Source organism: Oncorhynchus keta, chromosome 21, assembly GCF_023373465.1.
Source record: "Oncorhynchus keta strain PuntledgeMale-10-30-2019 chromosome 21, Oket_V2, whole genome shotgun sequence".
Taxonomy (NCBI): Eukaryota; Metazoa; Chordata; class Actinopteri; order Salmoniformes; family Salmonidae; genus Oncorhynchus; species Oncorhynchus keta.
The window spans coordinates 29,378,281-29,666,638 of record NC_068441.1 but is presented as its reverse complement, the minus strand read 5'-3'; the positions used below and the strand labels follow the sequence as shown (position 1 = coordinate 29,666,638).

The following is a 288,358-nucleotide window of genomic DNA, read 5'->3' as shown; positions in this document are numbered from 1 at the left end:
CTCCCTACTGTATTTGCTGGCATATACTGCAGCATAGCTGTGCCATACTCTATTTAGTAGAGTATGTGGTGTATACAGCCCAATAACAAAGCAACTCAAAGGGGAACAACCAAAATTCATATTGTAAGGTGTTGCTATTTGTGAGTGGATTGGTTGGGTTGTGTTGCTATTTGTGAGTTGATTGGTTGGTACAGTGTTGCTATTTGTGAGTTGATTGGTTGGTATAAGTTATTTTGAGCATTCATATAATATGATTAGACAACACTATGGAAAAGACACAGACTCCCACACAGTTATTACGTCATGTGCCCCTGTGTGGCACGGAGCATGAAAGTTCCCCTTCCATCAATCTTATCTAGAAACTATGCAAGTGGTTTAACCGAAAGGAACGAACTGCTTCCTGTTATGATGTCATGAAAATCAAACCAATGGTGTATAACTTCGGTTGCAGAAGAGCCTGTAGACTAGAGGAAATAGTTTTGACATCATCTTATGTGGTTTAACCACTGATTTCTTTGGAGATACCAGAGAACTCAGAATCGGGTGATAGTTTTTTACTACACACACCGTCATAAAAGTATGTGTTGTAAAAATTGTCTGTGAAAAAGTATCATAACATTTTTAAAAAATGGAAACATGTTGTATTTTGAAATGTTCTTTTAATATTAAATACTTTTTCTTCCTCTGAATATATATATGTATGTACCACATTACAAAAACTCACAAATATAAAGTATTTATGTTATAAGTATACACACGTCACAAACAAACATAGAACATTTTTGTATAAATCTATATACTGTGTTAGAACGCTGAAGTGCTCTTAGCTGCTCGTCCTTTTGTCACATTTCACTGTGTAATGACTTAAGAAATCACTTGAAGTTCATTTCAAGAACAAAATAAAAATAACTACATTTTATAAAACTGCACACACTCCTCCTGAAGGAGCGTGTGTAAGGCAACCCTTACATTAGCAAATGTTTATAGAATCACACAGTTAAGGGTAAGGATAGTAAGCTATAGAGCATTAAGGGATACGTTTGAGTGGATCCATGTTACAGCTATAGTGTGAAACTTAATACTCTTCCACATTCAAAAAATGAAATGTATTCTATGATTTTTATCCCTAGACTATTCTTAGGCTATTCCAAACCATGAGATTCCTAACCTCCGTTTTCAAGTAACTTGGTATGCACATTTTCATTTCAGCCAATCAAACTTCACCAAGTCTGTTCGAATGTTTTGTCATCTGGTTGTTGCCGACATCAAATTAATAGATTTACAGAGTTTCTATCAGTGAGATGGTTGAAATGAAAACCTGAATACACAGGAGGTCTTCAACTTTTGTAAAGGCACTTTTTAAACATTGTAATTCTGCTGGCATTTTTCTCTTTTTAAGGACTCATTCCTATAAAGTTCTAAGGGGAAAAAAATAGTTTCAGTGGTATGATTCTCTTGCCATTACAGAACCGCAATACTTGTTGCATTGTGGCATGAGTAAAACTTATGACACCTTTTAAAAGGTCCAATGCAGCCATTTTTATCTCAATATCAAATAATTTCTGGGTTACAATTAAGTAAGTACCCTACTGTGATTTTTTTTAAATTACAATGGTAAAAAAATAAACAAAAATAGCTTCTTAGCAAAAAGCCATTTCTCTAGCAAGAATTTTGGGTAGGGAGGGGAAAACTGAAAACTAGCTGTTATTGGCAGAAAGGTTTAGAACTCTCTTTCTTATTGGTCTATTAACTAATTTACCACCTGGTAATGTCACCAGGCAGGCCAAAACTCCATCCCACCAAAACAAGCTGAAATTTCAGGCAGCTCTTACACTAAAAGGGCATTATCATAATTTTAACAATTTCACAGTATTATTCCATCCTCATAGTGTGAAAATATAAATATAAACACAGGAATATCACATTTTTGACTGCACTGGGCCTGTAAAGTACATTAAGGCTTTATGGTTGATGAGCTGTAAATGTCACAACAATAGCCAGCTGTCACTGCAGACAGATAGACAGCTACCCTTTGGTCCGACCTTCTATAGGTGTAAATGTGTGGTATCAGGACTACAAATGGCTATTATTATTATTATTATTATGGTTTCACTGAAAATACTCACTTTGAAATGTAGGACGCAACAGTTGTCTTTGAGAAAGGCTAGTGGACTGGAGACTCCAGCGTTTGACACTGTTGGCCTCCCTATGTGTCAACTTTGAACAGCTACTAAATTAAGTTGTGTTGGGATTTGGAAACTCAATAGGATTTTTGAGAACTTAGGTTTAAGTGGGTGTTCAGGTGTGAACATGCCTGCTTTCCCCCCTCAGAGCTGTACATACACACCAACTGTCTCTCAATATTTTGTAGCGTGCAAAAACACAAACGTACACATTTTGCATAGCGATAAAGCCACTCTACAAAGTCACACTTACAAAAGAGACCAAAAACTAGAAATGTTATCTCATGTCTTCTTCTCTCTTGTTGAATGCATTGTCCAGGATAATTCCACAGATTGGAAAATAAACATCCAATTCTGTCACCCACAGGTTTTTGTTATTAAACTAAATGTGAGAAAAATACAGTCTAAGTCCTCACTTTTAGACACTAGACCAGAGGCAGAATCAGACACTTTTCATCAAGTCAGTGCACTGGAAAGGGGAGATGCCACTTCAGTGGGGGGGGGTCCTATAAGTCCCAAATGTAATGGACACAGACAACGGCCCCCTATTCACCTCCTCAGTTTATCATATTTTTGTCCCCTCAGCATCATCACTTAATCATTCCTCTTCATCTTTTTGTCTGTCTTTTCAGAAAGGTAAGGTATCCATGAAGATTTTGTCTACGATGGGTGGTGGAGGGACCAAGTCCTCCAGCTTCAGGTAGAAGATGCGCTGCAGGCCTTGCGTGCAGAGGGTGCGCAGCTCGGGGAGCTTCCCTAGCAGACGGGACAGGAAGTTGGGCTGGGGCCGCCCCGCGTCGGAGCCACTGCTGGCCACGTGGTCCCTCAGACAGGTTATTAGGCGGTTCTGGAACTCCTCCACCCGTTTGGGCTCTTTAAGGCCATGGCGATCTGAGGAGAAACAACAAGGAGAAACCTCTTGATCAGACACATTAATAAATGGGCTTGTGACAGGCTATATACCACAAGCATATAGTATGAGTGTTTCAGTTGAGTAACCAGAACTTACCAGACTTATTGCTTTCAACTCCTAGTGGAGCAGAGAAGGGGTTCACTAAAACTAACAGTATAGTGAAATTCTGTCTGTCTGTCTGTCTGTCTGTCTGTCTGTCTGTCTGTCTGTCTGTCTGTCTGTCTGTCTGTCTGTCTGTCTGTCTGTCTTCGTGTGTTTGCATGTGAATGTGTTTCACCTGTGATGATGACGAGTGCTGCGAGGCAGGCGAATGAGGACACGTCCAGGTTCATGCGGTGGAGGCTCTGGGAGAAGTCCATGATGGAGTCGATCCAGTCGCCAAAGCCCCTCACACACTGCATACGGTGAAGTACCACACCATTGCAGAAGATCAGCTTGTTCTTCTCAGGACTCGACCTAGAGACAGAACAGCCTTAACATATATTGCAGAAACATTGGGTGCACATTTGTTTTTAAGGAATTATACAGTAAATTAGTGCGTCCCAAATGGCAGTCTATTCCCTATTAACTGCATCATTCTTGACCAGGGCCCATAGGGAATAGGGTGCCATTTGGGATGCAGACAATGTTTACAGTGGTAATTATACCTGTATGCTAGCCGGAGGATGAAGAGTTCCACGAAAGCAGATTCCAGGAGAAGCTCCTGGTCTTCTGGGCAGAAGGCGGTGAATCCTGGGATGGTCTCGGCCCATTTCCGCAAAACATCCATGGTGCCAGTCAGCAGGTCGTAGAACTGCTGGATGTCGTTGGCATCCTCTTTCTCTGATAGGCTGACCACTGTCTCATGGTACTGAGGAGTGGAAAGAGGAAAGAAAGGGATGACTCACTGCCTCTGATGTCCATCTCGTCATAACATATAGTGTGAAATGTGATCGAGATCACTTCAATCAAAGAAGATGAATTACATACAACGATATTAAAGCAAGAAGCTTAACTTTAGCAACAGCAATGGGCTAAATTCTGAGAGCGATTCAACAGCAAAGACGAGCTACTGTAGGCACTTAACAAACAACCAATAATATGCTGTTCCATGAGTCACATGACAAGGTCTGGAGGTCTTACCTTGGAGTAGTCCAGTTTTCCGATGGCGGGGTTGGAGTCTATGTGAGCCCTGACAAGAGAGGTGATGATGTTGATGGGTGGGGTGGTGGACACTGACTCTGGTACAGTCTTGGGTTTAGAGGGCAGACGACCCCTGCGACCTTTCAGGCTGTCTGTGCGGACGACTGTAAGTGAGAGAGAGAAATAATAACAAATACTCTCACTGACTGTACGTGTCTGAGATTCTTATATGACTGTCACCGCAAGCCTCTTTCGCTAAACAATTGCTATATCCATTTCAGTTTCTCTTTTTCTACGAGTGGGCACTGTAAAGCTTCAGCTTAGCATTGCTGTCATTCTTAGCTTGGGTTTCACATGACTGTCAGTTCAAGCTTGGGTTTCATATCAAATATAACAGTCACTGAAGGCTTTAAGGGGGTGTAACATGGCATTACCTTCTTTCACCATTCCCACCACGAGGCACTTCTGGAAACGGCAGAATTGGCACCGGTTCCTCCTCCGCTTGTCTACTGGACAGTCTTTGTTGGCTAGGCAAACATATTTAGCATTCTTCTGTACAGTTCGCTGCAAGAAGGGAAAATAAAAACAAAGAACAGTGTGATTATTTTCCTGCACATTTCTCAATGTTCCCCTTTCTCTTTTATAATCACACTTCTACTGGAACTGGAGCCAAGTTAATGTATGAATAGGTTATTATGTGCAACTGAATTATAAAAAATTCTGAGGCAGCCAGCCTGCGAAATAATAATAATATAAGTACTGTGAAGCTTCCTACCTTAAAGAAGCCCTTGCAGCCCTCACAGGTGCGGACCCCGTAGTGCTGACAGGAGGCGTTGTCTCCACACACCGCACAGCGACCCTCGTTGGCCCCGGGGCTACAGATCTTAGGGGACAACATAGACCCCTCCATGAGCCCGGGGCTGTCCAGGGACACCTGGTCCAGGGATAAGGGGGTGTAATGGAGAGGGGAGGCATGCTGCTGTGAGGGCTGGAAGAAAGGGTCCTCCTCACCTTGCTGGGGGCCCTGATGCTGCCCCAGGGGGGAATGCTGCTCCACCGGGGGGGTGAAGGTGAAGAAGGAGGGTTGCTGAGCTAAGCCTGACTTATCAGCCAACCAGCACCCAGGGCCTGGGGAGTAGGGGCTGAAGGGGGAGTCCCAGGCCGAGCCAGGCTGGCTCTGGAAGCCCGGGGTGGGTGGGGAGGCGGTGGCCGACGCAGGGCTGCCATAGTAATCGGAGCCGCAGGAGGACAGCGTCTCGTCGAGGTAGCTGAGGGCAAAGGAGCCCGGGTAGCAGCCGTACACCTGGAGGTCGTCCAGTTTGAAGGCTGAGTGCTGAGCCTGAGGGCTGGAGCTTCCGCCGGCCGCAGGGCCGGAGGGGGCATTGGAGGCAGAGGTGGTGATCTGGCACGAGTAGGCGTCAAACTCGCCCACGTAGCCACTGCCCACCAGGGTGTTGATGCTGGGGAGGGAGGAGGTGGTGAGCTGGTCCCGCTGGGCACCGATGTCCATGGCTGGCTTAGCACTGAGGTCAGGGTTCAGGAACTCAGAGATAAAGTAGTTGTTGTCGTAGGGCACAGTTCCATACTGAGTTTGAACACAGGGCATTGCTAAAAAAAGACATAAAACAATATTTAAGAAAAAATTCTGAAGCCAAATAGTTGCATTCTGTAGTCGCTGTTCTTAATTGTTGTTCTCTATCAAAACGTGAGGCCAACATAACTGCTGAAATTATGAAATAATTTAAATGGTGCCATTTATGTTGAGTAATGTAGCATGAGTAGACCCTATAGGCCCACCTGCCGTACGCTCCAAGTTCACCATCACTCCAGCCAAACCAGGTGCAATAACCTGTAAACAACTCTACAACCAGCATCTGCAAGCCTCCTTACTAATCACTTAAGTCAACAACAGTAAAGAAACTTAACCCGTCTTAGGGATCCCTTTTTAACACCTCTCCAATAGCGCATCCTGACATCATCCCATACAGAAACACTTCCCCCCTCTCCTCACGTTGCCACAGCTTTAGGCCTCTTGGTACCCCTTTGGTGATTCTGAGAAAGCCTGGAAAGCCGGCTGACTGGCTGATGGGGAGATAGACTTGCTGGAGGATATTGGTTACTGGCTTTGAATGCTTTGAAACCCTCCCCTTCGGTTATGAACAGGGCAACCCTCCTCCCAAGGTCTGGGGATTGGGTTCCACGTGGGCTAAATGCCAGCTGAAGAGGGGAAGGTGACAGGCCTGGCGGAGCGGAGGGATGTGGCGAGATGCTAAGGTGTCTTTAGCAGCTGGACATGTCTATGTGATTCATGTCTACCTCTTAGAACTGTCCATATCAGATCTGGAGGATTTTTCTCCATGAGGTGTTCTTTCACTAATCTGTAGCTGTAATCATCTGATCTAATTCATATCTTAATTATTGTCTTAATTCAATTTCAGTTAAAATCGCAATGAAGGCTGTTGGTCAGTCAAAACTTTGAATATCTCAAGATATTCTGGCATGACTAAAAGCAATATAAAATAAACAATTATGCTAAATACTTGAATTTATGTGGAATCACTGCTTTTTCCTGTTTATACACTACATGACCAAAAGTATGTGGACATCTGCTTGTCAAACATCTCATTACAAAATAATATGGAGTTGGTCCCTCCTTTGCTGCTATAACAGCCTCCACTCTTCTGGAAAGGCTTTCCAATAGATTTTGGAACATTGCTGTGGGACCTTGCATCCATTCAGCCACAAGAGCATTAGTGAGGTCAGGCTCTGACGTTGTGCGATTAGGCCTGGCTCGCAGTCTGCATTCCAATTCATCCCAAAGGTGTTTGATGGTGTTGAGGTCAGGGCTCTGTTATCAATGGTGTGGCTGAAATAGCCAAATGCACTAATTTGAAGGGGTATCCATATACTTTTGTATATATAGTGTATCATCACTAAAAACATGTCTGGGTGTAAGCTATCCTGACTTATAAAAAGGGTGCTTACATCAAAAGGTCACAAGTTAACCTCTGAACCCCATGTGTGACATGCACGCAGAGGATATGTGTGCATCTGATAAGATGAGGACAAGAGAGACAACAGTGAGACATCCAATACCGCCACTGCCTCCTCTTGAACACCCAGTAAAACTACTGGCCACATCGCCACCTGTCTGATCTTTCTCATTAGTAGCTTAAGTTGATAACAATGTGATGCATCAGCCTATTTATTTCATATAATAAAATAATACACATGGATTAAGTTAATAACTGACAATGAAGAGCAAATATTACAAAACTATAAATAGCCTACCACTCATATTCTCAACTATTTCAGACCATCAATACACCCCTATTGGCCCCATATAAAAGGCCCTATAAAATAGCCCTGTTAAACAGCATAGTCTAGAGATAGCCTTTGAAACGTGCGAGGCAAAAATCAGTCAGTGATAGAGAACTGGGGGAGTGTGCGGCTGGTTGCAACACAACACAGACCAACACATCGTCAATTCACAAGCGTGATAGCGATCAATGTTGAATGCAGTCAAGTCGACAATGATATCCAAGACATCTATCATTTGGTCTGACATGTTATTAAGCTTTTATTTGATTAACAGTTTTAAGCAGCTGTAGCCTATTCGAATGGTATAGCATCTAAACATTGCCTTTTCTGTATATGTCATTCGAAAATAGAATGAAACTAGGCTACTTTATCACATGATCAAGAAAACAAATTTACAGTCATTGCAAGTAGGCTAAAATGCCACAAATTATTCAATAAGTAAGCTCTTTAGGAGGGTAAAGTTTTCGAAGATTAAAAAAAGCATCCTTGCCAATCGGATCCATAACAAAACAGTGAAGACCACTAGCATGCATGCAAAATAATAATAAATACCTTTTACTAACCTGATCTATAAATCCTCTAAATTCCTTAGACAGATTTTCATTTATTCCGAGTGATGGAGAAGCATCAAGTGTATTAAACCTCTGTCTACAGTTCAGAAAGGGAATGAAATCTTCAGACTTCGGGTAGAGTGTAATATATACAGTCACTTTTATTTTGCCGTTACGTCGGGTGGCCCCGGCTCTAGGCGTGTCTTTCCGCAAAAATAGCAAAGGGGCGGTGATTTTTCCGGGTCAGGAGCCAATGGCATCGTTCTCACACAGACGTTCTTATACTCTGACGCACGCTCGGGATTCCATTGACGCAAGCGACGGCGGAACGTTTGATCTAAATTTAGACCTGGTTACACGCGTAGAGCTATAACTGCCTAGAATAGGCCAAAAATAAACGTCAGATGATTACATTGTATTGCTTAAAGCAAAGTTAATAACTGCCAAATGAGTGACAGAGATAACGTAATTAATGGTTTGTCATAGGGAAGTCCTTGTAAAGAGTATATGCTGGGTCGTTTTGTTTAAGTCTATTTAAATAGCATAGGCCTAACTATAGGCTATTCAAATGGTACACAATGTAGCCTATATAAAGGCTAATATGTCTAGTCTAACATACCATTTGTAAACAGTGACACTTGCAAACAGGGATGTAAATTGAGGGAGTTTATATACACAATTGCTCAGTTAGGTTTAATTCACTGGCTTAAAGATCTAGCTGTAGACCTATCTTCTAAGTAAAATTTGAACAATTGAGTAATTATAATACTTGTTAAACTGTACTTACAGGAATAATTACACAGTAAAAATGGGCTCTGTATGTAAAGTGTAAACCTTATTAATGACATAACACATTAATAACATATTGCATACGCTCTGTCTATAGCCTCGCTATTGATATTTTACTGCTGCTTTTTAATTATTTGTTACCTCTCATATTTTTTAAAAGGTATATTTTATATTTTTTAAATCGCATTGTTGTTTAGGATTTGTAAGTAAGCACTTCACTGCAAGGTGTTTTCGGCGCATGTGACAAATACAATTTGATTTGATATTGTATGAAGGCCTTTTTATTAATCAGCTGGACTATATAATTACACTAGCCTACATTCGAGGAGGCCTGTGCTCCAATTCTCCACCCTTTTCCCAAAAGTGAGCATTTGTGCTCTCCACGACATGGATTTAAAAGTATAGGATTGGTGTAACAGTCCATGCTTATAACAATCTTATGCTTTTAAATCCAAGTGCACACTTCAGGGAAGAGGGTGGAGAATTGGGATGCAGAGTAGGTGCAGCTCGACAAGTTGTAGTATGCATGGGTGTGTTGAGGATGTGTGTACGCAGGAAAAGCCAAGCCCTGCTTGAAGTGTAACAAGCGGGAAACATATGCAAGTGGCTGCATCAAGGTATTATTATTACAATGCCAACAAGATCAGACAGGGGTGTCCATACAGTCCTAAAGCCATGCAGGGCAGTAAAACAACTGTAAAGGTGTTGGCACCTTCTAGACAGGTAAATGCTCAGAATTCAGGGACTGAATACCCAGCTCAATTCATGGAGGGCCGAGTGCCTGCGGGTTTTTGCTCCTCCCTTTATTGATCAATAAAGGTAATTGATTAGTAAGGAACTCCCTCACCTGGATGACTAATTTATAAAAAAATATGTTTTTAAACCCAGCAGGCACTCGGCCCTCCAGGAATTGAGTTTGACACCCCTTGTATAGCCTTCATTTTTTTCCATCTCCACTTCCTCTGGGGAAGTTTCCACAGAAACGTATATTTACTGCAAGTTTTGATCATTCTGGCAGCAGAGTACCGGTCGGGAGTGGTAGGTGCAGCTCTAGGATCAGTTTCCCCTCCCTCAATCGTAACCCTAACCCTGAAAAAGCTAAAAGTGACCCAAATCAGGGTCTACAGGCAACTTCATCCTATAACAGCAGAGTACCTAGCAAATTTAGTTGAGTCAGAAAGTGTAATGTGTGTCAGTCAACAATATGGGGCTGTATGACAATCTACTACTCTATTGAACAACAACGATCGGTTTCTCAGACAAAGATGAAGTCTAGTTCAGGCCTAAAAACACAAACAAGCATGCGTGTGTGTGTGTGTGTGTGTTCATGTGTGTGTGACTCCAGACTTCCTCATTCACTCTCATTGGGATCATACTGAAAAGTATTGTATCTTAATATGAAGATGGTGATGTTGCTAAAAATATCAGAGAACACCCCGTACTTATACAAAAGGCCCAGTCTTACACCTGTACCCTTGCAGTAATTGTGAGCACCTGCACTTTACTGTCTATGTCTGCACTCTGCTCTCTTTCCAGTCCCAGTGCAGGCAGGCCAGGACCACAGTGCAATGACATGACTCATATCTCCAAATTCCTCCCTTGACTTTGAATCCATCCCAATCCCAACACACAGTATGTACAGTAAAACATGCTATACTGTAGAGTCAATATTCATCCATCTGGTGCACCATATTCTGGAAACTTGGAGGAAGAAACTGTTGTTTTCACCAACCACCTGGGGAGAGAGTGGGAGGGGGGGAAACCCCAGCAGTAGTCTAACCTAACTAATGTCTCAGTGTAATAGAGGCTATAGACATGGTGGAAAGATATACTGTATGATATGATATCCTATAATGTCATCCAGTCTCTCAGAGTACAATATATGTTATTATCTTCTATACTTAGAGTATAGACAACAGATCTAGACCCATTGTCCCTGTAGATTTCACTCCAGAAAACACTCTGACATGTAAGCTGCAAATCACTCACCAATGATAAGACCCTGTGGCCGGTTAAACTGTCTATACTGATCCCCTGTAGTTGAAGATAATTATAATTTCCCATTGCAGAACATTGACTTGAATGGGAGAGTTTGATCTAGTAATTCTACTTCTATGGTTGAATATAGCAGTTGGCACCCCCTATGTCCCAATAATATCTCCTTTCTCCTGAAGTGTGCACTCGTTCACCATTTATCATCAATTTTAAAGCACTGAATTGGAGGAGGGCTAGCGGGAGTTTCCACCATGTTTCTTATAACACTCATTTTCTTTCAAATCAGTGAAGGGAATTGAACAAGTGCACACTTTAGGAGGAAGGACAGATTATTGGGACGTAGCCAGAGTGTCTGCTGATCATTACACATGACATGTATACACACACCCTGTTTTCTAAGAGTAGATAAGAAAAACATTCACCATGTAGGTCAGATGACTCCCTCTCTCCAAAAGATTGACTCTCTCAAGTGTAAAGCAGAGCTACGACCAAACCCCAACACGCCCTCCCTCGGGATCAGACACTTCAGTTCCCACCATCCTTCCACAGCGCCCAGCTGCCATCTGACATTTATCAGCAGCCATACAAGCACAGGCCTGCGGACAAGCACAGACACCACTTAAGTAGTTGCCTCCTCACTACCACACAACAGCAAGAAATCACTAACCGCCACTCGCACCCTCTGAGGGGGTCTTTGGGCATGCTGTAAGTAATGTCTAATTAATTTTTTCAAAGCAGGCTAGGTGAACCCACACAGAGAAACAGTGGCATTAAGAATAACCAGGATGGGTTTCCTCTTCCCTGCCTAGGGGATAAAAGAGCGTCTGGAGCATCAGGACTGGCCTGGTCACAAGTCAGCTGCTTTATCCCCAAAGCGAGCCCCACCCCACACAGGCATCCTTGTGGTGATAGGCAGCGCTCCCTTTGCCGTGTTCATGAGATAAGGCTTTGAGATGGTGGCCGTACCTGTGGAGTTAAGATTATCTGTGGAGTTAAGATCTTGGCTGGGGAGTGAAATGGAGCAGTGTCTGACACCTCTCAGGCAACAGCAGCTGCCTATATAGTCACCACACCTCCCTCCCTGGCACGAGTGCACAGGCACACACACATCTCCCTTCCCCCACGCTCTGCACATACAGTCACATCACAGCTAAGTTTTGAATATCCAGCAGGCATCCCACATGACATACTTTGAAGAAAAGGATTGGTGATTACACTGTCACTCAGTAACAACACACATTACACTTGCTTCTTGCTGGACATTTTCTTATTTTTCTCACTGTGTTTATGAAGCCCAAAATTGTTCCAACATACAGAACAAGTATCATTTCCCCTGTAAGGATGGTACCTGAGAGATGGGGATAGAGCCACAGGCAGGGGAAATTCTAACACTGCCTAAATCAGTAGGTTATATTATAGCTACGTAAATATAACTGGCCACAATAATGCCTTAGATCTATTAAACATGAACAGGAAACAATGGCTATTGCATAGGTGTCACGCCCTGACCATAGAGAGCCTTTGTTTCTCTATGGTATAGTAGGTCAGGGCGTGACTGGGGGTTATTCTAGTTGATTATTTCTATGTGGGGTTCTAGTTTATTTTTCTATGTTGGTGATTTTGTATGATTCACAATTAGAGGCAGCTGGTAATTGTTGTCATATTTAAGTAGTTATTGTTCCTACCTGTGTTTGTGGGATATTGTATTTTGAGTAAGTGTACGTAGCACCTCTGTAGCCACGGTTCGTTGTTAGTTTATTGTTTTTTTGTCTTTATTAAGTTTCGCTTTATCAATAAAATGATGTGGAACTCAACATCCGCTGCATCTTGGTCCATTTCTACAAACGATCGTGACAATAGGGAAATATCAACCAACCCCTTGAGGTGTACAAAATGTATTAAACAATTATTTGCTTCTTTATTTCAGATTCCCTCAAAACACTTTTTCCCCAATCATGGACCATGTAGTTGCTAATCAACCATAGACTCAATTTAGTAGAATTTATTCAATTTCAGACATAATTAAGTTGATCAACACATACACCTAATCTTAGATTTACAATGTTATCAATTCCAGGCATAGCTTTCTATCTATTTATTTTTTTACCTTTATTTATCCAGGTAGTCCCATTGAGGTCAGGAAACCTCTTCACAAGGGAGAACTGTTGTTGTGCTTACAGAGTGCTCAACATGAGATCCCCACAGGGAATGATCAGGTGCTGGTCGATGAAGTTGAAAATAAAAAACTGATGACCCGATCTGAACAGTCTTCAACCTACTGGATCTTTGACAGCTGTTTAAATTTGTAAGTCTCAAATCCAATACTTCAACCCATCACAGGGCCCCATGGATCCCATTGGTGTATGTTTCAGCTCACAAACCCCCCTTATCCTAGTAGATTCACACCTTGAGAAGCAGTGACAGGGATGAATAATGGAGGGGATGTGGCTAAAAATGGGGCGGCTGCATCAGATATCGTTCCCCTCTCCTAGGTATTAGTTTAGGCCTGGGACCTTTTTGTAAAGCCTTGGCAATGCAAACTTTGCAAACATGACACAAGACATAGCTGTACACTACATGATGGTTCAATTGGGTAAGGCCTTTCCACTTTTAATGGCTATGATGACAGATGTCACATAATGTGACTGATAAAAGTTATAGCACATGAATTGATATGCTTACCATAGCATGATGTGGGCTTAGGCTTTATGAGGAATGGTAAGAGTACAGGGTCACAATCAGGAAGTTATAATTATATGTGTTACATTCCTGCAGTCAGCATGCCAATTGCACACTCCCTAAAAACATGAGACATCTGTGGCATTGTGTCGTGTGACAAAACTGCACATCTTAGTGTGGCCTTTTATTGTCCTCAGCACAAGGTGCACCTGTGTAGTGAACATGCTGTTTAATCAGCTTCATGATATGCAATACCTCTCAGGTGGATGGATTATCTTGGCAAAGGAGAAATGCTCTCTAACAGGAATGTAAACAAATTTGTGTACAATATTTGAGATAAATAAGGTTTTTGTGGATCTTTTATTTCAGCTCATGAGACATGGGACCAACACCTTACACATTGCATTTATATTTTTGTTCAGTATAAGTCAACATCCTAAAGGGTGATTTTTAGCTCACAGTCCCATAGAGGGCCTTGGTCAAAAGTAGTAGTCTAAATAGGGAAAAGGGTACCATTTGGGACACAGCCCAGCTGTGGGCTATGGGATATTTTCAGATATTTGAGGAAGATATAAATGATATACATTTTTATTATGGAAATCTGAAACGTAACCATGCACTGGAATGGCTTGTTTGTTTTAATTGTTTTAAATGTAAATGTAAATGTTAATGCCTCATATCATTGCTACTGTAAGGACAGGTATGGGAACATAAACCAAGTGAAGACACCAGAGATTATGATAATAATGCATGACAGTGGCACTACCACCACGCAGCTACTGCTCACACATACCTCAAGAAGTCATGGCAACCATCAACACCACTGCCTGCCTGTCACTGAGTAAGAAGTTGTCTCAACTCTTGTGGGTTATCTCAAGGTGACCCAGAAGTTACATGCCATTCCCTATGATGTGCTAATCTAAGTTTAGCTTTTGTCAGTCTTGGTTAGGTTGACAGTTCATATTGGATATTTTTAGGCACATAATGTTTTGGTCTGTAATTTTTATCATAGGTACACTTCAACTGTGAGAGACAGAATCTATAACAAAAATCCAGAAAATCACATTGTATGATTTTTAAGTAATTAATTTGCATTTTATTGCATGACATAAGTATTTGATCACCTACCAACCAGTAAGAATTCTGTCTCTCACAGACATGTTAGTTTTTATTTAAGAAGCCCTCCTGTTCTCCACTCATTACCTGTATTAACTGCACCTGTGATCTTCCTTTCTGGGTTGGCGCCCCCCCTTGGGTTGTGCCGTGGCGGAGATCTTTGTGGGCTATACTCGGCCTTGTCTCAGGATAGTAAGTTGGTGGTTGAAGATATCCCTCTAGTGGTGTGGGGGCTGTGCTTTGGCAAAGTGGGTGGGGTTATATCCTTCCTGTTTGGCCCTGTCCGGGGGTGTCCTCGGATGGGGCCACAGTGTCTCCTGACCCCTCCTGTCTCAGCCTCCAGTACTTATGCTGCAGTAGTTTATGTGTCGGGGGGCAAAGGGTCAGTTTGTTATATCTGGAGTACTTCTCCTGTCCTATTCGGTGTCCTGTGTGAATTTAAGTATGCTCTCTCTAATTCTCTCTTTCGCTCTCTCGGAGGACCTGAGCCCTAGGACCATGCCTCAGGACTACCTGACATGATGACTCCTTGCTGTCCCCAGTCCACCTGGCCGTGCTGCTGCTCTCCAGTTTTAACTGTTCTGCCTGTGATTATTATTATTTGACCATGCTGGTCATTTACGAACATTTGAACATCTTGGCCATGTTCTGTTATAATCTCCACCCAGCACAACCAGAAGAGGACTGGCCACCCCACATAGCCTGGTTCCTCTCTAGGTTTCTTCCTAGTTTTTCTACATGCTTCTACACCTGCATTGCTTGCTGTTTGTGGTTTTAGGCTGGGTTTCTGTACAGCACTTTGAGATATCAGCTGATGTACGAAGGGCTATATAAATACATTTGATTTGATTTGACCTGTTTGAACTCGTTACCTGTATAAAAGACACCTGTCCACACACTCAATCAAACAGACTCCAACCTCTCCACAATGGTCAAGACCAGAAAGTTGTGTAAGGACATCAGGGATAAAATTGTAAACCTGCACAAGGCTGGGATGGGCTACAGGACAAGAGGCAAGCAGCTTGGTGAGAAGGCAACAACTGTTGGCGCAATTATTAGAAAATGGAAGAAGTTCAAGATGATGGTCAATCACCCTCGGTCTGGGGCTCCATGCAAGATCTCACCTCGTGGGACATCAATGATCATAAGGAAGGTGAGGGATCAGCCTACACGGCACGACCTGGTCAATGACCTGAAGAGAGCTGGGACCACAGTCTCAAAGAAAACCATTAGTAACACACTACGCCGTTATGGATTAAAATCCTGCAGCGCAGGCAAGGTCCCCCTGCTCAAGCCAGCGCATGTCCAGACCCGTCTGAAGTTTGCCAATGACCATTTGGATGATCCAGAGGAGGAATGTGAGAAGGTCATGTGGTCTGATGAGACAAAAATATAGCTTTTTGGTCTAAACTCCACTCGTCGTGTTTGGAGGAAGAAGAAGGATGAGTACAACCCCAAGAACACCATCCCAACCGAGAAGCATGGAGGTGAAAACATAATTCTTTGGGGATGCTTTTCTGCAAAGGGGACAGGACGACTGCACCGTATTGAGGGGAGGATGGATGGGGCCATGTATCGTGAGATCTTGGACAAAAACCTCCTTCCCTCAGTAAGAGCATTGAAGATGGGTTGTGGTTGGGTCTTCCAGCATGACAACGAGCCGAAACACACAGCCAGGGCAACTAAGGATTGGCTCCGTAAGAAGCATCTCAAGGTCCTGGAGTGGCCTAGCCAGTCTCCAGACCTGAACCCAATAGAACATCTTTGGAGGGAGCTGAAAGTCCGTATTGACCAGCGACAGCCCCGAAACCTAAAGGATCTGGAGGAGGTCTGTATGGAGGAGTGGGCCAAAATCTCTGCTGCAGTGTGTGCAAACCAGGTCAAGAACTACAGGAAACATATAATCTCTAATTGCAAACAAAGGTTTCTGTACCAAATATTAAGTTCTGCTTTTCTGATGTATCAGATACTTATGTCATGCAATAAAATGCAAATGAATTACTTACAAATCATACAATGTGATTTTCTGGATTTTTGTTTTAGATTCCGTCTCTCACAGTTGAAGTGTACCTATGATAAATTACAGACCTCTACATGCTTTGTAAGTAGGAAAACCTGCAAAATCGTCAGTGTATCAAATACTTGCTCTCCCCACTGTATATGTGTACCTATGATGAAAATTACAGGCCTCTCATCTTTTGAAGTGGGAGAACTTACACAATTGGTGGCTGACTAAATATTTTTTGCCCCACTGTATATCTATACACCTACAAACAAGCAAGATTTCTGGCTCTCACAGACCTGTAACTTCTTCTTTAAGAGGCTCCTCTGTCCTCCACTCGTTACCTGTATTAATGGCACCTGTTTGAACTTGTTATCAGTATAAAAGACACATGTCCACAACCTCAAACAGTCACACTCCAAACTCCACTATGGCCAAGACCAAAGAGCTGTCAAAGGACACCAGAAACAAAATTGTAGACCTGCACCAGGCTGGGAAGACTGAATCTGCAATAGGTAAGCAGCTTGGTTTGAAGAAATCAACTGTGGGAACAATTATTAGGAAATGGAAGACATACAAGACCGCTGATAATCTCCCTCGAGCTGGGGCTCCACGCAAGATCTCAACCTGTGGGGTCAAAATGATCACAAGAACGGTGAGCAAAAATCCCAGAACCACACGGGGGGACCTAGTGAATGACCTGCAGAGAGCTGGGACCAAAGTAACAAAGCCTACCATCAGTAACACACTACGCCGCCAGGGACTCAAATCCTGTAGTGCCAGACGTGTCCCCCTGCTTAAGCCAGTACATGTCCAGGCCCGTCTGAAGTTTGCTAGAGAGCATTTGGATGATCCAGAAAAAAGATTGGGAGAATGTCATTTGGTCAGATGAAACCAAAATAGACCTTTTTGGTAAAAACTCAACTCGTTGTGTTTGGAGGACAACAAATGCTGAGTTGCATCCAAAGAACACCATACCTATTGTGAAGCATGGGCGTGGAAACATCATGCTTTGGGGCTGTTTTTCTGCAAAGGGACCAGGACGACTGATCCGTGTAAAGTAAAGAATGAATGGGGCCAAGTATCGTGAGATTTTGAGTGAAAACCTCCATCAGCAAGGGCATTGAAGATTAAATGTGGCTGGGTCTTTCAGCAAGACAATGATCCCAAACACACCGCCCGGGCAACGAAGGAGTGGCTCCGTAAGAAGCATTTCAAGGTCCTGGAGTGGCCTAGCCAGTCTCCAGATCTCAACCCCATAGAAGATCTTTGGAGGGAGTTGAAAGTTTGTGTTGCCCAGCAACAGCCCCAAAACATCACTGCTCTAGAGGAGATCTGCATGGAGGAATAATTTGCAAATAAATTCATAAAAAATCCTACAATGTGATTTTCTGGATTTCTTTCCCTAATTTTGTCTGTCATAGTTGAAGTGTACCTATGATGAAAATTACAGGCCTCTCTCATCTTTTTAAGTGGGAGAATTTGCACAATTGGTGGCTGACTAAATACTTTTTTGCCCCACTGTATATACTGATACTGTATGTGTGTGTATATATATATATTCATACAGTATCAGTCAAAAGTCTGGATACACCTACTCATAAGGTTCATTTTTATTTTTTTACTTTGTAGAATAATAGTGAAGACATCAAAACTATGAAATAATCCATATGGAATTATGTAGTAACCACAAAAGTTTAAAAAATCTAAACATATTTTATAGTTGAGATTCTTGAACGTAGCCACCTTTTGCCTTGATGACAGCTTTGCACAGTCTTGGCATTCTCTCAACCAGCTTCACCTGGCATGCTTTTCATGAGGTAGTCACCTGGAATGCATTTCAATTAACAGGTGTGCCTTGTTTAAAGTTCATTTGTGGAATTTATTTCCTTCTTAATGCGTTCGAGCCAATCAGTTGTGTTGTGACAAGGTAGGGGGGATATACAGAATATTGTCCTATTTGGACGAACTGAAAGCATGTATATCCTACCAACAGGACATTAAAAACTGTAATATATTATGTTTCACTGAGTCGTGGCTGAACGACGACATTAAGAACATACAGCTGGCGGGTTATACACTCTATCAGCAGGATAGAACAGCATCCTCTGGGAAAACACGGGGCGGGGGCAATTGCATATACGTAAACAACAGCTGGTGCACTCCAGCAAAGACGGTTCTCTCTGCTACCGCATGGCAAGCAGTACCAGAGCGCCAAGTCTTGGCCCAAGAGGTTTCCAAACAGCTTCTACCCCCAAGCCATGAGACTCCTGAACAGCTAATCAAATGGCTACCCAGGCTATTTGCATTGCCCCTCCCCCCCGTACCGGTACCCCCTGTATATAGCCCTGCTATTGTTATTTACTGTTGCTCTTTAATTATTTGTTATTCTTATCTCATAATTATTTTATTTTTGTAGGTATTTTCTTAAAACTGCATTGTTGGTTAAGGGCTTGTAAGTAAGCATTTCACTGTAAGGTTGTATTCGGCGCATGTGACAAATACAATTTGATGATCTCTGCATCTGTGTTTCCCACCGTGAAGCATGGAGGAGCAGGTGTGATAGTGTGGTGGTGCTTTGCTGGTGACTGCCCTGTGAGGATCCAAATAAGTCAGATCAGCATTGCAATAAATAACTTCAACCGGACCCCCTCTCACCTGCAGAGGGTGGGAAAAGGGAACTGGTGGGGGGTTGACAGCTCACACCCTGTTGTAAATCAAGGGATAGAACATTCAGCATCTCCCTCTCCAATGTTCACCACAGGAATGTGCCTTTGTCTACACAGACCTTTTCCCGCCAAAATGCTAACACGTTCTAAAGTGAATACTGGAACAATATTTCTAACATAGAATGTGGGGAATGGTTAGAGGCGACCTAAAACAACACTGATTTGGTTGTTATTTTGTGATGTCATTAAAAATGTTATAAAGGAAATACTGCAAATAGCTCAGTTGGTAGAGCATGGCGCTTGTAACGCCAGGGTAGTGGGTTCGATTCCCGGGACCACCCATACGTAGAATGTATGCACACATGACTGTAAGTCGCTTTGGATAAAAGCGTCTGCTAAATGGCATATATTATTATTATTATATTATACCAACTCTATGCGTGAAGTGTCCATCCGATGCATTGTGCGTGAATTATGAAACATTTTGCAAGTGTTTTTGTTAAGAGAGGGATGTGATTTTAGAAACTATAATTGTTTCCATAACTTTGTACAAGGAAATAGTCACCGCCCCCTTGAGTGAGGTCAGAGAGCATGTCAGCCTGGCGGAATCGCCCTTTTGAACAAACTGTATAAAATAATGGATTAAGAATGAACATATCAGACCAGAAAGACGTTGAGCTGCAGCTCACGTTTAAAGTGGTTTGAACTCTGAATATCAACACGAGGTAGAGACAATAAAGTCACCTCCCGGACAGTCAGTGGTACAGCTGATTAGCTGTCCTAAGTAAAGTATCTAAAAAAGCTAATTTAAGTGGGATCATTCCATTAATCGTATTATGCTACTCTCATCACCCCACTGGAAACCATTGACACGGCTGGCTAGCCTATCTTCAAAGAAGCATCTTCCAGAGCGAATGGAAGTAGAATAAACTCTGTAGTTCTGTTCCAAACTACACTACAAGTCACCGGATACCGGACCACAGCAGAGGAGAACAACAGTAGAAAAGGCCCAAAGGGTGGCGGTTCATGTGCAAAGTATATGATTACTGTGAGAGTAGTAGTATTCTCTCTCTCTCTCTCTCTCTCTCTCTCTTTTTGTAACAAGCAGTCATATTATGTCAGTCATTTTATCCTGTCATACCATTTAGTTAGCTAGTAAATAAATAATTAAACAAATTTGTGTAGTACTGAATCATTAGTAAGGCTCGGGTTTTTGCAGGTGCAAGGAGGTGGTGTGTTCAGAATGATGATATGATACGAGGTTGTGATTAATAAATTGACTGTTTATATATGTACTAGATTAAGACTTTGAGTTTAATTCGAGAGATGGTAACTCTTTAAAGAACCGCTCTCGTGGTGTCCCAATTCCTAATGAGCTAATTGCTACATGATAAATTTAATTGGGTAACAATTAAACCTAGATAGTTGATTAGATAAATAACAGTCACCAGATTAATGAAAGTAAAGTCACGACACTGTCAGTGATTTATTTAGAATTCAAGGCACACTTAACCATCATGGCTACCACAGCATTCTGCAGCAATACTACATCCCATCTGGTTTGCGCTTAGTGGGACTATCATTAGTTTTTCAACAGGACAATGACCCAAAACACACCTACAGGCTGTGTAAGGGCTATTTGACCAAGAAGGAGAGTGATGGAGTGCTGCATCAGATGACCTGGCCTCCACAATCCCCCGACCTCAACCCAATTGAGATGGTTTGGGATGAGTTGGACCGCAGAGTAGAGGAATAGCAGCCAACAAGTGCTCAGCATATGTGGGAACTCATTCAAGACTGTTGGAAAAGCATTCCAGGTGAAGCTGGTTGAGAGAATGCCAAGAGTGTGCAAAGCTGTCATCAAGGCAAAGGGTGGCTTCTTTGAAGAACCTAAAATCTAAAATATATTTTGATTTGTTGAACACTTTTTTGGTTACTACATGATTCCATATGAGTTATTTCATAGTGTCGATGTCTTCACTATTATTCTGGTACTGGTACTGTATATGGTACTGTATATGCAATAATTACAAAATGTGAGTGGACAGGATTGGACATTCTTGATTCCTGATTATTATTTGAAAGAGACATTATGTGATGAATAATTTGAACATGCAGTGCGCAGGTTAGCCTTTTTAGTCATGCATCTTGTTCTAGGCTAGAGGCAGCTCTGCAGAGTGGGCACTATTTGGCACAGCTACAAAGTCATAAAATCAGATTTTCCCTAACCTTAACCACACTGCTAACCCTAATACCTAACCCTAACCTTACATAAAGAACAAAAAGCACATTTTTGTTTTCAGGATTTTTTTGAATATACCCAATTTTGAGTTAGCAGCTGGCCTATCTAAGGGGAAATAGCTCAGTTCTGCCTCCAGGACAAGATTGACAATGAACGTAAACCGTTAACCTACATGCAGTGCAAAGGCTACTTGTGTTGCCTATTTTGCAAATATTTTCCATTTACATAAGTAGGCTATTTATAGGTGATGTGGGATGTAGCCTTTGCAAACATACATTTTTATTAAAATAAAAGCTTTAGAAAAAACGTTAACTTGCCTGAGCATCATAATGTTGTTGTAACTATCCTCTTGTCCGTAGTTTCGCTTCATTCCACATCTATCTCAAAGCGCAACACTCTCGTCGTCATTTCACTCCCAGCCAGTCCGATTTTTCAGGTTAATCTCTGTCTGTCTGCATGCTTTTTATGTTTACACAGCTCTGCATGTTTACTCTTCTGCTTTCTATATTGAAGTCATTTCAAAAGACACAAGAAGATCAACAAAACAGCAAAGTCCTTAAAACAAAGTGGGCTTTTCTTCACTGCTTTTCTTCATGCAATTCGATGCTTGATTTCCAGCTAAATTAACTCCCCCTTGTTCCATTCACTGTTTCGTATTCGATAGAATGGGAGATGCTTGTCTCGCGAAGAACAATGAGGGCCAGTCTCTCCGATGACGTAAATCAAGGGTTCCCATTGACGTTGGTGGAATCCCTGCATGTGACGTAGGTCAGATCTGTCGATGTCAGGGACTTGGAGATACACAATTCAATGGTTGAGGACGTCAAAAAGAAGAAAAAAGAGAAACAAGTTTCTAAAAATAGATTGCGGAAGAATAGCCTATTGTTGTGAATGTCTGTTGCCAGATAGGGTAAAATGTCACTTTCTTTTGCTTACCTTTTTTCGTCGTTTTGCACACACTGTAGGTCTACACATAAACAGTTACATAAAGAATATGTGAACAAATAGCTACAATGAACAAAATATAAACGCAACATGTAAATTGTTGGTCCTATGTTTTGATCCAGAAATTGTCCATGCACACAAAAGCTTATTTCTCTCAAATGTTGTGCACAAATGTGTTTACATCCTGAGCATTTCTCCTTTGGGAGAAATGGGCAAGATAGCCCATCCACCTGACAGGTCTGGCATATGAAGAAGCTGAAGCACCACCACGATCATTACACAGGTGCACCTTGTGCTGGGGACAATAAAAGGCCACAGTTTTGTCACACAACACAATGCCACATGTCTCAAGTTGAGGGCAGTTGCAAACGGCATGCTGACTGCAGGAATGTCCACCAGAGCTGTTGCCAGAGAATTTAAAGTTAATTAAATTCGTAATTTTAGAGAATTAAATGTAATTTTAGACAATTTTTTGCAGTATGTCCAACCAGAGAAAATTAGAAAATTAAACAATTAAAGAGAATTAAACGTCATTTAGAGAATTTTTAGCAGTATGTTCAACCAGCCTCACAACCGCTGACCATGTGTAATCCTGCCAGCCCAGGATCTCCACAACAGACTTCTTCCCTTGCAGGATCCTCTGAGACCAGCCACCTGGACAGCTGATGAAACTGTGGGTTTGCACAACCTAAGAATTTCTGCACAAACTGTCAGGAAGCGTCTCAGGGAAGCTCATCTGCGTGCTCGTCGTCCTCACCAGGGACTTGACCTGACTGCAGTTCGGCATCGTATCTGACTTCAGTGAGCAAATGCTCACTTTCCATGGCCTCTGGCATGCTGGAGAAGTGTGCTCTTCATGGATGAATCCCGGTTTCAACTGTACTGGGCAGATGGCAGACAGCTTGTATGGCGTCATGTGGGCGTGATGATTGCTGATGTCAGCGTTGTGAACAGAGTGCCCATGGTGGTGGCGGGGTTATGGTATGGGCAGGCATAAGCTACGGACTAATGAAAACAATTGCATTTTATCGATGGCAATTTGAATGCACAGTGATACCGTGACAAGATCCTGAGGCCCATTGTCATGCCATTCACTCACCTCATGTTTCAGCAAGACAACTTGTAGACTTGTTTACGTGCTGCTGTGCGGTTTGTTGCCAACCTTACCTTGCTACCTGCCAACTTTACGGTTTTTACTTTTAATTATCGTTTTATTTTTTTTAATTCCCTCGCTCAACTTTTTTCATTCCACTTTTTGACCCCCGGACGCTTTATCTGGACGTGGTCCGTAAGGACCTCCAACATTAACATTATGCCTTCTAATTGCAGTCGCTGTACTCATAATATACAGGAGAACGATCGCTTTATGGCGAAGATAGCTGTGCTGCAAGCCCAGCTTCAGACTCAATCGTTAGGCAAGGGTCATTTAAGTGTAGGAAAGGATAAAACAGCGTCTGTGCCACCAATAAGTAGAGATAGTAATATAAATCCCCTCGCACAGTCCCCACAGCCGGACAATTTTCTCATGGCTTCTGGAAGGAAATGCTGTAGGAATGCTCAACCGGTGTCACTCATTCAGCCGACAGAAACTTTCCACCGGTTGGTTGGAGTCGGCGGCCGAGCCTTCTCTGGTCTCACTCCTCCCGTTACGGGGTCTGAGACGTCGAAGCCTCCCACCATTAGCTCTGACAAATTGAACACCCTAGTCATTGGTGACTCCATTACCCGCAGTATTAGACTTAAAACGAATCATCCAGCGATCATACACTGTTTAAGAGGGGGCAGGGCTACCGACGTTAAGGCTAATCTGAAGATGGTGCTGGCTAAAGCTAAAACTGGCGAGTATAGGGATATTGTTATCCACGTCAGCACCAACGATGTTAGGATGAAACAGTCAGAGGTCACCAAGCACAACATAGCTTCAGCGTGTAAATCAGCTAGAAAGATGTGTCGGCATCGAGTAATTGTCTCTGGCCCCCTCCCAGTTGGGGGAGTGATGAGCTCTACAGCAATGTCTCACAACTCAATCGCTGGTTGAAAACTGTTTGGCTGTTAGACTCCATTAAGCTGGCAGGCTGGCTGCCACTAGCACAGTCAGTGTAGTCAGCTCAGCTATCCCATTAAGACCGTGTCTGTGCCTCGATCTAGGTTGGGCAAAACTAAACATGGCGGTGTTCGCTTCAGCAATCTCACTGAAATAAAGTTCTCCTCCATTCCTGTCATTATTGAAAGAGATTGTGATATCTCACATCTCAAAATAGGGCTACTTAATGTTAGATCCCTCACTTCCAAGGCAGTTATAGTCAATTAACTAGTCACTGATCATAATCTTGATGTGATTGGCCTGACTGAAACATGGCTTAAGCTTGATGAATTTACTGTGTTAAATGAGGCCTCACCTCCTGGTTACACTAGTGACCATATCCCCCACGCATCCCGCAAAGGCGGAGGTGTTGCAAACATCTACGATAGCAAATAAAAAAACAACTGGGTTTTCGTCTTTTGAGCTTCTAGTCATGAAATCTATGCACTCAATCACTTTTTAAAGCTACTATTGACAGGCCTCCTGGGCCACATACAGCATTCCTCACTGAGTTCCCTGGATTCCTATCAGACCTTGTAGTCATGGCAGATCATTTTCACATTTTTGGTGACTTTAATATCCACATGGAAAAGTCCACAGACCCACTCCAAAAAGCTTTCGGAGCCATCATCGACTAAGTGGGTTTTGTCCAACATGTCTCCGGACCAACATACTCTGGACTTAGTTTTGTCCCTTGGAATAAATGTTGTGGGTCTTAATGTTTTTCCTCATATTCCTGGACTATCGGACCACCATTGTATTACGTTTGCAATTGCAACAAATAATCTGCACAGACCCCAAACAGGGATCATCATAAGCCGTGCTATAAATTCTCGGACAACCCAATGATTCCTAGATGCCCTTCCAAACTCTCTCCACCTACCCAAGGACGTCAGAGTACAAAAATCAGTTAATCACCTGAGGAACTCAATTTAACCTTGCGTAATACCCTAGATGCAGTCTCACCCCTAAAAACAAAAAAACATTTGTCATAAGAAACTAGCTCCCTGGTATACAGAAAATACCCGAGCTCTGAAGCACATTTCCAAACAAATTCCAGAAAATTGGAACGGAAATGGTGCTACACCAAACTGGAAGTCATCCGACTAGCTTGGAAAGACGGTACCGTGCAGTATTGATGAGTCCTCACTGCTGCTCGATCATCCTATTTTTCCAACTTAATTGAGGAAAATAAGAACAATCCAAAATGTATTTTTGATACTGCCGCAAAGCTAACTAAAAAGCAGCATTACCAAGAGAGGATGGCTTTCACTTCAGCAGTGATAAATTCATGCACTTCTTTGACGAAAAGATCCCGATCATTGGAAAGCAAATGACGGACTCCTCTTTAAATATGCGTATTCCTCCAAAGCTCAGTTGTCCTGAGTCTACACAACACTGCCAGGACCTAGGATCAAGGGAGACACTCAAGTTTTTTAATGAATTACTATATCTCTTGACACATTGACCTTCAAGCTGCATACTGGACCATATTCCAACTAAACTATTGAAAGAGCTGCTTCCTGTGCTTGGCACTCCTATGTTGAACATAATAAAGGACTCTCTATCCACCGGATGTGTACCAAACAAAGTGGCAGTAATAAAGTCAGTCTTGAAAAAGCTAAACCTTGACCCAGAATATCTAAAAAAAACTATTGGCCTATATCGAATCTCCCATTCCTCTCAAAACATTTTGAGAAAGCTGTTGAACAACAACTCACTTCCTTCCTGACAAACAATGTATACGAAACGCTTCAGTCTGGTTTTAGACCCCATCATAGCACTGAGACTGCACTTGTGAAGGTGGTAAAGGACCTTTTAATGGCGTCAGACCAAGGCTCTGCATCTGTCCTCGTGCTCCTAGACCTGCTGCTTTTGATACCATCGATCACCACATTCTTTTGGGGAGATTGGAAACCCAAATTGGTCTACACGGACAAGTTCTTGGCTGGTTTAGAACTTATCTGTCGGAAAGATATCAGGTTGTCTCTGTAGATGGTTTGTCCCCTGACAAATCAACTGTAAATTTCGGTGTTCCTCAAGGCTCCGTTTATGGACCACTATTGTTTTCACTATATATTTTACCTCTTGGTGATGTCATTCGGAAACATATGCAGATTAGAGGTCGACCGATTAGAGGTCGACCGATTAATTGGAACGGCCGATTAATTAGGGCCGATTTCAAGTTTGCATAACAATTGGAAATCGGTATTTCTGGGCGCAAATTTTTACATTTTTATTATTATTTTGATACCTTTATTTATATAAATCCTGTTATGGATCATGCGCATTTTCGCAGCTTTTTGTTAAAAATCGCGCAACATTTCAGCGCCCTGCTACTCATGCCAGGAATATAGTATATGCATATGATTAGTATGTGTGGATAGAAAACACTCAGACGTTTCTAAAACTGGTTAAATCACGGCTGTGACTATAACAGAACGTGCGTTTCATCGAAAAGCGCAGGAAAATCTGTTCACTGAAAACTGGAAAATATATCAATGCGCCACTGGAATGTATTGTTAAAAAGAAACCACGTTAAATGGGGCCGAGGTTCCAATACCTACAGCTTCCACACGATGTCAACAGTCTTGTCATTTGTCTCGGATTTGTTTCTTGGTCAAACGGACACAAGGCAGGGCTTTTCTTCCGGTCTCCGACCGGATGTTTTGGTTGAGAAATATTTGGACATCATATCAGAATGTGGAGCTATTGAATATACATCGCCCCATGATCATTTTGATAGATTATTAATGTTTACTAATACCTAAAGTTGCATTACAAAAGTATTTCGAAGTGTTTTGTGAAAGTTTATCGTCGACTTTTTTAATTTAAAAAAATGACGTTGCGTTATCAAACTCAGTTTTTTCCTTGATTACACAGTCTTCATAGATCGATATCTAGGCTATATATGGACCGATTTAATCGAAAAAAATACCCAATAGTGATGTTTATGGGACATCTAGGAGTGCCAAGAAAGAAGCTCGTCAAAGGTAATGAATGTTTTATATTTTATTTCTGCGTTTTGGGTAGCGCCGGCTACCGCAAAATCTGTCGTGTTTGGTGACGTTGCAGTATTTTGGGGGTACATGCTATCAGATAATAGCTTCTCATGCTTTCGCCGAAAAGCATTTTACAAATCTGACTCGGTAGCTAGATTCACAACGAGTGTAGCTTTACTTCACTACCTTGAATGTGTGTTTTAATGAAAGTTTGAGTTTTATCAAAAACTATAAGTGGCGCTCTTGAAATTTCCACTGATTTGATCCCGACAGCGGAACCCACTCCCTAAAAAGTTTTAAGAGGCAAGTCAGTTAAGAACATTCTTATTTTCAATGACGGCCTAGGAACGGTGAGTTAACTGCCTCATTCAGGGGCAGAACGACAGATTTTCACCTTGTCAGCTCAGGGGATCCAATCTTGCAACCTTACAGTTAACTAGTCCAACGCAATAACGACCTGCCTCTCTCTCATTGCACTCCACAAGGAGGCTGCCTGTTACGTGAATGCAGTAAGCCAAGGTAAATTGCTAGCTAGCATTAAACTTATCTTATAAAAAACAATCAATCATAATCACTAGTTAATTACACATGGTTGCTGATATTACTAGATATTATCTAGCGTGTCCTGCGTTGCATATAATCTGACTGAGCATACATGCATACAAGTATCTAAGTATCTGATTGAGCGGTGGTAGGCAGAAGCAGGCACGTAAACATTCATTCAAACAGCATTTTCTTGCATTTTGCCAGCAGCTCTTCGTTGTGCGTCAAGCATTGTGCAGTTTATGACTTCAAGCCTATCAACTCCCGAGATGAGGCTGGTGAAATGTGAAATGGCTAGCTAGTTAGTGCCCGCTAATAGCATTTCAAATGTCACTCGCTCTGAGCCTGTGGTTGTTCTCCTTGCTCTGCATGGGTAACGCTGCTTCGGGGGTGGCTGTTGTCGTTGTGTTCCTGGTTCGAGCCCAGGGAGGAGAGAGGAGTGGGACGGAAACTATACTGTTACACGGGCAATGCCTATAAGAACATCCAATAGTCAAAGGTTAATGAAATACAAATTGTATAGAGGGAAATAGTCCTATAATTCCTATAATAACTACAACCTAAAACTTCTTACCTGGGAATATTGAAGACTCATGTTAAAAGGAACAACCAGCTTTCATATGTTCTCATGTTCGAACAAGGAACTTAATAAACTTTAGCTTTCTTATATAGCACTTTTACTTTCTTCTCCAACACTTTGTTTTTGCATTATTTAAACCAAATTGAACATGTTTGATTTTATTGATGTATTATATTAAGTTAAAATAAGTGTTCATTCAGTATTGTTATAATTGTCATTATTACAAATAAATAAATAAAAATCGTCCGATTAATCGGTATCGGCTTTTTTGGTCCTCCAATAATCAGTATCGCCGTTGAAAAAAAATCATAATTGGTCGACCTCTAATGCAGATGACACACAGCTGTACATTTCGGTGAAACCTGGTGAAGCCCCAAAATTTCCCTCCCTGGAAGCATGTGTTTCAGACATAAGGAAGTGGATGGCGGCAAATTCTCTACTTTTAAACTCGGACAAAACAGAGATGCTTGTTCTAGGTCCCAAGAAACAAAGAGATATTCTGTTGAATCTGACAATTCATCTTGATAGTTGTACAGTCATCTCAAATAAAACTGTGAAGGACCTCGGCGTTACTCTGGACCTTGATCTCTCTTTTGACGAACATATAAAGTCTATTTCAAGGACAGCTTATTCCATCTACATAACACTGCAAAAATCAGAAACTTTCTGTCCAAAAATTATGCAGAAAAATGTATTCATGCTTTTGTCACTTCTAGGTTAGACTACTGCAATGCTCTCCTCTCCTTGAAAAACTTCAGTTAGTGCGAAACACGGCTGCTAGAATCTTGACTAGAACCAAAAAATGTGATCATATTACTCCAGTGCTAGCCTCTCTACACTGGCTTCCTGTCAAAGCAAGGGCTGATTTCAAGGTTTTACTGCGAACCTACAAAGCATTACATGGGCTTGCTCCTACCTATCTCTCTGATTTGGTCCTGCCGTACATACCTACACGTACGCTACGGTCACAAGACGCAGGCCTCCTTACTGTCCCTAGAATCTCTAAGCAAACAGCAGGAGGCAGGGCTTTCTCCTAAAGAGCTCCATTTTTCTCACTCACTCACTCACTCACTCACTCACTCACTCACTCACTCACTCACTCACTCACTCACCCTGCCTGCGGTTATGGAACTCTTACCTGTTCACTGGATGTGCTACCTGTCCCAGACCTGCTGTTTTCAACTCTCTAGAAACACTCAATGATCAGCTATGAAAAGCCAACTGGCATTTACTCCAGAGGTGCTGACCTGACCCTGCTGGTCATCTTATGATCCACGCCCCTACCTTTTTAAAAAAGGTATCTATGACCAACAGATGCGTATCTGTATACCCAGTCACGTGAAATACATAGATTAGGGCCTAATGAATTTATTTCAATTGACTGATTTCCTTATATGAACTGGAACTCAGTAAAATCTTTGAAACTTGCGTTTTGGGTTTATATTTTTGTTCAGTGTAGATATCCCTGTATGAATGTTTAGCTTTTCAGTCATAGTGTTATGTTAGTTTCTATAATTTACTTTAGTTGATTTATTTGGCAAAATGACTGGTGAGAAAGGTTTTATGTAGGTGTTGAGTCTGTGGGGGACATGTCTAATGTCTAATCCACATTGAACAACTCCAGTAAAACATTTTTAATCACAACTGTTATTTTCAAGTTCTTGAAGGATTGATGAAGAATTATAGTTTTTTTAATCCTTTTAGGCCTACTTGTCTTCCCCTGGCCTAAACCTAAGTTACATAAAACTAAATTAATACTAAAACAAATGTATTAGCGAACATACAAATACATTCATAGCCTACTGGTTAGAGCTTTGGGAAAGGTTGCTGGATCGAATCCCCGAGCTGATAAGGTAAAAATCTGTCCTTCTGCCCATGAACAAGGCAGTTAACCCATTGTTCCCCAGGTGTTCGTCACTGTAAATAAGAATTTGTTCTTAACTGATTTGCCTAGTTAAATCAAGGTTACATTTGTTTTAAATCAACCAATTGAATAAAGGTAGCTACAGTTGAAGTCGGAAGTTTACATACTCTGAGGTTGGAGTCATTAAAACTAGTTTTCAACCACTCCACAAATTTCTTGTAAACAAACTATAGTTTTGCCAAGTCGGTTAGGACATCTACTTTGTGCATGACACAAGTAATTTTTCCAAAAATTGTTTACAGACAGATTATTTCACTTATAATTCACTGTATCACAATTCCAGTGAGTCAGAAGTTTACATACACTAAGTTGATTGTGCCTTTAAACAACTTGGAGAATTCCAGAAAATTGTGTTTTAGAAGCTTCCGATAGGCTAATTGACATAATTTGAGTCAATTGGAGGTGTACCTGTGGATGTATTTCAAAGCCTACCTTCAAACTCAGTGCATCTTTGCTTGACATTTAAAAAAAAAAAAAAAGATTTAATTTATTTCACCTTTATTTAACCAGGTAGGCTAGTTGAGAACAAGTTCTCATTTGCAACTGTGACCTGGCCAAGATAAAGCATAGCAGTGTGAACAGACAACACAGAGTTACACATGGAGTAAACAATTAACAAGTCAATAACACAGTAGAAAAAAGGGGAGTCTATATACAATGTGTGCAAAAGGCATGAGGAGGTAGGCAAATAATTATAATATTGCAGATTAACACTGGAGAGATAAATGATCAGATGATCATGTACAGGTAGAGATATTGGTGTGCAAAAGAGCAGAAAAGTAAATAAATAAAAACTGTGGGGATGAGGTAGGTGAAAATGGGTGGGCTATTTACCAATAGATTATGTACAGCTGCAGCGATCGGTTAGCTGCTCAGATAGCTGATGTTTGAAGTTAGTGAGGGAGATAAAAGTCTCCAACTTCAGCGATTTTTGCAATTTGTTCCAGTCACAGGCAGCAGAGTACTGGAACGAAAGGCGGCCGAATGAGGTGTTGGCTTTAGGGATGATCAGTGAGATACACCTGCTGGAGCGCGTGCTACGGATGGGTGTTGCCATCGTGACCAGTGAACTGAGATAAGGCGGAGCTTTACCTAGCATGGCCTTGTAGATGATCTGGAGCCAGTAGGTCTGGCGACGAATATGTAGCGAGGGCCAGCCGACTAGAGCATACAAGTCGCAGCGGTGGGTAGTATAAGGTGCTTTAGTGACAAAACGGATGGCACTGTGATAAACTGCATCCAGTTTGCTGAGTAGATGACATTGCGGAAGTCGAGGATCGGTAGGATAGTCAGTTTTACGAGGGTAAGCTTGGCAGCGTGAGTGAAGGAGGCTTTGTTGCGGAATAGAAAGCCGACTCTTGATTTGATTTTCGATTGGAGATGTTTGATATGGGTCTGGAAGGAGAGTTTGCAGTCTAAATCAAATCAAATCAAATTTTATTTGTCACATACACGTGGTTAGCAGATGTTAAATGCGAGTGTAGCGAAATGCTTGTGCTTCTAGTTCCGACAATGCAGTGATAACCAACAAGTAATCTAACTAACAATTCCAAAACTACTGTCTTATACACAGTGTAAGGGGATAAGGAATATGTACATAAGGATATATGAATGAATGATGGTACAGAGCAGCATACAGTAGATGGTATCGAGTACAGTATATACATATGAGATGAGTGTGTAGACAAAGTAAACAAAGTGGCATAGTTAAAGTGGCTAGTGATACATGTGTTACATAAGGATGCAGTCGATGATGTAGAGTACAGTATATACATATGCATATGAGATGAATAATGTAGGGTAAGTAACATTATATAAGGTAGCATTGTTTAAAGTGGCTAGTGATATATTTACATAATTCCCATCAATTCCCATTATTAAAATGGCTGGAGTTGGGTCAGTGTCAATGACAGTGTGTTGGCAGCAGCCACTCACTGTTAGTGGTGGCTGTTTAACAGTCTGATGGCCTTGAGATAGAAGCTGTTTTTCAGTCTCTCGGTCCCAGCTTTGATGCACCTGTACTGACCTCGCCTTCTGGATGATAGCGGGGTGAACAGGCAGTGGTTCGGGTGGTTGATGTCCTTGATGATCTTTATGGCCTTCCTGTAACAACGGGTGGTGTAGGTGTCCTGGAGGGCAGGTAGTTTGCCCCCGGTGATGCGTTGTGCAGTCCTCACTACCCTCTGGAGAGCCTTACGGTTGAGGGCGGAGCAGTTGCCGTACCAGGCGGTGATACAGCCCGCCAGGATGCTCTCGATTGTGCATCTGTAGAAGTTTGTGAGTGCTTTTGGTGACAAGCCGAATTTCTTCAGCCTCCTGAGGTTGAATAGGCGCTGCTGCGCCTTCTTCACGACGCTGTCAGTGTGAGTGGACCAATTCAGTTTGTCTGTGATGTGTATGCCGAGGAACTTAAAACTAGCTACCCTCTCCACTACTGTTCCATCGATGTGGATAGGGGGTGTTCCCTCTGCTGTTTCCTGAAGTCCACAATCATCTCCTTAGTTTTGTTGACGTTGAGTGTGAGGTTATTTTCCTGACACCACACTCCGAGGGCCCTCACCTCCTCCCTGTAGGCCGTCTCGTCGTTGTTGGTAATCAAGCCTACCACTGTTGTGTCGTCCGCAAACTTGATGATTGAGTTGGAGGCGTGCGTGGCCACGCAGTCGTGGGTGAACAGGGAGTACAGGAGAGGGCTCAGAACGCACCCTTGTGGGGCCCCCGTGTTGAGGATCAGCGGGGAGGAGATGTTGTTGCCTACCCTCACCACCTGGGGGCGGCCCGTCAGGAAGTCCAGTACCCAGTTGCACAGGGCGGGGTCGAGACCCAGGGTCTCGAGCTTGATGACGAGCTTGGAGGGTACTATGGTGTTGAAGTACCTAGGTGTCTAGCCAGACACCTAGGTACTTATAGGTCGGGCATGCGGGTGCAGGCAGCGATCGGTTGAAAAGCATGTATTTGGTTTTACTAGCGTTTAAGACCAGTTGGAGGACACAGAAGGAGTGTTGTATGGCATTGAAGCTCGTTTGGAGGTTAGATAGCACAGTGTCCAATGACGGGCCGAAAGTATATAGAATGGTGTCGTCTGCGTAGAGGTGGATCAGGGAATCGCCCGCAGCAAGAGCAACATCATTGATATATACAGAGAAAAGAGTCGGCCCGAGAATTGAACCCTGTGGCACCCCCATAGAGACTGCCAGAGGACCGGACAGCATGCCCTCCGATTTGACACACTGAACTCTGTCTGCAAAGTAATTGGTGAACCAGGCAAGGCAGTCATCCGAAAAACCGAGGCTACTGAGTCTGCCGATAAGAATATGGTGATTGACAGAGTCGAAAGCCTTGGCAAGGTCGATGAAGACGGCTGCCAAGGCTTTCGATAAAAGGTCGATAAAAGACGGCTGTCTTTTATCGATGGCGGTAATGATGTCGTTTAGTACCTTGAGTGTGGCTGAGGTGCACCCATGACCGGCTCGGAAACCAGATTGCATAGCGGAGAAGGTACGGTGGGATTCGAGATGGTCAGTGACCTGTTTGTTGACTTGGCTTTCACAGTGGGGGAGTATTTAGTCGGCCACCGTAATTTGCAAATAAATTCATGAAAAATCCTACAATGTGATTTTCTGGATTTTGTTTCTCATTTTGTCTGTCATAGTTGAAGTGTACCTATGATGAAAATTACAGGCCACTCTCATCTTTTTAAGTGGGAGAACTTGCACAATTGGTGGCTGACTAAATACTTTTTTGCCCCACTGTATATATAAGATGACTGCAAGAGCACAGAGCAAAATGCTAAGAAGAATCCTAGAGTTTCAGCTAAAGGCTTACAGAAATCTCTGGAACATGCTAACATGTCTGTTGACGAGTCTATGATACGTAAAACACTAAACAAGAATGGTGTTCCTGGGAGGACACCACGGAAGAAGCCACTGCTGTCCAAAAAAATCCATTACTGTATGTTTGAAGTTTGCTAAAGAGCACCTGGATGTTTCACAACGCTATTGGCAAAATATTCTGTGGACAGAAGTTGAGTTGTTTGGAAGGAACACACAGCATTATGTTTTGAGGAAAAAAAGGCACAGCACACCAACATCAAAACCTCATCCCCACTGTAAAGTATGGTGGAAGGAGCATCATGGTTTGGGGCTGCTTTGCTGCCTCAGGGCCTGGACAGCATGCTATCATCGACAGAAAAATGAATTCCCAAGTTTATCAAGACATTTTGCAGGAGAATGTAAGGCTATATGTCCGCCAGTTGAAGCTCAACAGAAGTTGGGTGATGCAACAGGACAACAACAAAAAACACATTAGTAAATCAACAACAGAATAGCTTCTACAGAAGAAAATACGCCATCTGGAGTTCTGATTGAGATGCTGTGGCATGACCTCGAGAGCGGTTCACACCAGACATCCAAAGAGTATTGCTGAACTGGTTAGTAAAGAGGAATGGTCCAAAATCCCTCCTGATCTTTGTGCAGGTCTGATCTGCAATTACAGAAAATATTTGGTTGAGGTTATTGCTGCAAAAAGGAGGGTAAACCAGTTACTAAGTCCAAGGGTTCACATACACGGTGTGTTCAATAAAGACATGAAAACGTATAATTGTTTGTGTGTTATTAGTTTAAGAAGACTGTGTTTTTCTATTGTTGTGGCTGAAATGAAGATCAGATCACATTTTATGACATATTTATGCAGAAATACAGGTAAATTAAGACCAAAAAGCACATTTCTGTTTTAATACAGTTTTATGATATAGCTAATTTAGACTTTGTGGGTGTGGTAACTAATGGAAAGCAGGAGCAAGGAGTTTGGTGAGCTAGGCAACCTATATGAGCCATTCCAGCTCAATGATGTATATTGCCGTGTTCACGTGCTAGTCAGAAGTAAGAAACTCATAAATGTCCGACTTTCTAACTGGTTGTTGTCACGTACTGCGTTCAACATATCAGCAAGTCAGATATGTCAGAGTTTCCTAATTCCAACTAACATGTGAACACGGCATATAAACCCTGGATTGCTGATGCTACATGCATTGGCCATAGAGTAGCACAGTATGAGTCATAATACCCATAAAACCTAGAGGTCAAACAGGGAAATGGTTCCAATATTTTTTCCACTATTCATTTTTCCCATAGGGGATTTTAGAAACAAGTAAAATAAGGTCTGTGTTTCATGTAGGCTTACCCTGGTGTGATGCTTTGAGAACCGTGTAAATCTCTGTAGGACATGGGGACTTTTATCAATATATTTGCCTGTATTTACCCCCACAAAATGAAACGTTAATTAGCTGCTAATGTAGCTATCATAAGAACGACAAATGCCATGATGCCTGGACACCATTTTGCTCCTTTGCACCTGTATTGACTGTATGTTTGTTTTACTCCATGTGTAACTCTGTGTCGTTGTGTGTCGAACTGCTTTGCTTTATCTTGGCCAGGTCGCAATTGTAAATGAGAACTTGTTCTCAACTTGCCTACCTGGTTAAATAAAGGTTAAATAAAATAAAAAATAAATAAAAAAATCAGTAAGATGTAGTGAAGGCTAAATCTAGTAATGAATACATTGGCTAAGTTTCTTTAAATTGACAATTCTGTGAACTGTTTTGTGAAAGTTTTAAATTGACATAGACTAACGAAAATCACCTTGTTCGAGAGAGATTTGCATGGTTATCAAAGCGTCACGCCAGGGTAAGCCTACACTAAACACATACCTTATTTTAAGTGTTTCTGAAATCCCCAATGGGAAAAATGAATGGTGGAAAAACAATTGGGACCATTACCCTGTTTGACTGCTAGATTTGATGGGTATTATGACACCACCACTGTTGGGCCCTATTGAGAGGCTTTGAAGCCACCAGACGGCCAGATTGACACTCCCCAGTAGGAGCATCCCTCCATAGGAATGAATGGAATTATACAGTATGTTAGGGTTAGCAGTATGGTTAAGGTTAGGCTTAGGTTTAACATTGTAGAAATAGACAGGGTTTATGACTTCGTGGCTATGCTTGTGCTTCCTATCACTCAGAAGTTGTATAGCAAGCTAAGGTGACAACAATGCCTGCCATCGACGTTTCCCAGTTGCTTTGAATGTTCAAAATCATAGTGTAAGAACACTTTTAAATTCTCGAAGGATAAATCAAATCAAAGATTATTTGTCACATGCGCCAATTACAACCGGTGTAGACAGTGAAATGCTTACTTACAGGCTCTAACCAATAGTGCAAAAAAGCTATTAGGTGAACAATAGGTAAGTAAAGAAATAAAACGATAGTAAAAAGACAGGCTATATACAGTAGCGAGGCTATAAAAGTAGCGAGGCTACATACAGACACCAGTTAGTCAGGCTGATTGAGGTAGTATGTACATGTAGATATGGTTAAAGTGACTGCATATATGGTGAACAGAGAGTAGCAGTAACGTAAAAGAGGGGTTGGCGGGTGGTGGGACACAATGCAGATAGCCCTGTTAGCCAATGTGCGGGAGCACTGGTTGGTCGGCCCAATTGAAGTAGTATGTACATGAATGTATAGTTAAAGTGACTATGCATATATGATAAACAGAGAGTAGCAGCAGCGTAAAAAGAGAGGGGGCACACAATGCAAATAGTCCGGGCAGCCATTTGATTACCTGTTCAGCCTTTTTGTCCTAGACTTGGCACTCCGGTACCGCTTGCCATGCGGTAGTAGAGAGAACAGTCCATGACTGGGGTGGCTGGGGTCTTTGACAATTTTTAGAACCTTCCTCTGACACCGCCTGGTGTAGAGGTCCTGAATGGCAGGCAGCTTAGCCCCAGTGATGTACTGGGCCATACGCACTACCCTCTGTCGTGCCTTGCAGTCAGAGGCCGAGCAATTGCCGTACCAGGCAGTGATGCAACCAATGCTCTCGATGTTGCAGCTGTAGAACCTTTTGAGGATCTCAGGACCCATGCCAAATCTTTTTAGTTTCCTGGGGAGGAATAGGTTTTGTCGTGCCCTCTTCACGACTGTCTTGGTGTGTTTGGATCATTCTAGATGTTCCAACTAGCTAGGTATCTTTTTAGTTTTCTAGCACATTCATTAATTTGTGAACAATTAACAAGCTAGTTAGCTCCCACATGTTCTTGTCAAACTATCAACAGTAGCTAGCAAGCAACAAGATATGCCAAATACTGGGTCTAAAAACCACTTGAGGGCAAATACATCAGATTTGACCATTCAGACAAGTCGCATGGCTAGGAATCAGATTGGTACATATCCGTGGGAAGTAGGGGCACTGAGGGTGCTGCAGCACCCCCTGAAAAAACTGAATCAATATATATATATATATTTATAAATCACAAAAGTAGTGCACTGGACCTTTACTCGTCCTGTATTAGCAGACCAATATAGCCCCCCTCGTCAAAATAATCTCAGCACCCCAACCCTTAAACTACTTCCGGCGGCTATAGATTTATATCCGATTTCAAACGTTTACGTTTTCAAATATGTCTTGAAATATCCAATTCCATGTGCTTTTTGGCTATTCACACTGCAGGAAAAAGAACAGATTCAAATTGGATATGCAAGAAAATAGGATTGAGTCACTTCAAATTGCCAATGTGAACAAGGCTTCACTTACTTTTTGACTGCAGCTGGGCCAAAGGTCTAAATGTGCTGAGTGGATGTTTTGCCCCTCCTTCATAATGTGTATGGGGTTTATTTCGATATGGGCGCATGGTTAACAACTGGTGCTCAACATCATGGCTGTATATCAGTCTGATTAGTCAACAAGTGCAGCATGTGATTGATGAGTGTGCTTGAACTCTGTGCCATTTGGGCACTACATAAAATACCTGGGAAGTCATGTCTGATAGCCAGACAGTATTCACACACTTTGATATGATATTTGCATTAGAGGGCATGAATGTATTTTGATAAATGTTCCAAAATTAGATATATTTTCTGTATTGTGTTCCAAATGTAGGGCATGAATCGCTATACTGTAACTCATGTGTCTGAGTGTTTGAACATGTTCTGCACCTTGAGACATAGACGGTTTGTGTGTCTGGCCAACAACACCAAGGGGCCGTATCAGTGTGCCTGTGAGTGGACATGAGGGACTTGAGTTACGGGGGCATTTCCCCTGTCTCTAGGCACCACTATGGGCAGAGAGAGAAAGGGAAAGAGAGATAGAGTGAAAGGGGGAGAGAAAGTCAGAGTGTGGGTGACAGACAGATAGAGAGAGGAAGGGAATTAGGGGTGGGCAGAAAGAGAGAGAGAGGAAGGGAATTAGGGGTGGGCAGAAAGAGAGAGAGAGGAAGGGAATTAGGGGTGGGCAGAAAGAGAGAGAGAGGAAGGGAATTAGGGGTGGGCAGAAAGAGAGAGAGAGATGAGGAAAGAGAGGGTGGAAGCACCGAAAGCGACAGATATGGGGAAAGAGGGGGTGGGTGGGGGGACACGGAAAGAGAGTGATGGGGAAGGGGTGGGTCATGTTCTGGTAGAAAACTTCTCTACGTGTTCCCATAAAAAAAGGCAGAGTAACATAAGCCTTGCCCCACCCTCTCACCCGCAACCCAATGCCCCCGATAATCCATTCCTATGGCCCCCTGCCTGAACCCCTCGCACCACACCCCCTCCTGTTACCCATTCCCATGCCCTCCCCCCCCCGCAACCCAACGCTTCCCGTAACCCTCTCCCATGCCCCCCGCAACCCAATGCCCCCGATAATCCTTTCCTATGGCCCCCTGCCTGAACCCCCGCACCCCACCCCTCCTGTTACCCTCTCCCATGCCACCCCCCCCCCATACCCCACCCCGACGCCTCCTGTAACCCCCCGCATGCCCAGTAGACTATATCAGGTTAGCATAGGTTGTGAAGAGTTTAAAAAATGTCAGTAAGTTGGGCAGATGTTAAAGAACTGATAGTGTTGTTTATTCTGCTAGAAATTGAGAGCTCAATTCAGCCTTTCACCATCATTGCTATTCTGCCCACTCATGTGAAAAGCATTACTGCCTGGGTTAGGGCAATGTTAAAAATCAAGGCTCTGCAATGAGTAATGGTATATTTGGATGAATAATTCAATACATTTAGGAAAAAAAACTATGAACTATTGTCCCTTGACCAGAGCAATGAATCTTTATTTTAATCTATAGAGAATTCACAAATGCCCTTTGAACATTTTTTGTACACAGTAACTAACTCATACAGCATATCAATAAGTGAAGCTGACCAGGTGGGTACAGTAAATCAGCTTTAATCCAACTGAATAGTATCCATTGAACTGTTTTCCCCTTCAACTGTGACAGTGGATTTGTACATTTTTTTGTTGTATTTTTTTGACAGAATGCTTTTCTCACCTGTAGCATTATTATTATTATTATTATTATTTTTATTTAACCTTTAATTAACTAGGCAATTCAGTTAAGAACAAATTCTTATTTACAATGACGGCCTACACCGGCCAAACCCGGACGACGCTGGGCCTATGGGACTCCCAATCATGGCCGGTTGTGATACAGCCTGGATTCGAACCAGGGTGTCTGTAGTGATGCCTCTAGCACTGAGATGTAGTGCCTTAGACCGCTGCGTCACTAGGGAGTACCATAAAATGCACCACCAGATGTCATCATAGGCAAATGAGAGATGGCTGTGCCATCTTGCTGTTCCATTGACAACCATCAGCAAATATTGCTTCCAAAACAATATCATGGATAAGTGAGGGAAAAAAGCGTATTTGATCAAGACCAATTAACTTGTATCCAGTTATTTTACAGTTATTCGGTTCTATGATCTCTCATGAGTCATAACATATAATTGTCATTGAAGGAAATATGTTCGCTAGGACATGTTCTGCAGTATTTGTCTTATCTTTGAAGAAGGAGCCATCCAAACCATGACTTTTGAAGTGAAGCCTGTAGCAAGTTATGCACATAGAGAATCTCACAAATTGTCCTAGAAAGAGTTCTTCCCAAGTTTGAGAAGTCAAGGGGCCCCAAAAGTGAGCTGAGATCATGTTACTCGTCTTCATACTTCTCTTTTGGTAAAGTATACCATGTAATGTACTGTATACATGTAGTCAGACACAAATAGGTACCCTATGCTACATATGAAAAGCATCCCCTTTTCATGTGACCTTTGGAAGGATGGAGTGTGTATTTCTCAATTAGCACTCTCATTTGCTCGTTATAACTAAACAGTGTTGTGACTAAACAGTGCAGCATGTAAACGGGAAATCTACAATTAGAGAAGCTATTTGGGTGTCATGGGTAATAGAACTGTTCTATTTCAACCTATTTTGGCCTCTCTAATGCAAGATTACATTGGAACACTAACATCTAGCTAGTTCTAGTGTTGCAGTCATTTTAAAGGAGCCTCCTGAATGCTAGGTATATGTCCAAAATGACACCCTATTCCCTATATTGTGCACTACTTTTGGCCAGGTCCCATAGGGAATAGGGTGCCAGGCTAGCCCTCCCGGACCGGGAATAGCGCTCCATCCATGCTGACTCTGTGGAAAGACTCCCATGTTAAAGCCAATCCATGGCCAACAAACACAAAACCTTTCAGGATTACACAGCACCGCTATGACAGCTGCTCAACCACCATAGACACCCTTTATAAAACTACATTCAGTCACGTACAACGATATCCCTCTGGTAACTGACCTTGAGAAAGGCGGAGATAAAATTGCTGTCTGTTTTTCAAGTGCTTAAAAAATATATATCTTACATGAATACACATACTATTCTTTTTTTTATGAGAAAAGCCATGTCTCTTTTTCATGAGGACAGCATCTCAGTAGTTGTGGTTTGGAAGCAGCCTCACTAAGCAGAGAAAGATGAGGTCAGCGATAAAGAGGAAGTGAGCTTCTGAATGTCGGGCAATCCTAATGATACCCTCAGCTGTCTGATCTGTCGACACTACAGGAAATTTGCTGAGGAAGTCAAACGTACTTAATTTGGTTTATGACAGTGAACAACAATTATAGAGACACAGACTATTGGCATTTCGCATTAATCAATATGGATACAAAAACGTTTGTTGTGAAAATGCTATAGAAAGCTGGTAAACACACAGGTCTATTATTGTAATGAGACAAAACAATAAGGCATAATAGTAATCCAACTCATGGAATGGAATTATAAATTATAACAACTTAAACAATAAGCATATATCAAGCTTAAAATAAGGAACCTACTCAAATCAACAAAAGCCTGGGTTAGTTAGAGTTCTTTGTTCACTGAAATGAGTTGAGCTTCAATGTTAATCAATGGCTACTCGTGTTTCTGGAAGCAACATAATTCAGAATGTTTCCGCTCAAAGGTCTGTTTCTTTATGGCAATGGACCTTGAGCAGAGTCAGCGGACTTCTGTTCCTGGGTGAAGTTTCCCCTTGGTACAGATATAGGATCAGCTTCCCCTCCCCAATCTTAACCTTAACCATTAATGCAAAACTGACCCAAGACCAGCAACTAGGGACAACGTAACATTACACCTGGAGCTTTATTTGAGGTGGAAGAAGCCTGAAGGTTAGGCAGGAACAGCCGTCAGCATGTTGGCTTGGTTCTTGTGTGTGATGTGGATCTAAACACAGGGTGTAAAATAAAGAGGTTTTACGATGCCGTCACAGTCTACAACACAGTCTATCCCTATACCCTCTGGTGTTAGGGAAACATTTTTGTTTTATCCCTACACTGACACACCTGATTCAAGTAATGTAATCACCAAGCCCTAGATTAATTGTGTCTGGTGTGTCAGTGTATGGCAAAAACAAAAATGTGGTCTGTCGGGTGAGGGTTTGGGAAATGCTCATCTCCAGTAAATCAAATTGTGTTTCTGAAACTGTCAGTCTAGGTGACGTGGGTAACGCGGAGTCAGGCGCAGGACACAAAGATGAGTAATAATAGTAACTTTACTCAAAAATAATCTTCCATAAAGGAGAACTAAAATCCAGAATCACATAAACGAGGTAACTGACAACAATAAACACTCACAAAACCATGATGGCTCCAGAGGGTTAAATAGGGAAATAATAATAATAAATAACAAACGTAATGGGAACGAGGTGTGTACAATACAGACAAAACAAATGGAAAAATAATTGTAGAACCGTGGTGGCTAGAAAACCGGTAACGTCGACCGCCGAACGCTGCCCGAACAAGGAGAGGCACCAACTTCAGCGGAAGTCGTGGAGCCGCGCGCCGACACCGGCCTCTGGGACAAACCGGAGGACGAGGTGCAGGACGATCCGGGTGGAGACAGTGAAATTCCTGCAGTAAGGAAGGGTCCAGGATGTCCTCTACCGGCACCCAGCATCTCTCCTCCGAACCGTACCCCTCCCACTCCACGAGGTACTGAAGACCCCTCGCCCGACGCCTTGAGTCCATGATGGCTCGCACAGTATATGCCGGGGCCACCTCGATGTCCAGAGGGGGTGGAGGAACCTCCTGCACCTCAGACTACTGGAGCGGACCAGCCACCACCGGCCTGAGGAGAGACACATGGAACGAGGGGTTAATACGGTAATCAGGAGGGAGCTGTAACCTATAACAAACCTTGTTCAGTCTCCTCAGGACTTTAAATGGCCCCACAAACCGCGGACCCAGCTTCCGGCAGGGCAGGCAAAGGAGTAGGTTTCGGGTCGAGAGCCAGACCCGGTGGTGGTCGGCGCTCGCCTTCTGCCGCCTGATGGCCCGTTGCAGGCGCACATGCGCAGCGTCCCATGTTTCTTCCGAGTGCCGAAACCATTCGTTCACCGCAGGTGCCTCAATCTGGCTCTGATGGAACGGTGCCAGGACCGGCTGATAATCTAGTACACATTGAAAAGGAGATGGAGGAGTGGCAGAGGGAGTTTTAGGCCATCTCTGCCCATTCTCTGCCCACTCCCCCGTCCGGTCCTGGCAATAGGACCGCAGAAACCTACCCACATCCTGGTTAACTCTCTCCACTTGCCTGTTACTCTCGGGGTGAAAACCTGAGGTGAGTCTGACCAAGACCCCCAGGCATTCCATAAACGCCCTCCAGACCCCAAGATGTGAACTGAGGACCCCGATCAGAAACTATCAACTTCCGGCACCCGGTAGTGCCGAAAGACATGAGTGAAAAGGGCCTCCGCAGACTGTAGAACCGTAGGGAGACCGGGCAAAGGACGGAGGAAGATCCGTCACGAAATCCACGATAGGTGTGACCACGGCCGTTGTGGAACGGGTAGGGGTTGTAATTTCCCTCTGGGTGGGTGTCTAGGTGCCTTGCACTGAGCGCACACCGAGCAGGAGGAAACATAAACCCTCACGTCCTTAGCTAAAGTGGGCCACCAGTACTTCCCACTAAGACAGCGCACTGTCCGACCGATGCCAGGATGATCAGAGGAGGGTGACGTGTGAGCCCAACAGATCAAACGATCGAGGACATCAGAAGGAACGTACAGACTGGACACTGGGTGGGAGTGGGCTCTGTACTGTGAGCGTACCAAGTAATTAGGCGTCACTCTAAAGCGGGAAGGTGGAATAAACGAGTCAGGAGTAGGTTTTCTTGATTGAACACAGTTCTCTATTGAGGGTATTTTGTCAACAAAAACATTCTAACATAATCAATGAAAAATCTTCCAAGGAAAAAAACACACATCTTCTCCAGATGAAACAAGAACACAATAGGATAATCTTTAAACTACAACAAACATAAATCACGGGTTTGTCACCATCTTCGTGGTTCTTTCAGCACAGCTGAGGCTGAGCATCTTCGAAAAAAAAGCACAGGGGCGGAGTTTTGGTGGCGTACCCGAGCGCTGAGACAGCACAGCTCCTATCCCAGCCTCGGACGCATCCACCTCTACTATAAATGCCAAAGAGGGATCAGGATGAGCCAGTACGGGAGCCGAGGTAAACAGAAACTTCAGTTGCCCAAAAGCCCTGTCCGCCCCAGCTGACCACTGCAGTCGCACAGGTCCCCCTTTAGCAAAGAGGTAATGGGAGCCGCTACCTGACCAAAGCCCCGGATAAACCTCCGGTAGTAGTTGGAAAACCCTAAAAACCGCTGCACCTCCTTTACCGTGGTTGGAGTCTGCCAATTATACTCGGATGAAATACAGTCCTTCTCCATCTCCACCCCTGTCACGGACAGGCGGTACCCTAGGAAGGAGACGGACTGTTGTAAGAACAGACATTTCTCAGCCTTGACGTACAGGTCATGCTCCAACAGTCGACCAGTCGACTCCCGTCGATGGGGTGGTAATTGAGTCACCTTCTTTTTACAGAAGGCGAGAGCCAAATCGGCATATTCAGGGGGAATGTGCATGCTGGAGACCTGGTTTGGACTCTCCACTGTAGTTGCACCTATGATAAGACCTACACACCTCCCTGAGCACTGACGTGACCATCCCTTGAGAGCCCCGTTTCCACAAAATAGTGGGGTCATGATCGGCCAACCAGGGACGCCCCAACACCACAGGAAACGCAGGTGAATCGATCAGAAAGAGACTAATTCTCTCCTTATGATCCCCCTGCTTTATCATACATAGTGGAGCTGTGACCTCCCTGATCAGTCCCGACCCTAAGGCCTGTACAGGGAAGGGCACATCAACAGGAAAAATAGGGATCCCTAATCTAATTGCAAATGAACGGTCAATAAAGTTCCCAGCTGCACCTGAATCTACTTGTGCCTTATGCTGGTAATGTGAGGAAAACTCAGGAAATTCTATACATACACACATGTGCGCAACAGGGAGCTCTGGGTGAGTCGGGTGCCTACTCACCTGGGAAGATCCACCAGTGCCCTGCCTGCTGCCTCGACTCCCTGGAGAACTTCCCCAGCACCGTCCAGCAGTGTGCCCTATGCAGCCACAGGTGGTGCAGGGAATTACCTCCCCTCCGGTCCCCCTCATAGCAGCACCTCCTAGCTCCATCGGCGTCGGATCTGAGGTGCTGGGGGATAGAACTGATCCGGATGTCCACGGGAGGCCAACAGGTTATCCAGCCTGATGGATCGGTCCACCAGCTGGTCAAAGGTAAGGGTGGTGTCCCTGCAGGCTAGCTCCCTACAAACGTCCTCGCGTAGACCACACCTGTAGTTGTCAATCAGGGCCCGCTCATTCCATCCTGCGCCATCGAAAACTGCCCGGAAGCGGCAGGTAAAATCCTCATAATTGTCCAACGTCGGTCCTTCCCTTCCCCAGACTGCGTTGGTCCATTCGAGTGCTCTACCAGTCAGACAGGAGATGAGGGCGTTTACACTCTCGCGTCCCGAAGGAGCTGGGTGAACAGTTGCCAAGTAGAGCCCCAGCTAGAGTAGGAACCCCTGGCACATGGCATCCATTCCATCTAATACCCTAGGGAGCACGAGCCAAATCCCACTGGATCCAGGTGAAGGAGGGGTGGACAGCGGTGTGGGTTGTTGTGGGAGCTGGGGTGATGATGATGGGGTTGCTGGAAAACCCCCTCTCCCCCATCGCTCCATGGTTTGCAGCACGCGATCCATGGCTGTGCCGAGACTTTGCAACATAGTCGCGTGCTGGTGTACGCGCTCCTCCATAAGTAGAGGAGGGCTGTGTGCACCTGCTGACTCCATAGAAGGTGCATTAACTTTGGCGGAAGTCATGACAGAAACAATCTTGAGTCATGAGAATGGGCCTAATTGGGGACACTGCTAAAACAACAAGCCAACATTTATTTAAATTTTTATTTAACCTTTATTTAAGTAGGCAAGTCGGTTAAGAACAAATCCATATTTACAATGACGGCCTACCAAAAGGCAAAAGGCCTCCTGTGGGGACGGGGGCCTGGGATTTAAAAAATGTAAACAATATAAATACAAAAAAACAAAAATACAATATAAATATAGGACAACATCAACAATGTTTCTTAAGAAAAAATGTGCCTTGAGTTTTGTCACACTCTAATTAAATTTGTCATAAAGATCCCAAGGCCAACCTCACTTAATATATTGCATTTATTATATCAGGTACAAAAGCATATTAATATTAGCACTTACTTATTAGCATGTGCAAGGAGGCTGCATCCAGGGCTCACCATCAATCTACATTGGTAGGGCTCACCATTAATCTACATTGGTAGGGCTCACCATTAATCTACATTGGTAGGGCTCACCATCAATCTACATAGGCAGGGCTCACCATTAATCTACATTGGTAGGGCTCACCATTAATCTACATTGGTAGGGCTCACCATCAATCTACATTGGCAGGGCTCACCATTAATCTACATTGGCAGGGCTCACCATCAATCTACATTGGTAGGGCTCACCATCAATCTACATTGGTAGGGCTCACCATTAATCTACATTGGTAGGGCTCACCATCAATCTACATTGGTAGGGCTCACCATTAATCTACATTGGTAGGGCTCACCATCAATCTACATAGGCAGGGCTCACCATTAATCTACATTGGTAGGGCTCACCATTAATCTACATTGGTAGGGCTCACCATCAATCTACATAGGCAGCGCTCACCATTAATCTACATTGGCAGGGCTCACCATTAATCTACATTGGCAGGGCTCACCATCAATCTACATTGGTAGGGCTCACCATTAATCTACATTGGTAGGGCTCACCATTAATCTACATTGGTAGGGCTCACCATCAATCTACATAGGCAGGGCTCACCATTAATCTACATTGGTAGGGCTCACCATTAATCTACATTGGTAGGGCTCACCATCAATCTACATAGGCAGTGCTCACCATTAATCTACATTGGTAGGGCTCACCATCAATCTACATAGGTAGGGCTCACCATCAATCTACATAGGCAGTGCTCACCATTAATCTACATTGGTAGGGCTCACCATCAATCTACATTGGTAGGGCTCACCATTAATCTACATAGGTAGGGCTCACCATCAATCTACATTGGTAGGGCTCACCATTAATCTACATTGGTAGGGCTCACCATCAATCTACATAGGCAGTGCTCACCATTAATCTACATTGGTAGGGCTCACCATCAATCTACATAGGTAGGGCTCACCATCAATCTACATAGGCAGGGCTCACCATCAATCTACATAGGCAGGGCTCACCATCAATCTACATAGGCAGTGCTCACCATCAATCTACATAGGCAGTGCTCACCATCAATCTACATAGGCAGTGCTCACCATCAGTCTACATAGGCAGGGCTCACCATCAATCTACATAGGCAGGGCTCACCATCAATCTACATAGGCAGGGCTCACCATCAATCTACATAGGCAGGGCTCACCATCAATCTACATAGGCAGTGCTCACCATCAATCTACATAGGCAGTGCTCACCATCAATCTACATAGGCAGTGCTGACCATCAATCTACATAGGCAGGGCTCACCATCAATCTACATAGGCAGGGCTCACCATCAATCTACATAGGCAGGGCTCACCATCAATCTACATAGACGGGCTCACCATCAATCTACATAGGCAGGGCTCACCATCAATCTACATAGGCAGGGCTCACCATCAATCTACATAGGCAGCCCAGAATAGATCCGAACCATTTCGATAGCCCCGACAACCCCACCACCTCAATCCGCTTGTCACTCGGGTCTGTGGTAGAGAACAGAACACATGAAAATACTATACATTGTCATATGCTTTTGAATCCCCTGCACATGCCAGAGGTCCATAGGAACCAATGAGCTCTCCTCAACCCCCCCATTTACATCAGCAGTTGTCACAAAGTGTTTTTACAGTCACCCGGCCCAAACCCCAAAGAGCAAGCCAAAGCAAGAGCACACAATGATACACATTCATAGTGGAAATAACAGTTAATAAGAATTAAGATATAATTTAACTAAATATGTCACACAGATCTCCAAATTGGAAATTGGTTAAAAAAAGGTAGCACATTACATGAACCTTACATGAACCCTTCGACATAAGACAGTTACTGTCGTAACAAGGACATAACAGATAGTTTATGTAATAGTACAGTCCACTTCCCTCCCACCCCGAGATGGTCAAACTGCACTTGTATTTACCGGGGTCCAGGTCCTCCGTTGGAGAAGTTGATGACCTGCCGTGGGTTCAATAAATAGTGGAACTTCGTCATCACTCTGAAACATACATGCCATGACATGATATTCCCTCACAGTCACAGGACAACATGCTATTAGTGCAGGTATTTTATGATGTCTGTGCTGCTCTGTTCTTACCTCTCCCCCTGCTTCCCTCCACTCTTTGGGTTCACAAAGACCAGAAGAGGGTGGGTGTCTGGAATTGGAGAAATCTGCAAAGGGAGATGGGGAGGAGAACATATGAATCTGTTAATTCCCCAAATTACAGGAAATATGACTGACATTCGCAGATCCATATAAAATTAAAATGGATTACTGGCTTTCACACATTGGTGCCCAGGCTAATAGATAGGACTGGTATTTTGTGTGAGGTGGATATGCATACCCCTGACATTGATAGTTAGGGGACCCTACACTCTTAGAAAAAAGTGTTCCAAAAGTTTTTTGGGGCTGTCCCCATAGGATAAACCTGTTTAGGTTTCAGTAGAACCCTTTTAGGTTACATGTAGAACCTCTGTGAATAAGGTTCCACAAGGTACCAAAAAGGGTTCAACCTGGAACCAAAATGGGGACAGCCGAATAACCCTTTTAGGTTCTAGGAAGTACCTGCAGAATGTGCCCGTCTGGGGTGATGTCCTCTAGGCTAGTGTCCTCCGTGGAATTCCTCCTTCCCTCTTCATCCTTCTCTAGAAACCCAGGGACAGAGAGTTAGGAGCATGGCAAGGAATAAACACATTTAACACATACTGGAGTTTTAGTGGGTGACAAAATCTGCTTGCATTTTTTGCTTTTAGTGGAAGAAAAGTCTTTATGGCAATTAACAGCGGGACTTCATTTGCAAAATGTTGTGGAACGGAGTCATGGGCTTGTCATGGGTTTAATGGCTGACCTTGGAGACTGAGTATATGGCCAACGGTGGCAGAATGTGGTCTCTTAGAGACCCACAGTAGCACGATGATGACCCAAAGATCACACATTTGTCATGGCGCTAAAACAAGACAGTCATTGTAAAGACTAGTGGCAGCCTGTGTGTACACATACATTCAAGCAAGTAAACACGCACGCACGCACACACACACACACACACACCCAGTGCTTCCCTTCCAGGGTCTTGATCTTCTTGTTGCAGAAGGGACACTTACTGGAGTCACAGTCAGCAATGACCCAGCCATGAGCCGGCACCTGGAGCAGACAGAGGGACAACATCCACAAACCCATATCAACACTATAGCCACCAGAGCAAGATTCAATTTCGCTGACTGAAAACACATTCTTGAAATGTACATAAAAGTGATCAGGTGCGCAGATTAATCAAAATGTAAAATCATAATTTTACATTGAAATGTGAAGGACATTAGAACTATTTTGAGCCTCACCCCAATCTGTTTTTTGGATTTTATGAATGTTTGGGCACAAACACACCAAGACAGTATTGAAGAGGACATGACAACACTTTTTCCCCCTCAGGAGACTGAAAAGATTTGGCATGGGTCCCCAGATCCTCAAAAAGTTCTACAGCTGCCCCATCGAGAGCATCTTGACCGGTTGCATTACAGCCTGGTTTGGTAACTGCTCGGCATCTGACCTTAAGGCGCTCCAGAGGGTAGTGAGCGCGGCCCAGTACATCACTGGGGCCAAGCTTCCTGCCATCCAGGACCAATATACTAGGCGGTGTCAGAGGAAAGCCCCAAAAATGGTCAAAAACTCCAGTCACCCAAGTCATAGACTGTTCTCTCTGCTACCACGTGGCAACCGGTACTGGAGCGCCAAATCTAGGACTAAAAGGCTCCTTAACAGTTTCTACCCCCAAGCCGTAAGACTGCTGAACAATTAATCAAATGGCCACCGGACTATTTACATTGACCCCCCTCCATTTGTTTTTTTACACTGCTGCTACGCATTGTTTATTATCACTTCACCCATACCTACATGTACAAATTACCTCGACTAACCTGTACCCCCCGCACATTGACTCGGTACCGGTACCCCTGTATATAGCCTCGGTATTATTATTTTATTGTGTTACTTGTTATTATTCTTTATTTAGTTTATTTGGTCAATATTTCCTTAACGCTTTCTTGAACTGCACTGTTGGTTAAGGGCTTGTCAGTAAGAATTTAAAGGTCTACACATTGTATTCGGCGCATGTGACAAATCAAGTTTGATTTGATGGATCAAGGTTCTTGTTGGCAATAGCGACCATGGACGGTGTACTTGTATACTGATCGGGAGAGAAGAAAAAAAACACTTAAGCATTTCTCTTTGGAAATGTTTTGTTGTTTTTGAATGTTGTTGGCAGTATCAACAATGTGCAACTCTCTTCCATAGGCAGAATATTGGATCAACTGTATTGATGAAAACGTTTAATATTTAAGTCTCGCGTTGTTTACTAAAGCTGCACTTAAGGAGGGTGGGCATTGTGAGTGCAGGGGCAGGGAAGCTGAATCATGTTAAATGCATAAATAATAAGTTAAATGATGGTTGATTGACATTGTGGCCCTACCAGGCTTAGTTTTGAGAATCATATGGCACACATCTGTGCAGCAATCAGGGGGCATAAAGAACAACAGCAGTGATCACCAACCCTGGTCCTGAATAGCTATCGGACATGCAGGCTTTTATTCCAACCCAGCCCCAACACACGATTCAACTAATCAACTACTGATACAGGACTTGGTTAGTTAAATCAGTCAATTGCTGGGCTGGGACAAACGCTTGTATGCCCTTAGGCCTATACACTGTAGCTCTCTCAAGGACCAGAGTTCAGTTAGTGACCACAGAACTACAGTCTACCGGGACACACAGAACTCCGGTCTATGAATATCAGACACAGAGATCGCCGCCTAGTGACGGGATAGAGCTCTTACAGATGCAGGACAGGCCTCATTTCCTGAGGCCCAGTAGCATGCTCCTACATACGCTGCAGTACACAGGCTTGTTAAAGTACTTCATCCTCCAAATGTGCTGCCAGTCCATTTCTGCCATCTGAGCGAGAGAGAGAGATAGAAAAGAAAGAGAGGAAGAGGCAGGGTTCTTTGTTAAAAACAGTCAAGTAAACAGTGGGGTAGTCTCGTTGCATGGTAGACTCATAGCGAAGGAGACACTGTGGCTGTGTGAAGAGACGAACAGCATGGTATAGTAAACAGCACACCAATCCAAACAAGTATCTATTGTATGTGTGTACAGATTTATTTCTGATACAGTCCTGTCAACAAAGTTTGAGGGCCATGAATAGATCGATTTTGGATAAGACATAACTTTGGGGTGACATTTAAAAGTATAATCTCAAACAGAATTGAATAAAGCTTTATTAAGATGTACAGTAGTTGAACCATAGAGCACATAACAAATGTTCTAGGACATAAGGAGTCTATTGTCATATGCTGAATTGTGTATAATGATTGAGTTAACCAGAGGAGCCAGAGTCTGACTGTCGGTGCTTCTTGTTTTGAGTCCCAGCAGCACCAGCAGGGGCACATTGTTAATCCCAGCATCGATGGCCTTCATCATGTCCTTCAGCACCTTAGGGACCAATCAGAGTAGTTAGGCTTCCACTGTTCCTGGTTCCCTGCCAATCAGAGTAGTTAGACACCCACCGTTCCTGACCAATCACAATGCATGCTAAGTCTCACTGCGCTGCTGTGAGTGGACATCACTTCAAATTTAATTTAGTAAATGAATTTATTGGAATTGAATTTAAACCCAACCCAGCTAAATACTGTTAACGTTAACCACTCATAGCTATTCATTACAACTCTCTAACCAGGAACTTTCCCAAGGACTATTAAACTGAATGCTGCTGAGTGTAGATTTTGGGCCCAATTCAATCAAGACCGGTAACTAAGTTACTGGGATGAGACAAAACAATTTCAGAAAGTGTATATTTAGTGTGGTTTTCCACTTTAATTTTGAGTGTGACTTCAAATCCAGACCTCCATGGGTTGATACATTTGATTTCCATTGATAATTTGTGTGATTTTGTTGTCAGCACATTCAACTATGTAAATAAAAAAGTATTTAATAAAAATATTTAATTCATTCAGATCTAGGATGTGTTATTTTAGTGTTTCCTTTATTTTTTTTCAGCAGTGTACATCATATAGAAAGTACATTTCAGTCAAGTCATTTACTGAGCTGTCCAGGAGTCCGTTGCCATCTGTCGTAAAGTTTGAAAGTAACTGAAAGCACAAGGTTATGAAATGAGTAAATCGATAACAAATCCTTTGTTTCCACTCTCTGCTCCCTGTCTCTCGTCACTGGTGAATTGAAAGCAGCTAAAATATAAACTTATCGGGGAATACAAACTATCACACAGAATTACATTGGTGAAAAGACAGTAGGCTACTCAATACTCATGTTCCAGTTTGTCTGCGTCTCTTCCTCCTCCATCACAGAGAAGTAACATGACACATCTTTGACGTAGACTTGACCTGAAAGACAAAGCCAGGAGTTTATTCAGATGTTTAGCAATTGGAATTTTATTCACTTCCTGCCCATATCAATTAAGGAGCCATTTACAATACGCATCAAAGTATAACATATTGTTGGGCTATCGTAAACTCATGAATGTTCACATCAATGCTGTCACTTTTTAAGAGCAATTGATGGGCATTGAGGGTATACGTAAGATACAGTGCCTAGTGAAGGCAGGCAGGGGTCGATAATCCAGAGTAGTGGGGCAAAGATAAAGGACGGCAGGCAGGCTCAGGGTCAATTCAGGCAGAGGTCGGTAATCCAGAGGTGGGGCAAAGGTGCAGGCAGGGTCAGGGGCAGGCAGTGGTCAGGCGGGCGGGAACAGGACAGGCAAGGGTCAAAACCCAAGAAAAGAGACTGGGGAAAAGCAGGAGCTGATACAAAAAAACACTGACAAAGTACACTGGTATAAATACACTGGATAATGGGGAAGATGGGCGACTCCTGGAGAGGGGTGGGTTTAACTCGGGACACATGACAGGTGGGGTGTATACAAAGGGTACGGGGAAACAGAAGATGAACAGCAGAGGGACTAATCGTTTTGAGATGGGAAATGGGCCAAAACAACAGGGGGAGAGATTGCGGGATTCCACCCGGAGGGGCAGATCCCGGGTGGATAGCCATACCTTCTGCCCGAGACGATGCCGGAGTCTGATGGCGATCCGCTTGTCGTTGATACCTGGAGGTGGTCTTGAGGAGGGCCGACCAGGCTCTCCTCCGGGTACGACGACAGCGGTGGACAAACATCTGGGTACGCCGACCTCTACCTCCTGCTCGGTGAAGAGCAGGGGCTGATACCCCGGGGAACATTCAAAGGGTGATAGGCCCGTGGCAGAGCAGGGAATGGTTGTGTACTCCACCCACACAAGCTGCTGGCTCCAGGTGGTGGGGTTGGCGGAGACCAGGCAGTGCAAAGTTGTCTCAAGGTCCTGGTTGGCTCGCTCCGACTGGCCATTGGACTGGGGGTTGAACCCAGAGGACAGGCTGGCCGACGACCCAATGAGGGTGCAGAACGCCTTCCAGAACCCAGGACGAGAACTGAGGGCTCTGTTCGGAGACCATGTCCATGGGCAGTCCATGGATCCGGAAGACGTGCTGCACCATGAGCTGGGCTGTTTGTGGTTGGTCCATACGATGAATGCATGTTCTGGCCCTTCCAGCCAGTGTCTCCATTCCTCCAAAGCCATCTTCACTGCGAGAAGCTCACGATTTCCCACATCGTAGTTTTTCTCCATGATGTTGAGGCGATGGGAGAAGGCGCAGGGATGTAGCTTCAGGTCCAGGGCAGAACGCTGTGACAGGACCTTCCCCACTCCTACATTCGACACATCGGCCTCCATCACGAACTGATGGGAAGAGTCAGCATGAACCAGGATGGGAGCAGTGGTGAAGCGATGTTTGAGGTCCCGGAACACCCGGTCAGCAGCCTTGGGAGAAGTGAGTGTTGACGGGGGAAGCCAGGGTGCTGTAACCCCGGATGAAGCGGCAATAGAAGTTGGCGAACCCCAGGAAAGTTGCAACTGCACCCTGGACAAAAGGCTGGGGCCAATCCACCACCGCTCTTACTTTCCCGGGATCCCTCTGGACACTCCCAGCAGAGATGATGTACCCCAGAAAGGGGATGGTGGAGCGATGGAACTCACACTTCTCTGCCATAACAAACAGCTGGTTCTCGAGGCGTTGAAGAACCTGTTGGACGTGGGGCATGTTCTTGGGGGGAGCCGGAGAAGACGAAGATGTAATCGATGTAGATGAAGATGAACCGGTTAAATATGTCGCGAGGAACATAATTGCTGGACATGTTGAAGGCGGTCTTCCACTCATCCCCCTCCCGTATTCGCACAGTTCTTCACCGTTATGTCATTGAGTCCCCGGTAGTCGATACACGGGTACAGGGTCTTGTCCTTCTTCTTCACAAATAAGAACCCTGTGCCGGCGGGAAAAGGGCAAAGGACATATAAATTCTGCACTACAGTTGTCACCGGGGCGGAGTGGAGCTAGGGAGAAGGTCAATCCAGCAGTCATATGGTCGGTGCGGCGGAAGCGAAGTGGGCCGGGTGTTGTTGAACACCTCCCAAAGGTCCTGATACTCAGCGGGAATAGTGGAGAGGTCTGGGAAACCTTCCGAGCGAGCCCCCAGGAAGATGTCCAGGGGCAGGTTGAGCTGACTTCAGATAATGGGCGTGGCAGAACAGACTCCAGCCCATGATGGCACCAGTAGACAAGTTGATGAGAGGATTGTGTCACTGAAGCAAGGAGAATCCCAATACCAAGGATCATCAAAAGTTGTGCTATAAATTCTCGGACAACCCAAAGATTCCTAGATGCCCTTCCAGACTCCCTTGGCCTACCCAAGCACGTCATAGTACAAAAATCAGTTAACCACCTAACTGAGAAACTCAATTTAACCTTACGTAATACCCTAGATGCTGTCGCACCCCTAAAACAAAGAAACATTTGTCATAAGAATCTAGCTCCCTGGTATACAGAAAATACACAAGCTCTGAAGCACTCTTCCAGAAAATTGGAACCGAAATGGTGCTACACCAAACTGGAAGTCTTCCGACTAGCTTGGAAAGACGGTACCGTGCAGTATCGACGAGCCCTCACTGCTGCTCGATCATTATATTTTTACAACTTAATTGAGGAAAATAAGAACAATCCAAAATGTAATTGTTGATACTGTCGCAAAGCTAACTAAAAAGCAGCATTCCCCAAGAGAAGATGGCTTTCACTTCAGCAGTGATAAATTCATGAACTTCTTTGAGGAAAAGATCATGATCATTAGAAAGCAAATTACGGACTCCTCTTTAAATCTGCGTACTCCTCCAAAGCTCAGTTGTACTGAGTCTGCACAACTCTGCCAGGACCTAAGATCAAGGGAGACAAGTGTTTTAGTACTATATCTCTTGACACATTGATGAAAATAATCATGGACTCTAAACCTTCAAGCTGCATATTGGACCCTATTCCAACTAAACTACTGAAAGAGCTGCTTCCTGTGCTTGGCCCTCGTATATTGAACATAATAAACGTCTCTCTATCCACCGGATGTGTACCAAACTCACTAAAAGTGGCAGTAACATAGCCTCAATTGACAAAGCCAAACCTTGACCCAGAAAATATATAAACCTATCGGCCTATATCGAATCTCCCATTCCTCTCAATAATTTTAGAAAAAGCTGTTGCACAGCAACTCGCAGCCTTCCTGAAGATGCACAATGCATACGAAATGCTTCAGTCTGGTTTTAGACCACATCATAGCACTGAGACTGCACTTGTGAAGGTGGTAAATTACCTTTTAATGGCGTCAGACCGAGGCTCAGCATCGGTCTTCGTGCTCCTAGACCTTAGTGCTGCTTTTGACACCATCGATCACTACATTCTTTTGGAGAGATTGGAAACCCAAATTGTTCTGTCCATGTACTGACAACTACTGATCACAACTACTGATCAAAAACTACTGACCACAGCTACAGACCAGAATATCTGACCACAACCACAATTTCTGATCAAAACTACTGACCATAACCACACAAATACTGACCACATAACTACTGACCACAAAACTTCTGACCACAGCTACTGGCAACAACCACTCAACTTCTGACTACAACCACTGATCACAACCACACAACTACTGACCAAAACCTGAACTACTGAACACAACCACAGAACTACTGCCCACAACCATACAATAGCTGATCACAATCACACAAGGTGGCTTATGGTTGAGAAATTAACATTCAATTCTCTGGCAACAGCTCTGGTGGACACTCTTGCAGTTAGAATGCCAATTGCATGCTCCCTCAAAACTTGAGACATCTGAAGCATTGTATGATGAAACTGCACCATTTAGAGAGTGGTCCTTTATAGTCCAAACCCAAGGTGCACCTGTGTAATGATCATGCTGTTTAATCAGCTTCTTGATATGCTACACCTGTCAGGTGGATGGATTATCTAGGCAAATGAGAAATGCTCACTAACAGCGATGTATTTGTGCAATTTAAACAAAAAACAGAAATCCTAGTTTTGTGCGTATTGAAACATTTCTGGGATCTTTTATTTCAGCTCATGAAACATGAGACCAACACTTCACGTTGCGTTTACATTTCTGTTCAGTGTAGATCCGTCTCTTTACACTACCATAAGTATCTCTTGGACCTAGTTTGTGTCGTCAAAGTAGTGTAGTGTAAAGACGCCCTTAGATTCAGACTCTATTGTGTTCTATGTAAGCCATTGTTCCAACAAATATTTATACAAACTGGAGTTGAGAAAATAAAAATGGATACATTCTTCAACTGAATTATAAGTGAATTGTATACACATTTAAACAGGCATAACACAGTAAGTATAAGGGAATAATACTTACATGAGTATTAATAACAGCCTACCCATCACCATTATTAACTCGTTTTGGAACATCAAATTACACTGTAGGTTAGTGTCCAAAATCAGTTCTAACCTTGTTAGTCAAACAAGTCCAAGGCGTCGTGTTAGATAGGCACCATAGCCTACACATTGTGTGTTCTCGGCAGGTGGTCATAGCTCTTTCACTAGGCCACATTTGATTACAGGTGGAGATTAATCAATTACTTACTTAGCATAAATACCTTGAAGTAAGTCCTAATAGATGGCAATGGTGACGAGGGACAAGTGGACCTGAAAGAAATCCTGTGTCCACAGCAGAATTCAGCCGAACATGGGTAAAGTTACGTGGCCATAGCAGTAGCGTAGCCGTCCTAAGTGAGTAGATGTTTTTAGTGTATTAGGGCATTACATAAATGGATTTAGTGGGTGGGGAGGGGTTTCCCGCCAGCTTGCAACAAGTTACACTAGCACCACCTTGGTGACAATATAGGACAGTTCCTACATCTATATTTATGCGATAAGTGGTTAAAGTAATCCATTAGGACAGGAGGCCCTTTTTACAATTGAATTTGTCTTTTGACAAAGGATAACTGACAGAATACTCCAGATTAAAAATACAAGAGCCACAATCACTGTCCTCAAGAGTGGATAGGTTAGAAAGGATACAATGTAGCTTCTCAGGGCACAGCAGGTAGAATATTTCCTCATCAATACATGAACAAGTTGAGACATGTTTTAGGCCATTACAATGTAATGTTTTTCATTGGGGAAGATTTCCCCTTGTATTTGAAATAGTGTGTTTTTGTTATAAAACAAATGAACACAATACAACAATCCAAACCACCAGGAATTCTTATCTGCTTTTAATGAAAACATAGCTCACAAAATAAAACTATGGATAGATACTGAAATGGAAGTGCATCAGTATGTGAATATTGATATATGATGGTGAACTATTTACAATAAATGTGTAATTCTAACCCAGTTGTCTGGTATTATTATCAAGTCAGTATGGCATCATCACAGTAACACACTAGTTCACATGAATAAGCAAAAAAGGTAAAGACAGGTGCAGCCCAAAACCAATTTAAAATATCAGGGGTACTTTCAGTTCGATTAAACGTTTGCTACGGTGTGTGACGGTTTGTCCTGAACGACACGGATCCGAAAATCTTCTACTTTCTTGAGCCAACTTTGATGTACGTTTGCTCTGATTGGTAGGGTGTGACTTTTTTATTTAATTTAACTAGGCAAGTCAGTTAAGAACAAATTCCTTTTTTCAATGACTGCCTAGGAACAGTGGGTTAACTGCCTTGTTTAGGGGCAGAATGACAGATTTTTACCTTGTCAGCTCAGGGATTCGATCTTGCAACCTTTCGGTTACTAGTCCAACGCTCTAACCACTAGGCTACCCTGCCACCCCATGAAGCAATGAGTGACGTATTTAAAAGGGCAGAGGCCATGCTGACTGAGTTCCCCAACCCAATCGCTCCCCGTTTTTTCAACTGGTCGTTGAAAAAAACAGCACCGTTTCCATTTAATTGAATGTTACACACCATTTCCCCCGTATTGAATGCCACACCATCAAACTGTAGCAAAACATTTTGCAACGAAAACCAGCATTTCTTACTGGGTAAGTTCAGGTTCGTCCCTTCCGTTTTGTTCCTAGTGAATACATCCTAGATTTCAGTTTAACATCAAAATAAATATTTGTCCTGTCTCTCACTGCCTTCTACATTTCTGAATAGTAAAATGGAGGGTCTAGCCACTAATCCTTCATCAATTATTTGGAAGTTTCATCAACATTCTGACCTTTTTGTTTCAAGTACAGTATTGTAAATCATCCATCGTCTAGGAAGACACAACAGAACCCTTCTATTCAAACTGAAGCTGCAAGTCACAACACTATAAAGAATAAAAGCAAGAATCTGAAACACAAGTTTTGGAGTGCTGTGTTTGTACCTCTGCTCTAGACAAGCTACTTAGTGATCTTCTCTCACTAACCCATTGCTTCAAATCACTTCACTAGCCTTTGATTTAGGGATCCAAAAGAAGAGTTCAATATCTGTCTTAACCAATGAAGGAAATGGTTTGAGATTTATACTTGGTGCGACACAGCCTTTCAGGAAGTGAGTTTGAATCCTATACATGAAGTATATCAAGGCACCTAACTGACAGAGCAAAGAGAGACAGCCATATAGAGGAAGCAGATTAAGACTAGGTTCCAGTTTTAACGTAGATCCTAAGAGGATTGTAGAGGGCAGTCTAGATATTAGTTAGCTTCAACCGCTTCCTCCGAGTTAAATACAAGTGTATTCATGTTCTTGTCCATTTTTATTCAGTCACCCCAGGAATTGAATTTAGACTAATGTAATGAATCAGCAGAGGTAAAGTGTGTGAACTTGTTCATTATTTGGTGGATGGAAGTAAAACCAAATAGTTTTGTTCTCAAACTAAGAAGTTACACAATCAAATGGAAAAATGCCACAAAAGGCTATCACTATACAGAAAATCTAAACCAGAATAGTCCAAACTTAGGAGTAAAAGCTTTGCTAATTGTGGTGATGGATTCAGGGTCACAAATCACCTAACCTCATCTGGGAAAAATATTACAAATCAGCAAAGCCACAGGGAAGTAGTTCATGTACGACTGAACACAATATTAGGATAAGATACATGATATACAGTGATGTGTTAGTGACATGCTATTTGACAACGATTAAAATATACAAAACCTAAATAATAAAATAAAACAGAACAGACTTTTGGCTGATGTTATTTTGTACATAAATGCTTTGGTAGCCTGAGTCTTTATTTTCATACAAATTGGACCCACTTCAAACCAACTACATAAATATCATAAGAAAAACAATTCAAACACAGGACTAACTCAGACAAATCATATACAACAATAACATCACAAAAAACACAAGGTGTGAAACTCAAACCAAAAGAAAGTTCCAAGTCTTCACTGTCCATCTACTACTCCTACCAGAAGTGACATTCCTGATTAGCTCCGCATCCCGAGGATGAACAAGGGCATTCCTGATTAGCTCCGCATCCCGAGGATGAACAAGGGCATTCCTGATTAGCTCCGCATCCCGAGGATGAACAAGGGCATTCCTGATTAGCTCCGCATCGCGAGGATGAACAAGGTCTGTTGTCGACAAAGGGGAAGGTGATACCATATTATGTGATACTGTAATGATGGAAAATGTAAATTGGTCCTTCCCCCCTAAAATGTGATAAAACACACTGCATTTACGTTCAGCACCCCCCCGCATCCATGTGCATACCGGGGCTCACATACAGCAGAGCACATCCAATAGGATTCACTTAACCAATCCAAGCATGCATTCCTTCTCCTGAACAGGAAATAATCCAAATTTCTGAGCCCAGGGAGGAGAGAGAATGCCATGGAAATAGATAGAGAGCATTGATTATGCAAGAATGGGCTGTCATCAGTCAGGATGTGGCCCAGAAGTTAATTGACAGCATGCCAGGGTAGATTGCAGAGGTCTTGAAAAAGAAGGGTCAACACTACAAATATTGACTCTTTGCATCAACTTCATGTAATTGTCAATCAAAGCCTTGGACACTTATGAAATGCTTGTAATTATACTTCAGTATTCCATAGTAACATCTGAGAAAAATATCTAAAGACACTGAAGCAGCAAACTTTGTGGAAATTAATACTTGTGTCATTCTCAAAACTTTTGGCCACGACTGATTGAGACACAATCACAGCTCTCTTTTTTATTAGTGGGAATAGTTGTACAGATTTCCTAAATTCAACAGATTTATAGCTGAATTCCTGGTGATTTTAGTATTTTTTGGACCAAAAAAACTAAAATCCCCCCCAAAATTGCTAAAAGCTTTAGGGGGCCAAAAAAACTAAACACTTGAAGGCTGGTTTTGGCTCGTGGGCCACCTGTTGCCAACCTCCTGCCCTATACCAGTCTACTGGTGATGGTGTCATATCTCCCTAATCCCTGCTTTGTCATTGGCTCTTCCCCTCCTCTTACTATCTTATAGGCACCCTATTCCCTTTATAGTGCACTACTTTTGAACAGGGCCCATAAGGAACAGGGTACCATTTGGGATGCAACCGTAGTGTTACAGCATCCCCTGCTCCCTCCTCTACTCAGTTCAGGTCAGTCAGAAGTCTCCCCTCTGCTCTCCACCACCCTCAGCCGGGTCATAGTATCTCCTCCACCCCGTGGGCGAAGATCATGACCAGGCCTGGCTCCAGGATCATGTCCTCACCCATATGCTGGTTCTCACAGGCCATCACCACCACTGCTTGTTTCCCGGGGATACGCTTGGCCACGTAATTCTCATAGTAGCGCCGGTTCATCTGCCGCGTCTCAAGCGTGGCCAGGCCGGCGGGCCAGTTCCTCTCGTGGGCGTTCTCGATCAGGTCGTTGACGATGGAAGGCGGGCAGCCACTGTCAATGAGTGAGCGCTTGATGACCGCCTGGAGGACAGCGTCCGGTGTCGAGATCATGCCGCCCCAGCGGGTGACGCGCACTGGCTGGAGGGAGTTCACCCACCTAGGAGGGGAAGTTGAGGAGAGGATGAGAGGGGGGACTGGGATATTATGATGGCTATTTCAATCATGTAATAACAACTAGATGTGTCCTAATACGTAGTTATTATAATCATATAGAAATCGGACGATAAAGCGGAAGTGATCAACACCGACCATACAGAACACTTATCACAGGCCTTTTGCTGATATTGTTCATTACAATAAGTATCCTATACTTGATAAATGTGAAGTTTGAAATGAAATAAGTTGATGGATACCACAACCACCAAACTAATAGCTAGAAATATTTTAAAGGGAAGAAAAACTAAAACTGGTGCACATTAATGTTATAAACTTATTGTTCCATTTATCGTTATTGCATCAATTCAAAATTTATTACGATAAGGATTTGTCTATATCGCCCAGCTCTATAATTATCACTTAAATGAATGCCTAAAAAAGGTGGAAAATGATGCAGCGTAGTAAGTTAAACTGTCTGATTGTAAAGTGTTCTGTGCAATTGAGTATTGCACCAGTGCTTAATAATCCACTCACTCCAGGATCTCATTGTACTCAATGGTCTCTTCGAGGTTCTGCAGGTTTGGGTTGGCACTGTGGATGGCTCTCATGCATGCCTTCAACAGCTGGATGTCCCGTTTCTGGAGGCAGAGAGGAGACATCACACTGGGCTTGCAGACCACGCTGCCGCAACATCACACAAACACTCGGATGTACAAGCACTGACACACACGCGTGAAAACATACATACACTTACCCACACATACACAAATACACCCTGACGCACACACACATAACTGCAGACACACACGCAGACCTGCTCTGCTAGCTGGTGCTTGTGTTCAGCAGCAGTCTTGTCCAGGTCGGTGACCTTGCCCTGCTGTTGCTGCACCACGCTGCGCAGGTGTTTGATGCAGTTGTGGCTGGACACCTCGTCTTTAGGCATCTCCAGTCTGAAGGGACGTAGGGAGGACATAACAGCTGCTCAGCCGACTCACCTACAGCCCCAGTAAACTACAACCTTTAGTCAATACCCTACCCCCACAGCCCTGTTGACCCACTAACCCAGAGCTACTGTCGTAGCACCACTCGCCTACAACACTTTCCCAATCCGATTCTTGCGCCACTCTTGGGGTTGTGCTCATACTCCCTCATATAGATGAAGTTTACAGTTAAACAGCTTTGCCTACGTAATTTATATAAAGGATTAACAAAACATGCTCTAAAATAGAGCCTTGAGGAACCCCTTTGTTGGAGCCAACCCCACTCACCCGCAGCCCTGCTCGCACTGGAAGGGCCTCTTGGGGTTGTGCTGGCAGTCCCTGAGGTGCGACTGCAGCTGGTCGAGGCGCAGCACGGCGGTGCAACCGAAGCCAGCGTTGTCGCAGGTGATCTGCAGCTTGGACAGCATGTTGCGCATGATGCGGGGCACGGGGCGCAGGTGGGCCAGCGTCACCACGCTGCGGTCCACGGGGCATATCTGCTGCTGGGAGAACCACTGGGTGATGCAGGCATTGCAGAAGGCGTGCTCGCAGTGAGGGGCCTAAGGATAGAACGAGTGTTACACACGTAGGAAGAAAGGGACAGCAAACAAAGACCCACTCCGGTGAAAAAGCACTGTGTTGTTAGAAATAGATTTTCGGTTGACAATATAAAATGTATAATATGACAATTTTTCTGTTAAAAACATGTTTTGAGAGAGACATTCCGATTCAAATGTCAAATTATTGGAATGACTAGAGGTAGGGTTGGGCGATATTGCCTAAAAATCAATCGATTTTTTTCAAACTTATGGCCGATTCACAGAATACACTGGGTGTACAAAAAAATAACCTGTCCTTTCCATGACGTAGCTTTCACCTTGTTAAATCCACTTCAATCAGCGTAGATGAAGGAGAGGAGACACGTTAAAGATTGATTTTTAAGGCTTGAGACAATTGAGAAAGAATGGACAACACAAAAGATTTAAGTGCCATTGAAAGGGGTATAGTAATAGGTGCCAGGTGCTCCGGTTTGAGTGTGTCAAGAACTGCAACACCGCTAGGTTTTTCACGCTCAACAGTTTTCCGTGTGGACTAAGAATGGTCCACCATCCAAAGGACACCCCGCCAACTTTACACAACTGTGGGAAGCTTTGGAGTCAACATGGGCCAGCATTCCTGGGGAATGTTTGACACCTTGTAGAGTCCACGGCCGATGAATTGTGACTGTTCCGTGGGCAAAAGGGGGTGCAATTCAATATTAGGAAGGTGTTCCTAATGTCTTGTACACTCAGAGCAAGCTTTGTTGTACAATTAAAAAAGGTAAAATACACTGCATTTAAAACAGTCAACAATAATGAATGAATGCAGGGCGTGTGAAATTATTTCTAGACTAAATGTAAGCCTTCCACAACCGTAAGACCCACTAATAATTACATTATTTAATCAAAATAATCAAAATAATTTAAAAAAGCTTTTTTGCAATAATCACTGATCTGAAAATATATTTCTGTTACAAATTTAACCAGAACCATGAATTATGCGCATTCACCAATAAATGACTAACTTCTTGTAGCGGGCATTATAGAAAGTTAAAACAGGTCTCAAACAATCTCAAGCCCACATGTTAGTGAGCTGCCAGGTAATATTTGTTTTAAGTCTAGCCAACTTGGATCTATGTGCTCGCTAACAAGGTAGGACAGTTCAATTGTTATGAACGCACCCTTCTGTCCGTCTCTAACTGTTTAAACAGTATGCTAGCCTCTCCACTTTGTTCAGATGCTGAAATCAAGTGGCCCACCTTATTTCTCAGAATGAGAACGAGTTAATGGTAGTGGTAAGTGGTACAGCAATGCACGCGCAACAAACTAAGTGTTCATTGATACTCCTGTTATAAACATAAAAAGGATATCTTTAGAAATGTTCACTTCTTTCTTACAGTCAAATAATGTCTCCATGTGTTTCGGTGTCCATATGACCCATTCTGTTGGACCAAATCTCAAATGCAAATAGCGAGTTGAAACTGCTGGTCACAGGAGGAAGCGATCGCTCCTCTTTGTTATTGTTGTAAGTGGCAGAGGGAGGGGCTTGTTGTGTTTGGGAGTGGCATGTGTGTGTGTAAGTAAATGGGAAGGTGCACACAGCACAGAAAGAGTGGAGGAGACGAGACCAAAAAGAAAACATGAGAACAAACTGACATTTTCATAAATAAAAACATAATTCTTACAATACAGGCCTTTGGAATACCGTGCAAAACCATACATTTGAATGAATTCAATATATTGCCCAGCCCTAACCAGAGGCAAAGAGCATGAAGCATAGCAGTTCTGCTGTGGGTGAAGGGCTCATCAACGCAGGGGTGACAGTACTGATGACATCAGTGCGTGATGCTAAGCTAGCGACGGGCCGGCTAGTTTCTGCTGGCTACAATTGCCATTCCCACTGCAGTTCCTGGGTGTGTCAGGAGGAAAGCTACTGGTAGCAATGAATCCCCCAGATACTGAACCTTCTTGCCCTCTGTTCCTCATGCAGTCCCTGGGTAAGTCGCAAATGGCATCCTATTCCCTATTCTCCTATTCCCAAGGCCCTGGTCAAAAGTAGTGCATTATAGGGAATAGGGTGCCATTACAGACACAGTCCTAGTTCTTCCCATCTCAGTGGGGTTTTGTGCTGCAAAGCTGCTGATTCACACTGGGGCCCCAGAGGAAGTATAAATTATCATCACACAGCTGAGTGCAGATTCAAGCAAACTGAATTCCAATTCTTCCCTCGCTCTCTCAGTATACTATGTCCACATTCCTGTACTGCTGCCAGAATTCTGCACAAAGTCCAAGGACAGCTCTGAATGCATAGGCTACATTGACTGTTCAGCGTCACTTTCAGTCACACTAGCTCCTTGCTGAATTAACCTACCAACACATGTGCCCACAGACACAGATGCAATCACTCACTCCTAAACACAGTGCAAAACAAAGAACACTAATAACACCAATTGACCAATCCCTAGGCTGGAAAAAGTGTTTTGTACTATAAAAAGCACAATCCAGCAACCATTTGCTCCAAAGGCAAACATGTAGGAAAACAATGCCATCCTCTTCAAGTGTGCCTATTTAAAGCTGCTCACCTCATGGTTGGTCTCGATTTGGGAGATTGTTATGTTAGCATCCTTATGCTTTATTTACATTAACAGGACTAAGCATCGCCACTCACTTCTATCCTGATTACCTACACCATCTTTACGCACCATTACAAACATAAGGCTCTTCTCATTCATCTAGAACAAGAATGGACAAACCTTCCTTCAGAGCTCATCTCTCCATATTTCCTTCTTCCCTCTATCTTCTGTCCTCTCCCATTGCTGTCACTGCATCTCTCTAAAAGTCGATTATCCTGTAAGCTCTCCTCTCTCTGCCCATACCCTTCCTGGCCAAGACGCGATTTAGCCCATTCTCAGGTGTCTGTTATTGCCCCCACCCCCCCATACAAGCATTGGATCTTCATCAATGGAGCTTCATCATAGAGAATTAAATTACAAGTCTAGTGATATAATGTATATAGAAATGCAAGAACAGCTTATCAGCAAGAGCACTTCGGACAAGATGATAACCATCTTTTTAGCATCACAAAATAAATGGCCTGCGCAAGGCCTACAGGACTGAAATGTCCTTTTTTCTCCTTTCTCTACGACAAATCGAACAGCATGTGTGTGGTCAACGTGTTGACAAGAACTGGATCCTATTTGACTGAAATGGAACTGAATTCACAACACGCTGACAATTCCTTATTTTTCAGTGACTGAGGCAGCACTGATTTTTTTAAACATTGAAATGCACTGCTTCTCCAATGGCTGAAATGGTACAGATGTGCACGTCACTGACCTGCACGGGCTCCTCCAGGACTCCACTGCAGATGGGGCACAGCAGGTCTTCATCCACTTCCCCCTGGAACCGGGTAACGTCGTAGCCCATGGCACATCCCCAGATCCAACTACAACCTGCAACACAGGTGAGGAAATGGTAAGCCTACAGAGTACAAACCAACATGACAACCTACATGCCAACCCACATGCAGGATTAGAAAACGACATGGAACACCCTCAAAGAAAAAAGTATAGATTTCAATTTGCCAGAACATATCTTCCCTACAGTTCCCCTTGTTTACAGGAAGCTGCACTGGGGTCGAAACGCAATCAAGGTTACATTAAGACACTGTGGAGCCGGCGCGAGATATTGATTGGAATACGTACGTCAGTGCAGGGATGGGATGTGCCACTGTTATCCAAATTGTACCTTTATCCACACTGCTCCATCGAGAAGGTGTCTTCATGTACCCATGATTGCCTTCCGACTTCAGTGCAGCTCAGTGTAAACAAGCGTAACAGTAGGGTCGATATCTTATCGCTTAGTTCTCAATCATGTTCAAAATAAACAACCTGTATATACAGTGCATTGACTTATTCCATTTAGCTGTGTTACAGCCTGAATTCAAAATAGATTAAATAGGCTTTTGTTTCCTGGTGTTTTTGTGATGGTAGAGTGTGCAAAACAAATACCCACTAGATTGATGAAAATAGTCATGATATCATTCTGCCAGGTATGCATAGTCTACTTAGTAGTTAACATTTAATTGAGGAAGTCTCCATCTACCAGACGACCGTTTTCATTAGCATCATCCTTAACGGCTACACAACGTGGTAGACGTGCATCACACACACAGACAGGGGTATTCTTGTTGCCTCTTCAGAAAGATGCAGGAAATAAGAAATCACTGATGCATTCTGTTGATGTCTTAATGATACATTTGGACAGATAAAATAATTTTCAATAAATGTAGTTTATTAAGATCAATACATTGTTGAATATTGTTGAATTCCATTTTAATGCCTGGATTCCGTGAGGGCCCTATTTATCATATTTACACCAGAATTAGGCTCTCCACTACCCATTGTTCCTGCAGTGATGATTCACAATCTTCATCTAATGTTTACATAATTTATCTGCAGATAATCGACCCCCAAATCCTAGGCCTACCAGTAGCCTATACAAATTAGGAAGCCAAATGAACAGCTCTCACGAATGCGATTCGGTAGGCTACACTGACTGACAAGAGATGGCCGCCTCGCTTCGCATTCCTAGGAAACTATGCAGTTTTTTGTTTTTTTACGTGTTATTTCTTACATTGGTACCCCAGGTAATCTTAGGGTTCATTACATACAGTCGGGAAGAACTACTGAATATAAGAGCAACGTCAACTCACCATCAGTACGAGCAGAAATATGACTTTCCTGAAGCGGATCCTGTGTTCTGCCTTTCACCAAGGACAACGGATTGGATCCCAGCCTGCGACCCAAAACAAAGACGTCGTAAAAGAGGGAAACGAAGCAGTCTTCTGGTCAGGCTCCGGAGACGGGCACATCGCGCACCACTCCCTAGCATACTTCTCGCCAATGTCCAGTCTCTTGACAACAAGGTTGATGAAATCCGAGCAAGGTAGCATTCCAGAGGGACATCAGAGACTAACATTCTTCGCTTCACGGAAACATGGCTCACTCGAGAGACGCTAACGGAATTGGTGCAGCCAGCTGGTTTCTTCACGCATCGCGCCGACAGAAACAAACATCTTTCTGGTAAGAAGAGGGGCGGGGGCGTATGCCTTATGCTTACGAGACGTGGTGTGGTCACAACAACATACAGGAACTCAAGTCCTTCTGTTCACCTGATTTAGAGAGACCCTGGGTCTCGATCCCGCCCTGTGCAACTGGGTACTGGACTTCCTGACGGGCCTCCGCCAGGTGGTGAGGGTAGGTAACAACATCTCCACCTCGCTGATCCTCAACACTGGGGCCTCACAAGGGTGCGTTCTCAGCCCTCTCCTGTACTCCCTGTTCACCCACGACTGCGTGGCCATGCACGCCTCCAACTCAATCATCAAGTTTGCGGACGACACTACAGTGGTAGGCTTGATTACCATCAGCGACGAGACGGCCTACAGGGAGGAGGCGAGGGCCCTTGGAGTGTGGTGTCAGGAAAATAACCTCACACTCAACGTCAATAAAACAAAAGGAGATGATTGTGGACTTCAGGAAACAGCAGAGGGAGCACCCCCCCTATCCACAGATGGGACAGTAGTGGAGAGGGTAGTAAGTTAAGTTCCTCGGCGTACACATCACAGGCAAACTGAATTGGTCCACTCACACAGTCGGCGTTGTGAAGAAGGTGCAGCAGCGATTCTTCAACCTCAGGAGGCTGAAGAAATTCGGCTTGTCACCAAAAGCACTCCCAAACTTCTACAGATGCACAATCGAGAGCATCACCGCCTGGTACGGCAACTGCTCCGCCCTCAACCGTAAGGCTCTCCAGAGGGTAGTGAGGTCTGCACAATGCATCACCGGGGGCAAATTACCTGCCCTCCAGGACACCTACAACCCCCGATGTCACAGGAAGGCCATAAAGATCATCAAGGACAACAACCACCCGAGCCACTGCCTGTTCATCCCGCTATCATCCAGAAGGCGAGGTCAGTACAGGTGCATCAAAGCAGGGACCGAGAGACTGAAAAACAGTTTATATCTCAAGGCCAGACTGTTAAACAGCCAACACTAACATTGAGTGGCTGCTGCCAACACACTGACTCAACTTCAGCCACTTTAATAATGGGAATTGACGTAAAATACACTGCTCAAAAAAATAAAGGGAACACTTAAACAACACAATGTAACTCCAAGTCAATCACACTACTGTGAAATCAAACTGTCCACTAGGAAGCAACACTGATTGACAATAAATTTCACATGCTGTTGTGCAAATGGAATAGACAACAGGTGGAAATTATAGGCAATTAGCAAGACACCCCCAATAAAGGAGTGGTTCTGCAGGTGGTGACCACAGACCACTTCTCAGTTCCTATGCTTCCTGGCTGATGTTTCACATTGTATGATTTTTAAGTAATTAATTAGCATTTTATTGCATGACATAAGTATTTGATACATCAGAAAATCAGAACTTAATATTTGGTACAGACACCTTTGTTTGCAATTACAGAGATCATACCTTTCCTGTAGTTCTTGACCAGGTTTGTACACACTGCAGCAGGGATTTTGGCCCACTGCTCCATACAGACCTTCTCCAAATCTTTCAGGTTTGGGGCTGTCGCTGGGCAATACGGACTTTCAGCTCCCTCCAAAGATTCTCTATTGGGTTCAGGTATGGAGACTGGCTAGCCACTCCAGGACCTTGAGATTCTTCTTACGGAGCCACTCATTAGTTGCCCTGGCTGCGTGTTTCGGGTCGGCCCATCTTCAATGCTCTTACTGAGGGAAGGAGGTTGTTGGCAAAGATCTCGCGATACATGGCCCCATCCATCCTCCCCTCAATACGGTGCAGTCATCCTGTCCCCTTTGCAGAAAAGCATGGATGTTTCCACCTCCATGCTTCCCGGTTGGGATGGTGTTCTTGGGGTTGTACTCGTCCTTCTTCTTCCTCCAAAGACGGCGAGTGGAGTTTAGCCCAAAAGGCTCTATTTTTGTCTCAGACCTCATGACCTTCTCCCATTCCTCCTCTGGATCATCCAGGTGGTCATTGGCAAACTTTAGACGGGCCTGGACATGCGCTGGCTTGAGCAGGGGGACCTTGCCTGCGCTGCAGGATTTTAATCCATGACGGCGTAGTGTGTTACTAATGGTTTTCTTTGAGACTGTGGTCCCAGCTCTCTTCAGGTCATTGACCAGGTCCTGCCGTGTAGTTCTGGGATGATCCCTCACCTTCCTCATGATCATTGATGCCCCACGAGGTGAGATCTTGCATGGAGCCCCAGACAGAGGGTGATTGACCGTCATCTTGAACTTCTTCCATTTTCTAATAATTGCACCAACAGTTGTTGCCTTCTCACTAAGCTGCTTGCCTATTGTCCTGTAGCCCGTCCCAGCCTTGTGCAGGTCTACAATTTTATCCCTGATGTCCTTACCCCCCTCTCTGATCTTGGCCACTGTGGAGAGGTTGGAGTCTGTTTGATTGAATGTGTGGACAGGTGTCTTTTATACAGGTAACGAGTTCAAACAGGTGCAGTTAATACAGGTAATGAGTGGAGAACAGGAGGTCTGTGAGAGCCGGAATTCTTACTGGTTGGTAGGTGATCAAATACTTATGTCATGCAATAAAATGCAAATTAATTATTTAAAAATCATACGTGATTTTCTGGAGTTTTGTTTTATATTCCATCTCACAGTTGAAGTGTACCTATGATAAGAGACAGACCTCTACATACTTTGTAAGTAGGAAAACCTGCATAAATCGGCAATGTGTCAAATACTTGTTCTCCCCACTGTATATACTGCACTCGATACCATCTACTGCATCTTGCCTATGCCGTTCTGTACCTTAATTTATTCATATATCTTTATGTACATATTCTTTACCCTTTTACACTTGTGTATAAGGTAGTAGTTTAGGAATTGTTAGGTTAGATTACTCGTTGGTTATTACTGCATTGTCGGAACTAGAAGCACAAGCATTTCGCTACACTCGCAGTAATATCTGCTAACCATGTGTATGTGACAAATAAATTTGATTTGAGATTCAGTGACGTAATGTCTGGCAAGCCCGACAAACTAGGAAAGGAAATCTTGGAAATCCTTTGGTTTAGATATCATGGACATACAGTATAACCAGGTTGCATGATTTAGGAATGGCAAAGGGATTAGGGCTGTCCTTGGAAATATATATATTTTTTTAAAAGAACTTGGTCGACTGAGTTGTCTGTTCTTTTCGAGAAATCGATTGGTCAAATTTTAAACGTGAATTTTCCATATATAGACACACCCTGTTTGAATAAAATCAATATATGTAGGCAACTGAGCTCATCTGATGCTTTAAGCACTGCGATTAAAAATGAAGACACTCAAATTACTAAAAAGGAAACCATAGATCAATATAGTCTAAGCAAAATGTTTAAAAACTGTTCCCGACCCTCCACCTCCCACTGCTGCTGGCCTTCGCAGTTTCTACCCATTAAGCTCCTGAAGTTGCCAATAAAAGGCTACACCAACGGTCGGCAACCTTTTCCAGTTGGAGTGCCAGGTTGTCGTACCATTTTTACCGATCTGGGCGCCAGTTATGAGTTTTATATGCACATTCTCGTGGAACAGTTTCATTTATAATAAAGTCTTCATCTCAAAAACCTATGTCATGTGGTTAATCAACATTCTAAATTAAAATTATACAAACCTAAAAGTAACTTCTATTGCCATTGCTAATATGTAAAAATAGCCTACATTAAGCCAACAAATAAAAACACTGCAGCTCTCAGGTAGAAAATAGCCCGATAATTAAAAACTATATATAAATCACATTGGCTACACATGGCCTGTCTGCAAGGAACTTGAAACATTATATCAACTCTGTCTGGCTGGAAGCTATAGATAGCAAACTTGCAACATTGTATAAAATATTCTGGACCCTCAGAGTTTCCTGCCTCAGTGAGCTCCTGACAGACAGACACATTCCTTCTTGGACACTGCTCGGCGATGCAAATGACGACTTCCAAATCAGAACAGTCTATTGATTACAGATATAGGCTTGGATGTGGGGAAAGTTCCACTAGGATCTAGAAACTCTGGGCTAGACACTGAGATGAGAAGTCTTTCAGAATTGAAAGCAAAGGGTTTGTCATTAATAAACAGAATCTACTGCACACCATTTCTCTGATGTGATTTCACTTTGAGATAGCCACTGTTTATGAAGAGTCAAGACTAACTATAAAGACACTTACCCACTATAGTGCAAGTGGGTTTTATTTTTGACTAAGACTAGCGGTAGTATGAACATTTATGGTGTGGATACTTCTTGGGTATCAGTGCACTTTGAAATAACTACCTGGATCTATCAAATGGTACGCCAATGAGTTGGAGCATGGATTAAATCAACAAAAGCCCAACATTCTCAATGACTATGGACAATACAACTAAAACACTGACTTTATAGTAATCAATGATCAAAAGGTCAAATTACAGGGTATTTATGGTCACAACTAGGAATCAGCCATTATTGACACTAACCCTGGAGCAATCATGATTAAGTAGCTTGCTCAAGGGCAGGTCAACAGATTTTACACCGAGACTGCTCAGGGATTTGAACTAGGAATCTTTCAATTATGGGCCCACGCTCTAAACGCTAGACTACCAGCCACCCCCAGTACCTGTACATGTGTGTTCAATGTCCACTTACCGGTGTCTTTTCTTCCTTGGGCCAGAATCCACAGCCCTCCTACTCATTGAAATTAAGGACCACTGGGGCAGAATTATGGGAAGGAGATGAGCAACCTGGGGCCTTGGTAATGATGTCCTGGGAAAATGAGTCTGGGGAAAATAGTAACGTTATGCAACGTTGTTGGGATGAATAAAGTTACTGTCCCTTTAATTTACTTTATAACCAGTTTACGATATGACTAACGTTAGCGCTGTTTGCTACTCAAACACGTAACTCATCATTACTGTTCCAAATGGAATACCGTAACGTTAGCTATGTGGCTAGCTGCAAACAGATGAAAGATGCATATTGGATACTAATTAGAAAATCTGACGAGCCAGTGTGCACGCAAGTTAGCCACAGCTGACTAACTTACGTGAACAAACGTTAGCTAGCTAATGTACAGCTTAGATGGCTGCAACAAGGTGGAATCACAAAGGAAAACAGAGAGAGAGCAAAGCTAGTGATATTTCGTCGAATTGAGAAACGTTACCTCTTGATATAACAATCAATGATTAAATGGTATTTTAAATTACGTTTGCGTCAGTATTTGGGTTAGCATGCCAGCACGATATCCATTTTTTTCTTGATTCCCGTGACCACATTTCCACGTCCAGCCCTCACTCCTGCAGCTAAGCAACCAAATTGTCAAATCGTTGATTGACAGTTGACTCCACCTATCTTCGGTACGTTCAGTGTCCCTTCTCAGATAAAGGGCCTATCACATGATTATCTCTAAAGTACATCCTATATAGTCCATTTCCATTGGACACAATGTTGATTGACATTAAATTTGACCAACAATGCAGCAGGGGACAAGTCTTCACTACTGAAGTGACATACTGATGCTCACGAAAAACAACTAGCTAGCCAGCCCGTTTACAAACAGGAAAACAATACTTATATTTAAACTGACTTGTCCCATGGCTTAAAATCCCTTATATCGGACAACGCAGCTGTGAACGACAATACACGCCGTTGAGGTAAAGTTAATGTCATTTGTAGCTAACAACCTAGCTAGCTATAACTAACGTTAGCTAGATTGCTGCCATAATGCTCATAGGTCATGGTAGTGAGTGGCGTTACTGCAGCTTGGTAAGCTAACTACACCAGTTGCCAGATTGGTCCTTCTAACTACTTTACAAGTCACTAGAGTCAACCTGGGTTGCATACTTTCTAATCGTGTATTCATACTCACGTCAACATTTCAGTGCTGCTTTGGTCTAAAGTTGACTTAGCTACAGTTGTGGATGCATGACGACAATCTGAAAGATGACGACGGAGACCCACGTCAAGGACATCAAGCCAGGACTCAAGAATCTCAACGTTATCTTCATCGTACTGGAAACCGGTGAGGGTGGGCTGTTTCAATTACTAACTAACTCATAACAGTATTATTAGGAATCAAATGTTTAATGATCTTGTAATGCACTGGGGTGGGAAAAAAAGTATTGTAAATTCTTACACACAATATAATGGTTCAACAGTGAGTAACATCCTTCTTGTATGCCACTATATAGTCTGAGAACTGTTCATGTTGGTTTATTTGAATCATGTCAGGCATCAAATAACTTACCTGTGTTGAACCTTCCCTCTTTTTCCCACAAGTGGATGTTTACGCTCCTCACAATGAGATATGACACTTTCCTTGTACAACTAGCTTGGTCCCGTCTAAGTAAAAAAATCTAAAGCCACGGATTTATTTGTTCCTCATAACCCCTCACACAGGACGAGTGACAAAGACAAAGGATGGGCATGAGGTACGGACCTGTAAGGTGGCCGACAAGACAGGCAGCATCAGCATCTCTGTTTGGGATGAGGTGGGGGGACTTATCCAAACCGGTGACATAATCAGACTCACTAAGGGGTGAGTTATTGAGTCACATCCCAGTCAACACCTCCACTGCATGGACGAAGCTCCAAAAATTTGATTTGAAACCTACTGCTGAGTATAAAATACTGAAATAAGACCACCCAGTCATCATGTCAGCTTTACCTAACCGCATGAAGTTATTCGGATGAATATGTGCCATATGTTATTAGTAGTCTGCAATCTTGTATTGAAATTGCTGCCTTTTTCTCCAGATATGCATCTGTGTTCAAAGGTTGCCTGACTCTGTACACAGGCAGAGGTGGAGAGCTGTTGAAGATTGGAGAGTAAGTCCTGTAGTTGCAGCCATGTAACTGTTGCTGAGAGATGCATGTAATGTCATAAGTTACTGGTCTAAACTAATGCCCACTTAATGTTTTGTTCAGGTTCTGCATGGTGTACTCCGAGGTGCCAAATTTCAGTGAGCCTAACCCAGAGTATTCTAACATGGACCAGATGAAAAACAAGACGGTAAGGGGTGTTCTGAACTTAAGGATGTCTTACTACAGGATGTTTTACGGAAGGATAGGGGGGAAATATTAAGTAGCTTTTTCTTGTACTGTTTGTGAACAGATTATTTCATTCCCAGGTACTCAGTGACCAAGGAAACATACTGAACAATAATTCAGCTGGTAAGTCCACTATCAGAGACCAACAAAAGTAGTGACATTAAATGGAAGCGTTTCGGCAACTACTTTTGTTCGTGTTTTTCAACAAAAGTAATTTTGACCTCTGCGGCTTAAGGTGCTATATGGAACAATTCCACCTGCATGTCTCCCTAAATGTCAATGGCATGTCTGTAGCAGTAAACTAAATTGCTGCTTATTTGACCTGTGAGTGGCTGGTTCAGCCACCTTCAGTGTATAAGCAGCAGTCTTCATTTTAATTGTGAACACTAACAACTTTTCCTTTTATCACTTTATGAACATTAATTTGTACATTACAATTTCTTATTCTAGGAAATGACACTACCAATGGGAACGGTGTAAATTCACAAGGTTCCGGGAGCTCAACTACCCCTCCGCAGGGAGGGCGGGCTGGCAGTGGTGTCGGCAGCAGGGCAAACAATCCAGGAGGGACCACTGTCAATGGAAAGGAGACCAGACGTTCTACCAAAAGATGATTAGAGAAGAGGGAAGCAAAGTCCATCACGTGCCAGAAATTTCAAATGAGAGACTACCACTGAAGACTCCTGTTTATTTTACAAACTGTGTAATCAGTCTTTATATATTTGTATTATTTAGTTTGGTTGAAATTACCATGACCATTATTTTATTTACTTGTCTTTGTAAAGTGGGTTAAGAATTAGTATCTTAATTAGGTTTGTTTAAGGAACACGGTTCACAAAAGCTGTAACAAGAGTTTCCCTGACTTTTTTTTTTTTACAATTAAGGTGTTTAATGGGAAGTCATGTGTTTTTCAAAGGAAGACAGGCAGGGATGTTACCATCCCTTTGTTTAAAATGTGATATTTTTTTTTAAACAATGTTTTTCTTTAATTTTCTGCACTCAATGTTAAGTTTTCCCATGAGATGTCTAAAATATAAAATTACTCTTAGTTAATGTGCTGTGTAGGCTCTGTGTTCAAAAAGTAGCCTAAGGCTGACAGATGGCTGTGTAGTTGGATTTTGACAATCAGAAACAAGCATATACAGTTGAAGTCGGAAGTTTACATTACACTTATGTTGGAGTCATTAACTTGATTTAACAACTCCACAATTTTCTTGTTAACAAACTAGTCTTGGCAAGTCTGTTAGGACATCTACTTTGTGCATGACAAGTAATTTTTCCTACAATTGTTTACAGATTTCACTTATACTTCACTGTATCACAATTCCAGTAGGTCAGAAGTTTATAGACTAAGTTGACTATGCCTTTTAACAGCTCCAGAAAATGAGGTCATGGCTTTAGAAACTTCTGATAGGCTAATTGACATAATTTGAGTCAATTGGAGGTGTACGTGTGGATGTATTTCAAGGCCTACCTTCAAACGCAGTGCCTCTTTGCTTGACATCAAAATAAATCAGCCAAGACTTCAGAAAAAAAACTGTAGACCTTCAAGTCTGGTTCATCCTTGGGAGTAATTTCCAAACGCCTGAAGGTACCACGTTCATCTGTACAAACAATAGTATGCAAGAATAAACACCATGAGACCACACAGCCGTCGTACCTTCTCCTAGAGATGAATGTACTTTGGTGCGAAAAGTGCAAATCAATCCCAGAACAGCAGCAAAGGACCTTGTTGGAGGAAACAGGTACAAAAGTATCTATATCCCCAGTAAAACGAGTCCTATATCAACATAGGAAGAAAGGAAGAAGCCATTGCTCCAAAACCATAAAAAAAAATTCAGATTACGGTTTGCCACTGCACATCGGAACAAAGATCGTACTTTTTGGAGAAATGTCCTCTGGTCTGATGAAACACAAATAGAACTGTTTGGCCATAATGACCATCGTTATGTTTGGAGGAAAAATAGGCTTGCAAGCCGAAGAACACTTCCCAACCGTGAAGCACGGTGGTGGCAGCATCATGTTGTAGGGGTGCTTTGCTGCAGGAGGGACTGGTGCACTTCACAAAATAGAGGGCATCATGAGGAAAGGAAAATTGTGGATATATTGAAGCAACATCTCAAGACATCAGTCAAGAAGTTAAAGCTTGGTCGCAAATGGGTCTTCCAAATGGACAACGACCCTAGCATACATCCAAAGTTGTGGCAAAATGGCTTAAGGATGACAAAGTCAAGGTATTGGAGTGGCCATCACAAAGCCCTGACTTCAAGCCTATAGAACATTTGTGGGCAGAACTGAAAAAGCGTGTGCAAGCAAGGAGGCCTACAAACCTGACTCAGTTACACCAGCTCTGTCAGAAGGAATGGGCCAAAATTCACCCAACTTATTGTGGGAAGCATGTGGAAGGCTATCCAAAACGTTTGACCCAAGTTAAACAATTTAAAGCAACGCTACCAACTACTAACCCACTGGGAATGTGATGAAAGAAAATAAAGCTGGGAAAAAAAAATCACTACTATTATTCTGACATTTCACATTCTTAAAATAAAGTGGTGATCCTAACTGACCTATGACAGGGAATTTTTACTAGGATTAAATGTCAGGAATTGTGAAAAACTGAGCTTAAATGTATTTGTCTAAGGTGTATGTAAACTTCTGACTTCAGCTGTATAAAAGTGAACAAAAAACAAAGTAGATATTAAGCAATAACACTTTATTTAAACAACCAATCCTAAGCCACAACACTGAATGACAAGACTCATAGGCTGCGGCATACATTGTATAAAATTGATAAGGTTTCAATGCCTTGGTTTGTTAAGTTTCTCCTGTAATGTCAAAGGTCAATGCAGATTACGTTGTTTGATTCACTCAAATCATTATGCATGTAATTTTTGTAACAAATAACCATTCACTAGCACACTTAATGATATACCAAGGCAAAGTGCTTTCAAGGATTGCATTATCATGACAGTTGGATATTTGCTCAGGGGTGGGAGGGGGGTTGTATGTCTCTTTTAGGGCATCTCTTAACCCCTAATGCTGCATCGCACATTCCTCTGCTTCAGTCAAAATCTCACAGGTCTGGGGGGGGGTAGTATGACAAATGATTCATTTATTTTATTTTGAATGCTTAAGGCTGGATACGATAACATTTACCTTCACACGTAAACACCACATTCATAATCAGACTTCAGTAAGAGCCTTAGTTATTTGTTGCTTTTGTAATGAAGTTAGATGCACACACATTCTCCCAATCTCTCGTAGTTTCACACAGTTACAACTGTAAACTTGATGTTTAGACATATGGCTCAACTTACAAACGTACAGTAAAAACCCGGATGATTACTGGTGGTTAAAGGATACTTTCAGGGGGTTAAATAAAAGCAATCATAAAGTACCTTGTTGCGACAAGTATCTGAAGGATAGCAAACATGTACCAACAGACAAGGTTCACGTGTATGCTACAACAGACCTTAAAGAGATTTCATTCTGATCATAATACAGTTTGGCTTCACATTCCAGTGGCTGTTGTGATATATTATTTTTCCCTTTCATTTTACATGCTCGTACACACACACACACACACACACACACACACACACACACACACACACACACACGATTTGTCTTTTAGATTAAAAGTGATTAATATGCGTTCATATTTTTGAGACACAAGTATAGGTGGTTATGAGCTAAGAAGACAAAGATGAGTTGTGCATCAAGGAGGTAGGCAAAACATGATCATACCAATTACATTAGTAGCAAATGTAATCTTTACTTTCAGAATAGCATGGACTTTGTATCTTGCCAATGAGATTCCATTTTGGATGAGAGACCGTTTTTCCCCATTTCAATTCCTTAAATTGTAATTGATATATTTTCTGAGGTAATATGATTTTAATATCGCACAATGTCATGCTAGTAAAACCTATAAGATTTTTTGTTGTTGTTGCTGTAAGCAACTGAAGGCTCTAGAAAATACACAATACTGAATGCAGGCATGCTCAAACTCTCCACCAGGCAGCAGTAGCCGTAACTTACTTCAAAACAGAGCCTAAGGTGCAAGAGAAAAGAGTGAAAAGTTGATAAAAGGCCAGAAAAATAATTTTATGCATTTTCACTTGCTCACATTGCACCACCTGAATTTATAATTAGGCCTAAATGAAGCACAATAAACACTTTCATGATCACCTACAGTTCACACTGAAGTCACAGGAGAGGTTAACATGCTGTCCTAAACATTGGCTTGGCATATCCCATCCATTCTAAGGACCACAACCAGATATGACATTTTTTTAACCACTTGTCCCTGACATGAAATTCTTGACCAATTCATAACTTTAACCCGCAACTTCCGAGATGGTGAAAAGAATTGCAGCGAAACAAGGAGCCAATGAAATTCTAGCAGAAGCAATATGGACAGGACACTGCTAGCCAATCAAAGCACATAATAATTCAAGGTCATAGCCCGTAGACATGGCCTGTTATATTTTGCCTGGCTGGTCTATGGAGTAAACAAATCCCCGCATCATACAAAGCAATGTCCAATGACTGAATCAAAACAAGATGCCTCTGCCCTCCTGAATAAGAGCTTAATATATCCAGAACCAAAATAAAAAAGGGGGGCTGTTAAGGCAAAGGACACAGCCAACCACCAAACCTCAAGCTTTCAATTACACTAGAGTTTTACATTTTATTCAAAGGGTCAGTTAATGCATATTAGGCTACCACACATACTACGTAGGATACTGTACCAGAAACCAGTAGGCCTAACCTTACATATTATAATCTTCAAATGTGCTCAAATTAAAATAATAACATTTATGGACTCAAACCAAAAACTATTACAGACCATAGCACCAGAATCTTACAAACATCACTTGTGTTTCAAAGGGAATGTACTTTGTGTTACCAATTAGAAACAAAATAACAATATTCTTTACGGTATTTGTAAACCGGGAAAGTGTGTAAAGTAGTACAATAGCCATCAACGAAGACACACTTTTTCCTTGCCCTTTTGCTGATAGCAGTTCATATTGCCATCTCACACTCACATTCATGACATCATACTCACTAATAAGACATGACATCATCATACTCACTGTACTATAAAAGTAATCACTACATCCTTAAGTTCTATGGCATAGCAATCCATTGTCTTTCTTGTCCACAAAATACAATCTTCTACCACCACCTCAACCGAACCCAGTGTCTTGATGTTACCTTGAAGATTACATATATCGCAATACAGAGAACAATTTATATAAAACACAAACATAGATGCCCAAATAAAGGGGTTGCATACAAACTAGCTATTAAAATGTTTAAGCTACAACTTTTAAGTCTTGATTATCTTAAGTGTGTTCTTTTTTGCCTTTAAATACTTGAAATACGGTTAGAAGGGGTTGTACAGACACCAACTAAAACTACATCCCGATCAAATCAACATATACACTGCTAAAATGGTACTACAAATGTCAAATATTAAATCTCTCTCTCAGCTTTATAATAATTCACCATGTTGATTTCAATACCATTTAGTTGAGTAAGTAAATCAACAATCTCTACACACTACTGTCTGCAGTGCATTTTTAGTGATGTGCTTAGAACATCCAACAAAGTGCACTTGCCAATATTGCTTTTGTTATGAATTCACACTACAACTTCAGTATTATCACTACAGTGATCCAAAACTATTTCACTGTGTGGTTTTTCAGGTCCCTTAAGAAAGGCTGTTCATTGAAAAATATGGCAAGCCAAGCAAGACTAAGGCAAGAATCAAACAAGAGATAAATAAACTAGTCAAGTTGTACATCCAGGTGTTTGGATTTATGACAACAGCACGAGTGTTTCTTTGGATTTGTGCTTAGAAAAATGTATCCAGCCAATTAACAATTTCTCCAGGATTCAAACCACAGTGGACCACATCGATGATGAGATTGGGAAGCACTATAGCATAGCATCATGTTTTGTATTATGAATGAACAATGGCTCACTGACTTCACCCCGTCTGTAATTGTGAGTAGTTGTGCGACCTCAACTTTTATCAACAATAAGGCTTTCAGTTGGCATGAATGGAAGACCAATTTCGTGATGCATAAAATATAAAAATCAGACTTCACTATTTGCTCAATTGTTTTCTAATGACACAGTTGAGTATACCTGTTTGTATCAGGACAAAGTGTCAGTCAGGATTGTATTGACAGTAATAGAGGATCTGAGTTTTGCCGTTTACAAGTTCAAATAATATTCTTTAACCATCTTCAATTTTCTACGACATCAAAATAGATTCCAACCCCATAATTTTGAGCAGCCATGTGACATACAGTATAAGAATGAACACAACTCTCATAAATAAGGTACTTTATGATGGATCTAAAACCAGTTCCGTTCTGAGACATCTCTCTTTTGCCTACTAAGGCATTCCTTTAATGGAAACATTTTTTATTTATTTATTTATTTACCTTTATTTAACCAGGCAAGTCAGTTAAGAACACATTCTTATTTTCAATGACGGCCTGGGAACAGTGGGTTAATTGCCTGTTCAGGGGCAGAACGACAGATTTGTACCTTGTCAGCTCGGGGGTTTGAACTCGCAACCTTCCGGTTACTAGTCCAACGCTCTAACCACTAGGCTACGCTGCCATTTAATATCCTTATTCACCTATTTGCATTGTCTATCCTATGGGTAGTTGTCAAGAAGCAGTCAAGTCATGAAGGAACCATCAAATCAAAGAGAAAAAAGTTAAATGTTTTCATGTTGTATAATATGTATCAGATAACATTTACTCTCCAATGAGGTTCAATACATTAACAAAATGCACTGGCTTGGATAAAAATCATTGCAAGATATAACATTGAGGTAAGCTGTTCGATGTCTGATTATGGCTAATCAAGTAATACATGAAGTCACACAATAGAAGGTGTCGACATTACTCTCCACTAAGACAAAAACATTGCATCCCTTTAAAGAGTAACGTTACTCTTACATAGTATTTTCGTCATGAGAGGTCAACTCAGTAACTGCCCTTAAAGAGGAAGAGAAAACGGACAAAATAAAAGCAATTGGTGTGTCGACATTTTGTCCCTGAAGTTTTTCAAAGCAGCCAACTACTGGGTTGAATAAAGTGAATCCAAGGATCAGTATGCTTTGTTTTGATCATAGGTATATGTTGCTAAGCCTTAACTACAGAGGCACAAGAGAGAAAAGTATTCAACCAGTTCCCTCTAGTTAATTCAGGACCAAACAAACTTTGACAGTACAACAGGCCACACCACCTATGAGGACTATAATGCAGAAAAGAACACTAGCTACATGCGTGCCAACAAAAAAATTACAGTCTCTGTAAAAAGAAAAGGCCAGAAGTCTGGAGTCAATATATAATTGTTAAATTCTATAACCAGTTTATTGTGTTTGTTTTTATTTATTTTCTCCATGACCTAAAGTATATGTGCCGCGATATACAGGGGTATGGGCAATCCCACATGAAAATGGAACAAATGTCAATTGTCTCTCAATAATAATGTTAGATGCGTGCCAAATTCTGCAAAATTACACTTCTTACTGCTACATTTCAAGACCTTATTTTTAAAGTGGGACCAAGAGTTTTGTTCCATTTTAACAAGCATTTGGAAGTTATGATTGAATAAGCATGGAAATCTTTTCCACCTAGTGTAGTTGTACAACAATGACAAATTAACAATGAAAGCATTAACATAATATACACTCAAAGAATCTGAACATCTCAAATAAATATGTTGTGTACATAGACAGGACAGACATGCAGCAGTTAGAATCATGGAAGAACTTAAAGGGATACTTCGGGATTTGAGGCCCTTTATCTACTTCTCCAGTCAGATGAACTCGTGTATACCATTTTTATGTGTCTGCGTAGTTTGAAGGAAGTTGCTAACTAGCGTTAGCGCAATGACTGGAAATCTATGAGTCTCATTGGGCCTCATTGCCAAAACCCCGAAGTATCCCTTTAATATTGAGCTTCACTCATGGATCTACACTTAAGACATAATTCCATCCATATCAAGAGGTGTTTGTTTTGGTGATCAAATGTAAATTTATGACGGACTATAACATGAGATTTATTACTTTTAACGTCTTGTTAAATTCCACTTAAAAATAACTTACCGCATCTTACATGTTAATGTATTCACTTTTTTTGTGAATTGTAGCCATTTTGAAGAATTCTTTGATAACAGTACACCGATGACAAATAAAGATCTAATTCAGCAGTTTAATTATGCTTGGAGAAGAGAAAACGTTTGTGTACTCTTGATTCAAAATAATATTTTAAATGGAAATAAAAGAAAAACACAATGGTAACTGCCTAGCTATTGCCTTCATCCAATGAGTTTTCAAGTAATGAAGGACACCGATGTCCTCGAGGTACAGTCATTGGCAGATATCCCAGAGGAATACGCTATGGACAGCATCACCATGGGGATCACTGGCATAACCCAAAGAAACCAACAGCCTCTTTGTTTCTAACTTTATCCCTTCCACACCTAATTTAGGAGGTTATTTAAAATCAGCATGACATAAGTGTTCGTTCTCAGATGAATGCTTTCTCACTTGAAGGACAATAGTGTCAAAAGTAAAAGTTTTTCCTATTCTCCAATTTCAACATGACCCTACTTAGTCTTTCTTTCCACTCACATATATGATGGCAACAATTTACAAGTTGCCCAAAATCAATAAGTACCCTGAATTCTTCTCAAAAGAAAAATGTAAGGAAACAAAGATGTTGAATATGCTTCCTTTCAATAGTTATTCCCCCAACTTAACATGTAACTCAGTTTACAGTATTCTGACTCAACTACTTTTGTGCAATTTTACCGTCTTCTACCCTACTAGCCACCCTGCCATATTGTTTTCGATCACGCTCAAATAAAATTGACTTGATCAGTCTTGCATCATGCAAATTACAATTACCTAATGCTATGCATTTCACTCCTCCCCTTGCCCAAAGCTCCCATATCACTTATTCCTACAATCTGAAGCACTTTGAGAAAGTTGTCAATTTTTGCAATTTCAGCCATTGTAAGGTATTATTGTCATTTGTCAAACTTGACCTTTACTTTTTTTATCTCCATAGACACTTCCTTTTTCCATAGGCAGACAAACAGGGATTTCTACAGCACTTGTGGGTCTAGGTAACAGCATGGGGTGTTTTTAAGGACGACTGTTTTGATATGGTATTGATGTAAGACAAAAAGGGACAAATGCAAATCAGAAAACAAATGGAGTAACAAAACAACGATTCATAATTTGAGAGGTATTGTAAGGCAATCTTGATAGAAAAAATGGCGAGTACATGATTAACAGGAGGGATAGCTCCTGTGCCAACTGTTGACAAAATAAAACTTGAGAGGAAATAAAATAATCCCGTGATTACAAGAGTCACAATGATTATATTGGAGTGGGGTTTGTACTGATAGACATAAGGCAGTGCCTTCAGAAAGCAAAAAAAAAAAAAAAAAACATTTTGTCCTGAATACAAAGTGCTATGTTTGGGGCAAATCTAACACAGCACATTACTGAATACCACTCTCCATATTTCCAAGCATAGTGGTGGCTGCATCATGTTATGGGTATGCTTGTAAGCCAGCAGCATAACACCCTGCATCTCACTGCTGGCTTGCTTCTGAAGCTAAGCAGGGTTGGTCCTGGTAGAGAGACCAGATGCTGCTGGAAATGATGTTGGAAGGCCTGTAGGAGGCACCCTTTCCTCTGATCTAAATAAAATATCCCAATGCCCCAGGGCAGTGATTGGGGACATTGCGCTGTGTAGGGTGCCGTATTTCGGTTGGGACGTGACTCTCTGTTGTCACTAAAGATCCCATGGCACTTATCGTAAGAGTAGGGGTATTAACCCTGGTGTCCTGGCTAAATTCCCAATCTGGCCTTCATACCATCATGGCCCTCTAATCAGCCACAGCTTACAATTGGCTCATTCCTCTCCCCTGTAACTATTCCCCAGGTCAATGCTGTAAATGAGAATGTGTTCTCAGTCAACTTACCTAATAAAATATGGGTTAAAAAAAAGGACTGGAGAGTTTCAGGATAAACACAATAAATGGATTGGAGCAAAGCACAGACAAAATCCTAGAGCAAAACCTGGTTCCATCTGCTTTCCACCAGACACTGGGAGATTAATTCACTTTTCAGCAGGACAATTACTTAAAACACAAGGCCAAATCCACACTGGAGTTGTTTACCAGGAATACAGTGAGTGTTCCTGAGTGTTACAGTTGACTTGATTCGGCTTAAAAATCTATGGCAAGACATGAAAATTGTTGCCTGGCATTGATCAACAACCAATTTGAAAGAGCTTTAAGAATTTTAGAAAATATTAAATGGGCAAATTTTGCACAATCTCGGTGTGCAAAGCTCTTTGAGGCTCACAGCTGTAATCGCTGCCCAAAGGTGCTTCAAACAAAGTATTGAGTCAGGTATGTGAATACTTAAGCAAATTAGGTATTTCTGCATTTTATTTTCAATACATTTGCAAAAATGTCAATAAAAATGTTTTCACTTTGTCATTATGGGGCATTGTGTGTAGATTGGTGAGAAAAAAGTCATATTTAATACAGCCTGAATTCAAAATGTAACACCAAAATGTGGAATAAGTCAAGGATATAAATACTTTCTGAAGGCACTGTATGCACCACATTGTTAGGCAATAGACTAACCCATCCGCTGAATGCAATAATACCCTTCAATGGCTCAAGATAAAACACAATCCTTCTGCATCGATGCACGAGGAGAAGGCAGAGGTAAAGATGTTGCTTTAGTTCATTTTTCATTATTGTCCCCATCATTTCTATTACTTTTTTCTTAGTTAAACAGTGCAGCAAAAATGTCAGTTATTCAACAACCAAAACACCTGCTTTAATTTAGACATGCATAAAAAAAAAATCAGCAATTGACTAATATGGCTCAGTGGAGACGTCTGCAAATGTACGTAATATCTTACATTTCTGCACGTAATCAAACATGTTCTTGAGTTTCATCCCCTGCTTTTTTTTTTTTTTTTTTTGAAAGGCAGTGCAAGTATACTTTCTGTTTGAAATGTACTTTGGGCTGCATACGTTTGCACACCAAGGGGTGACCCTCAACTCTTCACTGCTCCCTTATGCTAATCCCAAAGAGAACCACGAACCTCCAATTAAACCGTGTCTCTCATACAAGCACCCACACATCACACATGATCGTGAAGATCAGTCACCAGTTCATCTACTCTCATCTCTCCATTGAAGGTATCGTCTTCCCTAAATATAAGTTCATATCTACATAGGTAACCTATGTAAACACACACATACATATAGAGATATTAAATATACAAAAGTGCTTATTCTTGAAATAAGTGCTTTGGGTCAGGACTGAGTGAAAATAGAGTTGTTTGTTGTTGCATTATTGAAAATCGAAAAATGCTTTCCATTGTTCTATTGCCCTAAAAAGAACAATACTAGCTAGGGTAATCCTTGTCCACAGTGTAAACGGAATGGTTAAATAGGGAGGAAATAAAAACATTAAAAAAGAGTCTTGGCGGTATATCATGAATGTAATCCTTTTTAGGCTTCTAACCTCCACACACTCGACTTATGCTTTCTTGACTTATGCTTTCTTGACTTATGCTTTCTTGACTTATGCTTTCTTGACTTATGCTTTCTTGAACCCCTAATTGAACAATTCAGTCCCACATGAAACTTGTTCCAAAAGGGGATTTTTGTTTTCAATGTCGCATCTAACCAGCCTAACAAAACCATAGGCTAAACCAATTCTATGGTCAATAAAATGTCACACGATATAAAATAAACAATGGATGGGACCTAGTTGTGAGAAGTTCATATTTAAACCAACCCAAAAAATTCTAACATAGCAAGTTACCCTTGAACATAATAAGAACATTATTTAATGGCTTACTATTCGATGTGATCTCACGTCATTGAACTAAACCTTCTCTGACATCATATAAAAAGGCTTATGTAAAATGCCACAAAAAGTTCAGGTAGCTTAATACAATCATTTTTTTCAGCATATTAGTATAAATGTGAGGAACAACGACGACACTGGTTTTGGCATTTGCTATTCCTACATGTAAGGGATAGACTTCGTCATCTTGTTTTTTTCTTAAACGCTTTGACATGAAATACCTTGTAGAATACCAGTACTGGCCACGGAACAGATGAGCTGTTTTTTCTCTCTGTTTATCTATTTTTTTCCTACATTCTTTTTTGAAACAGTTCCTTCCCAGCCATATCGTCAAATGCACCAGGAACTGACAATGAATCTCAGTCTGCAAAATGATTCAGAAATTGATGCAATGTTTTCTTCTTATATAAATAATAGTATGTACATCTAAAGAGATGTGCTAAATGGTTTCGATATTCCATTCAAAGAGAACAATTCTAGGGGTAACATTAGGTTACACAAGTGATGATAGGACTGAGGCATGTCGAGAAAAAAAAAACAATTAAACTGAGAAAGGTGGATGAGGTTGTCAGTGTATCACACGATAGAGGTATTGGTACCAGACATGCCTACATGGTGTTCTTGTTGACGCAAAAGAGAAACGGGAGCACACATACTTGAAAATGGGTGTAAAAGAAATCAATCACTTTTGGTATTCTTTGAAATTCAAATAAATAAAATACTCTAAGACACTTCTTAAACCACTTCCGAGATGCAGTTACTTATATATAACGTAATGCAGATATTTTAGTTTTCAGTGTTAGCCATATATTGTGAAGAGTAAAGATACTGGTACATTACCACTACTTTCACAATTTAAGCCAAACTACATTTATCTAAGCCAAACTACATTTATGTAATATTGAAAACACATTAACAAAATAGGATAATGCTTAATAATACAGTACACCATGGATTTGAAATGTTCCTGAATTCCAATTAGTTTATGGAAGTGTGAGTAAGGTCAAATACTGATAGATTTTGTAATCTGAATTTTTTCAAATCGCTACAACCACATGAAAACAATTACAACAGTGAACATAATTCAAATTAACTAACAATCTTCATAAATAGCTTAATCAAGTGAAACACAAACAACTAAATTGATTCAACTAATGTGCAAAAGAATACAGAAGCAAACAAGTATGGCTGTTTGGCATGAATAGATAAATAGTTTTTAAAAAAGGGAAAATTACATGAACCTTTCCACTATAGCAAACAGCATGGAAATAAAAATGCTATAAGAGTTTGAAGGCTGTCTGTGACTGAATATTGCTTCCAATTCCAAATAACGTAAAGAGTCAAATTAAACATTACATGTAGATCCGCATTGACGGAAACCGTGAATACAATCCATGGAAAAGGCAGCAATATTTTAGCAGCTATATTAAAAACACGTATTTTCTCATGGCTCTGTTGTGCAAACATATTTGACTGACAATTCACAAGTAAATGCGACGTCGGTTTACATTGTGTAAACAAGTGTTTATACAACAATAGCTTATACCGCAATCAGTATGTGTGCTAAACCCATCTTTCTTTTAAAAAATAATAATAATTTCATCCTTTAAAAATGTCCCACTAGAATTGTTCTCTTTTTAAGTCTCAAATAATCAGGGATAAGGTGGGAGATCAGAGGGCATAAACTAGTTGGGGATGAGGTCATCTCTCAGTAATTCTCAGTGTTCCATAGGCACAACATTGTTTAAATATCCAGAAACGCCTACGACAGTGACAAGCGGTAGTGGGGTTCAGGCAAGAACCACAACTTCTTCCTTTAGTATGGACTCCTTGAGAGCAGGGCTAATGCAGAAACCCCCAGTCAGGCAGTGTCTGGACCCGTTGGATGGTGTCACTCAGATGGCCTTAGCCATTAGGAAGTGCTTGTTGTCGGATGTCTAGGGGAGTAGACACCAGCTTGTAACTGCTTATTTTAAAATCTATGCGGTATCTGTGCAGAGCTTTCAACTCTCTCTCTCTTCAGAGACGCACAGCACGGGAAATACCCACACATGCTGCATATTGCACCAGTTGAAGTCAGAGGAGAAGTTGGAGGCACCGTTCTCCTTCTACTAGGTCATCGCTTACACTGGGATTTGCGAGGTTAGTTTATTCGTTGTTGAAGTGCAATATCAAAAATTCACTAAAAATTGACATTTAATTTAGAACTAAAATGATACTATCTGTAACTTGTCACACATGCTTGTGAATCTGTTAATTCAACAAAAACATCCATGATAATATCGTAAGGGGTAAAAATCATCACTGCTGGTAGGATTTAGAGGGACTCTGTGACGAGCTCTGTCCTGGACACTGGACAGAGGGTGTCTTACCTAAGCCCAGGCTAGTGACGACAGACAAATAAACAATGAAAATGATGCCAGAGGAGAGAGGCAAATAATTGCATATAGGTTTGACAACACCCATTAGGGATTTTGTTTTTTTTCAAACAGACAGACACACGCACACACATCCAAACTCACAAACACGTGAAACTAAGTATATTCCTGCTCTTGTTGTGTGTTAGAAAGGGGGGGTTGTAACCCGGATCATAGTGGATTAAAGAGGGGCGATCCGGCTAGTTAGAGATACAACTGGACAGGGGCACCTAGGGTATGGCGGTCTGAGGGGGAGCAGGTTGGGGGGGGGGTTCATCTCACTCGGTGAAGCAGCCGTCCAGGCCGATGGTGCCATGACGGTCCTTGGCGTAGGTGTGGCGCAGGTTGCCGTTGGGCAGGGGCCCGCAGGCGGCGATGCCACAGTGCTTCAGCAGGTTGAGGCCAAAGGAGGCAGCGGCGCTGGCGTCTTTGGGAGGGAAAGGCTTCATGGTGGAGAGGATCAGGGCCAGGCAGTCCGCCACATCCTTGTTAGGGGCACAGGCCAGGGCTGGGGTGTGGCCTGATGAGAGAATGAAACAAAAACACAATTGATTAAAAGACAATTCACATTTAGGAAGAACAAATTCTCTTTTATAAAATTCTCAATAACAACCTGGTTAGTCAAGAGGGCAAAGCACTTTTACTCAGACACATATACACACCAAAACGAGATAAGCAAATGGCCACTTCACCCCAGTGGCATAGGCAGAAATTGATGTGTGGCTGGGCCTGAGTAAGTGACTGGGCCAACATTTTCCAGTAAAAAATACGGCAAAAATACCCCGTCATGTTTAAGTGAAAATTTGTTCAATCATATTGTATAATTGAAAACACGAAAAATGGTACATTTGACAAAGAAACACTACAAACTAGGGATGTGCACGGTTATTTGAATATCTGAATGGACGTTAGTAGTCGAATAATGGTGAGTATTCATTTTTGGGACCAAAAAAATGTATTGGCCAAATTTAACATTTCTACTTTTCTAAATGACATCAAATCAAATGTTATTGATCACATACACATGGTTAGCAGATGTTAATGCGAGTGTAGCGAAATGCTTGTGCTTCAGGTTCTGACAGTACAGTAATATCTAACAATTCCACAACAACTACCTAATACACAAATGTAAAGGGATGGAATAAGAATATATACATATAAATTGAGGGTTGAGGGTGTTGCTGTTGCCATACCAGGCAGCGATACAGCCCGACAGGATGCTCTCAATTTTGTGCATTTGTAAAAGTTTGTTAAGAGTATTTGGTGACAAGCCAAATTTCTTCAGCCTCCTGAGGTGCGCCTTCTTCACCACGCTGTCTGTGTGGGTGGACCATTTCAGTTGGTCCGTGATGTGTACACCGAGGAACTTTCCACGTTCTCCACTACTGTCCCGTCGATGGGGTGACCTCACCTCCTCCCTGTAGGCATCTCGTCGTTGTTGGTAATCAAGCCCACTACTGTTGTGACGTCTGCAAACTTGATGATTGAGTTGGAGGTGTGCATGGCCACGCAGTCATGGGTGAACAGGTAGTACAGGAGGGGGCTGAGCACGCACCCTTGTAGGGCCCCAGTATTGAGGATCAGCGAAGAGATGTTTCCTACCTTACCACTTGGGGGCAGCCCGTCAGAAAGTCCAGGACCCAATTTCACAGGGTGGGGTTGAGACCCGGGGCCTCAAGCCTAATGACCTTGGAGGGTACTAATGGTGTTCAATGCTGAGCTGTAGTCAATGAACAGTATTCTTACATAGGTATTCCTCTTGTCCAGATGGGATAGGGCAGTGTGCAGTGTGATGGCGATTGCATAGTTTGTGGACCTGTTGGGGCGGTATGCAAACTGAAGTGGGTCTAGGGTGACAGGTAAGGTGATATGATCCTTGACTAGTCGCTCTAAAAGCACTTCATGATGACAGAAGTGAGTGCTACGAGGCGATAGTCATTTAATTTCAGTTATCTTTGCCTTCTTGGGTACAGGAACTATGGTGGCCATCTTGAAGCATGTGGGGACAGCAGACTGGGATAGGGAGCGATTGAATACGTCCGTAAACACACCAGCCAGCTGGTCTGTACATGCGGCTAGGGATGCTGTCTGGGCCGGCAGCCTTACGAGGGTTAAAACGTTTAAATGTCTTACTCACGTCGGCCACGGCGAAGGAGAGGGGGAGCCTGCAATCCTTGTGCCATTGTTCCATACAAGGATATACCGTGACGCTCTAAATTATTAAATTGAATAAAACAAACTTTGCAATTTCGTTTTTATGAGGTGTGCCCCATAAAAAGACTGGTAGCCTTCACGTGTGTAGCTATTTTATGTTGGTCAAACAAAAAGGCTCAATTTGTAGCAAATGGAATTAGACTTCACTAAATGCAATGCAAAGTTAGTTTAATGAGAAATAGGCTACAACGAGCAACCAAAAGGTAGGCTGTTTTATTTGAATGGGGTTGGGGAGAAAGTACATCACGTGTCCTCAAGAATTAGCCTAGCAAGCTAACTTCTCTAGGCTACTCCAGTCAAGACAGGCACTGTTATATGTGATGATAAATAATATTGTGGCTGCTAAAAGTTGGCTGCAGCCAAGTTGCCTTGGGTACGGCATCTCTCCTACACAGTCTGCTCGCTGCCATCTGACCGGCCCCTCAGCAGCTGCAGCAATAGAGCAGTGCTCAGGTTAAAAAACACATATTTGAGATATCTAACGTACTTTTAAAAAACACAATTCATGCAATTCTACAACACTATACATGTCTGGAGACATTATGAGAATCTATACTAGGCTATTACAAAAAAGACAGGGTAGGCTATTCTGTTGACACTGACAAACCTTCAACAATAAAAACTAGAGGAAATTATTGTCTTGAACTTTCCAGTGGCACCATCTCACCCAATGATAAAGTCAGTGAATATGCGCACTTTTCGGGGATATGGCCGACATGCTCCACTAGTGTAAAGACATTAGTCCCTGGTGTAGCTTACTAATACAACTAAACTACACTACATGCTGAAATAATTTGAAAGGATCAATTCGGAATATATGTGACTTTTGTGTTTAACCAGTGATTGAATTTTGAAATATTGTGATAGGCTACTTTAGAAGATTCTCACCCAGAATGACTCAAAGCTGTAATCGCTGCCAAAAGTGATGATAACTGTATTGACTCAGGGGTGTTGAATACTTAAATAAACAAGATTACTTTTATTTTCAATACATTTTCCAAAATATCTAAAAACATATTTTCACTATGTCATTATGGGGTATTGAGTGTTGATGGTTGAGAAAGAAAATACATTTCATGAATGTTGAATTCAGGCTGTAACACAACAAATGTAGAATAAGTCAAGGGGTCTGAATTCTTTCTGAAGACACTGGATATATTTTAAGCCAGCCTGATTGGTTGGGCCAGTATTCAATCTGGCAGAGCATCGACCCAGCCAGGCCATGCAGTGGCTTTGACTATGCCTCACCCAGAGGGGTATATTACAATTGAAGCAAGGGTTTTGTAAAGCCAGCCAGCTTCAGTTAGCTTACATTTACATTTAAGTCATTTAGCAGACGCTCTTATCCAGAGCGACTTACAAATTGGTGAATTCACCTTATGACATCCAGTGGAACAGCCACTTTACAATAGTGCATCTAAATCTTTTAAGGGGGGGGGGGAGAAGGATTACTTTATCCTATCCTAGGTATTCCTTAAAGAGGTGGGGTTTCAGGTGTCTCCGGAAGGTGGTGATTGACTCCGCTGTCCTGGCGTCGTGAGGGAGTGTGTTCCACCATAGGGGAGCCAGAGCAGCGAACAGTTTTGACTGGGCTGAGCGGGAACTGTACTTCCTCAGTGGTAGGGAGGCGAGCAGGCCAGAGGTGGATGAACGCAGTGCCCTTGTTTGGGTGTAGGGCCTGATCAGAGCCTGGAGGTACTGAGGTGCCGTTCCCCTCACAGCTCCGTAGGCAAGCACCATGGTCTTGTAGCGGATGCAAGCTTCAACTGGAAGCCAGTGGAGAGAGCGGAGGAGCGGGGTGACGTGAGAGAACTTGGGAAGGTTGAACACCAGACGGGCTGCGGCGTTCTGGATGAGTTGTAGGGTTTAATGGCACAGGCAGGGAGCCCAGCCAACAGCGAGTTGCAGTAATCCAGACGGGAGATGACAAGTGCCTGGATTAGGACCTGCGCCGCTTCCTGTGTGAGGCAGGGTCGTACTCTGCGGATGTTGTAGAGCATGAACCTACAGGAACGGGCCACCGCCTTGATGTTAGTTGAGAACGACAGGGTGTTGTCCAGGATCACGGCAAGGTTCTTAGCGCTCTGGGAGGAGGACACAATGGAGTTGTCAACCGTGATGGCGAGATCATGGAACGGGCAGTCCTTCCCGGGAGGAAGAGCAGCTCCGTCTTGCCGAGGTTCAGCTTGAGGTGGTGATCCGTCATCCACACTGATATGTCTGCCAGACATGCAGAGATGCGATTCGCCACCTGGTCATCAGAAGGGGAAAGGAGAAGATTAATTGTGTGTCGTCTGCATAGCAATGATAGGAGAGACCATGTGAGGTTATGACAGAGCCAAGTGACTTGGTGTATAGCGAGAATAGGAGAGGGCCTAGAACAGAGCCCTGGGGGACACCAGTGGTGAGAGCGCGTGGTGAGGAGACAGATTCTCGCCACGCCACCTGGTAGGAGCGACCTGTCAGGTAGGACGCAATCCAAGCGTGGGCCGCGCCGGAGATGCCCAACTCGGAGAGGGTGGAGAGGAGGATCTGATGGTTCACAGTATCGAAGGCAGCCGATAGGTCTAGAAGGATGAGAGCAGAGGAGAGAGAGTTAGCTTTAGCAGTGCGGAGCGCCTCCGTGATACAGAGAAGAGCAGTCTCAGTTGAATGACTAGTCTTGAAACCTGACTGATTTGGATCAAGAAGGTCATTCTGAGAGAGATAGCGGGAGAGCTGGCCAAGGACGGCACGTTCAAGAGTTTTGGAGAGAAAAGAAAGAAGGGATACTGGTCTGTAGTTGTTGACATCGGAGGGATCGAGTGTAGGTTTTTTCAGAAGGGGTGCAACTCTCGCTCTCTTGAAGACGGAAGGGACGTAGCCAGCGGTCAGGGATGAGTTGATGAGCGAGGTGAGGTAAGGGAGAAGGTCTCCGGAAATGGTCTGGAGAAGAGAGGAGGGGATAGGGTCGAGCGGGCAGGTTGTTGGGCGGCCGGCCGTCACAAGACGCGAGATTTCATCTGGAGAGAGAGGGAGAAAGAGGTCAGAGCACAGGGTAGGGCAGTGTGAGCAGAACCAGCGGTGTCGTTTGACTTAGCAAACGAGGATCGGATGTCATAGACCTTCTTTTCAAAATGGTTGACGAAGTCATCTGCAGAGAGGGAGGAGGGGGGAGGATTCAGGAGGGAGGAGAAGGTGGCAAAGAGCTTCCTAGGGTTAGAGGCAGATGCTTGGAATTTAGAGTGGTAGAAAGTGGCTTTAGCAGCAGAGACAGAGGAGGAAAATGTAGAGAGGAGGGAGCGAAAGGATGCCAGGTCCGCAGGGAGGCGAGTTTTCCTCCATTTCCGCTCGGCTGCCCGGAGCCCTGTTCTGTGAGCTCGCAATGAGTCGTCGAGCCACGGAGCGGGAGGGGAGGACCGAGCCGGCCTGGAAGATAGGGGATATAGAGAGTCAAAGGATGCAGAAAGGGAGGAGAGGAGGGTTGAGGAGGCAGAATCAGGAGATAGGTTGGAGAAGGTTTGAGCAGAGGGAAGAGATGATAGGATGGAAGAGGAGAGAGTAGCGGGGGAGAGAGAGCGAAGGTTGGGACGGCGCGATACCATCCGAGTAGGGGCAGTGTGGGAAGTGTTGGATGAGAGCGAGAGGGAAAAGGATACAAGGTAGTGGTCGGAGACTTGGAGGGGAGTTGCAATGAGGTTAGTGGAAGAACAGCATCTAGTAAAGATGAGGTCGAGCGTATTGCCTGCCTTGTGAGTAGGGGGGGAAGGTGAGAGGGTGAGGTCAAAAGAGGAAAGGAGTGGAAAGAAGGAGGCAGAGAGGAATGAGTCAAAGGTAGACGTTTCACATTCCAGCTCAGGCGGGCAGGTAGCCTAGTGGATAGAGCGTTGGACTTGCAAGCGAAAGGTTGCAAGATTGAATCCCCGAGCTGAAAAGGTACAAATCTGTCATCCTGCCCCTGAACAAGGCAGTTAACTCACTGGTCCGAGGCCGCCATTGAAAATAAGAATCGGTTTGTAACTGACTTGCCTAGTTAAATAAAATAAAAAATATGAAAAAAATCCATACTACGACAGTAAATATTGCTCCTCCGCCTGCCGCTAATCTAGCAGGCTTGTAGGTGCTCATGCATGTGGCTAGTCGAATGCCAAACTCTTCATTGAGACAATGCTGAAACATCAATCCATGGGCGAGTCAGTGCCACATTGTCATTTGTGCCGAAATCAAAATGAAAGAAAGGTTATGGTGTGAATTAAGATTGAAATTACTTATCATTAATGGTGTGCTCATCAGTCCACGTGCACCTTTTTTTACCCAAATTGTATTAAGTCAAGTTTTACTGTGTGAAGTTTCAAATGCATTCCATTATTAAATGTGCTAGGTATTTTTGCAATTTTTTTTAGCACACAAACCATTTGATTAACAAAATATTTAAATCCGTAGTCTTCCTCAAATGAAGGGCATGATGACGGTTCTCAACTCGCGGCTCGGACACTTCATTCAGGGAAAATTGAGTTAGTCATGAGTTAGCCTGCCCTGGAGCCGGTTAGTTCTGAAGGATTCATTGCCATAGAAATGTACCTGGCTAAAAGGTGAGCCACTTTCGTGGTACCGGTTATCCCGAGTTGAACTCAGTTAACGAAAGTTACCTCGTACGTAGGATAGGGCTCTGGTCTTTTTTCACTAACCGACACTGGTGACTCACCCGCCTCATCAACAGCCATCACGGCTGCCCCCCGGCTGAGCAGCACCTGCACCACCGTAGCCAGACCATTCCTCGCAGCGATATGAAGGGGCCTGAGGAGGAAGAGGGGGAGATAAGGGATAGACAGTCAATAGACCACCTGGGTAAACAAATCGCTAGGTTATTACATTGTTAAACAGCCCCAGCTTCAACTCTAACTTGTCCCAACTCATGGAGTTAGGAGTCACACAGTTTGAGAGTTGGAAAGAGCTGAGTGAGAGCTGAAGCTGGGGTTTTCTACAGTGTTGAACAGTGTCATTAATGAAAGGCTGAGTAGCTGAGATGATGGCTCACATTTGCAGTGCACCGTTTGTTGCATTGATGAGGGAGGGGTCACTGATCTCTCCCAGGATTAACAGGGCACACATCTCATGAGCCTGCCGGAGAAAACACATTAAGTAAGTAAGCCTTGTCCAAACCAGAAAGGCTCCTGCTCCATGGGCCAATCTTCTGTCCCTGTAGCGTGAGACAGCTTGATGTACCAGTTCCCCCTGGACACTACGCCAGTCTGTCGCCAGGAAACACTAAGATTGGAACATCTAGTACTCTGATGGTTAAACTCAGATGGAAACACACATGCTATTTCCCTGCCACCTAATTTGTGAATTGGTATCAACAGAAATACAAATGGGCAATCTAATGGATAAAGCACTTTTTCCAATGATATGTGGATATATCATCACTTTGACTGATGGTTTCCTGTAGAGTTGATAGAGGCCAGTTTTTAGATAACTTGTTGTGTATTTGGCTACAGTGGGTGAGAATTCTAAATAACAGAGGGTCGTGTGTCAGCTAGATATATGATGGAGTGTCTTGCCTTGCTGCGGGACTTGAGTGACCGAGTGAGTGAGTAGGGATGGGCATTTTAAATGTTTTTATTATTCGAGTACTTGCACAATTTTCTTTGAGCACCCGATTGAGTATTATTTTTAGAACACAAGACCCGCACCGGAAAATAATGTGTGCATTTATCTACAGGTAACTGACAAATAATGGAAACACTTGAGTAAATGAGGGATACAAAGTATACTGAGAGCAGGTGCTTCCACACAGGTGTGGTTCTTGAGTTAATTAAGCAATTAGCATCCAATCATTCTTAGGGTCATCACAGATTATACATTATATTGACTAGATATTCAAGTGGCCACTCTAACAATGAAAAGAAATGTCTTCAAAAATGTAAGATCAGGTGGGACCACTCAAGCCAATGACAGAACAGATACACGTGTGATCAACAGGCATGTTATAAAAGCTGCGTTTCAAACACAAAACACACTCCCTCCTCTACTTAAGCCCTTGGGGGAATCCCCACGGCCATCTTTGCCGTCGGTCCAAACAATTAGCCAAGCAAGGGAAATTGGCAACGTAAGCCCCTCAACCCTCGTTTGTGATCGAGTGTGCAAGTGTACAATAAAGTTCACTACGGGGCCTGAAACTCCACATAATTCAATTCGCAATGATTGTAAATCCGCTAAGAAAAGTTAGCCAAAACTTAAAACCAACATCAATATGGAGAAGTCAACATACCACTAAGTAAAAAATAATGTAAATAAGTTAGAAATTGTGGTAAAACACGTGTCAAAAAAGTAATGTTTAGTTAGCTTGCGCATACAACTTTCCCTGACATTACACTTATACATGGATATGTCCCCATAGGATGACAATGCCCCCATCCACAGGGCACAAGTGGTCACTAAATGTTTTGATGAGCATGAAAATGACATAAACCATAAGCCATGACTGTCTCAGTCACTTATGGGAGATTCTGGAACAGCGTCTTAGACACCCTTTTCCACCATCATCAACAACACACCAAATAATGGAATTTCTCGTGCATCAATAGTGTTGCATCTTGTGATGGGAAGAAAAATTGATACTTACATATCTGGATATATATTTTTTTTTACAAAATATCGTATCGTTTTGACAATATCACAATATTATTTTTTACACTAGTTGACTGTACCCTCCACCAAAACGTCAAAGTTTGTTCTCTATCTTTTTAAATAGGGAGCCAATTGTTTTCAGCACTTTTGTTTCCATGACTGATCAAAACTCTTTTTATCATGGCTCTCTCTTTTCCCTCTGTAGCAGAGCAATGTTTAGAACATCGAATCGATGTATTGTTGTCTTCATTCTTGGCTGTGTGCGGTTGTCTGTGCCTCCCCGCAGGAGGCCTTTTTCTAGGCAGTCATTGTAAATAAGAATTTGTTCTTAACTTACTTGCCTAGTTAATTAAAGGTAATAAAATGAATAATGCCATACTTGGCATTCTGCCATAATCAGTTTAATATTGAATAATTAGTGTGCATACTCAATTATTCCAAAATGGCAGCTCGTTGTTGGAACACATATTTCCCTACTTCAAATCAACCAGAGAATGTAGCTTGAGTATGTATCCCATCCATTAGATACGTTTTTAATAGGCATTTATTTCTGAGCGCAAGTGAGAGAGACAGAGGGGAAAGGGAATTTATGGAGAAGAACTGTGTGACGCTTGGCTTGGTTTCATTTTTGTTGTGCCCCGGAAAAGCACTTGTAAAAATGAAAACACCAGGGTCAAAGCAAATTAACGTTGTCTTAAAGACCAAAAAATAAATACATTCGGGATAAAATGTCATTTGCACATTACACCAAATTGTAAAAATAATAAAAATATAATCTCTGGTTAAAGATTGAGTTTTGACATGCGTTTGAGTACTCATGCCTATGAGTGAGTGAGTGAGCGAGTGAGCGATCAAGCATGCGTGCTCCCACCTTGCTGCAGGCCAGGTGAAGGGCGGTGTTGTCGTTGACATCCAGCAGGGTCAGGTCTGCCTTGGCCTGGTGCAGCAGGACCTCTGTTGGGTTAACACATCTCTAACAATTACACAATCATCGGTATCATCATCATCATCGTTGTTAAGCTGCAGAACAGTCCACAACAAGCTTCCTCCAGTTGCTATAGTCACTATCAGTTCATAAATACATGTAATAAATTAATATAAAATAAAACAAATGACATATCAAACTCATAAGACTAAATGTTCAGTTTTCATATTTACTGGATCAATGATCACATTTCCTCATCTCTGGTCACTCACCGACGGCTGCAGTCTGTCCGTTGTTGGCGGCAACCATCAACGCGGAGTGTCCGGTGGTGTCCACCGCATTGACCTCTGCCCCCTGAACCAGGGCCAGCTGCAGCCCGGCCACACTCTCTGAATAGGCAGCTGCGTGCAACGGGGTCCTTCAGGCACAGCCCAGGTCAGCCACAACCAGGCAGCCAGGCAGACAGACAGGCAGGTAAGCAACACTGTACGAAAATGCATAGGAAGAAACTCAAAATAAACATGACACGCACCTTCCTTTGGCATCTCTGATGTTCACCATCTGAGTTCCAACGGTCTCTACCAGTAGTTCAGCAGCACCATCATGGCCATTTATTCTGGAAAGGAGCAAGAAAACATCCTCCAGCTCTCTTATCAAAAAGGAGAGCAACATTCTGATGGATTTAATGCCAGAGCTGATCAACTGATAGAAGAATACAGAAACCAGAAGTAGTGCCGTTTGATTATAAATGCACTATGCATTATGTGGGTTGAATTGTGTAACAGAATAAAACAATAAATAAAAGTATTATGATGGTAGTGACTGCCCATTACTACTGATCACTTATTTACCATAATTTATTCACATGACTTTAATAAAATATTTCAGTTGTGTATATTACATTTATTTTACAAGATGATTATTATTTAATTCCATCATCTCATCTCTATAGAGCTGCAGTATATGCTGTCTGACAAAATCTTATTTGAGTAGTTCTTCAAAGTAAATAAGGCATACTTTTGAGACTGCTGAATACCAACTATCAATCACTTAAAGTTTCCCAACTCCGGTCCTCCAGTACCCCCAAAAGTACACATCCAAATCTCGAGCTTTGATAACAAAATAGATCAGTTGGTGAAGCACTTGCGAGGCACAGCTGAGCATAAGTTAAAATAATTCGCTTTTTTATTTGACTGGACTGATGGTACCTGCATCTCATGGTCATGGTGCTTTCAAAACAACTGGGAACTCTGAAAAAAGGAGGCCAAATCAGGATGTCTTTGAACTTCAGGTCAGGAAGTCGAAGTTCTAGAAAGATGCCAGAGTTTCCGAGTTGGATGACCATTCAAACCGATTTTTCCCCAGTCGGATCTCGTTTTTCCCCCTATAGTTCCCAGTTGTCTTTAACGCACTTAAGTTGGAAATGTCAGAATTCACAGTTGTTTTGAACAGGCATTAGTCTCAGTGGAGTGAGGGAGAGAACAGCAGAGGGTCCACCTCTCACCGGTCCCTGCTCTTTCTTCCTTTCCTCTGGGTGAGACTGATCAGAGAGAGGGGACAACGTCTACCACCTGATGTTCAAACTGAAGTCGCACTGCATCTGCCTCATGCACAAATTCATATTATTCCTATGACCAGGGAAAGTGGAATTCTCCTCCATATTCAAATAGCTGCTAATAATAATAAAAATGCAGGGCTATCGATAGACTTGGCTACTCATTCATTGCAGTTAGAGTGGCAGTAGAGAGAGAAGCGCGCTGTGTTTGTAATAGTGTTGAATACAAAGTGCTGACAGTGATGAATACAAACTTAAACATGAACTCACACATAAAAACAGCAGCTCTTTGCTGTAATCTTTGACAGTCTTTCTGTGGTCATGGTTTTAAAAGTTATTCAATCTTACGTAGGCTAGTATCAAACTTCACTGTGGCCGTGGAAGCTGCAGGTAGCTCAAATCACTATGCCTGTCCGATTGAGTAGGTGCACTCAATCTAGCCACAGATCTCCCGGTCATCCAGGTAGGCAGAGTTTGTCTTTTCAGACAAATCAATAGTTCAAAATGGGAACACTTTGCCTACCCGGTGCACAGGGCTTCTGATTGAAATACACCTCTAGCCAACATCGCAACACGGAAAAGAGAAGGGAAAAAAAGAGCTGATTGCTTTATCGTCGGCTTTTCTACACAAATGTTTGCTGATTGACTGTGATTGACTAGGAATGCATTGAAGATCGACCAGTCTATCGTGATTGACTAGGAATGCCTTGAAGATCGACCAGTCTATCGTGATTGACCGGTTGGAGACCACTAATGTTGAATACTGGCCTGTTGGAAACTACAACTCCCTACTACTGTGCACAGTCCAGGTTTGATCTGATTTCTAAAAGAGAAACTGCAGTGAGAAAATGCACATTGAGCTCACAGAAAAAAACTAAATGGAATTAAAATAATTGAACAGATGTTGGTCGATAAATTAGCAACATTTCAGTTAATCACTCAGCACTACCTAGAAAGGCAGGGGGAACCAGTCGTGATACTCACAGAGCACAGTGCAATGGGGTGAAGGGGTTTCCTTCCTGTATGCTAAAAGGTTTGTGGTCAAGAAAAACATCCAAACAGTCCTCGTGCCCTGAAAGAGAAAAAAAATGAGTCAGACAACGGTTCACAGTTTAGGAGCAACGAGTTCTCTCCATGCCAGAAAGCCAAATCCTATACTTTGTGAGTTATTCACCAGGGTTATTTGTAGCCCCTCCATGAAGGCGTGTCTCACCGTGGTAGGCTGCCCAGTGGACGGGGGTGTATCCGCTGTAGTCCAACAAGGAGTCCAGGGGGTCGGTGCTTGTGGCACCCTGCAGCAGGCTGCGCAGGAGCTCCATGTGGCCGCAGGAGGAGGCCAGGTGCAGGGGTGTGCGTCCCCGGGACTCCCTGCACAGAGCAGAGGCCCCGTGCTCGAGCAGGGCCGACACACAGTCCTCACAGCCCATCGCCGCCTGGAGGAAGAGACAAAACAGTTACAGAGGATGAACCCATCACTGCCAAGAGGAAGGAAGGACAGAAGGAGAAAAGAGAAAGGAAAGAGAAGAGAGAGCGTGCCGCGAGACGGAGAGAGTGCCGTGAGACAGAGATAGCGAAAGAGAAGAACAGATGAAAGGCATAAGTGTTTCAAACCACCACAGTAGGTTGGGCAAGGTAAGACATTATATACACATGGTGGAGAAACTCACAGCTCTGTGTAGAGCAGTGCGGCCTCTCTTGTCAGCGGTGTTAGCCCCGGCTCCCTTCTCCAGCAAGATGTGGACACAGTCAGTGTGACTACCCAGAGCTGCCAGCATCAGAGCCGTCCTACACACGCACAAGGTTAAACAGGGAACACTCTATTAGAGCATTGTTGTAAAAAAAAATGAAAAAGAAAAGCTGACATTGTAGGAAACTAGAAAATCCTCTGTCCTTCCATTCTAGTGGGTGCACATAATGGTCAATAAATGAATGAGTCACTCACTGTCCCTGTATGTCGACAATATCGATGACGTCAGCCTTCTCTCCTCGGTTGACCAGCATGAGTAGACAGTCTGTTTGGCCGTTGGAAGCTGGAGGAGGTGAAGGAGACTGTCAAATTTTGAGACAAGCACATACAATGAAGAGCAGAGAGAACACAACACAGAGAGGAGTGAAAATATGAACGTGTGCTCAAACATATACAAACACCAAGAGGATGAGAATCCAACAACCACCCAATAGAGTGCAACATACACACACACCTGCGACATGAAGCGGGGTCCACTTGCGGCGGCGCTCCTTGAGGTTGCAGGAGGCCCCGTGGGACAGCAGTACCTCCACGCACTGAGTATGTCCCCGCTGCGCTGCCAGGTAGAGGGCGGTGTGCCCCCCCGCGTCCCGAACATCCAGACTCACCAGCGTCTCAGACAACACCCCCAAAGCCTCACAGTGACCATTATACGCCTGGATGAGGGATAAGGGCAGGGAATACAAGACTGTGAGAATGGCAGTGGGTCACTGTGTTAATAGGATATTTATTTCACTCCAACTTCAAAACCATCACCTCATAAAAGTGTGAGAATGGGGGTCATGCGGATAAATGTGTCAATGAATTGGGTGACTGTGTTAAATGGATAGTTCACTCCAACTTTGAACTGGCACTGTAGAACAAAGAGAGGGCCGTAATAAAACTAATGTAACAGGCTAATCAGAAGTTAAACCAATAGACAGTACAATGAAACAGAACGTCGGCCAGAGGAAACGAGGCTAAGCGGGTGTACTGTACTCACGGCTAAGTGCAAAGGGCTAACTGGAACACTGCTCTCCACGTCTCCCAGACAGTTGAAAGACATCTCCAAGAGCTGGGGAACAGAGGGACAAAGGGAGGAGTTTGCAACCTGTACATACCATTTACTAAGATCACTGCACTTCCCAAAGGAAGCCAGAAAACGGTACACATTCATCTGAGTTTATCCCTCTCAAGTGGAAGCAACAGTAAATGCTGTACCGACACTTTACCAACAGCCAATCTCAACACTTAAAAAGGGGTGGCTGAAAAGACAACTTAATTACAAAGGCCATTACCAGTTCCAAAGCCTTACATTTCAGAACCATTTTGAAGTACAACTTTAGATGTATCTCAATACTCTAAATTGATATCTTTTACTCTTCTTTATCTGCACTGATCTGAAATCAACAGCCTAGTGAATGCAATATGGTTGGATGTCTACTAGGACTTTGCAGTCACTTGTCCTGTTGTTTCATAGTGCAGACGAAGACGAGGAGGGTAAGCCCCTATTGAAAAGACACCATGATTCGGTCTCATCTTTCCCGGTATGTCTGTAGCACGCACACACTGGTAGTCCCTCCTCCTACTCACCAGCTCCAGGTTCTGCTTGTTTCCGTGGGCTGCTGCATAGTGGACTGCGCTGTAACCCTTGGTGTTCCTCAGAGCTGGGTCAGCCCCATTATCCAGCAGATACTCTAAACAACTACACATACAAAGGGGGAGAGGACAGACATGTTGGTTATGTCAACCAACAAACTGTTGGATACACAACTACATTAACACAGAGAATAACGGTGAAAGGTCAATCAACAAGCCGTCAAATACATGGGCAGGTTAACCTTAACTGCAAACCATTGCCAAAAATAATACATTTCTAAATGGTTCCCATCTTCTGAGAAAGAAAAATGTCAGGGCTTGGTTAGACTGTTTCTATCAAACATAAGACATGCAGACTACATTTTTTATTTTTTCTGCCTTTATTTAACTAGGCAAGTCAGTTAAAAACAAATTCTTATTTTCAATGACAGCCTGTTCAGGGGCAGAACGACATATTTGTACCTTGACCGCTCGGGGATTTGAACTTGCAACTTGCACTCTAACCACTAGGCTACCCTGTCATGGTATGGGACTTACAAAAAGGCCTCCTTGGCCCTCTCCTCACTATGGTGTCCAACTGAGTAATGTCTGTCCACTCTGAAACAAAAACAAGATGTCAGTCAAATTTTGGTCTGGTATCGTTTAGCCCCCCCCCGTGTGTGTTATCTGTGTGTCTCACCGGCGGAAGGTCTGCGAGGCAGCGGCATAGTGCAGGGGGCTGCAGCCCTTCTGGTCCAGCTCGTTCACCTCGGCACCAGCACTCACCAGGGAAACCGTGCACTGGTAGCTCCCATTCGCCGCAGCGTAGTGCAAAGGAGCTCTGCCATGGGAGACGGGAGAGAGAGAGGAGAAGTCACACACAGGAGAAGAGAATTCAATAGAATTCACTGAATGACAAAAACATTGCGGGGAAAAACACATTTTTGAATTCTAGAATGAGACCACACCTTCCCAATGTGTCCTTGTTACTCAAGTCGGCACCACTGCTCAACAGCAAGTTAAGACATTCAACGTTTCTGCCATCAAAGAGAGAACAGAAATACAAATTAAACGATTTTACAACCACTACCAAAAAGCTCACTCTTCATTCAAAATGTGTGTGCACGGGTATGGGTACGCGCGCTCACCCTCCAGAGGCAGCGGCGTGCAGGCAGGTCCTCCCCGAGCTGTCTGGGGTGTTTATGTCAAACCCGGCTGACAGCACGTGCTCGTTGCTCAGAGATGATACAATGCTGTACAGCTGACCTGCAGAAAGCACAACACAAAACGGGAAGTGATGTCATACGTGGTGACCACATTGGTCTGTTTCCTAACATGACACTGAATGAGGAAAAGCAAGAAGTGAAAGAATGTGTTGTATGTAAATGCCCTCTCACATTCTATCTGATAGAGAGAGCACTACTTAGGTCAATTTGAATGTACACCTCCATGAAACTTGATTAGTTTCAATCATACAGTTTCCATGGCTGTGTCTAAAGGCTTACCTGAAGAGAGTAACTTGCGACAACAGTCTGAAAACCCGTAGAGCACAGCCAAATGCAATGGAAACATCCCATTAATCCCTTGCCTAGAGAGAGCAAGGAGAGCGATAGAGGAATATATGAGACCGGGAAGGAGATAGTGCTGACAGCAGCTTCTCAAATATGTAACACACAATGAACAAAAACACTGTTCCTTTGGAAAGTATTCAGACCCCTTGACTTTTTCCACATTTTGTTACGTTACAGCCTTATTCTAAAATGGATTAAATACAACCATTTCCTCAGCAATCTACACACAATACTCCATAATGCGAAAACAGGTATAGAAATTTTAGCATACATGTAAACAAAAAACAGAAATACCTTATTTACATAAGTATTCAGACCCTTTGCTATGAGATTTGAAACTGAGCTCGGGTTCATCCTGTTTCCATTCATCATCCTTGAGATGCTTCTACAACTTGATTGGAGTCCATCTGTGGTAAATTCAATTGATTGGACATGATTTGGAAAGGCACACACCTGTCTATATAAGGTCCCACAGTTGACAATCCATGTCAGAGCAAAAAACAAGCCATGAGGTCAAAGGAATAGTCTGTAGAGCTCAGAGACAGGTTTGAACCAATCAGGCCTTTATGGAAGAGTGGCCAGATGAAAGCCACTCCTCAGTAAAAGGCACATGACAGCCCACTTGTTTGCCAAAAGGACGCATAACATGAGAAACAAGATTCTCTGGTCTGATGAAACCAAGATTGAACTCATTGGCCTGAATGTGAAGCTTCACGTCTGGAGGAAACCTGGCACAATCCCTACAGTTAAGCATGGTGGTGGCAGCCTCATGCTGTGGGGATGTGTTTCAGAGACTGGGAGACTAGTCAGGATCAAGTAAAGAGAGATCCTTGATGAAAACCTTGCTCCAGAGCACTCCAGACCTCAGACTGGGGCGAAGGTTCACCTTCCAAAAGGACAACAACCCTAAGCTCACAGTCAAGACAACGCAAGAGTGGCTTCGGGACAAGTCTCTGAATGTCCTTGAGTGGCCAGAGCCCAGACTTGAACCCGATCTAACAACAGAAAAATAGTGCAGTAACGCTCCCCATCCCACCTGACAGAGCTTGAGAGAATCTTCAGAGAAGAATGGGAGAAACTCCCCAAATACACTTGTGCCAAGCTTGTAGTATCGTCATACCCAAGAAGATTCGAGGCTGTAATTGCTGTCAAAGTTGCTTCAAGAAAGTTCTCAGTAAAGGGTCTGAATACTTATGTAAATGTGAAATTACATTTTTTTATTTTATATATTAGCAAGAAAAATATAAAGAACAGTTTTTGCTTTGTAATGATGGGGTATTTTATGTAGCTTGAGAGAAAAAAATGATTTAATCAATTTTAGAATAAGGCTGTAACCTAACAAAACATGGAAAAAGTCAAGGGGGCGGAATACTTTCCAGAGATGCTGTATGAACGAAACATGCAATAATTACAAAGATGTTACTGCGTTTAAGTTCATATGAGGAAATCAGTCAATAGAAATCAATTCATTAGGCCCGAATCTATGGATTTCACGACTGGGAATACAGATATGCTCCTGTTAGACACAGAAACCTTTAAAAAAATGGACCTCACAATGGGACTTAGGAGCTCGTCACAATATTTCTGTGCATTCAAATTGCCATCGATAAAATGTAATTGTGTTTGTTGTCAGTAGCTTATGCCTGCCTGCCCATACCATAACCCCACCACGGGGCACTCTTGACAACGTGGACATCAGTAAACCACTCGCCCACATGCATACACGTGGTCTGCGGTTGTGAGGCTAGTTGGACGTGCTGCCATAGTCTCTAAAATTATGTTGGTGGCAACTTACGGTAGAGAAATTAACATTCAATTTTCTGGCAACAGGTCTGATGGACATTCCTGCTGTCAGCATGCCAACTGCATGCTCCCTACAAACTTGAGACATCTATGGCATTGTGTTGTGTGACAAAACAGCACATTATAGAGTGACCTATAATGATGTTGTTTAATCAGCTTCTTGATATTCCACACCTGTCAGGTGGATGGATTCGCTTGGCAAAGGAGAAATGCTCACCAACATGTATATAAACAAAAGTTGTGCACAACATTTTTGAGGAAAACTCAGCTCATGAAAAGTGGCACCAACGATTTACATGCGTTTACATGCGTTTATATTTTTGTTCAGTGTAGGAGAGATTTGAGTTTTGCTGCTAGTTTTGTTGAGAGGTCCATTATGTTGCATAAGTAATGTGAGAGCTGATCCTCTGAAATGCAGAAGAGACATTCTGCTTTTGCCATAAAGAACGTCTACAGTGGATTTCTGTGTCTGTTCCGTCACTCACCTGATTGTGTGTGTGTGTGCGTGTCTCTCTCACCTGGCCGTGTCAGCACCATTAGTCATCAGGGTGCTGATCAGCAGCTCGTGGCCGTGCTTAGCAGCAACGTGAAGAGGAGTATTGCCATATTTATCTACACAGTCGATCTCCCCACCTGCACACAGAGGAGAGAGGGGAAGTGGTCGGGACAGAGGAAAATTGCACAATATTGTTTTTGACACAGCTATGAGAAGCTATGTGGCTGTTGGAGTTGGTGGTTGCTATGGGCTGGTGGGGATGAGTGTTGGGTATGTTTGGGTGGTGCACTTCAATAGAAGTTTGTTACCCAAAATACTGCAGGCACTTTTCACAAACACCCTATCATTGTGTAGTGTGTGATAATGTTGTATTAATTTTTATAATATTGCAAATATTACTATTATTTTGGATGTGTGTGTGTGGTTACCGTTTTGGATAAGGATTTGGGAGCGAGTGAAGCGCCCGTGAATAGCGGCCATGTGCAAAGGACTCTTCCCTTCTTTACTCTGAGAGAAAGAGAACACACAAAAACAGTTCATTGTTAGGTAAATAATTAAGTTATCTTAAACCTCTGTTGACTGAGACCGCGTCCCAAACGGCATTCCATATACACACATATAATGTACTAATATTGAGTTGCACCCCCTTTTGCTCTCAGAAGAGCCTCATTTTGTTGGGGCATGGATTCTACAAGGTGTCAAAAGTGTTCCACAGGGATGCTGGCCCATGTTGATTCCAATGCTTCCCACAATTGTGTCAAGTAGGCTGGAGGACATTTGGGACGGTGGACCATTCTTGATACACACGGGAAACTGTTGAGCGTGAAGAAAAACGTTGTGCCTTGATGACACCTACTACCCTACAAAGTTCTACGGCACTTAAATCTTATGTCTTGCCCATTCACCCTCTGAATGGCACCCATACATGTCTCAAGCTTAAAAATGTTTTTTTTTTTTTTAAACTTGTCTCCCCATCATCTACATTGATTGAAGAGGATTTAAGTGACATCAATAAAGGATCTTAGCTTTCAAATGGTTAGTCCATGTCATAGTAAGAGCAGGTGTTCCTAATGTTTTTTACACATTGTGCTTGTGCATATACACTACCGGCGTACAGAGACCCATTATCAGCAACCATCACTCCTGTGTTCCAATGGTACGTTGTGTTAGCTAATCCAAGTTTATCATTTTAAAAAGGCTAATTGAAAGCCCTTTTGCAATTATGTTAGCATAGCTGACAACTGTTGTGCTAATTAAAGAAGCAATAAAACTGGCCTTCTTTAGACTAGTTGAGTATCTGGAGCGTCAGCATTTGTGGGTTAGAGTAAAGGCTCGTCAACGGCGAAGAGGTGATTCCGGGATGCTGGCCTTCTAGGCAGAGTTGCAAAGAAAAAGCCATATCTCAGTCTGGCCAATAAAAATAAAAGATTAAGATGGGCAAAAGAACAGAGACACTGGACAGAGGAAGATTGGAAAAAAGTGTTATGGACAGACGAATCTAAGTTTGAGGTGTTCGGATCACAAAGAAAAACACTCACGAGATGCAGAAAAAATGAAAAGAAGCTTGAGGAGTGCTTGACACCATCTGTCAAGCATGGTGGAGGCAAAGTGATGGTCTGGGGGTCCTTTGGTGGTCATAAAGTGGGAGATTTGAACAGTGTAAAAGGGATCTTGAAGAAGAAATGCTATCACTCAATTTTGGAGTCCAATTCCATACCCTGTGGACAGCGCTTAATTGGAGACAATTTCCTCCTACAACAGGACAATGTCCCAAAGCACAGCTCCCAACTACGCAATAACTATTTAGGGAAAAAGCAGTCAGCTGGTATTCTTTCTATAATGGAGTGGCCAGCACAGTCACCGGATCTCTTGAGCTGTTGTGGGAGCAGCTTGACTGTATGGTGCGTAAGAAGTGCCCATCAAGCCAATCCAATTTGTGGGAGATGCTTCAGGAAGTATGGGGTTAAATCTGGTTAAATCTCTTCAGATTACCTCAACAAATTGATAACTAGAATGCCAAAGGTCTGCAAGGCTGTAATGGCTGCAAATGGAGGATTCTTTGACAAAAGCTAAGTTTGAAGGACACAATTATTTACATTTTTAAAAATCATTATTTATAACCATTTCAACGTCTTGACTATATTTACTATTCATTTTGCAACTCATTTCATGGAAAACAAGGACATTTCTAAGTGACCCCAAACTTCTGAACGCTAGTGTATATACAGCGGGCTCCAAAATTACTGGCACTGGCAATGCACAAACAATGCTTAAACAAATATAAACAATATAATTATTGGGATAAAATCAAAATACCAACATGTAAGAAATACTGTACTTTATTAATGTTTCAATGGAACCAAACAAAATTATTTATTGATTTAATTAAAAATCTATGTCTTCCCAAATCATGGTTTCACAATTAATGGCACTCTTAAAGATTATTGTAAATAACATCTACCAAAATTAAACCACAAATTAAACTCCATGTATTTAAGTTTATCTAAGTCTTAAGGAACTATATTGAGCCATTACATCACTTCCTGTCTCACTAGGGCATCAAAATGAGGTAACAGCCATGCAATATCCCTTTGTCATCCAACACTATAAAGAAAACAATAGAACTGTCAGTTCAAAACAGACAGATGGTCGTAGACTTCATAAATCTAGAAATGGCTCCAAGAAGATCCACAAACAATTGAATATACCACTGAGCACTGTCAGGGCAATTATTAGAAAATTCAAAAAGACATGGAACAGTTGAAAACCTCACGGGTAGAGGACACAAATACATTGGAGGATGGTGAGAGAAGCAACAAAATCCCCAAGAATCACTGTGAAAGAATTGCAGGCCTTGGTGGAGTTTTTGGGTCACCAGGTTTCAAAAAGCACCATCAGACGCCACCTCCACATCCACAGGCTCTTTGGAAGGTTTGCCAGAAGAAAGCCCTTAATGACCCCAAGACACAGACGCAAGCGCTTGGAGTTTGCCAAACATCGTTTAAATTATGACTGGAAGAAGGTGCTCTGGTCAGATGAGACCAAAATTGAACGTTTTTGTCAGATACAGATTTGCATGTTTGGCGTCGAAACAGAGATGCATACAAGGAGAGGCACCTCATACCCACGGTGAAATATGGAGGGGGGGCAGTGATGTTTTGGGGCTGTTTTAATTCCAGAGGTCCAGGGGCACTGGTTGAGATTGATGGCATAATGAATTCTACCAAGTATCAGGCAATTTTGGCTGACAATCTGGTTCCCTCTGGCAGAAGGCTGGGACTTGGCCTTAGGTGGACTTTCCAACAAGACAATAACCCGAAACATACCTCAAGATCCACACAAAAATGGTTCTGTGACAACAAAATCAATGTTCTGCCATGGCCATCTCAGTCGCCGGACCTCAATCCAATCGAATACCTGTGGGCTGAGTGGAAGAGGGCAGTTGATAAAAGCAAACCCAATAATGTGAAGGATCTTGAAAGGATCTGCATAGAGGAATGGTCCAAAATCCCTCCAAATGTGTTCCATAACCTTGTCAAACATTACAGGAAAACACTCCATGCTGTTATCCTTGCCAGAGGTGGTTGCACTAAGTACTAAATGAGGAGCGTCAATAATTATGAAACCTTGAATTTGGTTACATTTATTTTGTATTAAATAATTGAATGATTTTGGTTGTTTCCATTGAAACATTAATAAAGTACAGTATTTCTCACGTTGGTATTTTGAGTTTCTCTATAATTATATTGTTTATGTTTTTTTAAGTATTGTTTGTGCATTGCCAGTCAGGGGTGCCAGTAATTTTGGAGCCCACTGTACATACACACACACACAGTGCATTCAGAAAGTATTCAGACCCTTGACTTGAACATTTTTGGTTTCGTTACAGTCTTATTCGGAAATTCATTAAAACGACAAAGCAGAAACAAGTTTAGACATTTTTTGCAAATGTAAAAAAAAAAATACAACAGGAAATACTACATTTACATAAGTAACCAGACTTTTTACTCAGTACTTTGTTTAAGCACTTTTGGCTGTGATTACAGCTGAGTCTTCTTGGGTATGACGCTACAAGCTTGGCACACCTGTATTTGGGGAGTTTCTCCCATTTATCTCTGCAGATCCCCTCGAGCTCTGTCAGGTTGGATAAGGAGCATCGCTGCACAGCTATTTTCAGGTCTCTCCAGAGATGTTACATCTGGTTCAAGTCCGGGCCACTCAAGAACATTCAGAGACTTGCCCCAAAGCCACTCCTGCATTGTCTTAGCTGTGTGCTTAGGGTTGTTGTCCTGTTGGAAGATGAACCTTAGCCCCAGTCTGAGGTCCTGAGTGCCCTGGAGCAGGTTTTAATCAAGGATCTTTCTGTATTGCACACTGTTCATCTTTTCCTCATTCCTGACGAGTCTCCCAGTCCCGGCCACTGAAAAACAACCTCAAAGCATGATGCTGCCACCACCATGCTTCACCATAGGGATGGTGCCAGGTTTCCTCCTGGTGACGCTTGACATTCAGGCCAAAGAGTTCAATCTTGGTTTCATCAAACTAGAGAATTTTGTTTCTCATCGTCTGAGTCTTTAGGTGCCTTTTGGCTAACTCCAAGATGGTTGTCCTTCTGGAAGGTTCTCTAATCTCCACAGAGGAACTCCGGAGCTCTGTCAGAATGACCATCGGGTTCTTGGTCACCTCCCTGACAAGGTCTCTTCTCCCCGATTGCTCAGTTTGGCCGGGAAGCCAGCTCTTGGAAGAGTCTTGGTGGTTTCAAACTTCTTCCATTTGAGAATGATGTAGTCCACTGTGTTCATGGGGACCTTCAATGCTGCAGAAATGTTTTGGTACCTTTCACCAGATCTGTGCCTCGACACAATCCTGTCTCAGCTCTACGGACAATTCCTTTGACCTCATGGCTTGGTTTTTGCTCTGACATAAACTGTCAACAGTGGGACCTTACATAGACAGGTGTGTGCCATTCCAAATCATGTCCAATCAATTGAATTCACCACAGGTCAAATCCAATCAAGCTGTCGTAACATCAAGGATGATCAATGGAAACAGGATGCACCTGAGCTCAATTTCGAGTCTCATAATAAAGGGTCTGACTACTTAAAAATACAGTTAATTTGTAATAGATTTGCTCAAATGAACAAAAACCTTTTTTCGAAATGTCTTTATTATAGTATTGTGTAGATTTGTAAGAATTTTAAAAAATCCATTTTAGAATAAGGCTGTAAAGTAACAAAATGTGGAAAAGGGGAATGGGTCTGAATACTTTCCAAATGCACTGTATATACAGTACCAGTCAAAAGTATGGACACACCTACTCATTCAAGGGTTTTTCTTTATTTTTTACTATTGTCTACATTGTAGAATAACAATAAAGACATCAAAACTTTGAAATAACACGAAATTAAGAGGTAACCAAAAACGTGCTACAAATCTAAATATATGTTATATTTGAAATTATTCAAAGTAGCCTCCCTTTGCCTTGATGACAGCTTTGCACACTGTGGCATTCTCTCAGCCAGCTTCATGAGGTAGTCACCTGGAATGCATTTCAATTAACAGTTGTGCCTTGTTAAAGGTCCATTTGTGGAATTTCTTTCCTGCGTTTGGGCCAATCAATTGTGTTGTGACAAGATAGGTAGGGGTGGTATACAGAAGATAGGCCTATTTGGTAAAATACCAAGTCCATATCATGGCAACTCTAATAAGCAAAGAGAGTCCACTTTAAGACATGAAGGTCAGTAAATCCGAAAAATTTCAATAACTTTGAAAGTTTCTTCAAGAGCAGTCGCAAAAACCATCAAGCGCTATGATGTATCTGGCTCTCATGAGTACTGCCACAGGAAAGGAAGCCTCTGCTGCAGGGGTTAAGTTCATTAGAGTTAACTTCACTTCAGATTGCAGCTCAAATAAATGCTTCACAGTTCAAGTAACAGACACATTTCTACATCAACTGTTCATAGGACACTGTGTGAATCAGGCCTTTGTGGTCAAATTGCTGCAAAGAAACAGCTACCAAAGAACTCCAATAAGAAGAGACTTGCTTGGGCCAAGAAACACGAGCAATGGCCATTAGACTGGTGGAACTCTGTCTGTTGGTCTGATGAGTTCGAATTTGAGATTTTTAGTTTCAACTGCAGTCTTTGTGAGACGCAGAGTTGGGTTCCCACCGTGAAGCATGGAGGAGATGTGATGGTGCATTGCTGGTGACACTGCCAGTGATTTATTTAGAATTCAAGGCACACTTAACCAGCATGGCTACCACAGCATTCTGCAGCTATAAGTCATCCCATCTGGTTTGCGCTTAGTGGAACTATTATTTGGTTTTCAACAGGGCAATGACCCAACACACCTACAGGCAAAGTAAGGACTATTTCACCAAAGAGAGTCATAAAACAGATTCTCAATTGGATTGAGGTCTGGGCTTCGACTAGGCCATTCCAAGACATTTAAATGTTTCCCCTTAAACCACTCGAGTGTTGCTTTAGCAGTATGCTTAGGGTCATTGTCCTGCTGGAAGGTGAACCTCCTTCACAGTCTAAAATCTCTGGAAGACTGAAACAGGTTTCCCTCAAGAATTTCCCTGTATTTAGCGCCATCCATAATTCCTTCAATTCTGACCAGTTTCCCAGTCTCTGTAGATGAAAAACATCCTCACAGCATGATGCTGCCACCACCATGTTTCACTGTGGGGATGCTGTTCCTGGGGTGATGGGAGGTGTTGGGTTTGCGCCAGACATAGCGTTTTCCTTGATGGACAAAAAGCTACATTTTAGTCTCATCTAACCAGAGTACCTTCTTCCATATGTTTGGGGAGTCTCCCACATGCCTTTTGGCAAACACCAAATGTGTTTGCTTATTTTTTTCTTTAAGCAATGGCTTTTTTCTGGCCACTCTTCCATAAAGCCCAGTTCTATGGTGTGTACGGCTTAAAGTGGTCCTATTGACAGATACTCCAATCTCCGCTGTGGAGCTTTACAGCTCCTTCGGGGTTCTCTTTGTTGCTCCTCTGATTAATGCCCTCCTTGCCTGGTCCATGAGTTTTGGTGTGCGGCCTTCTCTTGGCAGGTTTGTTGTGGTGACATAGTCTTTCAAATGTTTAAATAATGGATTTAAATAGTGCTCCGTGGGATGTTCCAAGTTTCAGATTTTTTTTTTTATATAACCCAACCCTGATCTGTACTTCTCCACAACTTTGTCCCTGACCTGTTTGGAGAGCTCCTTGGTCTTCATGGTGCCGCTTGCTTGGTGGTGCCCCTTGTTTAGTGGTGTTGCAGACTCTGAGACCTTTCAGAACAGGTGTATATATACTGCGTTCATGTGACCCTTAGATTGCACACAGGTGGACTTTATTTAACTAATTATGTGACTTCTGAATGTAATTTGTTGCACCAGATCTTATTTAGAGGCTTCATAGCAAAGGGGGTGAATGCAAGCACCACTTTTCCGTTTGAAATTTTAGGAATTTTTTGAAACAAGTTATTTTTTCCATTTCACTTCACCAATTTGGACTATTTTGTATATGTCCATTACATGAAACCCAAATAAAAATATATTTCAATGACAGGTTGTAATGCAACAAAATAGAAAAAAAGCCAAGGGGGTGAATACTATTGCAAGGTAATGTATATACACATTTGTGCACTATATAAGGAATAGGGTGCCATTTGCGGTGCAACCAATCCCTTTTTTCCCAGCCTACTCGAACTGACCTGCACGTTGACATCAGCACCGTTGTTAACTAGCAGCTCGAGGCAAAGCGCCCCGTTGGTGGAGACAGCAGCCAGGTGCAGCGGCGTGCAGCCGCGCTGGTTTGGCTGGTTGACGTTGGCGCCTCGGTTCACCAGCTCGTTGGCAACCGCCTCCTGGCCTGTGTAGCACGCCATGTGGAGCGCTGTGTTCCCAAAAGTGTTGGGCTCGTCAATCTGACGCAGAGATAAAGAGAAGGTAGAAATTACACAACAACTAGAGATTATGGTGGGTTTGGGGATGTTTTTTATCTCCAGACCATATAACAACAAGCACATTTCAACAATAGGAAACCACCTGACACATGGAGTGACCATATGATGGTGACCTGATGGAGCCTCACTCCCTGACCCCTCACCTCTGACCCCAGCCGCAGCAGGTACTTGACCACCTCGATCTGGCCGCTGGCAGCTGCGGCGTGGAGCGGGGTATAACCTCGCTTGTCCCTGCACATGGCGTCCGCACTCCGCGACACCAGTAGCTTCACGATCTCCAGATGCCCTGAGGGAAGAGGAGACAACCATACAATCATGGAACATATACAGACACACACAGATAGGTTAATGAAATCATTTACATTACATTTACATTACATTTAAGTCATTTAGCAGACGCTCTTATCCAGAGCGACTTACAAATTGGTGCATTCACCTTATGACATCCAGTGGAACAGCCACTTTACAATAGTGCATCCAAATCTTTTAAGGGGGGTGAGAAGGATTACTTTATCTTATCCTAGGTATTCCTTAAAGAGGTGGGGTTTCAGGTGTCTCCGGAAGGTGGTGATAGACTCCGCTGTCCTGGCGTCGTGAGGGAGTGTGTTCCACCATTGGGGAGCCAGAGCAGCGAACAGTTTTGACTGGGCTGAGCGGGAACTCAAGTCAATCTTCTGCTTGTGCGTGAGGATATGTGATTCAGCAAAGATTCTCTTATCTTTGTAGAGTGTATTTGGAAAGTATTCAGACCCCTTGACTTTTTCCACATTTGGTTACGTTACAGCCTTATTCTAAAATTGATTAAAAAATAAATAAATCCCCTCAATCTACCCACAATACCCCATTATTACAAACCGAAAACAGGTTTTCGTACATTTTTGCAAATGTATTAAAAATAAACAGAAATACCTTATTTACATAAGTATTCAGACCCTTTGCTATGAGACTCGAAATTGAGCTCAGGTGCATCCTGTTTCCATTGATCATCCTTGAGAAGTTTCTACAACTTGGAGTCCACCTGTGGTAAATTCAATTGATTGGACATGATTTGGAAAGACACACACATGATGATATAAGGTCCCACAGTTGACAGTGCATGTTAGAGCAAAAACCAAGCCATGAGGTCAAAGAAATTGTCCGTAGAGCTCCGAGACAAGATTGTGTCGAGGCACAGATCTGGGGAAGGGTACCAAAAAATGTCTGCAGCATTGAAGGTCCCCAAGAACACAGGGGCCTCCATCATTCTTAAAATGGAAGAATTTTGGAACCACCAAGACTATTCCTAGAGCTCGCAGCCAAAAGGCACCTAAAGGATGCAGACCATGAGAACCAAGACAGACCAAGAGTGGCTTCGGGACAAGTTTCTGAATGTCCTTGAGTGGCCCTGCCAGAGCCTGGACTTGAATCCGATCGAACATCTCTGGAGAGACCTGAAAATAGCTGTGCAGCGACGCTCCCCATCCAACCTGACAGAGCTCGAGAGGATCTGCAGAGAGGAATGGGAGAAACTCCCCAAATACAGGTGTGCAAAGCTTGTAGCGTCATACCCAAGACTCAAGACTGTAATCGCTACGAAAGGTGCTTCAACCAAGTACGGAGTAAAAGGTCTGAATACTGATTTCATTCATTTATTTAAAGAAAAATAGCAAACATTTCTAAAAACATGTATTCTCTTTATCATTATGGGTTATTGTGTGTAGATTGATGGGGAAATGTGTTTTATTTAAATAATTTTAGAATAAGGCTGTAACATAACAAAATGTGGAAAAAGTCAAGGGATCCAAATACTTTCCCAAATGCACTGTATATGAAGATGCCTTGATGGGAAGTCTAGAATGCAAGTTGATTTGTAGATCAGGGAGTCTGCTCAGTGCACAGTGCCTTTGCTCAGACCAATGAGAGAAGTGTAAGTGACCTCATTTAATGCGGCTGAATTACCTGACGCATGAAAAAAGTGAAGACCGGACTTATGGAAACATGAAATGCCGGGACAATTTTATAAACGCATCTGTAAAATTAATTATGCTAGAAATTGTGGTGGAAATGCCTTTATGCGCAAATATTAATATAATAACCATCATAATGAAGTAAACTTGGAGTCACGCAATATGTTCTGTGGTCCTCCCACTACGACTCGGGAAAGCATGCAGTTTATTAGGCTACAGATGAAATAAGTTATGATGAACTTCACAGGAGGTGAAAGTGCAAGGTGATGAGCTTGATGCTCCTTTCCAAAAAATATTGAGGGTCTTATTCTGGTGACATGATGATCGATGCTTGACTGTCATTTGACAAATAAAAATAATATTGCTCTTATCCATAAGAATATGCGAGCTGTTGGCTAGAGTGCATGTGCCAAGACCAGAGTGGGTACATTTGCTACAGTTCTTGAGAAAATGCCATGGAAATCCATTTAACTTGTATTTTTTCATTCGATACATGGGAATTTAACAGCAAAAGTTATTTTTATATGCACAATGTCATCACGTACAGCCTTTAATCTGCAAAAAGTCTGTTTGATGGAAACATCTCTGGAGGGAAAATGCCCATATTTTTCTATGCAGATTTCAGAATATTCGCATTCAAATCTGTCGCAAATTGGATGGAAACCAAGCTACTTTCAGGAAATGTGTTCGTTCTAAGGTCCCACCCACCGAGGTATGCGGCCCAGTGGATTGGCTGCCTCTCCTTCTTATCGCTGGCACTCAAGTTTGCCCCTTTGTTGAGGAGCAAATTCACCATCTGGAAACAGACAGGAGATAGTGAGTTAAAACCAGCACACTCAAGACACCTTTCTGAGTAGAGGATGAACAGTTAATCACCTAGGCTACGTCTGAATTGGCACCAATCCCCTATATAGTGGACCCTATGCGGGCCCTGGTCAAAAGTAGTGCACTATATAGGGGATTGGGTGCCATTTCAGTGTTACTCATAACCCTCCACCCTATGACCCCTAACCTCCACGTGGCCACTGTGTGCTGCATGGTGCAGAGCTGTCCTGCCGGAGCGGTCTGCTACGTTCAGGCTGCTCAGCTTGGGGATTAGGGCCTCAGCGCAGCGTGTGGCCCGGTTCGCCGCCGCTACATGCAACGGCGTCTGCCAAAACTTATCTCGCAGATTGACCTCCGCATCCTGCTTCAGAAGCAGCCCCACAGCCTTCTGGGAAAGACAGAAGGAGAATAAATAAAAAGGATGAGGAGTGTGACTATCACTGACATTCATATAGATACTCATTCAAGAAAGGAGGTGATGGGTTATAAGTATGCAAATTAATTTCAAAAGCTGAGCAATGCTATTAAGACTGATGAGGAATTCAAGTGAAATGACTGTAGAAGGATTTACATATAATACTTAGCATCATGGTCTTACTTCATTCCGTGAGGCAGCTGCCCGATGCAGGGGTGTCAGCCAGCCTTGATCCTTAGCATTAACACTAGCACCTGAGAGAGCGAGAGAAAACTCAAGTCAACCATTCTGTAGCTTTCAGCTCAACTGCACATTCAGCTAATCACAATGCCCCTCAGATCTCAGATGGTCAGTGACATTTGCACACGTATCTGGTTTCATTAGCAGTATATTCATTTAGGATAGGGCTTATCAACCTCTGACTATAGGGAAGGGTTTCAATGCTGGTTGATATTCTAACAGATAATGAGATGAACCTTTATTCCATAATATGATAGGGATAATTGAGTGAATAATGCAAATCACTCTGAAAAGTGTCTGACTCATGCTGGAGAACGTTACCTGAATTAATGAGGAGGTCCATAATGTGAACGTCGCCCAAACACGCAGCAGCATGTAAGGGAGTACGGCGTTCTTGGTCCTGAGGAGGGAGAGCACAGTTAGAGAAAGAGTCAGCAAGAACCCAGATTAAAGCCCACAGTTGGTTTTGATCACATCATTGTATTAAAAACAAACAGCAAGTTGAACGATACACCTCAAAGGCCGAGAATATAAAACGTAATGCCGCTGCTAATAGGTTTGAACTTGAAACCAACTACATAAAATAGCTTTTAATTACAGGATATTGAAAATACAGAAAGAAATAGCCATCCTGCAAAAAACTCAAGTAAAAAGGTATGTCATAGATGATGGCCTGTAGCCCGTCTCCCCAGAATATTCAGTATGAACTTTTTTTCACAGAAAATGATTAATTGAGATTAGGTATGCTGTATATACAAATGTGGCAGGGAGCAAGATCAGATTTTATTTGTTTCATTCTGTAAACCGAAAGGGCTTGAAATCCACCTCAGTAAGTAAAATTGCTCAGGCATCTATAGCCTGTTAATGGACCCTGTCCTCCGTACTGGAATGTGTGTGTGCAGTGTAAACCCACCAGTGAATGACTCATGACAGTGAAAGGAAGGAAGGGAGGCGTGTGGGGAATGAGGGCTCAGGCCCGGTCTCACCCTCGCAGCCCTAGTAAGGAAATTACTGTCTTATTCTCCATACGCATCATTCATTCACTGACTGGAGGAGGAAGCCGTTTGAGGATTTTGGGCCTCCGGGACAAGTATCCCTGTGGGTTTTGGGCGTACAAGTCAAAAATGTTATCTTGCACAGCAATAATTCATGTTTGGATGCATGTAGGAATCAAAACAATGTTAACCATGTGAAAGTGAAGCAAAGGGAGCTCAACTGCATATAACTTTTGCTGTGGTAGAACAGAATGTCTTCTTTGACTTGAAGCAGTGATTGAATAGCCCCAGGGCTTGTGGCTTCAACTAAGTATTGACAGTGATATAATATTTGACCTCTGACAAATATTGACTCCATTGTAAATGCAAAATATTTTAATATACAATAGAAACTGATTTAGGTTGTTGTGACATTTAACAAATTGCAGCTACTGATTTTACATATTGGCACCAAGCCATATTTGAACCAATGCTGATTGAAAGCATGCACTCAGCAATTTGCGACCCCTTCATCTCCACTGTAGAAGTTCCTTTGCACTTTCTACAGACCCCTATTCACATTAGGTGGCCTCACCTTGCCCTGTTTCAGCACCTGTAAAACTAAATGTTAAGACTGGCTGTGTGTGTATTTAGTGTACCTAGAGAATGGTGTCAGGGCTCCTGACAGCCAGCTGGTCTGATTACCAGAGGGGTGGACTGAACGAGTGAGGAATCTAGACTGATCGGCCAATCGATCCCTTAACCGTAAGCTAATATTTTCCTTGTCTTCAAATACATGGGGCATATGCACTTGCGTGCAATGCAACCACACACACACAAAATACAGCTTACACTCAAGATGGTTCTTGAAGAGAACATGCACAGATACTATTGAAATCTGCGACCAAGAATCTGAAGTGTGAAATACTGTGGGTATAAAATTACTGCTCCACATAGCATTATTTATTTACTCTGTGGAGTTAACTATATCTGATTCACAGTTGACAGGAAGGTCAAATCAAATCAACATTTTAGGTCACATGCACAGGAGGTCAAAGCCTGTTGAGGATTGGAGAGGTAATCCCTTGCTGTTTAACTGGCTGGCCCATTAAGAAAGTGTCTAGTATGGGTACCATAGGAGGTGTGGAGAAAATTGATTCACACAGGGTCATGTTAATGTGTAGAGAGCCATCTTACCAGTGCATTGACTTCTTCATTCTTGTGCAACAAAAACTTCACTTCCTCTGCATTTCGGCTAAATATAGCCTGGACCAGCAAAGTCTGAAAGACACATTAAAATATGTTCAGATTGATATAGAATGGACCTGAGTTATCTGGTCCAATTTCTTGCAAACTTCTTTGCATTGTGCTGCTGCATCATGCAAGTTGATATTATAAGAGGTCATTGTCATAGACAAGTGTGGGATCTGGGTATTACGCTATAAAATGTGTGACGCTTCCCTGATAACACGGGGTGGATGAATGACATTAGCTAGCTATCCACTTGACTGGGAATTGTTAAACAGACAGACACTACTTGTCATATGTGGCAACGTTAGCTGCGTGCCCCCAACACAACATACTTCGCTTGGAATTGGAAAACGCCTCACGCACGCAGTAATTCAATCGTAACAACTGATTGCATTTCTGTACCACATGCAACTATAAAAAGTTAGCGGAATACACAATTATGTCCAGTTAGCTCGAGACTTTACCAACACAGTAGTGACAGCCCAGTCCATAACTAACTAATGCGGACTGCAGCGACGACGTATCGACCTAGATAGCTAGTTTCCTATAGCTGTCAGCTAGTTGGCTAAGAATGTGACCGTCATTACTCCTATTTGTTGGTTATTGACGTCTAAACAAGTTGTTCATACTGAACATAAAAATCCCAAATGCTTAGCCAGATAGATAGCTGGCTACTATTCTTAATGTCATCGTCCATACCGATACCAGCTAACTACGTTAGCTATGGGATGATAGCCTGGTTAGGAAAGCTGGTGTGTACATGATATTGCCACATTTAGTAGTTAGGCATTAGCAAGCGAACAAATCAGCGGATATACTTTTAGCAAACAATACAGTCCCACGTTATACTTCATTTTATTGGAGCATGTAAAATGTGATTACACTGTATCGTTAAAATGGACATAAACGAGCTTAGGCCAAGCACCATACGTAGTTAGCGAGACCTAGCAAGCTAACGTTAGCTAGCTATCTATCAAACCCGCCCTCATAAGGAAACAGTGATAAAAAGAAAACAACGGTTTCCAAAAGGAATACCGACCGTAAACTAGCTTTAATTCGCGTTACCTACCTGGTCTATTATGTTAAGTATTCCCATCTCCTAGTCAGTCAGGCCGGAGATCCTTCATTAGGATCGGGTGGAGATGTAGCTAATTGCGATATTTTTGTTTTATTGTGGCAATTGTTCGGGAAGGGTTTGTTCTGCGTCCGTGTGTGCTAGCAGTTGTTTATTGCACTGATAGACAGAAGTGGTGCGTACTTGAACAGCGGCCGTGGGTAAAAGCTCGTGTGTGCAGTTACTACAAGCAGCGACATACAGTGGTAACTTTGAATATTGCACCACAATCTATCCATAAAATATGTAAATGTAATAGTTTTAGTAACGTCGTAACAATATCAGAAACAAAACATCTGTCTGCAATGGATATTATACCCTCTAACGTTATCTGCCTTATTCAAGAAAACTATCTGGACAATTTTTTTGTGTTAGGTAGATATTTCAACTTCTTTTTTGGGGGGTTGAGATAATTCATCTTCTGTAGCAAGATTTACAAAGTGATTAACATATGGCTGAGGGACAGCTATTGGGGAACGGTGGAGGGATCTTGGAGGGTTCGGGTTCACGTTTTTTGGCCTGGTGGGAGATCTGCCAACGTGCCATTGAGCAGGGCATTGACCCAGGATGCTTCTGTGTGTCGCTCTGAAGTGGAGTCTGTTGGATGACTGGTATGATGTAGCTGTTGAGCGGCTTCACTGCAAGTATACTGTATGTTTCGGATATTAAAAAATAAATATATATATATATATATATATACACATATACACACACACAGTGATGAACATAGAAATTGAATGATCATTCTATTTCTACGTGGGTGAATGCGTTTGTGCTGCCATCCTGTTAGAAGGTAACAGATTATTTTATTACAATGGTTAAATTGGATTTTCATTGTGTTCAATGGTGTTATTTGCCCCCTAGTGGCGCTTTCTGGTACTTAGAAAGACAACGCAAACGGGAAGTTCAGAATTTGTTTTGCACGCATAGAAGCAGCTACAAACAACGCTACGGTGCAGGTCTTTCAATGTAGTTATTTCTTGTCACGCTTCAGCCTTGGAAAAATATTTGTTTGTAAGTTCGATTCAAGCATTTAGCTAATGATGATAATCTTGTTATTGATAGAGTTTCTTACATATCAATGTTGGTTGCATTTACTCCACAAATTGCAATGTCTTTTGTGTATGTCGTTAGCTGTATTACTTTGCTCATGCGTCATGCAAACGAATTGTAAAATATACAATACTGTAGTTTTGTTACTGTTTTTAGTGTAATATGCTTTGTTATTCTACATAGATGGTTATACATTATTAGAGTAATGAAAGGAGCATTAGCTATATGGTTTGGCATCATGCCAGATGCATGGTACCTTAGCGCGTGCTTTGTATTTATGCAACTTCAAATGTTTAATGTACAGCTACAGTATGTCGGTGTGAATTGAACACTAAAGTATATTCTTTTCTGTATTTTGCAGTTTCACAACATAAACGTTTCAATATATTAATTCAAGAAAAGTCACGCCTTGGGAGTTTTATTGAAGACTTAGTTGTTAGCTATCTGTCTAGTTTTGCATGGGAACGCAACTCAAGGGCAGAATAGCGTTCATTGACAACAACAAAAAACGAATGAATAAGTTAGATGGTTTGCTTCTTACACAGTTTAAGTGGGAGTGGCCGGACCTAGGACATGTTTCAGTAGAATTTTCTCCAACTCGACAGAAGTGAAGAATGCAGTTTGCCTGTGACTATCAGTGAATCTGACCGGGCAAAATAATAAGGTAAGAAGCTGTTTAATACGTAACCAGCTACAGAGTTATGGCATTTCATTCGATGTAGGCAAGGAGTCGAGCAATGTTAGTTTGCAAGCTGATTATCCTGTTCCTAAAATTACATTAAAAATGTAATTCTGATGGAATTGGGCAGTTAGGTAGCACACGTGCTTTTGTGTGTTGTGAGCAACATTAGCTGAGCAACAATAGTGGAATCGGCGATTCACCTTGACTTTGTTCAGGGAGCTTTACATTTTTATGGGGTTATTTAGCCTAAAAACATGTATGCCTACCTATAAGCTTAACCTAGCAAGAGTGGCCAAAAGGGTGTTTAGCATCCCCAGCTCTGCAAGTGTGGAGAGCATATTCGCCGCTGGCCTGCTCTTCTGACACCAACGCATGAGCTTGAAGCCACAGACTGTCCAAAGTCCTGTTTCTAAAATGTATTAAAAGGCACTTAAGTCATTTTTCGTTAAGTTTGTATTTAATTCTAAGTAAGTCACAGCCTATAATGGAATGGCCCATGCCATAACCCCACCGCCACCATGGGGCACTCAGTTCTCAACGTTGACATCAGCAAACCGCCCCATATACGCTATCTGCCACAGTTGAAGCCAGGATTCATCCGTGAAAAGCACACTTCTCCAGCACGACGCCGAACTGCAAACAGGTCAAGACCCTGGTGCGGATAACGAGTTGAGCTTCCCTGATATGGTTTCTGACAGTTTGTGAATAAATTCTTAGGTTTTACAAAACCCCCAGTTTCATCAGCTGTCCGGGTGGCTGGTCTCAGTCTATCCTGCAGGTGAAGAAGCCTGATGTGGAGGTCCTAGGCTGGTGTTGTTACACGGTCTGCGGTTGTGAGGCCAGTTGGACATGCTACCAGATTCTCGAAAATTATGTTGGAGGTGGTTTATGGTAGAGAAATTAATATGAAATGATCTTGCAAACAGCTCTGGTGGACATTTCTGCAGTCAGCATGCCAATTGCACACTCCATTGAAAATTGAGACATCTGTGGCATTGTGTTGTCACAAAACTGCACATTTTAGTGGCCTTTTATTGTCCCCAGCACAAGGTGCACCTGTGTAATGATCATGCTGTTGAATCAGTTTCTTGATATGACACGTCTGTCAGGTGGATGGATTGTCTTGGCAATGGAGAAATGCTCACTAACAGGGATGTAAACTAATTTGTGCACAAAATTGGAGAGAAATAAGCTTTTTTTGTGCATATGACAATTTTCTGGGATCTTTTATTTCAACTCATGAAACGTGGGACCAACACTTTACATGTTGCATTTATATTTTTGTTCAGTATATTTGGCATTGGTCAAATGGGCAGGTATGTAGGCATGTTCCTCAATCAGTTGTCAAAATGTGGGTTGAGACGAGCATGCATTGGCAGGCAAGCTGGAGAAGGGTGAGCAGGCCTGTGTGTCAGTGTAATATTGATGGCCAACTACAAGCTGAAAAAGTTTGAGTGTTATTTACTATTCCCTCATTATATTTAAGATCATCTCACTCTGGCTAACAGTTGTTGATGTGAATAGGCAACTGAGTGAGAGAGAGTATACCTTTTAATGGTTGTTTGATCAATTGGACTGTAAAGTTCCCAAATATAAGAGGACTCCCGTGGTAGTTACCTATTTGCAGAAATCATTGTGGTGTATTGTGGCTTTTGGCGAATGCTTTCTAATGATCTAAAGTCACGCTGTTGCCACTGCCTGTAAACATAGTCTTGATTAGAGGTCGACCGATTATGATTTTTCAACACCAATACCGATACTGATTAATCAGCCAATTTCTTTACTTTTTTTGTTGTTGTAATAATGATAATTACATCAATACAATCAATTACGCCTCAAATAAATAATGAAACATGTTACATTTGGTTTAAATCATGCAAAAACAAAGTGTTGGAGAAGAAAGCAAAAGTGCAATTTGTGCCATGTAAGAAAGCTAACGTTTAAGTTCCTTGCTCAGAACATGAGAACATATGAAAGCTGGTGGTTCCTTTTAACATGAGCCTTCAATATTCCCAGGTAAGAAGTTTTCGGTTGTAGTTATAAGAATTATAGGACTATTTCTCTCTCTACCATTTGTATTTCGTTAACCTTTGACTATTGGATGTCCTTATAGGCACTTTAGTATTGCCAGTGTAACAGTATAGCTTCCATCCCTCTCCTCACTCCTACCTGGGCTCAAACCAGGAACACATCGACAACAGCCACCCTCGAAGCAGCGTTACCCATGCAGAGCAAGGGGAACAACCCCTCCAAGTCCTCCAAGTGACGTTTGAAACGCTATTAGCGCGCACCCCGCTAATTAGCTAGCCATTTCACATCAGTTACACCAGCCTAATCTCGGGAGTTGATAGGCTTGAAGTCATAAACAGCGCAATGCTCGAAGAATTGCGAAGAGCTGCTGGCAAAATGCAAAAAAGTGCTGTTTGAATGAATGCTTACGAGCCTACTGGTGCCTACCATCGCTCAGTCCGACTGCTCTATCAAATCAGACTTAGTTATAACATAATAACACACAGAAATACGAGCCGTAGGTCATTAATATGGTCGAATCCGTAAACTATATTCTCGAAAACGTATTTTATCTAACGGGTGGCATCCATAAATCTAAATATTCCTGTTACATATCACAACCTTCAATGTTATGTCAAAATTACGTAAAATTCTGGCAAATTAGGCAGTCCAAACTGTTGCATATACACTGACTCTGCGTGCAATGAACGCAAGAGAAGTGACACAATTTAACCTGGTTAATATGGTCTGCTAACCTGGATTTCTTTTAGCTAAATATGCAGGTTTAAAAATATATACTTCTGTGTATTGATTTTAAGAAAGGCATTGATGTTTATGGTTAGGTACACATTGGAGCAGCAGTCCTTTTTCACGAATACGCACCGCATCGATTATATGCAACGCAGGACACGCTAGATAAACTAGTAATATCAACCACGTGTAGTTAACTAGTGATTATGATTGATTGATTGTTTTTTATAAGATAAGTTTAATGCTAGCTAGCAACTTACCTTGGCCAGAAAGTGAATTACTTAATCAATTGATAGTGACATAATTGGATTACTTCCCAGCCCTTAACTGACACAGAGGTAGGCTATTTAAATTGTGCATGGTGGGTATGTACTGACAAATCAATGGATATAGCAGTTTATAGCCTAATTTCTGTCAAACTGGTAGGCCTACCTCTTTCTTAAACAAATAGACTCCAACAAAATTCCCTCTTCTTGTTAGTAGTCTAATTAAAATGGAGACGTTGAAATGAATTATGTCTACTCTAATTTGTCTACTTTCAGCACGAGCTGTCCATTTCCGATTGATTGTGCCGGCTGCTGCTTTCAGTTTCAGCACCACAATGTAAATTTCTCCAATCTGGTTTATTGTGAGGTCATTAACTCTAATAAATACATCATGGGCAACAAAAATATTGTTTTTATTAAAATCAATTATAGTAGTAGCAAGCTATCAAAGTTTACCTCTGGTCCTCATCTTCACACTCTCCTTCTCAAACTAAAAATAGCATAGGCTAGTCTGCGTGCAAGACCAAGACTAATCAAACTTTGACTTTCCTCCTGAACTGCCATCGTAGCCCTACACAGTACAGCCATTGGTTAAGCAGCATACCAGAAAGTATTTGATCAGCAGAGCAGGCCGGGGCTCAGGGTTGGCAGATTCACTGCAGTGTGTAATGCAGCCTAGTTTAATTTATACCATTCCAGCAGCTAGCTTAGAAATATAAAACTTGGCTCTATGCTTCTTCAAGAATGCATTTCGTAGCCTATAGATCATTTGATTGAGACCACACTAAATAGCCTATAGGGCCAACTGATATTGCGTGCCCAGCTAAGATCAGAGATGAGGGGTGGCATTGGGCACACATCGATATATAGCCTAATAAGCAACTCGTTCTAAAACACTGAGAAATGTTGAAATGTAATCAATTACATGATCCCCCTGGTCTATGTTAAAAAAATATATATATTAAAAACTAAACCCTCCCCCTTGACTGAAATATTAAAAGCATGACCCTCTCCCATTTTCCTCCATCCCTAACTGACACAAACAGGGATACAACTTTAATGGAATATTTTTGCTCATTTTATAATAGCTGTGGGTGGCTTTTAAAATATAATCTTGGGGTGGCACTGTGGAGGATAGATCATACTGCCATGGGACTGCACCAGCTGGAAATAAGTATTTGGCCCCTTTCTAATTTTCTCTACTTTTGCAAAAACAATTATACTGAATTATCAGATCTTCAACCAAAACCTTCTTCTAGAACCATCTTCCAAAAGTCTTGATGATCATCCAGGTGCTTCTTGACAAACTTGAGTCAACTTTTTAGACAACGGGTCCCATTATGCCTGGCGAAAACCAAACACTGCATTCCAAAGTAATAACCTCTTCAATCTAAGCCTACTAGAAAGTGTGTGCCCTCAGTCCTGGAGGGAAGCAAAAGTCATTCCGCTACCCAAGAATATTAGAGCCCCCTTTACTGGCTCAAATAGCCAAACAATAAGCCTGTTACCAATCCTTAGAAAACTAATGGATTTTTTTTGTTTTTTCAGTTTTTGATTTGTTAAAAAAGTTTGAAAAATCCAATAAATGTCGTTCCACTTCATGATCGTGTCCCACTTGTTGTTGATTCTTCACAAAAAAATACAGTTTTATATCTTTATGTTTGAAGCCTGAAATGTGGCAAAAGGTTGCAAAGTTCAAGGGGGCCGAATACTTTCGCAAGGCACTGTAATTATAGGACAACACGCATCGACAAGAGAGAACACAACACCACAGAATGTAAGGAGGCAATTACTTTTTCACACAGGAGAATTGGGTGTTGCATAACTTTGTTAAATAAACAAATAAAATAAGTATACAGTGCATTTGGAAAGTGTAAACCCCTTGACTTATTCCACATTGTTTCGTTACAGCCTTATTCTAAAATTATTTGAATTACATTTTTTCCAATCTACACACAATGCCCCATAATGACAAAGCAAAAACAAGTTTTTTAGACATTTTATTTAACCTTTTTATCTAGGAAAGTCAGTTAAGAACGAATCCTTATTTACAATGACTGCCTACCGGTGGGTTAACTGCCTTGTTCAGGGGCAGAGTGACTGATTTTGACCTTGTCAGCTCAGGGATTCGATCCAGCAACCTTTCGGTTACTGGCCCAACACTCTACCCACTAGGCTACCTGCCGCTCAATTTGAATAATTATGCACGCTCAAGTTGTTTTTGTCTTATTTCTTGTTTGTTTCACAATAAAAAATATTTTGCAACTTCAAAGTGGTAGGCATGTTGTGGAAATCAAATGTTACAGACCCCCCAAAAATGTAAAATACTGAATGCGCTGTTTCCCGCTATTCATTGATTTCGGTAGCGCATCCCCATATCTAATTGATCAGCTGTTGTCAAAGCCTAAATGACTATGACATTCTGACATTTAAAGTATACTAGATTTTTGAAATGTCACATGCTATTAAACCAACAAATTCTGCATTCTCCCAACGGCCTATATATGGCCACAGAAAATCTTAAATATAATACAATAATCATGGTAAACATTGTTGATGGCAGAATTTAACTAGGATTGTCAAATAATGAAATATCTTATGGCTTTTTCTCATGGAAGTTTATTTTGTAACATCCAGGGACATGGCAAAAATGCTGAAAAAGTGTTCAAAATATATACAATTCCCTTTAAGATCCAAATTTGTTTTTAAGGTAAAGGACATCTGACCTTATATTTAAATCCTTTTGGAATCCACATGACATTATTTTACACTAAATAAGAAGTGATATTTCCTGGGGACAGAAAAGGCACCGCATAGGAATGACACAGTTAGCACAGCCAGTCATAAAATCTGATTTTAAATCTATCCCTAATTTTAACCACACTGCTAACCCTAATCTTAAATGAAGACAAATGTTTATGAATTTTTAGGAAATAGACAATTTAGACTTTGCAGCTGGCCCATTAGCGGTAATCACTCTGCCGTCAGGGCAAAATTCATGACAAATGTCAACCTGCTTGTTGGACACGGTTGGAGTTTAGTGAATGAATCTCCATCTTGACTGCTCGAATGCTACCGGCACTATTTGCATGTGTAAAGAGCAGTATTTCAGACTGGGACCATCCTTCGCATGTACTGGATTCTTTGGGAATTGTCCCACATTGCCAATTTGATGCAGAGCCTGATATTTCATTTAGCAGACACTCTTATCCAGAGTGACTTGCAGTTAATGCATTCCATCTTAAGTAGCTAGGTGGGACAACCACATATCAGTCATAGTACATTTTTCCTCAAAGTAGCTAGCTTTTTTGGGGACAGGAGGCTATGGGATAATTTAAGATTCTCCCTGAAGAGGTAGGTGTTTCAGAGGTTTTGGTAGATGGGCAGGAACTCTGCTGTCCTTTGCTTCAGGGGGAAGCTAGTTCCACCATTGGAGTGCCAGGACAGAGAAGACCTTGGACTGTGCTGAGCGGGAGCTGCCCTCCAGTAGGTGTGGGAGAGCAAAGAGACCAGAGGTGGCAGAACAGAGTACTCAGGTTGGGGTGTAAGGTTTGAGCAAAGCCTGAAGGTAGGGAGGGGTAGTTCATCTTGCTGTCCTCTAGGCAAGTACCATGGTCTCGTCGTGGATGTGAGATTCAACTGGAAGCCAGGAGTGTGCGGAGGAGCAGGGTGCCAAGGGAGAATATGGGAAGGTTGAACACCAGGCGGGCTGCAGTGTTCTGGATAAATACCAAAGCAAATTCCACATTTACACTGAACAAAAATATAAATGCAACAAGTGTATGTCCCATGTTTCATGAGCTGAAATAAAAGATCACATGTTCCAATTTGTTTACGTCCCTGTTAGTGAACATTTCTCCTTTGCCAAGATAATCCATTCACCTGACAGGTGTGGCATATCAAGAAGCTGATAAAACATTTATTACACAGGTGCACTTTTCTGGGGAAAATAAAGTCACTGAAAATCACAACACATTGCCACAGATTTGAGGGATCATGCAATTGGCATGCTGACTTCAGGAATGTCCACCAGCGCTGTTGCCAGATATTTTAATATTCATTTCTCTACCAGAAACCGCCTCCAACATAATTTTAGAGAATTTGGCAGTACGTCCAACCTGCCTCATAACCGCAGACCACATCAGCCCAGGACTACCACATCCGGCTTCTTCACCTGTGGAATCGTTTGAGACCAGCCAGCTGATGAAACTGTGGGTTTGCACAACCAAATAATTTCTGCATAAACTGTCAGAAACCATATCAGGGAAGCTCATTTACCTGCTCGTCGTCCTCACCAAGGGTCTTGATCTGACTGCAGTTCGGAGTTGTAACCGACTTAATGGGCAAATGCTCAATTTATATGCAACTGGCATGCTGGCGAAGTGTGCTTTTTACGGATGAATCCCGGTTTCAACTGTACCGGGCAGACTGCATGTCGTGTGGGTGAGCAGTTTGCTGATGTCAACATTGTAAACAGAGTGCCCCATGATGGCGGTTGGGTTATGGTACGGGCAGACAGGCATAATCTACAGACAAACACAATTGCATTTTATCAATGGCAATTTGAATGCACAGAGAGACCTTGAGATCCTGAGGCCCATTGTCTTGCCAATCATCCTCCGCCATCACCTGATGTTTGGGATGCTCTGGATCGACGTGTACGCAGCCTATTCCAGTTCCCGCCCATATCCAGCAACTTCGCACAGCCATTGGAAGAGTGGGACAACATTCCACAGCCTGATCAACCCTATGGGAAGGAGATGTGACTCGTGCTGCACGAGGCAAAAATTGAGATCACACCAGATATTGACTGGTTTTCTGATCCACGTCCCTACTTTTTAAACTTTATTTTTAAGGCATCTGAACAGATGCATATCTGTATTCCCAGTCATGTGAAATCCATAGTTTAGGGCCTAATTTATTAATTTCAATTGATTTCCTTGTATGAACTGTAACTCAGTAAAATCTTGTTGCTTTTGTATTATTGTTCAGTGTAGTATTCGAGGTATTTGATATTTGTTTACATGTAAAATTCTTATTACTTCACATTTAAAAGATTGCAGGGGAGATTTCTTTATTACGGTCCTATAACATTTCCCTGATTTGTATTAAATGTTTATTTTGGTGGCTAACGTTAAGGGTTAATATAGGTGGTGACTGTTGGTGGGAATCAGGGCTCATAAGGTCCTGTAAGCCATTACAACGAGTCAGTGCTTCCCTTATGTGTTTTAGGCTCTTTAAAACCAAAGTCAATATACTACTATTGTACAACTGTTGCTGTATTTTTGTGAATAGCAGGGTTGTATGTCAGTGGTAATTGTTATTTCTCATTTGCCATCGATATAGTCAGCCCTCTTTAGGGCACCTCATGAGCCCATTTGTACCCACAGTTGCTACACATAGCAATTTTGTATTTCCTTAAAGCACATTGATCTGTTTGTTTATTTGAACTTCAGAAGAATCCAGAGTCTCTGTACTACAGGTGCATGAAATCTTGATTAGGCCAAAGGGAAGCAGAAACTTGAGTGCTGTGGATAAATGTCTGGAACACTTAATAACTGAGATGCCCTCAGAATACAGTATGTACTATACACAGCCTGCACTGAATAACATCAGGCTCTGCGGTACCCCATTATGACCACACATTACTGTGTAGTCTTTTAGCTGACACTTATCCAATGCACCTTCTAGAAATGCATTCAGCTAAGGAATGTGAAACAACCACATCCCCATAAATGTTGTGATAGAAATCCACAATGAACTGCCTATTGTAGGAAAGAGTTGTTGCAGTTACATAAACACCACAATTAGAGTATTCGAAAGAGTAATTGCTAATAAAAACATTTATTGGACTGTTTTGTTTTCCATTTTCTCTCCCACATCCACTGTACAATCCCACTCTGCTACATTATAGTTCAAATCCCGCCTTCACTTTACAATGATCTCACATCAGATGTATTTCTCGTTAAACCAGAATAACCTGAGGTTTGATTAAAACAGGATCAGAACAAACTTGTAAAACCTAAAATACATGTATACTATGTGGGAAGGAATCAGCTGGGAAAAGACAGTGTAGGGGGCTGTTGAAAACAAATTAAATTAATACCCAGGGAGTGGTGTTGGGCCCTCTGTGCCCAATTGGAGTGTATTGGATAAGGTCTGCATTGAAACAGACTATTCCAAACACATAAGGCCCCCCACCAGTAGACCGGAGGGCAACCTTAAAACTAAACCAAGCAAATATGTATCTTAACAATCCAGTTTAACACAACCATTAGATTATTTCATATGGTGTTTCAGATGTGTGCTTGCTTCATGAGCAACATGAGACATTTCAGTTGGACATAGTAAAACCAGCAAACATTTACAAAACATTCTAAAAGTACATTGATTTAACGGGTCAAGTGTGCCATTAGTCAATGCTAGCCATCTCTTCCATTACATTAATTTTGCTGATAAGAGAAAATTGATTGAGTTCAACTGATGTTTTAAGGTTGCCCTCAGGTCTTCAAGAAGACCCCCCCCCCACCCCACCCGAATCTGATAGAAAATATTTAAAAACAGTCAAAGTCCTTTCAGCTCGGGAAACAGTGTCTATCACTTTTCAAAACAACCTCCCTCCCCAAGAGAACAGATAGCGCCATTTGTGAAGCACTGTACAACCTGCAGAGTATTCTGATTGTCAGAGGTGCCATGGGGTTGGTGAATAATGCCAGAAAGAGGTGGTGTAATAAGTGAACTCTGCCTTAATTGATAGCGGTGTGTCGTCAGTCAGTGATGAAAGTGGCTGCAATACCCTATTACTAATCTACCGACCCTGGTCATTTGCATACTGTACATATTCTAACCTGCTAGGCCAGATTAGAGTGGTTACATTTACAGAAGGACCTTGCTTGCCATGGAGTGTTGTCTTTTGTTTTGGTATTTTGGATAATTCCGTCAGACAATGAGTGCCCCACATTTTAGAACAAAAAAATGGACATGATTTCTTTACAAAACCAAGTCATCTTCAATATCTCAAGACAACTACCATGGCTCAACGAAAGGAAAAAAATAACCTTGGTGTCACTGACTTGAACAGGATAAATCCAGCAAAGGCCCTTTAATGTTTTCATAAGTGTACTATATATTGTGCATCCAACTCCCCTATTCCGCCCCCCTTTTGTTATTCTTTGTCCTCATCCTACTCCTTCCCTCTTCATCTTTACCCGGATTTGTTGGCCCCCACCAGGTTCATGAGTCCGTCCGTGCTCATGGACTTGGGGCGCTCCAGGGGGAAGCCCAAGGCTCGGCTCCAGATCAGCTGGGCCAGCACCCCCAGTGCTCGGGACACGCCGAACAGCACCGTGTAGTAGTTCATCTCTGTCATCCCATAGTACTGTTAGGACAGGAGAGAGGGGGGGTGGAGGGTTAATTGCACATATCAGTTGAAAGTGTACTGCAATAGTTGGCTCCATCCTTCTGTAACCCCACCACTCACCTGCAGCAGCACTCCACTGTGGGCGTCCACATTGGGCCAGGGGTTCTTGGCCTTGCCCTGCTCCAGCAGCACGTTGGGCACGATCTTGTAGAGTTGGTGCACCAGTTTGAACATGGGGTCATCGGGCAGGTGCTTGAAGGCAAACTCCTGCTGGCAGGTGTACCTGGGGTCTGTCCTCCTCAGGACGGCATGGCCGTAACCTGGAACCACCTGAGAGAACGCAAACAGAAGGTCAAAAAGGTAGGATTACGATCTTTGAGGTTACATATCATTCCCCTTGCAGCTTATTCCTCAAATGAAAACGTAAATGCATCCTTTCTTTTGTACATCTGTTCACTACACTTTCAGGTAGATGGAAAAGTTTCCTTTGGGTTTCCTGACCTTGACTCATTGACCCAACTTAGCATGCCCTCCAGTCCAGACCACTTACCCTTCCAGACTTGAGGGTGTTCCAGATGTAGTCTCTCATGGCCTCGTCAGACACCTCTCCTCCCATCTCCTTCTGCAGGGCCGTCAGCCATACCAGCACCTCCTACAAGGGTCATAGGTCAGAGGTAAGGCAGGGGCTCACTCCAACCAAAACCACTGCTTTCATTCTCCATTTTCACTACTGAGCTTATAGTTCCATAGTCATCCTCTCTCTCCATTATGTTAATGGAGAGGGAGGATGAAAGCCTTGCTTTGAATGAAAACAGATACCTTTGGATAAAGGTGTCTGCTAAATAGCACACATACATATAAACACACACACTACCATTCAAACATGGAGTCACTTAGAAATGTCCTTGTTTTTGAAAAAAAAAGTATTTTTTTTTAAATAACATCTAATTGATCAGAAATACAGTGTAGACGTTGTAAATGACAATTGTACGGCTGATTTAATGGAATATCTACATAGGCGTACAGAGGCCACTTATCAGCAACCATCACTCCTGCGTTCCAATTGGCACGTTGTTAGCTAATCCAAGTTTAGTTTTAAAAAAGCTAAGTGATCATTAGAAAACCTTTTTTACAATTATGTTAGCGTAGCTGAAAACTTCTGATTAAGAGGACAAGTACATGAGTGTCTAGTTTGAGAAAGATGCCTGAAGTCCTCAACTGGCAGCTTCATTAAATAGTACCCGCAAAACACCAGTCTCAACGTCAACAGTGAAGAGGCGAATCTGGGATGCTGGCCTTTTAGGCAGAGTTGCAAAGAAAAAGCCATATCTCAGACTGGCCAATACAAATAAATGAAAGACACTGGACAGAGGAAGATTGGGGAAAAGTGTTATGGACAGACAAATCTAAAATTGAGGTGATCAAAGAACATTCGTGAGACACAGAAAAAATGAAAAGCTGGAGGAGTGCTTGACGCCACCTGTCAAGCATAGTGGAGGCAATGTGATGTTCTGGGTGTGCTTTGGTGGTGGTAAAGTGGGATATTTGTACAGGGTAAAGGAGATCTTGAAGAAGGAAGGCTATATCACTCCATTTTGCAAAGGCATGCCATACCCTGTAGACGGCGCTTAATCTTCAGGCTAGGGTCTATTTTTCTCCACTTCCTGTCTGACTGACGTGCCCCAAGTAAACTGCCTGTTACTCAAGCCCAGAAGCCAGGATATGGATATAATTGGTACCACTGGATAGAAAACACTTTGACGTTTGTAGAAATGTTAAAATAATGTATGCCACGATAACACAATTGATATGGTGGGAGAAAATCCAAAGAAAAACCAACCGGGAAAAAAATTGAGCCCATGCTCTTATATTGGAAAGCTACGGGTCATTGCCATTCCAGCCCCCAGACTGCAATTCATATGGCTTCCACTACACGTCAGTGTTCAAGGTTTAGGCCTAGTTTCTCCCCAAACAAGGAAGAATTGAGTTTTGGTACTGGGAGTTGGAGTTGGAAATCAGTCATTGTGTGTGCGACGATGCGCACCTGCGTATTTTGCTTTTCTATTCTATTGAACATAACCATAGCCCCGCCGGGGCGGCAGGGTAGCCTAGTGGTTAGAGCGTTGGACTAGTAACCGGAATCCCCAAGCTGACAAGGTACAAATCTGTCGTTCTGCCCCTGAACAGGCAGTTAACCCACTGTTCCTAGGCAGTCATTGAAAATAAGAATTTGTTCTTAACTGACTTGCCTAGTTAAATAAAGGTAAAATTAAAAAGACTTCTTTCCGTATGAAATAGTATAGTTTGATTACATTTTTTGATGACTTATTTTGACTTGTTTTAACAAAGTTTGGCGGTAGCTTTTTGGATTCCTTTCTCTGCATGTTGAACGAGTGGATTACTGAAATCAATGGTGCCAACTAAACTGAGATTTTGGGATATAAAGAAGGATTTTATCAAACAAAACGACCATGCATGTTGTAGCTGGGACCCATTGGATTGCAAATCAGAGGAAGATTATCAATAAGTGAATATTTTAAATCACCATTTGTGATTTTATGAAGCCTGTGCTGGTTGAAAAATATTTTGAGGGGCGCCGTCCTCAAATAATCATATGGCATGCTTTCCCTGTAAAGCCTATTGTAAATCGGACAATTCTGTTAGATGAACAAGACTAAGCTTTTAACCGATATAAAACACTTGTATGTACCTAAATGTTTAATATCCATAATTTGAATGATTATTTATTTGAATTGCACGCCCTACGATTTCACCGGAAGTTGTCGACGGGTGTCCCGCTGACGGGACGCCGAGCCCTAAGAAGCCAACTTCCTCCTACAACAGGACAATGACCCAAAGCACAGCTCCAAACTATGCAATAACTATTTAGCGAAGAAGCAGTCAGCTGGTATTCTGTCTATAATGGAGTGGCCAGCAGTCACCGGATCTCAACCCTATTGAGCTGTTGTGGGAGCAGCTTGACCGTATAGTACGTAAGTGGTGCCCATCAAGCCAATCAGGAAGCATGGTTAAATCTCTTCAGAAAACAAACAAATTGACAACTAGAATGCCAAAGGTCTGCAAGGCTGTAATTCCTGCAAATGGATTCTTTGACGAACATAATTTAAAAATCATTATTTATAACCATGTCAACATTTTGAATATATTTCCTATTCATTTTGCAACTCCTTTCATGTATGTTTTCATGGAAAACAAGGACATTTAAGTGACCCCAAACTTTTCAACAGTAGTGTATACACACACAACCAGTATATTTCTAGAGTATATTTTATATTCTTCAAAGTAGCCACCCTTTGCCTTGATGAAAGCTTTGCGCACACACAATCAGCTTCACCTGGAATGGTTTTCCAACAGTCTTGAAGGAGTTCCCACATTTGCTGGGTTGAGGTTGGGTGATTGTGGAGGCCAGGTCATCTGATGCAGCACTCCATCACTCTTTCTTGGTCAAATAGCCCTTACACAGCCTGGAGGTGTGTTAGGTCATTGCACTGTTGAAAAACAAACGAAAGTCCCACTAGGCGCAAACTAGATGGGATGGCATATCGCTGCAGAATGCTGTGGTAGCCATGCAGCTTAAGTGTGCCTTGAATTCCAAATAAATCACCGACAGTGTCACCAGCAAAGCACCCCCACCTCCATGCTTCCCAGTGGGAACAAAATGCGAAGATCATCCGTTCACCTACTCTGTGTCTCAAAGTCACGGCGGTTGGAACCAAAAATCTCAAATTTGAACACATCAGGCCAAAGGACAGATTTCCACCGGTCTTATGCCCATTGCTTACATTTCTTGGCCCAAGCAAGTTTATTCTTGGTGTCCTTTTAGCAGTGGTTTCTTTGCAGCAATTAGACCATGAAGGCCTGATTCACGGATTTTCCTCTTTTTGTTGTTTTTTCCCCCCTTTTTCATGGTATCCAATTGTTAGTAGCCACTATCTTGTCTCATCGCTACAACTCCCGTACAGGAACGATGAAGGTCGAAAGTCATGCGTCCTCCGATACACAACCCAACCAGCCGCACTGCTTCTTAACACAGCGCGCATCCAACCCGGAAGCCAGCCGCACCAATGTGTCGGAGGAAACACCGTGCACCTGGCAACCTTGGTTAGCGCATACTGCTCCCGGCCCGCCACAGGAGTCGCTGGTGTGCGATGAGACAAGGACCGGCCAAACCCTCCCTAACCCGGACGACGCTAGGCCAATTGTGCGTCACCCCACAGACCTCCCGGTCGCGGCCGGTTACGACATAGCCTGGGCGCGAACCCAGAGTCTCTGCACTGCAGCCCTTAACCACTGCGCCACCCGGGAGGCCGCATTTTCCTCTTAACAATTTATGTTGATGTATCTTGTTTGGATGCAATTCCTGAGGCTGCAGCAGAGGTAACTGTGGGCCTTCCTTTTCTGTGGCAGTCCTCGTGAGAGCCAATTTCTTCATAGCGCTTGATGGTTTTTGCGACTTCACCTGAAGAAACTTACATTTCCGCATTAAAGTAATAGACTGTCATTTCTCTTTGCTTATTTGAGCTGTTCTTGCCAAAATATGGACTTCATATTTTACCAAATAGGGCCATGTTCTGTATACCAGCCCTACCTTTTCACAACACAACTGATTGGCTCAAAGGCATTAAGGAAATTCCACAAATTAACTTAACAAGGCACACCTGTTAATTTAAATGCATTACACCTCATGAAGCTGGTTGAGAGAATGCCAAGAGTGTACAATGCTGTCAAGGCAAAGGTTCTACTTTGAAGAACCTCAAATATAAAATATATTTTGATTTGTTTAACTTCTCTAGGGTAGGCGGCAGCATTGGATTTTGGATGAAAAGCGTGCCCAAATTAAACTGCCTGCTACTCAGCCATAAAAGCTAGAATATGCATATAATTAGTAGATTTGGATAGAAAACTCTGATGTTTCTAAATCTGTTTAAATGATGTATGTTAGTATAACAGAACTCATATGGCAGGCAAAAACCTGAGAAAAAAATCCAACCAGGAAGTGGAAAATCTGAGGTTTGTAGATTTAACTCTTGGCCTATCGAATGCAGTGTCTATGGGGTCATATTGCACTTCCTAAGGCTTCCACTAGATGTCAACAGTCTTTAGAACCTTGTTTGATGCTTTTACTGTGAAGTGGGGGAGAATGAGAGGGGAATGAGTCAGAGGTCTGCCAGAGAGCCACAAGCTGTCTCACGCGTTCACGTGAGAGCGAGCTCTGTTCCATTGCATATCTACAGACAAAGGAATTCTCCTGTTGGATCATTATTGAAGATTTATGTTTATGTAACATTATTAAAGATTGATTCTATACTTCGTTTGACATGTTTCTACGGACTGTAATAACTTTTTGGACTTTTCGTCCATACTTTCCGCTGGACTTGTACGCAACAACAAGAAGGTATTTTGGACATAAATTGACATTATCGAACAAAACAAACATTTGTTGAACTGGGATTCCTGGGAGTGCATTCTGATTAAGATCAAAGGTAAGTGAATATTTGTTATTTCTAACTTCTGTTGACTCCAACATGGCATGGTGTGCTTTTTCCGTAAAGTTTTTTTGAAATCTGACACAGCGGTTGCATTAAGGAGAAGTGTATCTATAATTTCATGCATAACAGTTGTATCTTTTAGCAATGTTTATTATGAGTATTTCTGTAAACTGATGTGGCTCTCTGCAAAATCACTGGATGTTTTGGAACTACTGAACATAACCTGCCAATGTAAACTCAGATAGAGAGGAGACAGGTTAAATTAGGATTCTTAAGCATTCAGACAATTGAGACATGGATTGTGTGTGTGCCATTCCGAGGGTGAATGGGCAAGACAAGTTTTCCGTGTGCATGAAGAATCTAGACAATTTGACAACTGTGGGAAGCATTGGAGTCAACATGGGCCAGCATCCCTGTGGAATGCTTTCAACACCTTGTAGAGTCCATTCACTGAGAAATTCAGGCCGTTCTGAGGGCAAAAGGGGGTGCAATTCAATATTAGGAAGGTGTTCCTAATGTTTTGTACATTCAGTTTTCAGAATATTTACACACATGTTAACTTTGACATTAGCATCCATACACACCTGGTTAGCCAGTCCATGAAGAGGTCCGGCCAAGCCGTTCATAGCTGCACTGAAGGACAGGTAGGGGTCAGACAGGGCACTGCCCACTAAGTGGCTGGTGTGGGCACTCACATTACCACCCTCATGGTCACTATAGCAAAGGGGAGTGAATGAAAGAATAAGTGATGCAGCCACGTAACTGCATTGTGCAATGACAGAGCAGGAGCTGAATATGCACACCCTAAAGTTACCAAGGTAGAGACTAATGGATGATAAACTTAGAAAAAAATGACTATGAATGAAGTAGCACTCTATAAAATAAAAACTGACCTGTGAATGGTGAGGTACAGTCGCATGAGCTCAGTGAACGTGGCATCGCTGTAGCCCAGCATGTTGGTGAAGTTGTGGGACCAGTCCAGACTGGAGTCGATAGCGCCGATGCTGCTGCCCTCACGGTAAAGGTTGCGGTAAATCTTGGCCGCAACGCATGGCAGTTTAGCGATCAGATCCATGGAGTCTTCATAGACAAACTGAGAGAAGAGAATCATCTTCATGTCAATAGTGTAATCGGAAAGGCGGCACTCTTTCAACAGATTTTTAACACGTGTTCAGATTCCACCATATTGACTTATAACTGTGGCGCATTGACATTTTGCTACATTTCACAACGTTTTGTCCTATTGAACAACATGGTTTCCCACAACGGTTTGTCCTATTGAACAACATGGTTTCCCACAACGGTTTGTCCTATTGAACAACATGGTTTCCCACAACGGTTTGTCCTATTGAACAACATGGTTTCCCACAACGGTTTGTCCTATTGAACAACATGGTTTCCCACAACGGTTTGTCCTATTGAACAACATGGTTTCCCACAACGGTTTGTCCTATTGAACAACATGGTTTCCCACAACGGTTTGTCCTATTGAACAACATGGTTTCCCACAACGGTTTGTCCTATTGAACAACATGGCTTCCCACAACGGTTTGTCCTATTGAACAACATGGCTTCCCACAACGGTTTGTCCTATTGAACAACATGGCTTCCCACAACGGTTTGTCCTATTGAACAACATGGCTTCCCACAACGGTTTGTCCTATTGAACAACATGGTTTCCCACAACGGTTTATCCTATTGAACAACATGGTTTCCCACAACGGTTTGTCCTATTGAACAACATGGCTTCCCACAACGGTTTGTCCTATTGAACAACATGGCTTCCCACAACAGTGTACACTGTTCAACATTCTTTAGGGTACGTTTCCTGAGCTCACCTCCCAGTACGTGGCCTTGTTGACTCCCTCGGAGTAGGCTCGGGCGAAGCTACTCTCACTGTTCAGAGCTGTGATGGCGGAGCTGAACTGAGACATGGGGTGGAGGTTGGTGGGGAAGTTATCCAGCATGGTGACCACGTGGGAGGGAAGAGCTGCACGCTTAGCCCACTCCTTGGACAGCCAGTTCACCTGGGGACAGACAATAGGTTCATTGGTCAAGCTATGCACACCACACGTAATGTAGTTTTGTATGCAAAAATATAGTCCTTCACTAAACCAACATGGAAGCAAACCTTCTCCCAGAGGTCTCAGAGATAAGATCAAGAGCTTTATGCTGTGGTTTATGGTATACGAGTCAACCTCTTATTGAATATATACATAATGTGATCTGTACCATGATGCAAAAACAACAACATGTTAAGCTGAAGTGCCATACTCTCTCTCCATAATGAGTTACCTAGCTAACACTCACCTGTTCCTCTGTGGGCACCTGGCCTGTCACCAGCAGCCAGAACAGACCTTCGGGCAGTGGCTCAGCACCTCCTGGAGCCTTGGGCAACAGCTGCTGGCACTCTGGAATGCTGTAACCACGGAAACGAATTCCCTAAAAAAAGGTTTGAAAAAATTATATCTACACTCCCCTCCATATGCGTGTGTGTGTGTGGGGGGGGGGGGGTCTATACCCATCATGAGGCAATAGTACAGAAAGTACCGTTTAGAAATGACAGCACTCATGTATCAAAGTAGTCCAAATATTTGTATTTGGTCCCATTATTCTTTGCACGCATTGACTAAATCAAGATTGTGACTCTACAAACTCGTTGGATGCATTTGCAGTTTGTAACTGAATGATAACTGAAGCAAACTTCCTTATAAGTGAGTAGATAAGATGTTTCTAAAGACTTCTAAATTATTCCTGATAATGCCAAGATTAAGAAAAATCATGAACGAATCATGAACAATGATGAGTAGGACAGGGGAGGTATGATCTTTATGCCTCTATTCTTCACTCATTATCCATAATCCTGTTAGCATCCACATGAATGTAGAAGTGTTCAGAAACATCTATTCTTACTTACAATAAAAGTGACACCAAAAATACAGAATTCAGTTCTTATTGGGGAAAAAATAATCCAAAACAAACCGCAAATGCAGCCAACAAGTTTATTTTTTTTATGTTTGCATCTTTTTAATAATACACTTACAGTTGAAGTCGGGAGTTTACATACACTTAGGTTGGAGTCTTTAAAACTCGTTTTCAACCACCACAAATTTCTTGTAAGCAAATTATAGTTTTGGCAAGTCGGTAAGAACATCTACTTTGTGCATGACAAGTAACTTTTCCAACAATTGTTTACAGACAGATTATTTCACTGTATCACAATTCCAGTGGGTCAAAAGTTTACATACACTAATTCCAGAAAATGATGTCATGGCTTTAGAAACTTCTGATATGCTAATTGACATAATTTGAGTCAATTGGAGGTGTACCTGTGGATGTATTTCAAGGCCTACCTTCAAACCCTGTGCCTCTGCTTGACATCATGGGAAAATCAAAAGAAAATCTGCCAAGACCTCAAAAAAATTGTAGACTTCCACAAGTCTGGTTCATCCTTGGGAGCAATTTCCAAACGCCTGAAGGTACCACGTTCATCTGTACAAACAATAGTACGCAAGTATAAACACCATAGGCCCACGTAGCCGTCATACGCTCAGGAAGGAGACACGTTCCATCTCCTAGAGATGAACGTACTTTGGTGCGAAAAGCGCATCTCAATCCCAGAACAGCAGCAAAGGACCTTGTGAAGATGCTGGAGTAAACAGGTACAAAAGTATCTATATCCACAGTAAAAACGAGTCTTATATCGACATAACCTGAAAGGCCGCTCAGCAAGGAAGAAGCCAATGCTCCAAAACCGCCATAAAAAAGCCAGACTACGGTTTGCAACTGCACATGGGCACAAAGACCATACTTTTTGGAGAAATTTCCTCTGGTCTGGCGAAACAAAAATAGAACTGTTTGGCCATAATGACTATCGTTATGTTTGGAGGAAAAAGGGGGAGGCTTGCAAGCCGAAGTACACCATCCCAACTGTGAAGTAGGGGGGGTGACAGCATCATGTTGTGGGGGTGCTTTGCTGCAGGAGGGACTGGTGCACTTCACAAAATAGATGGCTTCATGAGGAAAGGAAAATTGTGGATATATTGAAGCAACATCTCAAGACATCAGTCAGGAAGTTAAAGCTTGGTCGCAAATGGGTCTTCCAAATGGACAATGACCCTAAGCATACTTCCAAAGTTGAGGCAAAATGGCTTAAGGACAACAAAGTCAAGGTATTGGAGTGGCCATCAAAGCCCTGACCTCAGTCCTATAGAACATTTTTGGGCAGAACTGAAAAAGTGTGTGCGAGCAAGGAGGCCAACAAACCTGACTCAGTTACACTAGCTCTGTCAGGAGGAATGGGCCAATATTCACCCAACTTATTGTGGGACGCATCTGGAAGGCTACCCAAAACTTCTGACCCAAGTTAAACAATTTAAAAGGCAATGCTACCAAATACTAATTGAGTGTATGTAAACTTCTGACCCACTGGGAATGTGATGAAAGAAATAAAAGCTTAAATAAATTTTCACTAGGATTAAATGTCAGGAATTGTGCAAAATGTATTTGGCTTAGGTGTATGTAATATATATATATATATATATCAGATTAAAACATATATAATTTGTGACTAAATAATGAAACTGTTATGTGCCTCATTTGCATATATACACTGGGTGCATTTGCATGCATTAATATACAGTGGTGGAACAGGGATGCAACCACCAAAAACCTCCCTCAGTCTGTTTTATTCAAATACCTTTGACCCCACATTGACATTACATAACCCATAGGCCCTGTCACATGACTTATGCCTTTTAAGCCAATATCCGTAAGTGGTGCTGAAAAGGCTGCAAAATATCACCTTCCTTATTCTCAGCTAATGTAAGCTGATGAGTATGGTGGGACTTAAGGTCAAGTTTTCCAACAATTGTTTACAGACAGATTATTTCTGTCTGTAAACTGAGGAAGTACAGTTCCCGCTCAGCCCAGTCAAAACTGTTCGCTGCTCTGGCCCCCCAATGGTGGAACAAACTCCCTCACGACGCCAGGACAGCGGAGTCAATCACCACCTTCCGGAGACACCTGAAACCCCACCTCTTTAAGGAATACCTAGGATAGGATAAGTAATCCTTCTCACCCCCCTTTAAAGATTTAGATGCACTATTGTAAAGTGACTATTCTACTGGATGTCATAAGGTGAATGCACCAATTTGTAAGTCGCTCTGGATAAGAGCGTCTGCTAAATGACTTAAATGTAAATGTAAGTCACTGTTTAAGTAGCTAGTTGTCTAGCTTCAAGCATCAGACACAGGATGTTTTTTATTTAGTTCCATTTCATTTAGAACTATCCAATTAATTTGCATTCTGCCATCTCCCTCAGGGGAGTACTAAGCAAGTGTGGAAATCATTATCTTTCAAAACAATTCTCTTCAGCTCAGCCATGGGAAATGAATCACTAAAGGGCATGCCTAAATGTTGTGTCATCTAGGTAATTATTTTGTTTGTTTTTGGTTTTAAAAAATCCTAATATCACTAAGAATTCAGCAAAAATGTGTTTAAGATAGGAAATCTGTTCCCAAGTTTCCCACAAATTCTAAACAAAAAAAAAAAGTTACTTATGTGATCGTGTCTCAATGTAATCAAGGTATGAAATTATTATTTGGCTTAGTTGTCATCAATTTGCAGTGTACAAATGATTATAATTGTGTTCCAGCCCACCAACCATCCAATCAAACAAATCAGTCTACAGCTGAATCTAGTTGCCTACCCCCCCTAAGTGTAAACAATGTAAGATGCCAACAAGCACCTGAAAATGGCTAAAATGCCCAATCTATCCCCCTACCTGATACTGAGCTTGCATTCAGTTCTCTGTCCAGGGCCTTTCCCTGCACAGACCAACTCACCTCATCTGCATCCAGCACTGAGGTCTCATACACCAGGCCCTTCATACCTCTCATCCCACCGTAGATCTGTAAAGACAAGGGCACACACACTTAACATCAACAGCTACCATATTCACACAACAACTGGCACTGAAAGGGGTATGTCTATAATGTAGAATGTTTACAAATGACAGTTGAACTGAATGTACCATATCCACAGTGATTGAGCCGATGTTGGTCTTGCCATACTGTGTTTTGAAATTCTTAATCCTACTCTGTTCTTTAGGGACGAGATCCAAAAGCACATCTCTCAGGTTCTGCAACGGCACAGAGAAAATACAATACGTCACAGTTAGAAAGACGACTCATTTATGAGGGCCACTCAGTTCAAAACATCACAGCACTGCTAGGTAAAAGGCATATGTGTGTAAATCAAATTGAAAAATTAAGGAGGTCCAGTCAGAGTACTTACTGTTGATGTAGTGGCATTTCTGGAAGTGGCTAAGAGACATGCTGTGCTCTGAGAGGCACAAGAAGGTGTCAAGAGAGAGGTAATCAGTCAAAACAGGTTGAATCGCCAACATGTATCACAGACAGGCAGTCATCAGAGAAAGGATTCAAGTTTCGAAAATCAGAGGGGCGTTAGTCCTCACTTTAAAACATCAGCAAGCCTCAATGCACTGCAAGGTATCCCCAACAATGACTTAGGCTGCATCCCTAACAATGACCTAGGCTGCATCCCTAACAATGACCTAGGCTGCATCCCTAACAATGACCTAGGCTGCATCCCTAACAATGACCTAGGCTGCATCCCTAACCATGACCTAGGCTGCATCCCTAACCATGACCTAGCCTGTATCCCTAACAATGACCTAGCCTGTATCACTAACAATGACCTAGCCTGTATCACTAACAATGACCTAGCCTGTATCACTAACAATGACCTAGCCTGTATCACTAACAATGACCTAGCCTGTGCCCCTAATGATGACCTAGCCTACCTCATCACTGCAGGAGAGAAACTGAAGTGTTAGTTCCATGACAAAGGGTAACAAACAGAAAATTGCTGAACGATAGACGTGTGCAGTGGCAAATAGGCCTACATATGCGAATGCATTTATGTATTCTAACGTAGAACTGATTCAGTCAAAGCATTGCTCACAGCACTGTATCTAAAGATCATCCATGTTCTAAGTGTTTTAGGGCCATAAGGACACAACCACATGTTTTTTTGTTGTTGTTTTTTTTAACCTCAAGTCAGAATGTATCTAACCTTTGATTGACAGAAAAAGAGCTTTGCCCAACTGGAAACAAGATGCCTTCACACAATCAAGAAATATTGGAAAAGTTAGGTAGCCTGTACAATTCACTCAAATGCAACTATTCTAACGTTATGTGCTACTATGTGTTCCAGCTAATCAAACATGGCTGGTCCTATTTTGCTTTACATGTAAGAGATGCCTTTTCCAGACGACTTAGAGTCAACGAAAGACCGTAATTTGCCTCCTGCTGTGAGTAACATTGTGGGAATGAAGCTGCATTGCAAGATATGGTAACCTACTTTATAGTTGGTTACTAGTACTTGCCTAAAACCTACAGTAGTGTACAAGCAACTGACGTTGGACAGCCGGTATCTGATTGAATCAACTGAGTCCATGGCACAATGTCAAGGCAGTGAAGGCCCACATAAATATGATTCAGTATCATCTAGCTAGATGTCGTTTTTTTATAATTATCCCAGATGGTCATTACAAACTAAAACTGGAGCTAGGGGGCGAGCTAGCCAACTACAGTGTGCTAGTTCGCTAGGTAGCTACGAAAGTCAAGCCTAGACATGTAGCTAATTAGTTATCAAAGATGGTAACAGTTAGCTACTATACACATATTACCGTGCTTGCTTCATAGTTTAGTCTATATACTTTATAGTATACGGTACATAGCTTAACGTTAGCTGGCTAACTAGTAAAACATAACGTTAGTTGGATTTGGCTACCTGAATGTGAACTTGTTCTAAAGTTAGCTGCTTAGCTAACTACACATCACTTAGCTAAGGCCTAGTCTTAAGTTAGCTAGCTACGATAGCTAAATGCTAACTTCGCTGGTTCTTATTGGCAAGTGGCTAACCAAAGTTTTAGCATGCTAGCTAACGTCATGGCATGGGGCGGGACAATGCAGCGCCCATATCCTTTATCGTTCTCACCTTCGTTGAATTTAAGAGCTTCGGGGTAAACCTGTAGGCGGACAGTAGGGACATGGTGAATGTGACGAGTTTGTGTTGGTAAATTCTGACTGTGCTGGTAAAAATCCCCAGTACCTCGTTGAAGGTGCCCCTCCTGAGTTTGATGGTAGGTGAAGGTTGAGAGAGGAACAGGCCAACAAATGAGATTGGCTGGGAAAAGGCATGATTTGGGTGACGTACATACCCATAATCTGCCTGTGGGTGGGTATCTGTCTGAATCTAGCGTCAATGATTTTAAATTAAATTGCCGAAAGTGTGATCTTCAACGACATGAGATTGTAAGTGTAACATTCAAATGTTATAAAACACAATGGCTTAAAGATACACTTAAGAAATTGCTCCGCCATTTCCCGGTTTGTAAAATTCTAATTGCATCATTTCAGTTTGTCACAAAACAAACTATAGGCCCTAAGTATAGTGTAGAGAATCATTGCACAATATGAACAGCTTTAAAATGTATTTTCCATAATAAAAAATTGTATTTTTCAGCTGGTGTACAAAACCGAAAGTATAGGACACAAAATCCTAAACTTAAACGGGAAGCATGGAAATAGCAGATCAGATTTACTGCTTCTTGGAGACTTGCTTTCGCTTACAATGACAACTCTAAACGTCACATTTATGTGAATTGTCGGGTCGCCCAAAAAGTTGTCTGGTTCGTTATTATTCATGTCATAATACAAACCCACTTGTGTGTAATGCAACACTAAAACACACTGAAAACAACTCCAGATTGATGGAAATATATTTCTACAACAAAGTATGAAAAACAGATGACCATGACAAAAGATGAATACACAAAATAGAAGAGGAATGGGAGTTGCTGGAGAAAGTATAAATCAAACCTTTCCATCATTCACAGGATACAATTAATCAAAGCAACAAGCACAGCAACCATGTTGAACAATTTTACTATCTAACTATCGTTACAGAATTTGATTCACCATCTGCTTCAAGAGTAAGCTTGAACATTTAAACTCCTGAAATCATCCAGAGTGATTACCCCCCCATTGCTACAACCTTCTGTTAGAAATACTATAAATAGCACCCGCAATTACATCTTCTAAATATGTGTATGCAACCAATACACTTGATTTGAATTCATTGCAGTAATATACACATTACAATAGTGTTCTACCCACATCATACACACCTGCATAAGGACAATATAGGTTGAGGCACAATAGCACAAATGTGAGAATATAGTTGATGTCATGAGTGTTTTCTTAACAGTAGTTGCCCAATAAGTTATACCTTGCACCTTGTGATTGATAGAGCAGAACGAGCTAGTGTCGAGTTCTACAACCTTCAACTCCCCCCATTCCTGTATTACAGACAGTAAGCACCTGGTGCTGGAGCTGCTCTGAATAGTCTGCAGCCCCACTAATGAAGTGGAAGGTAGTTGTGTATAAAGCTGAGCTGTGTGAACTGTAGGATGGAATCATAGTTCATCATGAGGGATTTGCAGAGCATGGTCGCAAAGGTCTGCAGAAAAAAAAACATCAACGAGTTACATTTTGGTATAGATTTTCACTTCTCACATTGTATTACAATTCATTCCAAACACGATTTTGTAAAAAGGTGTATCCCCCCCCCAAAAGCAATACATGTAGTCTCTGGTGGTCAATATAATGTATTGGATCAAGTAAGATGGTGGTATACCTGTTCTCTTGCTGCAGAGTTTGTCTTTCACGTTGTCTGTTTCATGGGCAAAGAATTCGATGATCTCGTCTTCATATTGTTCAACGATGGTCTCACACTACGGGTAAGACAGAGAAGATAATGGTTAAATAAGATGTAGTGGGGGACACATTTCAGTGAGATGCAGAAGCTTGGAGCCACTGGCTTCAACCTACAGTACAAACATATGGATGTGGAAAGTTTCCACTGCATTGGTCTGCTTGTGTGGAAGTTGCAACAAAGATGCAATCAACTGTAGTCATTATCATTCACTACATTAGAGGTTCTAGAATGTCACACTGATGAGCTATAGCGTGTCATCATCCCTAGTCCCTACCATGTGAAAATGAAAACAAAATGGCTACCCACAGCAAATTTCAGGCTGGATGTGACTCTGGAATCCAGTTTAGCCTCTGAGAGGTCCATGGGTTTGCCGTTCCGAGACGTGACCCTCTCATAGGTCTCCCTGCTGGTGGTGAGTTCCAAGCGTTCCCCGTAATCCTTCATCTTCTCACATACCTCCTCCATTAGCTCCAGGAGGTTACCCTCAGAGCGGGCGAGAGGAACCTGGGGGGGAACACAATTTTGATGAGCTCAACCAGAGAGAAAGATGATACCCCTTGATGCGGTAACACAAAAAGGGTCTCTGAGGAAGGACCTCCTTTGCTGGATCAGCACACACCGTCACCATCGGCTCCACCTCTTGAGTGGGGGCCGGATAGCTGGCCCGAGGAGATGCCTTGCATTCGGGCACCGCCCCCAGAAGGGGGAGAGAGCGGGCCATCGACAGAACGAGGAAGAGCTAGACTAGCAGTAGAATTTGAATGGGTTAAACTGATGCAAGAGTTGGGGATAGAGGATGCATCTGTCATTAGTAACGTTTCACAGTAACATGTCAAACTGACCCTTTACAGAAATTGCTCGCCACAAGGTTAGAATATGACTCAGCGCTAAAGCCGGCCTGGTCCCGAAAAGAGTATATAAGGAGAGTGCCTTCCTTAAGAGGGCATGATAGTGCTACTTGACTTATCACCGATGGACAGCTCATGATACTTCAACTATCATCAACCTAAAAGGTAATATCTGACTTTCATACTCTAGAACAATTGTATCTCTTGACTTATGATTTCTGAACGAAACATACTGAGACAACTACCCTCCACACTCCTCGTGCTGAATAAATCCACCTCCTAACTGAGGTGGATGAATAGCAACAGTGGTGTTATAATGGGGGTTTTGTCTCGAACCGTTCTATTCACTAATCAGTAAATCATAGTACAAACTTCTAGGAGAAACAGATACTGAGTGATTGGATAAGCCTCTAGAGCAATTGTAAGTGGAAGAACATACGCTTTGGGGACCAACCAGGTAATTCTACGCTAAGGTAATTAACTGCTTGTTGTAGTACATATAAGGCATTAATAGTAGTACGTGTTTTGATGATTGTTGATGTTATATATTAAGGACAAAAAGGAAACTGTAATAATGTGTACAACTGTGTGACTTGCAAACATTGAATAAAAAGTAGAAACTAGACCCAAAACCCTAGGGAGAGAAAGAACACCTCTGACACTCCCGTTCTAGGGGAACAAGACTAGTTTCTAGACAAAAGACAATTTAAAGGATTGGACAGCCAACTCATTAATATTGTAAAAAGCAAAGTTACTCTGTATTAATATTCAAGCAGTATTAACCAACGGGTGTAGGCATTCAATCGTAAAACGTTTGTCTAGATACTAGAGTGATTGGGAACCCTATAGAGCAATGGCGAGTTGAAGAGTCTACTCTTTGGGAACCCTATAGAGCAGTGGCGAGTTGAAGAGTCTACTCTTTGGGAACCCTATAGAGCAGTGGCGAGTTGAAGAGTCTACTCTTTGGGAACCCTATAGAGCAGTGGCGAGTTGAAGAGTCTACTCTTTGGGAACCCTATAGAGCAGTGGCGAGTTGAAGAGTCTACTCTTTGGGAACCCTATAGAGCAACGGCGAGTTGAAGAGTCTACTCTTTGGGAACCCTATAGAGCAACGGCGAGTTGAAGAGTCTACTCTTTGGGAACCCTATAAGAGCAACGGCGAGTTGAAGAGTCTACTCTGGGAACCCTATAGAGCAACGGCGAGTTGAAGAGTCTACTCTAACCCTATAAGAGCAACGGCGAGTTGAAGAGTCTACTCTTTGGGAACCCTATAGAGCAACGGCGAGTTGAAGAGTCTACTCTCTGGGAACCCTATAGAGCAACGGCGAGTTGAAGAGTCTACTCTCTGGGAACCCTATAGAGCAACGGCGAGTTGAAGAGTCTACTCTAACCCTATAAGAGCAACGGCGAGTTGAAGAGTCTACTCTAACCCTATAGAGCAACGGCGAGTTGAAGAGTCTACTCTTTGGGAACCCTATAGAGCAACGGCGAGTTGAAGAGTCTACTCTCTGGGAACCCTATAGAGCAACGGCGAGTTGAAGAGTCTACTCTAACCCTATAAGAGCAACGGCGAGTTGAAGAGTCTACTCTTTGGGAACCCTATAGAGCAACGAGGAGTTGAAGAGTCTACTCTTTGGGAACCCTATAGAGCAGTGGCGGGTGAAGAGTCTACTATTTGGGAACCCTATAAGAGCAACGGCGGGTGAAGAGTCTACTATTTGGGAACCCTATAAGAGCAACGGCGGGTGAAGAGTCTACTATTTGGGAACCCTATAAGAGCAACGGCGGGTGAAGAGTCTACTCTTTGGGAACCCTATCAGAGCAACGGCGGGTGAAGAGTCTACTATTTGGGAACCCTATAAGAGCAACGGCGGGTGAAGAGTCTACTCTTTGGGATCCCTATAAGAGCAACGGCGAGTTGAAGAGTCTACTCTATAAAAGGTAAATAGGCATTAAATCGTAAAATTGGCTGGCCACTGATTTTATGGTTTATGTCTAGATACAAGAGCCTTTGGGAATCCTATAGAGCAATGGAGAGTTGAAGAGTCTACTCTTTGGGAACTAAAGATGCCTGGTAAAGGTACCACAAGGGAGAGGTACTCTAAGTCTGATTGATATTATGTAAGATCCCGAAACATGGCTAATCTCCGAATAAAAGGGCAGGATACATAACAAGGCCAGTCCCGCGGGCCTGTGAGTCACCTGTTAGCCGGGTGACATAAGAACTTGAGTGAGACAACTTGTATCACTACCGTGACACCCTTAACGGGGGTACCTTATAGCAAAATCCACTACCGTGACACCCTATAATAGGAAACACTGTGAAAACACAATATGTTTTAAAAACAACGCTGTAGAATCCCAGCCTACAAATAAATAACATTGAATGTGTAAAATAAGGCCAATGAAGGAGCCAGTAGCCCTCAAGTACACCTACCTCTCTAATAGACTGGCTACCATCTGGGTTGATTCTAAAGGACCCGGTCTGGATCATTTTGTTAGGATCCACCTGAGATATTGCCCACTCCATCTCATCCACCATGGCCCTACACGCTGATGGACAATAGCGAAATGTTAGGTAGTTTAACGAAGGTATGCGGACCAAAAGTGGACGCACAATGTAGAAAATAAGGGGTCTGGGATGAAATTATGAGATTAAACAGGATCTAGTGTAGTAAAATGGTAGAAATCCAAAGACTTACCTCCACATTTGAGATCCTGGCCCTGCCTGACTCCTTGGCAGTGGTTTACAAAGAGAGCAAGTAGCACACACAGAGCAAGTGATTGCAAGGGATGCCACATCTTCACCTAAGCAAAATTAGAGAGTTGGGGGGGGGGCAGCAAATATACAGAAACAGACAATTTTATCAATATTATGGAGACATGCAAGTCATTTCTCAATGAGTTGTTATTACATTCAGGGGAATTGTTCGGGAAAAAAAATTCAAGTTCAGGGACTATAGCAAGCTGATTGTAAATCAAAATAAATTAATGGTAAATCACACTCACTGACCATTCGTGCATGCTACTGTGCAGAACCGTCTCTGACGTGTAGTAAAGACAACATTTTACATTTAATGATCAGTAATTAATTACCTGTTGTTTGTTAATTTCAGCCACCGCTACAACGATTTGGAAATGTTAATTCCACGGTGTTCCATCTCATTCGGTAAAAACTGGTGACGTAGGCAACGGCAGGGACGCTACCAAGAGGTGTCCAAGTTTATGCCAGAGACACTTAGGACCCAAACCAAATTTAATCAGAAACCCGAAAACATAATTCGATTTCATGGCAAATATCCACCGGTCTTTAATGTATAAAGTCATACGCATCACAGTCAGGGAAATGTACTTTTTATTTAGAATATTAAGTGTATTGCATTCTAATCGCTAATGTGCAATGGTCCACGGCTGTCTTTCGTTTCGCCAGTTTGCGTTTAGAACGCCAAACTGGTCATGTCTTGACGGGATACCGATTTTGTGAAATTGTTACAAAGTATATATATTTTTTTGCTAAACCTAACCCTTCTCCTAACCAGTTACGTTAATTATCTTAACCTGCTGTGCAAGGAATTAATCCACATTTACATAATGGGTCCCTGGAAGAAAATGGGAGCGGTTTATTATTTTTCAATTTCAGTCAAGGGGAAGGTTTAGTATTTTTGAAATCAAGTCCAGAGGAGATTATGTCATTTGTAATTGATGAAATGTCTATACTTATCAGTATTTTAGAATAAGTTGCTTATTATGCTATATATTGATGTGTGCCTGATGCCGGCCCTATCTGATTCTTCTTTGGGGGTGCAATATCAAGTGCGCCTATAGGCTATTTGAGTGTGGTCTCAATCAAAAGAACCATAGCCTAGCCTATAGGCTGTGAAGTGCATGATAGGAGAATCACAGAGCAAAGTTATATTTCTAAGTTAGTTGCTGGAATGGTGTAAATAAAACAAGACTGCATTACACACTGCAATGGATATTCCAACCCTGAGCCCGACCTGCACTGCTCCTGTTGATCAAAAACAATTTCGTGTGCTGCATAACCAATCGCTGTGCTGTGTAAGTAAACAGGTGGCAGTTCGGGAGGAGAGGCAAAAAAATGCGCGCAGACTAGCCTATAGCCTATTTTCTGTTCAGTTTGATGAGGAGGGCCTGAGGTCAAATTTGACTTTACTACGATAATTTTATTTTATTAAAAACAATAGATTTTAGGGAAACACTTATGACTTTCTCTTATAATATAATATATATGCCATTTATCAGACGCTTTTATCCAAAGCGACTTACAGTCATGTGTGCATACATTCTTGTTGGGTTAAGCCACAGAAGAAGAGTAGCCAGCAGTGAATGCTTACATTTGTCTGCTTTGGTAGGCCTACTCTGTCTGGGGTGGAAAGGTAGACCTAACTTTTGAAGATACCATGCTCAGATTCCTAATGACGTCTCAGATTTAATTATTTGCAAACAGGAACAGTTTCGTTGCAAAGACACTGATTTTGGCATTGGAGAAATATAAGATGAACACAGACATATCTATCTGTCCATTCTTAACCTGTCATTTGTGTCGTCTAGAAAAAAAATCTGCTAATTTGTAAAATAACATGGAATTAATGGTTTTACTATACAGGAGCTCTTTCCACCCCTATGGTGGACTGCGAACCCACAACCTTCTGGACCACAGCCCTGTGCACTATAAACATTTCTACTTTGGCATTATATGCTTGCAAAATGAAGAACGTTTACTAAAACTGCATATCTAAGGCTCTGGTCTGTCCTAAGAGTGAGGGTAGACGTTCTCTGCTATCCACTCTTTATTTTGAATATAGGGGAGGGTAACTTGCTGTTTTTCAAGTATTCAGGGAGGGTTTAGGTCAAATATATTTTGCTGCAGGGAGAGCCATCCATTTTCATTTCAGATGTCCGATTTTCTCCACGTAACCCTTATTATAAATAACGTTCACTACCTAAGTTCTCCTAACCTGCGATGAAAAGTCCATTTTGAAAACAGCTGTATCCCATCTAGACAAAACCCTCCAAACTGAACCGAGTATACATTGGCCACCGAGGTAAAACCAGATTCAGGTTGGATATTCTCCTGTAGTTTTTCTTACGTCCACCAACAGCATTTAAGGACCGTCTTGTAAGACAGAAAAGCCTCTGATGGTATCTGACCTTAGCATGCTACCCAGGCCCCCAGGTCAATGGGGGTCTGTCTGGAAGCCAGGTGTGTCAGTGACACGGTCCTTCAGGGGGGCAGAGAAGGCAAATTAATATAAAGTCATTTGAGATGAAAATGGACAAACTAAAGGGTGTGGAATATAGAAGGGTAATCGGTGTACATTCTGAACCTTGTTTGAAGTCAGTAGGTCACATGACCAAGGAGCAAATGAAATTCAAATGTAAAAAAAGTTTGTACTTTGTTTACGCTCCCTAACTAATTCAACAAGGAATACAAAATACTGCTCACATTTCCACATTTATTAGCTTTGCAAAGCGAATTAATGTCCATATCGTGAACATATTTGGAGTCTGTAGCTCAAGTGGTTTGAAAGCTATTGAGGTTTGAAAGCACAAATATCTGTCAAATATCCAACCTGAAACTGTCTTTAACTCGGTACATTGGCCGTGTTTGAGAGCACCAAAACGACTGCAGGCTACAGTGTACTGACTGATTTACAAATCACCTTGCATCATAAATAACGACTCATTATTATTTGTAGATCAGTCAGTCACAATTTAAATGTGATACATTATGGTTTTGATCCTCTTGGACAGGGCCACTACTGAAGGAGCTCCTTGGTGAGTGCTCTGTAATCAACAGTAAACAAACAAATAAATATGTAATTCAATATCAAATTCACTTCAGAAACAAGAAAACATTCTTTAAGGATCTTTGAAATGATCAGGTTCTGCAATATCCATCATTTAAATATAAGTATGCAAAAGAGACATTTCAGAGCATACTTTCCCTCTCCACTACATGCCTTTTCAAATTTTCCTCATGCAAAATTCTCACACCTGCAAAGAGTAGTTTGCCTTGGCTGCCACCAGACAATCTATTAGCTCGGCAGTGTGCTGGATGTGGACATGTGCTGAAAGAGAAAATAAATTAAAACAGAGTATTGCAAGATGAAAGTGTTACTTTACAAATATGTTCAAATAGATCAATCCAATATCTCATATGGGGTATACCTTTATTTTTGTAGCACTTCTGAAAGAATTCCCCTAAATCTCGCAATAGTTGAATAGATCATAATGGTTCTCACCATCTGCAGTTCCATGTAAAAATAGGAAGTTCTTGTCCCTCAGATTGACCTCATCATGCAACAAAGATGCAGCCTGAAAATACATGTTTAATTAAGACTCATGTTTTTGGTTCAAAGGAAGACTAAAGGGACAATTTTAGTACATTTGAGAGAGGCTGCTGTCAACATCTTCAGAGTCGTATTTACTGCTATATTGCTGCATTGATTCTCGAAAAAAAGTTGATCATCCATGTTAGATAAAACAGTATTCTGTCTATAGTCACTACTGCAAGTGAGTACCCCAGACATTTGGTGGACTTCTGACACTATATCTTTCCATACAAAGCAATCCTTCTGTTGTCAATGTGGGGCAACTCTAACAACTACTTGTAACAAAGAAGAGTCAGGGGCTCCATCCCTAAGACACACAGACAGAGAAGGGAAGAAAGGAAGTGGAATCAGGTTAGGTGGAGGAGAAGTAAGTACACTGAGGAAGACATTTAGGGAGTTATGGAGCTTTTGTGTTTATGATTATTATGATTTGTACAACACCTGTGATATCGATCTCATTGTTGGGAAATATTAGCTTGTCAACTTAGGTCTATGGTACCATGCCAATTTCTTATCTCAGTGCAGAACACTTAAAGGAATATTTCACCCATATTTCAAAATTACAAATTAGTTTCCTTACCCTGTAAGCAGTCCATGGACAAAGTCTGAAAGCAATCCATTTTTATTTTATTTTCACCTTTATTTAACCAGGTAGGCCTGTTGAGAACAAGTTCTCATTTACAACAGCGACCTGGCCAAGATAAAGCAAAGCAGTGCGACAAAAACAACAACACAGAGTTACACATGGGATAAACAAACGTACAGTCAATAACACAATATAAAAATCTATATACAGTCTGTCCAAATGTATTAAGATTAGGGAGGTAAGGCAATAAATAGGCAATAGTGGCGAAATAATTGCAATTTAGCATTAACACCTGGAGTGATAGATGTGCAGATGATGATGTGCAAGTAGAGATGCTGGGGTGAAAAAGAGCAAAAATAAATAACAATATGGGGATAAGGTAATTGGGTGGGATATTTACAGATGGGCTGTGTACAGGTGCAGTGATCAGTAAGCTGCTCTGACAGTTGATGCTTAAAGTTAGTGAGGGAGATATGTCTCCAGCTTCAGTGATTTTTGCAATTCGGTCCAGTCATTGGCAGCAGAGAACAGGAAGGAAAAGCGGCCAAAGGAGGAGTTGGCTGTGGGGATGAGCAGTGAAATATACCTGCTGGAGCACGTGCTACGGGTGGGTGTTGCTATGGTGACCAGTGAGCTGAGATAAGGCTGGGCTTTACCTAGCAAAGACGTATAGATTACCTGGAGCCAATGGATTTGGTGACGAATATGAAGCAAGGGCCAGCCAATGAGAGAATACAGGTCGCAGTGGTGGGTAGAATATGGGGCTTTGGTGACAAAACAGATGGCACTGTCATAGACTAGATCCAAATTGCTGAGTAGAGTGTTGGAGGCTATTTTGTAAATGACATCGCAGAAGTCAAGGATCGGTAGGATAGTCAGTTTTACGAGGGTATGTTTAGCAGCATGAGTGAAGGAGGCTTTGTTGTGAAATAGGACACCGATTCTAGATTTAATTTTAGATTGGAGATAGATTGGAAGTATTTGTAGTTGTCCATATATTCTAAGTCAGAACCGTCCAGAGTAGTGATGCTAGTCCGGCGGGCAGGTGCGATCGGTTGAAGAGCATGCATTTAGTTTTACTAGCATTTAAGAGCAGTTGGAGGCCACGGAAGGAGTGTTGTATGGCATTGAAGCTCGTCTAGAGGTTAGTTAACACAGTGTCCAAAAAAGGGCTAGAAGTATACAGAATGGTGTTGTCTGCATAGAGGTGGATCAGAGAATCACCAGCAGCAAGAGCGACATCATTGATATATACAGAGAAAAGAGTCGACACGAGAATTGAACCCTGTGGCACCCCCATAGACTGCCAGAGGTCCAGACAACAGGCCCTCCGATTTGACACACTGAACTCTATCTGAGAAGTAGTTGGTGAACCAGGTGAGGCAGTCATTTGGGAAACCAAGGCTGTTGAGCCTGCCGATAAGAATGCAGTGATTGACAGAGTCAAAAGCCATGGCCAGGTCGATGAAGACAGCTGCACAGTACTGACTTTTATCTATGGCGGTTATGATATCGTTTAGGACCTGAAGTGCACCCATGACCAGCTCGGAAACCAGATTGCATAGTGGAGAAGGTACGGTGGGATTCGAAATGGTCAGTGATCTGTTTGTTAACTTGGTTTTTGAAGACTTTGGAAAGGCAGAGATGGATATAGGTCTATAACAGTTTGGGTCTAGAGTGTCTCCCATTTGAAGAGGGGGATGACCACGGCAGCTTTCCAGTCTTTAGGGATCTCAGACGATATGAAAGAGAGGTTGAATAGGCTAGTGATAGGGATTGCAACGATTGCAAAAGATAAGTTTAGAAAGTGCTGGTCAAGGGCAGTCAAGTCTGGAGTTCTACATTTTTTAAATGGGTTATGCTTATTTAAGATGGTGAGGAAAGCACTTTTAAAGAATAATCAGGCATCCTCTACTGACGGGATGAGGTCAATATCCTTCCAAGAAACCCGAGCCAGGTTGATTAGAAAGGCCTGCTCGCTGAAGTGTTTTAGGGAGCGTTTGACAGTGATGAGGGCTGGTCGTGTGAGATTGAGGGCATCCAGCTTAGATTGTAGGACGGCCGGGGTGTTAAGTATATACCAGTTTAGGGCACCTAACAGTACGAACTCTGAAGATAAATGGGGGGCAATCAATTCGCATATGGAGTCCAGGGTACAACTGGGGGCTGAGGGGGGTGGAAAGGTGGAGTTTTAGAAGTAGAAGTAGTAGAAGAACTGTTTGGGTACAAAACTCTGCAGACTATCTCTGCAGTAGATTGCGACCATGCCCCCTTTGGTAGTTCTATCTGTACGGAAAATGTTGTAGTTGGTGATGTACATTTCAGAATTTTTGGTGGGCTTCCTAAGCCAGGATTCAGACACGGCTAGGACATCAGGATTGGCGGAGTGTGCTAAAGCAGTGAATAAAATACGCTTAGGGAGGAGGCTTCTGATGTTAACATGCATGAAACCATGGCATTTACGGTTACAGAAGTCAACAAATGATAGCACCTGGGGAATAGGTGTGGTACTGGGGTCTACAGGGCCTGGGTTAACCTTTACATCACCAGAGGAACAGAGGAGGAGTAGGATAAGGGTACGGCTAAAGACTATAAGAACTTGCCATCTAGTTGGTTTGGAACAGAGAATTAAAGGAGCAGATTTCTGGTCATGGTAGAATAGATTCAGGGCATAATGTACAGACAATGGTATGATAGGATGTGAGTGCAGTGGAGGTAAACCTTGGCGTTGGGTGACGATGAGAGAGGTTTCGTCTCTGGTGGGACCAGTTAAGCCAGGTGAGGTCTCCGCATGTGTGGGGGAATGGGCAGAGCAGGTCAGTTAGGTACATACAGGACCAGAGTTCGAGGCTGGTGCCGACAGATAAACAAAATGAGGTACCGTGTTATTGAAACAGTCCAGGGGGAATCAGCTGTGTAGCCGAGTGATCTCAGGGTCCAAAGAACAGCAATAGGTGAGTCAGAGAGCCGTTCAGTAGTAAGTACTACACTAGGCGAGTGGGACACACAGCGCTTAAAAAGCTAGCGGGCCGGGGCAAGAAGATGGGTCTTCGGCGACATTGCAATGGAAAAGCCCGTTGGGACCACATCGGGCGACCACCAGTTGTGATGGATCGGCGGGGCTCCGCGTTGACAACAAAGTTTCCAGGCCAATTGACAAAAGAGGTATTGTAGCCCTAGAATTAGCTGGTATATGGGGCTAGCTTGTGGCTAGCTCAAGGTTAACTGGTGCTTGCTTCGGGAAAGAGGTGTTAGCTAACAGTAGCCACCCGGTAGCAGCTAGCTAGCTGTGATGATCCGGTGTAATGATCCAGAGCGGCAGGAATCCGGTGATAGGGAGAAGCAGTCTGATATGCTCTGGGTTGATATCACGCTGTGCAGACTGGCATGCATTGTCCGAGCTAAAAGGTGAAGACCGCTAGCCGTGACAAACAAAGACTAGTAGCTAGTTAGCTGGCGAGCTCCTGATGGAGGTTCCAGTTATAAGGAATAAAAATAGCAGATCCGTACCACATTTGGGTGAGGCGGGTTGCAGGAAAGTATATTTAGGTCGTAGATAGAAAGTGAGATTAAAATGTATACCGAGAAGGAAAAAAACCTGTCTATTTACACGGAATAAGACACGGATAAGACACAGACAAACACAACTCATGACTGACTGCTACATCATCTTGGAAAGTCATCTTGGACAGCAATCCATGCTTTGGTTTATTATCTCTGGCACGGTTTTAAAATGTATTTGTGGCACAAATCCCATTCAAGTCATGCGACCGATATTACCATTTTTCGCGCATCATGTTCAAATCATAAAACGTTAGCATTTGGAATCAATGCCAAAGCATCGATTGCTGTCATACCTTGTCCATACAGTGCATAAAGGGTAAGGAAACCAATGTGTCATAATTTGAACTATCCCTTTAAAGTTTGCATTAGTGCTTAATGTTTTTACATGATGATGAGAGGATGTAGGCTTTCTTCATACCCCTGCGGTAGACCCAGCTTTAGATGTACATGGTAAGTCATAATGCGTTTTCTAAGAAAAAGGGTGTTTTCCTCAGTGTTTACAGAACCACAGTGGTCAGCTGTGAGGGTTTTGTAGCATATGATGGGGAGCTGTTTGCCCACCAGGGCCAGAGACAGGGGCCTGTTGTCTTCCAGAGCTGTGTACCCTGAGAGAACAACACTCAGTTTGCATCCCACATGGCACCTTATTCCCTTTACAGTGCACTATATAGGGAGAAGTGTACCGTTTGGGACATATCTTCACAATGACTGAATACTGAACATGAAACATCTGGCTGAACTAACAACCATTCAAGTGTTCGAGGGCTACAGCTGCCGACAATGTAAGACATCTTACATACTTACATACATATCTTACACATACTTGATTGTGCTCAATCTCAACCTCTTTGCTCAGACAATATATTGTCAAGTAGCTAATTCCCTTTGTACATGGAGTAAAGGACAGTAGGAAGACTATAGTCAAACAGTGTTCAATGTTATCTGCCACAAACACATACTCCTTCCTAGCTAGACCTGCCCATCCCATTTGTTCAGATGCATTGAGTAAAAATGGAATGTGGGGCCGGACATCTTGGAAGCATGTATATATAGCTCAATGCTGACATCTAGTGGACATATTGAGACATAAAAAACAACCTGAGCAGTGCTCACTGAAAAGTTCTATGGTGCTGTGGACAGTCACTCTGAATATGCCAGGGCCAACAACAAAGAGACATCAAGATTGACATAAAAATTAAAGAAAGAGAAAAAGAGAGATGGAGAGAAAGAGATTCACCCAAGCAGTGGAGAATAAAGTGCATTGTGGCTGGGGTTGAACTGTGGCCTGTAGAAACGGTAGGTCTCTGAGAGAGTGCAAGACAGTAAGACTGGTAAGACAGTGTCTTTGGGAGAATCCCCAGACGTTCACACTGAGGGAAAGGAACAGTGAATAGAAAGCATTTAGACTGAACTATGTAAACATTTCTTATGGACCCGAGTTACTCCCCACCAGTGGCAATTTTAGCATGTAAATCTTGGTGGTGCAAAATAAAAAATGTGGGATGCATGCCAGCAAAGCCACAACACTAAACAATACAAAAATTGCACTATAATGGTGCCAACAAACTGTTAGGGCCTACATAAAGCTGTCCCAACAGCAGAATCCCAACAGCACTCCCAAAACCTTGTCAATGCTACAGCTGTTTTTTTTTACGCGTTAATTAAGATTTGAATTTGACACGTCAAATAACACAATTCAATTCTAGAATGTGTGTGCTGAATTTTCACGTGCAAGCCAGGCGCCACCACTACTATCAGTAGCACTGTTAAAGATGTACAAATAAAGTTAGTAAACAAGCACACACCTGCCAGGAACGATGTTTACAATACCGCGTTGGTGAAAATAGACCAAGTTATTAGGGTGAGGCACATGGGCTACTAACAGCTTACTACACAACATACACTTAGTATTACTTTTTAGCTACATGATACATATCTCTGGCATCCTACATAATTGATGAAGCAGCATAAGACATTTTTGGACTGTGATGTGCTTTATTTAACAGGAAAGTGGCGCGGCGGTCCTTCGTGGGCAAAATTTGTAATCAAAGAGAAAGATGCCGGATTTACAATTCCGAGTTAAATAACCGTTCAAAACATATTTTCCCAGTTTGAGCTGTTTATTCCCGAATTCCCTGGTGCAATGCTTGCAGTAAGCCACTGTCACCGATTCCTTACAAACCACTCATTGTTGAATTTGCGATCTCCAAATTGTTGTGTAATGTTTATGGCCGATGAGCACCGATACGTTTTATCTATATTTTCTCTTCATATGACAAGGATTAAAAAGGATTTGCCAGTAGACTTGTTTCATGATGATGACTGCTAGCTAAGATTGTGTAAGTAAGATGTTGACATGATCAGTCCAATCAAAGCTACTGTACATAGTATAACGTGATTTGACGTAATTTCTGTGGCCAATGACCTTGAGCTTTATTGGAAGGGCACTTGTAATATAACTAACTCTATGGCAGGATCCAAAGTGCTGAAATGTTGAACGCCTACCCTTTCTAAAGACTTAAACTTGGCGATTGCGCAAGGTCCCCATGAGTGACAGAATACTGAGCCAATCCCAGCGCAATGCTCGTATTTTCTGCTGGCCTGCCCCACCACCATAGAAAGCACTGAACTAGGCTGAAAAAACCTGCATTTAGAAGCTGCCTTACTCAAGAAAACAAAAAAGAGACCATGTTTGTATGTGACTTTATTAACTAAACTATCTACATATTTTTTTTACATTGTTTGCAAACTGATATGTGACAAGTATTAATGCCAAAATAGCACGCAAAAACAGGCAAGCCCCCCCAACAAAAATACACCAGCCCTGAATGACGGGTTGCCACAGCTCCTGACCAAGATACTTTACCAGGATACATTCTGGACTTGTGCCTAGAGTTTTCCCTGGTCAGATCTCATGTTCAGGAAAAAACATATGGATATATTTATGGATTGTGGTATAATTAATTAATTCATGTGCTGTGGATACATAAATGCCAGCTGCAGTCTCACCAGCAGATGTTAGTGATTTGCAAAACCCTTTACTCCTCCTACATTTTCTCTGCATCTTTATCCAGTCCACAAAGTGACAACAATCCCAGTGCCCTGATGTCAGGAACGTGGAGATATGGGAGAAGTCAAAGGCTTCAGGAAGAGGGAAATTGAGTTAGAGAGAGAGAAGGGGGGACAAGCCAAGGACACAGAGACCATGGGAGATAAAGCAGGGTAGATACGGTTGAAACACAACTCTGACCTGAGCAAGGAGGACAGCTATGTGTTGATACTCTCTGCACCCCCCTTGTACTGCGGCAGAGTGACATAGAACACAGAACCAGCTCTAGAGAAGAGAGGCAGCTCCTGTTGGCCGGAAAGAGTAACTTTCACAGTTATTGGTTGTCATACACTATCTAGGGCCGAGCGGCTTTCTTGTCAACGTGACCTGACCACAACCAAAGGGGCCCAGAGTTTTTCCTGGTCAAGCCACGTGGTCAGGAGAGAAACTGTGGACCCTAATCATCTCGACTCATTCCCATTACTTAACACTACCTATTTTACAAATATATAAACGCAACATACAACAATTTAAACAGTTTTACTGAGTTACAGTTCATATAAGGAAATTAGTCAATTGAAATACATTCATTAGGCGTAATCTATGGATTTCACATGACTGGGCAGGGGCGCAGCCTTGGGTGGGCCTGGGAGGGCATAGGACCACTCACTTGGGAGCCAGGCCCACTCACTGGGTAGCCAGGCTCTGCCAATCAGAATTTGTTTTTCCACACAAAAGGGCTTTATTACAGACATAAATACTCCTCAGTTTCATCAACTGTCTGGGTGTCTGGTCTCAGATGATCCCACAGGTGAAGAAGCTGGATGTGGAGGTCCTGGGCTGGGGTGGGGTGGTTACACGTGGTCTGCGGTTGTCAGGCCGGTTGAACATAATGCCAAATTCTTGAAAACTAAGTTGGAGGCGGCTCATGGTAGAGAAATTAACATAATTCTCTGGCAACAGCTCTGGTGGACATTTCTGCAGTCAGCATTCCAATTGCAAGCTCCCTCAGAATTGAGACATCTGTGGCATTGTGTTGTGTGACAACTGCACATTTAAGAGTGGCCTTTTATTGTCCCCAGCACCTGTGTAATCATGATGCTGTTTAATCAGATTCTTGATATGCCACACCTGTCAGGTGGATGGATTCTCTTGGCAAAGGATAAATGCTCACGAACAGCGATGTAAACAGATTTGTGCACAACATTTGAGAGAAATAATATTTTTGTGCATATGGACATTTCTTTTATTTCAGCTCATAAAACATGGGACCAACACTTTTAATGTTGCGTTTATATTTTTGTTCTGTATAGTATTCCTCTGTCTCCCTCAAAGTCCCATTGGAATAAATGTATTCAGTTTTCATTAAGCCACATTCATTTAATTGAATATAATCACTTAATGATTAGAATAGGTAATTTCTCCCCCTCAGGGTTCTTACTTGTCCAGTGAAACTAAAACCAGGAGATGATAATTGAGAAGTGTTCTCAATGCTTTTATACAGACTAAAGTCTCTACATATAATGAAGGTTGCATACTGTGCTGAAACACAGGAAGTTTTCCCATTTCTTATAAAATGTCTGTCAATAAATTCAGCCTTTTGGTTGATGTTGGTTAAAGTAATCAGTAGACTGACTTTACTTGTGGTTGTGTTTACCAGACCCCCATGGTCATTTTGCACTTCTGTGGGGGTTGCAACAGAAAAAAGGAATTACATTGCATCTTACAGTCCTCCATGAATAAAACTTAATTCAACATTTTGAGGGAATAGCTGATTTATTCACTCATACACTTTATATCAGTGACAACCAATAAACAGTCATGCATCCACATAGAGCTGCTAGGAATTGATGTGGATCTAATCCCTATATAACGGATCAGTGTATCATCACCTGTGAGCAGACTCCAGTGGTTGCCTCACACACAGAGACAATAGAATGGTTCTGGACCCGGTTTAACCAACACACAGCCAGCCAGGTCCAACTGGTCCACTTCACTATGGAGACGTAATGACGACAGACAGACAGACAGACAGAGACAGACAGACAGACAGACAGACAGACAGACAGACAGACAGACAGACAGACAGACAGACAGACAGACAGACAGACGAGAAACACAAAGATGTAAGTCTGAAAAAACTATGTACCTATTGAGAGATAAAGCACACATATGTAAACTAGTACATACAGTACCTGCTTTTGAGTGAGACTGGATTAGTCATCCTCGGAGTGTGAGTAGGGCTGAAGACATTTACCATGTAAAGAGTAACTACTGGGATATTATCTCAAATAATCACATTGTCCAAAGACATTCTGTATTGACCTCAATTCATCTTAGTATAGCCTCTGTCAAGAGATTCATGGCACAGGAGATGTCCTTGAAATCAAAGTTAAAGTGTACAGAAGTAGTCTTTGTTTACATTATTATTGTAAGTTTCACCTTGGGGTACGGATAGTAGGCTCCTGAGTGGTATGCCCCTCCAGTGAAATGATGGATCCCCACATAGGGTGGGTGTGTGTGGTTGATGGACAAGTACGCCAGACGGATCCCGTGTCCAACCACCAGTATGCAGGTTACGCCTGGAGGATCTCCTCGTGAAAGACATGCCCACCAGTAAGCAGGGTACGCCTGGAGGATCTCCTCATGAAAGACATGACCACCAGTAAGCAGGGTACGCCTGGAGGATCTCCTCGTGAAAGACATGCCCACCAGTAAGCAGGGTACGCCTGGAGGATCTCCTCGTGAAAGACATGACCACCAGTAAGCAGGGTACGCCTGGAGGATCTCCTCATGAAAGACATGACCACCAGTAAGCAGGGTACGCCTGGAGGATCTCCTCGTGAAAGACATGACCACCAGTAAGCAGGGTACGCCTGGAGGATCTCCTCGTGAAAGACATGACCACCAGTAAGCAAGGTACGCCTGGAGGATCTCCTCGTGAAAGACATGACCACCAGTAAGCAGGGTACGCCTGGAGGATCTCCTCGTGAAAGACATGACCACCAGTAAGCAGGGTACGCCTGGAGGATCTCCTCGTGAAAGACATGACCACCAGTAAGCAGGGTACGCCTGGAGGATCTCCTCGTGAAAGACATGACCACCAGTAAGCAGGGTACGCCTGGAGGATCTCCTCATGAAAGACATGACCACCAGTAAGCAGGTTACGCCTGGAGGATCTCCTCGTGAAAGACATGACCACCAGTAAGCAGGGTACGCCTGGAGGATCTCCTCGTGAAAGACATGACCACCAGTAAGCAAGGTACGCCTGGAGGATCTCCTCGTGAAAGACATGACCACCAGTAAGCAAGGTACGCCTGGAGGATCTCCTCGTGAAAGACATGACCACCAGTAAGCAGGGTACGCCTGGAGGATCTCCTCGTGAAAGACATGACCACCAGTAAGCAGGGTACGCCTGGAGGATCTCCTCGTGAAAGACATGACCACCAGTAAGCAAGGTACGCCTGGAGGATCTCCTCGTGAAAGACATGACCACCAGTAAGCAAGGTACGCCTGGAGGATCTCCTCGTGAAAGACATGACCACCAGTAAGCAAGGTACGCCTGGAGGATCTCCTCGTGAAAGACATGACCACCAGTAAGCAGGGTACGCCTGGAGGATCTTCTCGTGAAAGACATGACCACCAGTAAGCAGGGTACGCCTGGAGGATCTCCTCGTGAAAGACATGACCACCAGTAAGCAGGGTACGCCTGGAGGATCTCCTCATGAAAGACATGACCACCAGTAAGCAGGGTACGCCTGGAGGATCTCCTCGTGAAAGACATGACCACCAGTAAGCAGGGTACGCCTGGAGGATCTCCTCGTGAAAGACATGACCACCAGTAAGCAAGGTACGCCTGGAGGATCTCCTCGTGAAAGACATGACCACCAGTAAGCAGGGTACGCCTGGAGGATCTCCTCGTGAAAGACATGACCACCAGTAAGCAGGGTACGCCTGGAGGATCTCCTCGTGAAAGACATGACCACCAGTAAGCAGGGTACGCCTGGAGGATCTCCTCGTGAAAGACATGACCACCAGTAAGCAGGGTACGCCTGGAGGATCTCCTCATGAAAGACATGACCACCAGTAAGCAGGTTACGCCTGGAGGATCTCCTCGTGAAAGACATGACCACCAGTAAGCAGGGTACGCCTGGAGGATCTCCTCGTGAAAGACATGACCACCAGTAAGCAAGGTACGCCTGGAGGATCTCCTCGTGAAAGACATGACCACCAGTAAGCAAGGTACGCCTGGAGGATCTCCTCGTGAAAGACATGACCACCAGTAAGCAGGGTACGCCTGGAGGATCTCCTCGTGAAAGACATGACCACCAGTAAGCAGGGTACGCCTGGAGGATCTCCTCGTGAAAGACATGACCACCAGTAAGCAAGGTACGCCTGGAGGATCTCCTCGTGAAAGACATGACCACCAGTAAGCAAGGTACGCCTGGAGGATCTCCTCGTGAAAGACATGACCACCAGTAAGCAGGGTACGCCTGGAGGATCTTCTCGTGAAAGACATGACCACCAGTAAGCAAGGTACGCCTGGAGGATCTCCTCATGAAAGACATGACCACCAGTAAGCAGGGTACGCCTGGAGGATCTCCTCGTGAAAGACATGACCACCAGTAAGCAAGGTACGCCTGGAGGATCTCCTCATGAAAGACATGACCACCAGTAAGCAGGGTACGCCTGGAGGATCTCCTCGTGAAAGACATGACCACCAGTAAGCAGGGTACGCCTGGAGGATCTCCTCGTGAAAGACATGACCACCAGTAAGCAGGGTACGCCTGGAGGATCTCCTCATGAAAGACATGACCACCAGTAAGCAGGGTACGCCTGGAGGATCTCCTCGTGAAAGACATGACCACCAGTAAGCAGGGTACGCCTGGAGGATCTCCTCGTGAAAGACATGACCACCAGTAAGCAAGGTACGCCTGGAGGATCTCCTCGTGAAAGACATGACCACCAGTAAGCAAGGTACGCCTGGAGGATCTCCTCGTGAAAGACATGACCACCAGTAAGCAGGGTACGCCTGGAGGATCTCCTCGTGAAAGACATGACCACCAGTAAGCAGGGTACGCCTGGAGGATCTCCTCGTGAAAGACATGACCACCAGTAAGCAGGGTACGCCTGGAGGATCTCCTCGTGAAAGACATGACCACCAGTAAGCAGGGTACGCCTGGAGGATCTCCTCGTGAAAGACATGACCACCAGTAAGCAGGGTACGCCTGGAGGATCTCCTCGTGAAAGACATGACCACCAGTAAGCAGGGTACGCCTGGAGGATCTCCTCGTGAAAGACATGACCACCAGTAAGCAGGGTACGCCTGGAGGATCTCCTCGTGAAAGACATGACCACCAGTAAGCAGGGTACGCCTGGAGGATCTCCTCGTGAAAGACATGACCACCAGTAAGCAGGGTACGCCTGGAGGATCTCCTCGTGAAAGACATGACCACCAGTAAGCAGGGTACGCCTGGAGGATCTCCTCGTGAAAGACATGACCACCAGTAAGCAGGGTACGCCTGGAGGATCTCCTCTGGAAACACATGACATTTTTTTTTTTTTTTCACCTTTATTTAACCAGGTAGGCTAGTTGAGAACAAGTTCTCATTTGCAACTGCGACATAACAGTTAACATACAGTACCAGGTGTAATGGGCCCATCTATGTTGTATACAGACTATAGCGCAACAGGTCTTAGTATAGATTGTGATAAGAATGTCATGTCTCTACATGGGAACTTCATTTGTGATGTCAGGCACTTTCAAGTACACCACATTCATTTGCATTGCATATTATAGATTGATTATTATTTATGAGTTGTAGTATGACAAAATATATATAAGCAATGTCTATGTTGTTGTTTTGTCAGGTAGACACCAACAGGAAAGCACAAACGAGGCAGGCTAAAAATAACATGGCGACAAACAGTTGTGGCTGAGCAGGAAGAGATGGGTCTCTCATGGGATAGGGTACAAGCTGTGGCCAAAGACAGACTCCATTGGTAGAAGATTGTTGCGACCTATAAGTAAGTAAGCATGATTTTACTTTACAGAGGCAGCGTCTCTCTCACCCTCATATGTCCAGTCTGACAGCCCGTTGATAACAGGCCCACTGCCTGTAGTGGTGAGCCGTACAGGACCGCTGTACACACCCGCCTGGTAGTAGAGATTATTCTGAAAGATGTAGATCTGCCAAAATAACAGTGCCTATGTTAGTCAATGTGAATACAACATACACCTATTAATATACAGTAGTAGAGGATCCACTGAAACATGGGCAAAAAAATAGCATTTCTTTGGCTGCATTTGGGCCGTTGGCTGTATGTTGTGCACCCCTGCCTTAGGGCCTCACCAGTTGATTTCCATGAGGACCCCAGACAGCGTACTGAAAAGCAGATGGCTTCACTCTGTGTTGGTGTAGCTCAAGGAAGTCCATGACACATACACACAATAACACAAATGCATGAGAATATCCACACAAACACATGCATATACAAGTAGTTTCATCTGAGACATGGTCTTGGCTGAAGTAAACCACAAAATGACTTGATTAACTGTTATTCATCCTATTACATTTGGATGTGTTGGATTGGATTGATTGCACGATATAGGAATATATTACCATGCTATCAATAATAATTATCCCGTCCCCTCACTGTAAATGGCATAGGAGGCTGAAAAGGATTTTGAGAACACCTGTCAAGGGCAATCAAATCAACAATAAAAGACACTACGCAGTATGTCAGTCCAAATAGTTTCCATATATAGTTAGCATGGATAGAATGATAACTCAGTTAGTTAGCGGCTGGTGACACATATTTTATATTCTTTAAATAGAAGAGATGCATTGTGGCGTTTTCAAGTATCTAAGAGTAAAACACACATACAGGCTTGTTTTCGAATTGCTGTGCGTTTTGTTGCCAACCTATTTTGCTACCTGACAACTTTACGGGTTTCACTTTTTAATTACCGTTCATATATTTATTTTTTCCTCAACTTTTTCACTCCGGACGCTTTATCTGGACACGATTCGTCAGGACCTCCAACAGCCGAAGCTAAGTAGTAACATTAACATGATGCCTTCTAATTGCAGCCGCTGTGCTCGCCTTACGGCGAGGATAGCTGTACTGCAAGCCCAGCTTCAGACGCAATCGTTAGGCAAGGGTAATTTCAGTGTAGGAAAGGATGAAACAGCGTCTGTGCCACCAGTAAGTACAGATAGTAGTATAAATCCCCTGGCACAGTCCCCGCAGCCGGACAACTTTCTCACGGTTTCTGGAAGGAAATGCTGTAGGAATGCTCAACCGGTGTCGCTCATTCAGCAGACAGAAACTTTCAACCGGTTCTCCCCATTAAGCAGCGGCTCGGTGTCAGAGACCGAGTCTTCTCTGGCCTCTACTCCTCCCGTTACGGGGTCTGAGACGCCGAAGCTTCCCACCATTAGCTCTGACAAATTGAAAACTCTAGTCATTGGCGACTCCATTACCCGCAGTATTAGACTTAAAGCGAATCATCCAGCGATCATACACTGTTTACCCGGGGGCAGGGCTACCGACGTTAAGGCTAATCTGAAGATGGTGCTGGCTAAAGCTAAAACTGGCGAGTGTAGAGAGTATAGAGATATTGTTATCCACGTCGGCACCAACGATGTTAGGATGAAACTGCATATCAGCTAGAAAGATGTGTCGGCATCGAGTAATTGTCTCTGGCCCCCTCCCAGTTAGGGGGAGTGATGAGCTCTACAGCAGAGTCTCACAACTCAATCGCTGGTTGAAAACTGTTTTCTGCCCCTCCCAAAAGATAGAATTTGTAGATAATTGGCCCTCTTTCTGGGACTCACCCACAAACAGGACCAAGCCTGACCTGCTGAGGAGTGACGGACTCCATCCTAGCTGGAGGGGTGCTCTCATCTTATCTGCCAACATAGACAGGGCTCTAACTCCTCTAGCTCCACAATGAAATAGGGTGCAGGCCAGGCAGCAGACTATTAGCCAGCCTGCCAGCATAGTGGAGTCTGCCACTAGCATAGTCAGTGTAGTCAGCTCAGCTATCACCATTGAGACCGTGTCTGTGCCTCGACCTAGGTTGGGCAAAACTAAACATGGCGGTGTTCGCTTTAGCAATCTCACTAGGATAAAGACCACCTCCATTCCTGTCATTACTGAAAGAGATCATGATACCTCACATCTCAAAATAGGGCTACTTAATGTTAGATCCCTTACTTCAAAGGCAATTATAGTCAATGAACTAATCACTGATCATAATCTTGATGTGATTGGCCTGACTGAAACATGGCTTAAGCCTGATGAATTTACTGTGTTAAATGAGGCCTCACCTCCTGGCTACACTAGTGACCATATCCCCGTGCATCCCGCAAAGGCGGAGGTGTTGCTAACATTTACGATAGCAAATTTCAATTTACAAAAAAAAAAATGACGTTTTCGTCTTTTGAGCTTCTAGTCATGAAATCTATGAAGCCTACTCAATCACTTTTTATAGCTACTGTTTACAGGCCTCCTGGGCCATATACAGCGTTTCTCACTGAGTTCCCTGAATTCCTATCAGACCTTGTAGTCATTGCAGATAATATTCTAATCTTTGGTGACTTTAATATTCACATGGAAAAGTCCACAGACCCACTCCAAAAGGCTTTTGGAGCCATCATCGACTCAGTGGGTTTTGTCCAACATGTCTCTGGACCCACTCACTGTCACAGTCATACATACGCTGGACCTAGTTTTGTCCCATGGAATAAATGTTGTGGATCTTAATGTTTTTCCTCATAATCCTGGACTATCGGACCACCATTTTATTACGTTTGCAATTGCAACAAATAATCTGCTCAGACCCCAACCAAGGAACATCAAAAGTCGTGCTATAAATTCACAGACAACACAAAGATTCCTTGATGCCCTTCCAGACTCCCTCTGCCTACCCAAGGACGCCAGAGGACAAAAATCTGTTAACCACCTAACTGAGGATCTCAATTTAACCTTGCGCAATACCCTAGATGCAGTTGCACCCCTAAAAACTAAAAAAATGTCTCATAAGAAACTAGCTCCCTGGTACACAGAAAATACCCGAGCTCTGAAGCAAGCTTCCAGAAAATTGGAACGGAAATGGCGCCACACCAAACTGGAAGTCTTCCGACTAGCTTGGAAGGACGGTACCGTGCAGTACCGAAGAGCCCTTACTGCTGCTCGATCGTCCTATTTTTCTAACTTAATTGAGGAAAATAAGAACAATCCGAAATTCCTTTTTGATACTGTGGCAAAGCTAACTAAAAGCAGCATTCCCCAAGAGAGGATGACTTTCACTTTAGCAGTGATAAATTCATGAACTTCTTTGAGGAAAAGATTATGATTATTAGAAAGCAAATTACGGACTCCTCTTTAAACCTGCGTATTCCTCCAAACCTCAGTTGTCCTGAGTCTGCACAACTCTGCCAGGACCTAGGATCAAGAGAGAGGCTCAAGTGTTTTAGTACTATATCTCTTGACACAATGATGAAAATAATCATGGCCTCTAAACCTTCAAGCTGTATACTGGACCCTATTCCAACTAAACTACTGAAAGAGCTGCTTCCTGTGCTTGGCCCTCCTATGTTGAACATAATAAACGGCTCTCTATCCACTGGATGTGTACCAAACTCACTAAAAGTGGCAGTAATAAAGCCTCTCTTGAAAAAGCCAAACCTTGACCCAGAAAATATAAAAAACTATCGGCCTATATCGAATCTTCCATTCCTCTCAAAGATTTTAGAGAAGGCTGTTGCGCAGCAACTCACTGCCTTCCTGAAGACAAACAATGTATACGAAATGCTTCAGTCTGGTTTTAGACCCCATCATAGCACTGAGACGGCACTTGTGAAGGTGGTAAATGACATTTTAATGGCATCGGACCGAGCTCTGCATCTGTCCTCGTGCTCCTAGACCTTAGTGCTGCTTTTGATACCATCGATCACCACATTCTTTTGGAGAGATTGGAAACCCAAATTGGTCTACACGGACATGTTCTGGCCTGGTTTAGGTCTTATCTGTCGGAAAGATATCAGTTTGTCTATGTGAATGGTTTGTCCTCTGACAAATCAACTGTACATTTCGGTGTTCCTCAAGGTTCTGTTTTAGGACCACTATTGTTTTCACTATATATTTTACCTCTTGGGGATGTTATTCGAAAACATAATGTAAACTTTCACTGCTATGCGGATGACACACAGCTGTACATTTCAATGAAACATGGTGAAGCCCCAAAATTGCCCTCGCTAGAAGCATGTGTTTCAGACATAAGGAAGTGGATGGCTGCAAACTTTCTACTATTAAACTCGGACAAAACAGAGATGCTTGTTCTAGGTCCCAAGAAACAAAGAGATCTTCTGTTGAATCTGACAATTAATCTTAATGGTTGTACAGTCGTCTCAAATAAAACTGTGAAGGACCTCGGCGTTACTCTGGACCCTGATCTCTCTTTTGAAGAACATATCAAGACCATTTCGAGGACAGCTTTTTTCCATCTACGTAACATTGCAAAAATCAGAAACTTTCTGTCCAAAAATGATGCAGAAAAATTAATCCATGCTTTTGTCACTTCTAGGTTAGACTACTGCAATGCTCTATTTTCCGGCTACCCGGATAAAGCACTAAATAAACTTCAGTTAGTGCTAAATACGGCTGCTAGAATCCTGACTAGAACCAAAAAAAAATTTGATCATATTACTCCAGTGCTAGCCTCTCTACACTGGCTTCCTGTCAAAGCAAGGGCTGATTTCAAGGTTTTACTGCTAACCTACAAAGCATTACATGGGCTTGCTCCTACCTACCTCTCTGATTTGGTCCTGCCGTACATACCTACACGTACGCTACGGTCACAAGACGCAGGCCTCCTAATTGTCCCTAGAATTTCTAAGCAAACAGCTGGAGGCAGGGCTTTCTCCTATAGAGCTCCATTTTTATGGAACGGTCTGCCTACCCATGTCAGAGACGCAAACTCGGTCTCAACCTTTAAGTCTTTACTGAAGACTCATCTCTTCAGTGGGTCATATGATTGAGTGTAGTCTGGCCCAGGAGTGGGAAGGTGAACGGAAAGGCTCTGGAGCAACGAACCGCCCTTGCTGTCTCTGCCTGGCCGGTTCCCCTCTTTCCACTGGGATTCTCTGCCTCTAACCCTGTTACGGGGCTGAGTCACTGGCTTGCTGGGGCTCTCTCGTGCCGTCCCTGGGGGTGCGTCACCTGGGTGGGTTGATTCACTGTTGTGGTCGGCCTGTCTGGGTTGCCCCCCCCTTGGGTTGTACCGTGGCGGAGATCTTTGTGGGCTATACTCGGCCTTGTCTCAGGATGGTAAGTTGGTGGTTGAAGATATCCCTCTAGTGGTGTGGGGGCTGTGCTTTGGCAAAGTGGGTGGGGTTATATCCTTCCTGTTTGGCCCTGTCCGGGGTGTCCTCGGATGGGGCCACAGTGTCTCCTGACCCCTCCTGTCTCAGCCTCCAGTATTTATGCTGCAGTAGTTTATGTGTCGGGGGCTAGGGTCAGTTTGTTATATCTGGAGTACTTCTCCTGTCCTATTCGGTGTCCTGTGTGAATCTAAGTGTGCGTTCTCTAATTCTCTCCTTCTCTCTTTCTTTCTCTCTCTCGGAGGACCTGAGCCCTAGGACCATGCCCCAGGACTACCTGACATGATGACTCCTTGCTGTCCCCAGTCCACCTGGCCATGCTGCTGCTCCAGTTTCAACTGGCCTGGGCCCTAGGACCATGTCCCAGGACTACCTGACATGAGGACTCCTTGCTGTCCCCAGTCCACCTGGCCATGCTCCTGCTCCAGTTTCAACTGTTCTGCCTTACTATTATTCAACCATGCTGGTCATTTATGAACATTTGAACATCTTGGCCACGTTCTGTTATAATCTCCACCCGGCACAGCCAGAAGAGGACTGGCCACCCCACATATGCTCTCTCTAATTCTCTCTTTCTTTCTCTCTCTCGGAGGACCTGAGCCCTAGGACCGTGCCCCAGGACTACCTGACATGATGGCTCCTTGCTGTCCCCAGTCCACCTGACTGTGCTGCTGCTCCAGTTTCAACTTTTCTGCCTTATTATTATTCGACCATGCTGGTCATTTATGAACATTTGAACATCTTGGTCATGTTCTGTTATAATCTCTACCCGGCACAGCCAGAAGAGGACTGGCCACCCCACATAGCCCGGTTCCTCTCTAGGTTTCTTCCTAGGTTTTGGCCTTTCTAGGGAGTTTTTCCTAGCCACCGTGCTTTTACACCTGCATTGTTTGCTGTTTGGGGTTTTAGGCTGGGTTTCTGTACAGCACTTTGAGATATCAGCTGATGTACGAAGGGCTATATAAATAAATTTGATTTGATTTGACATACCCTAAAGAGAAACTGTGCCAGATTTTAGATTGGGTGGAAAATGCCCTTCAGGAGCATAAGTGTTTGATTTGTTTGGCTTAGCTTAGTCCCATCTGAATTAAAACGTCCTGTTAATAGATCAAATATATTTCTTAGAGCAGAATGAAATCAGTCCATTCAACAAGGGGTGGAGGTATGGATACAAATCAGAAGTACGTTCCCAGTTTTTTCTTTAAATATTCCTCAGAAAATACACTGACTGTTAAATTTTAGCTACCGGATGCACGTTGTACCCCAGCAGAATATACTTCTGGTCTGGTGACACCTGAAACTTTGTGTCCTGCAGATTCTTTAAAAACAAAAATAGATTAAAATGAAAATAAAGAACTTCAGTAGGAGTGATTATTCTTTCAAATATAAGTTGACACCTGTGGGAGACTGGGGGTATGGATATGTATGATAAAGCATATAAGCTATCCAAGCTACAAGATCCATCAGTCTGTCAATCAATCACTCTAGAGCAGGCCTTTTGTTTGTGGCATCTGTACTCACTAGGATGCTGCATCCAGCAGAGAGACGTTTAATGTTTAACTCAGGTTGTGTTTCAGGATGTACCCTTCCCTGGTGCGAAAGGCCACCACATCATCTACAGAGAGTAGATAGAGTAGAAGCCAAGTATTGGTGAGACTGGCAAATAGACAGAAAACAGTGTTGTGGTTTAAATATGAAAAGCTGGTTTAAGATTAAGCCTAGATGTGGACTTAAAAAACACTTTTGTTGAAGATTTTGTATTGAGAATGATGTTTTATCCAGTTATGGAGGTCCAGTCTTAATCTAGGTCCAGGAAAGCATCCTGAGTTTCCTGAAGTAAAAGAAAATATACACATCTTATTGAGAATCGGTCAGCATAAGAGTGTCTGCTAAACAAATAAACTGTCAAATGTAATAAGAAGCCATTGAACTTATGACAAATATACATGTATTTGATTTATGTAACTAGATTTTTTTCAACCTTTTGTCAATGCCTCACATGGTTTTGTTTTGAATTGTAAACTGTTCTATTATTGATCAGGCATTGGTGGCTGCCTAGGGGGTCCTTAGGCAGGAGTGTAGGAAGTTCCCTGAGGGTAGTTCTTTGTTTGTCTAGAGTGCAACTAAGATGCAGATCAACATGTTAAATCAACATGTATTAATAACAAGAGTACCTACACACGCAAACACACACACCCTAGTAGTGCACTATATAGGGAATAGGGTGCCATTTGAGACGTAGCCAGAATGTTCCATAAATCATACACAACACCTGTCAAGTTACAGTGAAGCCACAGGGTGTACAGTAGGCTACACAATGTGGGCAGCCTGTCAAAACAATATCAAACTTTTAAGGCTTGACATGCGTGTTTGGTAAATTAAATCTCTGACATGGAAACCTGGCTTGCTGACTGTGTAGCCAGGTCACATAGGGGTCATGAACTTTAAACAATTTTTTGTCCATGTCCTTCAGAGTGAGACGGGAGCGCTGGAACAGGAGAGACTCATCTGCAACAAAGATGGAGACCGAGAGGGGTGAGTAGCAGGAGGAAAGGGACAAATGTAGGAGGAAATGGTACAAATGTCCATAGTACTACTTTATACCACTCTGATACGGAAGCAGATTCATGCCAAACAAAACCAAAAAAAACTTTACATGAATCTGCTTCCGTACTTAGAATGCATGCCAAATGTATTGCTTTGTTTTAAGCAGTAGGCCTGTGTTTGTGTGGGTATTGGGAGGGACAGTAGTCTCATCCTTTTTGAACACCCAAAATGTGTCTAGCATCTGTCTCCGAGCCTAGCTTGTTTTCCTTTTACCAGAAGTGACCATGATGACAGACAGGATGACCAGTGTTATGATCATCAGGATCACCATCAACACTTTCCCAATGCCTCTCCAGTTCCGTGGAGGACCACGGTAGGCCACACCATTCTGATGGAGAAAACACACATACCAGTATGCAAACTTACACACACGCACGCAGGCAAGTACGCACGCACACACACACAAACACACACTCACCCACTACAATAGTTAGGTTCTAACTTCAGATGTATGTAGGTCGAGTTACAAAATAAAGTGAAGATTGCACCATAGATGTCATTAGCACAATAGACAACAAAATAAGTCATCAAGGACTTGAACAAAGTTATCAGTGACACTTCATTAGGTATAGTTCAAATTAGAAGCACTGCTGAGTATAGCATCCATGTCAATTAATGTGATTCAAAGTAACACTTCACTGGATAACCCTGAGACCCTGCCTTGGATAAAGGCAGTCATAGTAGATAAGGAAGAACTGACATAGATCAGATCCCATTGGGAAGTTACAGTAATTCTCACTAATTAAAATACAGATATATGCTACAGAGATGGAGGAGAGTTTAAAAGAGGAGAAACACCTTATTGATAACTTATAATGATCATTAAAAAAACAGAAGATTGTTTGCAATTTTCTCTTGAACGCTAACTTTTTCTACAGCATGTAGTCGTAAACGTTATGAGTTTGACAGGTTTTTTATTTTTACATTTGTTTGGATGCCAGAAATGCATAAGCCTGCCAACAAGTTAAGGTCAACATCACCCCAATATCTGAAGACAAGAAAGGAACAGCAGCACATAGACACTTAAATAAAGTATTGTTGTCTACACGCTTAGAAAAAAGGGTTCCAAAAGAGTTCTTCGGCTGTCCCCATAGGAGAGCCCTTTTTGGTCCCAGGTAGAACCCTTTTGGGTTCCATGTAGAACCCTCTGTGGAAAGGGTTCTTCAAAGGGTTCTGCTATGGGGAAAGCCGAAGAACCCTTTTAGGTTCTAGAGGGTACCTTTTTTCTAAGAGTGTATATATCTATGCACATGGGTAGCGTACAGACCTTTGGAGACAGATTTGAGCAGAAACGTGACTTTAACATGAAAAACACAAGACTAGACCGTCATAACTGAATTGTATACCTCCTGAGGAAATCGATCCTGGATAGTTCTCCTGTATGACTTCTCAATTCAGACAGATGGATGATTCCTATGTACAGTATTTTATAAACAATACTATTGAATAGAATAATTAATGAAAATGTGTGTAAAGTGACTTTACCATGTCAGAGGACATGATTTGCTGAGTGGTGAAGATCATCTTTGCGATAGTTGTCGATAAATCTATATATTCCTAATCTGGACTCCGATTTCATAATCCTGGCTCAGATTACGGAATACTAAAAATCCAACCTCTGTGTCTGGAGCCTCTCTCTTTCTGTCTCTATTTCTCTTTATATTTTTATCTCTCTCTCTCTCTCTCTCTCTCTCTCTCTCTCTCTCTCTCTCTCTCTCTCTCTTTCTCTCTCTCTCTCTCTCTCTCTCTCTCTCTCTCTCTCTCTCTCTCTCTCTCTCTCTCTCTCTCTCTCTCTCTCTCTCTCTCTCTCTCTCTCTCTCTCTCTCTCTCTCTCTCTCTCTCTCTCTCTCTCTCTCTCTCTCTCTCTCTCTCTCTCTCTCTCTCTCTCTCTCTCTCTCTCTCTCTCTCTCTCTCTCTCTCTCTCTCTTTCTTTCTTTCTCTCTCTTTGCTTTCACACTGTATTATGTCACCAGCAGGGTGCAGCATGAGTGGGTTAGCAGCTGTATTTCATATCACTATCAGTTTTGGAAATAAATAGATTACGTAATAAAGCAACACCAAATTGATTAATTTGTTTATATATCACATGTGATTCACAAATTGGGATAAGGGGAAGGACAATTGGCAAAGTATATTCAAATTAATTGCTGTAGTATTACTACAGTTAAAAAACTTTTTTGTGGACTGTAGTGTTTTTGTGGACATTACTGTAATATTTACTGTAGTGTTTTTGTGGACATTACTGTAATATTTACTGTAGGGTTTTTGCGGACTGTAGTATACTGAGTGTTTACTATAGTATTCTACAATATACTACACAATTTTATAGTTAATAATACACATGATCAAGGGATACTACAGTGTGTAGCATAGTATTCAACAGTATACTACAGTTGACTACAATACTATGTATTCTATAGTAAACAAAGGCATTTTTTTCATGTGGGCACCTTCCATTTATGTATTTTTTTTAAACATTTGGAATAATGTACAGTATTTGAGTACAGTATTTAAACAGATTTGAGTTGAATTTTTGAAATACAGCGACTCCTATCATCCCTAGTCAAAGGAACATGTACAGTCATGTACATGTACATGTACATTATACACATTTACGTACACATGAGTGAGTGCATAAGATAATTTTTTTTTAAATTTTACCTTTATTTAACCAGGCAAGTCAGTTAAGAACATATTCTTATTTTCAATGACGGCCTGGGAACAGTGGGTTAACTGCCTGTTCAGGGGCAGAACGACAGATTTGTACCTTGTCAGCTCGGGGGTTTGAAATCGCAACCTTCCGGTTACTAGTCCAACGCTCTAACCACTAGGCTACGCTGCCACCAGGCTATACTCAGTCGGTAGGAAGACCTCTCTCTCTCTCCACCCTCTGTCTCTCTCTCCACCCTCTGTCTCTCTCTCCACCCTCTGTCTCTCTCCATCCTCTGTCTCTCTCCATCCTCTCTCTCTCCACCCGCTGTCTCTCTCCACCTTCTGTCTCTCTCTCCACCCTCTGTCTCTCTCAACCCTCTGTCTCTCTCCATCCTTTCTCTCTCTCCACCCTCTGTCTCTCTCTCCACCCTCTGTCTCTCTCCATCCTCTGTCTCTCTCCATCCTCTCTCTCTCCACCCTCTGTCTCTCTCCACCTTCTGTCTCTCTCCACCCTCTGTCTCTCTCTCCACCCTCTGTCTCTCTCAACCCTCTGTCTCTCTCCATCCTTTCTCTCTCTCCACCCTCTGTCTCTCTCCACCCTCTGTCTCTCTCCATCCTCTCTCTCTCTCCATCCTCTCTCTCTTTCCACCCTCTGTCTCTCTCCACCCTCTGTCTCTCTCTCCACCCTCTGTCTCTCTCTCCACCCTCTGTCTCTCTCTCCACCCTCTGTCTCTCTCTCCACCCTCTGTCTCTCTCTCCACCCTCTGTATCTCTCCACCCTCTGTCTCTCTCCATCCTCTCTCTCTCTCCATCCTCTGTCTCTCTCTCTCCATCCTCTGTCTCTCTCTCCACCCTCTGTCTCTCTACACCCTCTGTCTCTCTCCATCCTCTGTCTCTCTCCATCCTCTCTCTCTCTCCACCCTCTGTCTCTCTCTCCACCCTCTGTCTCTCTCTCCACCCTCTGTCTCTCTCTCCACCCCGTCTCTCTCTCCACCCTCTGTCTCTCTCCACCCTCTGTCTCTCTCCACCTTCTGTCTCTCTCCACCCTCTGTCTCTCTCTTTCTAAGTATGGATATGGCATGATGCAACACTCCTGCTCCAGGAATACCTGGGGGGTCCCACTGCTTCATCAAACCCCCTCCCACACATTCTCTCTTATGCACACACAGACACACATATTGATACTGGCTGGCTGTACATCCAGGAGCCTGAGAGGCAGAGAGAGCCAGAGTGAGTTACAACAAGAGGAGAGCGGTAAGTTGCATACATTTTTTTATGCAGCACCACCACCATCCCTCCTGCACTTTCTCCAGTCCTGGATGAGAGCTAGAGACTGTGTGGGACTCACGAAGGAGGATGAGTTCTGCGGAGGAGAGAAAGGACCATGACATGCACTGTGAGAAGGCGGTGGCCCTCATCATTGACCTCTGTCTGGACGACAGCCCACTGTTGCAGCCCAACACCTGCCAGGACTTCATCACACTGCTGGCCACCAACCCAAACTCTGCATGGTCAGGTATGCTCCACAGCCCAACAGCCTCCCTCTGGTCACCACTCTTTGTTTGTGTTGTGAGTGACTGGGAGCACAAGTGTTCCGCTAAAAATGTTAACTTCTATGTGTGTGTGTTGTGAATGACTGGGGTCTCATGATGTGTTGAACATGCTAACTGCTATGTTTTTTGTAATGGTCCAGTACAGGTAATTTATCATTCCTGCCAGATAGGATATTTTTTTATTTAACCTTTATTTAACTAGGCATGTAAGTTAAGAACAAATTCTTATTTACAGCTCGGGGATTTGATCTAGCTACCTTTCGGATACTGGACAACAATCTAACCACTGGAAAATATGGTGGGCTTGTTTGGCTAATTTAGCTAGTGTACTTTCTTAGACTTAAGTACTTATTTCTGTAACAAGTTAAGAAAGAAAATCAAATATGTCGATTGCTAGGGTGATTTATTTAAAGAAAATGCAAAGTTGTTGAAATCAAAAAGATAGGTGCCTTAAACGATAGGCTTGGTTCATGGAATGAAAAGAGAGAGAGAAATGTTTTCAGGGTGCTGGCAGAATATATGTGGATTGATAGATAATGTATTCCCCAGGGAAATAGATAACATAAAATTGAATTTTAGCTGATGAAATATGTTTTTTTATATCATTGTGTTAACTATTGTCTCTCAATAGGACTCCCTTGTCATAATGTTGAACATTCCTTGATTGCAGATGCAGTTTTGATGACAGAAACCCCTGTTAGTCAAAGGAAAAATGCTGTTTTTCTCTACCATATTCTCCTCCCACTTGTGTGTGTTTCTCAGATATGTGAGGGAGGTCATCTGGAAATCCTCTGTGCCATAATTGTATCCTGTATCATACAAGAAGATGTTTCCCTGAAATAAGCTTTGGGCCACTTTCTCCTTACAACACACTTTTCCCCCTATTCAACTCAAGGAAGCCTTTAATGATGTGCCAGCCAAGGGGAAACTGACTGACTGACAATACCACATTAGTCATCATGGGGGTGGCCTTGCCTTTCACTTTTCAAAGTATCTGACTGTATTACTTTACATTGGTCTCCAGTTCCACACACACAGACATCCACTGTCACTCTCTTCTCTCTTTCTGTCAGGTGTGGGCTCCATAGCTCTGCTCCGTCTTTACACTTTAGTCATTTCGCAGACACTCTTATCCAGAGTGACTTACAGGAGCAATTAGGGTTAAGTGCCTTGCTCAGGGGCATATTGACAGATTTTCCCCACTAGTCGGCTCGGGGATTCAAACCAGAAACCTTTCAGTTACTGGCCCAGTTACTCCAAAACGGTAGGCTACCTGCTGGCTTAACCGTGGGGTTTATTGGCAGGTAATTGAAGTGGCATCAGCTCACACTGATTGTGCTCCAATTAAAGAGCTGTGCTGTGTCTGTCAGAGGGAGCGCCCACAGCACGGCCAGGAAGAGACCAGTGTGCACCAGTCCACAGGCAGTAATACCACATGAATAGAAGACTGCCACTGCGGACGCATACGCCCCTGCAGAGCGCTGTACACTGGCTTCCAAAAACCAAAGGTCACAGATTTGGAGTGGCAGGTTGGGCGACCATTTGTGCTGAGGCGAATGTCAGAGTTGGCTGTGAATGAGTTTCTCGAAACCAAACTGGCTGGATTGGTTTGTTCTGCCTTTCAGACACACACACGCACGCAAGCACGCACGCACGCACACACACACACACACGCACACACACGCACACACACACACTGATAGCATATGGGAGGGGAGTGTAGTTGGTAGTAGAAGGGTTAGCAATAACAATGATTATTGGTGGTTGTTGTAGCTCATAGTATAGTGTTAGTATAGGTACTGTAGTTGTTGTAGCTCATTGTGTAGTGTTAGTATAGGTACTGTAGTTGTTGTAGCTCATTGTGTAGTGTTAGTATAGGTACTGTAGTTGTTGGAGCTCATTATGTAGTGTTAGTATAGGTACTGTAGTTGTTGTAGCTCATTGTGTAGTGTTAGTATAGGTACTGTAGTTGTTGTAGCTCATTGTGTAGTGTTAGTATAGGTACTGTAGTTGTTGGAGCTCATTATGTAGTGTTAGTATAGGTACTGTAGTTGTTGTAGCTCATTGTGTAGTGTTAGTATAGGTACTGTAGTTGTTGTAGCTCATTGTGTAGTGTTAGTATAGGTACTGTAGTTGTTGTAGCTCATTGTGTAGTGTTAGTATAGGTACTGTAGTTGTTGTAGCTCATTGTGTAGTGTTAGTATAGGTACTGTAGTTGTTGTAGCTCATTGTGTAGTGTTAGTATAGGTACTGTAGTTGTTGTAGCTCATTGTGTAGTGTTAGTATAGGTACTGTAGTTGTTTTAGCTCATTGTGTAGTGTTAGTATAGGTAATTGTTGTAGCTCATTGTGTAGTGTTGATATAGATAGTTGTTGTAGCTCATTGTGTCATGTTAGTATAGATAGTTGTTGTAGCTCATTGTGTAGTGTTAGTATAGATAGTTGTTGCAGCTCATAGTGTTGTGTTAGTATACAGTTGAAATCAGAAGTTTACATACACTTAGGTTGGAGTCATTAAAACTAGTTTTTCAACCACTCCACAAATGTCTTGTTAACAAACTATAGTTTTGGCAAGTCGGTTAGGACATCTACTTTGTGCATGGCACAAGTAATTTTTCAAACAATTGTTTACAGACAGAGGTAGGTATAGGTACTGTAGATGTTTTAGCTCATAGTGTAGTGTTTGTTTAGGTACTGTACTTGTTGTAGCTGATTGTGTAGTGTTAGTATAGGTAGTTGTTGTATCTCCTAGTTTAGTGTTAGTATAGGTAGTTGTAGTAGTTGATAGTGTAGTGTTACTATAGGTAATTGTTGTAGCTCATTGTGTAGTGTTAGTATAGGTAGTTGTTGTTGCTGATAGTGTAGTGTCGTGTCTTTGGCTATGCCGGATTAAGTGACATGCTATTCTATAAAATAATAATTAATTAATTAATAATAATTAATATTACCTGATTGAGCTAATCATGTAAATGTAATTAACTAGAGAGTCGGGCACCACGAAAGAATATTTATAGAGATGTTATCTTCCGAATAAACTCTTAAAGACCTAGTAATATTTTATATCAATAGCAGTCAATATTAATCGTCATCTTAATTCAGTCTCATCTGAAAGTTGTAAATTCTTGGTTATCTGCACGAACTCTGGCTAACAAGTTGAACCAGCAATACAAAATTGGGTTTAATTATTTATTTACTAAATACCTAACTAATGACACAGAATTACACATACACATAATTAAATGATAACTTGATTACAAATTATGTCATAAAGGAAAACGTCACTAGCCGGTGGAACAGATATGACAGCTTGTTACCTAAAAGAAAAGTGGCTGGGTTTGAGTGAAAGAGCGGGAAGACTGTTAAATACCGTTTATGTTCTAAATTACCGCTTTGGAAAAGGAAAATGCAATAAATATTTACTCTGTGCGCTTCGGTGTTAGTATGGAGGTAGTTGTTTTGAAGAATGTCTCTGTGGTAAATTGAATATAGTAACGTATAGCGGTAGACGGGATACTCTGTCTGTTCCTTCCTAACCCTCGTTTGAAGTGTTGCTAACTCAACGGCTAGGAGGTATCACTTCTGTAGTGAATAAGTAGCTCCATTCTGACATAGTGTTAGTATCGAACAGGTAGTTATATTGTAGGGCTTATAGGAAGGGGAGGAGGGCGTGTTTGAAAAGTTTTATAGCCCATGTCCCTTCACAGTTAGTATCTTTTGAAAACCCAAATCTCACATTTTAGGTAGTCACATTACATCCCATCACGTAATTTCATATTCAAACATTTAATTGAACAACAATTCCATGTGTATCCGATAACTCTGATGTGTAGACTTTCCACTGTAGAGTTTGTCATCTTATCATTGATGAGAATGTCTCAGATGACAACCGAACTGACATCATATTCATTAAGTACCATTCGATATGTTCAATTGGTCGGATTACCAGAATATTATTAATATCCCCCCACCTCCTGATGTTCCCAGAATCTCTATGTTAACCAAGGGTTTGCAAATGTAACATCAGTAGGGTAGAGAGAGGAAAGGGGGGGGAAGAGGTATTTATGACTGTCATAAACCTACCCCCAGGCCAACGTCATGACAGTAGTGTTAGTATAGGTAGTTGTTGTGGCTCATTGTGTGGTGTTAGTATAGGTACTGTAGTTGCTGTAGCTCATTGTGTAGTGTTAGTATAGGTTGTTGTTGTGGCTCATTGTGTGGTGTTAGTATAGGTATTGTAGTTGTTGTAGCTCATTGTGTAGTGTTAGTATAGGTTGTTGTTGTGGCTCATTGTGTGGTGTTAGTATAGGTATTTTAGTTGTTGTAGCTCACTGTGTAGTGTTAGTATAGGTAGTTGTTGTGGCCCATTGTGTGGTGTTAGTATAGGTATTGTAGTTGTTGTAGCTCATTGTGTAGTGTTAGTATAGGTTGTTGTTGTGGCTCATTGTGTGGTGTTAGTATAGGTATTGTAGTTGTTGTAGCTCATTGTGTGGTGTTAGTATAGGTATTGTAGTTGTTGTAGCTCATTGTGTAGTGTTAGTATAGGTTGTTGTTGTAGCTCATTGTGTGGTGTTAGTATAGGTAGTTAGTTGTTGTAGCTCACTGTGTAGTGTTAGTATAGGTTGTTGTTGTGGCTCATTGTGTAGTGTTTATATAGGTAGTTGTTGTAGCTCACTGTGTAGTGTTAGTATAGGTAGTTGTTGTGGCTCATTGTGTGGTGTTAGTATAGGTAGTTGTTGTAGCTCATTGTGTAGTGTTAGTATAGGTACTGTAGTTATTGTAGATCATTGTGTAGTTTTGTATAGGTAGTTGTTGTAGCTCACTGTGTGGTGTTAGTATAGGTAGTTGTTGTGGCTCATTGTGTAGTGTTAGTATAGGTAGTTGTTGTTCTCATAATTTATTGTTAGTATAAGTACTGTAGTTATTGTAGCTCATTGTGTGGTGTTAGTATAGGTATTGTAGTTGTTGTAGCTCATTGTGTAGTGTTAGTATAGGTATTGTAGTTGTTGTAGCTCACTGTGTCGTGTTAGTATAGGTAGTTGTTGTGGCTCATTGTGTAGTGTTTATATAGGTACTGTAGTTGTTGTATCTCATTGTGTAGTGTTCGTATAAGTACTGTAGTTGTTGTATCTCATTGTGTAGTGTTAGTATAGGTAGTTGTTGTGGCTCATTGTGTGGTGTTAGTATAGGTAGTTGTTGTAGCTCATTGTGTGGTGTTAGTATAGGTAGTTGTTGTAGCTCATTGTGTAGTGTTAGTATAGGTAGTTGTTGTAGCTCATTGTGTAGTGTTAGTATTGGTAGTTGTTGAAGCTCATTGTGTGGTGTTAGTATAGGTAGTTGTTGTAGCTCATTGTGTTGTGTTAGTATAGGTAGTTGTTGTTGCTCATTGTGTGGTGTTAGTATAGGTAGTTGTTGTAGCTCATTGTGTGGTGTTAGTATAGGTAGTTGTTGTAGCTCATTGTGTAGTGTTAGTATAGGTACTGTAGTTATTGTAGATCATTGTGTAGTTTTTGTATAGGTAGTTGTTGTGGCTCATTGTGTGGTGTTAGTATAGGTATTGTAGTTGTTGTAGCTCACTGTGTAGTGTTAGTATAGGTAGTTGTTGTGGCTCATTGTGTGGTGTTAGTATAGGTAGTTGTTGTAGCTCATTGTGTAGTGTTAGTATAGGTACTGTAGTTATTGTAGATCATTGTGTAGTTTTTGTATAGGTAGTTGTTGTGGCTCATTGTGTAGTGTTAGTATAGGTAGTTGTTGTTCTCATAATTTATTGTTAGTATAAGTACTGTAGTTATTGTAGCTCATTGTGTAGTGTTCGTATAGGTACTGTAGTTGTTGTAGCTCATTGTGTAGTGTTCGTATAGGTACTGTAGTTGTTGTGGCTCATTGTGTGGTGTTAGAATTGGTAGTTGTTGTAGCTCATTGTGTAGTTTTCGTATAGGTAGTTGTTGTAGCTCATTGTGTAGTGTTAGTATAGGTAGTTGTTGTACTCATAGTGTAATGTTGGTAAAAGTACTGTAGTTATTGTAACTCATTGTGTAGTGTTCGTATAGGTACTGTAGTTGTTGTAGCTCATTGTGTAGTGTTAGTATAGGTAGTTGTTGTGGCTCATTGTGTGGTGTTAGTATAGGTATTGTAGATGTTGTAGCTCACTGTGTAGTGTTAGTATAGGTAGTTGTTGTGGCTCATTGTGTGGTGTTAGTATAGGTATTGTAGTTGTTGTAGCTCATTGTGTGGTGTTAGTATAGGTATTGTAGTTGTTGTGGCTCATTGTGTGGTGTTAGTATAGGTATTGTAGATGTTGTAGCTCACTGTGTAGTGTTAGTATAGGTAGTTGTTGTGGCTCATTGTGTAGTGTTAGTATAGGTACTGTAGTTGTTGTAGCTCATTGTGTAGTGTTAGTATAGGTATTGTAGTTGTTGTAGCTCATTGTGTAGTGTTAGTATAGGTAGTTGTTGTTCTCATAATTTATTGTTAGTATAAGTACTGTAGTTATTGTAGTTCATTGTGTAGTGTTCATATAAGTACTGTAGTTGTTGTAGCTCATTGTGTAGTGTTAGTATAGGTAGTTGTTGTGGCTCATTGTGTGGTGTTAGTATTGGTAGTTGTTGAAGCTCATTGTGTGGTGTTAGTATAGGTAGTTGTTGTAGCTCATTGTGTGGTGTTAGTATAGGTAGTTGTTGTAGCTCATTGTGTTGTGTTAGTATAGGTAGTTGTTGTAGCTCATTGTTTTGTGTTAGTATAGGTAGTTGTTGTAGCTCATTGTGTAGTGTTAGTATAGGTAGTTGTTGTAGCTCATTGTGTGGTGTTAGTATAGGTAGTTGTTGTTGCTCATTGTGTGGTGTTAGTATAGGTAGTTGTTGTAGCTCATTGTGTGGTGTTAGTATAGGTAGTTGTTGTAGCTCATTGTGTGGTGTTAGTATAGGTAGTTGTTGTAGCTCATTGTGTGGTGTTAGTATAGGTAGTTGTTGTAGCTCATTGTGTTGTGTTAGTATAGGTACTTGTTGTAGCTCATTGTGTGGTGTTAGTATAGGTAGTTGTTGTTGCTCATTGTGTGGTGTTAGTATAGGTAGTTGTTGTAGCTCATTGTGTGGTGTTAGTATAGGTAGTTGTTGTTGCTCATTGTGTGGTGTTAGTATAGGTAGTTGTTGTAGCTCATTGTGTGGTGTTAGTATAGGTAGTTGTTGTAGCTCATAGTGTTGTGTTAGTATAGGTACTTGTTGTAGCTCATTGTGTTGTGTTAGTATAGGTAGTTGTTGTAGCTCATAGTGTAGTGTTAGTATTGGTAGTTGTTGTAGCTCATAGTGTAGTGTTAGTATTGGTAGTTGTTGTAGCTCATAGTGTAGTGTTAGTATTGGTAGTTGTTGTAGCTCATTGTGTGGTGTTAGTATAGGTAGTTGTTGTAGCTCACTGTGTAGTGTTAGTATAGGTAGTTGTTGTGGCTCACTGTGTAGTGTTAGTATAGGTAGTTGTTGTTCTCATAATTTATTGTTAGTATAAGTACTGTAGTTATTGTAGCTCATTGTGTAGTGTTCGTATAGGTACTGTAGTTGTTGTAGCTCATTGTGTAGTGTTAGTATAGGTACTGTAGTTGTTGTAGCTCACTGTGTAGTGTTAGTATAGGTAGTTGTTGTGGCCCATTGTGTGGTGTTAGTATAGGTATTGTAGTTGTTGTAGCTCATTGTGTAGTGTTAGTATAGGTTGTTGTTGTGGCTCATTGTGTGGTGTTAGTATAGGTATTGTAGTTGTTGTAGCTCATTGTGTGGTGTTAGTATAGGTATTGTAGTTGTTGTAGCTCATTGTGTAGTGTTAGTATAGGTTGTTGTTGTGGCTCATTGTGTGGTGTTAGTATAGGTATTGTAGTTGTTGTAGCTCACTGTGTAGTGTTAGTATAGGTTGTTGTTGTGGCTCATTGTGTAGTGTTTATATAGGTAGTTGTTGTAGCTCACTGTGTAGTGTTAGTATAGGTAGTTGTTGTGGCTCATTGTGTGGTGTTAGTATAGGTAGTTGTTGTAGCTCATTGTGTAGTGTTAGTATAGGTACTGTAGTTATTGTAGATCATTGTGTAGTTTTGTATAGGTAGTTGTTGTAGCTCACTGTGTGGTGTTAGTATAGGTAGTTGTTGTGGCTCATTGTGTAGTGTTAGTATAGGTAGTTGTTGTTCTCATAATTTATTGTTAGTATAAGTACTGTAGTTATTGTAGCTCATTGTGTGGTGTTAGTATAGGTATTGTAGTTGTTGTAGCTCATTGTGTAGTGTTAGTATAGGTATTGTAGTTGTTGTAGCTCACTGTGTGTGTTAGTATAGGTAGTTGTTGTGGCTCATTGTGTAGTGTTTATATAGGTACTGTAGTTGTTGTATCTCATTGTGTAGTGTTCGTATAAGTACTGTAGTTGTTGTATCTCATTGTGTAGTGTTAGTATAGGTAGTTGTTGTGGCTCATTGTGTGGTGTTAGTATAGGTAGTTGTTGTAGCTCATTGTGTGGTGTTAGTATAGGTAGTTGTTGTAGCTCATTGTGTAGTGTTAGTATAGGTAGTTGTTGTAGCTCATTGTGTAGTGTTAGTATTGGTAGTTGTTGAAGCTCATTGTGTGGTGTTAGTATAGGTAGTTGTTGTAGCTCATTGTGTTGTGTTAGTATAGGTAGTTGTTGTTGCTCATTGTGTGGTGTTAGTATAGGTAGTTGTTGTAGCTCATTGTGTGGTGTTAGTATAGGTAGTTGTTGTAGCTCATTGTGTAGTGTTAGTATAGGTACTGTAGTTATTGTAGATCATTGTGTAGTTTTTGTATAGGTAGTTGTTGTGGCTCATTGTGTGGTGTTAGTATAGGTATTGTAGTTGTTGTAGCTCACTGTGTAGTGTTAGTATAGGTAGTTGTTGTGGCTCATTGTGTGGTGTTAGTATAGGTAGTTGTTGTAGCTCATTGTGTAGTGTTAGTATAGGTACTGTAGTTATTGTAGATCATTGTGTAGTTTTTGTATAGGTAGTTGTTGTGGCTCATTGTGTAGTGTTAGTATAGGTAGTTGTTGTTCTCATAATTTATTGTTAGTATAAGTACTGTAGTTATTGTAGCTCATTGTGTAGTGTTCGTATAGGTACTGTAGTTGTTGTAGCTCATTGTGTAGTGTTCGTATAGGTACTGTAGTTGTTGTGGCTCATTGTGTGGTGTTAGAATTGGTAGTTGTTGTAGCTCATTGTGTAGTTTTCGTATAGGTAGTTGTTGTAGCTCATTGTGTAGTGTTAGTATAGGTAGTTGTTGTACTCATAGTGTAATGTTGGTAAAAGTACTGTAGTTATTGTAACTCATTGTGTAGTGTTCGGGTACTGTAGTTGTTGTAGCTCATTGTGTAGTGTTAGTATAGGTAGTTGTTGTGGCTCATTGTGTGGTGTTAGTATAGGTATTGTAGATGTTGTAGCTCACTGTGTAGTGTTAGTATAGGTAGTTGTTGTGGCTCATTGTGTGGTGTTAGTATAGGTATTGTAGTTGTTGTAGCTCATTGTGTGGTGTTAGTATAGGTATTGTAGTTGTTGTGGCTCATTGTGTGGTGTTAGTATAGGTATTGTAGATGTTGTAGCTCACTGTGTAGTGTTAGTATAGGTAGTTGTTGTGGCTCATTGTGTAGTGTTAGTATAGGTACTGTAGTTGTTGTAGCTCATTGTGTAGTGTTAGTATAGGTATTGTAGTTGTTGTAGCTCATTGTGTAGTGTTAGTATAGGTAGTTGTTGTTCTCATAATTTATTGTTAGTATAAGTACTGTAGTTATTGTAGTTCATTGTGTAGTGTTCATATAAGTACTGTAGTTGTTGTAGCTCATTGTGTAGTGTTAGTATAGGTAGTTGTTGTGGCTCATTGTGTGGTGTTAGTATTGGTAGTTGTTGAAGCTCATTGTGTGGTGTTAGTATAGGTAGTTGTTGTAGCTCATTGTGTGGTGTTAGTATAGGTAGTTGTTGTAGCTCATTGTGTTGTGTTAGTATAGGTAGTTGTTGTAGCTCATTGTTTTGTGTTAGTATAGGTAGTTGTTGTAGCTCATTGTGTAGTGTTAGTATAGGTAGTTGTTGTAGCTCATTGTGTGGTGTTAGTATAGGTAGTTGTTGTTGCTCATTGTGTGGTGTTAGTATAGGTAGTTGTTGTAGCTCATTGTGTGGTGTTAGTATAGGTAGTTGTTGTAGCTCATTGTGTGGTGTTAGTATAGGTAGTTGTTGTAGCTCATTGTGTGGTGTTAGTATAGGTAGTTGTTGTAGCTCATTGTGTTGTGTTAGTATAGGTACTTGTTGTAGCTCATTGTGTGGTGTTAGTATAGGTAGTTGTTGTTGCTCATTGTGTGGTGTTAGTATAGGTAGTTGTTGTAGCTCATTGTGTGGTGTTAGTATAGGTAGTTGTTGTTGCTCATTGTGTGGTGTTAGTATAGGTAGTTGTTGTAGCTCATTGTGTGGTGTTAGTATAGGTAGTTGTTGTAGCTCATAGTGTTGTGTTAGTATAGGTACTTGTTGTAGCTCATTGTGTTGTGTTAGTATAGGTAGTTGTTGTAGCTCATAGTGTAGTGTTAGTATTGGTAGTTGTTGTAGCTCATAGTGTAGTGTTAGTATTGGTAGTTGTTGTAGCTCATAGTGTAGTGTTAGTATTGGTAGTTGTTGTAGCTCATTGTGTGGTGTTAGTATAGGTAGTTGTTGTAGCTCACTGTGTAGTGTTAGTATAGGTAGTTGTTGTGGCTCACTGTGTAGTGTTAGTATAGGTAGTTGTTGTTCTCATAATTTATTGTTAGTATAAGTACTGTAGTTATTGTAGCTCATTGTGTAGTGTTCGTATAGGTACTGTAGTTGTTGTAGCTCATTGTGTAGTGTTAGTATAGGTACTGTAGTTGTTGTAGCTCATTGTATAGTGTTAGTATAGGTAGTTGTTGTGGCTCATTGTGTGGTGTTAGTATAGGTATTGTAGTTGTTGTAGCTCACTGTGTAGTGTTAGTATAGGTAGTTGTTGTGGCTCATTGTGTGGTGTTAGTATAGGTACTGTAGTTGTTGTAGCTCATTGTGTAGTGTTAGTATAGGTAGTTGTTGTAGCTCATAGTGTAGTGTTAGTATTGGTAGTTGTTGTAGTTCATAGTGTAGTGTTAGTATAGGTAGTTGTTGTAGCTCATTGTGTAGTGTTAGTATAGGTAGTTGTTGTAGCTCATTGTGTGGTGTTAGTATAGGTAGTTGTTGTAGCTCATTGTGTGGTGTTAGTATAGGTAGTTGTTGTTGCTCATTGTGTGGTGTTAGTATAGGTAGTTGTTGTAGGTCATTGTGTGGTGTTAGTATAGGTAGTTGTTGTAGCTCATTGTGTTGTGTTAGTATAGGTAGTTGTTGTAGTTCATAGTGTAGTGTTAGTATAGGTAGTTGTTGTAGCTCATAGTGTAGTGTTAGTATAGGTAGTTGTTGTAGCTCATTGTGTGGTGTTAGTATAGGTAGTTGTTGTAGCTCATTGTGTAGTGTTAGTATTGGTAGTTGTTGTAGCTCATAGTGTAGTGTTAGTATAGGTAGTTGTTGTAGCTCATTGTGTAGTGTTAGTATTGGTAGTTGTTGTAGCTCATAGTGTAGTGTTAGTATAGGTAGTTGTTGTAGCTCATTGTGTAGTGTTAGTATTGGTAGTTGTTGTAGCTCATAGTGTAGTGTTAGTATAGGTAGTTGTTGTAGCTCATTGTGTGGTGTTAGTATAGGTAGTTGTTGTAGCTCATTGTGTAGTGTTAGTATTGGTAGTTGTTGTAGCTCATAGTGTAGTGTTAGTATAGGTAGTTGTTGTAGCTCATTGTGTGGTGTTAGTATAGGTAGTTGTTGTAGCTCATTGTGTTGTTTTAGTATAGGTAGTTGTTGTAGCTCATAGTGTAGTGTTAGTAAAGGTAGTTGTTGTAGCTCATAGTGTAGTGTTAGTATAGGTAGTAGTTGTTCTCATAGTGTAATGTTGGTAAAAGTACTGTAGTTATCTTAGCTCATTGTGTAGTGTTAGTATAGGTACTGTAGTTGTTGTAGCTCATAGTGTAGTGTTAGTATTGGTAGTTGTTGTAGCTCATAGTGTAGTGTTAGTATTGGTAGTTGTTGTAGCTCATTGTGTGGTGTTAGTATAGGTAGTTGTTGTAGCTCACTGTGTAGTGTTAGTATAGGTAGTTGTTGTGGCTCACTGTGTAGTGTTAGTATAGGTAGTTGTTGTTCTCATAATTTATTGTTAGTATAAGTACTGTAGTTATTGTAGCTCATTTTGTAGTGTCCGTATAGGTACTGTAGTTGTTGTAGCTCATTGTGTAGTGTTAGTATAGGTACTGTACTTGTTGTAGCTCATTGTGTAGTGTTAGTATAGGTAGTTGTTGTGGCTCATTGTGTGGTGTTAGTATAGGTATTGTAGTTGTTGTAGCTCACTGTGTAGTGTTAGTATAGGTAGTTGTTGTGGCTCATTGTGTGGTGTTAGTATAGGTATTGTAGTTGTTGTAGCTCACTGTGTAGTGTTAGTATAGGTAGTTGTTGTGGCTCATTGTGTGGTGTTAGTATAGGTATTGTAGTTGTTGTAGCTCACTGTGTAGTGTTAGTATAGGTAGTTGTTGTGGCTCATTGTGTGGTGTTAGTATAGGTATTGTAGTTGTTGTAGCTCACTGTGTAGTGTTAGTATAGGTAGTTGTTGTAGGTAATTGTGTGGTGTTAGTATAGGTAGTTGTGGTAGCTCATTGTGTTGTGTTAGTATAGGTAGTTGTTGTAGCTCATAGTGTAGTGTTAGTATAGGTAGTTGTTGTAGCTCATTGTGTGGTGTTAGTATAGGTAGTTGTTGTAGCTCATTGTGTAGTGTTAGTATTGGTAGTTGTTGTAGCTCATAGTGTAGTGTTAGTATAGGTAGTTGTTGTAGCTCATTGTGTAGTGTTAGTATTGGTAGTTGTTGTAGCTCATAGTGTGTTAGTATAGGTAGTTGTTGTAGCTCATTGTGTAGTGTTAGTATTGGTAGTTGTTGTAGCTCATAGTGTAGTGTTAGTATAGGTAGTTGTTGTAGCTCATTGTGTGGTGTTAGTATAGGTAGTTGTTGTAGCTCATTGTGTGGTGTTAGTATAGGTAGTTGTTGTAGCTCATTGTGTAGTGTTAGTATAGGTAGTTGTTGTAGCTCATTGTGTAGTGTTAGTATTGGTAGTTGTTGTAGCTCATAGTGTAGTGTTAGTATAGGTAGTTGTTGTAGCTCATTGTGTGGTGTTAGTATAGGTAGTTGTTGTAGCTCATTGTGTGGTGTTAGTATAGGTAGTTGTTGTAGCTCATTGTGTTGTTTTAGTATAGGTAGTTGTTGTAGCTCATGTGTAGTGTTAGTAAAGGTAGTTGTTGTAGCTCATAGTGTAGTGTTAGTATAGGTAGTAGTTGTTCTCATAGTGTAATGTTGGTAAAAGTACTGTAGTTATCTTAGCTCATTGTGTAGTGTTAGTATAGGTACTGTAGTTGTTGTAGCTCATAGTGTAGTGTTAGTATTGGTAGTTGTTGTAGCTCATAGTGTAGTGTTAGTATTGGTAGTTGTTGTAGCTCATTGTGTGGTGTTAGTATAGGTAGTTGTTGTAGCTCACTGTGTAGTGTTAGTATAGGTAGTTGTTGTTCTCATAATTTATTGTTAGTATAAGTACTGTAGTTATTGTAGCTCATTTTGTAGTGTCCGTATAGGTACTGTAGTTGTTGTAGCTCATTGTGTAGTGTTAGTATAGGTACTGTAGTTGTTGTAGCTCATTGTGTAGTGTTAGTATAGGTAGTTGTTGTGGCTCATTGTGTGGTGTTAGTATAGGTATTGTAGTTGTTGTAGCTCACTGTGTAGTGTTAGTATAGGTAGTTGTTGTGGCTCATTGTGTGGTGTTAGTATAGGTATTGTAGTTGTTGTAGCTCACTGTGTAGTGTTAGTATAGGTAGTTGTTGTGGCTCATTGTGTGGTGTTAGTATAGGTACTGTAGTTGTTGTAGCTCATTGTGTAGTGTTAGTATAGGTAGGTGTTGTAGCTCATAGTGTAGTGTTAGTATTGGTAGTTGTTGTAGTTCATAGTGTAGTGTTAGTATAGGTAGTTGTTGTAGCTCATTGTGTAGTGTTAGTATAGGTAGTTGTTGTAGTTCATAGTGTAGTGTTAGTATAGGTAGTTGTTGTAGCTCATTGTGTAGTGTTAGTATAGGTAGTTGTTGTAGTTCATAGTGTAGTGTTAGTATAGGTAGTTGTTGTAGCTCATTGTGTAGTGTTAGTATAGGTAGTTGTTGTAGCTCATTGTGTAGTGTTAGTATTGGTAGTTGTTGTAGTTCATAGTGTAGTGTTAGTATAGGTAGTTGTTGTAGCTCATTGTGTAGTGTTAGTATAGGTAGTTGTTGTAGCTCATTGTGTAGTGTTAGTATAGGTAGTTGTTGTAGCTCATTGTGTGGTGTTAGTATAGGTAGTTGTTGTAGCTCATTGTGTAGTGTTAGTATTGGTAGTTGTTGTAGCTCATAGTGTAGTGTTAGTATAGGTAGTTGTTGTAGCTCATTGTGTGGTGTTAGTATAGGTAGTTGTTGTAGCTCATTGTGTTGTTTTAGTATAGGTAGTTGTTGTAGCTCATAGTGTAGTGTTAGTAAAGGTAGTTGTTGTAGCTCATAGTGTAGTGTTAGTATAGGTAGTAGTTGTTCTCATAGTGTAATGTTGGTAAAAGTACTGTAGTTATCTTAGCTCATTGTGTAGTGTTAGTATAGGTACTGTAGTTGTTGTAGCTCATAGTGTAGTGTTAGTATTGGTAGTTGTTGTAGCTCATAGTGTAGTGTTAGTATTGGTAGTTGTTGTAGCTCATTGTGTGGTGTTAGTATAGGTAGTTGTTGTAGCTCACTGTGTAGTGTTAGTATAGGTAGTTGTTGTGGCTCACTGTGTAGTGTTAGTATAGGTAGTTGTTGTTCTCATAATTTATTGTTAGTATAAGTACTGTAGTTATTGTAGCTCATTTTGTAGTGTCCGTATAGGTACTGTAGTTGTTGTAGCTCATTGTGTAGTGTTAGTATAGGTACTGTACTTGTTGTAGCTCATTGTGTAGTGTTAGTATAGGTAGTTGTTGTGCTCATTGTGTGGTGTTAGTATAGGTATTGTAGTTGTTGTAGCTCACTGTGTAGTGTTAGTATAGGTAGTTGTTGTGGCTCATTGTGTGGTGTTAGTATAGGTATTGTAGTTGTTGTAGCTCACTGTGTAGTGTTAGTATAGGTAGTTGTTGTGGCTCATTGTGTGGTGTTAGTATAGGTATTGTAGTTGTTGTAGCTCACTGTGTAGTGTTAGTATAGGTAGTTGTTGTGGCTCATTGTGTGGTGTTAGTATAGGTATTGTAGTTGTTGTAGCTCACTGTGTAGTGTTAGTATAGGTAGTTGTTGTAGGTAATTGTGTGGTGTTAGTATAGGTAGTTGTGGTAGCTCATTGTGTTGTGTTAGTATAGGTAGTTGTTGTAGCTCATAGTGTAGTGTTAGTATAGGTAGTTGTTGTAGCTCATTGTGTGGTGTTAGTATAGGTAGTTGTTGTAGCTCATTGTGTAGTGTTAGTATTGGTAGTTGTTGTAGCTCATAGTGTAGTGTTAGTATAGGTAGTTGTTGTAGCTCATTGTGTAGTGTTAGTATTGGTAGTTGTTGTAGCTCATAGTGTAGTGTTAGTATAGGTAGTTGTTGTAGCTCATTGTGTAGTGTTAGTATTGGTAGTTGTTGTAGCTCATAGTGTAGTGTTAGTATAGGTAGTTGTTGTAGCTCATTGTGTGGTGTTAGTATAGGTAGTTGTTGTAGCTCATTGTGTGGTGTTAGTATAGGTAGTTGTTGTAGCTCATTGTGTAGTGTTAGTATAGGTAGTTGTTGTAGCTCATTGTGTAGTGTTAGTATTGGTAGTTGTTGTAGCTCATAGTGTAGTGTTAGTATAGGTAGTTGTTGTAGCTCATTGTGTGGTGTTAGTATAGGTAGTTGTTGTAGCTCATTGTGTGGTGTTAGTATAGGTAGTTGTTGTAGCTCATTGTGTTGTTTTAGTATAGGTAGTTGTTGTAGCTCATAGTGTAGTGTTAGTAAAGGTAGTTGTTGTAGCTCATAGTGTAGTGTTAGTATAGGTAGTAGTTGTTCTCATAGTGTAATGTTGGTAAAAGTACTGTAGTTATCTTAGCTCATTGTGTAGTGTTAGTATAGGTACTGTAGTTGTTGTAGCTCATAGTGTAGTGTTAGTATTGGTAGTTGTTGTAGCTCATAGTGTAGTGTTAGTATTGGTAGTTGTTGTAGCTCATTGTGTGGTGTTAGTATAGGTAGTTGTTGTAGCTCACTGTGTAGTGTTAGTATAGGTAGTTGTTGTGGCTCACTGTGTAGTGTTAGTATAGGTAGTTGTTGTTCTCATAATTTATTGTTAGTATAAGTACTGTAGTTATTGTAGCTCATTTTGTAGTGTCCGTATAGGTACTGTAGTTGTTGTAGCTCATTGTGTAGTGTTAGTATAGGTACTGTAGTTGTTGTAGCTCATTGTGTAGTGTTAGTATAGGTAGTTGTTGTGGCTCATTGTGTGGTGTTAGTATAGGTATTGTAGTTGTTGTAGCTCACTGTGTAGTGTTAGTATAGGTAGTTGTTGTGGCTCATTGTGTGGTGTTAGTATAGGTATTGTAGTTGTTGTAGCTCACTGTGTAGTGTTAGTATAGGTAGTTGTTGTGGCTCATTGTGTGGTGTTAGTATAGGTACTGTAGTTGTTGTAGCTCATTGTGTAGTGTTAGTATAGGTAGGTGTTGTAGCTCATAGTGTAGTGTTAGTATTGGTAGTTGTTGTAGTTCATAGTGTAGTGTTAGTATAGGTAGTTGTTGTAGCTCATTGTGTAGTGTTAGTATAGGTAGTTGTTGTAGTTCATAGTGTAGTGTTAGTATAGGTAGTTGTTGTAGCTCATTGTGTAGTGTTAGTATAGGTAGTTGTTGTAGTTCATAGTGTAGTGTTAGTATAGGTAGTTGTTGTAGCTCATTGTGTAGTGTTAGTATAGGTAGTTGTTGTAGCTCATTGTGTAGTGTTAGTATTGGTAGTTGTTGTAGTTCATAGTGTAGTGTTAGTATAGGTAGTTGTTGTAGCTCATTGTGTAGTGTTAGTATAGGTAGTTGTTGTAGCTCATTGTGTAGTGTTAGTATAGGTAGTTGTTGTAGCTCATTGTGTTGTGTTAGTATAGGTAGTTGTTGTAGCTCATTGCTTTGTGTTAGTATAGGTAGTTGTTGTAGCTCATTGTGTTGTGTTAGTATAGGTAGTTGTTGTAGCTCATTGTGTTGTGTTAGTATAGGTAGTTGTTGTAGCTCATTGCTTTGTGTTAGTATAGGTAGTTGTTGTTGTTCATAGTGTAGTGTTAGTATAGGTAGTTGTTGTAGCTCATTGTGTTGTGTTAGTATAGGTAGTTGTTGTAGCTCATTGCTTTGTGTTAGTATAGGTAGTTGTTGTAGTTCATAGTGTAGTGTTAGTATAGGTAGTTGTTGTAGTTCATAGTGTAGTGTTAGTATAGGTAGTTGTTGTAGTTCATAGTGTAGTGTTAGTATAGGTAGTTGTTGTAGCTCATTGTGTAGTGTTAGTATAGGTAGTTGTTGTAGCTCATTGTGTAGTGTTAGTATTGGTAGTTGTTGTAGTTCATAGTGTAGTGTTAGTATAGGTAGTTGTTGTAGCTCATTGTGTAGTGTTAGTATAGGTAGTTGTTGTAGCTCATTGTGTAGTGTTAGTATAGGTAGTTGTTGTAGCTCATTGTGTTGTGTTAGTATAGGTAGTTGTTGTAGCTCATTGCTTTGTGTTAGTATAGGTAGTTGTTGTAGCTCATTGTGTTGTGTTAGTATAGGTAGTTGTTGTAGCTCATTGCTTTGTGTTAGTATAGGTAGTTGTTGTAGCTCATTGTGTTGTGTTAGTATAGGTAGTTGTTGTAGCTCATTGTGTGGTGTTAGTATAGGTAGTTGTTGTAGCTCATTGTGTGGTGTTAGTATAGGTAGTTTTTGTTGCTCATTGTGTGGTGTTAGTATAGGTACTGTAGTTATTGTAGCTCATTGTGTAGTGTCCGTATAGGTACTGTAGTTGTTGTAGCTCATTGTGTAGTGTTAGTATAGGTACTGTAGTTGTTGTGGCTCATTGTGTGGTGTTAGTATAGGTATTGTAGTTGTTGTAGCTCAATGTGTAGTGTTAGTATAGGTAGTTGTTGTGGCTCATTGTGTGGTGTTAGTATAGGTATTGTAGTTGTTGTAGCTCACTGTGTAGTGTTAGTATAGGTAGTTGTTGTGGCTCATTGTGTGGTGCTAGTATAGGTACTGTAGTTGTTGTAGCTCATTGTGTAGTGTTAGTATTGGTAGTTGTTGTAGCTCATAGTGTAGTGTTAGTATAGGTAGTTGTTGTAGCTCATAGTGTAGTGTTAGTATTAGTAGTTGTTGTAGTTCATAGTGTAGTGTTAGTATAGGTAGTTGTTGTAGCTCATTGTGTAGTGTTAGTATAGGTAGTTGTAGCTCATTGTGTGGTGTTAGTATAGGTAGTTGTTGTAGCTCATTGTGTGGTGTTAGTATAGGTAGTTGTTGTAGCTCATTGTGTGGTGTTAGTATAGGTAGTTGTTGTAGCTCATAGTGTAGTGTTAGTATAGGTAGTTGTTGTAGCTCATTGCTTTGTGTTAGTACAGGTAGTTGTTGTAGCTCATTGTGTTGTGTTAGTATAGGTAGTTGTTGTAGCTCATTGTGTGGTGTTAGTATACGTAGTTTTTGTTGCTCATTGTGTGGTGTTAGTATAGGTAGTTGTAGCTCATTGTGTGGTGTTAGTATAGGTAGTTGTTGTAGCTCATTGTGTGGTGTTAGTATAGGTAGTTGTTGTAGCTCATTGTGTGGTGTTAGTATAGGTAGTTGTTGTAGCTCATTGTGTGGTGTTAGTATACGTAGTTTTTGTTGCTCATTGTGTGGTGTTAGTATAGGTAGTTGTAGCTCATTGTGTGGTGTTAGTATAGGTAGTTGTTGTAGCTCATTGTGTGGTGTTAGTATAGGTAGTTGTTGTAGCTCATTGTGTGGTGTTAGTATAGGTAGTTGTTGTAGCTCATAGTGTAGTGTTAGTATAGGTAGTTGTTGTAGCTCATTGCTTTGTGTTAGTACAGGTAGTTGTTGTAGCTCATTGTGTTGTGTTAGTATAGGTAGTTGTTGTAGCTCATTGTGTGGTGTTAGTATAGGTAGTTGTTGTAGCTCATTGTGTGGTGTTAGTATACGTAGTTTTTGTTGCTCATAGTGTGGTGTTAGTATAGGTAGTTGTTGTAGCTCATTGTGTTGTGTTAGTATAGGTAGTTGTTGTTGCTCATTGTGTGGTGTTAGTATAGGTAGTTGTTGTAGGTCATTGTGTGGTGTTAGTATAGGTAGTTGTTGTAGCTCATTGTGTTGTGTTAGTATAGGTAGTTGTTGTAGCTCATTGTGTTGTGTTAGTATTGGTAGTTGTTGTAGCTCATAGTGTTGTGTTAGTATTGGTTAGTTGTTGTAGCTCATAGTGTAGTGTTAGTATTGGTAGTTGTTGTAGCTCATAGTGTTGTGTTAGTATAGGTAGTTGTTGTAGCTCATAGTGTAGTGTTAGTATAGGTAGTTGTTGTAGCTCATAGTGTAGTGTTAGTATTGGTAGTTGTTGTAGCTCATAGTGTTGTGTTAGTATAGGTAGTTGTTGTAGCTCATAGTGTAGTGTTAGTATTGGTAGTTGTTGTAGCTCATAGTGTTGTGTTAGTATAGGTAGTTGTTGTAGCTCATAGTGTAGTGTTAGTATAGGTAGTTGTTGTAGCTCATTGTGTGGTGTTAGTATAGGTAGTTGTTGTAGCTCATAGTGTAGTTTTCGTATAGGTAGTTTTTGTAGCTCATGGTGTATTGTTGGTATAGGTAGTTGTTGTAGGTGCAGTACAAGTAGTGCTATGATGCAGAATAGCTCTGTTCAACTAAAAGATAGATAGACTTTGTCCATTCTCATTTTCGATTACTGCTATGCAAAGCGGAAATGTTTAGGTTTACAGAAATTCTTTTATGGAGTTATCTGTCTCTTCTTACCAAAAAGTTACCATGAGGACCCAGGCTGTTCTCTCTCTCTCTGTCCTTGTTTTGAATGTATTCGATTTTGTGCCAGTTTGGATGAATAGACGTATATCTTGGTTCAGATCAAATCGAATTCCCGCTACAGCACGTCTTCTCAATAATTGAGATTGTTCAATAATTCATTGATGCTTCACGATATATTCAGGGGTATCTGTATTTTGTTCTATTGCATTAGCTGTTATTGTATGGATATGGTAGGGTTTACCATAACTACTCTTGATTGAATAAAGGTCCTGAGGTTGCATCATTACATGAGTGTGTGCAGGCAGTGAAATTAAGGCATGGTGTTATCCAGCGTTATTAGCATTAGATCATTCACTTCATGTCACTGAGGAGGGATAAACAAGAGTTGGGAAGGAGGGAAATTGAGGAGGAGAAAAGAGGCCTGGGTTTATATGAAAACTGTTATGGACAACGAGAGGAAACTAAAAACAAACACCAGCACTCTTATCAGAACATCTCTGCACTGCCACAGTCACCTCTTACTGTTAGTTTTCCAATTTTGGTTGTAAACCTCATCTGGAAACAGCAAATATTACAGAAGGCTGAAGTCTTATCTTTGTCATCTAGAGGAATAGCAGCAGAACTGTGCAGTGTGCTGCCCACCACCACCACCACCACGCTGCATCTGCTGCTGCAATATGTGAACATGAATAAATAAAGGAGTAGGGCTGAGAGTATGATAGTTAAGAAAATAGCATTAATACAGCATGTAGAGGTCATGGGAGAGTGTTGTGGAGTTGTCTAGTCTCTGTAACCTATGGGGGATTATTACAGCGATGTTAGGCAGCAGTCCTATTGAGCCACATGTAAATAATTCAGCTGACTGTTGCACTGTTTTCCAGCCATGTCAATAGCATGGATTGGAGACTTAAGGCTCGCACCTGGTTGGGCTCTCTAAGCCGATGGTTAGCTACTTTTGTAAGCCAGGTATGGATTTCAGAGGGGCTTTGACTGAGTTGACACAAAATCCCAGTGGGTAAAAGCCCAGTTATGTAAAACATGTATCTGATGTTGTTCTGAAACCCATAGACTAGAGGTGTGTGTGGAGTGCCACAATGAATGCTTTATTGATGATGCTGAATTATAGCTGAGAACAGGAAGAAGTTTGCTGGCAGGTGCCCAAACTTCTAGGCTTTGATATCATATGATACCTTGTGTTGCGAATTGGATTATAAAAGGTAATGCTGAATCCTTACAGAGGAAGGGATGGGGATGTGTAATGCTCAGAGGAAGGGATGGGGATGTGTAATGCTCATATGAAGGGATGGGCATGTGTAATGCTCATATGAAGGGATGGGGATGTGTAATGCTCATATGAAGGGATGGGGATGTGTAATGCTCAGAGGAAGGGATGGGGATGTGTAATGCTCATATGAAGGGATGGGGATGTGTAATGCTCAAATGAAGGGATGGGGAGGTGTAATGCTCATAGGAAGGGATGGGCATGTGAAATGCTCAATGGAAGGGATGGGCATGTGTAATGCTCATATGAAGGGATGGGGATGTGTAATGCTCATATGAAGGGATGGGGATGTGTAATGCTCATAGGAAGGGATGGGGATGTGTAATGCTCATAGGAAGGGATGGGCATGTGTAATGCTCATATGAAGGGATGGGGATGTGTAATGCTCATATGAAGGGGTGGGGATGTGTAATGCTCAGAGGAAGGGATGGGATGTGTAATGCTCATATGAAGGGATGGGGATGTGTAATGCTCATATGAAGGGATGGGCATGTGTAATGCTCATAGGAAGGGATGGGCATGTGTAATGCTCATATGAAGGGATGGGGATGTGTAATGCTCATATGAAGGGATGGGGATGTGTAATGCTCATATGAAGGGATGGGCATGTGTAATGCTCATAGGAAGGGATGGGCATGTGTAATGCTCATATGAAGGGATGGGGATGTGTAATGCTCATATGAAGGGATGGGGATGTGTAATGCTCATATGAAGGGGTGGGGATGTGTAATGCTCATATGAAGGGATGGGGATGTGTAATGCTCATATGAAGGGATGGGCATGTGTAATGCTCATAGGAAGGGATGGGCATGTGTAATGCTCATATGAAGGGATGGGCATGTGTAATGCTCATATGAAGGGATGGGCATGTGTAATGCTCATAGGAAGGGATGGGCATGTGTAATGCTCATAGGAAGGGATGGGGATGTGTAATGCTCATATGAAGGGATGGGGATGTGTAATGCTCATAGGAAGGGATGGGCATGTGTAATGCTCATAGGAAGGGATGGGCATGTGTAATGCTCATATGAAGGGATGGGGATGTGTAATGCTCATATGAAGGGATGGGGATGTGTAATGCTCATAGGAAGGGATGGGCATGTGTAATGCTCATAGGAAGGGATGGGCATGTGTAATGCTCATATGAATGGATGGGGATGTGTAATGCTCATAGGAAGGGATGGGCATGTGTAATGCTCATATGAAGGGATGGGGATGTGTAATGCTCATATGAAGGGGTGGGGATGTGTAATGCTCAGAGGAAGGGATGGGGATGTGTAATGCTCATATGAAGGGGTGGGGATGTGTAATGCTCATATGAAGGGATGGGCATGTGTAATGCTCATATGAAGGGATGGGGATGTGTAATGCTCATATGAAGGGATGGGCATGTGTAATGCTCATATGAAGGGATGGGCATGTGTCATGCTCATATGAAGGGATGGGCATGTGTAATGCTCATATGAAGGGATGGGCATGTGTCATGCTCATATGAAGGGATGGGGATGTGTAATGCTCATATGAAGGGATGGGCATGTGTAATGCTCATATGAAGGGATGGGCATGTGTAATGCTCATATGAAGGGATGGGGATGTGTAATGCTCATATGAAGGGATGGGCATGTGTAATGCTCATAGGAAGGGATGGGCATGTGTAATGCTCATATGAAGGGATGGGGATGTGTAATGCTCATATGAAGGGATGGGCATGTGTAATGCTCATAGGAAGGGATGGGCATGTGTAATGCTCATATGAAGGGATGGGCATGTGTAATGCTCATATGAAGGGATGGGCATGTGTAATGCTCATAGGAAGGGATGGGCATGTGTAATGCTCATAGGAAGGGATGGGGATGTGTAATGCTCATATGAAGGGATGGGGATGTGTAATGCTCATAGGAAGGGATGGGCATGTGTAATGCTCATAGGAAGGGATGGGCATGTGTAATGCTCATATGAAGGGATGGGGATGTGTAATGCTCATATGAAGGGATGGGGATGTGTAATGCTCATAGGAAGGGATGGGCATGTGTAATGCTCATAGGAAGGGATGGGGATGTGTAATGCTCATAGGAAGGGATGGGCATGTGTAATGCTCATATGAAGGGATGGGGATGTGTAATGCTCATATGAAGGGGTGGGGATGTGTAATGCTCAGAGGAAGGGATGGGGATGTGTAATGCTCATATGAAGGGGTGGGGATGTGTAATGCTCATATGAAGGGATGGGCATGTGTAATGCTCATATGAAGGGATGGGGATGTGTAATGCTCATATGAAGGGATGGGCATGTGTAATGCTCATATGAAGGGATGGGCATGTGTCATGCTCATATGAAGGGATGGGCATGTGTAATGCTCATATGAAGGGATGGGCATGTGTCATGCTCATATGAAGGGATGGGGATGTGTAATGCTCATATGAAGGGATGGGCATGTGTAATGCTCATATGAAGGGATGGGCATGTGTCATGCTCATATGAAGGGATGGGGATGTGTAATGCTCATATGAAGGGATGGGGATGTGTAATGCTCATAGGAAGGGATGGGCATGTGTAATGCTCATATGAAGGGATGGGCATGTGTAATGCTCATATGAAGGGATGGGGATGTGTAATGCTCATATGAAGGGATGGGGATGTGTAATGCTCATATGAAGGGATGGGCATGTGTAATGCTCATATGAAGGGGTGGGGATGTGTAATGCTCAGAGGAAGGGATGGGGATGTGTAATGCTCATATGAAGGGGTGGGGATGTGTAATGCTCAGAGGAAGGGATGGGATGTGTAATGCTCAGAGGAAGGGATGGGGATGTGTAATGCTCAGAGGAAGAGATGGGGATGTGTAATGCTCATATGAAGGGATGGGGATGCGTAATGCTCATAGGAAGGGATGGGGATGTGTAATGCTCAGAGGAAGGGATGGGCATGTGTAATGCTCATATGAAGGGATGGGATGTGTAATGCTCAGAGGAAGGGATGGAGATGTGTAATGCTCAGAGGAAGGGATGGGGATGTGTAATGCTCATATGAAGGGATGGGGATGCGTAATGCTCATAGGAAGGGATGGGGATGTGTAATGCTCAGAGGAAGGGATGGGATGTGTAATGCTCATATGAAGGGATGGTGATGTGTAATGCTCATAGGAAGGGATGGGGATGTGTAATGCTCATAGGAAGGGATGGGCACGTGTAATGCTCATAGGAAGGGATGGGCATGTGTAATGCTCATATGAAGGGATGGGGATGTGTAATGCTCATATGAAGGGATGGGGATGTGTAATGCTCATATGAAGGGATGGGCATGTGTAATGCTCATATGAAGGGATGGGCATGTGTAATGCTCATATGAAGGGATGGGCATGTGTAATGCTCATAGGAAGGGATGGGCATGTGTAATGCTCATAGGAAGGGATGGGGATGTGTAATGCTCATATGAAGGGATGGGCATGTGTAATGCTCATATGAAGGGATGGGCATGTGTAATGCTCATATGAAGGGATGGGCATGTGTAATGCTCATAGGAAGGGATGGGGATGTGTAATGCTCATATGAAGGGATGGGCATGTGTAATGCTCATATGAAGGGATGGGCATGTGTAATGCTCATAGGAAGGGATGGGGATGTGTAATGCTCATATGAAGGGATGGGAATGTGTAATGCTCATATGAAGGGATGGGGATGTGTAATGCTCATATGAAGGGGTGGGGATGTGTAATGCTCAGAGGAAGGGATGGGATGTGTAATGCTCAGAGGAAGGGATGGGGATGTGTAATGCTCAGAGGAAGGGATGGGGATGTGTAATGCTCATATGAAGGGATGGGGATGCGTAATGCTCATAGGAAGGGATGGGGATGTGCAATGCTCAGAGGAAGGGATGGGATGTGTAATGCTCATATGAAGGGATGGTGATGTGTAATGCTCATAGGAAGGGATGGGCACGTGTAATGCTCATAGGAAGGGATGGGCATGTGTAATGCTCATATGAAGGGATGGGGATGTGTAATGCTCATAGGAAGGGATGGGATGTGTAATGCTCATAGGAAGGGATGGGATGTGTAATGCTCATAGGAAGGGATGGGAGGTGTAATGCTCATAGGAATGGATGGGATGTGTAATGCTCATAGGAAGGGATGGGGATGTGTAATGCTCATAGGAAGGGATGGGATGTGTAATGCTCATATGAAGGGATGGGATGTGTAATGCTCATAGGAAGGGATGGGATGTGTAATGCTCATAGGAAGGGATGGGGATGTGTAATGCTCATATGAAGGGATGGGGATGTGTAATGCTCATAGGAAGGGATGGGGATGTGTAATGCTCATAGGAAGGGATGGGGATGTGTAATGCTTTGAGGAAGGGATGGGGATGTGTAATGTCATAAATAATTACGTCAGATATTAGACAGGCCTCTGCTCAGATACCCAGACCGGCCAGGGAGTTCTGGGTCATTGTGAAAGCATTATGTCTCACAGACAAATCAGTGATGAGAATGACACAACAGCGCTCAGTATTCACAGGCGAGCCTTGAAGCATCTTAGCACAAGAACATTAGCCCCTAATGACCGTTAAATTGTACCTCACTCCAATTTCCAGGAAAATATTGTGCTTTGTTTTTCAAAAACACCACTTAAGATCTGAGGTTATCCTGGGGAAACAAGCAAAAGGACAATTGAAAATTCAATAATAAGCATTTCCTGATGGAAGGCTAGGGAGGGATGGAGCAAGGGAGGGAGGGGAGACAAGGGGGGAATGACTAGGGAGGGGACAGAAGATGAGAGGAACGGGGGTACAGCAGGGTGGAGGAGGTACACCCACATTGGCTGATTCCAGAAATCTAATTTTCAGCCAAGGGCTGCCTGGCAAATGCCTAACATTTCTCCTCTGCTTAACTAAACTGCAGCAGACAGAGGTTAACAAGGATCATAGACATTGACAAGCCTGTGGAGGAGATGGGAATTGTGACACTTTTATTGCCTCGAAAGCCAGTCAGCTCAAGAGAGAAAATATTTCCTAGTGTTTTCATCAACTACTGAGTGTGTATGGAGTAACGTTGTCACGTTGTATAGTGATAGGAGACAGGCGCAGGTATACAAAATATATATTTTTAATTCTCTACCCAAAATAGCGTACGTCATGAACATGACGGTGACGAAGCCCAAAACAAACACGTATATATACAGTGCCTTGCGAAAGTATTCGGCCCCCTTGAACTTTGCGACCTTTTGCCACATTTCAGGCTTCAAACATAAAGATATAAAACTGTATTTTTTTGTGAAGAATCAACAACAAGTGGGACACAATCATGAAGTGGAACGACATTTATTGGATATTTCAAACTTTTTTTTTAAATCAAAAACTGAAAAATTGGGCGTGCAAAACTATTCAGCCCCCTTAAGTTAATACTTTTGTAGCGCCACCTTTTGCTGCGATTACAGCTGTAAGTCGCTTGGGGTATGTCTCTATCAGTTTTGCACATCGAGAGACTGAATTTTTCTCCCATTCCTCCTTGCAAAACAGCTCGAGCTCAGTGAGGTTGGATGGAGAGCATTTGTGAACAGCAGTTTTCAGTTCTTTCCACAGATTCTTGATTGGATTCAGGTCTGGACTTTGACTTGGCCATTTTAACACCTGGATATGTTTATTTTTGAACCATTCCATTGTAGATTTTGCTTTATGTTTTGGATCATTGTCTTGTTGGAAGACAAATCTCCGCCCCAGTCTCAGGTCTTTTGCAGACTCCATCAGGTTTTCTTCCAGAATGGTCCTGTATTTGGCTCCATCCATCTTCCCATCAATTTTAACCATCTTCCCTGTCCCTGCTGTCCCTGCTGAAAAGCAGGCCCAAACCATGATGCTGCCACCACCATGTTTGACAGTGGGGATGGTGTGTTCAGGGTGATGAGCTGTGTTGCTTTTACGCCAAACATAACGTTTTGCATTGTTGCCAAAAAGTTCAATTTTGGTTTCATCTGACCAGAGCACCTTCTTCCACATGTTTGGTGTGTCTCGCAGGTGGCTTGTGGCAAACTTTAAACAACACTTTTTATGGATATCTTTAAGAAATGGCTTTCTTCTTGCCACTCTTCCATAAAGGCCAGATTTGTGCAATATACGACTGATTGTTGTCCTATGGACAGAGTGTCCCACCTCAGCTATAGATCTCTGCAGTTCATCCAGAGTGATCATGGGCCTCTTGGCTGCATCTCTGATCAGTCTTCTCCTTGTATGAGCTGAAAGTTTAGAGGGACGGCCAGGTCTTGGTAGATTTGCAGTGGTCTGATACTCCTTCCATTTCAATATTATCTTGCTTGCTTGCACAGTGCTCCTTGGGATGTTTAAAGCTTGGGAAATCTTTTTGTATCCAAATCCGGCTTTAAACTTCTTCACAACAGTATCTCGGACCTGCCTGGTGTGTTCCTTGTTCTTCATGATGCTCTCTGCGCTTTTAACGGACCTCTGAAACTATCACAGTGCAGATGCATTTATACGGAGACTTGATTACACACAGGTGGATTGTATTTATCATCATTAGTCATTTAGGTCAACATTGGATCATTCAGAGATCCTCACTGAACTTCTGGAGAGAGTTTGCTGCACTGAAAGTAAAGGGGCTGAATAATTTTGCACGCCCAATTTTTCAGTTTTTGATTTGTTAAAAAAGTTTGAAATATCCAATAAATGTCGTTCCACTTCATGATTGTGTCCCACTTGTTGTTGATTCTTCACAAAAAAATACAGTTTTATATCTTTATGTTTGAAGCCTGAAATGTGGCAAAAGTTCGCAGAGTTCAAGGGGGGCGAATACTTTCGCAAGGCACTGTACATATGAGATGAGTAATGTAGGGTATGTAAACATGATATAAAGTGGCATTGTTTAAAGTGGCTAATGATACATTTATTACATCAAGTTGGCAAGATGCAGTAAATGGTATAGAGTACAGTATATACATATGAGATGAGTAATGTAGGGTATGTAAACATAATATAAAGTGGCATTGTTTAAAGTGGCTAGCGATACATTTATTACATCCATTTTTCCATTATTAAAGTGGCTAAAGTTGAGTCAGTATGTTGGCAGCAGCCACTCAATGTTAGTCATGGCTGTTTAACAGTCTGATGGCCTTGAGATATAAGCTGTTTTTCAGTCTCTCGGTCCCCGCTTTGATGCACCTGTACTGACCTCGCCTTCTGGATGATAGCAGGGTAAACAGGCAGTGGCTCGGGTGGTTGTTGTCCTTGATGATCTTTTTGGCCTTCCTGTGACATCAGCTGGTGTAGGTGTCCTGGAGAGCAGGTAGTTTGCCCCCAGTGATAGTGCAGACCTCACTACCCTCTGGAGAGCCTTACGGTTATGGGCAGAGCAGCTGCCGTACCAGGCGGTGAGACAGGATGCTCTCGATTGTGCATCTGTAAAAGTTTGTGAGTGTTTTTGGTGACAAGCCTAATTTCTTCAGCCTCCTGAGGTTGAAGAGGCGCTGCTGCACCTTCTTCACCACGCTGTCTGCGTGGATGGACCATTTCAGTTTTTCTGTGATGTGTACGCCGAGGAACTTAAAACTTTCCAACATCTCCACTACTGTCTCGTCGATGTGGACAGGGGACTGCTCCCTCTGCCTCTTTCCTGAAGTCCACAATCATCTCCTTTGTTTTGTTGACATTGAGTGTGAGGTTATTTTCCTGACACCACACTCCGAGGGCCCTCACCTCCTCCCTGTAGGCCGTCTCGTCGTTGTTGGTAATCAAGCCTACCACTGTAGTGTCATCTGCAAACTTGATGATTGAGTTGGAGGCGTGCATGGCCACGCAGTTGTGGGTGAACAGGGAGTACAGGAGAGGGCTGAGAATACACCCTTGTGGGGCCCCAGTGTTGAGGATCAGCGGGGTGGAGATGTTGTTACCTACCCTCACCACCTGGGGGTGGCCCGTCATGAAGTCCAGGACCCAGTTGCACAGGGCGGTGTCGAGACCCAGGGTCTCGAGCTTAATGACGAGTTTAGAGGGTACTATGGTGTTAGATGCTAAGCTGTAGTCGATGAACAGCATTCTTACATAGGTATTCCTCTTGTCCAGATGGGTTAGGGCAGTGTGTAGTGTGATTGTGATTGCGTCGTCTGTGGACCTAATGGGGCGGTAAGCAAATTAGAGTGGGTCTAGGGTGTCAGGTAGGGTGAAGGTGATATGGTCCTTGACTAGTCTCTCAAAGCACTTCATGATGACGGAATTGAGTGCTACGGGGCGGTAGTCATTTAGCTCAGTTACCTTAGATTTATTGGGAACAGGAACAATGGTGTCCCTCTTGAAGCATGTGGGAATAGCAGACTGGGATAAGGATTGATTGAATATGTCCGTAAACACACCAGCCAGCTGGTCTGCGCATGCTCTGAGGATGCCGTCTGGGCCTGCAGCCTTGCGAGGGTTAACACGTTTAAATGTTTTACTCACGTTGGCTGCAGTGAAGGAGAGCCCACAGGTTTTGGTAGGGGGCCGTGTCAGTGGCACTGTATTGTCCTCAAAGCGAGCAAAGAAGTTGTTTAGTCTGTCTGGGAGCAAGACATTGTGGTCCGCGACGGGGCTGATTTTTCTTTTGTAGTCCGTGATTGACTGTAGACCCTGCCACATACCTCTCGTGTCTGAGCCGTTGAATTGCGACTCTACTTTGTCTCTATACTGACACTTAGCTTGGAACGCGAAGCGAGGCGGCCATCTCTGTCAGCCCCGGAAGTATTTTCTGGACAATGGAGATGCCCTTCCACACAGTACAAATAAAATTTAGACCGGACATATTCCTATCTCCTGTCTTATATCCTATCTATGACCATGTCAATAAGGGCTGTATTGCGGTGGGGGTGGGGTTGACATGGGGGTTGACATGGTAACCAAAGCATACATTGTCATGAAAACTGGATATTGACACAATACTTCATCAGGGTTGTATTCATTAGTGCACCCCATAGCAATACATAACAGCAACAGAAAACAAAAACAAGCATTTTTTATTGGACAACTTCAGATAGTCCCTCTCTCTTTCAGTCAGTTATATTCTGTTTGATACCTAATGAATATGACCCAGGGGCCTCTTATAAAAACATTACCCAGAGCCAGCTCAGCACCAACCACAGATATGAATTACAGATACATTAACATGGTCATTAGGAGCCTTGAATCTCTGGTCAACAAGTCATAATAGGTATATTATTAACAGGGTTGGGGAGTAACGGATTACAAAAAAAACAGTAACTGTAATCCGTTACGTTACCAGCAAAAATATTGTAATCAGATTACAGATACTTTTGAAAAACGAGATGATTACTTTGAGGATTCCTTTTAAATTCAGAAAGGATGTTTGCAAAAACAAATCTTTGACACTTCTATGTTTTGTCAATGACATTCAAATTAGCATTGAAAAAAGTCAAAAGTTAAAATTTGTTCCCCCTGAGCGAGTCTGACCACAAGTCAGAGACCACTATGATGACACACCAAATGTCTTTGATGGATCGTGGGAAAAGAGCAGGGATAGGCTTTTATAGGCTACAATCCAAGTTGTCTTCCAATGGTACTACTAATTGGATACCATGAAATTGGGGAGAAAAAGGGGGTAAAAAAAGAAGGGGAAAAAAGATGTGTATTTGAACACAATAACAGTTGAATTCAATACATTTAAGCTGCCTATCAATCATTGTTTTTGAAACCTGTGGACAGACACTGAAAAATGCGCTCTTGCAACAGCTGCACAGTGCGGGTCCAAGTAGGGCTTTAATTGCTCAATCTAATTCATGCTGATAAAAAAACTTTCCATCAGCCTAATAGACACATGATTCCAAATGTGTTATTTTATCATTTTGATGTCTTCACTATTATTCTACAATGTAGAAAATACTACAAATAAAGAAAAACCCTTGAAGGAGTAGGTGTGTCCAAACTTTTGACTGGTACTGTATATCAATTGATTGTTGAAGAATATACTGTAACTTGTAAATGCCTCATGAGCTCAGTTCAACTGCCACACTCCATGAGAACCAAAATTATAAGGTTGTTTTTCTCCAATGTTTGTAAACATTGTAAATGTAAACAAACACTGTATAGCCTAATTTGTTTTGTTAAAAAAAATAATTTGACCTTTATTTAACCAGGTAGGCAAGTTGAGAACAAGTTCTCATTTCCAATTGCAACCTGACCAAGATAAAGCAAAGCAGTTCGACACATACAACAACACAAAGTTACACATGGAGTAAAACAAACATACAGTCAACATTGTGAGCAAATTAGTTGAGATAAGTGAGGTAAAGGCAAAAAAAGGCCATGGTGGCGAAGTAAATACAATATAGCAAGTTAAACACTGGAATGGTAGATTTGCAGTGGAAGAATATGCAAAGTAGAGACAGAAATAATGGGGTGCAAAGGAGCAAAATACATAAATAAATACAGTAGGGGGAGAGGTAGTTGTTTGGGCTAAATTATAGATGGGCTATGTACAGGTGCAGTAATCTGTGAGCTGCTCTGACAGCTGGTGCTTAAAGCTCGTGAGGGAGATATGTGTTTCCAGTTTCAGAGATTTTTGTAGTTCGTTCCAGTCATTGGCAGCAGAGAATTGGAAGGAGAGGCGGCCAAAGTAAGAATTGGTTTTGGCGGTGACCAGAGAGATATACCTGCTGAAGCGCGTGCTACAGGTGGGTGCTGCTATGGTGACCAGCAAGCTGAGATAAGGGGGGACATTACCTAGCAGGGTCTTGTAGATGACCTGGAGCCAGTGGGTTTGGCGACGAGTATGAAGCGAGGGCCAGCCAACGAGAGCGTACAGGTCGCAGTGGTGGGTAGTATATGGGGCTTTGGTGACAAAACGGATGGCACTGTGATAGACATAATCCAATTTATTGAGTAGGAGACACCTGAAACCCCACCTCTTTAAGGAATACCTAGGATAGGATAAAGTAATCCTTCTCACCCCCCCCCCCCTTAAAAGATTTAGATGCACTATTGTAAAGTGGCTGTTCCACTGGATGTCATAAGGTGAATGCACCAATTTGTAAGTCGCTCTGGATAAGAGCGTCTGCTAAATGACTTAAATGTAAATGTAATGTAAATGTATTGGAGGCTATTTTGTAAATGACATCGCCGAAGTCGAGGATCGGTAGGATGGTCAGTTTTACAAGGGTATGTTTGGCATTATGAGTGAAGGATGCTTTGTTGTGAAATAGGAAGCCAATTCTAGATTTAACTTTGGATTGGAGATGTTTGATGTGAGTCTGGAAGGAGTGTTTACAGTCTAACCAGACACCTAGGTATTTGTAGTTGTCCACATATTCTAAGTCAGAACCGTCCAGCGTAGTGATGTTGGACGGGCGGGCAGGTGCAGGCAGCGATCGGTTGAAGAGCATGCATTTAGTTTTACTTGTATTTAAGAGCAATTGGAGTCCACGGAAGGAGAGTTGTATGGCATTGAAGCTCGTCTGGAGGGTTGTTAACACAGTGTCCAAAGAAGGGCCAGAAGTATACAGAATGGTGACGTCTGCGTAGAGATGGATCAGAGACTCACCAGCAGCAAGAGTGACATCATTGATGTATACAGAGAAGAGAGTCGGTCCAATAATTGAACCCTGTGGCACCCCCATAGAGACTGCCAGAGGCCCAGACAACAGGCACTCCGATTTGACACACTGAACTCTATCAGAGAAGTAGTTGGTGAACCAGGCGAGGCAATCATTTGAGAAACCAAGGCTATCGAGTCTGCCGATGAGGATGTGGTGATTGACAGAGGCGAAAGCCTTGGCCAGGTCAATGAATACGGCTGCACAGTATTGTTTCTTATCGATGGCGGTTATGATATTGTTTAGGACCTTGAGCATAGTTGAGGTCCACCCATGACCAGCTCTGAAACCAGATTGCATAGCGGAGAAGGTATGGTGGGATTCGAAATGGTCGGTAATCTGTTTGTTGACTTGGCTTTCAAAGACCTTAGAAAGGCAGGGTAGGATAGATATAGGTCTGTAGCAGTTTGGGTTAAGAGTGTCCCTCCCTTTGAAGAGGGGATGACCGCAGCTGCATTCCAATCTTTGGGAATCTCAGACGACACGAAAGAGAGGTTGAACAGGCTAGTAATAGGGGTTGCAACAATTTCGGCAGATCACTTTAGAAAGAAAGAGTCCAGATTGTCTAGCCCGGCTCATTTGTAGGGGTCCTGATTTTGGAGCGCTTTCAGAACATCAGCTGACTGGATTTGGGAGAAGGAGAAATGGGGAAGACTTGGGCGAGTTGCTGTGGGGGGTGCAGTACTGTTGACCGGGGTAGGGGTAGCCAGGTGGAAAGCATGGCCAGCAGTAGAAAAATGCTTATTGAAATTCTCAATTATAGTGGCTTTATCGGTGGTGACAGTGTTTCCTATCCTCAGTGCAGTGGGCAGCTGGGAGGAGGTGTTCTTATTCTCCATGGACTTTACAGTGTCCCAGAACTTTTTTGAGTTTCTTTAAAACAATCATTTTTACATCATGGATGGTCAGTCCTTGCATCCATAGCTCTGTCTGAGAGTGGGTACATTTCTCCAGGCCAGTCCCACAGCTTTTTACTAAAACAGAGGCGGGGCGACCGTTTTGTTATTGTTTCATCTGTGAATTTGCCCTTTAAACAGCTGCATATTATTATCAAGATATCAAAGTGTCACCAGCAAAAGGTAAACAATAGGCCTATAGCAAATGCAGCATATGGCATTCATTTTTCACACGTAAATAGCACTTTTCAGTAGTGCTCAAGGCATAACATTCCATGAGCACAGCATTTATTTTTCAATTCGAATGAATGAGCCTAATCAGTCCTCCATGACAACAAAATCACAAACTACAGAGAAAGGGTGGCTAATAAATCCTTAGTTTTGGGGTCATGCTCAGGTAAAACAATTTGTAAGTCGCTCTGGATAAGAGCGTCTGCTAAATGACTTAAATGTAAATGTAAATTTGGCTAATCTATACTTCCATATTTCCAAGTCCTATTCTTGAAGATCAAGGGGTATAACATGTATTTGAATGACTGGAATTCTGATAGACTTTGCTTTTTAATGTAAAGATATAATTGAATGCTATTATTATTATATATAGTAGAAAGCAATGGGTTAGAAGTAGCCTACATTACCAACCCATAAAGTGAAATTTTACATCCATTAATGGCCAGCTATGTAAACTTTAACATTGATTTATCCTGCAATAGATGTTGTTCAATAGGTTTTGTCTTCTTCTAATACCTCTTAAAGGAAGAAGTCATCTAAAAGTAACTTAATGTAATCTGATTACGTTACTGAGTTTTGGTAATCCAAAAGTACATTACTGATTACAATTTTGGACAGGTAACTATTAACTGTAACGGATTACATTTAGAAAGTAACCTACCCAACCCTGAATATTAATATAAATGTGACATTAGGTAACTTCCCTTATTCTCTATCAAGGTGATCCTCAATGATATGTGTGTGTATTCTGATCTGAAAGGAGCCATGTGTTTTATTCCTCGTTGTCATGCGAACACCTTGTCAGTAATTATACTGAACATAAATATAAACGCAACATGGAACAATTTTACTGATGTACAGTTCATACAAGAACTCAGTCAATTGAAATAAATTCATTAGACCCTAATCTATGGATTTCACATGACTGTGCAAGAGCGCAGCCATGGGTACGCTTGTGAGAGAATAGGCACACCCACTTGGGAGCCAGGCCTAGCCAATCAAAATGATAATTTCTTCACAAAGGGGCTTTATTACAGACAGAAATACTCCTCGGTTTCATCAGCTGTTCGGGTGGCTGGTCTCAGATGATCCCACAGGTAAAAAAAGACGGATGTGGAGTTCCTGGGTTGGCGTGGTTACACATGATCTGGTTGTGAGGCCGGTTGGACAAACTGCCAAATTCTCGGCTTATGGTAGAGAAATTAACATTCAATTATCTGGCAAAAGCTCTGGTGGACATTCCTGCAATCAGCATGGCAATTAGACACTCCCTCAAAACTTGAGACATCTGTGACATTGTGTGACAAAACTGCACATTTTAGAGTGGCCTTTTATTGTCAACAGCACAAGGTGCACCTGTGTAATGATGATGCTGTTTCATCAGCTTCTTGATATGCCACACCTGTCAGGTGGATGGATTATCTTGGCAACGGAGAAATGCTTACTAACAGGGATGTAAAGAAATTTGTGCACAAAATTGAGAGAAATCAGCTTTTTCTTTTATTTCGACTCATGAAACATGGGACGGACACTTTACATGTTGCATTTATGTTTTTGTTAAGTATAAATTAGTGCAATTCCAAGCTCACAGAATGATTCTAAGACTCAGATCTTTCACTTTCACAAAAATCAATGATTGCAAAGTGAAACAAACCATACAACTCTATGCACAATAACTACATTTAACAAGGAAATCTGTTTTTGTAAATGTTAAAAGTCATCTGTGCATATATATATTCGTAAAGTACCCCTTGACTTTTTCCACATTTTGCTACGTCACAGCCTTATTCTAAAATAGATTCAGTAGTTTTTTCCCCTCACCAATCTACACACAATAAATACCCCACAATGACAAAGCAAAAATAGGTTTTTATACATTTTTGCAATTTGATAAAAAATAGAAAACTGAAATCACATTTAGTATTCAAGTATCAAGTATTCAGACCCTTTACTCAGTACTTTGTTGAAGCACCTTTGGCAGCGATTACAGCCTCAAGTTTTCTTGGGTATGGGACCACCCATACGTAGAATGTATGCACACATGACTGTAAGTCGCTTTGGATAAAAGCGTCTGCTAAATGGCATATATTATTATTATTATTATTATTATTATTCTACAAGCTTGGCACAGCTGTATTTGGGGAGATTCTCCCATTCTTCTCTGCAGATCCTCTCAAGCTCTGTCAGGTTGGATGGGGAGTGTCGCCGCACAGCTACTTTCAGGTCTCTCCAGAGATGTTCAATCAGGTTCAAACCGGGCTCTGGCTGGGCCACTCAAGGACATTCAGGCCCCCCGAAGCCACTCCTGCGTTGTCTCGGAGCTCTATGGACAATTCCTTCAACCTCATGCCCTGGTATTTGCTCTGACATGCACTGTCAACTGTGGGACCTTATATAGACAGGTGTGCGCCTTTCCAAATCATGTCCAATCAATTTAATTTACCACAGGTTAAGTTGTAGAAACATCTCAAGGAGGATCAATGGAAACAAGATGCACCTGAGCCCGAATGCACTGTAGTTGGATCCCAGCTAGCACTTAAAGTTCTGAGAATGATATGTTTCTTAGAACTTGGTGAGAGCATGGTTAATATAATAATATAATATATGCCATTTAGCAGACGCTTTTATCCAAAGCGACTTACAGTCATGTGTGCATACATTCTACGTATGGGTGGTCCCGGGAATCGAACCCACTACCCTGGCGTTACAAGCGCCATGCTCTACCAACTGAGCTACAGAAGGACCTAAGGTTATATTTTGTACACAACCTTCCCACAACTTTCAGGGAATGGTACAGTATAGTTGCATGGCTTTGGAACATTCTCAGCACATTTAAGGAACTTGGTATTTCATTACTTGAACAAAACGTTTCCTAAAAGTTGATCATGCTCTAGGAAATTTATCCAACTGATTTGACATTGGGAATGTTCTCAAATAGTTCAGAGAAGGTTAAAGCTGCACTTTGCAGAAATTGCTCTGACATTCCTGGTTGCTAAAACTCGAATAGTTTGCCTAATTTCTGTTTATGTGACAAAACAAGCACTTACTGTGTAGAGAATCATTGTACCATCTAAACCGCTGTGAAATATATTTTCCATAACCAAAAATATTGGTTATGGAAAATGAAACTTAAGAATGGGAAGCATAGAATAAGGCAGAAAGAACAGATCTCCCATTTCTTAGACTTGCTTTCAATGAGAAGGATAGACCTATTATTCACATTTCTATGTGAATTTGGTCGGGTCGTCAAAAAAGTTACATATTGCAGCTTTAAACAATGTTCTTCTGTGGGAATTTCAGTACTTCGGTATAACGTTTCCTAAAGGTTTCCTCGTGGTTATATTTAAAGTCATGTTCTCAAATTGTTCTGAGAACTTTAAGAAAACTTTCCATAAAAAACACAAGAACACTTTAGTTGTGTTCAGAGAAAAACGTATACATTCCTTTCTCAGCATCAACAAAACTTCTCTATCTTGTTAAGTGTGTTCAGGTATGTCACCCGTGCATCCTAATTGGCCACACCTGCCCAACGTAAACAAGCCTGCCCAAAGTAAACTGTCTGCTACTCAGGCACAGAAGCTAGGATATGCATATAATTAGTTGATTTGGATTGAAAATACTCCAAAGTTTCCAAAACAGTTCAAATAATGTCTGGGAGTATAAGAGAACTGATTTGGCAGGCGAAAACCTGAGAAAAATCCATCCAGGAAGTGGCAATTTTTCATGTTTGTAGTTTTCTATTGAATACCATTACAGTATCCATTGACTTAGGACTCAAATTGCACTTCCTATGGCTTCCGCTAGATGTCAACAGTCTTTAGAACATTTTTCAGGCTTGTATTCTGAAAAATGAGAGAGTAATGAATGAGTGGACACTGCAGTGCCACAGAGATTTTTCATGCGTGCAACCGAGAGTGCGCATTTCTGGTTTACGTTTTATATTGAAGACGTTATTGTCCGGTTGAAATATTATTGATTTATTTAGGCTGAAAACAACTACAGGATTGATTATAAACATCATTTGAAATGTTTCTATGAACTTTACGGATACTATTTATATTTTTCGTCTGCCTGTTGTGATTGCGTTTGAGCCTGTGGCTTGCTGGACAAAACGTGCGAACAAAACTGAGGTTTTTTGATATAAACAGGGACTTTATCGAACAAAACTAACATTTTTTGAGTAAATGGGAGTCTTGTGAGTGCAACCATATGAAGATCATCAAAGGTAAGTGATTAATTTTATCTCTATTTCTGACTTGTGTAACTCCTCTACTTGGCTGGTAACTGTTTGTAATGATTTGTCTGCTGGGCGCTGTTCTCAGATAATCACATGGTATGCTTTCACCGTAAAGCCTTTTGAAATCTGACCATGGTTGGATTAACAAGAAGTTCATCTTTAAACCGATGTATAACACTTGTATGTTTTATGAATCCTTGTAATGAGTATTACTGTTTTTGAATTTGGTGCTCCGCAATTTCACTGGATGTTGACCAGGTGGGATGCACGTACCCTAGTGAGGTTGATCTTAAGGAGTGCTTGTTTACTTTAAAATTGTATCTGTTTGAATACACTAAAAATGAACAGCTTTGAATGTGTAAAAAGACATGGGATGCTAGCTTCATCCTGGTTGCACAGGGGCCTAATTCCATGGATAGAAAACAGATTATAGGTTTGACTCTCACTGATGCAGTGTCACAATAAAAAATGAATGTGTTTTCATGATTAATGGCTAAGGAAATTAATTTCTATGTGTGCTATCAGTGCTTGGTGTTCAAAAATCTAACCCAAAATAAGCTAGCAGTGTTATTAAAGGTCTTGTTATTTGGAAGAACCCATCTCTACCTAAGGCATTTAATGATGGTACGGTTAAGTCTTGGTATGATAGAGGCATCAAATAATCTCTTTTACGAATGGTCATTTCTTTCATTAAATGAACTACAGTCTATGTACATCCCATTTTCAGAGTTATTATTAAAATGTTTACAGATAAGACATCTGGTATTTACTAAACAACATGATTTGAATGTGCCAAAAGACTTAAATATTGAATTTGTTCTGAGGAATACGAATAATAAAATGGATTTCTAAATAGTTTTTATGCCTTCTTGATTCTTTCCCAGATAACTAATAATGTTAATGTCAAATGTGAAGCAGACTTGGGGTAACGTATTACAAATGAGGAATGGGTGAATAAGAATTTGTTCTTAACTTACTTGCCTAGTTAACTTCTTATAGTATAGGGGACGCTTGCGGCAAATTCAAATAAATTATATAAAAATCAAACTTTCATAAATCACACATGTAAGATACTCAATTAAAGCTACACTCGTTGTGAATCCAGCCAACATGCCAGATTTTAAAAAGGCTTTTCGGTGAAAGCATAAGAAGCTATTATCTGATGATAGCACAACAGTAAACAAAGAGAGTAGCATATTTCAACCCTGCAGGCGCTACACAAAATGCAGAAATAAAATATAAAACATGCCTTACCTTTGACGAGCTTCTTTTGTTTGCACTCCAATATGTCCCATAAACATCACAATTGGTCCTTTTGTTCGATTAATTCCGTCCATATATTACCAAAATATCAATTTATTTGGTGTGTTTGATCCAGAAAAAAACAGCTTCCAAAATGCGCAACGCCACTACAAAATGTTGCCTAAAAGTTGCCTATAAACTTTGCCAAAATATTTCAAACTACTTTTGTAATACAACTTTAGGTATTTTTAAACGTTAATAATCGATCAAATTGAAGACGGGTAGTGGAAGCCATAGCCATAACCAAGCTACTTTTCAAGTCTTGCGCAACTCTCAACAGTTTAACGCAGTTCCTAGATGGCCGTACTTCTTCATTGCACAAATGAATAACCTCAACCAAATTCCAAAGACTGTTGACATCCAGTGGAAGCGGTAAGAACTGAAAAACAGTTCCTAAGAAATATCGTTTGCCAATGAGAACTCACTGAACAGACAGAGACCTCAAAAAAAAATCTAAACTGTTAGTCATTTACATTTTACATTTAAGTCATTTAGCAGACGCTCTTATCCAGAGCGACTTACAAATTGGTGCATTCACCTTATGACATCCAGTGGAACAGCCACTTTACAATAGTGCATCTAAATCTTTTAGGATTACTTTATCCTATCCTAGGTATTCCTTAAAGAGGTGGGGTTTCAGGTGTCTCCGGAAGGTGGTGATTGACTCCGCTGTCCTGGCATCGTGAGGGAGTTTGTTCCACCATTGGGGGGCCAGAGCAGCGAACAGTTTTGACTGGGCTGAGCGGGAACTGTACTTCCTCAGTGGTAGGGAGGCGAGCAGGCCAGAGGTGGATGAACGCAGTGCCCTTGTTTGGGTGTAGGGCCTGATCAGAGCCTGGAGGTACTGAGGTGCCGTTCCCCTCACAGCTCCGTAGGCAAGCACCATGGTCTTGTAGCGGATGCGAGCTTCAACTGGAAGCCAGTGGAGAAAGCGGAGGAGCGGGGTGACGTGAGAGAACTTGGGAAGGTTGAACACCAGACGGACTGCGGCGTTCTGGATGAGTTGTAGGGGTTTAATGGCACAGGCAGGGAGCCCAGCCAACAGCGAGTTGCAGTAATCCAGATGGGAGATGACAAGTGCCTGGATTAGGACCTGCGCCGCTTCCTGTGTGAGGCAGGGTCGTACTCTGCGGATGTTGTAGAGCATGAACCTACAGGAACGGGCCACCGCCTTGATGTTAGTTGAGAACGACAGGGTGTTGTCCAGGATCACGCCAAGGTTCTTAGCGCTCTGGGAGGAGGACACAATGGAGTTGTCAACCGTGATGGCGAGATCATGGAACGGGCAGTCCTTCCCCGGGAGGAAGAGCAGCTCCGTCTTGCCGAGGTTCAGCTTGAGGTGGTGATCCGTCATCCACACTGATATGTCTGCCAGACATGCAGAGATGCGATTCGCCACCTGGTCATCAGAAGGGGAAAGGAGAAGATTAATTGTGTGTCGTCTGCATAGCAATGATAGGAGAGACCATGTGAGGTTATGACAGAGCCAAGTGACTTGGTGTATAGCGAGAATAGGAGAGGGCCTAGAACAGAGCCCTGGGGGACACCAGTGGTGAGAGCGCGTGGTGAGGAGACAGATTCTCGCCACGCCACCTGGTAGGAGCGACCTGTCAGGTAGGACGCAATCCAAGCGTGGGCCGCGCCGGAGATGCCCAACTCGGAGAGGGTGGAGAGGAGGATCTGATGGTTCACAGTATCGAAGGCAGCCGATAGGTCTAGAAGGATGAGAGCAGATTTGGATAGAAAACACTTAGTCCTCGGGGTTTTGCCTGCTACATAAGTTCTGTTGTACTCACAGACATGATTCAAACAGTATAAACTTCAGAGTGTTTTCTATCCAAATCTAATAATAATATGCATATCTTATATTCTTGGCATTTGGAAGTTGAAATTGTGCACGCTATTTATCCAAAAGTGAAAATGCTGCCCCCTATACCTTAAGAAGTTGAATAAAGGTTAAATAAAAAATAAGTAAAAATATCTGGGATACTACTCATTCAAGTTCGTACAATCGGAGACATTAAAATGATGCAATTTAAGATTCTACATAGAGTATATTATACTCCTGCACGATTGCATAAAACGCATGCATAAATATCCTACTTGTGCTGAAAATGTAAGAAACAAAAGGGAACTATTTTACATATGCTCTGGGCCTGTCCAGAGTATTGGGACGCCATAATATTAGTTACAGCTCGGTGTGTGGGAATCCACTTTTTTTCCTTCACATTTTCAAACAGTCCATTTATATTTTCCAACGGGGCTATACATTTGGGTGAGTTTTTTTTCCTCGCCTGAGTAGCCTTGTGTCACTGGCAAAAATAAAATTAAACTAGTGTTCAGCGAAATAACAACACAATGCCAAATACAGGTAGCCTAGTCAAATAATTAACACCCAATCACATTAACCATTACTCTCTCATGGGAATTCCACTAACTGTCCGTATGTAGCCAAACGTAGCTGCTGCTCATGTTGGTATCTGAACTGATGGCGCAAAAGCCATGACAGGGAGACATAGTGGTATCACGGCACAAGGCGAGACCCAAATGCAGACACAGGAGGCAGATCGTTGGAGTCTTACAATGTTTATTAATCCAAAGGCGTAGGCAAGAGAATGGTCGTGGGCAGGCAAAAAGGTCAAAACCAGATCAGAGTCCAGGAGGTACAGAGTGGCAGACAGGCTCGTGGTCAAGGCAGCCAGAATGGTCAGGCAGGCAGGTACAAAGTCCAGAAACAGGCAAGGGTCAAAACTGGGATGACTAGAAAAAGAAGAATGCAAACAGCAGGAGAACAGGAAAACCGCTGGTTGACTTGGAAGCATACAAGATGAACTGGCACAGAGAGACAGGAAACACAGGGATAAATACACTGGGGAAAACAAGCGACACCTGGAGGGGGTGGAGACAATAACAAGGAGAAATTGATCAGGGTGTGACAAGTGGAGTGGTTACGCGTGTGCAAGCAGTTGCTCCCGACGCCACTTGGGTACACTGCAGCATCCACCGAGAGGCTCTTGCTGCCAAGGGAATGCCTGACAGCTTGAATTACATTTTGGAAACTGCAACTGGATTCGTTATCCCTTTCATGCCCTGCCTCTTGTCCACTTACTGATATCTGAACAATCAAACAACAAACAATCGTTTCTGTGAAAATTTAATTTAACCTTTCTGGCGCAGGTGTTCCGCTAGCGGGACCCCTCAACAACATTCCGCTGAAAAGGCAGCGCGTGAAATTCAAAAATATTTTTTTGAAATATGTAACTTTCACACATTAACAAGTCCAATACAGCAAATGAAAGATAAACATATTGTTAATCTACCCATCGTGTCCGATTTCAAAAATGATTTACAGCGAAAGCACAACATATGATTATGTTAGGTCATAGCCAAGTCAAAAAAACAGCCATTTTCCAGCCAAAGATAGGAGTCACAAAAAGCAGAAATATAGATAAAATGAATCACTAACCTTCATCAGATGACACTCATAGGACATCATGTTACACAATACATGCAAGTTTTGTTTGATAATGTGCATATTTATATCCAAAATCCTCAATTTACATTGGCGCGTTACGTGCAGTAATGTTTTGATTCCAAAACATCCGGTGATTTTGCAGAAATACTCATAATAAACATTGATAAAAGATACAAATATTATTCACAGAATTAAAGATAGATTTCTCCTTAATGCAACCGCTGTGTCAAATTTCAAAAAAAAATTACGGAAAAGGCATAATCTGAGAACGGCGCTCAGAGCCCAATCCAGCCACAGAAGTTAGAAATAACACTATAAATATTCACTTACCTTTGATGATCTTCATCAGAAGGCACTCCCAGGATCCCAGTTCGACAATAAATGACTGATTTGTTTCATAAAGTCCATAATTTATGTCCAAATAGCCACTTGTTTTTAGCGTGTTCAGCCCAGTAGTCCATCTTCATGAGGCGGAAGCACTTCGTCCAGGCAAAACCTCGAAAAGTTCCGTTACAGGTCGTAAAAACAAGTCAAACGATGTATGGAATCAATCTTTAGGATGTTTTTGTAACATAAAACATCAATAATGTTCCAACCGGAGAATTCCTATGTCTGAAGAAAAGCACTGGAACAAGAGCTAACTCTGTCGGCAGCGCGCGTCACCAGCCTGAGACACTCTGCCAGACCACTGACTCAAACAGGTCTCATGAGCCCTTCCTTTATAGTAGAATCCTCAAACCAGTTTCTAAAGACGGTTGACATATAGTGGAAGCCGTAGGAAGTGCAACTTGACTCCATAGACACTGTGTATTCGGTAGGTCAGCTTTGAAAAACTACAAACCTCAGATATCCCACTTCCTGGTTGGATTTTTCTCAGGTTCTCGCCTGCCATATGAGTTCCAATGCTAATAATTATATGCATATATTAGCATCTGGGACAAAGCAGGAGGCAGTTCCCTCTGGGCATGCTATTAATCCAAAAGTGAAAATGCTGCCCCCTATCCCAAAAAGGTTTTAATCAGAAGCCACTGCCACATTTCTGGATTGGGCTGCGCTCAGAGTATCCTGCCTTGGCAAATCACACTGTTAAGGCACTGATGCCCTTTGCAACCACGTACCTATGTGAGAGTGGATTCTCAGCCCCCACAAGCATGAAAACTAAATACAGGCACAGACTGTGTGTGGAAAATTATTTTAGACTGAGACTCTCCAATACAACCCAACATTGCAGAGTTATGTGCATCCTTTCAAGCACACCCTTCTCATTAACCTGTGGTGAGTTATTCCCAATTTTCGATGAACAAATAAGGTTTTATATGTAAGATGGTTAAATAAAGAGAAAGATTATTGATTATTATATTATTATTTGTGCCCTGGTTCTGTAAGAGCTCTTTGTCACTTCCCAGGAGCTGGGTTGTAACAAAAACTCACACTCATTCTTATGTTTAATAAATGTATTGTATAGTGTGTGTGTGGCAGGCTTACAATGATGGCAAAAAACAACACTTGAGAGTGCGCTGACCCTGGTGCTAGAGGGGGTATGCAGTTGGAGGTTGAATGATTGAAGGGGTACCGGGCTATAAAAAGTTTGGGAACCTTTGCCCTAGATCGTGTGAATTATAATACTTTATATTAGGCATACCCAGGATTTTTGAATGTATATGGGCAGAATACGCTAGATATGTTCAACATAAAGAGTTTAATGTATGAATTTGTAAAGTCCCTAAAAATTACTATATGTTTACTAACTGACAATCTATGTAGACGGGTGACTCTGTGCCCGGCCACTCTGGGTGCTTGGTCCGTTCTGGCTCTAACACACCAGATCCAACTATTGAACCAGAAAAACTTTGACCTGCGTGGTCTGTTGTGCTGGTGTCGGGTTGGATCGGTATGTGGAGTGACGGGGGGCTCGGACAATAAATAACTCTGCAGGTGAGGAAATAAGACGATGATGTATTTCAGATGGAATTACTTAGGAAAGGATCATGATAAATAACATAAATAAATAAATTGAAACGTACCACTAAATGTACTTCAACTTATTTAATACCAATGTTTGAATAATTGAACTTCTATCTTCTTTGTTTGCTTTTATTATAATTATTTGTTTGGTTTTGCTTGGTTTCTTGTGTTATTATTATTATTTATGTTTATCACTTGCTGTTATGATTTGTCTGCTTTTTTTCCCTCCATGGGAAGATATGGGTTGGTGGGAGGGAGGGAGGGAGGGAGGGAGAGGGTATATGGGAAATTGGTTGAGTGGTGGGGTTAAAGGTGGGTGGATGGACAAGAAAATAATTCCTGAAGCATGAATTATTGTTTAATTGTATATTATGTTATTGTGCAGGAATAATTGTGAATGTGAAACCAAAAACATACGTTCCCACAACTTCCAAGGAACGAAATGTGCTAGCTGGGATGGTTTGTTTAACTTTGCAATCATTGGGTTTTGTTTGGCATACATTTTAAAGTGAAAAATCTGAGTCTCAGGATCATTCTGTGACCATGGAATTTCCATTACTGGAAATCATAGAGGCAAGGGCAAACGGAAGATGGGGAGATGTCCAACCAACTGAATGATAGAATAAAAGTAAAGACAGTAGAAATAAAGAATATTGGAAACTGAGGAGTGTTGGAGAAATGAAAATAATCTTCTCCTGTGGTGTAGTCGATACCCTCCAAATACTGTATCTCTGCACTACCTCCCATCTCTGCGGGAGAGATTTACTTTATAACATAGACATTGCTCCTCAGAAACAAAGATCACAGTAACAATGCGGGATCTCTGGGTGCCAATTCAAAGGTACTTCCTCCTCTCATCCGATCGATCAGTATTCTGTGGACATGTTAAGGCCCAAGGCCAAGTGACACTGCTTAAAAATGTAAATCCCATATCAGTATATTCTTTCATACTATTCTAACAGCCATCTGGATCAACCCAGCATAGGAAAGCCTGGAATATGTAAATGAGTACATGCATAATTACACATTGATTTACATCAAAATAAGCCTTGTTGTACAAGATCCTCTCTGGGAGGTACAACTACAGCTCAGCACGAGCCACGACCTTCATCTAGCAGATAGCTAGATACTGTAGTTAGGCTTCTCTCTCTGTGAGACCGTGAGCTTGGCTTTAGGTGCAATGCATCACTCTTTCACTCTGCCAGGTAGATATTAGTCACATCACAGCAGCTATCATGTGTCTCACCTCCAGATCTTTGTGAGATTAAGGCTCAGGCTTGACATGAGAAACTAACAGCCACAGCTGGGAAGAAAATAGTGAAACATAAGGTGAATACTTTTTGATCATTTTCCTCAGGGTATAGTCACACATAATCAGACAGTGTTTCATTACAGTTATACACTTCTGAAGTGAAATGATCCAAATGCGTTGAGAGAGCAGGAGATGAAGTCTTCCAACCATGTGTCTCCCTGCGTGCTGATGCAAAAAGATGATTTTAAACAAACATTTCTGACACCATCAGTTCATCTATTACGAATCCCAATGAATCATGACTCTCTTTCCCCCTTCCAATCTCACTAAACACCCCAATAGCTGCTGTGGGTCGACAGCTGGCTACCCCAAGTCGGTGAACTGTATAAATTTCCCAGAAATTACACTGTGGCTCTTGAGAAGGCAGAGATGGGACTTGGAGGCTTCCCTTCCCCCAACACTGGGCACTTCCCCATCTTTAATGCACACTGATGCTAATCTGGCCAGAAGTAGTCTACAAGGGACAGCCACATCTCCACTACACAGAGAAAGGCAGGCAGAGGCAAATCAGGAAAATCGCATGGCAGTGGAATCTACTACTATACATAACAATAACTTCAGAAGACTGAGGATGAAGGCAGCTGCTCAGAGGCATATCAATGCAATGATACACGATTGTAATATTGTTCAAAACAGAGCAATCCCCTGCTTTCTTGGTGTGCGCAAACTGACTCCAAAACTGGCCATCTGTGGAAATATGGTTTGGGAACCATGTGTGGCAAAAAGGCAAAAAGGTGACGTCTGTGGAACAGACTGATTAAAATGCCAGAACACAGAATCACCCCCCCCATAAATTTGACTGGGACCTTAACAATCAAATTAAAATAATCAAATCAAACGTTATTGGTCACATACACCTATTTAACGGATGTTATTGCGGGTGTAGCGAAATGCTTGTGTCCCTAGCTCCAACAGTGCAGTAATATCTAACAATTCACAACAATATACACAAATCTAAAAGTAAAATAATATAATTAATAAATATATAAATATTAGATTGAGCAATGTCAGAGTGGCTTTGACTAGAATACGGTAGAATAGAATACAGTATATACAAAAGAGATGAGTAAAGCAGTATGTAAACATGTTCCATTATTAAAGTGGCCAGTGATTCCAAGTCTATGAATATAGCACAGCAGCCACTAAGATGCAGAGTTGCGTAACTGGGTGGTAGCCGGCTAGTGATGGCTATTTAACAGTCTGATGGCCTTGAGACAGAAGCTGTTTTTCAGTCACTCGGTCCCCGCTTTGATGCACCTGTACTGACCTCGCCTTCCTGATGATAGCAGAGTGAACAGGCCGTGGCTCGGGTGGTTGATGTCCTTGATGATCTTTCTGGCCTTCCTGTAACATCAGGTACTGTAGGTGTCCTGTGGGCGGTGTAGTTATACAGGCCGACAGGATGCTCTCAATTGTGCCAAGCCAAATTTCTTCATCCTCCTTTTGTTGAAGAGGCACTGTTGCTCCATTGAAGCTTTCCACCTTCTCCACCAAGGTCCCGTCAACGTGGATAGGGGAGTATACCCTCTGCTGTTTCCTGAAGTCCACGATCAGTTCCTTTGTTTTGTTGACGGTGAGTGAGAGGTTATTTTCCTGGCACCTCCTCCCTGTAGGCTGCCTCGTCATTGTTGGTATTCAGGCCTGCTACTGTTGTGTTGTCTGCAAACTTGATGATTGAGTTGGAGGCGTGCGTGGCCACGCAGTCATGGGTGAACAGGGAGTACAGAAGGGGGCTGAGCACGCACCGTTGTGGGGCCCCTGTGTTGAGGAGCAGCGTAGTGGAGGTGTTGTTTACTACCTTCATCACCTTCCTGTTGAGAAGTCCAGGACCCAGTTGCACAGGGCGGGGGTTCAGACTCAGGGCCCAAGCTTAATGTTAAGCTTGGAGGGTACTATGGTATTGAACGCTGAGCTATAGTCAATGAAGAGCATTCTTACATAGGTATTCCTCTTGTCCATATGGGATAGGGCAGTTTTTATTTATTTATTTATTTCACCTTTATTTAACCTGGTAGGCAATTTGTGAACAAGTTCTCAATTGCAACTGCGACCTGACCAATATAAAGCATAGCAATTCGACACATACAACAACACAGAGTTACACATGGAATAAACAAAACATACAGTCAATAATACAGTAGAAAAAATAAAACAAAAGTCTATATACAGTGAATGCAAATGAGGTAAGATAAGGGAGTTTAGGCAATAAATAGGCCATGGTGGCAAAGTAATTACAATATAGCAATTAAACACTGGAATGGTAGATGTGCAGAAGATGAATGTGCAAATAGAGATACTGGGGTGCAAAGGAGCAAGATAAATAAATATATACAGTATGGGGATGAAGGTAGATAGATGGGTTGTTTACAGATGGGCTATGTACAGGTGCAGTGATCTGTGAACTGCTCTGACAGCTGGTGCTTAAAGCTAGTGGGGGGGTATGAGTCTCCAGCTTCTGTGATTTTTGCAGTTCGTTCCAGTGTGTGCAGTGTGCTGGAGTTGACATCATTTGCAGATCTATTAGGGCGGTAAGCAAATTGAAGTTTGTCTAGGGTGTCAGGTAGAGGTGATATGATCCTTAACTACCCTCTCAAAGCATTGCATGGTGACAGAAGTGAGTGCTAGTCATTTAATTCAATTACCTTTGCTTTCTTGAAACAAATGGGGTCAGCAGTCTGGACAAGGGAGAGATTGATAGTTACTCATAACCAGGGTTGGAGAGTAACAGATTACAAAAAAACGTAACTGTAATCCGTTACGTTACCAGCAAAAATATTGTAATCAGATTACAGATACTTTTGAAAAACGAGATGATTACTTTGAGGATTCCTTTTAAATTCAGAAAGGATGTTTGCGAAAACAAATCTTTGACACTTCTATGTTTTCTCAGTGACATTCAAATCAGCATTGAAAAAAGGCAAAAGTAAAAGTTTGTTCCACCTGAGAGAGTCTGACCACAAGTCAGAGACCACTATGATGACACACCAAATGTCTTTGGTGGATCGTGGGAAAAGAGCAGGGATAGGCTTTTGTAGGCTACAATCCAAGTTGTCTTCCAATGGTGCGACTGCTGTCGGCATCCAAAGATTATCTGACTTGAATAAACTCTTGGAGGTAAGGATGAGAGCAGTGGTGTAGTCTACAGCGATATGGATATCACTTATTATCACTTATTATTGATATCTACATATTGATGTGAATCACACTGCTGCTCTCTCATTTAGCTATTTGCCCCTTTCAGATTGTGGTTGTTGTGGATGTCTGTTGACAAATCGAAATGTGTATTTGAACACAATAATGGTTGAATTCAATACATATAAGCTGCCTATTCATCATTGTTTTTGAAACCAGTGGACAGCCAGTGAAAAATGTGTTCTTGCAACAGCTGCACAGTGTGGATCCAAGCCTATGGAATAAAAGTAGGGCTTTTAATTGCTCAATCGAAATCATGCTGATAAAAAAAAATCCATAAGCCTAATCGACACAGTCTCAAACTTGCACACTTTTGATAGACTTAAAGGGGCAATCTGTAGATCAATTTTTGGACTTGTAAATTATATATACAGTAGCAGTCAAAAGTTTGGACACACCTCATTCAAGGGTTTTTCTTTAGTTTTACTATTTTCTATGTTGTAGAATAACAGTGAAGATATCAAAACTATGAAACAACACATAAGGAATCATGTAGTAACCAAAAAAGTGTTAAAGAAATCAAAATATATGTTATATTTTAGATTCTTCAAAGTATCCACCCTTTGCCTTGATAATAGCTTTGTACGCTCTTGGCATTCTCTCAACCAGCATTCTCTCAACCCCTCAGGGGTGTGTGCACAGTCCCCTCCTGTACTCCCTGTTCACTCATGACTGCATGGCCAGGCACGACTCCAACACCATTATCAAGTTTGCCGATGACACAACAGTGGTAGACCTCATCACCGACAACGAGGAGACAGCCTATAGGGAGGAGGTCAGAGACCTGGCCGTTTGGTGCCAGGACAACAACCTCAAGACAAAGGAGATGATTGTGGACTACAGGAAAAGGCAGACCGAGCACACCCCCATTCTTATCGACAGTGCTGTAGTGGAACAGGATGAGAGCTTCAAGTTCCTTGGTGTCCACATCACCAACAAACTATCATGGTCCAAACACACCAAGACAGTCGTGAAGAGGGCATGTCAATGCCTATTGCCCCTCAGGAGACTGAAAAGATTTGGCATGGGTCTCCAGATCCTCAAAAGGTTCTACAGCTGCACCATTGAGAACATCCTGACTGGTTGCATCACTGCCTGGTACGGCAACTGTTCAGCCTCTGACAGAGGGTAGTGCGTACTCCCCAGTACATCACTGGGACCAAGCTTCCTGCCATCCAGGACCTCTATATCAGGCGGTGTCAGAGAAAGGCCCTAAAAATGGTAAAAGACTCCAACCACCCTAGTCATAGACTGTTCACTCTGCTACCACATGACAAGCGGTACCGGAGCGCCATGTCAAGGTCCAAAAGCTTCTTAACAGCTTCTACCCCCAAGCCGTAAGATTCCTGAACAGCTAATCAAAGGGCTACACAGACCCCTCTTTTACGCTGCTGCTACTCTCTGTTTATAATCTATGCATTGTCACTTTAACTCTACCTACATGTACATATTACCTCAATTACCTCAACTAACCGGTGCCCCCGCACATTGTCTCTGTACCGGTACCCCTGTACATAGCTCCGCTTGTTATTTTACAGCTGCTGTTTAATTATTTGTGACTTTTATTTTCTATATTTTCTTTTTTACTTAACACTTATTTAAAAATGTTTTATTAACTTCTTAAAGCTTAATGCATTGTTGGTTAAGGGCTTGTAAGTAAGCATTCCACTGGTCTGCAGCTGTTGTATTCGGCGCATGTGACAAATATGATTTGATTTGATTTACAATGCTTTTCCAGCAGGTTTAAAGGAGTTCCCACATATGCTGAGCAATTGTTGGTTGCTTTTCCTTCACCCTGCTGTCCAACTCATCCCAAACCATCTTAATTGGGTTGAGGTTGGGTGATTGTGGAGGCCAGGTCATCTGATCCAGCACTCCATCACTCTCCTTGGTAAAATAGCCCTTACACAGCCTGGAGGTTGTGTTGGGTCATTATCCTGTTGAAAAACAAATGATAATCCTGCTAAGCTCTGTCGTAGAAATATTGGTCCAATAATATTTCTCAGAAACCGTAACTTGTGAATTCAAATAAACTTTATTACAAAGTAACAAGCCGAGCTGGTCCATAGACCAACTGTTCCCAGCCTCAGCACACTCCTTTTATACAGTTTCATCTTTACATCACATACATAGTCACTCCTCTCTATGTAAATGATCAACTGTTTTTGGCTTCGCGCCACTATTGTTTCCCACCCTAAGTTCTTTCTTTGAGGCAGGCTTTTCCCCGCCTCTACAAATCATTTAACCCTCTACAAATCACTGAACCGATTATATTGGTGGCTCAACTTTGGTTAAAAAATAATAGGGGCCCCTACCAGGCTGCAGTCACAAGTACATTCATTGTATAGATTATATCAGCACCCACCAGTCATAAGTACATTCATTACATTGACTATGACATTTCTTATCCAGGCATGCAACTGGATTACAATGTTTGTCTATTTATTTTGTACATTTTGTACATCTAATGCTATACAGGTGTGGCTACAGGTTCCATTAAAGCTTTTAATGATTATGTTTTATTACTGTCAGCGATTGGGTGCAGATATGTAGAGGTATGACACAGGTTTTGAGCAACACAACGGAGTTTACTCAAAAAGCCAAGCAAAAATTCCAAATAGGAACATACATACACACTAGCACATACAACAACCACTAAAGACACCAACAATCACGGACAGAACAGAAATGTATGCCAGAGGGTTAAATAAGGAACATGATATGGGAATTGAAACCAGGTGTGTGTAATACAGACTAAACTAAACTGAAACATGGATCAGTGATGACTAGAAACTATAATTTTTCACAATATACTACTGAAAAATCACCATAGCGCAAACCAGATGGGATGGCGTATCACTGCAGAATGCTATGATAAACATGCTGGTTAAGTGTGCCTTGAATTCTAAATGAATCACTGACATTGTTACCAGTCTCATCTTATTATTATTTTTGTCCTTTAGCAGTGGTTTCTTTGCAATAATTTGACCATGAAGGCCTGATTCATGCAGTCTCCTCTGAACAGTTGATGTTGAGATGTGTCTGTTACTTGAACTCTGTAAAGAATTTATTTGGACTGCAATTTCTGAGGCTGATAACTCTAATCAACTTATCCTCTGCAGCAGAGGTAACTCTAGGTCTTCCTTTCCTGTGACTGTCCTCATGAGAGCCAGTTTCATCATAGCACTTGATGTTTTTTGCAACTGCACTTGACAAACTTTTAAAGTTCTTGAAATGTTCCAGATTGACTGACCTTCGTGTCTTAAAGTAATGATGGAGTATCATTTCTCTTTGCTTATTTGAGCTGTCCTCGCCATAATATGTACTTGGTCTTTTACCAATTATACCACCCCTACATTGTCACATCACTAATGATAGGTTCAAAAGCATTAAGAAGGAAAGAAATTCCACAAATTAACTTTTAACTAGGAACACCTGTTAATTGAAATGCACTCCAGTTGAGTACCTCATGAAGCTGGTTGAGACAATACCAAGAGTTTGCAAAGCTTTCATGGGGAGGCAGGTAGATTAGTGGTTAGAGCGTTGGACTAGTAACCGAAAGGTTGCAAGATCTAAATCCCCGTGCTGACAAGGTAAAAATCTGTTGTTCTGCCCCTGAACAAGGCAGTTAACCCACTGTTCCTAGGCTGTCATTGAAAATAAGAATTTGTCCTTAACTGACTTGCCTAGTTAAATAAAAGGCTAAGAGTGGTTACTTTGAAAAATATAAAATGTACTTTTTGGGTTACGACATGATTCCATAGGTGTTATTTAATAGTTTTGATGTCTTCACTATTATTCTACAATGTAGAAAATAGTAAAAATAATGAAAAACCCTTGAATGACTAGGTGTGTCCAAACTTTTGACTGTTACTCCATCGATTCTTGAAGAATATAACTTATAAATGCCTCATGAGCTCAGTTCAACTGTCACAATCCATGACAACCCAAAATATAAGCTTGTTTTTCTCCAGTGTTTGTAAACATTGTAAATGTAAACAAACACCGTATTGCCTCATTACATGGTTAAAACAATATTATTAAATCATGGATGGTCAGTCCTTGCATCCATAGCTCTGTCTGAGAGTGGGTACATTTCTCCAGGCCAGTCCCACAGCTTTTTACTAAAACAGAGGCGGGGCGACCGTTTTGTTATTGTTTCATCTGTGAATTTGCCCTTTAAACAGCTGCATATTATTATCAAGATATCAAAGTGTCACCAGCAAAAGGTAAACAATAGGCCTATAGCAAATGCAGCATATGGCATTCATTTTTCACACGTAAATAGCACTTTTCAGTAGTGCTCAAGGCATAACATTCCATGAGCACAGCATTTATTTTTCAACTCGAATGAATGAGCCTAATCAGTCCTCCATGACAACAAAATCACAAACTACAGAGAAGGGCTGGCTAATAACTCCTTCGTTTTGGGGTCATGCTCAGGTAAAACAATTTGGCTAATCTATACTTCCATATTTCCAAGTCCTATTCTTGAAGATCAAGGGGTATATCATTTGTTGGAATGACTGGAATTCTGATAGACTTGGTTTTTTAATGTAAAATTATAATTTAATGGTATTATTACATTCAGTAGAAAGCAGTGGGTTAGAAGAATTCTACATAACCAACCCGTAAAGTAAAATTTGACATCCATATATGGCCAGCTATGTAAACTTTAACACTGATTTATCCTGCAATAGATGTCGTTCAATTGGTAACATACATTTTTGTCTTCTTCTAGTGCCTCTTAAGGGGAAAGTAATTTAAAAGTAACAGAATGTAATCTGATTACGTTACTGAGTTTGGGTAATCCAAAAGGTACATTACTGACTACAATTTTGGACAAGTAACTAGTAACTGATTTACATTTAGAAAGTAACCTACTGTACCCAACCCTGATCATAACTATCCGTGGGCAAGAGAATTGTTATTTATTTTTTGTGAAACTGATTTGCAGTATATATTCAGGAACAAATTACCATGTGGTGTTAACCAAATCAACGACACACTTTTTCTGAACCACAAGGAAAAATGGACAGTTGATGTTTGGTTTAAACCTAAACACTCTCATCAAAGAGAACTACAGCCCTGAACCATATGTTCACTTGAACCTAACAAAAAGCTAAAGGTCAGCTTGGACACAACTCAGGTCCGGCACCCTTCCTCTGGCTATAGAGATGGGTAGATTTAACAGTATCAAGAGGAGAGATTTTGCCTTCTGTGTGATCTTGGGGAAATCGAAATCAAATCCATTTTGTGTTTTATTGCCCTCTGTATGACAATCTGAGACCTTTGTTTTTGGTGATAAACCTGATGGGTTCTAGCAGAGGCTTGAATTTTGTTTCAGACAGAGCGTTTTTGAAATTGCTCAGTTTGTTCACAATGCCTGGAGAAGGAGAAATGTACTGTTTGTGTTGTGTGGCTAGATGGTAGCTGTACTTGCAATGTGTCACGTTCTGACCTTTATTTTCTGTGTTTTGTGTTTAGTTAGTATGGTCAGGGCGTGAGTTGGGTGGGCAGTCTATGTTTGTTTGTCTAGGTTTTGGGAAATTCTATGTTTCGGCCTAGTATGGTTCTCAATCAGAGGCAGGTGTCATTAGTTGTCTCTGATTGAGAATCATACTTAGGTGGCCTGGGTTTCACTGTGTGTTTGTGGGTGATTGTTCCTGTCTCTGTGTGTGCACCAGATAGGACTGTTTTGAGTTTTCACATTTCTTGTTTTTTGTTGTTGTTAGTTTGTTCATGTGTACTTTTACGCATTAAAAAAGAACCATGGACAATTACCACGCCGCGTATTGGTCCTCTGATCCGTTTCGCCTCTCCTCTTCGGAAGAAGAGGAGGAAATTCATTACAGAATCACCCACCACAATCGGACCAAGCGGCGTGGTAAAGGACAGCGACGACAGCAGCAGCAGCATCAACAACAGAGGCCACCATCACAGGACTCCTGGACATGGGAGCAGATATGGAACGAAGAGGGACCCTGGGCACGGGCTGGGGAAAATCGCAGCCCCAAAGCAGAGCTGGAGGCAGCGAAAGCTGATCGGCGGCAATATGAGGAGCCAGCACGGCAGTGCGACAGGTACGAGAGGCAGCCCCAAATTTTTTTTGGGGGGGGGCACACGAGGGGTGGTACTAAGCCAGGTAGCAGACCTGAGCTCACTCCTCGTGCTTATTATGAGCAGCGCATTACTGGTCAGGCACCGTGTTATGCGGTTGAGCGCACGGTGTCGCCAGTGCGTGTCCATAGCCCGGTGCGCTATAGGGCAGCCCCGAGAGTGCCATGCGAGTGTGGGCATTGAGCCAGGGCGTATGGTGCCTGCTCAGCGGGTCTGGTCGCCGGTACGCAGTCTGGGTCCAGGTTATCCTGCGCCGGCTCTGCGTGCTGTGTCTCCGGGGCGCTGGGAGGGTGCAGTGCGTCCTCTGCCTGCGCTCCGCTCGTACCGGGCAACTGTGGGAGTGGAGCCTAGGGGAGAGGTGCGTGTAGTAAGCACTAGATCTCCCGTGCTTACCCACAGCCCGGTTCAACTTGTGCCTGCACTTTTGAGGGTCCGGGCTCGAGTAGTTGTCCAGCCTGGGGAAGTGGTGCCAGGTTGCGCACCAGAGCTCCAGTGCTCCCCACAGCCCGGTCTTTCAGGCTCCTCCTAACACCAAGCCTCCTGAAAGTCTCCCCAGCCTGGTAGTTCCTGTGGCAGCCCCACGCACCAGGCTGTCTCTCGGAGCGTTCCGCCTCTCCTCCCTGCAGGTGCTCCCGCCTGTCCGGCGCCGCTGCCGGAGCGTTCCGCCTCCCGCCTGTCCGGCGCCGCTGCCGGAGCCTCCCGCCTGTCCGGCGCTGCGCTCCCGCCTGTCCGAGCCCCCCGCCTGTCCGGCGCGCCGCTGCCGGAGCCTCCCGCCTGTCCGGCTCCACGCAGCCTCCCTCCTCTCTGCCTGTCCGGCGCCGCTGCCGGAGCCTCCCGCCTGTCCGGCGCCACTGCCCCGGTCCGGCGCCGCTGCGGAGCCTCCCGCCTGTCCGGCGCCGCTGCCGGAGCCCCCTCAGCCCAGGCGCCAGAGCCCCTCAGCCCAGAGGCGCCAGAGCCCCTCAGCCCAGAGGCGCCAGCCCAGAGCGCCAGAGCCCCTCAGCCCAGAGGCGCCAGAGCCCCTCAGCCCAGAGGCGCCAGAGCCCCTGTCCCTCTGTCCAGAGCCCCTGTCCCTCTGTCCAGAGCCCCTGTCCCTCTGTCCAGAGCCCCTGCCCCCCTCTGTCCCGAGCTGCCCCTCTGTCCAGTGGGGTCATTGAGAGGGGTTGCCATGGTGAGAAAGCCACGGAGGCGGAAAATGAGGCGGACAAAGACAAGGGTGAAGTGGGGTCCGCGTCCCGCGCCAGAACCGCCACCGCGGACAGACGCCCACCCAGACCCTCCCCTATAGGTCAAGGTTTTGCGGCCGGGAGTCCGCACCTTTGGGGGGGGGTACTGTCACGTTCTGACCTTTATTTTCTGTGTTTTGTGTTTAGTTAGTATGGTCAGGGCGTGAGTTGGGTGGGCAGTCTATGTTTGTTTGTCTAGGTTTTGGGAAATTCTATGTTTCATTAGTTGTCTCTGATTGAGAATCATACTTAGGTGGCCTGGGTTTCACTGTGTGTTTGTGGGTGATTGTTCCTGTCTCTGTGTGTGCACCAGATAGGACTGTTTTGAGTTTTCACATTTCTTGTTTTTTGTTGTTGTTAGTTTGTTCATGTGTACTTTTACGCATTAAAAAAGAACCATGGACAATTACCACGCCGCGTATTGGTCCTCTGATCCGTTTCGCCTCTCCTCTTCGGAAGAAGAGGAGGAAATTCATTACACAATGCTTATTGTATGCGTATCATTTGTGAAACATTTATTTTGTTTTGTAGTGTTTGTAAGCACATTTGGGCTGGGCACCGGTAGAGGTATATGACACAAATCATGTCCATCATCAGCTACACGCTTCACAGACCAGACGACATACAGTACATGGACCGCGCACACATTGTCCCCATTGGTCCATCTGCCCATTACTGATTATATAAGCCTTTGTATACAATTGATAAGGTTATCTCTCCTGCTCTCCTCCAAGTTGCTCCCTATTTCTGTATTTGATTATTCCTCCTCCCAGTCTTTTTTATCAGTCCTGGTGTAATATCCAAGGCACCCTTTCACACATGTGTCTGATATTCATAAGCTTATTTAATTAATATGCATGCAGTCCAACATGTTCACCCTCCTCCTCTGTTAGCCTCTTTCTCTTTAGGACATAAAAGGAATGAAAATGTGTTTTCTCTGCTCGCCACAAAAAAAGGAACAGGAGGAGAGACGGAGAACCTCAATAGGCTAATTAATAGGGCTAATAACTGCCAGCGCTGCACACTGACAGTTAATATTATTATTATTATTAGAAATAAATAAAGGGAGCCGGTCCATATTTAATGGCCTTATGGATCAGCTGTAGGTCTTATTTATAAAAGGTTGGTAACTGCTCTCCAGGCTTGGCTGAAGTACCTTCCCTTGGACAGTTGCAGTAGGCTATACTGCATCTAGTACTGCACACAGTCGGGATGACTGGCTGGTTTGTTGGCTGACTGACTGTATGGCTCACAGCTCCATAGAAAAGGGGTCCCAGTTGAAAGCTCATTCGGTGTGGAGGAAGGGTAAGGAGAGCATCCTCTGAATGAGAGAGAGAAAGTAAGAGTGGCAGAGAAAAAGAGAGAGAAACGGAGTGAGAGTGATAAAAGAAAGAGAGCTAGAAAAAGAGAAAGAGAGAGCGCTTGTACAGAGATTCAAAAAGGGAGAGAGAGGAGAGTTCGTCACCGGTGAGTGCTATCACTTTGAATGATATTAGCTGCTTGTTGATGTAATATTATAACAATGTTGATAAATTGGGGGAATGTAGTAGTACGACTGGTTAAAAATCTAATTTAAAATGGAAACAGGACAATTTGTGACTTAGAAGAAATGCAGAGTTAATCTGCCCTTTTCCACTGTTGCCTGTCGTGTGTCGCACCTGTGGGAGTCAGAGCCCTTTATCAATCTTATCTCAGATCTTTTTTTTACTTTTTTTCTTTTACTTGAAATGTGAAAACCTAGATAAAGAAATAGGGTAAGGCATTGATTTTTCAATGTTCCTCCAAAGCTCTTTGGTGTTTTGCTTTGAAACATCTCTAAGCAAAGCCTTATTAGTGTAGTGTACTGTAAGAAGTCCATTTGATATTATCTTGCATACTGTGTTAGTATTGATCTCACCGTACTGAGCTGTGTCTCAATCCATTACCCTTCAAGTGCATTAAACATATTGCAGTCAGATGAGCAATTCTTACATTCCTGCTCAAGGGCAGAACGAGACAATTGCATTTCATGTTTGTGTGCGTTTGTGTTTGTGTTTGTGCCAAGTTCATTCACAATTACAGCATTGCAGTCAGTCTGCATGAGTCTGGTTCCAACCCACTCATGAATGAACCTCCAGATAAAAGCCTCAGCCCCAGTGGGATCTATGTGCTGTGAATACACTATCGCAAACAAACCCACAAGAAAAATTCACATTCTCAGTGACCGCAGCTCTACTTGCAGGAGTGTGTGAGTGTTTTTCAGGCACTCAGGCCACACGGTCTGATTAATAAGGCTGGCCCTGTGACATGTTGCTGGCCGGGATCCAATGGTGGTGGCCTGACTGACTGACATGGCCGTTTGGGCCGTGGTTCTGTTTGCACCCCGATCCCAGGACCTGTGGTTAGTATACTGGCGATGTACTGGAGGCCAGTTCTAAGGGAAAGGTTTCACTGAAATGGGAAGCTAAGGGTATAGATAAGATGAGAGAGAGTTGGTTCGCTAACTAGCTTAGATGGCCTGTTGTTTCCTGTAGACACTGTGGAAGAATGTGATCCAACCCAAAGAACACAGAAATATACACCAATACCATGTTAGAAAGGTATATAATAGTAACTATTGTCTCAGAACAGAGAGAGTGCGTCATGGACAAGAGGAATACTTAAAGAAAGAGACAGACAAAAAGCAGAGTGAATGTATTACAGTGCATTTGGAAAGTATTCAGACTTCTTGATGTTTTCCACATTTTGTTACATTACAGCCTTATTTTAAAATTGATTAAATAGTTTTGCCCCTCATCAATCTTCACACAATACCACATCATTACAAGGCAAAAACATGTTTTAAGAAATGTTTGCAAATGTATAATTATAATACAAAAAAAAACAGATTTAAGTATAAGAATTCAGACCCTTTAATCAGTACTTTGTTGAAGCACCTTTGGCAGTGATTACAGCCTCGTGTCCTCTTGGGTATGATGCTATAAGATAGGCACACCTGTATTTGGGTAGTTTCTCCCATTCTTCTCTGCAGATCCTCTCAAGCTCTGTCAGGTTGGATGGGGTGCGTTGCTGCACAGCTATTGCTCTCCAGAGATGTTCGATCAGGTTCAAGTCCAGGCTGGTTGGGCCACTCAAGGACATTCAGAGACTTGTCCTGAAGCCATTGTCATGGCTGTGTGCTTAGGGTCGTTGTCCTGTTGGAAGGTGTACCTTCGCTCCAGTCTGAGGTCCTGAGCGCTCTAGAGCAGGTTTTCATCAAATATCTCTCTGTACTTAACTCCATTCATCTATCCCTTTCCCAGTCCCTGCTGCCTAAAAACATCCCCACAGCATGATCCTGCCACCACCATGCTTCACGTCCTCCAGACGTGATGCTTGGCATTCAGGCCAAATAGTTCAATCTTGGTTTCATCAGACCAGAGAATCTTGTTTCTCATGGTCTGAGAGTGTTTCGGGTTCCTTTTGGCAAACTCCAAGTGGGCTGTCATGTGCCTTTTACTGAGGAGTGGCTTCCATCTGGCCACTCTACCATAAAGGCCTGATTGGTGGCATGCTGCAGAGATGGTTGTCCTTCTGGAAGGTTCTCCCATCTCCACAGTGGAACTCTGGAGCTCTGTCAGAGTGACCATCCGGTTCTTGATCACCCCCCAGACCAAGGCCCTTCTCCCCCGATTGCTCAGTTTGGCCGGGAAGACAACTCTAGGAAGAGTCTTGGTGGTTCCAAACCATTTAAGAAAGATGGAGGCCACTGGGTTTTTTGGGACCTTCAATGATGCAGAAATGTTTTGGTACGCTTCCCCAGGTCTGGGTCTCGACGCAATCCTGTCTCGGAGCTCTACGGACAATTCCTTTGACCTCATGGCTTGGTTTATGCTCTGGCATGCAATGTCAACAGTGGGGCCTTATATAGACAGGTGTGTGCCTTTCCAAATCATGTCCAATTATTTTAATTTATCACAGATGGACTCCAAGTTGTAGAAACATCTTAAGGATGATCAATTGAAACAGGATGCACCGGAGCTCAATTTCGAGTCTCATAGCAAAGGGTCTGAATACTTATGTAAATAAGGTTGTTTTAAAAAAAAAAAATCTTTAACATTTCTAAAAACCTGTTTTCGCTTTGTCATTATGGGGTGTTGTGTGTAGACTGATGAGGAAAAAAGTATTTTAATCAATTTTAGAATAAGGCTGTAATGTAACAAAATGTGGAAAAAGTCAAGGGGTCTGAATACTTTCTGAATGCACTGTATATAGTGCTTTGTGGTGTAACATTTTGGAAGACTCCTCATTATGTTTTATGCATACTTATTTGAAGGGCTCCTGCAACTGTTACCATGACAGCATGTTGATATGGTGTGCAGTGACTCGTGAGTCTCCTTTGGACCTGTATGACTGGTGACAGCTACCACTCCAGATAAGGCCCCGGTAATGTCTGATTCATTCAACATTGTGGTCAATGTAATGTAATTAGGATTTCATTGGTGATTTCTTTTTGATGTCGCAGGAAGCACTTTGGGTATTTACGATGAGCACGTAAGTGCATTAACAAAGTGTAACAGAATTTGCCCATGCATGTGAAAATTCTTAAGGTGCAATGAAGGTTCATCTGGACAGCATCAACCAATACCAGGCAACCATTCATTCAACCCATCAGGGCATGAATAGCAATAGGTAAGTGTGAGCATCCATTGGTCAGTGCGGAGATTGGGCCTGTTATACAGTGTGCCTCTATCATCCCCCAGGTACTGGACAGAACCACACAGAGTAAGCCTGCATCCCAAATGGCACCCTATCCCCTATATAGAGCACAGATTTTGACCAGGGCCCGATGGGTGCACTGTAGGACTGGATCTATTCTGCATCAAAAACTCAAGCCTGATCCTTGATCATGTGAGCCATGGACGTCTTCACATTCAGGATCCAGTCATCCAAGCAAATCCATTTGAACTCAATCACTTTTGATTTAAACGAAACTTTACATACATGTTTGTCCATGGAAGAAGAGGTCAGAAAGTGACTTTTTTGGACCATAAATTATATCAAACTCAACCGTTTATATTTTCCAGTGATGAAGACATGATGTCTCATGGTATGTTGGGGTATGCAAAATGGGTCAACCTTGAGCATCTCTATCTTTTGAATGTTTTTGCATTCAGATCCATAAAGTCACTTTCTGAGCACTTTTACCATGGGCAAATATGTATGACTGCTTCAAAATGGGTGCTGTCAAGAAGTGATTGAATTCAAATGGGTTTACCCTTTATTCAAGTCAGCATTTGAGCAACCAAAGCCTTTTTGACCGGAGATTGGCCATAACTGACCAGCTGTGACGGTCATGCAAACTCCTGCATTGTGCCGTCCAGAAGATAACTCGCTATCTGGCGCTCAACCTCAATCTGTCAGTCTTGGGAGATTTTCTTTGCCACTGTTGCCCTTTTCTTGTTCCTCTGAAAGGGAAGGTTGGGTCGTGGTCTTTTGTCTAACCTCACATGATGAATGACTTTATAAAAAAGCAGCACCCAAATTGATTTGTATTGATTTGAATGATTAATTTGGAAGTCAGTCCCCCCAAGGGTCCAGGTGTTGACGAATTAGATGTTTATGGCTGATTAATCTATGGAGAAACAGAGGAGATGGAGTAAGAGCTCCATGAGCAGGATTGGCCACGTTTAGCTCTCAGCCACCTAAAACACAAGATTTTTACAAGAGATGTGAATCTATTCACTCTTGTATAATTAATGTTAGAAATCAGGTTTGGCTGTTTTGGCTGCAGGGGGTGATCCCTCCATTCATTTATCAACTCAAACTGTCAGTCAATCAGATCCCTAAGAGAGGATAGCATATTGAATGGTGGCTAGCAAATCCTTCTGCTCGGGTCAATTATATATGTATAGTACATCATTTATTTCATACAGTAACTCACCACTCAATATGTTATTGGTGAGTTCTGTAGCATGCAATTTTTTTTAAGGTGTAGTAGAGCTTGAAAATAAATAAAAAGCACAGTACAATTCATCTAAAACTGATCTCTCCATTACTTTTCACAAGAGCATAATGTGAGAGTAGTCACTTTTTATCAAGGCTACTTTAAAACCTTTATTTTTATAATGCTCTATTTTTGACCATGCCTGGCATATGTTATGTAGGCTGTTGGAGTTGGGTTTGGAAATTGCATAAGGCGCTTTAGCACCCAGAGACAAGTCTGCAGAGTCACAGTGTTTACTTCAGGATCTTTCCCTCTGTGTCTTTAACAGAAGATGGGTATATTTGGTTGGTTGGACAGAACATTCATCAGGTAGCATACCACTGTTTGGGCTCTACTAGTTTAATAGTCTTTGCTTTCCAGCTTGGTAAGTGAGACAAGGCTAGCCTAAGGCAATGTTTCAGAGTCAATTCTTGGTTAAAATCACATGGTTTCATTCTCCAACAGACAGTTTTGAATAACTTGACTTTTCCCAAAATAGGACTTTAAAAAAAAAAACATTTATAACAGTCTTGGTCAGATTTAGGGACATTTGCTCGGCCAAGCGCTCTTATTGGCTACCTCTCGGCAGCTTCTCTTCAGAATGACCGGCTATGTCCATCAAAACCAGCAAGCCTGGCCTTTCTCTCTCTTATCTCCCGTCCACACTCTCCTCAGTCTCCAGCCCAACAAATACTAATCTAACCCACTTTCACACACATAAGAAAGGGACAGGAAAGGGACAGGATACTTGCATCATCCCCCTGCCCCGCTGCTTTATCTGCAAGGACACTTGTCTGTTGGGTGTGTGTGTGTGTGTGTGTGTGTGTGTGTGTGTGTGTGTGTGTGTGTGTGTGTGTGTGTGTGTGTGTGTGTGTGTGTGTGTGTGTGTGTGTGTGTGTGTGTGTGTGTGTGTGTGTGTGTGTGTGTCTCAATGATACTTCTTATTTATATAACCCAGGGGTTGGTGACAATGCTGTAGGTTGCTGTAGGTTTTCACATAATGAGCTGTATTTGTAAAAGGAATCGGTGTGCATTTCCTGCTCGAATCCTACCGACTGAGCTCTCATTTGGTTTGGGGGAGCGTTCTTGTCCAGAAACATGTTAATAATGTGTTCACGAATCACGCTGTAGGATTCTCAGCCTTGTTTAATTACTAGCCTCAACAACTCAGCATGATTTTGTCCCACATTATCATCCTCTGGGTGGCTAGACCAGTTATGGAAATGAATTGCTGAACACCAACTCTGGAGTTCAATTTATATTCCCTGGTGTAAACTGCTTTTTTGGCGTGTTTAATTTTTATTAAATATTTTATTCACACAAATCTTTAAAAAATTCCACTAAACGCAACATTATTTCTTAGCATAGTTATTATCTTGAGACAAATGTAAAATTCAAATGTAATTGTAATTGTATGAAAGTATATAACATTGGCACTCTCAAAAGTGCCCTTTTGAGTTTACTGTTTTGTTTATTCATATGATAATATATTTTGTTCTGTTTGGTCTTTCTATTATAATGATGATACGTTTTGTTTTTGTACCAGATGTTTCATGGAATTGACTAAATCAATAGGCAGACATAACATTTCTCTCTCTGATACATAACAATTCAGCATTGTGTCTAGACATTGGAAAATAATGTCCATTTTCTACCTTGTTATTTTGTTGAGTCCTATCAAAGTGATAGTGAAGTGGAGCTCTCTATTTCTCACTCTCTCTGTTTGTCTCTCCTTGTCGCTCTCTCTCTCTGTCGAGTCAAATCAAATCTAATTGTATGTCACATGTGCCGAATACAACAGATGTAGACCTTACAGTGAAATGCTTACTTAAAAGCACTTAACCAACAATGCAGTTTTAATATTTGTAAAATTGTTATATATATATATATATATATATATATATACAGTGCCTTGCGAAAGTATTCGGCCCCCTTGAACTTTGCGACCTTTTGCCACATTTCAGGCTTCAAACATAAAGATATAAAACTGTATTTTTTTGTGAAGAATCAACAACAAGTGGGACACAATCATGAAGTGGAACGACATTTATTGGATATTTCAAACATTTTTAACAAATCAAAAACTGAAAAATTGGGCGTGCAAAATTATTCAGCCCCCTTAAGTTAATACTTTGTAGTGCCACCTTTTGCTGCGATTACAGCTGTAAGTCGCTTGGGGTATGTCTCTATCAGTTTTGCACATCGAGAGACTGAATTTTTTTCCCATTCCTCCTTGCAAAACAGCTCGAGCTCAGTGAGGTTGGATGGAGAGCATTTGTGAACAGCAGTTTTCAGTTCTTTCCACAGATTCTCGATTGGATTCAGGTCTGGACTTTGACTTTGCCATTCTAACACCTGGATATGTTTATTTTTGAACCATTCCATTGTAGATTTTGCTTTATGTTTTGGATCATTGTCTTGTTGGAAGACAAATCTCCGTCCCAGTCTCAGGTCTTTTGCAGACTCCATCAGGTTTTCTTCCAGAATGGTCCTGTATTTGGCTCCATCCATCTTCCCATCAATTTTAACCATCTTCCCTGTCCCTGTTGAAGAAAAGCAGGCCCAAACCATGATGCTGCCACCACCATGTTTGACAGTGGGGATGGTGTGTTCAGGGTGATGAGCTGTGTTGCTTTTACGCCAAACATAACGTGTTGCATTGTTGCCAAAAAGTTCAATTTTGGTTTCATCTGACCAGAGCACCTTCTTCCACATGTTTGGTGTGTCTCTCAGGTGGCTTGTGGCAAACTTTAAACTGCACTTTTTATGGATATCTTTAAGAAATGGCTTTCTTCTTGCCACTCTTCCATAAACGTCAGAATTTGTGCAATATACGACTGATTGTTGTCCTATGGACAGAGTCTCCCACCTCAGCTGTAGATATCTGCAGTTCATCCAGAGTGATCATGGGCTTCTTGGCTGCATCTCTGATCAGTCTTCTCCTTGTATGAGCTGAAAGTTTAGAGGGACGGCCAGGTCTTGGTAGATTTGCAGTGGTCTGATACTCCTTCCATTTCAATATTATCGCTTGCACAGTGCTCCTTGGGATGTTTAAAGCTTGGGAAATATTTTTGTATCCAAATCCGGCTTTAAACTTCTTCACAACAGTATCTCGGACCTGCCTGGTGTGTTCCTTGTTCTTCATGATGCTCTCTGCGCTTTTAACGGACCTCTGAGACTATCACAGTGCAGGTGCATTTATACGGAGACTTGATTACACACAGGTGGATTGTATTTATCATCATTAGTCATTTAGGTCAACATTGGATCATTCAGAGATCCTCACTGAACTTCTGGAGAGAGTTTGCTGCACTGAAAGTAAAGGGGCTGAATAATTTTGCACGCCCAATTTTTCAGTTTTTGATTTGTTAAAAAAGTTTGAAATATCCAATAAATGTCGTTCCACTTCATGATTGTGCCCCACTTGCTGTTGATTCTTCACAAAAAAATACAGTTTTATATCTTTATGTTTGAAGCCTGAAATGTGGCAAAAGGTCGCAAAGTTCAAGGGGGCCGAATACTTTCGCAAGGCACTGTATATACAGTGGGGCAAAAAAGTATTTAGTCAGCCACCAATTGTGCAAGTTCTCCCACTTAAAAAGATGAGAGAGGCCTGTAATTTTCATCATAGGTACACTTCAACTATGACAGACAAAATGAGAAGAAAAAAATCCAGAAAATCACATTGTAGGATTTTTAACGAATTTATTTGCAAATTATGGTGGAAAATAAGTATTTGGTCACCTACAAACAAGCAAGACTTCTGGCTCTCACAGACCTGTAACTGGCTCCTCTGTCCTCCACTCGTTACCTGTATTAATGGCACCTGTTTGAACTTGTTATCATTACAAATGTCATCAATTACAAATGTCATATTATGTATATACACAGTATTGTAACAATGTACAAATGGTTAAAGTACACAAGGGAAAATAAATAAGCATAAATATGGGTTGTATTTACAATGGTGTTTGTTCTTCACTGGATGCTCTTTTCTTGTGGCAACAGGTCACAAATCTTGCTGCTGTGATGGCACACTGTGCAATTTCACCCAGTAGATATGGGAGTTTCTCAAAATTTGGTATGTGAGGGAGGGAAATCTGAGGGAAATATGTGTGCACATAGCTTGTCTTCTCTTGAGAGTCATGGCGGCCTTTCTCAATAGCAAGGCTATGCTCACTGAGTCTGTACATCGTCAAAGCATTCTTTAAGTTTGGGTCATTCACAGTGGTCAGGTATTCTGCCACTGTGTACTCACTGTTTAGGGCCAAATAGCATTCTAGTTTGCTCTGCTTTTTTGTTAATTCTATCCAATGTGTCAAGTAATTATCTTTTTGTTTTCTCATGATTTGGTTGGGTCTAATTGTGTGGCTGTCCTGGGGCTCTGTGGAGTCTGTTTGTGAACAGAGCCCCAGGACCAGCTTGCTTAGGGGACTCTTCTCCAGGTTCATCTCTCTGTAGGTTCATTTCTCTCTCTCTCTCTCTCTCTCTCTCTCTCTCTCTCTCTCTCTCTCTCTCTCTCTCTCTCTCTTTCTCACTATCTCTAGCTATTACTAGCTAACAGGGAAGCATGGAGTGTGACTGTGCCAAGCTAGAACAGCTTGTGAAGTTGCAGCAGCAGTTCAGAATCCACACCGACCAACTTCAAACTGACAGCCAGTCGCTGTCTGATGTGGTGCTGTGTCTTCTCAACCTTGAAGTCAACTACTGTTGCAAAACAGTTGGCACAGGTCCTCCTGAAGTCACTGCGTGAGCACTTCTTACGCATACTGAATCCTTTGCAGCCAACTTCGATCCAATCCCTGCAGCAGCTTGTCTGATGGATCCAAGTGTGTCTCTGGCACTTCGCTCAACTGAGATGGAGCCCCTGATGAGGGAATCAAAGTATTTTGTACTTCAGCAAATCAGAGTTCAGCCATGGAGCAGCAGGACCCCAGGAAGATGCCAGCACAATAAATCTAGCAAGAATCTCGACCACAGTGCTTCAGAAATATAGCTTCCTCCCTTTGAAGATTGTGTCTGAAGTCACTGTCAAGCCAAAGGGTCAACCTGGCAGGGCATTAAGTGCCCCGTGCTGTGGAAATACCTAGAAGAAGTAAATGGGGGCATGTTTACAGAGTCCCCTCACCAGTTTTGGCAGGCAAGGATGGCTGTTTGTCCAAAGCTGTGCACTGTGGTACTGGATCTGGTTTCTGCCCTGCATCCCAAGTGTTCATGGAGAAACAGAACGGCCACCTCTCTGGAACGAGAAGATAAACCAGAAAATGAAGAAGTGTTGTATTGCTTATGTTTTTGCTGTTGTTGCAGCTGTTTTTATTAACCCTATTTGAAGGGGTTAGTCAGTGATACATGTTTAATATTATGTAACCGATGTGAAATGGCTAGCTAGTTTGCGGTGGTGTGCACTAATAGCGTTTCAATCGATGACGTCACTCGCTCTGAGACCTGAAGTAGTTGTTCCCCTTGCTCTGCAAGGGCCACGGCTTTTGTGGCGCGATGGGTAACAATGCTTCGTGGGTGTCAGTTATCTGTGTGTACAGTGTCCCTGGTTCGAGCCCTGGTCAGGGCGAAGGGACGGACGAAAGCTAAACTGTTACAATTACATAAACATAACATGTTTATGACTTCATTTGTAGTTTTTTCCTCTCTCTTTCTGTCAGATAAAGGTACTTGATTCTTCTTACATCTACTACTGAAGTAAAAAACATGGGAAAGAGAGTTTCATATTTATTGCACCACTCACATTAGGGTTTATTTATAATTTAAACCTAACCAAACCTACAGCATGTCCGTTGTATGGAGTCCTCTAGTGCCCTAAAGCCTGTGTTAGCATGGGCAGCACCCTTGAGGACTTTTTCCATTTTGATTTAGTCAACTTTATTGGCTGATCTCTCCTGATGACTCAGTTGGCATGACCTGATGACCCGGTTGGAGTCGTGACAGCTGGGGTCATCAGGAGGCATCAGCCAATGAATTTTACTTGTGAAGAAGAAAATTGACGATTTGAAGATGGAGATGGCCTCAATGGCGATGCCCTTGCTCTCACAGACACAAACATGACAGAGATATAGATATGGTATGCCTATTCAAGTCTATGGTCCTGGCCTATCACCTTACAGCCAGCCCCCTAGTGGCAAGAAGTGAACAAACTATAGGCCTACAACACAAAAAATGGCTCCTGGCCTCCCACACATGGGCTACTTTCTGTCCCTAACTCTACAACTAAAACTGAAACTAAATAATATAAAAACGAAATAGAAATGTTTTCATCAAACTGAAACCAAATAAGTCTGAAAACTAACTGAAACTAAACTGATTTTTTGTAATAACCTTGCTTTGTTTACAATAGGGCTATTTTAATGTTTTTCATTTGGCAACAGTTCAGTAATAGCCCCTTTTAAATAGGGGATTGTTGGAAGTAGGTAGGCCTATACCTCAAGGGTTGTGGTGAGTTTCCACATGGCAATCCCAGTAATTGCTTGTCTGTAAATATCCTCACACTGAAGAAGTGTGCCTTTCTTTCCTTCATACTATACTGTACACAGGGTCACCAGGGCTGCAGCTTAGGGAAAATTTTGCAATGTTGCTACAAAACATTAAGAACAACTTCCTAACATTGAGTTGCACCTCCTACCTTTTTTGTTCTAAGAACAGCCTCAATTTGTCAGTGCATGGACTCTATAAGGTGTCAAAAGCATTCAACAGGGATGCTGGCCCATGTTGACGCCAATGCTTCCCACCCACAGTTGTGTCAAGTTGGCTGGATGTCCTTTGGGTGATGGACCATTTTTGATACACACTGGAAACTGTTGTGCGTGAAAAACCCAGCAGTGTTTCAGTTCTTGACCCAAACCGGTGTTTTCTTACCCATTCACCCTCTGAATGGCACCCACAAAAATCCTTCTTTAACTCTTCGCACACCCCTTCATCTATACTGATTTTAGTGGATTTAACATCAATAAGGGATCATAGCTTTCAACTGGTCAGTGTATGTCATGGAAAGAGCAGGTGTCCTTGATGTTTTGTACACTTCAGGATTTCCTGTTACTTTCCCACCTGACAAACTCAAAATATTGCTCACAACAAAGGGAACTAACAAAGCAAAAACTCTCTGACAACGAAAATAAAACAGAAAGGGGTTCAAAAGGGGTTCTGAAAGACACCCACCGTGGATGCCCACTATGTTTGCCTCCGAAAAGACAAACTAAAAGAAAAATCCACAATTTAGGATTGAGAGTAAAAGAATATGGAGCAAAACAAACACTTCCGACTAATGAGATGGACAAGCCAGCACAGATATACCACATACTTACTAACGAGGTGACACCAATTGGTGCGCCCTATGTGCTAACATGCTACCTCGAAATATAAATGGAAAACCAAAACCGATAACATTCCCCAGAGTCAGATGAACTCGTGGATACCATTGTTGTGTCTCTGCGTACAGTTTGAAGGAAGTTGCTAACAAGTGTTAGCACAATTGCTAGCTAGCGTTAGCGCAATGACTGGACATATATGGTAACTGTTAGCATGCTATCAGATACCCATAAACTTACAGTCATTGCACTAATGCTAGTTAGCATTGGCTTGCAAAACTACATCTAACTCCCTTACTTCTTGGACACAGAAACATAAAAATGGTATCCATGGGGGTGGCAGGTAGCCTAATGGTTAGCGTGTTGGTCCAGTAACCGAAAGGTTGGAAGATCAAATCCCCAAGCTGACAAGGTAAAAATATGTTGTTCTGTTCCTGAACAAGGCAGTTTACCCACTGTTCCTAGGCTGTCATTTTAAATAAGAATTAGTTCTAACTGATTTGCCTAGTTAAATAAAAAAAAGTTACTCTGAGGAAGTAAAGGGCCTCATTGCCAAAATTCCAAAGTATCCCTTTAATGACATACATTATATATAATATTGATATACCCTTTACTTGACAATGCAATGGGAAAATAATCTTTCTGTGCTCTTGTCTTGCCTTTTGATGGGCTGTGTTTTCTCCAACAGAACCACTATAACCAGCTGGATAATGTATATTTCCTTTTCAGACAGGTAGCCCATTTCCTGTGTATTGTCAGCCCTAATCATGTGGTCATTGCAGATGAAGGGATGATCCCATACCGATTTCATTTTTGTACAATAATAAATTAGTTAACTGGCCGATCCCTCATAAATATAATCTCTGTGGGTAAATCCCAGGTGCAAAGGATTGAGTGGGGAGAATGATAAAGTGGCCAATGTGTGAGGTGGCTGAGGCCTATAAATAGCCGAGGAGGCTGCTGGGGTAATTGCTTAAAGATGATTTAAGAGGAGCCATCTTGCTGCCACTTGACTCCTGATGAGACACTGCAAATCGTCCCAGTCAAGGGTGATTAGTTGTTATTTTTGAGCTTTTTATCGCACATCATCCACCAAGACATAGAGAATTAGTGTAAGAACTGGGAAGTTGGGGTGGCAGGTTTCCTAGTGCTTAGAACATTGGGCCAGTAAGCTAAAGGTTGCTAGATGAAATCCCTGAGCTGACAAAGTACAAATCTGTCATTCTACCCCTGACCAAGGTAGTTAACCCACTGTTCCTAGGCTGTCATTGTAAATAAGAATTTTTTCTTAACTGACTTGCCTGGTTAAATAAATAAAAAAGAACGAATGTTCTCGATTGCTTACATACAGTCAGGTCCCAAGTTATTGGCACCCTTCATAAAGATGAGAAAAAATAAAGAATACAAATAATGAGCTATATTGCACAAAAACATGGGAAATTATATATGATATACTAATACAATTTTTAAAATATATATATTATGTTTAACAAGTACTACTTTTTCCTCTCAAAAAGATGGGGGTCAAAATGATTGACACCCCTGTTTTCAACAATATATGCCATTTAGCAGACGCTTTTATCCAAAGCGACTTACAGTCATGTGTGCATACATTCTACGTATGGGTGGTCCCGGGAATCGAACCCACTACCCTGGCGTTATAAGCGCCATGCTCTACCAACTGTGCTACAGTTGCTTCAACACCTTTCAATAACTCACCTTGTGAGGATAATGGCACTGAGCCTTTTTCTAAAATGTTTATGAGATTGGAGAACACATTGGGAGGGATCGTAGACCATTCCTCCATACAGAATCTTTCCAGATCCTTGATATCCTTTGTCTGTGCTTATGGACTGCCCTCTTCAATTCAAACTAGAAGTTTTCAATTAGTCCAGAGACAAATTTTTCCTTTTTTAAATTGTGTACAATATAGCTCAGTATTTGTATTATTTATTTTCTACAGTCTTTTCTGCTCATCTTTATCAAGAGTGCCAATAATGTTGGACCTGACTGTTTACCTGGCATGTTGTGTTTGAGACTGCAACTCTCAGAATTAAGGGGTTGGGGAGAATGGGAGTGGAAATGTCGAATGGCAAGGATTCTTTTGAGACCAAGTTGTATATGAGGGCACTTGACAAGGAGAACAAACCCTGGGGCTTTGGTTTCTCTCTGTGTCTCTGCTACAAAGAAAGGTTTAATTAGATTTATGAGTACCTGAAAAAGCTCTACTGGTCTGGTCTCACTGCATGTTCTTTCAGCCAGAGCAGTGCAGCAGATACATTAAATGTGGTCGTTTCCCCCATTTTACAGACAGTAAGATCCAATTGTACTGCATCATGCCTTTATGTCCAGACATTTTTCACAAAATACGTTTGTTCTTTTTTATACATAGGTTTACACAATTTTATGATGAATAAAAACTGCAAATACTGTACAATATAATGAACACAGTAGGCTTACTCTCTGACATCTATTGATTTAAAAAGACACACGCTAGATTAAATTACTGTATGAACACTGAATACCACCTATTACCATCTCTTGGCTTTGGGTTTAGCATTAGGCTGGGATGTCAAAGATGTGAGATGTGTAGTAATTGTACAAACTTGCATTGCTCTCACATCAATATTTGATTTGAAGTCTGTGTGTGTGTGTGTGCCTAGGAGACCAATTAACGTACATCTAAATAAACTGCTGGTACTTAAAAATGTATTACAGCAAAAAAAAACACTAAACATAAATACACTCAAAGGGCAAAATTGTTCTGATGGTTTTTGTTTAGGCTTTTGAGCACCGGCGGCGGGAGGTGATACTTAGAAGCACTTAGCTATTTCACTTATTGAAGGTACATTAAACTTCATAGTGGGTTAGTCACCCAACCACCAACTCAGATCATTTCAATATCCCAAAAGATAATCAGGGTGTAAGTAAGCCACAGAATTTTGAGTGACTGTGAAATTCCAACTTTTTATTTTCGAGTATAGAGGGATTACCAGTTGTCCTAAATTCTCTCCACCAAGAGGATGCACATATATCACTCCAGTATAAAATGCTAAATTGTAATTACTTCGCCACTATGGCCTATTTATTGCCTTACCTCCTTACTTAATTTGCACATACTGTATACAGATTTTTCTATTGTGTTAATGACTGTACTTTTGTTTATCCCATGTGTTACTCCGTGTTGTTGTTTTTGTCGCACTGCTTTGCTTTATCTTGGCCAGGTTGCAGTTGTAAATGAGAACTTGTTCTCAACTGGTCTACCTGGTTAAATAAAGGTGAAATAAAAAAATTAAAAAAATACATGTGCTGACTGGACTGTTGAGAGGAAAATGTGTCTCCCAAATCCAGGCTTGAGTCCCAAATGGCACCCTATTCCCTATGTAGTACACTAGTGCACTATGCAGAGAATGGGGTATCATTTGGGACACAGCCCAGATCCTGTGCCACAGCAGCAGGCTCAGCACACTCCCTTATGATGAACAGAGCTTATTAAACCACCATCAGACCAAGATTCAGCGTTAAAGCTCCACCCTTTGTGCTACTTGCTTTATCTCTGCCTCAGGAAAAATAAATCTTAATTTAAAATCTCACTTCTGAGATTATGGTCAAACAATAATTTGAGATATTATTTGTTCAACTAGGTTTATTGAAAAATTGTCTGGTTATGAGTGTGGCTTTGCTCCTTGGTAAAATGTATTGTGGGACTGTTTCTGGATAATTACATTTAGCTCAAACAGTGAGCACTTGCACTCTGCATCTGTGTGTGCGAGAGGGACATAGAGAGAGAGAGAGAGAGAGAGAGAGAGATGAAGGCTTATTTCTCATTACTTTAAATTCCTTCATAGATTATTTGTAATCAAAGACATGTAACTCATTCCAGACTTGTATTATTCAGGGTTCAAGCTGAATCGTGCCAAAGCATGACACCTGAATTAGCACCATTTTAGGACCCTGCCCTTTAGGTGAGCACAGACTTGGCAAAACAAATAGCTCATTTGACCTATCCCCTCCCCTTTTCTTTCTTCTCTTCCACCTCCATCCCTTCTTCCATCCCTCCATTGCCTCCTCCAGATCTCTCCTTCAGTTTCCTACTCCTGGGGTTTGTGGCCTTTGGCCTGGCCCTGCTGGGCGTCATCGTCTTTGCCTCCTGGAAGCTGTGCTGGCTGCCCTGGCGCACCAAGGACCTCTCCTCCAGTGCCACTGCCCTTGCCCCCGCCGCCCCCCCCTCCTCTGCCTCTGACAGACCCTACGACAGAGCCTTCTCAGCACATGCCCTCAGGCCTACTCTCGTACGCGCACACACGCACGTGCACGCCATGGCATCTGACAAGCTGAATCCTTCGGATCCGGCGAGTTTCCTGGAGGCTGCGGTGAAGATCAGCCACACGTCACCTAACATCCCTGCCGAGGTGCAGCTGTCCATGAAAGACCACTTCCTACGCCGCACGCGCATGACCAGGCAGACCACCGAGCCTGCCTCCTCCAATAGGTCAGGCTCCGGGAGGAAGTTGCCCTTAAACACAGACCTAGGTTGTGTCCCAAACAGCACCTTATTCCTTACATAGTGCACTACTTTTGACTTGGGCCCTTTTCAAAACTAGTACAATATACTGTACAGGTAATAATAGGGTGACATTTAGGAGGCATCCCTAGTATCAGCTTATTAGTATATCCTGCCCAAATCCTAACCATTTGGGTGGAGTAACACAAAACTGACCTAATATCCGTGTCTATGGGCATCCTACTTAAATAGGTTAGACAGGGCTCCTCTGAGGTCCAGTTTGTGCCCAGGCCATGTTTTAGTATTGAGGTAATAGTATGTGATGTTGTCAGGAAGTGGCTATTTATAGTGTATCATAGTGGTACAGAGAATATCCACCCCTGTAATATCTCCGTTTGTGACCTTTAAGATGAGATAGATAAATAGAGATAGATGAGATAGATAAATAGATAGAGATAGATAGATAAAACAAATTATGAGGTTGTCAGTTGAATGCCCCTACTGCCGTGTCGCTCCTATTGCGCTAAATGAAGAAAAAACTAAATAATCTAATACCAGAAAGAAAAAGTGATTAAATGTACTCTAAATTGGAATCTGACATTATTCTGAAGGGATGCGAGGGCACAGATTTCCCAGACATGCCATATGGTACTAGCATTATTTCACTGCCTGAGTGTGTAAATTGTCCATGACAATGATTCAACTGGCAAAAATGTCTCCATGTCTCCAGGCACAGCTCCTTCAAGAAGCACCTCCCCCGACAAATTCACCATGTCACCAGCCTTGACCGAGGCAGCGACTTCCCCTATGCAGAGGACCAACCCACCAGCCTGGCCAGTTTGGGTCGCATTCAGCCAGAGCTCTACAAACAGAGCCCCCTGGAGGCCGACGAGTCCTCCAAGACCTGTGGCAAGATCAACTTCTCCCTCAAGTACGATTATGAGTCCGAGGCGCTCTTCGTCAACATCCTCAAGGCCTTCGACCTGCCTGCCAAGGACTTATGCGGCAGCTCCGACCCCTATGTCAAAATCTACCTCCTGCCTGACCGCAAGCGTAAGTTTCAGACTCGCGTCCATCGCAAGACTCTCAACCCCATGTTTGATGAGTCCTTCCAGTTCACAGTGCCCTACGAGGAGCTGGGCAGCAGGAAGCTGCACCTGAGCATCTTTGACTTTGACCGCTTCTCCAGCCACGACATGATCGGCGAGGTCATCCTAGAGAACCTGTTTGAGGTGTCGGACCTCTCTCGCGAGACGGCCATCTGGAAGGACATTCAGTACGCCACCTCTGTAAGTCAATCAATTATCCAATCAAATGTTTTTGATAAAGCCCTTTTTACATCAGACATTGTACATAGACTGCTTTCAAAGTAAGGAAACAAATATCTAAACATGTAAATTCATTCAACTATACTTTTAACAATATTAGTGGCATTGTAATGTGTGATAACTGTTTCCTTCTGTTCTGATGTGTTTTGTCTGTGGCCTTGAACACAGGAGAGTGTAGACCTGGGGGAGATCATGTTCTCTCTCTGTTACCTGCCGACCGCAGGCCGACTCACCATGACCGTCATCAAGTGCAGAAACCTCAAGGCCATGGACATCACAGGATACTCAGGTATAGTTGAGTCAGTGGGTTCACTTTAAAAGGTTTTGTGCTTGTTTTACCTTAAACACTGTTGTTCACTCTTGTTCTACGCATTGATTTGGCCATCTCTATGGTAAAAGAGTGTAGGCCTATGCTAAATTACAAGACAAAAATGTAATCTGATTTGGTATCATATATCTGGTTTCGTAACACAAGAGCCATACTTAGCTAATTACATATCACATAATGTAGCTAGAGTCAGGTCAGCTTGATCCTTTAAGTAGCTAAGCACTTTTAGTTTTAAAGAAATCAAATCATATTTTATCTTGTTTATTGGCAGACCCATATGTCAAGGTCTCCCTGGAGAGTGACGGACGGCGCTTAAAAAAGAGGAAAACCACCATCAAGAGGAACACTTTGAACCCCACCTATAACGAAGCTATCATCTTCGACATCCCCCCTGAGAACATGGACCAAGTCAGCCTGCATATATCCGTCATGGACTATGACTTGTATGACATTATCATAATATATATATACTTGTTTGTATTGCCATATCACTTGTTATAATTGCCCTTATTATTATCAAGAATAATTAGTAAATTATTGTTATTGATCTGTTTGTGTTAGACCTGGGCTCAAATACATGTCTTTGAGTATTTATGATTTTGAAATACTTTTTCTGTGTATTTCAGTATTTTCAAATACGTAGCCCAAAACAAGTACCTTTATTTGAGTATTTGAACGGTTATTTGTAAAAACCAAATAGTCTTCCAAATTGTATTTGGAAGTATTTTCAAATACTTATGTGAAATACTATTTTCAAATGCCTGGGTTAAATATGGGAATGGATTTGAGTCCGTGTATATTCATATTTTTATTGTATTTCCAAATGCATTCCAATATTCAACCACTTTGCTTTCAAATAAAGGTTATCTGAATACTTACTACAGAATGTAGGTGAAAGTAATTTTGATATTGGAAATAGTGTTTGAACCTAGGTCTGGTTTGTTTATGCTACAACCATGAGATTCCAACTGTCAGTTCTGCTAATCATAGAAGAGAAAATGTGAAGTTACATGCCAGATGTGGCTGAAGTTTTAATGGGTGCCTTTTGCCTTTTTTCTACACAGGGTGGGACACAATGAGATCATAGGTGTGAACAGAGTCGGCAGTCATGCAGAGGGACTGGGTAGAGACCACTGGAACGAGATGTTGGCCTATCCCCGCAAGCCCATCGCTCACTGGCACCCTCTACTGGAGGCCACCGAGTCTCAGAAAGAGGTAGGTCGGTTACTCTGTTTCCCTGATAGCTGCTTTATTAACGAAGGTATAACTTGCAATGACTGTGATGTGGTTGTCTTACCTATCTTAGTTGGATGCACTGACTGTGTGTCGCTTTGGATAAGAGAATCTGCCAAATTATCAAAATGTAAATGTATGTACACGGAACAAAAATATCAATGCAACATGTAGATCGTTGGTCCCATGTTTCATGAGCTCAAATAAAAGATCCCAGAAATCTTCCATACGCATAAAAAGCTTATTTCTCTCAAATGTTGTACACAAATTTGTTTACATCCCTGTTAGTGAGCATTTCTCTTTTGTCAAGATAATCCATCCACCTGACAGGTGTGGCATATCAAGAAGTTGATTAAACAGCATGATCATTACACAGGTGAATCTTGTGCAGGGGACAATAAAAGGCTACTCTAAAATGTGCAGTTTTGTCACAACACAATGCCACAAGTTTTGAGGGAGCGTGCAATTGGCATGCTGACTGCAGGAATGTCCACCAGAGCTGTTGCCAGAGAATGTTATGTTAGTTTCTCTACCATAAGCCGCCTCCAACGTCATTTTAGATCATTTTCCTGTACCTCCAAAAGGCTTCACAACCGGAGACCACGTGTATGGCGTAGTGTGAGTGAGCGGTTGTGAACAGAGTGCCCCATGGTGGCGGTGGGGTTATGGTATGGACCATGAACACAATGGCAATTTGAATCCACAGAGATACCGTGATGAGATCCTAAGGCCCATTGGAGTGCCATTTATCCATCTCCATCACCTCATGTTTCATCATGATCATGTACGGCCCCATATTGCAAATTATGTACACAATTCCTGGAAGCTGAAAATGTCCCCGTTCATCCATGGCCTGACATGTCACCCATTGAGCATGTTTGGGATGCTCTGAATTGACGTGTACGACAGCATTTTCCAGTTCCCACCAAAATATACAACAACTTCGCACAGCCGTTGAAGAGGAGTGGGACAACATTCCACAGGCCACAATCAACAGCCTGATCAACTCTACGGGAAGCAGTTGTGTTGCGCTGCATGAGGCAAAATGATGGTCACACCAGATACTGACTGGTTTTCTAATCCACGCCACCACCTGGTATCTGTGACCACCTGACTGTATTTCCAGTCATGTGAAATCCATAGATTAGGGCCTATTTAATTTATTTCAATTGACTGATTTCCTTATATGAACTGTAACTCAGTAAAATCTTTGAAATGTTTGCTTGTTGCGTTTCTATCTTGTTCAGTATATACAGCTCATTCGGAAAGTATTAAGACCCCTTCCCTTTTTCCACATTTTGTTATGTTACAGCATTCTTCTACAATGGATTAAATAAAATGAAAAGTCCTCATCAATCTACACACAATAACCCATAATGATAGAAATCTTTGCAAACGTATTAAAAAAACCAAAACAGAAATACCTTATTTACATAAGTATTCTTACCTTTTGCTATGAGACTCAAAATTGAGCTCAGGTGCCTCCTGTTTCCATTGATCATACTTGAGATTTACCTGTGGTAAATTCAGTTGATTGGACATGATTTGGAAAGGCACACACCTGTCTATATAAGGTTTACAGTGCATGGTCAGAGCATAAACCAAGCCACGAGGTCGAAAGAATTGTGCCAAAGCAAAGATTTGGGGAAGGGTACCAAAATATTTCTGCAGCATTGAAGGTCCCCAACAACACAGTGGCCTCCATAATTCATAAATGGAAAAAGTTTGAAACCATCAAGATTGTTGCTAGAGCTGGCCGCCCAGCCAAACTGCGCAATCGGTGGTGAAGGATCTTGGTCAGGGAGGTGACCAAGAACCCTATGGTCACTCTGACAGAGCTCTAGAGTTCCTCTGTGGAGATGGGAGAACCTTCCAGAAGGACAACAATCTCTGCAGCACTCCACCTGTAATGGTCTGGGTGTAGCTGGTGCAGAGGAGTCAGGCGCAGGACAGCAGAGATGAGTAACAAAAGTAACTTTACTTGTGTTTTTTACTATAAATATTCCAATAACATGTCATAATACCGAGCACACAATAACAGACCAAATATACATAAAACAATCACGCACAAAAACCATGGGGAAAACAGAGGGTTAAATAATGAACATGTAATTGGGGAATTGAAACCAGGTGTGTAAAACAAAGACAAAACAAATGGAAAATGAAAAGTGGATCGGTGATGGCTTGAAGACTTGAGGCTGCAATTTCTGCCAAAGGTGCTTCAACAAAGTTCTGAGTAAAGTGTCTTATATGAATTTAATATTTAAGTTGTTTATTTTTAATACATATTTGCAAAAATGTCTAAGTGTTTTTGCTTTGTCATTATGGGGTATTGTCTGTAGATTGATGGGGGAGGGACTATTTAATCCATTTTAGAATAAGGCTGTAAAGTAACAAAATGTGGAAAATGTCAAGGGTTCTGAATTACCTTCCCAATGCACTGTATATATATCCATCTATGTTTAGAATTTCTGATGGTAGGTAAACTCCTAACAGTGACAGCAATTTCCATGTTGGTACACTAATCTTACCATGTGAAATGTCTCCTACAGTGGAAAACCCGCAATGCAAGCTTTGACAGCCAAGGCTCCTGCCCCTCTCCAAGACTTCTGTCTAGTCCATGAGGGAGGAGCCAGAATTTATACTACACTACTCTACGAAGCCTGCCCTGCAGCAAGGCCTGAAATATTGGAGTGTCCCAGACCCATAAATTCTGTGGCTCAAAATAAGTAAAGTGCAGTAAGTTATTCTGGAATAACAGTCGGTTTACACTGGACATTATCTCCCCAGCACACAGACACAGAAATACAGACAAACACACACACACTTCTCTTGTGCCCTCTTGGACAGCCACTTTGTCATGGAATGTATAGTGTGTACTGGGTCTGGTGGGATCAGTATTATTGCAACAATATTTTTGCAGTTGAGCTCAGCCTGGTGTTTTTATACATCTGAGGTTAACATCTATGTGTATCTGTCTGAAGTGTGGTCAGGGCATTATGGCAGTCTTGTGAACATCATATTAAATAGGTCAAATGTTATAGTTGCTGCTGTTGAGTGCAGGATGTTCTTGAAGTACCCTACGACTTACAGTAAGTACCCTCTTACAGTAAGTACCCTCTTACAGTAAGTACCCTCTTACAGCAAGTCCAAAACAATCAACAGGGTATTCTGAAGTGAACCATTCTGAAGTGAACCATTTTATACACATTTGTATTGTTATAATTGTTTGTTTACTACAGTGGATGTTCCAAGATGACAAGTGTTTCAGCCCTCTACTTTATTTGTATTTGTTTTATGTACACAACATACACCATACCTGGCTATCATATATTTTTGACGTCTTAAGTGTAGCTGCATTACGTGCTAAATAGGTAGCTAGCATCATTACAAACAATGTGGTTTGGTTTGTGGCGGTACTGTTAAAATTACACTGTAGGTATGGACTTATATGTATATGTATATAATGCCCTTTGATACTGATATCAATAATAGCACTGTATTTAGAATCACATATTTATTATATTATCCACATGACTATCTCCCTGAACTTACTTTTCTGTTTCAATTTCACAGTGACTACAGCTTCACTGCTCTGTTTTCCTATTACCTGTGAAGTATTTGCCAATAGTCTCCTGTTCAGTCAATGTCATGTCGCTTCAGGGACTTGGCTTGATCCTTGACTCATTTGCATCATCAGCCTTGTGATAAGTGTTTCAAATATGGACTCTCCTGTTTTTTCCAAGCAATTTAGAGTCACTTTCCACTTTTGTATTGAACATTTGTATTTGTAACAACTGTTTCCAGGCATCCCTTGTATTTTAAAGAAATTACAATAAAGTTGTTTATTCTGGTTCTAACATTCCAAATTGAGTGCAGATATATGTTCCTCTTTTAATGTAAAATGGAAGAAAAATAACTTACACACTTTCATCCAATTATGTTTTTATTCAACATCAAGGCATAGCCAGTGAAAGGTCAAATGTGGTTTTCAGAAGTGCTAAACAGAAAACAAAAATATTATACAACTGTACTGTTTTCACTTCAGATTCTCCGTCCACGTGCTCCTAGATCTTTATTATCATATAAATATTTAATAACAAGCAATATCTGAACTGTTTTTCTGTTAGTAAGACAGGAAAGACTATGACAATCTGATTACATTTAGGACTGTTCAAAATCGTAACTGCAGATGTAGGATCTTAATATAATAATAATATATGCCATTTAGCAGACGCTTTTATCCAAAGCGACTTACAGTCTTACAGACTTACAGTCATGTGTGCATACATTCTACGTCTTAATTTGAGCCAGTTTGCTACAACATAAAAATTATCCTGCAGCAACAGGACATGTGGATTATAATAAATTGACAAATTTGAAGGGGTTGATAAATGTGTTCGGGCAAGTTTAAAGTGGAAATTGGAAGCCTTTCTAACCTCATACACTACAAGATTGCATTTCCTGTAGTGAAGGCACATTCCTGCAACAGCATGATCAAATGCAGACACAGCATCTATAGTTGAAAACCTGAAAATGTTTTATTTTCATCTACACAGACATTTCTGGGCTTTAACTCACTAGAGATGACGAAATCTCAACACTAGGCGGCGCTGCTGAGCTCATACCTCCAGTTTCTTCTTCATGGCCAGCTTCTAAAGGATCTGGTAGCCATCCCCCGGCGTAGATCCGCAGCTCCAGTAGATTGTACTTGGGAAAGTACACTAGCAGTGCGTCGTCGTTGGTCACCATATTACTTACATCAAATACGCACTGGACACGCAAGCGTTTGGGCTCCGCAGTGTTGTAGACCATGTACACCGTGCCTCAGATGAAGGCTCCCTCGGACACGGCGTGTCCCACATCTGTTCGATGTCCAGCGTGTTGTCATCCATTTTGTCCAGAGAGATGTGCCTCTCAGTCTCCTTGGTGGCATACACTTAGATGGCCCAGAGGCCCCCCTCGTCTGCCTCCAGGTCAATGACCGTCTCCAGGGTTAGGCCATATACGGGAACGTGGTCCTGGACAGGGAAGTCAGCGTTGTCCGCCACAGGTCGTACTTGACCAGCTGCGGCTCCTTGCCCTCCTTCAGGTAGTACGTGTGGTTGTTGTAAACGGTGTGGCCGCTACCTTGCCAAGGGGATGGCAGCTTCATGGTCTTGGCCATAGATGTGCCAAAGGAGACGGTGAAGTCCCTGATGGAGCCAATCTCATAGAGGGTGCCCTCCTCTATGCCGTTGAAGATGTAGACCTTTCCCGAGCTGCTGCCCACGTTGGTACAGTCCAACTGTGACATCTATTATACCAATATCATGAGACAAACTACAGCATACCATATTGATAAATCAAACAAAAGTGATGCTAAGGGACTAAGTAAAGTTCAAGGGATAGTTACATTTAAAGAAAAATGTTTTAGCTAATTTTCACTCCTTTCACATGATCTGATGTTCAGATGTTCAACCTGATTGTGTCAGAAGAAACTGCCCACTTAGTAGGCAACAGCACTCATCTGATTTCATTACTGGCTAAATTTAAAAAACTATTTCATGGCAACGTTTATAAAGATCACAGGCTATTCAATCTAATTAGTCACTGCCTACACATTTTTGCTCTAGTGCAACTGAAACCAGATATTACAATTAAAGTGGTGCATAATTTAGAGAATGATATTTGAATCAGCATCCCATCTTCAGTCAGTCCTTCATCTACAGTATGTGCTTCATCAGCATGCTCTCATACAGGAACTCAGTAACTGTCCTCCCACTTCCTGTACTTCAACAACCAAGTGTAAATAGTTTCCTGAATACCTGCTCTAGATTTATAATTATGTCCGCCAAGAAAACCAGATGGTGTTCTATATGTTATCAACCCTAACCTTAATGTTTTAGAGCAGAACAAGAAGTATTAAGCACAACATTGAATGAAAGCCACTTAAATTATTTAATAAGGGCCTCTGAGAGTAGAATCCTGATATAAGGGTAGTGTCACACATAGGTGTAATAGGTGGCAGGGAAGTCAGGCGCAGGAGAGTCAAATGGAGTGTAAATATGGAGTCTTTTAATAAAGTTCCAAGAGTATGCTCCATAACAATAAATGTACAAACAAACAAAACATGGGTACGAGGACCCGACGCGCACCTATACAAACAATCACACTACACTGACAACAAATCAATCTCTGACAAAGACATGAGGGGAAACAGAGGGTTAAATACACAACAGGTAATGAATGGGATAGAAAACAGGTGTGTGGGAAGACAAGACAAAACCAATGGAAAATGAAAAAAGGATCAATGGCTAGAAGACCGGTGACGTCGAACGCCGAGCACCGCCCGAACAAGGAGAGGCAACAAGGAGAGGCAACGACTTCGGCAGAAGTCGTGACAGTACCCCCCCCCCTGACGCGCGGCTCCAGCTGCGCGTCGACACCGGCCTCGGGGACGACTAGGAGGGCGAGGTGCAGGGCGATCCGGATGGAGACGGTGGAATTCTGATAACATGGAAGGATCTAACACGTCCTCCACCGGAACCCAGCATCTCTCCTCCGGCCCGTACCCCTCCCAGTCCACGAGGTACTGAAGGCCCCTCGCCCGACGTCTCGAATCCAAAATGGATCGAACAGAGTACGCCGGAACCCCCTCGATGTCTAGAGGAGGCGGAGGAACATCACGCACTTCAGCCTCCTGGAGCGGGCCAGCCACCATCGGCCTGAGGAGAGACACATTGAACGAGGGATTAATACGGTAATGAGTGGGTAGTTGTAACCTATAACATACCTCGTTCACTCTCCTCAGGACTTTAAACGGCCCCACAAACCGCGGACCCAGCTTCCGGCAGAGCAGGCGAAGGGGCAGGTTTTGGGTCGAGAGCCAGACCCTGTCCCCTGGTGCGAACACTGGGGCCTCACTGCGGCGACGGTCTGCGCCAATTTTCTGGCGCCTTATGGCACGCTGAAGGTGGACGTGGGCTGCCTCCCAAGTTTCCTCAGCGTGCCGAAACCAATTGTCCACCGCAGGGGCCTCGGTCTGGCTCTGATGCCAAGGAGCCAGAACCGGCTGATACCCTAATACACATTGAAAGGGAATAAGGTTAGTGGAGGAGTGACGTAGCGAGTTCTGAGCCATCTCTGCCCAGGACACGAATTTCGCCCACTCCCCCGGCCGATCCTGGCAATAAGACCGCAGAAACCTACCCACATCCTGGTTAACTCTCCACCTGCCCATTACTCTCGGGGTGAAAACCTGAGGTAAGACTAACCGAGATCCCCAGACGCTCCATGAACGCCTTCCAGACCCTTGATGTGAACTGGGGACCCCGATCAGACACTATATCCTCAGGCACCCCATAGTGCCGGAAAACGTGTGTAAACAGGGCCTCTGCAGTTTGTAAGGCCGTAGGGAGACCGGGCAAAGGGAGGAGACGACAGGACTTTGAAAACCGATCCACAACGACCAGGATCGTGGTGTAACCCTGTGAAGGTGGAAGATCAGTCAAAAAATCCACAGACAGGTGCGACCATGGCCGTTGAGGAATGGGTAGAGGTTGTAGCTTACCTCTGGGCAGGTGTCTAGGAGCCTTGCACTGGGCGCACACCGAACAGGAAGAAACATAAATCCTCACATCCTTAGCTAAAGTGGGCCACCAGTACCTTCCTTCAAGACAGCGCATCGTCCGACCTATCCCAGGATGACCAGAGGAGGGTGACGTGTGAGCCCAATATATCAATCGGTCGCGGACAGCAGACGGAAAGTACAGACGACCAGCTGGACACTCAGGGGGAGAAGGCTCTGCACGTGACGCCCGCTCAATGTCCGCGTCCAGCTCCCACAAATCAAATCAAATCAAATTTATTTATATAGCCCTTCGTACATCAGCTGATATCTCAAAGTGCTGTACAGAAACCCAGCCTAAAACCCCAAACAGCAAACAATGCAGGTGTAAAAGCACGGTGGCTAGGAAAAACTCCCTAGAAAGGCCAAAACCTAGGAAGAAACCTAGAGAGGAACCGGGCTATGTGGGGTGGCCAGTCCTCTTCTGGCTGTGCCGGGTAGAGATTATAACAGAACATGACCAAGATGTTCAAATGTTCATAAATGACCAGCATGGTCGAATAATAATAAGGCAGAACAGTTGAAACTGGAGCAGCAGCACAGTCAGGTGGACTGGGGACAGCAAGGAGCCTTCATGTCAGGTAGTCCTGGGGCACGGTCCTAGGGCTCAGGTCAGTTGAAACTGGAGCAGGAGCATGGCCAGGTGGACTGGGGACAGCAAGGAGTCCTCATGTCAGGTAGTCCTGGGACATGGTCCTAGGGCTCAGGTCCTCCGAGAGAGAGAAAGAAAGAGAGAAGGAGAGAATTAGAGAACGCACACTTAGATTCACACAGGACACCGAATAGGACAGGAGAAGTACTCCAGATATAACAAACTGACCCTAGCCCCCCGACACATAAACTACTGCAGCATAAATACTGGAGGCTGAGACAGGAGGGGTCAGGAGACACTGTGGCCCCATCCGAGGACACCCCCGGACAGGGCCAAACAGGAAGGATATAACCCCACCCACTTTGCCAAAGCACATCCCCCACACCACTAGAGGGATATCTTCAACCACCAACTTACCACACTACCGGCGCCACCAGACACGAAGCTGGGAGTATGGGAGTGGGATCCATGGACCGCTCCTCTGTGTCATACAGCCGAGACAATGTGTCTGCCTTAACGTTCTGGGAGCCTGGTCTGTAAGAAATAGTAAACACAAAACGAGTGAAAAACATGGCCCACCTTGCCTGGCGAGGATTCAATCTCTTCGCCTGCCGGATGTACTCCAGATTGCAGTGGTCAGTCCAGATGAGAAAAGGGTGTTTAGCCCCCTCAAGCCAATTCCTCCACACCTTCAAGGCTTCTACGACAGCTAACAGCTCTCGGTTCCCCACATCATAGTTTCGCTCCGCTGGGCTGAGCTTCTTCGAAAAGAAAGCACAGGGGCGAAGCTTCAGTGGCGTACCCGAACGCTGAGAGAGCACTGCTCCTATCCCAGCTTCGGATGCGTCCACCTCCACTATGAATGGCAAAGAGGGATCCGGATGAGCCAGCACAGGCACCGAGGTAAACAGAGTCTTCAGGTGCTCAAAAGCCCTGTTCGCCTCAGCCGACCACCGCAAGCGCACCAGGCCCCCCTTTAGCAGTGAGGTAATGGGAGCTGCCACCTGACCAAAACCCCGGATAAACCTCCGGTAGTAATTGGAAAACCCCAAAAAACGCTGCAACTCCTTTACCGTGGTTGGAGTCGGCCAATTACTCACGGCTGTAATGCGGTCGCTCTCCATCTCCACTCCTGAAGTAGAAATCCGATGCCCTAGGAAGGAGATGGATTGTTGGAAAAACAAGCATTTCTCAGCCTTGACATATAGATCATGCTCCAACAGGCGACCAAGCACCCTGCGCACCAGGGACACATGCTCGGCGCGTGTAGCGGAGTATATCAGAATATCATCGATATACACCACTACACCCTGCCCGTGCAGGTCCCTGAAGATCTCATCTACAAATGATTGGAAAACTGATGGAGCATTCATCAATCCATATGGCATGACCAGGTACTCATAATGACCTGAGGTAGTGCTAAATGCCGTCTTCCACTCATCACCCTTCTTAATACGCACCAGATTGTATGCACTCCTGAGATCCAATTTTGTGAAAAAACGTGCCCCGTGCATTAACTCAATAACCGTATTGATCAGAGGTAGCGGGTAGCTATATTTCACTGTGATTTTATTAAGACCTCGATAATCAATGCACGGGCGTAAACCGCCATCTTTTTTCTTCACAAAAAAGAAAGTCGAGGAGACGGGTGAAATGGATGGCTGAATGAACCATAGATTGCAGGGATTCAGAGACATATGTCTCCATAGCCTCCGTCTCCGCTTGCGACAGGGGATACACGTGACTCTTGGGATATGCAGCGTCTACCAGGAGATCTATCGCACAATCCCCCCGTCGATGGGGTGGTAATTGAGTCGGGGGGGAATGCGCACGGTGGAGACCTGGTCTGGACTTTCCACCGTAGTAGCACCAACAGAAACCCCTAAACACCTACCTGAGCATTCTCGCGACCACCCCGTGAGAGCCCTCTGGCCAAGAAACAGTGGGGTTATGACAAACTAACCAGGGTAGGCCTAGCACCACAGAATACGCAGGAGAATCAATAAGGAAAAGACTAATCTTCTCCTTGTGACCCTCCTGCGTTATCATACACAAAGGTGCGGTAACCTCCCTGATAAACCCTGACCCTAATGGTCGACTATCTAAGGCATGAATAGGGATAGGCATATCCACAGGAACAATAGGGATCCCTAAACTATGAGCTAGACTTTTATTAATTAAATTCCCAGCCGCACCTGAATCTACTAGTGCCTTATACTGGGAATGCAGTGAAAAATCAGGAAAAGAGACAGAGACAAACAATTGTGCAGCAGAGGGCTCTGGATGGGAATGGTGCCTACTCACCTGGGGTGACGCCAGAATGCCCTGCCTGCCCTCTCTATTCCCAGAGGAACCAACCCGGCACCGACCAGCAGTGTGCCCTCTGCGACCATGAATGGTGCTCGAGCGGGAACCCCCTCCGGTCTCCCTGCGCACCATCCCTCCCAATTCCATAGGTTCGGGAGAGAGGGTGCGGGAGGATGGAACAACCAGACCCTGATCTAGACGTCCACGAGTAGCCAGCATGTTGTCCAGCTTGATGGACATGTCCACCAGCTGGTCGAAGGTGCGGGTGGTGTCTCTACAGGCCAGCTCCCGACGGACGTCCTCGTGTAGACTACAACGGTAATGGTCGATCAGGGCCCTGTCGCTCCATCCAGCGCCGGCAGCCAAGGTCCTAAACTCCAAAGCAAAATCTTATGCACTCCTCGTCTCCTGCCTCAGATGATAGAGGAGCTCACCCGCTGCTTTGCCTTCAGGTGGATGATCGAATACTATCCGGAATTGGCGGGTGAACTCCTCAAAATGGTCCAACGCCGCATCCTCCCTTCTACACACAGCGCTGGCCCATTCCAGGGCTTTCCCGGTGAGGCATGAGACGAGGGCGTAACTCTCCTCACGGTCAGATGGTACTGGGGAGGCCGTGGCTAGATATAAGTTTAGCTTGAGGAGGAAACCCTGGCAGCCGGCAGTATCTCCGTTGTATCCCATGGGTAGGGATAAATGGATCCTCGATTCCGGAGAGGAAAAAACGTTCATGGCGCTGGAGAAACTCCCTGTCTCTCCTAGCGATCCATTTTCTGGACAATGTGCTCCATTGTGATACAGTCAAGCTCCCTCGCTTGTTCCTGAACGCGTTCCTCCAGGTCCATGGGTATAGTGTCTTCTCCTGCTGACTTCATATATATTGGTCAGAGATTCTGTCACGCATAGGTGTAATAGGTGGCAGGGAAGTCAGGCGCGGGAGAGTCAAATGGAGTGTAAATATGGAATCTTTTAATAAAGTTCCAAGAGTATGTGTTGATGAATAGATACAGGAGACCAAGTTGAAACACTGGACAAGGTGGATCAGGTATAGTAAAGACAGTTTATTTTATAATGTAGAGATATCTGGCATAGCGTGCACGGACTCTCATTCGTCCAGCTCAGAGGGAACCTTCAGACAAGAGCCCCGATACATTGTGTACAGTCATTTTATTCATGGGTATGACGTAGGTAGATTCTGGTAGATCAGGCCTCTGGTAGGTTGCTGGTAGGTGATTGGCAGTTCCCTCCAGACTGGTGTCGACGTCCCATTGGCAGTTTGGAAGAGTTCTTTGTCTTCGGAACCCATCCCCAGGAGAGGGAATGAGTGTGTGTATGTGTGTGCGCTCTTATCTGGGTGTCCTCGCAGTGAGTGTGTGTATGTGTGTGCGCTCTTGTCTTGGCAAGTCAAGTCTGTGTGTCCTTGCGATGGGTGTGTGTATGTGTGTGCGCTCTTATCTGGGTGTCCTCGCAGTGAGTGTGTGTATGTGTGTGCGCTCTTGTCTGGGTGTCCTCGCAGTGAGTGGGTGTATGTGAGATATCCTGTATGAGGCCTAACATGTTTTACTGTGAAAATACGTTGTTATGTGTTGTCTCCTGTTGAGGTTCAGTGTTCCCATTTGGGAACGACCCCCTCCCACGTTCAGCTGGAAGGTGGCGCATGTAACGCAAAAATATTCTTAGAAATATTTAACCTCCACACATTAACAAGTTCAATAGCTCAAATGAAAGATAAACACCTTGTTTATCTACCCAGCAAGTCAGATTTCTAAAATGTTTTACGGCGAAAACATAGCACATATTTATGTCAAACCACCACCGAATACACAGCTAATTTGCATAGCCAAGTTGAACAAAATATGCAATCAACAAACGCAGGATTAAAAGAAAAATAATTCACTAACCTTTTGAAATCTTCATCAGATGACAGTAATATAACATGTTACACAGTACATTTATGTTTTTTTCAATAATATGCTATATATATCCATAAATCTCTGTTTACAATGACGCATTGTTCAAAAAATGCTACTCAAATGTCCTGAGAAATGACGATAGCTCCGGCAGATAACGTCAGATAACAAGCAATACACATCATAAACTTTGACTAAATATGCATGTTCTACATATATATAGAAAGATACACTTCTTCTAAATGCAATCGCTGTGTTACATTTATTTTTAACGTTACAGAATTCGTTCACTAGGCTATAATATGAGTCGGCGCTCAGAAATTAGCATTATGGCTCCTCTATCTTGGAGTCCACAGAAACCCAAATTTACCACATAAATATTCCCTTACCTTTGATGTTCTTCCATCAGAAGACCTGGAAGGAATTATACTTACCAAAAACAGCATTTAGTTTTGAAGTCTGTGTCTTTCGGTTATCAAACACGACATATTTCGGTTGAAATGCAGCCAAAATTCAAGTGGATGAGCACCAAAACGTCATAAATTACATATTATATGTCGACTAAACTTGTCAAACTATGTTCAGAATCAAGCTTTAGCATGTTATAAAGGTGGAAAACAATCCTGAGCACGAACAGAAACACACGCATCGTTTAGTCAATCTTGGAAGAAAGAGAGCACCTGAGCCGAGCGCGCATGAGAGTAACCTGTTTTTTCGCGCGACCGGAAGGTTTCAGCCCGCCAGAAGTCTCGTGAACTCACGATTCTCACAATGAGAAGCCCCATTGAAAGCAGACATCGCGCTGAAGACAGAGAAACTATTCCTGCGTCTGTAGCTGCTTGGGAAGGGTGGGAGCGATGACGTCAAAGTTGGGCCAAATTTTCTGATGACAAGAGAGAGTTTGGGAGAATGGCTGCCCTGAGAGTTCTGCTTTACATACAGACATAATTTAAACGGTTTTAGAAGCTTTAGAGTGTTTTCTATTCAATAATTATTATTATATGCATATATTAGCCATTTTTGACCGTTTTTCTTTCTGTTTACTATGGGCACGCAATTCCTCCAAAGGGGGCAGTAGTCAGCCCGACCGGATGTTTTGGTCGAGTTCTCTCCAAGACATTTTTTTGAAACAGACACCTATAGAATTGACATCGCCTCCTGATGAATTTTATCACTTATTAACGTGTACTAATACCTAAAGTTGCATTACAAAAGTATTTCGAAGTGTTTTGTGAAAGTTTATCGTCGACTTTTTGAATTTTAAAAAATGACGTTACGTTATGAAACGCTATTTTTTTCTGTTTATCACACAGTCTTCATAGATCGATATCTAGGCTATATATGGACCGATTTAATCGAAAAAAAGACCCAATAGTGATTATGGGACATCTAGGAGTGCCAACAAAGAAGATGGTCAAAGGTAATGAATGTTTTATATTTTATTTGTGCGGTTTGTGTAGCGACGACTATGCTAATTATTTTGTTTACGTCCCCTGCGGGTCTTTTTGGGGTGTTACATGCTATCAGATAATAGCTTCTCATGCTTTCGCTGAAAAGCATTTTAAAAATCTGACTTGTTGCCTGGATTCACAACGAGTGTAGCTTTAATTCAATACCCTGCATGTGTATTTTAATGAACTTTTGAGTTTTAACTAATACTATTAGCATTTAGCGTAGCGCATTTGCATTTCCAGAGCTCTAGATGGGACGCCTGCGTGCCAGGTAGGACCAAGAGGTTAAGGAAACAAGGCCCCGCATTACCGCTACTGCTGAGTTTACTTCATATATCTGTCCTTTCAGTAGGCCTATGCCAGGAAAATTCAAATATGGGCCTCGAAGCTAGTTCCACTGCTGATTTTTATCAATGAATTCTTCCCCTCTAGGGATTTAGACCTGGGAAGCCAGGTGGGTGCAATTAATTACCAGGCTTGCTATGATCCTCTTCGTAAGTAATCATGTGTCTTTGTCCCCTCAGTATGTCACCACATCTGCCACCATGTCTGCCACATCTCAACTGTGGCCTTGTCGCACTTGGCCTTGCTCTTCTCCTTCACCACGGTCACCTGTTGCTCCACCAGCTTTTCGTCAAGGTCCACGCAGAGCTGCGCCCCGTTCTGTGTTTCCAAGTAGTCCATCTCGAGCTCCACGTGCGTCCCCACACGGTCCAGGTCTGTCCTCAGGGTCTCCTTGTCCAGGGTCTCAATCTGGGCAACCATCTGCTGCTTGAACTCCCGCAGCTTTGTGGCATGGCAGTTGGTCTGCTCGTACCACACCGAGATATGGTCCTAGTGGGAGAGGTGAGAGGTGAGAAGAAGACAGTTAGAGCAAGTAGTCCTGGAGGCATATGGGTGCTGTCCCTATTTCACAGGAGTAATTAACACCCTGTTCTCTGGGGCCACTGCCACAGTCATCACCAATGATATGGCTTCTAAAGAACCAATGGTATGGCTTCAGGCTCCACAGGGGGACGAGGCAGGGATGTTTCTCTCCCTTGCTGTTGGTTCTGGGCCTGGAACCTTTGGCCATCGCATTAAAGGAGAACAGCGACATTAAAGATGGAATCTGCAGTAGGGGGAAACAGCGCTACTGTCTATCCGACAGCCGGTGTTTTGTTTTGTTGACAAAGCTAGGAGGGGGTGCAGAAAAGTCAGGATTATAGTTGTATTCAAGAGCCACTGGTGTGGCTAGGAACTAGGAAAAGACAGCTACCAGCGCCACAGAGAGGGACGACCAGTGGATATAACACACTGTGTGACAGTGTTGAAGTGACATGCAGCAATCTTTTTCAATTTAAAAATATTCCATGTCCACGGTATACTGAATTATCACCTGATATATTATTTCAGGTGGATGTATCACATGGGATTGTGTGAAACTTACTCCTCAGCCGGACACGTCCCCACTTGCGCCAGCTAATATCTAGCTTTTCGAGTGGTGCTGACTGATAAGATGCTTCCGGAGGGCGGTCACATGTGCTAGCAAAGCATAGGTTCCGAGTTTGTGCCAGGTATAAGCCAAATCGGGGGAAATGGTACTTGCCAAGCAAGCAGTGTGACCTCCTTTGCACAGACAGCTGCAGGATGATTAAGGAGTCTCACTAAAACAACATTAATACTCATTGTGTATTTATTTTTCAATTATTTTTCAATTTTCTCTCTGCATTGTTGGGAAGGGCCCATAAGCATTGTATTATTAGTCTACACATGTAATTTACAAAGCATGTGACAAATAACCTTTTATTTGATTTGATCAACCTGAATTGGCAAGTGTTTTACCCTTTTTTTGAATGACTCACTGGCTGGAAATGAACCGAGAGGTTTCTCTGAATAGTTAGTCTCTCAATAAACAACATGTTTGGGAGCTATTATTCATGCAGTCAGAGCACAGAGAGGAAGAAGCCAACTATATTCCATCTGAGAAAGCAAGAGGGAGAATGGGATATGTGTAACGGCTGTCATGGGAAGAAGATGAGGACCAAGGTGCAGTGTGGTAAGTGTTCATGATGTTTAATAATAATCAAAACTGAACACTGAATAACAAAACAACCGAAACAATTCTGTCTGGTGCAGACACACAAAGACTGAAAACAACCACCCACAAAACACAATTGAAAACAGGCTACCTAAATATGGTTCTCAATCAGGGACAACGATTGACAGCTGCCTCTGATTGAGAAACATACTTGGCCAAACACAGAAATAGAAAATCCTAGAAAAACTAACATAGACAACCCACCCAACTCACGCCCTGACCATACTAAAACAAAAGACAAAACAAAGGAACTAAGGTCAGAACGTGACAATATGGGTACAAGATATTTGGCAGTGAAGCAGTGGAGTTGTGTTATTGCACATCAACACCTTGAAGTGAGTCAGCTGGTCAGTCTTTTGCAGAGAAATTGTCCAAATAACTCCATATATAAGGCTTATACCACATTAGGGATGAATATAGGTTACTTTAGGTTGGGAGGCGCTTTTTCTTTTGTTTTTATTCGTTTTCTATGTTTGTAGAGACTGAAATACATTGAAACGTATAGTTGATGACTCGTATCACACTAAAATGCAATGTTTAGATAAGTTAAAGAAAAATATTGTTTGCACAGTTGTCACTATTTATTAGAAGTTGTAACTCTTGACAAGAAGTTGTCACTCTTGACTAGAAGTTGTAACTCTTGACAAGAAGTTGTCACTCTTGACTAGAAGTTGTCACTCTTGACTAGAAGTTGTAACTCTTGACTAGAAGTTGTCACTCTTGACTAGAAGTTGTAACTCTTGACTAGAAGTTGTAACTCTTGACTAGAAGTTGTCACTCTTGACTAGAAGTTGTAACTCTTGACTAGAAGTTGTAACTCTTGACAAGAAGTTGTCACTCTTGACTAGAAGTTGTAACTCTTGACTAGAAGTTGTAACTCTTGACTAGAAGTTGTCACTCTTGACTAGAAGTTGTCACTCTTGACTAGAAGTTGTAACTCTTGACTAGAAGTTGTCACTCTTGACTAGAAGTTGTAACTCTTGACTAGAAGTTGTAACTCTTGACTAGAAGTTGTAACTCTTGACTAGAAGTTGTAACTCTTGACAAGAAGTTGTCACTCTTGACTAGAAGTTGTAACTCTTGACTAGAAGTTGTAACTCTTGACTAGAAGTTGTCTCTCTTGACTAGAAGTTGTCACTCTTGACTAGAAGTTGTAACTCTTGACTAGAAGTTGTCACTCTTGACTAGAAGTTGTAACTCTTGACTAGATTATTATTATTGTATTATATTAAGTTGTAACTCTTGACTAGAAGTTGTAACTCTTGACTAGAAGTTGTAACTCTTGACTAGAAGTTGTCACTCTTGACTAGAAGTTGTCACTCTTGATTAAAAACGAGTTGTTCACTCCTGTTAGTATTTGATTTAGTTTCATGTGTTTCGAAGTAAACTCTTAAGCATTGATTGGAAGCAAATGCTGGTGCAACGCTGAGAGTGGAGGAAAACCTTTTTGCCAAATAGAAGATCCTTTCTCCCCTCATGTTTTTATTGGAACAGTAACCTTCTACATAACCAACATTCAACTAGCTCAGGCTGAAACTGGTTCCCTTTCCTTTTCCTCTAACATAATATTACAGAACTATAGTATTATATACCTATAGTATTATATACCTATAGTATTAAATACCTATAGTATTATATACCTATAGTATTATATACCTATAGTATTAAATACCTATAGTATTATATACCTATAGTATTATATAACTATAGTATTATATACCTATAGTATTATATAACTATAGTATTATATACCTATAGTATTATATACCTATAGTATTATATAACTATAGTTTATATACCTATAGTATTATATACCTATAGTATTATATACCTATATTATTATATACCTATAGTATTACATAACTATAGTATTACATACCTATAGTATTATATACCTATAGTATTATATAACTATAGTATTATATACTTATAGTATTATATAACTATCGTATTATATACCTATAGTATTATATAACTATAGTATTACATAACTATAGTATTATATACCTATAGTATTATATACCTATAGTATTATATACCTATAGTATTATATAACTATAGTATTATATACCTATAGTATTATATAACTATAGTTTATATACCTATAGTATTATATAACTATAGTATTATATACCTATAGTATTATATACCTATAGTATTATATACCTATATTATTATATACCTATAGTATTACATAACTATAGTATTATATACCTATAGTATTATATACCTATAGTATTATATAACTATAGTATTATATACCTATAGTATTATATAACTATAGTATTACATAACTATAGTATTACATACCTATAGTATTATATACCTATAGTATTACATAACTATAGTATTATATACCTATAGTATTATATACCTATAGTATTAAATACCTATAGTATGATATACCTATAGTATTATATAACTATAGTATTATATACCTATAGTATTATATAACTATAGTATTATATACCTATAGTATTATATACCTATAGTATTATATAACTATAGTTTATATACCTATAGTATTATATACCTATAGTATTATATACCTATATTATTATATACCTATAGTATTACATAACTATAGTATTACATACCTATAGTATTATATACCTATAGTATTATATAACTATAGTATTATATACCTATAGTATTATATAACTATCGTATTATATACCTATAGTATTATATAACTATAGTATTACATAACTATAGTATTATATACCTATAGTATTATATACCTATAGTATTATATACCTATAGTATTATATAACTATAGTATTATATACCTATAGTATTATATACCTATAGTATTATATACCTATATTATTATATACCTATAGTATTACATAACTATAGTATTATATACCTATAGTATTATATACCTATAGTATTATATAACTATAGTATTATATACCTATAGTATTATATAAATATAGTATTATATACCTATAGTATTATATAACTATAGTATTACATAACTATAGTATTACATACCTATAGTATTATATACCTATAGTATTACATAACTATAGTATTACATACCTATAGTATTATATACCTATAGTATTATATACCTATAGTATTATATACCTATAGTATTACATAACTATAGTATTACATACCTATAGTATTATATACCTATAGTATTATATACCTATAGTATTATATACCCTTAGTATTATATACCTTTAGTATTATATACCTATAATATTATATACCTATAGTATTATATACCTATAGTATTATATAACTATAGTATTATATTATTCGTTTCACTTTGTTCTATAACTGTTCATATGATGATTTACATTTCTGACAGAGATCATTGTCCATTGTTCATGTTCACACACCACTATCAGTCAAAAGGAGAAGTGGTTGGTTAAATGAAGCTGTCATTCCATGTATGGTTTTCATAGCCTTTCACATCAAGTTCTCATCAAGTTCACATTATAGTAAGTTTTATCTATAATATGACTCATCTGATGAGATGTCTGATTTATTCATGTGCACGATCATATCGGGTCTGGCAAGTCCCATTTTGATTTCCACATGCAAGCATTTTCGCATAATGTTCATCAGAGGGTGGTACGGGCGGCCCAATATACCTCTATATCAGGTGATGTCAGTTGAAGGCCTGTTCACTCTGCTACCGTCTGGCAAACGGTACCGGGGTATCGGCTCTCGGACCAACAGGCTCCGAGACAGCTTCTACCCCCAAGACTGCTAAATAGCCATAAGACTGCTAAATAGCCATAAGACTGCTAAATAGTTCATTGAAGGTTACACAAACTATCTGCATTGACCCTATATTGCACTGACTATGCACACTCACAAGACTATATACACACTACACTAAACTACACTGACACTCTCACACACAACCCGCACACATTCACACACACACACTTTCTCACTTTCACACTCATTATTTGCTGCTGCTACTCTGTTCTTTATTTTACTCGTATTATTATCATCTATTCTGATGCCAGGTCCTTTGACCCTGCCTTTTTGTACATATCTACCTCAAATACCTCGTACTCCTGCACATTGATCTGGTACTGGTACTTCCTGTATATAGCTTCATTCTTGTGAATGTTATTCCTCTTGTTACTATTTTTATTTGAATTATTATTTTTAACTCTGCATCGTTGGGAAGGGCTCGTAAGAAAGCATTTCCCAGTAAAGTCCACACCGGTTGTATTCGGCACGTGACAAATGCAATTTGATAACAGTGTTTGCTGTTTTCACACCTTTCACACAAGAGACTATGAGTAATACGAGTGGCGCAGCAGTCTAAGGCACTGCATCTCAGTGCTAGATGCGTCACTACAGATCCTGGTTTAATTCCAGGCTGTATCACAACTGGCAATGATTGGGAGTCCCATAGGGCATAATTGGCCCAGCGTCGTCCGGGTTTGACCGGGGTAGGCTGTCATTGTAAATAAGAATTTGTTCTTAATTGACTTGACTAGTTAAATAAAGGTTCATTTTAAATAAATATATATATATATATAAAGTTGATTTTCAATGTCTTGTCTCAGTTCAATTTAATGATTGAAATTACAAATCCACTGTGAATGTAGGTTTTTTAATATGTAAAAATCATAATTAAAGTATGCCTACATCAATCCCTTGAATACCATAAACATCCTATCCCTGCCAAATGTTTTTAGCTTTTATTGTTTGATCTGCAACTATAATTCAGTCCTTGGTTGTTTTTTATTATTTTCGTTCAATGCCATTGCCTAGATTGTACATGTACTTTTTTCTCTTGATGTGTTTTTATGTTTCTTCTTGCTTAAAGTTTTGCCTGCATGTAAGGAAGTATCTTAAGTGTTTCTATTTGAAAACTGATATGCAAATAGAGTATATTCTAAAATATTATCATGAGAAATAGTAGTAATTTGTGTCAGAATTTTGTGCAAGAATATGCCAGAAAGAAAACATACAGAGATCATGCTAGAGATCACAGAAGAAAACTTGACAGTTTGTCTGTGGTTTTTAAGAATGTGACGCAGGATAGTATGTCTAGAAGTATTGAGCTTGCCAGCCAGACACACAGAGCGCAAGCAGCTGAGACACTTCTCTTTGACCACAGAATGGAAATGTATGATAACGACAAGTACTTCTACAGCGATGACAATGACACTGACATGCTGTACAATTACAGCTACAATCAAACCAACCCTGGGGAGCACTCCAACTCCAGTCTTCCCCATTCTCACATCTACCTGCCACTACTTTATTTCTTCATGTTTTTCACAGGCTTCCTGGGAAACCTCTTTGTGATCATGGTCATGGGCAGTAGGGGGAAGAGGGGTGGGCGTCTGGTGGATACATTTGTGGTTAACCTGGCGCTGGCGGACTTGGTGTTTGTCCTCACCCTCCCACTGTGGGCCGTCTCCTCCAGACAGGAGGGACAATGGCCTTTTGGGAACCTCCTCTGCAAACTCAGCAGCTACATCATCTCCGTCAACCGCTTCTCCAACATCTTCTTCCTGACCTGTATGAGCGTGGACCGTTACCTGGCCGTGGTGCGCCTCATGGACTCCCGCTTCCTCCGCAGCAGCCAGTGTGTGCGTTTCACCTGCATCATGGTCTGGCTGCTATCCCTGGCTCTGGGTACCCCCTCCCTGGTGTACCGTAGCGTACGTACCCCCAACGGTGAGCCCTTCTGCCTGGAGGACAAAGAGTCGTCCTTCTTCCTGGGTCTGAGCCTGACCACGGTTTTCCTGACCTTCGCCCTGCCAGTGTTCATCATCCTCCTGTGCTACAGCTTCCTCCTGGCCCGCCTGCGCCGACACTGTGTTGCCGCCGGCAACCCCCGTGCGGAAGCCCGCCGCCGCCACTCTCTCAAAATGGTCATCACCATCATTGTGGCCTTCATGGTGTCTTGGCTTCCCTTCAACATCTTCAAGACCCTCCTAATTGGTTTCAGGCTGTCTGGGGCCGATCTGAGCAATGAGACCCAGTCTGTCCTGAGTCAGGGCCTCACTCTCTCCTGCTGCTTGGCCTTCCTCAACAGCTGCGTGAACCCGGCCATCTACCTGCTCCTGGACCACCACTTCAGACGGCAGGCGGAAAGACTGTTCCTGAGCTGCGTGCGGAAGCGTGGGCTGCACCAGGGCTATGCCTCGTCCACAGACTTCTCCTACAACGGCACCTCAGAGAGCTGTGGCACAACAGCCTCCAGAACTCGTTTACAGTCGTTCGACCAGAAAGTCTGATAGCAGGGTTCTGCACATTTTATAGCATTTTTGTAGTCCAAAGCCCTAAACGTTTAGGTGAATAATTTTGTATTATGATATTAGGTGTTACTGTATGTAATGCAAAAGCTCAGTGAAAGCATACACTATAATATATTTTATGTATAAAAGTTATTTCATTATCATTAATAGTTTGAATTGATGTTTGCATTTATATTACTTATTTATTTGTGCTTTCTTTTTTTAACCGAACAACCATATTTTGAATATGATTAATTCACCATTAGACTGTTTATTATGATTGTTAACATTTGTAAATTCATATTAATATTAAATAGCAATTTGTTAACAGTAACATTAATTTGTTAGTGGTTCCTTTCTGCTGTATGAAAACTATTACAATAATATTCTAAATGGTTTTCCATGTTCATATCATTAGTAAGATGACATATTAAGCATTATAAATTTTAAAAAATGCACTTTTTGAATAAATTGGGTGTTTATATGATTGCTCTAATAACTACTTTTTCCCAAACTATGTCATAGTTTACTAAGTCTTTTTGCAGTTTAACAATGGGCATTCAGCTGAAAACATTCTAAATGAGGTTAATATCAACTGTAATGCTTTGATTAGATTTGTGTGTACTTTTTACAATAAAGCAACACAGAAGAATTAAAACAAAGCTGTATTTTAGGCATATTGAAAGAAAGCATAATAACAAAATTAATATATAAAAATTCCTCATAAGTAGTTCCTATAACTTTATTGTATCGAAATGCTTATTTTCATAACATAACTTTACTATTCATAGCTTTTATTGGCATTACATGTTCACGCTACATAGTAACATATTATGAAGTCAAAACACTTCTCAGTTTATTTTTTCAGTGACTAGGTAACTCATCAAAACAAACTTACCAATCAAAATAGATCCGTAATAGATCCAATCAGTGGCAAACTGCTGTATTTGCAAGTTAGAGTGCTGGTTGCTGACCAGTGACAACAAAATAACATCCACTTTGATTGATAAAACAGATTCTCTTATAAATGACACAAAATTAAACTTCAATGAGATAAGAAGAGTTCTTCGCATGGGAATTTGTTGGCTGGTTATATGACTTGAAAGTTCAAATGTTCATTCATGCCCACATGTTTTTTCAGTTGCATTTACACTATGAATCATCCAGTTTCAAATGGTTTTGAGAAACTTGGGTTAGATGCCAGTCTGTGGGAACCTAAAGCATAACTGTACTTCAGCCGAAGTTCCCTTCAGACGTGTGAAAAAACTGCATTGGAGCCCAGACCTGACCTTCTGTTCCACTTAATCAGAATGATTAAGAATGATGGCAGGTTGTTAAACCTGCTTGCTAGTCATGCTTGCTAGTCAAGTCACTGAAAACTATACTGAATAAAAATATATATGCAACATGGAACAATTTAAACAATTTTACTGAGTCACAGTTCAAATAAGGAAATCAGTCAATTGAAATAAATTCATTAGACCCTAATCTATGGAGTTCACATGACTGGGAATACAGATACGCCTCTGTTGGTCACAAATACCTTCAAAAAAAAGTAGGGCCGTGGATCAGAAAACCAGTCAGTAGCTGGTGTGACCACCATTTACATCATGCAGCGTACATACACATCTCCTTCGCATAGAGTTGATTAGGTTGTTGATTGTGGCCTGATTGTTGCCCCACTCTTCAATGGCTGTGTGAAGTTTCTCTATATTGGTGGGAACTGGAACACGCTGTCGTAAACGTCGATCCAAAGCATCCCAAACATACTCAATGGGTGACATGTCTGGTGAGTATGCAGGCCATGGAAGAACTGGGACATTTTCATCTTCCAGGAATTGTGTACAGATCCTTGAGACATGGGGCAGTGCATTATCGTGCTGAAACATGAAGTGATGCAGCGGATGAACGGCACGACAATGTGCCGCAGGATCTCGTTGCGGTGTCTCTGTGCATTCAAATTGTCATCGATATAATGCAGTTGTGTTTGTTGTCCGTAGCTTATGCTTGCCCATGCCATAACCCCACCGCCACCATGGGGCACTCTGTTCACAACGTTGACATCAGCAAACTGCCGACCCACACAACGCCATACACGTGGTCTCTGGTTAGGAGGCCGGTTGGACGTACTGCCAAATTCTCTAAAATGACGTTGGAGGCGGATTATGGTAGAAAAACTAACATTAAATTCTCTGGCAACAGCTCTAGTGAACATTGCTTCAGTCAGCATGACAATTGCGTGCTCCCTCAAAACTTGAGACATCTGTGGCATAGTGTTTGTGTGACAAAATGTCACATTTTAGAATGTGTGTAATGTGTAATGATGATGCTGTTTAATCAGCCTCTTGACATGCCACACCTGTCAGGTGGATGGATTATCTTGGCAAAGAAACAGGGATATAAACAAATTTGTGCCCAGAATGAGAGAAATAAGATTTTTTTTATTTCAGCTCATGAATCATTGGACAAACACTTTACATGTTGCGTTTATATTTTTGTTCAGTGTAAGTTATTGCAAGTTATTTCAAATTAGCACATACAAAATGCATGCGTCATTGGGAAGGACCCGTAAGCATTTCACTTTTAGACAAATATAATTTGATTTGATCACTAATGAAGATGAGATGATTTTGCCTAGCAGAATCCTTATCTTTTGACCAAGAGGTCAATCTGGCAAGGATATGGTTTCCTTCTCAATTGTTTCCTTTTGTAAACCCATATCACTTTATAGTAGTTGTTATTTTTTCTGCAGGGGGTCAGGCTGAGGGCCTTACTGTGGACAAGTTGAGGGCCTCACTGTTGGGACTTTCCTTCTCTATCAATCACACCACATGAAATGAGAAGCATGGCCCATTACCCTTTAATCTCACTACCAGGCACTGCTTTAGGTGACAGGGTGCGAGGCATCTGTCAGTTTCCATTGGTGCTCTCTGTGCTCGCAGTGATGAGAACAAACATCCTGTCATTTTCTCATGGCATTATCTGTGACCCGCTGGCACACAGTGTACACTCAGTTGCTCAATTTGAGAATGGTTGTGAAACCCGTTTGAGTCAACCTTACTGGAGATTGATGTGTAATCATTAGGCCTAGGTGAAGCCCTTCAACAAAACCATCACAAATTGAACATCGGATGATTGATAGATTATATATTTTTGAGAGATAGATGTGTAGCCTATACTCAATGACAGTAGAGCTGACGATGTGTTTACTTCAATTCTGTGGGCAGAGCAAATGAAAAGAAGAGAATAGATTTAACCTAGATAAGACATGAGCTTACGCTCTAAAGGAGTGTGCAGAAGGTGTGAAAACATCCAGAACCTCAAAACAGTCAACACCTCACACTGAAGTGATCACACGGCACTGCCAGCCTGTGGTTTGGTTTCATTTCCTTCATTGTAAAGGAACACTGATCTACAGTTAGCATATGAAGTATTTTTACTTTATAGTGGGCAACACCTAAATAGAACATTTAAACAAATTGACTGATCTGTTGTTCCTTTTTAAAGGGTGGAAATGCAGGAATAGTGTTTATCTGCGCTGGTTTCCTAGTGGCTCATATGCACTATATATACAGTATAAGAAACCATCAGCAATTGACCTTTGGCAGCCTTACCAAACAATTTTTTAAAGGGTGAAAATGCAGGAATAGTGTTTATCTGTGCTGGTTTCCTCGTGGCTCATTTACACTATATATACAGAATAAGAAACCATCAGAAAATTATTTGGCAGCTTTACCAAACAAGGTGCCTTCAGAAAGTATTCATACCCCTTGATTTATTCCATATTTGTTGTGTTACAGCCTGAATTAAAAATGGATAAAATCACCAAAAACTCTCAACCATCTACACACAATACCCCATAATGACAAAATTAGAAAATTGCTAACAGTCCATTTTAAGGGGTTCTTATTACAGTGTAATGACATGTGTACATGTGTACATGTGTAATTACACTGGAACAAGAGTGTAGTTCATTGTAATAACTCATAGTTACACTGTAACAACATGTAACTGGTGGTAATTGCAGTCTGTAATTACAGAGGTGTAACAACGAATGCTTGTTACCACGCTTGTTACAAATGGGTAACTTTCCACTAAATTCGCTAATTTAGTGTTTTGTTTCTTCTTAGCTGCATCTGATTCAGTAATAACTATCACAAGGTTGTAAACAGATGCGCTGGGTGTCCCAAAGTTACATAGGCTCTAATAACCTACCCGTGACTGCACACGTCAACATTTCCACTCAATGTTGTTGATAGCACTGGCCCCCAAAAAGTGTTCCATATGGGTTAACTTGGTTGACTTTACAAAAATAGATAAGGTGTAGGTTAATCTCACTGACTGGGGTCTACCATACAGGTGTCATCCTCAAGTGTGAGGATAAACTCAGAGGACATGTAAAGTCTGCATAAGAACAATGTAACTACTAGGTGTTTCCCAGGATTTATCTAGTTAACTTAAGAGTATCTTGAGTATCTTGAGTGGTCCTTGCTTGTAATTAATGTGTGCTTTTATAGTACATTACCCATCCTGACAACCTGGCCCTAATTTTAAAGCTTCTGGAAGGACCATCCAAGTGAGAAAATATACACAGTAGTACACCACAGAGTACATGTGAAATCTGCGTAAGTACAATGTAATTACTAGGTGTTAAACAGGATTAAGCTAGTTAAAATGAAGTGTATCTTGATGGGTACTTGTAATTAATGTGTAGTTATACAGTACATTACCCATCCTGACAACCCGGCCCTAATTGCAAAGTTTCTGGAAGCACCACCCAAGGGAGACAATAAACACACTATTACACATGGAATATCTGCATACGTACAATGTAATTACTAGGTGTTACACAGGATTTACATAATTAAAATGAAATGTATCTTCAGGGGTACCTACTTGTTTTATTTTTATTTTTCATTTTTAATTTCACCTTTATTTAACCAGGTAGGCCAGTTGAGAACAAGTTCTCATTTACAACTGCGACCTGGCCAAGATAAAGCAAAGCAGTGTAACAAAAACAACAACACAGTTACACATAAACAAACGTACAGTCAATAACACAATAGAAAAATCGATGTACAGTTGAAGTCGGAGGTTTACATACACCTTAGCCAAATACGTTTAAAAATACGTACAAATTCCCACTCTTAGGTCAGTTAGGATCACCACTTTATTTTTAGAATGTGAAATGTCAGAATAATAGTTGAGATAATTATTTATTTCAGCTTTTATTTCTTTCATCACATTCCCAGTAGGTCAGAAGTTTACATACACTCAAATAGTATTTGGTAGCATTGCCTTTAAATTGTTTAACTTGGGTCAAATGTTTTGGGTAGCCTTCCACAAGCTTCCAACAATAAGTTGGGTGAATTTAAGCCCATTCCTCCAGACAGAGCTCGTGTAACTGAGTCAGGTTTGTAGGCCTCTTTGCTCGCACATGCTTTTTCAGTTCCGCCCACACATTTTCTATAGGATTGAGGT

At 42.1% G+C, this 288,358-nt stretch overlaps 8 protein-coding genes, 2 long non-coding RNA genes and 1 pseudogene across 18 annotated transcripts; 3 read left to right on the top strand and 8 right to left on the bottom strand.

The window, feature by feature from the left end:
- Window positions 1-639: 639 nt before the first annotated feature.
- On the bottom strand, window positions 640-22,204 carry LOC118400421 (nuclear receptor subfamily 4 group A member 1-like). 3 transcript variants are annotated; one of them, XM_035797276.2, is made up of 7 exons: window positions 21,900-22,204; window positions 4,994-5,826; window positions 4,653-4,782; window positions 4,219-4,382; window positions 3,744-3,946; window positions 3,374-3,552; window positions 640-3,074 (listed from the first exon to the last, which is right to left on the bottom strand). In XM_035797276.2, the coding sequence occupies exons 2-7, from the start codon at window positions 5,822-5,824 to the stop codon at window positions 2,812-2,814; spliced, it is 1,770 nt and encodes a 589-aa protein (XP_035653169.1). In that variant the 5' UTR covers window positions 5,825-5,826; window positions 21,900-22,204; the 3' UTR covers window positions 640-2,811. The 3 variants fall into 3 exon arrangements, with proteins under 3 accessions (XP_035653169.1, XP_035653167.1, XP_035653170.1); XM_035797274.2 differs by lacking the exon at window positions 21,900-22,204 and adding an exon at window positions 8,103-8,256; XM_035797277.2 differs by lacking the exon at window positions 21,900-22,204 and adding an exon at window positions 8,092-8,234.
- A 24,616-nt stretch (window positions 22,205-46,820) lies between these two features.
- On the bottom strand, window positions 46,821-49,893 carry LOC118399791 (uncharacterized). Its single transcript, XR_004828910.2, has 4 exons — window positions 49,714-49,893; window positions 49,231-49,310; window positions 48,763-48,836; window positions 46,821-48,663 (listed from the first exon to the last, which is right to left on the bottom strand). It is a non-coding gene; the product is annotated as an uncharacterized LOC118399791 (long non-coding RNA).
- Window positions 49,894-51,914: 2,021 nt separating this feature from the next.
- LOC118400418 (E3 ubiquitin-protein ligase NRDP1-like) lies at window positions 51,915-73,943 on the bottom strand. 3 transcript variants are annotated; one of them, XM_052473674.1, is made up of 9 exons: window positions 73,775-73,943; window positions 73,218-73,348; window positions 68,254-68,336; window positions 66,876-66,991; window positions 63,289-63,560; window positions 62,835-62,970; window positions 62,555-62,658; window positions 61,735-62,021; window positions 51,915-53,054 (listed from the first exon to the last, which is right to left on the bottom strand). In XM_052473674.1, the coding sequence occupies exons 1-9, from the start codon at window positions 73,841-73,843 to the stop codon at window positions 52,966-52,968; spliced, it is 1,287 nt and encodes a 428-aa protein (XP_052329634.1). In that variant the 5' UTR covers window positions 73,844-73,943; the 3' UTR covers window positions 51,915-52,965. The 3 variants fall into 3 exon arrangements, with proteins under 3 accessions (XP_052329634.1, XP_052329636.1, XP_052329635.1); XM_052473676.1 differs by having other exon boundaries at window positions 73,732-73,914; XM_052473675.1 differs by lacking the exon at window positions 51,915-53,054 and having other exon boundaries at window positions 58,317-62,021.
- Window positions 73,944-74,051: 108 nt separating this feature from the next.
- LOC118400420 (SOSS complex subunit B1-like) lies at window positions 74,052-76,670 on the top strand. 2 transcript variants are annotated; one of them, XM_035797273.2, is made up of 7 exons: window positions 74,052-74,221; window positions 74,450-74,589; window positions 74,967-75,105; window positions 75,324-75,395; window positions 75,495-75,579; window positions 75,698-75,740; window positions 76,068-76,670. In XM_035797273.2, exons 2-7 carry the CDS (start codon window positions 74,511-74,513, stop codon window positions 76,229-76,231), a joined length of 582 nt encoding a protein of 193 aa, XP_035653166.1. In that variant the 5' UTR covers window positions 74,052-74,221; window positions 74,450-74,510; the 3' UTR covers window positions 76,232-76,670. The 2 variants fall into 2 exon arrangements, with proteins under 2 accessions (XP_035653166.1, XP_035653165.1); XM_035797272.2 differs by having other exon boundaries at window positions 74,450-74,595.
- A 1,643-nt stretch (window positions 76,671-78,313) lies between these two features.
- LOC118400417 (serine/threonine-protein phosphatase 6 regulatory ankyrin repeat subunit C-like) lies at window positions 78,314-123,341 on the bottom strand. Of its 2 annotated transcripts, none has more exons than XM_035797266.2 (28): window positions 123,146-123,341; window positions 122,023-122,106; window positions 120,173-120,251; window positions 119,795-119,865; window positions 119,384-119,584; window positions 119,080-119,167; window positions 116,569-116,711; window positions 116,174-116,386; window positions 108,890-108,968; window positions 108,484-108,598; window positions 106,097-106,179; window positions 105,740-105,857; window positions 105,560-105,628; window positions 105,292-105,432; window positions 105,150-105,209; window positions 104,607-104,718; window positions 104,017-104,088; window positions 103,489-103,690; window positions 103,230-103,317; window positions 102,955-103,072; window positions 102,501-102,720; window positions 102,272-102,359; window positions 100,265-100,348; window positions 100,005-100,150; window positions 99,679-99,761; window positions 97,216-97,298; window positions 96,883-96,974; window positions 78,314-90,504 (listed from the first exon to the last, which is right to left on the bottom strand). In XM_035797266.2, the coding sequence occupies exons 1-28, from the start codon at window positions 123,170-123,172 to the stop codon at window positions 90,263-90,265; spliced, it is 3,201 nt and encodes a 1,066-aa protein (XP_035653159.1). In that variant the 5' UTR covers window positions 123,173-123,341; the 3' UTR covers window positions 78,314-90,262. The 2 variants fall into 2 exon arrangements, with proteins under 2 accessions (XP_035653159.1, XP_035653160.1); XM_035797267.2 differs by having other exon boundaries at window positions 90,309-90,504; window positions 96,866-96,974.
- Window positions 123,342-133,776: 10,435 nt separating this feature from the next.
- LOC118400415 (citrate synthase, mitochondrial) lies at window positions 133,777-149,088 on the bottom strand. Of its 2 annotated transcripts, XM_035797264.2 has the most exons (12): window positions 148,961-149,088; window positions 148,847-148,877; window positions 147,119-147,166; window positions 146,856-146,963; window positions 146,668-146,733; window positions 143,132-143,263; window positions 142,660-142,848; window positions 141,715-141,914; window positions 141,406-141,535; window positions 135,862-135,963; window positions 135,432-135,641; window positions 133,777-135,329 (listed from the first exon to the last, which is right to left on the bottom strand). In XM_035797264.2, the coding sequence occupies exons 1-12, from the start codon at window positions 149,071-149,073 to the stop codon at window positions 135,156-135,158; spliced, it is 1,503 nt and encodes a 500-aa protein (XP_035653157.2). In that variant the 5' UTR covers window positions 149,074-149,088; the 3' UTR covers window positions 133,777-135,155. The 2 variants fall into 2 exon arrangements, with proteins under 2 accessions (XP_035653157.2, XP_035653158.1); XM_035797265.2 differs by lacking the exon at window positions 148,847-148,877 and having other exon boundaries at window positions 148,961-149,007.
- Window positions 149,089-149,612: 524 nt separating this feature from the next.
- Window positions 149,613-154,727, bottom strand: LOC118400412 (protein canopy homolog 2-like). 2 transcript variants are annotated; one of them, XM_035797263.2, is made up of 6 exons: window positions 154,573-154,727; window positions 154,179-154,284; window positions 153,914-154,029; window positions 150,935-151,132; window positions 150,548-150,644; window positions 149,613-150,370 (listed from the first exon to the last, which is right to left on the bottom strand). In XM_035797263.2, the coding sequence occupies exons 2-6, from the start codon at window positions 154,276-154,278 to the stop codon at window positions 150,327-150,329; spliced, it is 555 nt and encodes a 184-aa protein (XP_035653156.1). In that variant the 5' UTR covers window positions 154,279-154,284; window positions 154,573-154,727; the 3' UTR covers window positions 149,613-150,326. The 2 variants fall into 2 exon arrangements, with proteins under 2 accessions (XP_035653156.1, XP_035653155.1); XM_035797262.2 differs by having other exon boundaries at window positions 154,490-154,650.
- A 2,567-nt stretch (window positions 154,728-157,294) lies between these two features.
- Window positions 157,295-164,259, bottom strand: LOC118400413 (uncharacterized). Its single transcript, XR_004829009.2, has 3 exons — window positions 163,788-164,259; window positions 157,743-157,815; window positions 157,295-157,568 (listed from the first exon to the last, which is right to left on the bottom strand). It is a non-coding gene; the product is annotated as an uncharacterized LOC118400413 (long non-coding RNA).
- Window positions 164,260-182,938: 18,679 nt separating this feature from the next.
- On the top strand, window positions 182,939-264,560 carry LOC118399790 (synaptotagmin-6-like). The gene is made up of 7 exons (XM_035796031.2): window positions 182,939-183,196; window positions 257,380-257,797; window positions 258,540-259,098; window positions 259,306-259,426; window positions 259,737-259,908; window positions 260,530-260,680; window positions 263,251-264,560. The coding sequence occupies exons 1-7, from the start codon at window positions 183,037-183,039 to the stop codon at window positions 263,320-263,322; spliced, it is 1,653 nt and encodes a 550-aa protein (XP_035651924.1). The 5' UTR covers window positions 182,939-183,036; the 3' UTR covers window positions 263,323-264,560.
- Window positions 264,561-265,320: 760 nt separating this feature from the next.
- Window positions 265,321-275,642, bottom strand: LOC118399889 (olfactomedin-like protein 3A; annotated as a pseudogene).
- Window positions 275,643-281,724: 6,082 nt separating this feature from the next.
- Window positions 281,725-283,455, top strand: LOC118399788 (probable G-protein coupled receptor 25). The gene has a single exon (XM_035796029.1). It carries the CDS (start codon window positions 281,750-281,752, stop codon window positions 282,875-282,877), a length of 1,128 nt encoding a protein of 375 aa, XP_035651922.1. The 5' UTR covers window positions 281,725-281,749; the 3' UTR covers window positions 282,878-283,455.
- Window positions 283,456-288,358: the final 4,903 nt, after the last annotated feature.

Coding starts and splice junctions, on each gene's coding strand:
- LOC118400421 (XM_035797276.2), bottom strand. CDS start 5,824: ATGCCCTGTGTTCAAACTCAGTATGGAACTGTGCCCTACGACAACAAC. Junction 4,783..4,993: donor GCTGCAAGGGCTTCTTTAAG/GTAGGAAGCTTC, acceptor CCCTTCTTGCAG/CGAACTGTACAGAAGAATGC. Junction 3,947..4,218: donor GAAAACTGGACTACTCCAAG/GTAAGACCTCCA, acceptor TCCACTCCTCAG/TACCATGAGACAGTGGTCAG.
- LOC118400418 (XM_052473674.1), bottom strand. CDS start 73,843: ATGTGGTCACGGGAATCAAGAAAAAAATGGATATCGTGCTGGCATGCT. Junction 73,349..73,774: donor ACCCAAATACTGACGCAAAC/GTAATTTAAAAT, acceptor TATTTTCCCCAG/ACTCATTTTCCCAGGACATC. Junction 66,992..68,253: donor TATTTCTGCTCGTACTGATG/GTGAGTTGACGT, acceptor CCTGTGTTGCAG/GTTGTAGTTGGATCTGGGGA.
- LOC118400420 (XM_035797272.2), top strand. CDS start 74,511: ATGACGACGGAGACCCACGTCAAGGACATCAAGCCAGGACTCAAGAAT. Junction 74,596..74,966: donor CGTACTGGAAACCGGTGAGG/GTGGGCTGTTTC, acceptor CCCCTCACACAG/GACGAGTGACAAAGACAAAG. Junction 75,106..75,323: donor ATAATCAGACTCACTAAGGG/GTGAGTTATTGA, acceptor CTTTTTCTCCAG/ATATGCATCTGTGTTCAAAG.
- LOC118400417 (XM_035797266.2), bottom strand. CDS start 123,172: ATGGGAATACTTAACATAATAGACCAG. Junction 108,599..108,889: donor CCAAATCCTTATCCAAAACG/GTAACCACACAC, acceptor CTCTGTGTGCAG/GTGGGGAGATCGACTGTGTA. Junction 97,299..99,678: donor TTCACCTGGCCTGCAGCAAG/GTGGGAGCACGC, acceptor TTTCTCCGGCAG/GCTCATGAGATGTGTGCCCT.
- LOC118400415 (XM_035797264.2), bottom strand. CDS start 149,073: ATGGGTATGTACGTCACCCAAATCATGCCTTTTCCCAGCCAATCTCAT. Junction 135,642..135,861: donor ACACCCTCAAGTCTGGAAGG/GTAAGTGGTCTG, acceptor GCGTTCTCTCAG/GTGGTTCCAGGTTACGGCCA. Junction 135,330..135,431: donor ACAGTGGAGTGCTGCTGCAG/GTGAGTGGTGGG, acceptor CTGTCCTAACAG/TACTATGGGATGACAGAGAT.
- LOC118400412 (XM_035797262.2), bottom strand. Junction 150,645..150,934: donor CATCCAGCCTGAAATTTGCT/GTGGGTAGCCAT, acceptor TCTTACCCGTAG/TGTGAGACCATCGTTGAACA. Junction 150,371..150,547: donor ACTCTGCAGCAAGAGAACAG/GTATACCACCAT, acceptor TTTTTTCTGCAG/ACCTTTGCGACCATGCTCTG.
- LOC118399790 (XM_035796031.2), top strand. CDS start 183,037: ATGAGTTCTGCGGAGGAGAGAAAGGACCATGACATGCACTGTGAGAAG. Junction 183,197..257,379: donor CCCAAACTCTGCATGGTCAG/GTATGCTCCACA, acceptor TGCCTCCTCCAG/ATCTCTCCTTCAGTTTCCTA. Junction 257,798..258,539: donor GAGCCTGCCTCCTCCAATAG/GTCAGGCTCCGG, acceptor CCATGTCTCCAG/GCACAGCTCCTTCAAGAAGC.
- LOC118399788 (XM_035796029.1), top strand. CDS start 281,750: ATGGAAATGTATGATAACGACAAGTACTTCTACAGCGATGACAATGAC.